We start from the raw sequence: 288,358 nt of genomic DNA, 5'->3' as shown, positions 1-288,358 counted from the left end.
TTACCTGGCCCAGGTGCACGCCGGCCGCGGCGCCGATCCCCCCAGCCCAGCACCAGCCCCGCGCATGGCTGGATACCAAAGCTCCGAGCTCACCGCGGCATTGCTGGAAGGGGAGGAGGAACAGCAGGGGGAAGGCAAATTTTAGAAATACTTTTTCAACAGTCACAGTTGTAAATGAACTCACCCCTCACCATGTTTGTGTCACTTGTGTTTTGCTGCCTGGGGCTATGGGAGAGCACAAGTTTTCCTGGCACGACTGGGCTTGGAAAATCAGCTTCCAATCCATATATGCTAGTATTCATGGAAACCACAGTTCTAATTTACATGCACTGATTTCCCTGCCAGAAACCGTGCTGCCGTCTAACCCGGGGACAAAAATGCCGCCCTGTGACTTCCCTGCCCAATCACGACCAACTGATGCACTTAAAAACTCAAATATTTTCCAGGGAATGTCTGCAACCCACGGTTTAAAAAAAGAAAATCATCCCCAAATTCATGCGGCGGCTCAGCATCATGACTGCATTCAGGGAGGTTTCCTTCTAGGTATTTCCCAAGCCAAGATATCTACCCCCACAACAAAAAAAAAACCCTAAATCTTTCAGACATACAATTTCTTAAACATTCTTCATTCAAAATTTCTCGTTTGTTTTCTCAAGTGCTTTATATTGTGCTATAGAGATGTACTCACAGGTCGCCAATGCATAGGGAAGAACCTGGCTCTTTTAAACCCTGTGTTTCCAAAAGCAGGGAGAGGTTGTCCTGCCTCTACCAGGGACCTGCTTCCTCCGCTCCAGCCGCTGCCACGCTCGGTGCAATGGAGCAAAGGTTGGGGAGGTGGAGAGAGAGCCCTTAATAAAGATTAAAATCTATTTCTAATGTCTATAAAAACCAAACTTGAATTCCCAGTTACTTCAACGTGAGCTGTGGGGTTGGGGTAATGGAGAATGGAGTTATTTATTAATAGAAGGGCATTTCAATAGAGATTAGAGGAGGTGATACAGACCAAATGGAGGCATTTACAGAAATAATGCTCAGGGGTTTTATCCAGCTTGGCCAGATGTCTCAACACGGTGTCCTGGGGATGGCTGTCTTCCATTCCCCAAAAAGGGTGTTTTTGGGGAGCTGCAGGCTCACAAAGCTCTGCCATCACTCAATCCCTTTCCCCTGACCTGCCTCTCCTTTTCACCTGGAAATGGAGCCAGAAGAACAAACGCAGAGGGGGGATATTTGTCTGGGGGGTCTTGTTCTCACTGGATTTTTAGGGTAGCGGTGTGATGCTGATACACCTCCCAGCTCAAACCCTCCCATCCCACACCCAGCCTGGGGCAGAGTGAAGCCACAACCACCCCAGCACATTCACCCCCTTGACTCCCTGGTTGTGCTTTCAGACCTCGAGGAGAGCCTTAAAAACTGCATGAGACCACACTCCGGTTCCTACCGCTGCCTCCTACAAAATACAAAATTCACCTCCTTAAATTCCTCGCCAACTCCTCTTTAACAAACACCTCTGCCCTCGCTTGGCAAGCAAGCAGTGCCGAAAAATTCCCACCTGCTTCTCCCCTCGCAGCCCCTTCTGGAGGGACTCATTAGCCATGCAAATCAAAAATGCTCCGAGTTACTCGACGGGCTGATTCCATCCCCGCGCCGGCAAGGAATGACAATTCACGGGGGTCTTCAGGGACCCGGGACGCAGGGAGGGAGGAGCGCGGCGCAGCGTGGCTGCGGGTGGCAATCAAGCTTTCCCACTGCCACCCGTCCCCGGGGAGCATCCCTGCTCCTGTTGTGGAGAAGCAGCCGCGTCTCTCCCTCCACCTTCTTAATCCCCTTTCGCTGTTGCTCCCGCGCTTGGCTCCCAACCCCAATTCCCAACGGGAGCCCTGGGAAAGCAGTGCCCGGTCCTCACTGCCCCTCTGCCCCTCTGCAAAGCGGCGCGGGGAGGGAGGAGAAGGGGAAACACGCGTTTCCTTAATTGATTTTGGTGAAAGAGGCAAGCAGCCACCGCACTGTCAAATTAATTCATTCCAGAGCTATTTGCAGTTATGAGCCACGCAAGATTAGTGGTCATTGCATTTTGGTGCTAGGGAGTGGTGAGGAGGTTTTATAAGCTTTTTATTTTTTTGCTTTTGAAGACTTTCTAAAAATATGGCAAAAAATAAAGGAGAAAAGGCCCCCAGCTGCCAGTGCTGGCTCCTGCCCCTGCTGCTGCACAGGGGATGGGGCGAATGGGCCGTTTTGGCCCACCTGGCATTATCTGTCCCACAATGAACAAAGCGGGTGCTTTGCTGCAGCCCTCTGCTCATGGCAAGGGCTGCTGGGGTCCCCACCAAAGCATGGTGGCAATGCCATCTCCCGCATCCCTGCCGAGGTGTGAAGCTGGGCATCCAGGTATCAACCCCTGGAGATGCTTGGTCCCTTTTTTCCCCTCTTGCCCTCCCCTCCTTGGGGAGGCAGAGGGGGCTGAAGGCTGGAGGAGAAGCTTTGAACGCCCCGGGTGCGGCTCCCGGGGCTCAGATCCCCGATTAGATGGGAACGCCTGCTGCAACCTGATAAGACGGCGGCTCTGACGGGGAGGCTCCAGCAGCGCTCCCCGAGCCGAGCAGCACCTATTGTTTCAGGAGATATTACCCCGCACACACGCTTACATCTGGATATCGATAAGCATGCCTGTTTATGCACAAACACAGCACAACATGCAGCCACATACCTCTGCATTCCTCCTCCCTCCTTTCCCTTTCCCCCTCCTTATTCCTTTATCTCCTTTTCATCTGCTCTTGCCTGTTAAGCGTTATCTCTGCTCCTCGTTCAGAGCCGAGTCCCAGGAAAGGGGAGTTATGGTGGGTCACACAAATGGGGTGCTGAGAAATGGCAAATGTTTAATGTAAATTTCCAAAGTTTTTGAGGGTCCAGGTGGAAGGAAACAAGGGGAGAGGGTCTCCTCAGGCCAAAACGCCGCTTTCATCTAGGATGAGAAAAATGCAGCTTGGTTTGGCCAATATACGCATCATGTTCCTGACTCTGTGCAGGCAGGACCACCGACCTCCAGACACACACCCCAAGCTCCATTGCTCTGCTGGGAGCCTGCAGCCCCAGCCACACAGTCACACGCTCTTGGGGCATCAACGCCACATTTCCAGCGAGTCAGATCAAAAAGCAAAACAGCAGGGACGCAGCTCTTACAGTGACTAAAAATGATTTAAAAAAATATATCCTCCTCCTCCTTCCCTGTTGTTCATTGGGTACAGGAGGGTCTGCAAAATGAGCAAATGTCAGCTGGACCCAATACAACCCACAGCACCTACGCTGCCCCAAGGGTCCAGTGCCACGCAGCCATCTCCAAGATGAAATGCTGCCGAAACCATCTTCTCCAGGCCTGGACACTGGGAGAGAGAAACCTTGAGTGGTTCCGCCTGCAAGGCCTGACCCACCATCTTCAGACAAACGGGCAGGAGCTCGGGCACTTGGCTTTGCTGAGAGAAGCCAGTGTGCATTTTCACAAGCACTGCCAATGACCCCTGTGCGGGACCCTGACAGCAAATCCTGGTGCTCAAAGGAGCACTCGGTGCCAACTCACACACGTCATCACAGTCAGGCTTGTGCACAGGGGGACACTTACTGTGTGCTGGAGGCCTGAGCCACTTGACTGGGGAGAAAGACATCCCACATCACCTTCTGGTGTCCCTCCAGGGTTTGTCCCCAGATCTCCTTGCTCAGTGTCATAAGCTCTGCTCTCAGCAGGACAGCAGGTTGGCACTGGATGCTGCATCCCCACCTTGGCTTCAGTTTGGGCTCCCAGACCAAAAGCTACGCCCTTGGCACAGGCTGGACCAGTCCTGGGAGCAGGCTAGTTTCCAGCTCTCCATCTTCCTAGGAAAAGAGGAAAACACACATAATGCCAAAGGTGCCTACACCCAAGCAATTTATTTAAGAACTTTGTCCTGGATAAACTCAGTGACAGCCATGACCCCACAAAACTCTCCTCAGCCCCCTGCTCACTGGGGCCACCCAGCTCTGGGGGACACACAAGTGGGATAAGCAGAAAACTGGAGGAGGGACTGTTGCATTGGTCGAAAGCTTCATCATTCCCAGCCTGGCAGTCTCCACCACAGCTTAGAGCCAACGCTTTCTCTATTGATTCCCTGTGCGTGACCAATTCACACGGGGAGTTCGTGCTGCCCACACACAAGAACCTGGGTAACACAACAGAGTTCCTCTGCAAGCTCCAAGGAAGGACACTTGGACCTCAGGTAAAAGCAAATGGCTCTCCAGCTTAGGGGGATGCTGTCCCTTCTCCCAGGGGATGTAACATCACCTTCCAGACCTCCACTTGTTTCCTCACTGCAGTCAGATGTGGGTGAACATGTGTTGTTTCAAAAGATGAGCCTAATTTCAAAGCAGCAGTGATTTCAAATTGGGTCTATCTTTTTGAAACACCGGGTACTATTCCAGCACGACCACAGGTTTCTGGGCTGAAGCGGTGACAGGGAGTCAATGTCTGTACATAAGCAGCAAAACCACAGCGTGCACAGAAAGGACGGCATCACTGGCCAGCGGGTACGTGCATTTCCAAGCATCTGTGCATACACAGATGCAGCATCTCAGTTTTGTACCACTTAGGACTCTCCCACCTTCCCCTGCAAACCAGCCCCACTCATTCATTTTTACCCACCTAGAGTTCTTTTACTCCAGAGGTCCACATGAAAAGAACCATCTCCAGAAGGTTTCCTGCTGGAGTGGTGGCTCTCAGCAGGAACCAGTCTCCAAAGTGGGTACCTCCTTCTCAAACTGAGACCTAAAATTGAGATGAAATTAGCAGATAAACCTACTAGTGGAGGCAGGCCCTCCCCGCTTGGACGAAGCCCACGCTTTCAGAAGAGGGTGGCATCATTTCTGCAGAATGCTTGAGTGGCCTCAAATAACACACTGAACTGTCAGGCACAAACCCAAGCGATGGCGTGAGCCAGCACTGAAATAATGAGAAGCTGATCTACAGCTTTTCCCCTCTGGTTTATTAAATGAATGCTCCGCATACCACTTCCCACTGACTGGAGACAGAGAGAAAATCCCAGGACAGTAACTCATCATCCTTTCTTCCCCTGAGAAGACTCAAGGCTGTGGCTATGTATGGATGTTGTGAAGCGATAAAGTTGCTGCGGCTTCGCACGTTACCACGCACGGGCTGAACCCTGACCGCGCGCGCGCCCGCCTCCCTGCAGCTGGGTGGTAAAAACATGTTCACTCACGATGGGGCTGGAGCAGGTACACCCTCGGCGGGCTCCTGATAAGCACACTCTGCTGATAAGCAGGGCCTCATTAAGCCCCAGGACTCAACGGCTTGCAACGCAATCCTTGGCCCAGAAGTCCCTCCTCTTTTCAAGTTGGAGCTCTCAGTCATGGAGCTAAGCAATGGGAAATCGGTCTGGGAGAGCGGTCAGTATTGAGTTAATTCCTGCACGTAGCACGGAGAGGAAGGAGGGTCAGGGACCATGCCAAAGAGGAGGAATAGTAGAACAACTGGCCAACCGTGTTGCTAAGTATGACCTCCACATGGCCATGCCTGGATGAGGACAGTGCAGACGACATGTGGAGATGACTCAGGCAATGAAACCAAAGTGCTCTGAATTCCGATCGGGTCAGAGTCCAAGTACAGAAGTTACAGCGCCGTTTGGGCTTTCTAAGACCAGAGAAAAGCCTTGCTCTGGGCATGGGGCATGATCTAACATAAAAAACATGTCAGGCCCACCCTTGATTCCACTAAGCAGGATCAGGCCTCCTCTTTGGCTTCCTACCTCAAAGAAGAGTGTGTTCGTGTGGTTCCTGCCCCTCACCACCACCCAGAAGCTCCTTGTCTTCTTATCCGAACCTTGGTTTAGCCTCAAGCCCCAACTTGAGGCTCAGAACAGCTGGATACAGATCCAAAACTAAACACCAGACACCTATCCCCTCTCTCCGGTGGTCCACCCAGATGTTCTTGAAGTGGCAGCTACACCCGTTCGGAACAAGTTCTCCTTATCAAGACATTGCCCTTAGATTTTAAGAGGTGAGCAGACATTCTTCAGGGCACATTTTCTATTTATTTTTCAATCTTCTTCTGAAGTCAGGCAGGTCCCTCTGTTGCTCCTCAGCAGAGGGTCAGCCCAGTGCACCCACCCCTGTCTCCCCTCTGACGGGGCTGCCCGGGGGAAGGAATCTGACGACAGTTTGACTGGCAGAGCAAAGTGTGACTCCTGTTTGTTTGGATAGTCAAAGGACTTGGAACAAATGTCTCCGACTTACATTGGTTTAGATGAAAGGACCTCGGCCTTGTCACAGGATCAACAGGGTTGATGAGAAACCGCTTGTGTAGAGCTCTCAGACCCTTTTAAAACAGAAGAAATAATAATTATAATAACAATTATTATTTAGATTGGAAAAGACCTTTAAAATCATCAAGTCCAACCATTAGCCCCACACTACCAAGTCCACTAATAAACTGTGTCCCTAAATGCCATATCTACACATCATTTAAACCCCTCCAGGGATGGCGGCTGAACCACTGCCCTGGGCAGCCTGTTCCAATGCTTGATAACCCTTTCAGTGAAGAATTTTTTCCTAATACCTCATCTAAAAGAAAGTTTTGACAACTCAGAGACACTCCTTCCTGGATCAGGGCGCAATGGGGTGCCCAGAGCAAGGTCAGGGGTTGAGGATGCAAGTTTGGGGTCACCTGTGGTCTTCTGGGTGACCAAAAACTTGGGGCATTTTGCTGCTTGGTACCTTGTGTTTTGCTGCCCCGGCTGCCCCTGCCCTTGCAGACCTGATTCCTGGCTGGGAGGGAAGAACAGGCTGGACACGGCGGTGCCAGGAGCCAGGGACAGTGGGGACAGGGACAGCCACATCCGCGTCCATCTGGCACATTGAAGCAGTGACTGAAGGAAAAGGAAGGAGGGGGTGGGTAGGAGAGAAAATCCCAAAGATCCTCGGATAATAAGCACCATTAAGGTTAGTCTGTCTCATGATTGTTTCTTATTAAAAAGAGACTGTACTTTATCTGTGCAGGATATGCTGTTTGGATGAGGGAATTAGCAGAGTGACTGCCTCCATATCATCTAATTAGCAAAAATGTTGATAAGCAGATACAATCACATATGATTAGGATCCTTTTAAAAAGCCACTCCATTAATTAAATAGACAGAAAGGCCGCCTCCAGCCCTCGCGTGCCACTGATTAGAATACAAATATTTACACTAATCTCACCTCCATCAGCCATGGGACACTTTTGAGTATTTTTAGTGACATCAGATTACTATTGATTTCCATCCCCAATGTCAGACCATTTTGTTAGTATCTGAAAGTGCTGCCTTCAGTTTCGGATGCTTTAAATCATGTTAAGGGTTTATCTTAATGACGCTGCTGATAACCACTGTTCAGGTCACTCGTACTTTCTCTTCAAAGAACACAGTCTGGGCTGGTTTTTATTGTTTGTACTTGAGATTTAAGATACGAAAAACATTTCTCATTTCAAAGCCTTCGTTTCTAGGGATGGGGCTGCCAGGCTAGTTTGGGTCTAGTTGCTTGATGTGTGCATGTCTCTCCCATTTATTTCTGCTTCTCCTCAACCCTTTCTTTTTTAGCTTGCAAACCCTTTTTGGCTCACAGCAGTGGCCTCTCTTGAATGGCTGCTAATCTCTGACGCCTGCTGCAGGCAGCAGACAGACAGGCAGCGAGCCTCCTCCGTTCGGGGATGACAGCAGAAATACACTCCCTACTTTTCAGATGGGCGGGATGCAGTCCATCCAAGACAGATAATCCAGCGTGCCAGCCCGTCTGAGATGAGCACTCAGCATCAAAAGCAAGTATGGATGGAAGGAGACGCTTTGCAAAGAGACAGCACAAGGCAGACTCACCTCCTTCCGAGCACAGCCCCATTCTTCGCAGGAGATAACTGGCCTGGGACCCTCCAACAGGCTTTTCTGACGTCCCATTTTCCCTTCTGGGTAAACAGAGAGTAGGAACAGCAATTGCTCTTGAATTTTCTGCCAAGCATCTGCAAATGGACCGCGCTGGCAGCAGCTCGGAGCTGTTGGCACCTTTCAGTGGCTTATGGGTGGTAAGCTTGGATCACCAATGGACAACCCTAAAAAAACACTAACGCAAATAAGTGAGTCCCCTTGGTGAAGACTTCAAGTAAAGCACTACAGGGTCAGCGAGCTACGAAGTCTTAGCTCCCCGCTCAGCGTACAGGAGCACTTTGGGATGCTGTGGGCATGCCAAGAGTTCAAATGAACTTTTGCCATTGCTACAGTACAAATAACATCCAGCAGAAAAATAATCATTGTGGCACAAACACCCTGTAGCTAAGAAGAGCTTCTCTGTGCAAAGGGAGACAAAAGCCAAGATCTCCCCAACAAGGTGAGCCCGCGGGACCACGAACTTCTTCACTGCTTCGTGTTTCCTGCAGCCCAGACCTGTGGTGCCTTGAAGCAGCTTTTACCACCAGAACACAAGTGCTTCCATACTACTGCCCCATCACTGACCAGTGCGCAAACCAGCAAAACAAAGGCCTTCCCTAACACACATCAGCTCGATTGCCGCTCTTCCTTCTCCGTCACATTGCTGTCTACAGGCTGACACGGCTGCCCCTCGGCTTCCCGGCACCACACGTACGATGTGTGTCGGGACAGCAGCCAGCTCATACGCTGCACAGATGCTCTTTGGGCTGTCCGGGTCTGGACTCCTTCTTGAAGTGCAGGATAACGGAAAGAGGGCAGCGATCTGCAACACATGCTGCCATTAGTAGGTGTTTACGGCACTGTGTTACGGACAGATGAGTTCTCATTACTAGTACTTCCTTGGAGACCTCCTTCATGTGAGGATGTTGCATGTCCTGCAGGAATGGCAAATGCAGGGAACAGAAACAGATGCAGGGTAACTCCTGTTCAGCTCCTCAGGCTGAACTTGTCTGTGTTGAGTTCATGGCGCATCCCTGTTGTACATGTATACACCTTGGGACAGATATCCAAAAAAGCATGTAGAAAAGAGGTTAAGGTTGTTAACGAGCTTTATTCTGGGCATTTATTTTGGTACCAACATTACAGATAAGCTCTTCTGGAAGTGTCAGGTTTGGCTATACATTCAGAAGAGATTACAATAGTCATCTAATCATGACTTTAGGAAAAGGGTCTACTCTGGTTTTAAAAATGTCCACTTGAGAAGGTTCCAATGATCCATTACCTTCATAATGAAGGACATGCAACGTATTTGGAGTTTAAATTTGGCTAATGCCACCTTCCAACAGGCTAAAAAAAAAAGCTGAGGAGGTCATATGTCACAGCTGTGAGATCACAGCTACATCGGGCAACAGCAACGTCACATGTATGATCTACGCTTAAAAATATAAGGACAACGACAACCAGCTCCAACGTAGAATGAAGTCAGGTCAGCTGAGCAATGATTGGCTGAGGCCCCTCTGATGTCACAATCTCGCAGTTTGTGAACAACAGGCTTAAAAAGAAAGGATACGGTCCAACAACTTGATGTGAAACAACAGAGCAGATCAAGGGATGAACTGAGCATCTACCCACCTCTGAGAGGCGCAGCAGCATTAGGTGTCCAGGAGCCTCTGCAGGGTGCTCATCCCCGGGCTTCACATCCTCGGTGGGGGAGAGGGACCAGGCACCATCCAAACAGTCCCACCTTCCCTTCGAGATGAATCATTACAAAGTCCTTGGACTGCAAAAAAACGCCTCCCAGGATGACATTAAGAAATCCTATCACAAACTGGCACTAAAGTGGCATCCTGATAAGAATCCCAACAACAAGGAGGAAGCTGAAAAGAAATTCAAAGCAGTCGTCGAGGCATACAGTGTTTTGTCCGACCCTAAGAAACGTTCACTCTATGACATGTCTGTTAGGGAGAGCAGATCCAACAGAGGAAGAAATGTCACCCAGGGTTATAACAGCTCCTTTGATCCTGCTTATGCATTCCAGGACCTCGATGAGATCTTTAGGGAAGTCTTTGGAGGGATGCATCCCCTTATATATGCTTTCTGGAACCCCTTTTACAACATCCGAAACAACGGTGAAATCTGGCACAGGACAGGTGGAAGAGGAAGAAGCTCCAATCTGTTTTCTGACTTTATGGAGTCATCTATGTCATGGAATTCATTTAGCCCTTTTGAGGAGCCCAGCTCCTCCTTTACTGAGGCCAGAGCTGAGCCCCGCGGTGCCCGAACAGTGATCACCACCACTGAAGTGATCAATGGCAAGAAGATCACCACCCGGAAAATCATCGAGAATGGGCAGGAGACAACAGAAGTAGAAGAAGATGGCCAGCTAAAGTCTGTGACAACAAACAAGCTATTTGGAAATTAAAATGTCCTCCAGCACATGCACTAATTGCACGGTGTAGGATGCACTCTCATAGCCCCATGGATAGGATCTACTACAAGCGCTAGCAATAAATGCTGACCTCATGACACAACTGATGTAGACTTCCCAGTGGTTGGGGACAAATACTTCACAGGTAAAAATATGGAGTTATGCTAAACTAAGGAGTAGGACTCTACTAACCCTGTGTAAGGTGATAGATAGCACTTGTTCAGTAAATAGGCACAGTAGATACACGTGAGAGCAACATTGCAGGTTGGCCAAAGAGACCAAATTGATTAATACAGCAAAAGGAGACAGGCTGGTTGATGGACAGGTAAGAGAGTTCTATGACAAGCTACAGGTCCTCTTCCCACTCCTTGAAACGCCAATCTTAAAGGCTACTAGCTGGAACAATAGAGACTTATATTACCCTCATACACAGCCCTGAGGTTGTGTGAAGAATATCCTAGCTTTAGTGTATGGGAAGATGCATATTCATCGGAGAAACTTTCTGTGCACAGACTGAAAGGTGGTGGAGGTTCAGTGGGTCACGCAGAGCCTAGAGGAGCGAGACTGGCAGAGGAAATACAAGGGAAGAAAGAAAATGCCATTCCTCAAACTGTAGAAGAAAATGGGAGCTTTTTACAACCAGCGACCCCGACAGAAACACTGTGTAGCTTGGGGGCTGAAAGTGAGCAGGAGAAGGTGAATTTGGCTCTTGGACTGGGAAAACCTATGGGTCCCTTTCTGCTTGGAGTCGTTCAAACGAAAAAAGCTAAATTCAAACCATGAGCAAACAGACTCCAAGAGGCTGAGTTTACCTCCCTCTTTGTGCAAAGCTGGATGCGGGGACTTAGACGATGCTTTACCCTCCTTATTGTCTTGCTCACAGCTGCAAGAGCCGGCTCACAATGCATTTCTTGCCCAGCCTGCCAGCAGGCTGCTTTCGTCCTCCACTGAGCTAAGGAACGTGCTCCCCATGTTTCCGCCCTCCCTCTGTGCTGACATGAACTGCTGAGCCTTGTTTTGTGCTTGGCCAGATCACCTTAGGTGCTTAAAAATCTTACACGCCTCTTATTTTCGGTCCCACGCTACGTCCCCTTGAATTTCCTAGCTTGCCTTGCCCACTGATGTCTCCCTGGAGACTGGAACTCGCTTTCAGGGACATTTTCACTCTAATTCAGATGGCAATTGCTGCCTGCATTTGGGCAGGTCCTTGCATCTGTTTCCTCTGCTGTGAAATGGGAATAACAGGCTCCCATGCTTTGAAGGAGACTGTAAGGGAGTGATACTCATAAAGGACTCTGAACATTAAGCACTGAGTTAAATCAGCCACCTCTTAATCAAAACCTTTCACACTTTTGAAAATAAAAATGCAGCTTAAATCACCTTCCTTAGCAACTGATGCCATGCCCAGTTTGGAAAAACAGACTCAAACTGTATTTGTTATGTTAAAGGCTGCTAAGTGAGTCCCTCTCCCAGTAAGAAAAGGACACAGCACTGGGAGGCAAGTAGAAATCTAAGTGCATGCTGGGTTCACAGAAGTTGGCCAGCGGTGATGGAACAGGGACAACCTCAGCGCAGGAACAAACCGCATCTGCTGCTCCTTTGGGCTTTGGGAGTCATAGGCCGTTCCTGGAGGCACTGAGACTCCAGGGATTGCAAAGATTTGGGAGGCTTGGTGCAGAAAAAAGGTTGTTTTGGTCAAAGCAAACAAAAGTAAATATTTCTACCGATACTCTCTCTGTGAACATCATACTCATGTGAGATGGCCTCTTGGATTGACCTTATGCTACTTCAGAGGAAGTCCAAGGTATAAAACAGAACAAATCAAAACACACACACTCACAAAAAAAACAACCCAAAACACCAAAACAAACCAACCTCCAAACTGCCAAACTGCACATTTTGGATCAGAAACAGAAACTGAAACTGTCTTTGGTCAAAATAACATGTTTTGAAATCTGGACCAGAGTTGAATTCCCAGCTCCTCCACCTTTTCAGCTTGCTAGGGGTAAAATTTTACTTCAGTTTCACTGCTAATGTAATGTTTTTGCTGTATGCCCATCAGTGTTTCTTGATCTGAGATTAAGATCTACACGTCTTAGCCCTGTCCTGCCTTGGGTCAGCAGTTCTCTCTCTTGTATTAGTATTTAAGGCAGCATCTAAGAGCAAACGCTTCCTTTGCCTGTCCCTTGGTCAGAACGTTTCCATTGCTGCTTGCAATGGGGCACCAAAACCTGCAACCAGCACGAACATGGGAACATGAATCGCAAAGGGACCCAGCTCACCCAGTAAGTGTTAAGTCCAGGGTGACCTGCAGATCCTCTCCCACATCTCCCCGTGCAATCCAGGCCACAAAACATCTCACAGCACCTCCTGCAAGCAAAGAAATAGATGATATTAAAAAAGGAGACAACCAGAAAGGTCTGATGGTAAGAGAGCAGGTCAGACTGCGTTAGCAAAGTCCTGAATTCCTGCAATAGCAAGAAATCTGCCAGCTGTGCCCAAACCACCCATGGAAACGGGCTGTGTCTGTGCTATGGAGAAACATATTAATAAATGAACCTCAGCAAATCTTGCCAACATAGCCTTGGAAGAAAACCCTTGCCTGTCCCAGGACGTGGGATCAGACTGACACTGAGCCCGCCAGCGAAACACTTACACCTTCAAGGAGTTTTTTAAAGCTTTTTCTCATGCCATTTAGCAGCTGCAGAGCTGGAGGAGGCAGCACCAGATGTCCAGTAAATCACAACCCGGGAGCCTTTGCCTCGCCCAGTTCCAGCTCTCTGTTCCTCTTCCAGAAATGCATCTTCCCTCTCAAACGCTGGGTTTTGGGACCTTGCCTGGCCAGTGGTGCGTCTTTCAGGTGTGTTCATGACTGAAGGCACTTGCACACACTTGCATGTGTAGTTGATCCACCCACAAGGACCACAGGTACCAGCAGCAGATCCTTTTGCTCAGCTGCTGATGCAAACCAGCCCTTCATCCTTCCAGCCACCGTTGGACACGATGGGCTAATTTCAAGCACCAGCTCTGCTTGAACACATCATGTCTGGGTGTTTCGAGGCCTCCTGTTCGACTGCAGCACCAAATCCAAGCGTTGGGCAGCGGGAGGAGCCGGGAGCGAAGGCGTTGGAGCATCATTGCCGCTGCGCCGGGCTGGCAGCCTGCGCCGAGAGCCTGAGTCATTATTTTATTAGCAGGCCTCACAACCACTTTAATGTGGGCTTAGGCTGCAAAAACAAAAACATACATAAAAGCATTTGGAATTACTTCATAAAATACTAAATCACAATATTAACCGACTGACCTTTGCTCTATGTAGACCTGCTAATTTTAGCAATTACAGCCAACAACTTGAACATATCAAGTGGGCAACTGTTTAACAATAATGACATCTGCTTGGAAAATCCAATTACGTCTAAACATCTTTAAATCCCCACTAGGGGATACCTGCTTTCTTTTTGCAACTGTTAGTCTCTGCCTAATAGGATTTTAAACTCGCAGCCTGCTGCACGCGGCGGTGGCCGCGGCCCCTCTCCCTGGAGTGGCAACAACAGGACCACCAGCCCATTAAGCAGGGAGCGAGAGTCTCCTTGGACAGTGATGGAAGCGGTTGGGTTTTTTGACAGCCTAATCTAATAGATGGCAGCATTAGCTGGATCCCCTCGCTGTCCCACTCCTCTCCGCAGCCCCTCAAAGTTACACGTGCTGGACACAGCCAGGGCTGATCTCCACAGGCTGTTTCTTGGGAAGGACCTTGCTACCAAAATGGGTTTTGCAGCCACCGGTGCCTTTCATGGGGAAACCCACATGAGGTTTCCTCCTGCGATGTCCTCAAACACAAACTAGTTTTGTTTTCTTGGTTAACTGATCACTGTTTTTTTCCTATCTTTTCACCCTTCTTTCCTCCTCTACCGCCAGCTACTTAAATCCCTCCCCACTGCTCCCTGCTTCATGAGTGAAACTCCAACACCGAGATCTGTTCCTCTCTATAATGGGAATGCCTAAAAAGCAGCAGCTATGCAGTGGCTTTTGCAGTCGTATTTCAGACCTGTAGGTTTTTCTCGCCAAGAAAAGAGATGCTAAAAGTAAATGAGACCAGTGAGGACCAGACCACCCAACTCTCCAGTGAAGCCCCCCAATGCAGATCAGGATCCTTCATCATAAAATCAAAGGTCCTTTTTCAGCCCTCAGTTATGTTACTGCAACGCCCTGAGCTCTGCTGATCTGGCAGCAGTCGTGGCTCCACAGTCCCACTCCCGATCACTCAGCACCCTGGGCTGCAAAGCTATTGTCAGATATTTGAATTGAGATACAAGAACAGAATATTTCCGTCCCTTCTCCTCCCTCCCTGGCCAGCCTGGCTCTTTTCTGATGGAGCGTGCAGCAAAATCACAATCACATGTTTGCAGCAGTAGGAGGCCATTGGCATGGAAGTGACTGTGATGTCACTACAAACATTTCCACCCTATCCCATTTCTCCAGAACAGTCTCCTTTTTTATGACCCCATCCTGAGATCTGCAGGAAATCAAATTGTCCTGATTCTATTTTGAGCGCTGGTGTCATGGCATCAATATATAACGATGTGGTGTCAAGCTGGAGAAGCTCGAGCGCTCTGCCGCGGTGTCACAGCCGGTTTGTTTTGTGCGAGCTCTACGGGCTGGATCGCAGCCCCGCGGATGCCACGCTCGCCACGCGGGGGACGCGTCTGCTGTGCTAAGAGGATGAGCTGCAGGGGCAGGACACGGCGCAGGTCTGGCTTTCATCCATCGGCAGCTCCCGCACCGCATCGGAGGTGACCACCCGGGGCACGAGGGTACCGGAGCAGACACACAGATGTGCGGAGTTTGGGTGCCCACCAGCCCCCAGGGGCTGCATGGGAGGGAAGAGGGAAGAGAAGAGCATGGCTGCAAGGTGGTTGTGCAGGGCAAGGGAAGATGCAAGAGAGAGAGAGAGAGATTTGGGGCAGACAGACACTGGCAAGGTGCCTGGGGCAAGAAAATCCAAGCAGCAATCTGACCAAAACAGCACCCAGCAGATAGAAACTCTTGTCTCAACCAGGATTACTGTCTAAACAGAAAGAACCACAGACTAAGACCCAGCCTGACCAGACATGTGAGATTCAAACAAGGGTTTAGATCCCGCTGTGCTCATGGAACACTTCTCTGGTGCTTGCCACCAACGTGTGAACCCCCACAGACCAGAGCTCTCCCTTGTGCCTGTGTCTCACAGGGAAGAATCAGGCCCTGAGATATCTCTGGGCAATTAAGCTCCAGTGGTGTCCCTGCTTGATTTATCTCCTGCACCCAAATCTTATCTCCTCCTCAAAGAACAGCAGACCTAACACACGGCATACACAAAACACTCCTAAACTGAGATCTCCAACAGAAGTAACAACAACTGCAGCAAATTTTTATCTATTGGCTGGAGAGTTTATGCTGGAAGAACTTAAGACATCCCACAAAGTCCCCTGCAGCAGAACAGGAAAAAGCACTGGTTTGACTGAAAAAGCCGTGGGAGAGACATGGTGGTGGCCCACAGCTCCTGGCGAGCAGGAGAACACGGACTGCTTTTCACAAAGTGTAGTGGGAACTTATCTCTTTTTTTTTCCTCCTAACATAAGGCACAAGACAATCCCATACATTAAAGGATTTTGCAGAAGGGTGCAGGTTTGGATCCTACATTGAGATCAGAGATCCTCCAATGGACACATCTTTTGCAGGCTATGTTATGGGCGGATCCTCTTTGCAAAGGCAAAAGAAAGCAAGCCTCGTGACAGTTTGAGCATGTCAAGGCTCATATGAAGCACGCCAAGTGCTCATAGAATCACAGAATGTGTGTTTGCTCTCCACAGTACCAGAAAATACACAAACTACAACCCCAGATAGGAAAAAGTATTAACCCTTGGGGCACTTTGTTTCTAATGAAACTCCACCATCTCAGCCAAACCTCACCAAGGCTGAATGTGACCCTTTATTTAGCTTTGGCCATAATCACTAAACTCACCGCATGCAAAGGAGCCAGCGCTGGGACCAGGCAACAGCTTTCTCAACTCCTGTACGGGGAACATTAGGAACTGGAGGTTGCAGTTCAGCAGCCTGAGACAACACGTCAGCTCCCATGGAATTGCTGGGTCGTTAGTCATCTCCTCTCCGCAGCTTTCATTTTCAAGCCCTCCTTTATCTTTGGCTACGATTAGCACTCAATTACATTCACCTTTGGTCACCCTCCAAAAAGCACCAGGCAAAGGACCTCATGGGACTCAAGTACCACCCACTTCTGAAACATTCAAGAAAGTTCTTTACTGTTTGACTTCAATATCTGCTTCCCCATCTTCCATTGGGCTATGCCCTTTAACTCTCTCTCGGTGGCTGGCATAACTTTGTGCCCTTCCTTCCCCAGACTCAGAGCTCCCTGGTGCCCTTACAGACAGCTCCTCACTTTCCCATGCCCTTGATCATTCAGCATCTTGGCTTGGTGATGCTGTTCACCCTCCCCAGCTCCTCCACTTGCTCACTTTACCCTGAATTCCTCTGGCCGCCCTTCCAATGCCTTCCAGGAGCTGCTTTCCTTCCTCCCGCTGCTTGCTCATACTTTCCTTCCCACTTTGGACACTGCACCCCTGGAAAGAAATAGTTGCTGGAATTGCTGTGTTAAGGACATGGCCTCTCCCCACCACCCATGACATGAGGAAAACCCTCAATAGTGTTTAAACAGCCGCAGAATGAGGCCCAGCAGCATCAGGTGACTTGGCAAGGAGTGACGTTGGTGTTACAGAGACACACTCCAACATGGTTATAGTGAGGAGCCCGTGTAGGGTGATAACATTTTTTTTAATCTTATTTTTTTTATTATTTTATTATTCCCTCTCTTGTGGTTCCTCCTGCTCCCAGAGCAAACAGGGGTTTTTATTGCTGGGGTTAAAAAACATGAATTTGCATTACATCCTGGCTCCTGCTGTAATACTTCAGTCTTGTTTCTCTCTCGTCCCCTCTCCAGAACAACTGATGCTATCACAGCCTGATTTAATTTCAAAGACGGATTGTGATTTGGCAGTCAGTGGGGGGAAAAGAAAAAAAAGCCAAGCTAATCAAAAGTCACCATCTGCTGCGTTGCCATGGGGATATTCCTCCCCAATAAATGTGCTCTTTGCCAAAATCACAGATAACAGCACTATAAAGGGTGGGAGGTGGAGTGGGGGGGAATCAAAGAAAGAAGTTCCGACACTAGGGGGGAAAAACGAAAGAGAGAAATGAAGGAGAAACAAGAGACAGAAGAAGTGGGAGAGAAAGGAGCATGGACTACTGAGGAAAAAATGATGAATGGGCCAACTAGGGAGAAGGAGGAGGAAATCAGAGAGACTAACAAACAGCTGACAAAGTGATGGAGAGAAACAGACAACTGGAAAGTAGGAAAGAGGAGAGACACCTCGAGACACTCTGCTGCATAAAATACCCAAACAAACCAAGCAGAGATAAGACAATTGCCCTCAAAGCCTTTTCTCGGGGGAAGGGGAGAAAACTGAAGCATTGGTGAGAATTCCCAGGGATGCTGGTTGGAGCTCAAAAAGAGATCTTACCGCTATTCACATCGCAGTTACCAGAAATAAATCCCTGGATGGGACGGGCGGTGACATGTGCGGATGACCAGGGTCAGGTCGCTGGTGCTCCAGCAGCCCGGACGCTGCCCCGTGGTGAACTGGAAGGGTTTGTCATGCTGCAGCAGAGAACTGGCACCTGTGCGTTAAAATACAAATTATTTGGAAATAAGCATCTTCAAGCTGTCCTGTTTGAGGTGGCAGAGGGCCAGGCACCAGTTGTTCAACACCCGCTGCTGCTTTTTGTTCCCCCGTATGACACTGGGTGGCAATTTGGGATAGGGAATATAAGGGGAAAAAGTGCATCTGTGCAGGAGGTCATTGCTGTCCCCAGAGCTCAGAGGGCTCTGCCCACTCTCTCATGCACCCCAGCCATGGGCACCGGGCAAGGCTGTTGGCCAAAGAGAAGTGGGGTCACTTAATGTGAAATGAGTAAAAGCTGTCAAATTTTAGGTCACAATGTGCTGGCTGCCCCCTGACCCTGCTTAGAGCGTGCATGTGTGTGTTGAGTGCCCCTATTAACCCCAGAGCAGCTCACAGAGATATGGGAGGCATCCTGTACCCCTCCCCAGCCCCAGTAGGAGCCGAGCAAAGGGGTCACCTCACACCCACACTCGTAGGATGGGTGAATTGCTCACAATAGAGGCACCACCAGCCTTTTTCTTCCTCTCTCCTGCTGGGGAATAATCACAGAATAAATCCCAGGTTGTGTGAATTCTTCACTCAAAAAAATAAGTGAATGACTTCTGCGTGAACTTGTTTTGCAATTCAATACCAGCACTGATAAGAAATAGTCGCTGTGCGTTGACTGGAGAAGCGCAACACCACGCTGCCCATAGCCAACAGTCAAAAAATTTGAACCAGCTCTTCTCCCTTCCCTTTGCTCCCACCTCCACCCTGCGTCAAAAGGTGCTGTAAAAATCACAAGTCTTACAGCACAGCATTGGATGTTTTTCTCAGTATAATCATTTCAGAGCACTGAGGTCACACTTCCATCCTTCTCTGCTCAACTGCATTAATGTTTTGTTTAGAAGGAAAGCTAAAGAGCCTCCCAATCACACAACTCCTTTAGAAGTGTAAAATAGCATATGTCCCACAATAGCATTAAGGCCAGTTGAACCTATATACATGGAATATATACATTGGTGGTTGGAGCAAATTAATTTAAAAATTAGAATGGGAGCTATTGAGTAGTATTTTTGAGAATAGCTTCTGTGAAGACCAAAGGTACTGGGTCCTCTGAACTCACATGGTCTCACCTGTATGAACAGAGCCAGATGGGCTGTCAGAGCAGCAGAATTCTGTACTCCAGATTCCATCCTCCCCCAATACCCTTACACCTCCAAGACCCCCAAAACACCCATCCCGAGCCAGGCAACATCCAGGGAAACAGAGATGCCCATGGCAGTAATGAGGCTCCTCCAGAGCCAGCATCTTCCCTCTGTTGGCATGGTGGGACTCACTCACGGCTGGAGCTGAGAAAAGGTGCAGTGGGTTGTCTGACGCCTCTTTATCCTCTGCAGATGCAGAATGGTGGCCCCAGGGAGTCCTTTGGGCTGCTCTCCATACAGGACAGCTCTAGCAGTTGGGCCAAGGACGTCCCCCCGCTGTGTCACCCCCCCGACAGGGTCCCTGCACGGGGAGGATGGAAGAAATAAGTTGAGAATGAATGGACCTAAAGACGGGAGAGAGAACACATTGATGTGGGAACTGGAGAAATGGGGATGAGACATTAGCAAAGCAAAGTGCTAAAGCAAGGAGCATTGCGAAGAACGGAGCCCCCATCACCGTCCTTACCTCCACCACGTCTCAATTCCCCATCCTGCTTCCCCCTTTCCTCTTGCCAACATTTCTGAGTGTGGGAAGGAGAGGAGCTCCAGCAAAAGAAGGGACAAAATAGGGGAACAATGAAGATTTGTTTAAAATTAGAGAATTTTGTTAATACAGTCAGCCTATTGCTACTACTACTTTTCTCCCCCCTTGCCCAATTAAACAGCAAATTATACTTATCAAAGAAAAGAAGGTAAAGAGAAATCTGAAAGGCTGTGAGAAACCTTTAATTATTAGTATAGTAGCATAAAAAGCTGTTGAGCCCCTTAGAAACGTACATGGCCAATTATCAAAAAATATAATAAGAGATGCAGAAAGAAAGGTTTGTCTAATAAGTATGAATCGCAGGGCCATTTAGAACATCAGTGTTAAAGCATTAGAGTTAAATGGAAAAGTAAAAAAGGGGCTGATGGTTTTAACTATTTCACAGGAGGACAAGAGGTTGATACTGATAAGACAAGCAGTATAGTGAAGTTAATTATCTGCGGCCCTTGGTGCACAAAGCTTTTTGAGCTGGTGATTAATAGAGATAAACCATTCAAACTCCACATTTCTAAGGTGAATGAAGATGGCAGAGGAACTGCACAGCCCTGGCATACTAACTATGCTGACAGCCACGGCCTGGATGGTTTATCGCACCGATCTGCTCCCCCTCCTCTAATGACAGGGAGGTTTGGGAGGTACAGAGGAAGGGTGGCCAAACATCCCCAGAACCTCCAGGTGTTTGCTTCATCAGAGATAGCTGGGGCAGCTTCTTTTTAGCTAATAAAAATCATCTTTATGAAACGCTCCAGTGTTACTTCATTGAGAGTAACGCAATCTGGGGGATGCTTATATAAAGTATTTAATGGCACACTCATCCTTGCTGCACTGGCTGTTTGTCCCAGGTCTGCTTGCTGCTGGGTGTGTGCTGAGGACCTGTCCTTTGGCTCCTCATCCCACATACAGACAGAATCATAATATGGTTTGGGTTGAAGGGACCTTCCCACCCCATCCAGTGCCCCCCCTGCCATGAGCAGGGACATCTTCACCAGCCCAGGTTGCTCAGAGCCCCGTCCAGCCTGGCCTGGGATGTCTGCAGGGATGGTTCATCCACCACCTCTCTGGCCAACCTGGGCCAGGCTCTCACCACCCTCAGGGCAACAATTTCTTCCTTGTATCTAGTCTAAACCTCCCCTCCTTTAGTTTAAAACCATCACCCCTTGTCCTATCTCAACAGGCCCTGCTAAAAGGTCTGTCCCCATCTTTCTTATTGGCCCCTTTTAAGCACTGAAAGGTGCAATAAGGTCTCCCCAGAGCTTCTCTTCTCCAGCTGAACACCCCAGCTCTCTCAGCCTGTCCTCCCAGCAGAGCTGTTCCAGCCTCGGATCATTTCTGCACCCTTCCAAAGTATTGCAACCTCCCTGGACCAGGGGTCACTGGAGTAGGCAGGAGCTAAAAGTGCTTTAAGGAAGCACACACCCTTGATACGAACTTTTGTTTTATAATCATAGAGTACCTGCATGGACGATGGGAATAAATTAAGTGGTCTGGTGCTTTTACGTGAACTGGGAAACAAAGATGTGAATGCAAAAGGACAGACTCAGCCCTTCACCTTTCTGAGCGATAAATTATGCACCATGAGGTTTAATGTGCGTCTGGCAGATAAGACCTAAAAAAATCGAGGGTTTGAATGGCCAATCAAGAGAGATAGATCCCCATCTTACAAGATTTCCAGCCAGATCTCCAGACTAAAGAAACTTAGACACACTCCTATGTCAGTCCTAACCTCCAGACCCCGGGATTTGGGTCAGACATTTCTCCAGATCTCCTGGAACTGAAAAACTCCTGGGAGATATCTGATGCTTCCTTCTGGGCTCCCCTAGATGCCACAAACTCTGGTTTTCTTCTAATGTTTCAGTATTTCTGTCCAGGGCCCAGCTAGAACAACAAGTTCAGAGACAGCAGCAAAAATTATACAGAAAAAATGGACTCTGTTTCTGAGCTTCACAAACCACTCGGTGTGTAGGTTTCCAGTTCAGTTTGAATTCTAGGATGACTTTAGTGTTGGCTGTTATTTTCTCCAAAGTGGTTCCCTTGTCCTTGATAAGTTTGGAAAGGCATCTAAACTTCAGCATCTGCAAACAAAAGAATCTTATATTTTTGGCCAAACTAAATTGAATAAATTTTGTGTTTGTTAATTGCATCCAGGCCAACCTCACGCAGGGCCAAGTCTCAGCCCAGTGGGATTTGCACATGGCCTGGATACAAGCTATTGTAAATGGGGATCCCTGAAGGAAAAGCTGACAGATGGTGATTCTAAAAATGTTTGTCAGAGCCAGCCTTTGTGACACAGAAAACCCATAGCCAAGGGGGTCCCTGAGTTGGAGAGATGGATCTGAACTCTATGGAAGGCCAGGGGGTTGTATTGGTACTGGAGAAGTTTGACTTGGCCTCTTCTCGTTGCCTGCCAAACCTGTTTCCGTTAGACTCCCTCTCTCTGATATCTGGTTATCTGGATAAAATGGAAATTGGATCGATGCTGCACCTGGTTTTCCAACTACACATTCCAAAACCACTCCGATTTCCACGCTGTAAAATAGGACCAAGATGGATATAGTTTATCTAAGCTGCATGGAAACCCTCCTCAGCCAGTCCCATGAGTGGGGTTACACAGCCTGGCTTGTGCATCAGCACTTCAGCCATGGCATCAATGCCCTAACACATCGGCCCATCTCCCTGTTAGTACCACTTGTCTTCTAACTCAATGACTGCATTAAAATTTTGGACCAGGAAAGGTCCCATCCAGCAGACACAAGCAGCCTACAAGGAAAAACTCCTTGTGGTTTTCTGGTCAAGCGCTGCAGATCCAAGCAAGGAAGATAAGATCAAGAAAATAATTTCCAAGTTGGCCTCATTCACAACAGCAGCATCCCAAGACACCGGCAGCTTTCCCAAACGGCTCTGGCGCAAACATTCAGCTTTTGCAGTTCAGATTCATCCTTGGAAACAACAGGTCTCTCTCTTTCCTTGCTCATCCTCGTCAGTGTCAAGTTTCGGTGGTTGCCAAATAAATGGGTTTCAGTAGCTTGATGCAAAGCAGTGAGAGAGGAGTTAAAACAGGATAATGTGCCATGACATATGGGAGTCTGGGGTGTACCTGGACCCAGTCTGGGGCACAGCAGAGCCCAACTTTGCCAACAGCCTGGTCACCTGGGGCACAGGGGAGCCGGCTCCAGGGTGGCAGCACCGGCTCCAGGAGAGGTTACAAGGCCCTTGCAATCAAGTTCAAATTACATATCAGACAACGCTCCCAGGAGCAGACTCCAGACAGCAGCTGCTTATTTTTAGACTGGAAAAGCCTTTTCTTACTGACACAGGTGGTGAGGCTGGAGCACACAGAGCACCAGCAGCCACACGGCCATCCCCAAACGGGCAGCACCCATAGCCCTCCAAGCACTTTCCACCATCCCCTTCCCCCCTCATGGTGGAAAAGCATCCAAGTCATTTGCTGTATCACAGCAGAGGGGACCAGGAGCAGCTCTCCCGACACCCTCGTGCAGCCCCGATGCCGCGTTCCAGCATATTTGCCCCATTGCGTTGACCAGCCTCGTTTGCTCTCCACCAAGTCCGTCATCCCCCGCGTTTGTCAACGCTCATTTGGAAATTTCAAGGGAAGAATCCAGCATCTTGAGAATTGCTTGTGCTTCCTCCTAAAAAAACCCCAAACCCCAGCCACTATAGTTGTAACCAAACCAGTACGCAAGTCCAGACACCCTGTTAGCTCCTTCAGCAACTAGAAAAATCATTTGGATCAAATTATTTATTTAATGAATTTCGCTTTCTCCCTGCAAACAGCAAGCAAAGAGCCTGCAATGCTTTTGGATACATTTTCAAAATTTTCTGCAACCAATTTTCGTCACTTGCATCACTCATTGCAGCATTTGTCATCTGAAATGTACATCCTTCAGCTGGCTCTGAGTGAACATACCTGCCACGTGCTTCTTTATACACGCTTAGGTGGTAAAAAGTTTAGAAAAAACACATAAAAATAGTTTAGAACTGACCCCTACCCTTCAACATTCTCTACCATTAACCTACTTTATCTGTTGCCAGTCATACTCATATATATGTGTGTGTATGCCAGAATATTAAGAGGGAACAGGCAGAGCAAGTATGTTCTCCATAACTTCATGTCAGATGACTGCTATATAAAACTGTACGTTCTTTCCCTTACATCTCTGCAATTATAGACAGAAAATGCAAGAAACAAGAACTTACCTGAAAGTTACACTTTACAGGGATAAAAAAAAGCAGAGTTCACAAAGTATTTTGGGCATGAAGATACACATATTTAGAAAAAAAAAATAAAAAAAAGAAATGGGCCATTAAAATCACCAAGTCTAAACAAGAGACAGCATTAAACAAGAAAACCAATTTTTCCCTCTTGGGGGAACTCACCTTTTTGGACTCTGACTGTAACACAAGGCTCTGCAGGGTCCTTCGGCTCCTGGCATCTTGCAAGATCCTGCAATATAGCATATTTCTTAAAAATCAGTGTGAATTCTTTGGGGGGGCAGCCATGGTGGGATGTGTTTCTCCAGCAGAAATCAAAATAGATATTTTTCTAGCAGCTTAAGTTTTATTTCTATTTATTTCTGCACAAGACATCTGGTCCAGAGACTTTTCCAAGGCAGGTCAGAGATGTGCACAGCCTTGTGGTGATGGTCACTGCAGCACAGGACAAGGACCCTGAAGATGCTCAGCGACGAGCAGTCTCACTTCTGCATGTACATTGCAAAGAAATGCCTTAAAGTTCAGGAAACATACCCAGTCCAGAACATTTTATTTGGAGCAAGCATAACTAAACACCAGAATTTTGGCAGAGCAGGAATGGAAGGGCACAGGAAGAGGCAAGCTAAGTGTCCAACACAGCCATTCTGCCCCAAATACCAACAAGATTTTTATCAAGGATAACACCAGCCCTCCAAAAAAATCCAGCGTTGCAAGTTTGCTTCTGACATGACCGCCCAGTTACACCCTGCGGGCAGGACACAGCTCCTGAGCAAACTCTTACCTCACCTATCATTTTTTGGTGGGCTTGACTCAATCGTGCTCTCGCAAAGGTCATTCATCAGCTCTTCTCCCAAGTGTCCGCTCTGTTGCGGTTGATGCTCCCAAGGCAGCATGAGAAACAGCCCAATTGCTCGTGCTGTCCTGTTATGGGAAGGTCTTGCTCTTCCACGGCCATATCTGGAGAGGAAATGATATAACACAACGGTGACGTCTACGCGAAGATAAAGCGTTACTCAAAGGAAAATCAGGCTGCTTCATGTTTCTGCTATTTTTAACCCCCACCAGCCATTTGTTCGGAATTTATGCACGGTCTTTAGTCATCGTTGACTCACCTTCGCTCGTTTGCTTTTAATCACTCTTCTTACAGCACAGGAAAGGTGAAGCTCTGCTCACACCTACAGCAAGAGGGGTTAGGAAAGCAAACTGGTTAGGAAAGCATTGGACACATCCTCCTGCAAGCCATCGCTACTCATCCCCTTGGCAGGAATGGGAACGTGATGGAGAGTCTTCATCCTCCCTTCCACCTCATTGTGCTAATGACTCGTTTAAGGCAGTGCAACAGGGGCTTTCCAGTTTTTCAAAGCAGAACAGTCCTGAAGTACTAATGCAGTCTGGAGAAACCCTACTTAAGCCAGTTTTTGGTCTGATAAAAGCCCTTGATTCAAAGGAACAACCCGGGCACCCAAAGGGCAGGACTTGAGCACCCTGACTCACAACGCCAGCGAGCGGTGTGGTTTCCCAGCACCGTTCAGGATGAAAGGCTTTCAGAGAACAATTCGTAGATGTTTTTGGAAGTTCTGGAATGCTGTAAATTAGCAAGCAAAGACAAGACACACAAAAAGCCTGTTCCGTCATAAAGTCTCTGCTACAGAGTCTGTTTTTCTGAGTTGTATTTTAGTGCAACTACTGATGATAACTCACTATAAAGCCCTAATAAATTTGCTGAATGGCATTTTTTATTTGACTTAGGAACCATGTAGCCATATGCTCAACTCCACTCCTCGCCTCAGTAAAGTTAGGCACGTACTTGGCATTTCCAGACATGACAAAACACAAATGTGCCTGTGACTGCACAAACGGGTAAGTGGCTGCGGGAAAGAAGGACATCAAACAGATTATACAGTTACTTGGGAAAAGCTGAGAGAGATCCTGGTGAATTTTACATCCAAAGAAAAAGAAATGTTAGTCACAATGCATTTGGGCATTTTAATACAAAGAATAAAGTTTAGAAATGGGAGAACTTTAAAACAGCAACCGTGGCAGAGGTGAGAGCGACCGTTCCTGGGGGCAGGTTGTAAAACACACAGATTGGAAAGACGTGGATCGCGGCATCAATGGTTTTTAAGTTAATAGTGGATTTCAGGTTATAACAGAGATTCACTTAATCGCTATTTGGGAAGGATTAATACACCTCAAATTGTACTAATTAACTGCTTGATTATTTCTGAAGCACCTGAAGAAAAAATTGGAACGATCAGATTTCTCCTGCTTCACAATACTCCTTCTGTTGCTAAAAACCAAAGTATCTTTTCAGCCTATAATAAAGCTAATTTGGTTCTCTCCATAACACCATGAACTTGCACTAAGTCACATGAAATGGATGAATTTGATCATATCTGCTTGGTACCCACAGCTACTCTCTCTTTTGCACATGCACTTACACTATTTTTAGCTATGTGTGTGCACACATATACACAAACGTATGTGTGTACACAAGTATAATATCCTCTTGGGTGCCCAAACCAAGTAGGTGGCTTGTTGAATTCTAAGAGTTTCTGCTTGCAAAGTTTTCCCATAAAATCCAACAATACATTTCAGAATAAGAGAAAAAAGGGAGAGACAAAAGGGAGAGAGAAAAACCAGCACTGCTGAATGTATGGAGCCTGGACTACTTCATTTCTGTGTGTTGAAACTAATTTGTTGCATTATGTTTCTATCTCTTGCATGTCCACATTGCCACAAGGTCTTATTTTTACAAAACAGACCCATCATTCTTTCCCACAGGATGAAAACATGGTTAAATACTTGCTGTAAAAAAACCATTATGTGATGTGCTAGCCAAATGATACACTAATACTCCGATGTAAGTGCTTTTTTGGCAACTACTCAAAGGAGCAAAAATTACATCGTTTTCAACTCCAGTGATGATAAGATTACACAAAAGAAAGCAAAATATACAAAACGGGTTGATGATAAATATTGTACAATAAATGGAGAATAAGCCGGTTTTCTTGCTGTCACACCCTTTGCAGTTTTCTGCAATTTTTCCATCACTTGAGGCAGCCACACCAATTATTTCCATCCTATTGGGTGTCCCCTGAAAAAAAAAAAAGACAAAAATAAGGATTTGAAAGATTCCTTTACAGGAACTTCCTCCACCAACTATTTCCTCCTTTTCAAACGGGGCTTTCAGAAAGGAAGCGGTGGCCAGCAGTGACATTCCCCACGGGAGGGACCCATCTTCCCTTCATATGTGGAGAAGCGAGAATATCCTCTGATGAGGCAGGGCAGGAAAAGAAATCATCCTTTCATCAGCGGTGTATTCCAACCGGATAGGTGTCTGGTGCTGTGGCCAAGATGGCACCTTCGGAGGAGTCGTTTCCAGTTGGCTACAAGCCCCACATTGCAGGAGGACAGTCGAGAGCCCATTGGCTTCTCCTCTACCCTACTCATTTCAGTTGGAAACAAATCAAGACATTAAAAAAGGCAACCCTTAATCTTTTCTTACATCCTCAGTGAGGTGCTCAAGTATTTCTCCTTGTTGCTAGCAGGCACAGGGCTGCTGGAAATGTCCATTGCAGCCTTTCACCTTTTTTTTTTCCCCAGTTTGAAGCCAAATTTCCTGCCTTACGCATATGCTTTTGCTCCTTGTAAGTGCTTATTAGGTAGGTGGAAGGAACCATCCCAAATGCCAAGGCTGCGCAGAAGCTGTTTGCTTCAAGCAGCATTTGTTGTATTCAGGTACGTGAATTACAGCTGAGCACTCTCGGTAATTTTTCAAACAGAGGGGCAAAGATGCATAGATGAGGTTCTCAGGGATGTGGTTTAGCACCAGTGTTAATGGTTGGACTCGATGATCTTTGGGGTCTTTTCCAGCCAAAATGATTCTGTGATTCTATGAAAAACAAAGGAGCATCGTTAGGACAAGGCATGGACTTGGCAGATGGGAGAATCTGCAGCAAAGAAGCCGTCAGCTCCTTGATTATTCTCATTTGATGTGGCGCGTTTATTCATAAATTCAAAATGTCAGGAATCCAACAAGAGTGGCGGACGGTGGATCAAGGAGCTGCTGTGACTCCAGCACCACAGCAACTGATTGCACGGACACCCAGAAAGCACCCGAATCTCCGGGGAGCCCCACGCACCCGCTGCTGTCCCGTGCTGCGCGGTTGCAGCCGCCACATGTGGCTGAGAGCTGGGGAGGCCCCGGGGGGCCAGACGAAAAGCAGGAATTCTCCAGCAGCCCCGCAGCAACATCCCTTCTTGTAAGATGTTTGCAAGGGCAGACTGATGGGGAGGAGGCACGGAGAGGGGCACCAGCCCGGAGGTGCGATGCCCGTCGTGCACCTTCGCAAATATCATTTAGCGGAAGTCAGATGCCTATTTATCGCTTTCAAAGGGAGACGAGATCGGCTGTTAGTGCTTGCAGGATCAAATGGGTAAATTAGAGGCAGAAAAGATCGCCATTCAGGCTAATGGGATTTACACTCTCAAATCGAGTTATGTGGATGCATTATAGAGAGTTCACATTGAGGGGAGCCAATTACCCCATTAGCACTAATAGGAATTGCACTAAGGCATCATGTGAGAAGACACATGCAAAAAGATCGCAGCTTTCCCTCACTTGCGTGGGATTGTTTTGCTGAAACAACGCAATAACTGATGGATCTCTCTCCCCTCGCACACGTCAGGGTTTACATGTTCAGTCTTAGCTTCATCCAGCCACTTCACTCATAACGCTGGGAAGGACCTTCTTCCCAAAGAGTTGTTACAAGGAGGGCTCGGCTCTTCTATATCCACTGCAGCCTCTTTTAATAGCAAACATAACCCACGTAGGCCTTCTGCTGCTAAGAAAGCCGCGGCCAGGGATGTGCCCTTTATCTGTGGCTCCTTCTGCCTCTCTGAGGTTGCTCACCGGCTTTGTCTCCGGTCGCTGCTGTTTATCACCATCTCCTCGCTGGCGAGTGCCCAGTGGACTCATTTATTCCCTACGCAGTGCACAGAGGCATCTTAAACAGATACCTGTAACCCTAATGATGGTTCTTTAATGAAGAAAAGGCAGCAAAATTAAATGCGAGTGGCATATTACCACACTTGTTTTAAATTGATATTTAATTAAAAAGTTAATTATTAATTAAGTTTATCAATTGCACATCAGTTGTTCAATAGAAAAGGGCTCGTTCATTTAATTATCTGCATGCAACCGATAGTATATGCTTTTTAGCCAGGCAAGGTTATCTCTGCATCTCTTCTAATTTAGATCAGTTTAGCTTCTAATCTATCGAGAGTGCTTCCTTTTGCGAGCTTCTGATTTGATCTATAAATGTTTACTTACAGAACTGTTAGGTATTAGAAGCTGATCAAATAAAGGGAAGGGCTGCTCAGAGTTGCATTATGCTCACCAAAGGGCTCCGGTGGCGCTTTCTTGCAAAGAGCTTCTCGGGGTTTTCTTTAACAACATGTCTGCCGTAAAAGTTTAAAAAAGAAGATAAACATCCACTCCGAAAGTATGTTAATAGCCCAAACAATGGGGAATCTTCAAAGGGCAAGAGAGGCCTGAGAGCAGAATACAAGGATGGACAGCAGCACCACTGCTGCTTTTGCTGCAGAGAGGAGCGTGGGGCATGGCCATGGGGAGGGCAGCCCTGCAGCACAGCCACCCCAGCTCCGGCACAGGGGTTTGGGGGAAAACACAGTGTTCCCCATCATCAAATTGGCCAAGGGCTCCTCTCTCCTTTCTCCCTAAAACAACTCCTAGCTGCAAATCAACAGCTGTTTCTAGAGGGTTTTTGGATGCCACATGGGGAACCATGCAATAAACTCCTCCAGTACTCAGGCGGTATAACAGAAATACGCTGTGGAGGTTGTGACTCCTATCGTGTATTCTAGTAAATTATCTTGTATTTATTTTAACTGCAAATCACGGTCCTGTTCAGTTTCTTTTAAAAGTAGCACTCAGTGCGTACATTTAAAATGCTAAAGGATGCCGGTGCATTAGTTCACTATTGGGGACCAGACCTGCCTGGTCCTGAACACCAGTGAAGTTAATAAGAAAATGAGGGTATCCAGACCTTGGAACATTATAAGTAGTTATAGGTAGGCTCTATGTAACTCATTAGAAACAGCCACTAGCCCAGCCTTTGGGGCTTTAGCCACAAAACAGGCTGCAGCACTTGCATCTCCCTGAATAGTTCTCATATCCATTGCCCCACAGGTGACTTTTCACCATGGCACAGTCCCTGCACCAGGAATCTAATGCCAATCACAAACACAAGACAACGTAATGCAGCAGACCACAGAGGGTAAGGCGAGGAAAAGGTGAGGGAAAAAAGCAAGCTGATGGGCTGCCTTGAGGGGGCAATGCTGAAACAGATGTGTCTTTTCAGAGCCTGGTTAATGGAGAAAAGGAAATGTATCACAACAAGTAAATAGCTACGGCACTGCGGTTCGTATAATTCAGGTGAATGCACGGAGCCTGCAGCTCGTATTTGATCTGAAGACAACAAGCCCAGGGCTGTCTCCCATCTCCTGAATGAAAAGCACTAAGGGGAGAGGGCTTTTAAAGGGAAGGTAATTTACAATGCAATATTGCCGGGGGTGGTGGTGGTGGTGTGTTTGTACAACTGGAAAGAGGATAAAAGAAATCTCCATGAATAGTAACTGTATGTTTATAGACGGGTGCCTCTTTGCCAACTCCGCATGCAGTGTGCATTCATCTCCACCAGATATTCAAGTGGCAGGACTTTTTCAAGGAACAATGTTTATAGAAAATGACTATTTTGAAGCTTTACACACTAGAATTTGAGGAAACTTAAAATTTACATTTACAAACATCATCAGTCACCCTATCTGACAAATCAGAATGGAGGAATCCGGCTTAACTACTCTAGATGGGCAGCAAACAGCAGTCGCTTTCTCCAGAGATTTGTAACATTGGTTAAAATGAGAAATTTATCATGCATCTGCCCACAGATACTCTGAAAGAAGCCAAACATATCAAAGCACGGATTTGTGAGGAATTATTTATATCAGTCCTCTTTCTTGACTAGAGGACAAAACTGGAAACTTCCCTTTCTGGTGCATCATCCCACTCAATGTAGCATCGAGTCCTGGGATATTCCTTTCCTTCAGTGACAGGGCTCAGGTGAGGAAAGAACAGCTTCCGCATGGACCCAAGTTACCAATGAAAATGCCATATAAACAAGCATAAGAGATGAGGAACAAATAAAGGCGGCTTGTTTATTCTTGAAGGTGCCACTGCACAACAACATGGGTGACAAAGCAAGAGCTTTCTCTGGAGCTTTTCTACAACTGAGGGATATCAGAAAGTCCTTTGCCTCCCCTTGACGCAGCCTCTGCTGCATGATAAGGGGTGAATTAATACTGCAACCGCCTCCTAATAGGGGAACTAATTTAGCTTGTCCTCCCCATTCAACCAGCTATTCTCAAAAAACCTGTAAGAATTTCATCTCTCCGAGTTCTTTAGGCTTTGTGGCAAAGTGAGGTTGAAGAAGGCACCTGGGGACAGATTCAGAGATGCTGGCTTGATGTAGGACCTCACATCATTTATCTCTGAATTCTTGGGTTGAAAAAAAAAATACCTTGGATAATTTAAACAATTTCTATGTTTATTGCAGTTGGGGTCTTAGGATGAGACTATTTAAGTAACAAGAAAGCAATCAATCCCTTTCTTCCATCCCCATCAGATGCATCAATTTAAAAGAACTAGATTCCTCTAAACTTATGGCCCAAGAGGGTCAACACTTGCCGCTCTGAGTGTTAACTCCGTGGTTTCTGCCCCAAAGGGTGAACCTCTCTGGCTGTCAGCAAGCGGTAAGCAAGACCATCAATCAAGAAAGGACCAGGACTTCATCCAACACTTTGATTAGACCTTTGGTTTCAAAGCTGAATCTTCTGTGCCCTTCTGTAGTCCTGGGCTCCACTGGCAAACAAATGCAGAAATGCCGCTGGGGAAAGCGTGTTTGTGTGAGATTTCCAACCCAATTTTGCAGACTCAGATGTTAGGCAGTTTAGATAAGGGGATGATTAGAGGTCTAAGCCTAAGGTTTGAAATACCCAGACTTCCTGGAACCACTGGTGCAAATCCCAGCAGGGCTGACTCAGCCTCCAACCTCCTGATGAAGATAAAGTGAGCTCCATGCAGGACTGTGACTTGTGAGGCTCCACCCGCCAAGACCCCACTGGAGCTGAGATAACGATGACGGTGTCTCCAGCGTAGAAGGGGCTTCATTCTGTGGTGTAGCGCCCCGAATCTGCCCACACAATGACTCCTTCTGGTGCTTCCACTTCTGGGCTCCACCACAAGTGATTTAAGGATCCTAAACTTTTCTAGAGTTTTGCTCCTGCGTGTCTTGGTGTGCATGTCCACAGCCTCACGGTGCTTCTGGCAAAACTATGGCTCCTCTTATCTTTCTGTTGCACCACGTATCGAGCCCTTCAGAAAAGCGCTGTATCAGTACAGTTTGTGACTCACTCACAGAAAAGCCCTACAGAAGCATATTACGTTGCCTTTCTTGCAATCGTTGCTGTGATCCAATTGTTTTTATTTTACAAAATAAAAGAAACTCCCAAACCTCTGGTATGCTCTTCGGACTAACATTTGGTCTGCCAAGCACAGCTACACAAAAGTTATCAGCAAAAACCATTCAATGAACAAGCTCGACTAATCGATTTAGTCCTTTCTTTTCCGTTCTGCTACTGGACAATTAGCCACCATGACACAAAATTCTAGCATGTATTTCCTCTTTTAAGTTATTCATAATATTCTCCTCTAATAATTCACAGAGTACTTGCAATTCACTCTTTTGTGCTGCGTTCCGACAATTAAGAAATCTGATCAGGGCTGGCTCCTCAGGAAAAAAAGATAAGGAAAAACCACACAACTTCTGTAACCATCAAACGCAGCATCGATGACAGGTTTCACAACTAAGTGTATGATTTGAAATGCACTTCAGGAAAGCATTGAAATAGCAGAGCTAATTAAACCTTTGCTTTCCAGTAGCACTCACCTTATTACAGCTCAGAGGTTCACAGGGCAGCAAATCTGCACAGGACACATGTATTTGAATATTCAAGTGAAACTCTGCAGACGTTGGTACAGAACCAGCTCTACACTTTGTCATTCTTCATCCCATACTGAGGCCAACAGATTGATCAAATTGGCCAAACAGGGCAGCAGACACTCAGTTCTGTTAGCCAGTCCAACATCAGAACAGTGGTAAGAAAACTGTAACTAATCCTTCTCTAACTCCTGTTTACACTGTGGCCAACTGGTTGATGATCCATTAGCACCTCCACCCCCAAAACACTCTCCAGCAAAGGCAGGAGATGCTCTGCTCACTCACGGTTCTTTGAGCCAAAAGAAGCTTCCCCAAACCTCCATCCACAAATGAACACGAGTAAACTGAAAACAAAAGGTAACTTCAAGAGAGGTGGAAATAAAAATCCTGTTTTCCTGGACTGCATGTTCCCATGGTTGAACTTTCCTGGGTCTTAAAGGGTACAAGTCTCACATTCCTGCTGTGATGGAAACTTCTCCAACAGCTGCAGCCACAATGGCTGCAAAACAGCTCCATCTTCCTTTTCCTCTCTGAGTTTTTGAAGAGTAGTTATACTGCTTCTGGATGTGCAGAAGCTTTTCTTTCAGTTGAAATAATGGTTTGGTTGCCTCTCTTCCACCTGGCTTTTTATTTTCACTAAACAAACCAGGAACACAGTACCTTAGAGATCTCTACCCTGCTGTCACCTTTCACTGAACCCTGCAGATCGGCTCCAATGTCATGAGGGTAAGGAGCGAGACCCATTTCTTTTAGGCCAAGGCTAAAAATGGCTCCAGAAGCCATGCATGCACACAAGAAAAACCACATAACTTAGTGGAATCCTTGGCTTTCCAAATAGAAATGCCCACCTTCTGGTTTTTAAGACCATGCAGCCAGCATTTTCACTCCGCTTTGGTCCAACTTCAATTGTAACTCCCTTGGGGCAGCGACTTTGCCTATTTGCTTTTAAAATGCCTTGTGTGCCCTGCAGCTTCAAGTATAAAATAATCTCTAGAGCTGCAAGGAGAAGTCTCCATGAAGACACGCCTGAATTTTGTAATGAAATTGTCTCTGTGTTGAGATGTCCTGGTGCACAAACATTTCCTCGACAGGGTTTCACTCCCACAAATACTTGCTTTTTGCTGTTTCATGTTGGAATACACATGGAGACAGCCTCTGAGCTTGGGCAAGCATTCGCATCAGAAGTGGCTTTGTAAGTGAAACTCCCGCTCAGAGAACAGAAAAAGAGATTTTTCTTCACCCATCCCAGTTCAGCAATAAAATTCAAATGTGGCAAACCAGACCATCCAGGCTTTTATTTTTCCTTTCTTTCTCTTCTAGGTCTCTCACCCCTCCCATTTTTTCAAAGCAACAAACATTTTGTTGAATTGTTCTAAATAATGACAACATTTGAAACCACTTCAGTCTGTTTGAGATCTCAGGGGGAAAAATTGGTGAATAAATGACTCAGGATAAATCAAATCATTCTGTTCTAATAACTGTGTCTCTCGCTCTCCTTATCTCAATTGCTGTCCCTACTTCTGTGTGCTCCTGCACCTCCCCAGCCAACTCCCTGTCACAGCCCATTGATCTGAAGCCACAATCTCTGCTCTTGTCCCCATCCCACCTCCTCTCATCAAGCTGTCAGGGTTCTCCTGTCTCATCTTCTATCAAAACTCTGTTCTCCATGTGGTCCCCAACCTCCATCCACCAGCCCTGTGCACCCTGCTGTCTCCTCTCACCACCCTGTCCATCAAGTCCACCATGTGTCTCACAGCTCTCTCCAGTGAGGAGCCCTTGAAAACAACTTCTCACATGGGAACAAACCCACCATCTAGACCAGACTCTGGTATCTCTTCACGCTTCATTAAAAACTAAGCCAACATCCTCCACTTCTCCTTCCTTCCCTGCTGCACCTCCATCCCCTTCCTATGCTGTCAACCACCACCATTTGACACGGCAGCTGTAAAATGTACAGCGGCCCTTTTCAATGGCCTTTGGGGATGGTTTTGCAAGGGGAACGCTACGCAGCACCGTGCTGTGTCTGTGCTGGGGGCGTGCGGTGAAGGCTGAGGAGTCGGGAAAGGTCAACTGTTGGCTTGACCTCCTAAGCCCATCTGCCTTCACGCAAGGGAAGACACATGCTCTAAACATGTATTATCTTTCCAGGACATTTGTTTCAGGAGCGAGTTGCGTTAAGCAAAGGTACGTCAATTGATAATAAACCTGCTCCTCACTGTCATTTGTGGGTGATTTGAAGAAAAACAGACCATGTAATCAGGTCTAAGGGGTCCCTAATACCAGAGACGCTGGTGCTGTCAGCTATAGAAAATAATTAGAACGTTATCCCTGTGGCAAGGAGAATGTAAATACATCTAAAATACGACATAATGACATTCTCCTCTGTAAGCCGGGGGATCTGCTTCAAATAAAAGGGCCATTAACACAACAATTAAAGCCGAGGGGGCTGGTGAAGTAGGGAGCCGGCCTGGTGCAGGGCGAGGCGAGCGAGCGCCCGGCGTAAATCTTTCGCCATCCCAGCCAGGAATGTGACTATTAGCCCTGTCATGACCCGAGGGCTTCCCAATAATGCATCTGCTCTCTGTCAGGGCCAGGATTTCGAAACGTCCTCCAACCCGAGCCCAGGGCCGACTCCACGGTGCGGCGCCAAAGAGGGAGCCGGCGGGAGCTGGGTGGCTCCACGCTGGACCTTGGCCCCCGTTCAGCAAAGCACTTAACCGCAGCCATAGGGACGCGTCTCCTCCCAGGGCGGTTCGGGCGCTTGGAGGTGAACGATGGGTGGACTTCGCTGAATCGGGGCCGTTCAGGCTTTCTTGGAGCAGAGCTGGACTCCTTGTCATCTTCAGCACTTCTCCTCTCCGTCTCCCTTTGGGGGATGCACCCCATGGAGCGGGCTCGTCCCAAGAACATCCTCGTTGTGGAAGTGCAGCTCAGGGAACCTGCGAGAATCAAGGCATGGAGAGCACCACTGAAATTTAGGCACAATTCAAAGGAAATAGTGTCACTGCTTTAACCATCCAGGCAGCAAACACTCTGAATGTGCTCCAGGCAACATGGAGATAAGATTTTCTATAAGCTTCCTAGCAGACTTACAGAAATGATGGACAAGTGCTTGGAGAGGACAGTAGTTTTCACCTCTCATTCAGTCTGAAGTAGGTGATGATAGTCCCAAATACATCAGGAACTTTGATTCTGGGCAAAATACATTCAGTATACCCCTGCAGGTTCTTGGCGAAGGAAAAAATATCACTGAGCTGGCAAAATCAGCCTCCACAATAACAGCAGTCTCAGATGTAAGTTTTCTTAAAGCTGACAAGTTAGGTCACAAATGCAGATTTTGTTTCCTTGTAGAGATAAAGGTCTCATCAGGCTCAATTTTTCTAAAAACGGTGACTTTTTGTAGTTAAGTTTTATAAGTCTAGTGGAAGCCTGTGAATGCCAGAAAACAGAAAATGGTACGAACCTGCTTGCTTGAGTTGAGCAGGAAGAGAACAATACCAAAGCCAGTCCTTTGGGAAGATCTGTCAAAAGGCAGGCTTCTTATATCAATCTTCTTTTGCAGTTCTACTAGCCCTTCTAAAAGAATGACATAACAGAGACTTCAAAACAAAAATGAAACAAAAACTCCTCCAAATTCCTAGTGTTTCAAAATCCAAAGGCAACATGCTTCCTGTGTCCTGCTTTGGGCATATGAACATTTATAACCCACAGTCACAAAATAATTTAAAAAAATAGCTGTAGGATATGCAGAAGCTTGTGCAGCTATTTAAAGATGGCCTTTAATTTTTGAAAGACGACAACACTTATCTTCTCAAACTTTATAAGTAAGGAAGATCTGAAAATAACAACTACAGAAGTCACATTTCTCTTACGAAATCATATCATACACTGAGGAAACTATCAGAAAGGCACACAGAGGAAATTTCTCCTTCCAGTGCGTTACTGACTTCCACAAAAGGAGCAGTTGTTTCAGAACTGAGGAGGTCAATAACTCAAGGTGAATAACTGAAAAACAGGACTTGACATCCAGAAACACTCGCATCTCATGAAATGAGGCCGGGCTCTGGTTGCCGAGAAGTTCTGCAAAATCAGACCCGACTTCAGGGGAAAGAGAAAATGCCTCATGCACAGTCTGGTCTGTGTAGGCACTTAGTCCAGAGGATGCACACTTGGGCTAAGAGAGAATTATGTATGTCAAGGTACAGCACACATCCCAGTAGTGTATTGGCAAAGAAAAAATTGCGTAAGCAAAAAATAAGCTGCGTGTCAAATATAGAATAATCTTTGAAGATTCTCATTACAAGTAAACACAAGGATAACTAATGGATAAGCTAATTAGTCATGCAAATCTGATGGATTTTCACTGCCTCCTTCCAGCCACTTCTTTCTTCTTTAGAAGGCATTTCATTTTCTGAGTAGTGCACAGTTCAGCATCCAATTCATATTATTTGGGCAGAAAGACAGTCCTTTAATCTTCTGAGACTTTGGTCCTCAGTGTGAAACACATGGAAACTTTCCAACAGAGAAACAAAAAGAGTGATAATATAAAACAAAATATTAGCAAAAACTCCCATGGAACAAAATGAGGTGGTGTTCCCTGGCAGATCTCATGCTTGAGCATTGTGGACAGCAGTAACTTATAACCTGCAAGGACAACAACCAACACATTTGTCTCTTTCAATTATGTGGGCTGCCTTATATATAAATAGAGCTAATAAAAATGATCTGAAAAAAACCAACAGCCAGCCTTTATAACTAAGGTCACACTGGCCAAAAGGGCTGTGAATGTTCCAGCAAGCTAGGAACAAGTTTCTAGACAGCTGGAGACATTTTGAGCAAACATGGGCCAAATTAAACCGACGTGGGAAGCCAAAGTGAAACCAGTAAAAGCTTGCCTACTCAGATGACTTTTGTTTGAGCTGGAAGCTAAATTAAACCAAAATTCCTAGGATGACACTGTTTTGACCGCGACAGCAATCACCTGAGTCATGCGATAAGCACTTTGCTCTACAAATCTCAGCGTGTCACTCCCAAGAGCACTTGCACATCAGAGCCATGAGAAGCAAAAAGAAGGGGGGGAAAAAAAGGGAAAATAAAAGCTTTTGTACAAATCCTGTGAACCAAGTCCCCTATGCCTCTTTCCTTCCAGACATTTCTGAAAAAAACAGCTCGCTGGAACCACAAAGAACAACAACAACTGAGCAGCATTCCAATATGGGACATCCTGCCGGACCAGCCCGAGCCAAAGGAAAAAAGAAAGCCACAAATGTCAGAACTCAAATTGGACACTCAAACCCAAAGCCTTATGTTTTGGGGCACGTTTTTTTTTTTTTAATTTAAACTAATCTAATCAATTGGTCACCATACTAGGGGGTTCAAGCAGCTGGTTTAGTTAGGTCCATCTGTGACAAACCTTGGAACCAAAGCCACGTGTTCAAACACACGCACATTTGAAAACGTACACAAAAGATCAACTATTGTGTCTTAAAATATCTACAGTTGTCTCTGTGCATTGCCACCAATAACTATCATAGCACAGAGTAGAGTCCTAATGTTGTTTGTGGAGCCCCCAATCAGTTCCCTAGAAATACGATTTACACGTTATTAAGTCCCAGGAACGGATTTCCTCTCATGCCGACTTACAAACCATGGGTGAAGGTTTATCAAGGGTCACTGCCTTGTACTGATGACCCTATCTTGGGAATGGCTGCAGAAATAATATGAAATGATTATCAAGAAAAGGAAGGCTATAAAACAAGATAGAAACCTGGGAAGAGTGCATTTTTTTCCCCAGGAAGCAGTAAATATCTGGAAAACTGGAAGGGGAAAAAACAAAAACTAAACCAAATCAACCAAACCAAAATAACAACAGCGCAACCAACCGACCCTAATGAATCATTTAAAGAATTCCTTAAAAGCAGAACCCTTAAAAGAAGATTAGTGGCAAAGCTTACAAGTATCATAATCTCCATTTATCATCTTCATCTATGAGGTGGTATCTACTTTGCTTCCTTCGTACCAGCTGGAGAATAAGATTTCACGGTTCTCCCGAGCAGAGCAGGGGAACTACATAACATACCCTGTTGCACCATCCCATTGCCCACCAACCTGGAAAGAAAAGGCTGCAAGGATGAAGCACAACCGAGCCCAGTCCCAGCACAGCATCAGACCATGGCTGGACCGCGACTCCCGCCCCAGAGTCCCGCTTGGACCCAGAACCTGGAAAATGCTCCTTGGCCTCTATTCAGCATTTGAGATGTTTTCCAGAAATCAACCAGCTCCAGGGCCAAGGTCTGAAAAAATGGAGCCTGGGACTGGACCAGGCCTGTTTTTTAGATCCACAACCTCAAAACCCAACACCCAAGACACCACAAATCCAACACTACGCTCGACAAGTCGGGTGACTGCAGGCACCACGCGCCTGTGATTCATGTGTGTTCCAGTATGGTACAACTCTCCCTTTGATGGCCTTTTACCTCAAATAAGACCTACATGTGCTTAGTTTTCAACCTGTCTTCAATTTTGCTCTACTCTTCACTACCACTGCCTTTTTTTCACATTTTTCAGCCTCACAGAGATAAACTCGGTGAGTAAATGGCCAAGGGATGTTGAGGCTGCTGCAAGAACAAAACCAATCACTGACTTTCTTTTTATCTAATAAGTGAAAGGCTTAAATTCTCCTAAGAACAAACTGTTTTCTATTGCAAAAGAAAGAAAAGTTCCTAGCAATAACAACAAAAGAGACAGATGTCCTAAGAGAATACCACAGAACTGGGGTAAATTACTTTAAAATAAGAAACCCAAGGTGGAGGGGAAACTCCCCAAAAGTGAACAAGTGCTTTTCACATTTTAAACAAGGGATGGATGGGGTTTTTTCCCCCTTTTTTTCTTCTTTTCTTTCCAGCAGCTAGAAGTCCCATCTGGTTCCTGTTTCTATTCGTCTGATCTCCCAGAAACTTCTAAAAGCCATAAGCATCAGCCAAAAATTCCCCAGGCATGGACTCCTTTCCAAAATAGCCCACAAAACGGCATTTTTTAGGTGGGTTGGTTTGGAAGGAGCAGAGGGGGGGATGTTGATTTCTGTAACATTCCTAGGAATTTCTTGCATCTATTCTCCCCTCTAGAATTTCTCCTCTGCCTGAATCCCAATTCCACTTCCCACTGGCACGCTGGCTGGCACAGGGACTGCCCACTCCCATCGGCAGGATTCGTGTCTTCTCATGGGAGCTCATAACAAGCTGCCAAGGGGCTTTTATCCCCAAGGAAGGCAAATGAATTTGCCATTCCCTTGCAGATGAGGTCTCCTCTGTCGGGCTGGTGGCTGTTTCACCTGGAGGCTGTGTAATTGGGCATGTTCCTCTGCTAAGGCATGGTCAAGATGTGACCTTCAGAAAGGGCAACTTGGTGTAAATAGGTAAGATGGATGAGACAGAGAGGCCTGGATCATCTCTACATGCTCTATTCCATGGCCTTAGGGACAGGTGGAAGAGCCAGAACGTTTCCAGCAGATCCCCAGCTCCCATCTGGCCTGGAAGCAAAGGTGGCACCATCAGTTCTCACGGCCAAACGATGGCTTTCCCTGTGCCAGCACAGCTGGAAAAGGGTGAGGGATGGTTGAGATGGGGCTGCTCACCTGGGGTTCCTTTGTGACAGTTTTGCTCCATAGACATCTGGATGATCAATAATTGGTCCCTCTGAAAAGCAACCAGTGTGTTCGATTTCTATACATTTAAGATCTGATTGAAGCAAGATTTCATACAGGAGGTTATAGCTCGCACTGACTCTGGCATGTGCTTAAATGCTTCCCTGGACACTTTACACAGCTAAAACCAACCAAATGCCCTAACAAAAGCAGCTCCAATTTCATTCATTATGAGCACACCTCTTGGTTGCACCCATGCTTCTTGTAAAGGTGCACAGATCTATCATGGAGACTCCAAGCATCTTAGTCTCCTCTGCTTTTGCAGCCTCATAATCCTTCACTGGATCAAAACAAATACAAAAGTACAGTCTTTCGGATAGTGATTCAGAAACACAGGGAGAACAGGACAGCTCCAGAGGCGTGAGATGGACTCTAGAGATCTACCTCCCACAAGAAAGCAGTCCCAGTCACTGATGACTAAAGGTTTCTACTTTTAGACATCGGAATTAATGAGATTAATTTAACCTCACAAAAGCACCCAGCTGCCTGTCTGGGCCCATCCAGCATTTGTAGCAGAGCAACAGAATAATCTAAAAGGTCACAGCCTTATCTCCACACCCTGCACTCGCTTGTACTGCTTGCCTTGCTTAAGAACAAAAAGTCGGAGGCACAACAGAGTGCAAACAGGCTCCAAGGCTCCATGGCACAGCTCTGTGACACAACGTGATCAAGAAGAGAGCAGTGGAGTTCTCTGGCACAACTGTGGCATGTCAGAGATAGCCAAAAAATCCTGACATCCCTTTGCCCTTCTCAGCCACAAAACAGGTGAGTTTGACCTAGTGAGGTATTAGTACCAAATACAAATTGGCATTTCTAGTCAACGCACAGTCTGAGATGCTGCTAAGAGCATCTCTCTAACTTTCAGCACAATTAAATACTTCATCAATAAAAAGTAAACATAATTCATTTTCTATTTATAAAAGAATCTTTCCCTCCCCCCGCAATGTTTTATTTTAGCAAGTGCACTCAACCATGTTCTCAATCTGCACTTCATTTCCTGCTATTCAGTTTTCTGTGGTTCACAGACAAAAATACCTGGGGAAAAAAAAAAGCACAATGCCAGATCCCAGGGGGCTCTGATTTACCACAGGAGAAAAATGTGGCGTGCTGTATAACAGGAGCCCGCTGCCCAGGCTGGAAGCAGGATGCAAAACGGATGGTGGATGAGGCAGAGAGCATTAAGTTCAGAGGTGGTGGTGCCAGGAGCTTCTCAAGTCCCCTCCCAACCAAGACAGTGGAGGGTAACCCTCTATTTCTCATCTGTCCTTGATCTTTTTAGGAGCAGTGAAGAAAGCAACGCAGGGGAGGTTGTGTCTTTCTGCTCAGAGTCCAATAGAAAGAGCAACCAAGAGCTTCATTCCCTGCTCCTGCCAGACCAGGACCTTTCATCCTCATGGAGAAAAAGCATAGAAATGCATTTCTGCAGCCATTTCCATCCATGAGGATTCTAGAGCACTTGATCTTCTGCAGCTGTGGTTGGCATAAAGGCATGAGAGCAGGTACAACCTGGTAGCAGATCGCGACAGGATTTATGGACCGAGACGCACAGGGTGTTCCCAGGGCTGGAGGCACGAGGTGGTCATTCTCCCTGTGATTTGGGAAGAGAGAAGGAGCTTTTGTATTCTTGGAGATGAGGTCCTCAAACCCACAGAGTATCCTCACCCTGCAGATGCTTCTGGTGCTGCTCCCTGCCAGAGAGAAAACACAGGACACAGGTGAATCAAGCCCAAAAAATAACCAAGCCAGCAGATCCATCTCCAGCCCTGGAGTGCATCAGGGCAGCCAAGGGAGAGCAGGCAAGGCTGGAGATGCGGTCACGGCCATCCCAGCAGGCTCAGTCCCACCCCAGCTGCCCCACTGGTCACAGCGATGATGGAAAACACAGTAGGGAGCTTACTCACACATTTTACCATGTCCCTTCACCCCAAGCAACACGAAACAAGACACTAAATAGGCAACGCAGCATCAGAAACATCAAGACTTGTCTGGACTCCAGCTTCCCCTGCTATCCCCAGTGGAGAACTGCAGCGACGGGGTTTGCTGGGGTTGACGTAGCAAAGGGCAAGGAGGGGGATGGAGCCAGGCCAGGGGACACCAAGAGGGAAAAGATGGAGAAAGGAAAAACTGGGGGAAGGAGGGGGCTTAGGGCTGAATATAAGTGTTAGGGAACAGAGAAGAGTTTGTAAGCACAGAGATGGGAAGGCTGACAGGGAGAGCCAAGGATAAATTGTTTTGATGAGTGCTCCAGCTCTGAAATAAATATAACCACCCAAGGGGGCTGTGTGACTCAGTCTGACATTTTGGCTATTTTTCTTCATGCCACCAGATGTAATCAATTTAGCTGGGGGGTGAAGGGGGAAGCACACACATATTTTTATTGCATTCTAATGTCCCAAAAAAAAAAAAGACATTTTTGTTTGGGTTTTTTTCTAATCATAGTATAAGGCACTTTGTGCACAACGAAACACCACAAGCAGAACTTCCACCTGCCTTTCACCATCACAGAAATAAGAGTTCTGGGAACTAGGGGCAGATAAGTCTGTGTGGGGGTAGCCAGAGCAGCCCCCTCATCTCCACCACAGCAGGGACAAAATCTCTGAGCTGAAGGAGAACATCAGGAGAACGTAAAGGATGGCTGCTCACATTCGCTTCAATATGCACGAGGGAACAAATATGGCCAATAACATCCTAAGATATTGTCGTGCTGAAATTCTTTGTTTACCAAGAAACAACATGTTGAAAGCCCTTGGCATTTATGAAGCAGATGATTTCTATTCATTTATTTGAAGCATTTTACAGTACTTACCCAGACACTTGGAGCAATTATCTTGCCAGATCTCATGTGGAGGACTGGGTCAGATGGGCGAGCTCCAGAAACATCTCCCAGCATCCTAGAGAAGCAGTGTGGTGCTTGGGTAGGTGGTGCTGCCCCTTCCGAGCCCAATCTGGACCAAGGCAAAGGAGGGGGCCCACCTTATTGCCTCTTGCTTTCAGTTGTAGTTTCAGTTGGGCATACACAAGCCTTCGAAACTCCTGTCCAAACCTGCGGGGAAATGTTCTTGCACACTGTTAAACAGCTCCTGCATTCCACCCAGAGGCTGATGCTGTTCTGTGGTAGGTGAATGATTTTTATATTTACTCTCTGAAAAATATTTTGGACTCCGGAGAGGTTTTGCTCCAGCAGACTCCTCCTGAATTAATAACAGCTTTGCCTGAGCAACAGCTAAGAAATGGGAAGAGAGCACGGTGGAAATCAGTATTTTTTAATTCATCCTCGTGATGGGCTCTGCAGATAAGAGTGCTGGCTGGAAACACCCATTCCCCTTCCTGCTGTACAACAATCCACCTTCAGCTCCTACCTGCGTATCTTTGGAGAAACCACAGGAACTAAGGCCAACACAGGACCTGGCACCGCACATCTAAAAACTAAGCAAAACTGCTCACTGAACTGGCTACCAAGTCTCCATCCAATGACCAACATAGCAGAAAAGGCTGAGAGAGTTGGGGTGTTCAGCCTGGAGAAGAGAAGTTCCAGGGAGACCTTATTGCACCTTTCAGTGCTTAAAAGGGGATAAGAAAGATGGGGACAGACTCTTGAGCAGGACCTGTTGCGATAGGATAAGGGGTGATGGTTTTAAACTAAAGGAGGGAGATTCAGGCTGGACATGAGGAAGAAATTGTTGCCCCTGAGGGTGGTGAGAGCCTGGCCCAGGTTGGCCAGAGAGGTGGTGGATGAACCATCCCTGGAGACATCCCAGGCCAGGCTGGACGGGGCTCTGAGCAACCTGAGCTGGTGAAGATGTCCCTGCTCACGGCAGGGGTGGCGCTGGATGAGATTTGGAGGTCCCTTCCAACCCAAACTGTTCTGTGATTCTATAATCCATTCTATCTAAGCCGTCATTGGCCCTGCAATTTATTTTAAAATCTGAAAGGAAGCCGGCATTCCTCAAGAGTTACTTCCACTACGGTTAGATCTTTGGATGTCTCCTCCTTGCATGGCTATTGGCATAGCAAAGAAGTCCCAGTTAAACCTTCCCTTGTAGGGCCTCCCTTCTGTCAGCTCTCTCAATGAGTCCACTCCCATTTCCTAGGGGGCTCTGCCTTGAAGGCCATTAAGAACAAGGGGGTTCTGTGAGGTTGCTCAGTTTTTAAAGATGATCTATAGCATCTCTTCATTTTCAACTCTGAGCACATATTCTTTTCTCTCTTGAACACATCCCTGGAATCTTAAACTGTACTTCAAAATCAAATACATTGCGTTTATTTAAAGTGTTACAGTTGCTCTTATCTGTCATGTTAATTATAAAGAATTTTTTTTCCCCTTTAAGTGGGAGTCGTTTGAAATAGATATAAATGATTCCATAGCATGACTTTCTTATCACCTATTCTAACATTTCAAATCAAGTCATCCACCACAATGCATTCTGGGTATTTTGCAAATTAGCCATTTTGAATGCATTGTGCATTCAAGGAACTATTTCATCTCTTCAGGGCATAGACTACACCAATTTCGTACATGTATGTGCATGTCTGAAAGTACCAAATTAATATCTACTCATGGGGACAATTTCTGAATATTCAAGTAGTTGCCCCACCACAACGAGGGAGAGAAGGGAACAGGGGAAAATTCTACATTTGCACCATGACCTTGTATCAGTTTTCTAATGCCACTAATCCTTGGACTGGAACTTGCTAACCTTTGAAGATTTGACTAGTCAAGCTTAGTATTTGGTTATCGTCACTTTCTAAGAAAAATGAGGCTGTCTAAGGAAAACAGTCTTTAAGTTCAAAAATCCAGAGGAAAAGCATGTATTAAACCACAATAGTCCTGTAAATTCAACCCTGGAATCACTGTTACAGAATCACCATGAATGGAAATCTCCCTGTTCCCAAGGGTAATTTTTAGCCCTAAACAGATTTTTCTGTATTTCAGCTGTCCTTAAAAAAAAAACCCAAAACACAAACACAAAACCAACAAACCAAACGCCTCCTACCAGAGATACTCTTAACTAAGTTAACACCAGGTTTCTAAGCCTGGCATCCTTGACTCAGATAGGCAGAAAGGCAGGCGGCAAATCCAATACTTGCACTAAGATACTAATTTTAAACTTTCACAATTTCATAACTGATAAAATGCTTTTCCTTAAGCTGAATATTTTTTCTGGCCTCCTCGCTAAGGAGATGGAATTGAAGTCATGCTAAAAAAAAAATAGTTCATCTAATAGATGTAGGAAGTAGAAGATTTTCACCTTTGTGTTTTTGAATCTTCCTTTAAAAGTAGAGCAGAGCAAAAACTAGAGATCAAAATATTTTTTTCAACAGAATGTGTAGTTTTCACAAAATCTGAATGTTCCATGGAAAAACTTCAATTTTGCCAGGGCTGCTCGGTTTTCCACTGGGGGAGATCTAAATAAAAGATTTCCTTTTAAGTTCCAGTTGACTGAAATGTAAACTTTCAAGTCACTTTTCCAAACAAATAAACAAGTAAATAAATCAGACTCCACCCTCTAAAGATTTTCTTCAGCTTGACATCTCCTCAGACATGAAAGACGGACATCCACCATGGGGCAGTGATCAGCAAGGAGCTCCACAGAGAGGACTCCAACCAGCACAGTCGGTACCTTCAGCAAAAAACCTTCACTGGGCAGACACGAAACATGGAAAATTTCAACCCAAAAAGAAAGAGTCTGAGAAAGATGTGAGCACAAGTGGAGGAGGACAGGCAGGAATAGCAGTTGGAGCTCCCTCTCCGTTCCAGCGGTTCTTGCCAACGGCTGCGAGCGCTAATAAGGAACAGTCCCCCTGTGCATGCCACGTGCAGCCAAGGCGAGATAGACGCATTTGTTTCTGCTGTTCAACAGCCCAGAGTAGATATTGGCTGTGGTTCCATCAGTGGAGAGCCACACCAGCATCCTTACACCCACAGGCAACATCCCTTGGGACATTAAGGGCAACATCCTTCTTTGCCGAGCCTCTGTTTATTGATACCTGCAGCCACCAGTGGCTCGGGAGTCTCACAAGCATCAGAGCTGGGGTTGGGTACCACCCTCCCATGCACATCTCCAAGCGCAGACTCAGGTCCTCCTACACATTTTCTTTGAGCACAGGGGCATTGTAGCATCGCCATGACCTCCAGATTACCTGCAGGGAGGGGGCCCAGAGGTGACAATGCCAATTGTCCATCCTTTTCCACCTCAGTGCCTGCCTGAACTGGTTCTGGCAACTGGGACCTCTCCTGTTGCAGAAGGAGATCACAGAATGTCCTGGGTTGGAAGGACCCACAAGGATCATCGAGTCCAACCCCTGTCCCTGCACAGGACACCCCACAGGTCACACCGTGTGTCTGAGGACATTGTCCAGTCTCTTCTTGAACACTGTCAGGCTTGTGGCTGTGACACCTCCCTGGGGAGCCTGTTCAGTGTCCAGCACCCTCTGGGTGAAGAACCTTCTCCTCATGTCCAACTGACCCTCCCCCGGCACATCTTCCTGCCATTCCTTTAGGTCCCATCATTGGAGATGTTGCTTCTACGGGGAAGGAGGATTTCTTGGAGCCTTTCCTCTGCACACCTGGCCTCTCCTCACCCTCCCTGGGGAGACAGCACTGCTGAGACCCAAGTGCCACCAGAGATGACAGCAACCTGATTCCTGTCCCAGCCCCAGAGCCCCAGAGAGCTTCACCCCACACATATCCTTCTGTGCTCCCTCTTCAGAGCTGGACAGCTGTCCCCAAAAGGCAGCTCTTAGGACAATTTTTCAAACAATTCAATATGAGCAGAGTTTGCAAACCTATTTCTTCACAGTTTCTTCCTGCCCTGAAGCACCTTTTCCCTTTGCTAACCCTGCTGGGGCTCAGCAAAATGGGGGGTGTTTTCTTTTTCTCTGGAAAAAGGAAAGAAAAACAAGAAAATATCAGTGGTGCCAACTCTTGCAATTTTAGTTCCACAGTATTGATGTTTTTCTTTACCCCCCTCCCCAGCTTCTTGCTCCAATGTATTATGCAAAAATCTCAGATTTCATTTTCAAAAGAGAAGAAAAAAAGAACAAGCAGTTCATGGGCCTCTAGGTTTTAGAGAAAAGCTGAGACACACAAGCTCCATGCACCCTAAAGCAGCCCTCAAACTCCAAAAAGCAAAGCATGGGGAAAACAATATCACTTTTTAGGTTCTTTTTTTTTTTTTTTTAAGAGGTGATTAAATAAAAACAAAAACCCTTCATGACCTGAAGGACCGAACTGATTTTTGAACACTTGAGGGATTATGTGAAGGGTCTGCTAATCCATAGGTACCATCAATGGTTGTACCAAATAACACCTGGAGATGTGGGGTGCACACAGAGACCACAGGCTGTCTTCTCATGCATTCCATCATGTGTTGGTGGATCATTCACTGACCCCAAGGATGTGCTTACTAGGTCTTTCCTTCACATTTTAAGAAATGTGCCAAGAGAGGCCATGTCATCCCTGTCTCAGAGGCAGGGAACACACTCAGACGAGGAGAGTAGCTTTGGAACAATTGGAGATTTTACTTTACTTGTCTTGTTTTGACATTTAAAAAAAAAATCTAAAACACAAGTCATCCAACCTGAAATTTTGTGACTGCTATTTATGTATGGAAAATATTTAACAGTTCAAGTCAGAAAGCCCAAAATTGGATTGCCCTTAAGTTTCTGAAGACTCCTAGGGTCTCCAAAATCAGACTAAAAATACCACGAGAACAGGCTCTCTTGGACCAGATACTATTTTTCTGCAGTGGTGTGAAGGAATTAGGGCTGTCCTAAAGCACTAGCTGGTAACTGGCCTGACATTTTCATGTCATCTGCTCCCTGGTCCTCTTGTGTAGGCCATGCAGGGGTGGCCGGGAGGCTTTCAGGGCCCTGCTGTAATCCAGCAAACCTTGGCTGGTAGAACTGGCCCCAGAAGAGATTCCAGCTGGCTTAAGTTAGAGGAGCCACGGGGCTGCTCTAACTTAAACCACCTGCCGGTTCAGTGCTGGGCCAGCTCTAGGATCTGGGAGGTATAAACGTGGTTGAAAGCCAGCATTGCCTGCTCCCTTCCTCATCTGTCCCAACAGGAGCTAGAGCTCCAAACCCTCTTCAGAAATTCCTCTAGATCAAGGTTTCAGGGAGACACCTTTGAGCTTCTGGTTACGTTTAAAATCTAAGAATGGAGATGCAGCCGTCTAGCCCCATCTTCCTTACCTTTCCTCATCGCAGAGCTTGCAGTCCAATATTGAAGCCCAAACATGAGGAAATGTGCAAGGACGGGTTCTTTCCTGGAACAACTGATGCTTTCCGCCCTCATCTGACTTCCCAGGCAGCCTCTTCCCTGCAGCTCCGGTGTCTCCACTCCTGTAGGGAACCAACCGATACAGATCCGACAGGTTGTTGGTGTTTTCCTTCCCAGCTCCTTTTTAAAGAACAGAAAATTTTTAAAAAAGTAAATTAAAACCAAACAATAAAAAACTTTCCCCAGATATTTCCAGAGCTGCTGATTCTGATTTGAGCTTTAGCCATAAGATCACAACCAATTTTAAACAGCCCTGATTCACCCATGTACAGAGACACACATAATCATGTGCGATGGTAGGAATTCCCCTGATAATACAGCCTGAACGGGTCTGCCCCGGCCCTTCCTCCTTGCCTTCCACCCTGCAGCTAGCAAAGATAATGAGTAACAGTGATATTAAACAGGGATTTGGGCTTTTTTTACTTCTTTTCCCCCCTCCTCGGAAAGTGGATAACACACTACAGTAGATAGAAAAATCCATCCGACTTTATTTAACTGTAACATTTATTAAGAGCAGTGAAAAGGTCAGCGCGGAGCTCCCAGCGTATGGGCTAAACTCCTTTCCCCAGCCTTCAATGCGACAAGAAAGCAGATCCTTTAAGATGCAACTATCTTAAGCTCCCCTCCGATGGTTAAACTCTTAGTAATTCTAGGTTTTGGAGACAAACGTCAAAGCAGAGGGCTCTTCCCTTCATTATTCAAGTAAAGGCCCCATCAATATTATCTGTAATAAGAATCTGCTGTTGACATGGCTCACCCCGCAGTTCCTGTTCCAGGCAGTAGTCCCTGTCAATAGGATTAAAGTGGAGGAATGTCTTTGACAAGGCCACCGGCTGCTGATTCATTGCTGCCATCAGGCTGCCGGCTGGGAGAGGAACCGGCCACTGTCAGCCAGGGGCAAGTGGCCCCGAAGCTTTCACAGAATCACAGAACAGTTTGGGTTGGAAGGGACCTCCAAACCTCCCCCAGTGTCCCCCCTGCCATGAGCAGGGACATCTTCACCAGCTCAGGTTGCTCAGAGCCCCGTCCAGCCTGGCCTGGGATGTCTCCAGGGATGGTTCATCCACCACCTCTCTGGCCAACCTGGGCCAGGCTCTCACCACCCTCAGGGGCAACTATTTCTTCCTTCTATGTAGTCTAAACCTCCCCTCCTTTAGTTTAAAACCATCACCACTTGTCCTATTGCAACAGGCCCTGCTAAAAGGTCTGTCCCCATCTTTCTTATTGGCCCATTTTAAGCACTGAAAGCTGCAATAAGGTCTCCCCAGAGCTTCTCTTCTCCAGGCTGAACACCCCAGCTCTCTCACCCTGTCCTCCCAGCAGAGCTGCTCCAGCCCTTGGATCATTTCTGTGGCTCCTCTGGCCCCTCTCCAGCAGCTCCGTGTCTGTGTGGAATACACAGAGCTGGACACAGCACTCCTGGTGCTCGAGGGGGTCTCCATGGAGCTGCAGGAGCAAACAGGGAGAGGGAAAGTCTACAAGTGGTTTGCACTGTTTGTGTCCTACCACATTGCTTTTGGTTGAGTAGCGGGCACATCAGCTGATGGGAGGTTTTGAGGTGGTTTGATGAGCTGTGCCGAAGGGAGTGGCGCAGGGAAGCCATCATCCACCATGCATGGGTTGGTAGGGAGCGTTCCTCAGCCTCTGTGTCAGCCTGGGAGACCACATCACACATTGAGATGAAAGAGGAACTTGCTGCCCTCCCACTGGAGCTGCTCTCAGCACCGAGCAGCCCACGGGAAGCCAGGGCCAGCGATGCCTGAGCAGTGCAGCCCTGGGTGCAGCAACGGCAGCTGCCAGACCTGGGACACAGCAGCTGCCAGACCTGGGACACGGCAGCACCGGGAATCCACAGCCACAGGCACCAGCAGGTGATTCCGATGACTTTCTCCTGGAGTTTGACCATGCTTTTTTGGTCATGAGGTTGAAGTGATGCACTCAAGGGACGAGGAGTTAAACCATGGTCAACATGAAACAGCGTGGGTGAAAGCTCTGGGCACCAAGATGCTGGTGCATCATTGGGCACATTCAGTTTTCAACAATACTGACCTGCGTTTTCCTTCTCCTTTGCCTCCTTGTTTAACATAGCTCTCAAAGCAAAGGCTCTGACTGAGGTGGAGGAGCAGAGGGACCCTGCAGCCCAGCAGCTGCTGCTTTCAACCCTTTCAGAGCCCGCTGGGTCTGGCGCTGGCTAAAAACCAGCACCGAACCGCAAAAGTAAGGGGAAAAAAAATGTCAGCTGCCAGGGAAAATCTGAGCCTCCTAACCTTCTACCTCTCAACTCTTCAAGTGGAGCATGCGGGACACACGTGCACACACACATACACATTAACACCCTCATCTTTTCCAGTGACTAAGCCCCTGTCTAATTCATTCTGTTCCTGTCCCCTCAGGTGCTGAGGCCAGGTCAGGAAGCAGGCAGTCTAGAGTAAATAGATTAGCTCTTTTTTAAATAAAACCTCTATTATTATCCTGAGGAAAAAAAATAACAACTCTCATTTTCAGGAATTGTTACATTTAATTAGGCTGCAGGTTCCACTGGGCTCTACAAATGGAGCCAAGAAATCGCAAATGTCAAAATATTCTGCACGCAAGATGAAAAGCCCTGAGCCGGGCGATCCAGTGAAAGGGAACCCTGTCAGCCCGCCTGTCAACTGCGTAGCGGATTTTTCAAACCTAATTAAAATGATCTTTAATTTTTTTTTCTTCTGTTTTCAAAGAAACACATTTTTCATCTTTTTTTTTTTTCCCCTTTGGTTTTTAATCAGCCTGATTTCCTGCATTGAGCCAGCGGGAGGAAAGTGAAAGGGAGACCAGCACAGGCATCCAGGGGTGGAAAAGGGGAGGACTGGTGGCTACTCAGGCAGTGAAGCCGTCGCTGCAGCTCCCCACGCACCCGCTGTTTACTCACATGTGAGATCAGCCCTAACAGGAAGAACAAGGTACCAAATTCTGTCCCTGCCTGTTTCCTGCCACCTTCGGGGGGAACAGGACCTTTCAGGCTCTTTGTAAATAAACAGGAGCTCATCAAAGGGACACCTGACCGCTGCACCCATTTTCAGCAAAACTAGAACGACTCACAGGCACTTGAATTTTTGGCTGACAGCTCAGACCAAAAGGGCCTTTACTGCCCTGGGATTAACAGCTCTGATGCTTTGGAGGCGATAGAGGAAGCCAGTTTGCAAATCCTGAAATGGGAGCTTTATAGGAGAGCTTGAGCCACCAATTAATTTAGCTCCCATCCATGCCTTGCCTTCACAGGGCCCTGCCAATGCCTCTCCCTTGCTGGGTTCATTGTTTATATGCGTAAAGTTATTTGGAAGGGCTGATCTCAGCAAAGTGGTCTGTGGAGTCCTGCAGCAAAATGGGAGGTTGCTGAGATGGAGTCAGGAACTAGTAGTACTAATAACTAACACGATAAAAATGGGCATAAAGAGATTTAAAACAAGAAAATAATGCTTAAGAGGAGGTTGGGTCAACAGCTATGTAAACACACATTTCCCATACCACCTCCCCTGTTCTAGTGTCTCCAAGAAACGTATTTGCTTACTTAAACAACCATTTTTTTTTCCAGCCTAGTTTCCTAGAGAAACAACTTTTTTGTGATCGCGCCGTGGGTGTGCCCGTCTCTCTCTCCCTAATAAAACTTCTGAACTCACTGGCCAGTTTCAACCAACTTTGCCAGAAGGGCAGAGTCCTCAAAGGAGAAACTAACTGCTTACAAGTCTTCCCGGGGCTGGGTAGACAAGAGAAAGCTGAGCTCATGCTGAGAGAACGGCTGTGGCATGCTCTCACTTGATGCTGAACACCAGAGCATCCAACCTTGAGCTGCCTCCTATATTTCTCTGCAAGGAAGCCATGTTTCACCGAATCACCTCGACTAAGCAGGCTGGAGGAACGGCAGCATCCTGCTGCTCTGTGCTGAGAATTTAAAATCATGGTGACTGACATTCTGAGAAATGCCAAGAAATAGAGCGGGGTCAGCAAGGGAAGTGGTCTCAGCCAGGTAAAATTAAGTGTCTGCAGTCACAGGGTTGTATCAGGTCTCCAGCCACCCAAGCTGATCCTCAGCCTTTCCTGCACCAAAGACACCTCTTGGGTACTGAAGGGACAGAAGACCAGGAACAGGGCTGGTATCACCTTCTTCATGCAATGTCCTGGCTGTGGGACCTTTCCTGATGCTCAGACAGGGATGTGAGAGTTGGCAACTTGTAAGCTGAGAGCATTTGACCTGGGATCAGCCAGAGGGAAGGATGCTCCCACCAGGTCAGTCTTCTGGAGCATCAATTTTCAGCCTCCACTCACACTTTAAAAGCAGGTCAGGAAAGGGCTGCTGCAGACACGGCTTTCTCATGTAAGGGCACGGGGATGCTCCTGGTTGGGGTGCTCCTACAGAGCTCAGGTACCAGTAGGGAGGAGGGCTTGGAGGGCACAACAGGGTGAATTAACAGCCCCACCAGGGCTGCTCGGTGCCAGCGCAAGCAAAAATTCTGATTAAGAGAGTCTCTCTTTCTCTGCATTTAGGATGTTTTAGTGTAGCTGTATTAAGGATGCGCTAAATAAAGGAAACAAGCCAAGGGAGCTCCCAAAGGTTTGAACGCAGGCACGAGCTCCTGTTCTCCAAGCCAGTAAAGGCGGTAGCAGAGGGGGGAAGAAAAAAGGACATTTCAAATGGAGAATCTTGGTTTCAACCATCTTACGCCTTTTCCCACGACATGTAAATTTGGGAAGCTCCTCTAAATATCACAACAATCCCTTTCGCTGTGATGTCCTGGCACTTCCTCTTCCCTCTCATCAGCCCCCTACTATTTCACTGGAAACACCCTCTCATCTGCTACAAAAAATAAAGCATCTCCTGCAGTAACAAAACCCCTCAGCCGGAGCCAAAGGAAACCCGGCTGGTTTTATCCTGCGATCGCTCGGGGAAAATTCACCCGTGTGACCTTCGCGTCCCACAGAAAGAGATGAAATCAAGACTTGCGCAAGGCGCTGCAGGCGAGGGACGGACCGGTGGGTTTGCCCTCCTGGTGACCAAGCCAGGATCTTGCGTGCCTGGGAATCATGTCCGTGGGCGAACAGATGGAGTTGGCATTTTTGGGACCCTGTGACTGGCTGTCCAGCTAGTAATTTAGCAAAGGGTGAGCAGATAATTTCCTGTTGGACTGGTCTGTTGGAAGGGCCTTTCCCCTCCGGGGAGCTGGTGGCTACGCAGCCAAGCCTGAAGACGCGCAGGAGCAAAGCGTTCTCCCTCCTTTTATAGCGGGGCTGGTTTCTCCGCGTTGCCGTCATCCCCGGGGTGAGCAGTGCCATAAGACATTTGAGGCTCTCCCCCACAGAGGGTAAAAAGTCAAAAGGGTATTAAGCTGTCAGATTGGAGCAATTTATGTGTATAAACAGAGCCCTGTTTTGCTGATTTACACCCTGATAGCGCATGGCCCACAGGTAACGAACGCAGCACATCCCCACATCTGCCAGTGGAAGCAGTTTGGATTGACTGACCCATAAAACTGCAAAGCCTGAAGTTATCTGGCTTCACATCTACATATACACACGCAAACAGCCACTTGCTGGCTGCAAGTACTCATGGAGTAACACGATATAAGCAATAAACGCTTTCCCCCAGCAAAAGTTAGGAGAGAGATTAGATAAGGCGGCTAAAACAAACTTTAACCACCACAGTGGGAGCTCAACTGGCCTGTCCTTTTCCTTGGCTGAATAAACGGTGGCACAGGGAGCCCGCAGCAGTGGTCATCCTGTCGTGCCGGGATCCCATGGGCTGCAGACGGCCCAAATGAGCCCAGCACATCATCTCCCATCTGCAAAGGCAACCTCATGGCCATCGTTACAAAAGAGCTGTGCCTCCATCCAAGCACAGGTCCAGTTAAGACTTGCCTTCCTTGGGGAAGGGCCTCAAACCCTTCTTTTGTCCTGTAGGGAGCCGAGGAGGCCTCTGTGGGCGTAGGGGAGAGGGCGGCAGCTCCGGCGCCATCGCTCCCCTCCCAGGTGGTGCAATACAGCTCCTCAGCTACATTGCATAACCAAACCCTGCTCCCGCCCACCTTTCCAGCAAAAATCACATTTACAACTGCCCAAACCCCTCTATCCTTCCCCCTTTGGTGACACCAAGAAAGCAGGTTGCCTCCCAACCGCTGGCACCCGAGGGTGGGACTGACAGACGCACAGACGGGTGCCGGCCCCCGACATACGCCACGGGGCAGCGTTTGCTTCCCAGCATCGCAATTCATGCCTTCACATCGTCGTGCCGCTGCGGGGATGTGAGCAACCGCTACATTCCCCTTCTGCCCAGCAGACTTCAGTGTCAATTGCATGCTTTGGGCAGAAATAACAATTGGAAAAAATAATTGCATTTATCATGTTGGCGACTCAGCCGGCTACATAAGAATGTTACATAGCAAAACCGCAGAGTTCAGCCTGTTTCCACAGAGGCAGTAGAACAATGACTGGCAGGAGTCCCCTGACATCAGACGCTTGCCTTTAACTCAAGCAACTCTTCCACCAACATCTCCATTCCACCAACCTGGGATGCCACAGCAGTCCAGCCTGCAGGTGACCCTGAAGCTGATGGAGATACCGTCAGCCAGAGGACAACTTCCAACAACATCAGGCAGGCAGGAATATCAAGATGGACTTAACTATTTTATCAATAGAGGCTCAGAAAGATGTAGGATTAAACTTTGCAAACAATACCGTGATTCGTAGGAATTAAACTTCCCATGCTCCAGGCAGCAGTGATGGGTGACAGATCACGGAAGAGGCAAACAATGGCTTTTCCAGTGTCACCATACAGACAGGTGAATTGCAGCCGTGCATCTTACAGTGACTTTCTGCCCTGAGCAGCACCACATGTTATTTCAGCTTAGACTTACCTTCTTTGCTCAGCCTGCTGACCCTGCTCCTATTTAACCTGGCCATCATACTGATACACAGCTTTCTTGTATAACTCATCTCATTAGAACATGCTACTCAACTGCTTTGCTGATATGTAGAGGGATTTAAGATAATGTAATGCTTACCACAAACAGTCGAAGTAAGAAAAGCAACCAAGACCCCAATGTTATGAAAAGCTCCATCTCTTCCAACTGATGGCTTCCAGGAAAATCCTGCCCACCCTCTTGGACTGTAGTTACTGGGCAGCCACTGTGAAAGTTACATTGGTTCAGTGATCCAAGCAGAAACCAGCTCACCAAAACAGAGGGTGCTCGAGCACCAAGCAAATCCAGCTCCTCAACTGGTTGAGTGGTCACTTCATCCAACACAAGAGGGGTAGGAAGGGGAAAAGTCACACTGAGCCTTCGGGATGAAGTGCCCAGCTAGATGGGTTAGCCAAAACATGAATTTGTTCCTAAAAGCCTTGTAAGCAAATGTAAATTAAAATAGCTCCTTCTTGGATACACTGTCCAACGTCTTCTGACTCTATGGTGTATAAATTACGTCGGCTGCAGACTCCCTTGGACCTCATCGTGTTGGCACAAAAACACCCAAATGAATCTGCCTGAGGTGTTCCCCTGCTCACCACACATAAACAGTTGGCAGTGACTGATCTGTCACTTGTCATTGCATCCTCCTAGCCTGATCCTGCAAAATAAAATGTGTTAGAAGCTGCAGTAAAGCCATCCCTGCCCTGTTCTTCTCCACAAAATTGGAATTGCTTTAGATCTTGTTCAACAAGCAACATAAACACATAGGAACACCAGTGCAACTGTGCTTAAATCAGTCCTAAATGCTGATTCATGCTGTGAATACAGGTTGTGGTGGACATCCATGTCCTCCAGGTCTAGCTGATGGTATGACCACAAGACACTCATTGTCATCTCTCTGGAGAAGCTGCCACCCCACAACCCTGCTGACAGATACAATATTTTCAAACCAAGATAGACAAGAACCACTTGGCTGGCAAGGCTATGGGTAATGTAACATTTCAACTAGCACAGCTGCTTGTATAGTAAACATCTATCTAAAGCTTTGGAGTTACAACCAACAGCACCTACAGCAGTTTTAAATTAATTTTGAGAAGTTCATACCCAAAGTTGTACTATATTGGTTTAAAAATAACTTTGGGGTTTTTTCACCTTTGCGTACAGACTAGGATAAAAGTAGTTCTACCTCCCCCAAACTATCGGCACTTTTGATACTGACTTCAACACGAGCAGGACTTCAGCTCTTACTTACATGTAGATGTCAGTCACCACTATGGCTATGCCAGCGTAGCAACGGTGGTTCCATCCTTCTGAGATGTTGATTCTCTGCAAGTAGGTAAGACAGGAGTTACTGAGCCTGGCCAAAGCTCCCAGATGACACAAGTTTATTCCTGATGGAGCACACTCCTTGAAGCTATAAACTGAAGCCTTTCTCTCCATTTTTATGCCTCCACACTCAGCTTTCAGTTGCTGCAACAGGGTCTGCAAGACAAAAAAACCCCCACAACCTAATATCTACTTCACTCCCCACATCTGCAAACTGGGACCAACTCAGCTCAGCTTAGCTCTGGTGGCTCAACACACGAGGTCACTCAGGGCTTTGCCACCCTTCCAAAACTTTCCTGGCTCTTCTCTGAACCTTCTCCAACATATTGATATTTTTACTCACCACAGCAATGCTTCCATCAGCAGCAAATGAATTAGAGACTCTGTTCTGCTATTTCTGCCTCCAGGTATCCTCCTGCTCCTTCACGGCCCAGCGCTGGGACATCCATTCAGCTGACTTTTGCCACCAAAGCAGCTTCTTCACCATTTTGCTTGCTAGAGTCCACTGTCCTACAAATGCAGCTCTTATTCTTTGTTCTTGCATTCACCTGAATCACCATATTTGTTCTTTGCTTGATCCTGGCTCCCCAAGTGCTCTCCTATTTCTCCCTATCAGTGACCTCCCCTCTTCATTATTTACCACTTCCCTGATCATCAGCAGACCACATCATTGGTGATTTTACATCTTCTCCCGTGTCATTGATAAAGATATTAAATGCCAGAATACTGGAGGGACTTTGCTACAAACACAGCTGGCAGATGATTTACAGTTATATTTGGAGACCTGTCAGGGAGCCAGGTTTTAATCCATTTAATGCACACCCTCTTCATTTTATACTGCTCTAGATCCTTAATCAAAATGCCACGTGGTCTCCAGTCAAATGTCTCACTTGCACACCGTCTTGTACACCACTATCACTTTTATCAACTAAACCAAAGGGAGACATCACATTCTATTTTCCATGAACTCATGCGGATTGGCATTAATTACATTTTTCTTTCTTTAATTGCTCACGGACTCCCACAAACAAGGACTAACCGGTACCACCCAGCACACCACTGACAGCATCCCTCTGACTCATCCTTGGCCACGGAGTGTGTGTATTTTGAGAACAGCGATCCTGCAAAACCCAAAGCTGGAGCTGGGCACGAGCTACGCTGGCAGAATATGTGGACCAGGGAAACAATCACGATCTTGCTGAGCTTTGCCTCTGCCAGAGGGCTGGAAGGGCTCTGGGAGACAGGGGAATCGGTCATCATTAGCATCTGAGACAGCACTGAGATCCACACTGAAATCACCTCCCCAAGAGAAAACTTAGACATGGTCAGGAGAGTCTTTTCCATGGCAGAATGAGTGATACAAAATGTTTGTAACATTGCAAAGAGGCCAGAGCTGTTTATTCGGCGTGTAGATGAGACTGAAGCATGCTTCTAGCAATAACACAGTGGATGTTATCTTGCTATCACAGATATTTGGGTTTGTTCCTTGAAGGTTGGAAGTAATTCATTAGCTATGCCTGAGTCAATGCCTTGGTTCTTTCAGCTCTCCAAGTGAAGCTTAGAGAGTCCCACAACACCGACCCCAATACTGAAACTTCTATAATCACAAGTTCTTTTTTTATTATTTTGGTTTTTTAAATCTGCAAATAATTGTTGGACTGTCCCAAGTGGAAGTCATTCATTCTTCACCAAAGAACTATGGAGATAAAAAACGAAATAAGAATTGTTCTTCAAACATCCAAAACATATTAGTTTTCATTTTGATGTAGTTGGTATTTTTCAAAAATCTGGAGCAGAATAAAAGGTTTTGTTTAACTCAAGACTATTTTTTAAGGGAGGTACTTTTTTTTTCTGATGATGATTTAAATAAAACTGAAGGAGATTTCTAGGAAAAAAAAATGTCTAATGTTTTGTGGGAGAAGGACATAAAATATAAGCTGAGGTCCTTCCAACGCAATAGCCCAGACACACCAAGATGAAGTCACTAAATATTTTAGCATCGCTAAAACTGCATTTGTTTATTTCCTACAAACGTTTTAACTGAGGGATTTTTGCAGTCTCAGTCCTGGACATCTACCACTGGAATTCACCAGCAGCCTGTCTCATTTCAGGTGTGCAATCTTTAGTTAAGAGATGAAAACCTCATTAACACCACCAAAAATAATTCCCAGAACAAGACATGCTTGGGTGCAATAGAAGCATCCAATGTAACCACCTAGAAAGCCCTTGTGAAGTCTGAGTTTGGCAATCCTATACATCAGAAGCAGAGAAGGGTGGGGGACATAACACTGCATCTCCCCAGACAGGACCATTCTCTGTGATTTTTCTTTTCTTTCTCTTCTTTTCTCTTCTCTTCTTTTTCCCACTTGTCCAACACCAAAGAAAATGACTGTGCTGGACAGTAGAGATGTTTTGCTGCTTGGTGCTGATCATACACAGGCTCTTCTCTGTCCCGGGGAGCAACACAGCAGACAGTGGTTTTCAGCTGTGAGAGACTCTCTGGCCCTGCATTTTTCATCCTCTCTCTGCTTAAGGCGAAAACTTGGCAGAACACACTGGAAAAACACAAAGGATATTGTAATCTTGGGGTTAACGGCTACGCCGCTGAAAACTTTGCAGAGCCTTTGACTTATCTCATTAGTGAGACAGAGAGCTGCTTTGGCATTAGATGTCACCTATGCATTTGCAACAACTCTCAACATCAATAAATCTCAGCAAACATCCCCTTATTGCCGTCCAAGTGCCTGCAAGGGTGCTAATCCCTGGCCAACATTCACTTGACTAAATTATTTTTAAAAGATGATGCAGCTAATACTCCTTATTCCAGAGAATCCTGCATTGTTTTCCTTGCAAATTGCTCCTCCAAAAGGATAAAAGCTACAGCTTCTCACTTTCCACTCTAAAATAACCCTTCTCCACCAGAGCAGCAGCCTGCGAGCTTCCTCAGGAAAAGCGAGATGCAGCTGGTGAGTCACAGCCCGGTCCCCAAACACGGCCCAGCCTGGTGCTCCCGGCTGGTGTCACGGTCCGAGGGGACAGTGTCTGCATCTAATCACGCATCGCTCTCTGTGCTGTGCCTTGTGTTTATGGCCGTGTCCCTCTGTGTGGCTCCGGACGTCCCTGTCGCCCTCGCCAGCAGTGCCTGGGGAGCAGGAGCGGGGCCACGCAGGAGTCAGTGGCATTGAAGGGCTCAGCGCTGGCAGAACAATGGGTTTGCTCCAGGCGCAGCTACTGACTTGTAACAGCTCTTGCCAGTAACCCCATACGGGATTGCATCATGGAAAATACTAGTGGAGAGCCAGGAACAAAGGAAAGATGTCAGGCTGCTTTTAAAAGGGACGTGTTCTTGAGGCAGAGGAAGCCCTTTGGTGGGCAGGGTGGGAATGTTCAGCCGGAGAAAACCTGGGCTGCCTTAGAGACTAGAGGCAAATCTGGAAACATACACCAGATAGGAGAGCCCGAGAAAAGGGCAACACTCCGGAGGCGGCGGCTTCGCCTCGCTCTGCAGCGCTTGGGCATTGTCTAGGGACCAAGTGCGTGTGTCTGTGTGGAAAAAATTCCTATGCAGACGCTGTGTCTCTTTATTGAATTGTCCCCATGGTCCCCAAAGAGTCCAGAGTGCCCATCAGGACAGACTATGTGACAATGCCCATGAGCTGCTGAGCTCTCATCTCTGATCCAACAGCCCCAGAAAGGGAGCCAGGCAAGGAGTATGTCCCTGAGAGCCAGGGCTGGGGACACTGCCTGGACTCTGTCCAGGCTCGGCTAGCTGGAAAGCACCCAGGGCTGGTTTTATAATGGCCTGTGACACTGTACCCAAGGAAGAACACAGGCAGAGCTGTGACCAGCAGCTTTGGTCAAGAGAGGTTCTGCTCTTCAATAGAGAAGCACAGCCAAAAGGTGGAAACAGAGTTACTGCTCCATTTCCGCAGGGATCAAAGCTGTAAGCAAAATCATAATGCAAGCTTGACGATAAAACCCTTTTTATGAGGGATTAAAAAAACACAACGCTACTGCTGTAAGTCTGGGTGAGAAGAGCCATGAGTGCTGGTGAGAAGAATGGAAACTCCCAAGGAGAGCCCAGCAAAAAAGCCCTACACTGCCCAACCACAGTGGGAATGATGTGCGGCTTTGGTTTTGACACGGTGTTTAACTTCTAAAGAAAGACCTGCTTCTTGTCTGCTTCTCTAATTCTAAACTGGTCAGTCTTCAAAGCTCCATGGACAACACGTGCAAAGATAGTGCAGAGCAGATGTCTGAGAGACACCGGTTCCTCCTTTGGAGTTCCACTCAAGACACTTCATTTCTCATTGACAATGTGAGGACAACCACACCAGCCAGCGTGATGTGTTTAGATCTCACGGCAAGAAAAAGGGCACTTGGGTCCCATCCACAGAAAGGAAGAAGTGGCAGTTGCAAGCAAGCCTAGAAATGCAGCACATTTGCATTCTCATTAGCTATACGGAAAGCAGCTAGGAAGATTTTTTGGCAATACGGCTCGTCGTTGACTTGCTCACTTGGCTGAAAGACTGATGCCAAGGAGCAGCAAAGCAAAGCAAGAGAGCTGGCCTGGAACCAAGGGATTTTGCAGAGCTCTCATTTTGCATTCATTGCCCTTGGTTCAGGGGTCTTAAGTGTTGCCAGTTTTAGGGCATGAGTGAGCAAAAGGAGCAATTCCTTATTTGCACATGGGTGTCTCTGCCTTTTCCTTCCGCTCCATCCTTGGCCAACAGTCTGGATCTCGGATAGAAAATCTCTCCAAATGTCAGTGCTCTCATGTTTGGGGCAGCGAGCGGGCGGCGGGTCATCCCCACAGCACCCAGGCAGCTCCCACCAGTGCCGGCTGGTGACGGCTCCGCTGCAGCTCCTCGTTGCAGGAGAGCATCAGCAAGGCACAGCCCTTGGTCAGCCAGACGGCGCACAAAGCTGCTCTGGGCTGTCTTAGTCTCAATAACACTGGCAGTGCAGCTGAATGATAAATAACTGAAAGCATGCACTGGTGTGAGAGCCCCAGCACATATCGAACATCTCAATCACCTTGTCCCAGTCATCTCCAATGCAAAAAGCACACTTCTCTCCTGCCCGGACCATGCACTGTGCTGGGGACACTGCTGCCCTGCTGCAAACTCTGCAAAGCAAAAGCAGCATATCACAGAGCATGAGAGGACTGGGAACGCTGCTGCTTTTACAATACTGTGGCATTAGGTGGGAATTTGCTTATTAAGGTTTGCGACTAGGCGCTGCAGCTTCACTGAAGTCTTGGAGGTGGCTATGTATCTCAGAAACTTCACCCCTCCAACTATCCATTCAAATGAATGGCTCAAATTTGGCCTGCCTTCATTCACACGCTTTTTGTGTTTGCTTTACCAATAATATTCTAACAAAGGCATTTACTGTCAGGAACATTTACAGAAATGACAAATAATAGAGAGCTCATAAACACGGCAATTCAGACCAGAATCTGGTTCTGAAAGTCACGTAGTAGTATTTAAGAGAAGAAACAATGCCGTGTGAACACTTGCCCAAGCCAAAGTCACCAGCGCAGCTGAGATTTCAACCATTCAGTGGCAACGGTTTCATTATCAAGATATATTGCCTGAATTATTTCTAGATGTTATTCAGAGAATTATTTCAAATAATTAATATATGTAAGAAAATCACTGGCTCTGAACAGAAGAATTGAACTTGTCACATTAGAGCTGAATAAATGCCCTGCAACTATTCACTGCCCCGCTTTTGGATACACTAATTGCACCAGATCTGATCTTTAACCCCACTGAGGTTGAAGGGAAAGTTCTACTGTATCTCCACTTGCTGTGGCTTGGGACTCAATCCCTCTCTCTGTAGGGGGACCATGGCCTTATCTCACAGCTCTCCATTGTATTTCAGGAAGGATACTCAAGAGCTTTTTACCTTTCACTTACCTTGAGGTATTCCTGCGGTCTTCAGTGGAGCCGCGGTTACAACTCTGTGCACAGGAGAAGAATTGCATCAGGTTTAATCTTGTCCCCAGTTCATTGTTTTGGCATCTTAGGGGAGGCGCAGCAAACCCTGTGAGTGGAAGGAGGTGCTGGCAGGAGCAGGCAGGACCCAGCACCCAGTGCCTGGTAGGGACAGCCGGGCGAAAGGTCTCCCAAAATCAGGGCAGGCTGAGCCTGGGCTCAGTGCTCCAAGAAACACAGGAGTCTTGATGTCATTTGTGCTGCTCTCAGGAAAAGTGAGCATGGGCAATACGTCCAAGCACAGATGATGTAGGAAGAAGCAAATCCAGAAATTGAAATCCCCAATTTTATGCTCTCACAGACTAACACGATGTCCCTGTAGGGAGCCAGGATCCCAAATCGTGCTTTCAGTGGTCTATGACCATCGCTGGCCAGGTCCCCCCCTTCTCCTGCCCTACAATGGAGTTGGAAAAGGCAGCTGCAAGGTTGCAGGATGGCAACAAGAACCACAGATCCACAGTATCCATGCATTTTGGTAACACCTTCACCAAGTGGGTTTTGGGTTGGTTGATTGGTTTTTGTGCCTACAGTACCGTAAAGACACCAGAAACTGGTGTAGCTCTCTGTGCCCACAGTGCAACACAACCCCAACAACCTGCATCTGCACCACAGGTGACTTGTGTCCTGCAGCTCCTGTCCTTCACCCTCACTCAATGTCTCTCTGCTACTTGTATGAGCAGCCTCGTCCCTGGAATCCATCCAGCATGTGTGACAAAGTTCAAGGGGTAAGGGTGCAGGATCAGGCTTCAGGTGGAGAAGATATATAGAGACACATAAGACAAGTGGAATAACTAAGGGAAGAGACATGTTTACATAGAAGTTGCTAAATAGGTGACTTGTTAGCTGCATTGTGGCCAGGACATTCATTGTCCCTTGTCCTATTATCACCAAGGGCTTGATCCCTTCTCATGCAAACCCAGGGCAGGCTTAACTTGGCTGAGGGCAGGACTAAGCAAGGAGCAGGTCTGGGTTTTAGCTAGCAACAGAGGTCAGTTGGGTAAAAAGAGTCTGCACAAGCAGAGTTTGAAGTGGGATTTGGGTAGCAAAGGGGCCCAGGGGTCCCAGTGGGCTCTTTGGGAAGACCCTGGCCCTGCAGCTCCTGGCCTGGGAGCATCCCAGCTGCCCCAAAAAGCAGAGCCCCAATAGCCAGGACAACTTTTCTGCCATCAATTCCACCAACACAAAAAGTAACAGCAATAACTGAGAGGATCTGAAAGAGGTTCTTTGCTGCCCCCCCACCTCCCCTCCCTTTTTTATTTGCCTGAGTGACAGAGGATTTAAATGCAAAGTGGATCTAATGCACACCCTGAAGTCGGCTGGCAGTATGCAAATGACCTGTCAGATTAAAATCTGAATGAAAGAGATAACAAGCTTATCTTCATAACAAAAGACTCTTACGGGCAAACTATTTGACGCAGTGTTGATGTTTGTTTTAACCCACGGACTTTGGACAGTGCAATATTTCAGGGGCTGCGCTCCCCTCCGCTCGGCTCTGTGCGCTCGCACGCGTGCGTTTGTATTTGCACTGGCAACAAAAGGCAAGTGCTATGATAATAAGAAGGAACAGTAAAGCAAAAAAAAAAACCCCAAAACTAGTGAGGGCTCTAACAGCTGATTTCAAAGTCTTTTTTTTTTTAATGGGGGGTGGCTCTGCAGAGCCAGAGCCAAACAAACCAGCAATAGGTCAAACTCACGCTTGTGACCAGCACTACAGCTGCAGTGAGAATAAGCAAACACAGCAGCAGGGGAAAGAATTAAAGGAGGGGGCTGCGGGCAAGGCGGACGATTTATTCTTCTGGCACGTGCAGAGGGGCTGGAGATGGATCAGCTGTATTTATTCTGTGAAAAGAGGAAAGAAAGGAGGCAAAAGAGCAAAGCAAGTTTCATCGCACCAGAGAAAACAAAGATTTTCAATAAACTCCCCATCGCCACCCCCTCGCTAGAAAAAGGGGGAGAGGGAAAAAAAAATATAAGCTGCAGGTGTTTGCGCGGGGTCTGTATAGAAGCCACGTGGGGAATTAGCAAGTGAGGCAAGTTGCCTTTGGAAAAGGAATCTGCCCGGAATATATTTGCATTTCTTAATTTAGGGATCATCAGCAAACAAGAGCCAGAGTGAGCACCCCTCTCGCAGCACCGGGGGCTTCAAAGTGAGGAGGGCTGTGTGTTCGGGGGGCCTGCGAGGCACCGGGTCGGCTATTGAGGCTGCTGGGGCTCCCGCTGGGACAGGGCTCCCTCCGTGCAGGCACCGCGCAGACCCCCCAGCCCCAAGTCTCTCTGGCCGCCCCGCTTTATCCTCCCAATACAATGAGGAGAGTGCGAGCATTGAACGCCTGCGTTCCCCATGCCCAGAGGAACCACCACCAAATCCTCGCCCTTTCAGGTCCTTCCCAATCCTCTCAGCCCCCTCAGTTAATGCCCCGCTGCTCTGCTGTCTCCCTGCTGAGAAGTGAAAGCCCATTGAGAGGCAAAAAGTCTTCTCCCAAAGCCCTCCAGCCAATCCTCAAGCTACCCAGCAGAATTTAGAAGCTTTTCCACACACTACAATTCACCGTGATGCTGACCCCCTTGCTGCAGGGGACAGAGATGTCCCCACACCACAAGGACAGTGGCGGGAGCACAGCCCCAGCCCTCAATGTCCTTGCACACAGGATAATTGCCCTTATTTCCTTGACTCGTATGATACTTGCCTGGTCTGCTTGGCCCAGCTGGGATGGAGTTTGTACTTGCACCACCAAACCAAGGCAGTGCCACCAACTCACTCCTTGGAGTGGCCATGAATCCCAACTGCATCTCACACCCAATTTCCTAATGATTTTCCTAACGTTCACATGGAAACCTGTCCCCTTCCACTTCATTTCAGTATTTTGGAAACCAGCTTTGTGAAATATGTTCTAAGCCCCGTGCAGACACTCCAAATTCATCAAAATATCATTTTCCCCTCCTCTATGTTATGTACATACCTTGCTGATTCAAAAAAAAGTAAAAAGAAACAATGGTTAGATAGTGTATGGAAGACCCTCAACAAAATTAACTTAGTTGGGTAACTACAAACCTTCTCCCCCGAAAAGGCAAGGAGATTTGGTCAAGTTCCCTTACGGAAGTCCTAGAGACAGAAGAGAGGTTCACCAGAGCCCCAGCCACCTTGCAGCTTTACCTCCCACACAGCTGTTCCTCAAAAGAATATCTGTTCTTCAAGCCCCAATCCTTAGTGGGCTAAAACGTTCTCTGTTGTTCAGCAAATTGAACAGCAGGCACCTGGTGCTGAAGGCAGGGTGGTCTCTGCCAAGATTCACCCCACCACTCACTCAGGTATACTCATAGCGGAAAGGAGAGCAGATCTTACAATCTCAGACAGTGTCTTACCATAAAAACACACAGTGAGACCAAAGGCATTGCTCTGTCCACTACACAATGCTCTAAGGAAGCACAGACCGATGCAATGAAGGAGTCCTCAAAGCAGAAAGTCTATGTGACACGTCCTGTCTTAGTATGTCAACTGTAACTGAGAGCAAATAATGAACTCCCTAGATAACTGAAGAACAAGATGGAATTCCAGGACTGCAACCTCCAGAAGGACAACGGAGGCTGGAAAAGGGATGATTTACGTAGGATGTTGGCAGGAGCGTATTTAAAGTGTTGGCATGCTCCGTAACAGGAGACATGGTGCCTTTGCTGCTTGGCTGGGGAGAAAGACACACTAATGCCAATGTAATTGTTAAAGACCTGTTTCAATTTATGTATGTTATGCAAATACAGCACATGAAGAACTGCCAGCATGGGGCATAAGGGCAATCTGTTGCACAGGACACCTTTCCACACGTGCTCTGCTGTGCTCCTCATGCTCAGTCTTGCACTACAGAAACAAACCTGCTCTGAAATGCTCTGTGGGAGACAGCTGGAAGGGAAACGCCAAACACAGTTGTCTTGGATGAGCTTGCGGAGCATGAAACCACAGGCCAGAGGGAGCTCTCCAGGGCAGGTCACTGCGCTCTATCAAACAACTTCACATTTCTGGAAGGGAAAAGCAGAAAGAAATGTTACAAAGATGTTAAAACAATTTAGGAGGGATCTGGGCACTGTAAACTCTTCACCATCAGGTCCTTCCCAATTGCACTCAGCAGCTTTTGCTGAGCATAAGATAGGACTACAGCAGAAAAACCCACAGACGCAAGAGGACAGCTCAAGTGAAGTACATGAGAGACAGACCACAGAATCATTTAGGCTGGAAAAGACCAACTCCACCACCAAACTACATCCTTAAGTGCCACATCTACTTGTCTTTTAAACCCCTCCAGGGATGGTGACTCCACCACTTCCCTGGGCAGCCTGTTCCAATGCTTGATAACCCTTTCAAGTAAAGAAATTTTTCCTAATATACAATTTAAACCTTCCCTGGCATAACTTGAGGCCATTTCCTCTACTCCTGCCACTTATTAATAGGAAAAGAGACTGACCCCCACCTCACTACAACCTCCTTTCATATAAACCAGAGTCTTTAGACAAATAGCTTTGTGAAAAGAGAAACACCTCTGCCAACCTGCTGGTCCTGCTGGCAATGATGTCATTTTGCCCTGGTGTTCTAGGGCCACTCTGGATTTGGATCCAGATCCCACTTCAAGAGTTCATTTGATCTGTAGCACCCAGTCACACAAGTGCAGAAGGCAGCAGCATGTCCCATCATTGCAGGTGTCCAAGCCCAGGCTGGACAGGGGTTTGAACAACCTGGTCTAGTGGAAGGTGTTGGAACTATATGATCTTTAAGGTCCCTTCCAACCCAAACCATTCTATGACCTGCAACCTCAGAAGCCAGTGCGTAGGTTCATTGTGGTCATGAAGCAGAAGAATAGACTGTACAGCCTGGTCAGAGCAACTGATGCAACAGCTCTCACCAACCTTTCTGGCTACGCAGCATCTATGGTTGAACTGTGATTCCTTCAGATTTAAGGCTATTTCCTATTCTCACTCCTACTGTGGCTGTTGCTGTACTGCTCAGCTGTGACCAGGGACAACACGTGAAATGGCTTCTTCGCTGAACAAGCAGAACTCCCTCTCCATTCTGGGGAAAGGGGTGAATACACACTCACGTCAACTCTACTCAGCACAAATAGACATGGGACTGAAACAAGGGCAAGAATGCAGCCTAAGGGGCTGAAGTAAAATTCAAATTTGCAGTCCTAGAACTCTTGCTGCAGTATTTTCCATGTTCTGGGAAACAGCTCTGCTGGATCTTCTCTCCCACACCTAGGTTTTCGCAGCTGGCTTGAGAGCACAAGCTTGCAGTGCTGCCAGCTCTTGTATTGCTGTCATGAAGCTTATAATATACAAGGTTTTTCCTACAGCTTCAGTCTTTGCTCCCAGAAGCAATCGATGAGATGAAATGGGAGACGAGGGTCACATAAACTGTGACCTGGGTGCCTAACTTGGAAAGGTTCATCTCTAAATGCCCTTCCAGAGGAGCACAGACAAACGAGGAAGAGGAGCTTCACCTCTCAGATACCTCAGACAATTGTCTCAAGGTAAGTAGCACAAGTAGTCTCAAAATCTTCAACTGGAAAAATAAGTATCTGGCCTTCATAGCTTTGGAGAAAGCCTGAAAATGTAAGTTTCAGTATCCTTATGGTTTAAAACATAGAAAACAGGCAAAATTCTCCAACAATTCAAACAACCTTTCAAAAAACCTCCTCACTTGCAAGCCAAGGTCATTGTTTGGACTGATGCATTGGATTGCGACCTCTAAACCTTGGACAATGCTACAACAAGGAAATATCACATTTTTTGTGACTCAGCTCGAGGATTTGGAGAAAGCACAGTCCACTCTCTTCTGAACAGGAGTCCTGGAATATTCACTGCTGAGATTAAACCCGGAACAAAGAAATAAGTAGGAATGTACAGAAAATTTAGGTTCTGGTTGTAGGAGGCTATTTTTGCAATGATATTTCCAACAGTATGAATACCAAGAGTTTAACCAGTATGTCTGATTAGTCATCGGTCCACTGGGATGTGCCCTCAGTAAACAGAGACATCCCCAGGCAGCAGAGCTCTCAGCGTTCAGGGCTCATTCTCACCATTTGGGGCTCCTCCAGGCCAAGACCTTGCCCAGCAGATCCAAACTCATCCCACTGAACCTATGTTCCAGTCAAGAACTACCCTTAAAACAAGAACTTCTTGGGAAAGGACAATCCTGACACCCCTAAAATTAACACCAAAGATCTATCTCACTTAATTATGTTCGGTATTTCATGCTATCATGCCTGTTAAATGCCTTCACAATTTCTTACCCAACTTTGGTGTTATATGAACAGTAATAAGCCATGAACACAGCATTTCTGCCCTTCTCTTTTACATCATTTGCTTGTTAGTGGTTTTGGTTTTAAGAAATAGCAGTGAACAAAAAATCTGTGTGCTAATTAAGCCTATGTGGCACATAAGACAGAGCCTCCCTTGTGCTGGGTATTCACTTTTGGTCTTTTCTCAGCAATAAATCTAACCAGCGGGATCCTCAGCTGGCGTGACTCAACACAGCTCATTTAACTCACACGCTGCTTTCCTGCAGCAGAGATCCTGGCCCCATCTACATCAGCGAGAGACTGTGTTTGCTCCAGAAAAGATAGTATCTAGAGAGATGACACTACCAAAATAAGGGTGTGAGGGTAAAGCCAGACAGCTGAGACAAGGCAGACAGTCTGTGGCAATCTAGAATTTACATATATATATATATATATATATATTTTATTTTTTAATTTTTTTTTCCTAAAGGAGAGACCTCACTGATGGGAAATACCTTTATAGACACTGGTGTGCAGTTTCAGACCAGAGTTCACTTTTGCAGAGCCCGCATGGAGAGCCCTTGAAATTTCTGACTGTGCCCATCCAAAGGGAGTTTTAGGCTGAGTTGCTTCCAGCCAGTTTGTTTTTCTTCTGAGAAACGAACAGTCTGGAGCATCCTGCTCCACCAGAGACCAAGCTACCAAATCTGAACTCAGGATGTACACTGTCTTCTTCCCGCCCTCCATGAGCAAAAAGTGTGTGTGCAAACTTTGTTGGCTGAAGATCCTTTGGGCTGCTCTCTAGTGATAATTGTGCACAGGAACATCTACTGGCACCTCAGTGTAAATTCTTGGGCTCTTTCCCCAACATCTTCACCAGCTTTCTTCACCCATGAACTTCCAGGACCTCTCTGTGCCTCAGTTTCCCTAGCTATAAAGTTGACAGGAAAAAAAATGATAAAGAAAAGAAACTTCGACTGCACCAGGCTTTTTCTTCAAATTATTATGATTCTTCCTTTTACAATGGCAATAAACAGACACAGCAAAGATTAAAATCACACACTAAAAATATACAATAAAAGGCAGTCCTGCTCCAGACACAGCATTGACCGTAGATTGTAATCAATTTGAACTGGGTATGTTCATGTTTTTTGCTAAAGCATCAGCACTTTGTAAATAATACTGTGATTCTCAGCTTCATAGAGTTGTTTTAAACCCTCGGTCCTTTCACATCTTGTATGGAATAGCAGTATGAATATCAGCCTTTCCCATGCGAGGGAGTTTACACTGTTAAACTGGGGCACATGGGAATAGGCTCACAAGTATTTCACCTGTAGCTTCCAAATGACTGTGCCATTTACAGCTGACACATATCTTCCCCCTTTGGTTAGACAAGGATACCGGTCAGACGAAGGTTGGTGGCAATGCAGAAATAGCTGGTATAGAAAGCCAGAGATAAAGAGCTTTACAAAATAAAAAAAAACAATACAGAAAATCCCCTTGCATGCCCAAATCATCAGGAATTGACTGACTTACACTCTTGGCCATTTAAGTATGAAATAAATAAAGAAGATGTTGTTCATTTTGTGCATGTGTCTAATCCCACATTCTCAATAAAAACGCATTTAACCTTGTCCCTTTAAAAGAGCTCTGGACAATCAGAATCATCTTCACAGAAGACTGCGCCTGCTTTTAAATTAGCTTTTTAAAGAGCAGCCATTCTCTCTTTCCTCTTTTCCAATTCCCATTCACCCTCGGCAGAGATAAACACAGGCAAGCCAGAGCGAGGAGCCCTCCGAAAGTTTAAATGGAAACCATGCTCCAGGAGAGCGGTGCTTTTCCCTCACGGCAAGTACACACTTTGCTGCTTGTCCAAGACCATCAGAGATTCCAAGATCTTGTTCAAGTGTGTCAACAGCCCCTTAAATCACAGAAGTTTAGACAAACCAGCTTGCAAAACAACTACAGACACTGGTCTGTGGGACCACGTATAACTCACCTGCGGTGAGCTTGATACTTCTGTAATACTGCAGAAAACACCTCATTCTCTCAGAAACATTCTTAACAGGTGGAGGTCAAATCTGTTTAACCTAATTTTTGCCTGTCCTGGCTTCACATCCGAGAGTCAAATCCAGCTCCCAGCCACACGGGAAGTTGTTCCTGACACTGACCCCCACGTCAAGTGCTAACTTGGGAACCAGTGCAGAATGTGACCTGTGGCACTTGTTAATAACCTCCTTATTAATCATCTTTGTCACTTCTGCAGCGCCTCCCATCTGCGGATCCAGCAGCACTTGATGAGCTGTGGTGAATTAAAGCTGCGGCAGGAGTTACAAAGGGTATCTCCGTTTTACAGCTGGGAGCGGAGGAACCCACAGGGCTGTGTAACTAATGCTGGGGAGTTATGGGCTCCCGGCAGAACACGTTCCCACAGCCGCAGATAAGTCATAGAATCATTTTGGTTGGAAGAGACCCTCAAGATAACCAAGTCCAATCGTTCCCCCACCCCTGGCACTAACCCATGTCCCTGAGAACCTCATCTCCGCATCTGTTCAACCCCTCCAGGGATGGTGACTCCAGCACTGCCCTGGGCAGCCTGTTCCAAGGCCCCACAGCCCTTTCCAGCAAAAAATGGTTCCTAATATCCAATCTAAACCACCTATGGTGCAACTTGAGGCCGTTTCCTCTCGTCCCAAGTCTCACCAACATACAAAACCTGCTCCCACCATCATCCTGAACACACAGGGAAACGTCCTCCCGTCTCTGCGGCATGGAAAAGAAGTCCATGGTGTCACAATGGTGCCGGGCTCTGGGGCTGAAAACAATACAGAAAAACAACCACACTCATGGTCGAGGATGGTGTGTGCTGGGTGGGGGAATCACAGCAGAGAAACCATCAGGGAAAAAGTTTCCATCCTGCAAATGCCAGAATTGATCCACCCTTATCAACACCAGGGCTGCGTAACGGCGCACTTGAACGATCAAATTGCTGTTCTGTCTGTGAGCTGGGGTTAAAATCCCAGCAGAGAGGGTGTCTCGCTTTAGCACGGGGTTTTGTGCTACACACAGGGTAGCTGAGCTCTGGGCGACGTGGGCACACCTGATGGGACTCCCGTGGGGAAGGATGCACCGGTGGTGACATGAGCAAGGAGACAACAGCCCAGACTCTGGTGGACTAGACAGACCTAGACAAAGAGAAATGTTATATCTGAGCTTGTAATCTCAAGTTTTGCCACAGCAAGATGGGGCAATGCTTCCCATCCTAACCCCTTTCAGTCCTTCAGTGCTTTGGAAAGTAAGCATTATAGAATCATAGAATCATTTTGGTTGGAAGAGACCCTCAAGATCATCGAGTCCAACCATAACCCACCCCTGGCACTGACCCATGTCCCTGAGAACCTCATCTCCATCTGTTCAACCCCTCCAGGATGACAAAGCAAGATCCACAAGTATTAACTTTTACTAGACCAGCACTGGAGGGGAGAAATCAGACGAGTTATTAATAACAAAACTCCTCTTCAAACAGTGTGTGTAATATTCCACACTGTGGCCTGCAACTGAATTTTCTGATGATTTAATAATATCCCAAACAGATTTCCTACCATTCTAATTAAACATTCATAGCAGATCAGGACTGTTTTACATGTCTCAGGAAAACAGACCCACAAGTTGGCCAGAAAAGAAGTGCCAAAGGAGCCCTTGGTGGCCACGTATTACACTGCACAAACCCCTACTAGGAATGGGGGAAAAGCTTCTTACATGAAAAAAATGGCTTTTCTAACAAAAACTCTTTTCAAACAGAAACTTTTCAGTTATATATTGCTGCCTTTTCAACAACAACAAAAAAATTAAAAATGAAATTCAGAGTGATCTTTTTACTACAAATTCTATTTTTTAATCAAGAATTGTTCTTCAGTGCTAAAATAAGTCTATTTTTTCCTTCTTATGAAGCATTGGAAAAACAAACAGCCCTTTAAACTTCTAGGGCAAACTCAGTATCTCCCCCCACTGCTGCTGTTTCCAGTACAACATGTTTTTTAAATGGGGAAAAAGAGCGTCAGCATACTTCAGTGATGCGTGTTTCCAGGAAAACGCTTTGTAGTTAACCTTGCTAGCCTCAAACCACAGCTTAGACAAGCCCGGCCTGCAGAGAACCAACAGAAGAGCTGCAACTTGGTAAATGCAGCCTGGATCATATATCAATAAAATTGGGCTGAGTGCTCAGATTGGAACATACGTTATCAGATATGACAAGGAGGAAAAAAAAGCTCCTAATAGTGCCCTATATTTTGAGAAAGCGCAGACGGTCTGGCAGGGAGGACGGGGCAGGGCGCAGGCAGGGCTGCCTGATGCGGGCAGCTCCTGCCTCTGCCGCGGTTCGCTCCTGCTCCGTGCCGCTTCAAGCTGGAATTACCTGGGAGTTTTCCCACCCTGAGAGGTGCTTTTAATACAGCAAAAACCCACGCTGTGGAAAAATACGTCCAGTTGCCTGTTTTTAAGGATCATAACGACCAAAACTTGGGCAAACTGGATGGGTCTGATGCACAGGGTCCCAGCGAGGTATTGGGAGAGCTGGAATTCTCTCCCGGTGCAGGGGGATCCCAGCCGAGTGCACGCACTATCTCTGCATCTCACTTACTGCGGCAGGAAAATAAGGCTGTTTCCCAAAGAGCGTTAAGAGGCCAGATTGATAAATATTTGAAATTCACTCTTTGAGATCTCTAAGGGACAGGAACGCAGCGTGCCAAACCACGGCAGCGCTGCGCACCTTGGCAGCACGGTGAATGTTCGCCAACTAACTGCGGATTATTGCTTTGATTAAAATAGACTCACGGATTCTTACTTGGTGCAGACAAGAGGGTGTAACAGTCTATCTGCTGTGTAAATAGCTTTGCTAGGTCCATTAGCAAGAGGCCCTCATGGCATGGAGAAGGTGAGCCATGTACCACCACCATTCAACAATTGGTTATTGCTTTTTTTTGTCCTTACCTGTTTGGGGAGGGCTGGGGGCATTTGCCTTTTATCTGACCTTATTTTTAGGCTCTCATTTCTCCTTATCCCCAGAACTCCCTTCAATACTTTGTATTGGTGGAGCATGGGGAACACAGCAAACAGCACAAGCGGTTAAGAACTCTGTTGCCCCTGAATATTTGCTTTCCAGCCTGCCCAGCCGTAATGTGAGCAGTGGTCAGTCTCCGAAGGACTGGATATCTCCGACTCCGGGAGCAGGAATCAGAGCCATGCAGATAAGGCTGTCATCAGAGATAACAGCAGTCAACAACCCTCAGCGTCATTATCTCAGCAAAGGGAAAAAGCAGGCAGCTCCCCTTAATATACAAAGTGCGGCGGTTATATATGTCTCCTTTACAATGATAGATGGTAAGGGATAAAGGGGGGAAATCTAACAGAAAGCCTTCAAAGCCAGCCTGTTTCACATCCTCGCGCTCCCAAATTGTGAATATGTTTTCATAAAGGCGATAAACAGCCTCCCCCCAGCCCGCACCGGCGCTCACCGGGTGAGCCGGCTTCGGCAAAACAATTTCGCTGACATGGATCTCCGCGAGGTCTTTTTTATTTTCCCCTCCTTTGGTTAATGGAATTTCTTAAGATGGAATAATGAAGCGGTGATTGTCAAACACGCCTAACTGGAAGGCAAACAAATTGGCCGGATCAGGCCTTTTTAATTTGAAAAAATAAACAGAATAAACATGAATTTATTTGCAATGGTTTGATTGCTCTTCTCTGAAACCATTACGCTGTTAAAGCCCCTTTTTACCTTACAATTGAACTCCGGGAGCATTGACACATGCAGGTCCGGTTCGCAAAGCCCCACATGAACCGATTCCCTCCAAGAAACATCTTAATCAAAGCCCTGGAGGAAGCAGGGCAAACAAATAGGTAAAGACATAGGGGATAAAAATGGGGCAAAATCCAAAAAGAAATGCCCAGGTCTGATTTCTTTCTGTGCATTTCTGAAGTGAGAAGCCGCGCAGAGAAGGGCATTTAATTAAATCAAAGGGTAAAGGAGGGGGTTGCCATGCAGCTTGCTATTATGTTACAGTTCACTAAAATGAAAACTTATTTTTAAACCTCTGGTATTAATTTGAGATTATTCAGATACTTAATTAAAAGTGCAGCATGTGTTAAATATTATTTCAACAAAGATTATCATCAAAACCCTATGTAATAAGATCCTTCAATGCTTAGAGCGATATTTTATGCAAATTTTCTATGCCACCAAATGAAGGTCTCTTCAATTTTTTTTTCCCCTTCTTCATTTGCTGCAGCAAAATGTTCCAGGCAGGGAAAAAAAAAAAACAAAACGTTTCTAGAATAACCAGGATACGACAGATAATGCAGTGCAACAAATAGCAGCTCGGTGGTAGTCATGTTTCTGTGCTCAGCTCCCTTCCCGATACCGCTTGGCAATAAAGGATGAGATCAAACAGGCTCCCATTAGAGCTACAGGGCTGAATTTTGCTCGCGCTGAGGTTACGGAAGGTGTAAACCAGGAGTAAATGTGTCCTGGCAAAACCCTGCTGGAGTGGGAAAGGCAGGAGTTCATCCTCCGTGCACGAGCAATGAACCAACTGTTTGTACCTGGATCAGACACGATAACGAGGTTTCCTGGGCAAATAATACGTTTTCCTGTGGCCTTTACTCTTGTGAACCGAGTCAGTGAAGTTGATGGGAGCTAATCCTATAAGATCAAGGTTCAGTGCTAAGTTTTCAGTATCATTTGCACAGTTGTGTATATATATATATATATTTTAAGAAAAAAAAAATTAACTACTTGCTTTCAATGCCAATATTTTGCCTGAAAATAAGCAAATAAAAACCCCAGAAAAATCATCGAAATGCTTACATGGGCTCCACTGTTATACAATGGCCTGCCACAAGCAAACTTCATTTATTGATTGGGGCCAGTGCTGCACTTATTCCCTAATGAACACAGGACCGTTCCTGAGCAAAGAATTCACTGTTTAAAGCGAACACAGTAGTCACGAGGAATTGTTTTTAACATATAAAACATTAATACTTCATACAGAACAACTTCAAAAATAATCACACTTGCTACCCAGCACATATTTAATACTTTGATTTTCTAAATAGTGGGAAGGGCTGTCAAAATAGGGGAAAAGCAACTACTTTGAGTTTGGGGAATAGTTGAAACCATCAGTAAAAAACAGCACAAAAAGCTTCCAGAGCACCAACGATGGAAAAGAATGTTTTCAGTGTATTAAAGAGCCTGTCCGTACCTAACACACACATCCTCTCATGGATTCCTCACTGTGAATTCCCGGCTGTCGCGCAGTTTTGAGCCCCGTTGGAATGACAAGACAGATATTCTGCTGAAATCACACAAGCCCTGAAAATACAGCGATGAAAAAGGCGGAGGTTACGTTATTGCAACTGCCCCTCAGTCTCAGATTGCGGTCGAGCTGCACCGGCAACTCCAACAAGAGCTAATAGGGAATAATAATTAAAAAATATCTAAGTCAACAAATCAGAGCAGCAGAATGCGAGCCGGGAGGGGGATCCCTGTGTGTCGGATCAGGGTTATTAGTGTGTCTGTCCTCAGAGCGAACAGCAGGAAAAGGTGCAATAAAGTGTGCTCGACACAAACAGAAAATCGCGGACCAAGCGCCTGTTTGCAACCGCTCACTCGTTCTTGTTTTGCTTTGGTTTTTCTTTAAAGGATCTTGTTAACAGGCGAAGAGAGAGTTGGAAAATGTAATAATCACGGGCTACTCGTACTGAATGCGCCTGTGCTGAAAATTGGAGAGTAAGAAGTGCTGAAATAACAACTAAAAGACGATCCGTCACGTCATCCACCCAGAGCGATATCTTGGAACAAAGATCTAAGCACAACACGACAGATCGTCTTGGGTTTCATACGCACCCGTGCACAACTAAAAAGCTGCTTTTACAGGAACCTGTGTGCGCCGAGTAGACGTTTACTGAGGTTCTCCACGGGGAATTTTTGCACGAGTGACATAAGAGTGTTTTGAAGCTTTTGGGGTTCTTTTTCTTGAAATTTTGGGGGAAGTTCTCGAGGAAACCGCACCAGAAGCCTCCCCGCTCGACACCTGCAAATCAAAATAAACATCCCTCCCCAAAAAAACTCCCTTATTGCAGCGGTTTGTCCCCAGAAAAACGACAGGGAAGCGGGACCGCGGTTCCCTGTGAGGAGACGAGTCGGGGGAGGGGGGGGAACCTTTTTGGGCGGGAAAAGCGCTGCCCGCGCGCTGCCCGTCCCGCGCGCCGCAGGCAGGAGGCTGCTGCCCCCTATCGGCCCCGCGCGGCTACTGCGGGGCAGGGAGCGCCAAACCCCCCCGTTCTGCCCAAATCTCTCCTGTCCGACCCCAAATGGCCCCTCGGGCTGTCACATCACCCCCCTAGAAAGCGCCCGTCTGCCTTTTGACGCCATGTGCAGCCCACGGCCCAAGGGACGGGGCGATTCTACAGCGCGGCGAAGCGGTTAAATAAATATGAAGTGCCTGTGCCTCGGCCCACCAGTCTAAACAATGTGATAATGGCAATAATAGCTCTATTCACAGCATCGCTTTTCCCAGTCCAGCTCTTGTAAACTTTCACTATCGGAACTGTTAAACAAAACTCCGGCCTTTATCGCCGGCGTCTTTGCGCTTGATCTCGCTGCTTTGCGCTACAAAATGATCCCCAAAATGGACTGAGGTGATCTGAAGGATTACAAGATTCCCACAAAAACAGCTGATCAAATATTAAAAAAAAAAGGGGGGGACTTGCAATGACCAAAGTGGGGGGAAAAAAACAGCTTGGTGAGAGAAAAGGCACAACAAAATGAAATGTAAAAGCACATACGTGTCCACACAAACGCTCACCTTCAAGGAGCACAAATGTTCGTCTCGATCCTGTCCTCACTTCCACCGGTTACGAAAACCTGGAGAAAAGCCACAAAATTAAGTTAAAGCAGCGTGAGTTTCGAGTCAGACTTCCAAATATAGTCATTTTAAAAGGTGAGCTGTTGTGGCTCCTAATAATGCATAAAGTGTTGGGCTCAGTCCTGTTTCCACTGAGCCACTCATAAATACACATATACAGATTGGTGTTTAAATAGAATTATGTGTGTGTACATCTAGACTACATTAAAATTAATAAATATGCACATTCTCCGTGCACAAACATGCATATTGGGGTAAGCACTGAAGAACGCAAGAAAATACCTTTATTTTTCAAGCATTTAAAGTAGCTGATGAGACCAGCTGCAAACTTAAAGAGAAAAAGTTCAGATTATAATTTAAAGCAACTAAAATTGGACTGAGATTTTTAGAAAAGCAGGCAGACATCAGCTCCCAGGTGCTAATGTATCCTACCTCCCAGCTAAGAGATGAGAAAAATAAACCAAACTGTGGTTTTTTGGTACTAATCTAGATTTCTGTGCATTTCTCTGATGAGAGGAACGTAACTGCCACCATCTCACAACAGATTAATGCCTCAGGATGAAATGCAAGGCTGTTCAATGCCAAACAGCCATCCTCTACCTAACACTGTACTTCATAAAAAACAAAGCGAGTTAATCCCTTCCTGAAGGTCTTTTTCAGCCTTACCTGCACCCATCTGTTAGTTCAAAACAGCTTCGAGAGCAAAGGCTGCTCTTAATTTCTGTGGCTGGTGTGAGGCCGAGGACAGCGCTGGGTTTGCAAAGCAAGTTGTGGACTTTGCAAACTTCATCTCATCTTTTGACTCTGCTGCTTTTACAAACAAATGAAGCTTGCACAGAAAGCAGGCAGCGATGTGAGGCTTGCCTAGATGGCACGGTGAAATTATTAAGTCACGCTAATAAAGATTTCCGCCACAAGAAGGTTAACTTTCAGCATAAAGACACTATGTGAGCAGTTACCAGGTCCTGCGGATCGTGTTTTATTGTCATAAATGAACGCGTCTCTACAGTAACTGTACATTTGTTTGCCTGTATGGAGCTCATTAACAGCTGGGTCATACTTGAAATCCTAGAATTTATGGCATATGCAGGGGAAATTATTTTTCAGATCATCTCTGGTCCTACTTTTCTGCAGACATTCAGAGCCACCCACGCAGCTGCAGCCCACCGCTGGCCAGGCTGCGTAACGCCTATCAATCCGCGTCTATAAGCAGCTTTACATTAAGCAACAGGATGCTGTTGGTCTTCACCAACCCTTAAGGAATAGCAGCAACACGTATGAAATGCATTTGTCCATTTTTTCCTCTCAAACAAAGTGAGGAAGGGACACACCTCCTTTCGGAATAAAAGAAAACCAAAACCATATCCCAAACAGCAGCGTATTTGTTATTAACTGACTGCGCAGTTCAGCACCAGTTACCCGAACCTGCTCTCCAAAACACGCTGTCCCCACCATGTCTATTAATTACCCCAAAACCTCCATCAATTATTTGAAACCTCCATTATCCAAAATTCTCCCCTTCTCCCCCATTGTGCTCAGATAATTGAGGTTGCATGGAGCGCGCTCGCAGCCAGTTAGAAGAGCAAGCATTATCTTTCAGCTGATACAACTATCAATAGCAAGTGTACAGCATATACTACAAAGGCTTTATTGTGCATATGTAGGGAGATAGAGATGAGATACGGTTCCGGGAGGCAGTTTGTCTAGTGGTTACAGTACAGAGTTGGGTGTCAGGAGACCAGAGTTTTAATTACTACTTCTGCTACCGACTCTGCTACTCAGATAAACCTCTCGCTGTCTCTGCGTGCCAGCATCCCACCCTGCAGAAAAAGGGCGCTGTGAGAATTACCCACCTTTGTCAAGTACTTTGATATCCTTAGATAAACAGCTTTTTACGTATAACTGCTGAGTATTACTGTCCATTTAACTGCGGTTTTAAAACTCTTTGGAAAGAAAGGACTGCGAAAAAAAAACCAGCCAAAACCATTTGAGAGCCAGAACTTTGGTTGGTGGAGACTGGCACGGAGTTCAGTCGAGCTGCACTGATTTAAATCAAGACAGACCTGGCCCTTCAAACATAGTTTGCCAAATGTAACATGACCAGCATGAACAAGCTGTACCTGCGCTAGGTACAAACTACCCAACGCAGATTCATATTTATTGCTGCAAAATCTTTACGCCTTACCACAAACCGATACTGGTATTTGAATAAGAATAATACAGATTTGTCTAAAGCAATAATGTATCAGTGCTCATTATGCTCTGACCGAAGTAACTTTGTTCAGAGAGTCCCAAAACCTTCCGCGCAGCAGAACCGGCGTTAGCGTGTGTCCTGTCGGGCAAAGCCAAGTGATGTACGGCACGCCGGCGCCGGAAAGGGTGCCAGGCTCAAAAAGCACATCTGAAAACGTGGTGCCATTAAGGCTTGCACCACGTAAAATGCACAAAGATAATAGAAAATAAAGCTCTTTGAATAATGATTGCAGGTGAGGGACTACACAAGGTCACTCTACAAAGCTGTAACTGCACGTACGATACACCCGGATATGGTGCAGATGTATTTGTAATCACCACCCAAAGCAGGCAGAACACGACCCTGCGAGGGAAGGAGATGGCACCTGCCGCTCCGCTATCTTTCTGCTTTGTCTTATAAGCATCTGAAATTCTGTTTTAAGGCTTTTCCGTGCAGCGGTTTCTATAAATCACCCTTCTGGAATGGAGTGCTGAGGTGAGGGGGAAGAAATCCCGCACTCACTTAAAGCCTTTTATTTCTCTTGTAACGTGGACATCTTGGAGAACAGATTAGCCAAAAGGGAAAAAAAAAAGCAAATGGTATTACTGGTGACCTAATCCTTCCTCTCAGAAAAAGAAAGGGGAAAGAAAGCCTCTTGTGATCTCCACGGAGGAACTCGCCTTGTAAACTAGTCTCCTGTTTGAAACGGAAACAAGAATGTGAATCCTGATACAGAGAGGCTACCAAAGGCAGGGAACGGCTTAACAGACGGGAGATTTTCCCTTTCAGTGCAACGCAGGGTATTACACGGGTCCTGCCTGCATTAGAAAAACAGGCGAGGAAAACTTAACAAGTTATAAGATCCTTTTGGCCACAAAGGCATCCGAACGTGGTTATTTTTATACAGTAGGCAGGAGTGTAATCTGGGTCCAAGTTTATAAACTGTGGGCTTGTAGTTCATTAAAAGGATTCTGTTACCCACTCCTCTGTCTTTAGGTTATTGTATCCAAGCCCTGCAACGTGCATTTACAGCCCTTGCAAACCTGCCCCTCTATAAACCCAGGAATGCTGCCCCTGCCCCCTCTTCCCCTTAGGGAATGGGGGCAATCAACGTAAGATTAACTAAATATTTGAAGAAGGGACCCGTTTTTATTGGCAAACGTTATTTGGAATAAAAGTTTGCACTTCCTCAAGTGCTTAGATAAAAGCACGAAGGGAGGCGTGCTGTCTGCCCGACCTCTGCTCAGGGAAGGAAACCCAAGGCAACATCGACAACAATCCCCAAACCCTCAGGATTTCAGCCCAATTCACCCCCCTTTGCTGCACCAGGGCAGACAATTGTCCCAGAGCCCAGGTGGAACTGAACTCCAGCTTCAACATCATTCCTAACAGCCGGTTTCCCAGACGAATTTAACTTCCCTTCGTCCATGCGAATCCCCACGACCAGGCTGCTGCTCCTCCCATTTGTCATTGTCTAGAAATACTCAGAGGGGTGATGCTTTTGCGGTGGCTTTGAACTTCTGTCCCCTCCGAGCAGAGCATCCGAACACCGGTGGCTCCGACACACAGACACAATCATCCTGAGAAGCTTCCAACATTACTCACATGTCTATGTGGGATTTTTTATTCTCCAGGAGCACAAACGCCCATGGAAAACCTGAATGGTGAGGAACATATGCAAACAGAATGTCATCGTGGCAACAGCTAGTTCATTTTTTAAATTCCAGGTAATATCTTTAGACTTCTTTTTTTGGCATCGTGCCACAGCTCCTATCCAAGTATCTAATGTCCATGGCTTCCCTTAACCATGGTGGCAGATGCCATTCTGATAGGAAACCAGAAATTCCTTCCTGACCCAGCAGGTTACGTCATGCCTCTGATATGCAAGATCAAATCCAATCCAGCTACCTGTCCATCTCCAGACTGCCTATCAATTAGCATTAGACACTAATTTGATTAAATCAGTATGCTGAAATTTTATTTGATTCCACCTAAGAAGCGTAATTTCCCCTGCGTGTTCTCTGAAACCCACTAATTTTCCAATGGAATGGGAAACACAGGTTGGGATTTAGAGGCTATTTCTTCTACTTGTTAACATATGAGCCTAAAACCGCAGTAAAAAATAAATCCATGCAACTTGGTAGAATGAGACTTGCCAGTTTAAGAGAAAACGGCTTTTTACAGAATAAGCCAGATGGAGGAAAGAAAAAAAAGTATACATTTAACTCTGAAACCTGAAGTGTTCTTTGAGGGAAAACGAATACGTTTTAGCCTTAAAGGGATCACAGACTGCAATTATATAATTCTTGTCAACTGATGTTAAAGATAGGCTGGAAAGAATGTATGCTGAGGCCCTGCAATAAAACGAGCTCCTTTACTCCTTTCAAATGTTTGCAAGCCTTGGAGGTTATCCAAAGGTCGAATACAGGAAAAGTCTTGGTGAACAGAAAACATAATCATGAGCTTTTTTTAATATGGGCTCTTTTTGTAATAAAATAAAATTATTGTAAGGGAAGGGAGAGCGGGCTCTGTCTCCTCAGATCTAAGGCCAGGGGGGCTGAGTTTTAATCAGACGCTGCTGTTCTCCCCTCCCCGGCCTGTCGCTGCCCGCACAGAGGAGCCAGCGGAGCCACGTTGGATGCTCTGCAGAGGCAAAGACCCAAGCCTGGCACCGAACTCCCTTTTCTGCGACACAAGGGCACTTTGCCCAAGGGGGAGATGGAGAGTTCTCCAGCCAGCCAGCTCCGCACAGGGCAGCAGCGGGAACCCTGACGCCCTCCTGTTATACCGGGGAGAGAGGACGTGTCTGTCCAGGCAGACCCTGTTTTACGCAGAGAACAGCTCCATATGATGCTGTGGCTCTTACCTCTGGGGTGCACCACACCAAACGTCATGTTTCCCGCAGAAACACCACTGGAAGCAGGAAGGTATATGGAGAATATCCCATCCAGCTGCAGCTACATGGGAGTTTAGAGATGGGCTGTCAATACTCACAGGATTTTGGGGCAGAACCCATGGCACTCGCACTACCACCTGCACTTGGTTCAGACATTTTCTATCCAGCTATGGATTTGACCCCATCTCCCCAGGCTGCTAAACACAAGCCTGGAGTTGCAAACCATGAAGTATTTGGAAGGAATTAATGAAGCAGCATTTGCTGAATGCACCAGGCACTTCCAAGTTGTTGTCACCCTTCACAGACACACACCAAGACTGGTTTTGCTCTAATCCCATTTTATCACCATTTACCTGTTACAATCACAGCCCCATCCATCCAGCTCTTCCTAAAACACAGACTTACCTTTACCTCACAGGCTGAGAAAATAACCTTACAACTAACAACACTTTTTCCTCTCAAAAATTAGAAGCGGGTTTTAATGATCAATCTGCGCTGCCTGGTGAACGCCATTAATGCTGACAAGTCCACCACTGTTCCAAAGATGTCGTTTCTCCACTTCTTGAATTTCATGTGGACTTTTTCTGTCCCACATTTCACCATCATCAATCTGGATGGAGACACATTCCCATCCTCTGCTCCAGATGAATAAGCAGAATTAGGGGAAAAAAAAGAAAGAAGAGCATACTGAGTGTTCCCATTTGGGCAAGAAACACAGTTCAGAGCTGCAGCAAGCTGGATAGACTGTGGGTAAACTCACCTGCTCTGTCTGGATGTGAAACTAATTCACATTAGCTGTGGTCCCACTGACCGTCTCTTGGCCTACTGGTAGGGAAACTTGAGCCTGTAATTAAAGTATTTTGTTTTTGTATAAATTCACATCAGTAGCATGTTCTCCAACAGTGCACTTTACTCTCCCTCGTCTTTGAGGAAGAAGTGCAGAGCTGCCACTTCACAAAACCAGGAGACAAGGGCCTTGGGAAGACTATGAACACTGCTGTGTGTGGAATATGGCAGATCTTTATTTTTAACAGTATGGACAGTCACAAAAAAGACTTAATGGGCAGCCCTATGGTGTCACAGTATTGGGGTACCAGCTCCCCATTAGGTATGACCCAGAACAGCACCTCTCTTTCATTGCTCCATCTTCTGTCCCTTCCTTCTTCTCCTCCTGAAACGCGTTGCTTGGCTTTAGCCTTCTCTTTCAGCTGAAAAGCCAAGAGAATAAATACATGAGCACTGGAAAAGTCACTAGAAAGTAAGCTGCTGATATTTAAAAATAAAGGTCCCTATTCACAGGTTGATTTAGGGACTTGTTTTGGCATATACCGAAGTCCAGCTGATCTCCACAAGACACAAAAGCACACTGAAACCCAAATGCCCATTGAAGAGGAGGAAAGCTGCTTGCCCAAACTGGTGGATAAGTTAAAAGAAGACATCCCACAGAAATGCCATGTATTCTGGGGCCCAGGAAACAGTGAGAGCAGCAAACGGACCCTGCACCCCAAAATTAAACCAGAGCCTGGGCAGATGAGATCCAGATTTTCCTGCGAGCAGAAGGTGGATGCTGGTGGTGCTGCAGGCAGCCAGCTTTCCAAATGAGCTCCACGCACGGGAACAAACACGTCCAAAGGCCTCGCACCCAACGGGGGACTGCTGGGTGCCGAACACATCTGAAAAATCTGGCTCTCGGAGCGGGCACCGAGCCCTGGCAACCCCGACTCCCAGCCCTGCTGAAGATCTGTCACCACCTCGTCAACGTTAAAGAGACAGGTTTTTCAAATGGGAAAAGTGCATTTATCACCCTCGGCAAACTCACGAACAACACAAGGCGTAATTGCTCAAACGTCAAATAAAAATTCTCGTCTGAGTAAACACCACGCAGGGACCTTTTTTGATCCCCAAATATGAACGCTTTGCAACAGGATGAGCATGTGGCCAGTGGGGTTGTGATGGAGAGTGCTTTGTATCCTTAACTATACCAGGCGTGATAAAGTGCCCGCTATCGTGAAAAAAAAGCTCATCTGAAAGACAGAGGGAAACCAGATGGGAAAGAAACACAAACTCACAGCAGGAATTTCAGGGATTTTTTCCCCCCAATCAATTGCTTTCAATATTTCCAAATTAAGATCTCTCCCATAGCTCGAGGCTAAGCAGAAATATGGTCTCATCCACCTGAGGCATTCAGAGGGCAAGGCCAAGCTCAGCTTTGGTGCTGGAGCCGCAGCCTCCCACCCCATGGGGTATCTGTGAGCCTGGCCAAGGGGAACACGCACCCCCAAACCCAGCCCCTTCACTCCCCCCCAAACCCAAGGCTGCTGGGATTCTTACCTCAGCAATTGCCAATTGCAACACCACGGTTACTGTGGATTGTGCCAAACTTTCTAATGCTTCATTAGTTCTTCCTGCCTCTGGGTTTTCTGACGTTTCCACCGTGTTCACCACTGCTCCTTCAGGATCGACCACCTTTCCATGCAGACGTGCCCGCTCTGGGTTTTCCACCTCCCTGGGTGCTGCCGCTTTTCCTACCGCTTCCACCTCGGCTTGTGATGTGGTTGCACCTTCCTCGGCTCCCTCTGAGTTTTCCATCTCCCCTGGTGATGCTGCTTTTCCTATCGCTTCCACCTCAGCTTGTGATGCAGTTGCCCCTTCCTCAGCTCCCCCCGGTGCTGTGACAGCCAGCGCTTCCATGTCCCCTGTGAGGTCACCAGCAGGAAGCCTGTTCCCAGGTGACAGCACAAGTCTGCAGGGTCGGAGAGCTGGACTGGAGCCTGTTGGTAGAAATGGAGAGTGTGAAGCATCACAACCATCACAGAACAGTTCGGGTTGAGGGACATTCTCAGCTCCCCCAGTGCCCTCCCTGCCATGAGCAGGGACATTTTCACCAGCTCAGGTTGCTCAGAGCCCCGTTCAGCCTGGCCTGGGATGTCTCCAGGGATGGTTCATCCACCACCTCTCTGGCCAACCTGGGCCAGGCTCTCACCACCCTCAGTGGAAGAAACTTCTCATGAACAAGTGTATTTCCCAGCACCCCTGCAAGTGGGTCAGTGACACACCTTGGAGCTGGAGAAGCCAGCAAGGGCAAAAGTCACCATTTGATTAGTTCCCCTGTGTCCTGTCTCTCCCACTGAGACCAGCACAGGCACTTGATTAACACACAACTAACTTTTGGCCATATGACTATGCAGCACCTCAACGGGACTCCTGTAGCGTGGAGACGTCCTCCCACTCGCTGTCACCTCGCCAGCCCCACGCCGGGTGTCCTGGTTTTGGTAAAAACAAGTTTCTCTTTTAGTGAATTTCCCTGTCAGCTGAAGTCTTCTTACTAACTGCTTTCCTGAATGCTAGGTACAGGTTTTGGTAGACACAGCAATGCTACGCAAGGTCTCTGGACTGATAAGGATGGATGTACATCCTGCGAGAGGGGCAATGAGAAGTAGTGAGCCGAAACTGACCAACTAACTATTCCATCCCATTCACATGATACTTCATATAAAAGTGAGAGATCATGAGGATCTCATCTCTTTTCCTTATGGCCGACGTTAGGAGAGGACCTTGTGAGTCGTCCCTGCAAACTTAGCCCTAGTGACAGACTGAATCCAGTCCTGGTTGGCTGCAGAGTCCGGTCCAGGACTTCAGGTGCCGGCCCCACATCTGCCGGAGCAGCTGCCGGGACTTTCATGACTGGTTTTGTATATTTTGTGTTATTTTCTCTATTCTTATTAGTAGCATTAGTAAAACATTTTTAATTTTTCCAACTCTCTTCTCTCGGTCGGGCTAAAGGGGGAGAGGGTTGGAGAGGGGGTTAACAATACGTCTGCCACGGTTTTATTGTCACCTCGCAAACAAACCTCGACATCGGGGCTCGGCACAGTTCCCCAGCCCCCTACACACCTCCATGGGCAGTCCCGAGAAAAGGACAAATAACACTTGTCAGATGTGCCGAGCAACTGCGGTCGGCGGGGAGCCCCGATGCAAGCACGCGGGGATACCGGCTGTTCCCGGCTCACACATGCTCCGCAAACCAGCCAGCGGGGAGCCGGGGCAGGCCTGATGAAATAGCGATGACACCACTGCTCAATGCTGTGTAGCAACAGTAATGAAAAAGAGAAGGAAGAAAAAACATAAGGTGGAAGGCTTTGAAAGGATGGGAGGGAATAAACAAGGGGTGTTGGGGTAGGAAAAAAGGGGAAAATAGGAGAGAAAAAAGAGCTGAGAAGGTAGAGGGGGAAAAACCGGCGACGAAAGCAGGCTGCGGATCACCATTGTGTGAGGAGGAGAGCTGTGTGCAGCTGCACTTAGAGAGAAGACCAGGGGTCGAAAGGCACCTGAAGCACCGCGCCACGCACATCGGCATCCTCACGGGCGCAAGCCAGTCGCTTGCTCATTCCAGCGAACGAGCTACCTGCATATCTGCTTCATTAAATAGTAACCCTGTAGGTCTGCTGACAAGAACATACTTCTCCCTCCTTTGGTAATTAGCCCTGAAGGCTGGTCACGCTCACTGGCCATGAAACGCTGCAACAAGCAGCCTTTTCATGCCACAAGCTTTACCTTTGTCCCTGTCTCTCCCCATCAGCCTGGCAAAGGAGGCACGGTGCCGGCCCCACACCGCTGCTCCTGCGCGCTCTCCCCCGCTGCGACGGGCGCAGACGTCTCTCAACGGGGCAGATATGAGCTCGCTGGAACCACCAAAACTTTCAGTCTACTCCTTCTGCTTGGGGAGATCAAAAAAACCCAGGGCAGCCTCAGGAGTGGCAATTCGCTGTGAGTCAGGTCCAGACAGCAGCAATTTGATGAGCTGGGAAGAGGAAAGGTCTTAGGGGGCTCCAGAGGTGCAGGAGACGAAGGAAAGGGGTTTGTGTAAGGAGCTGGAGAGGAACCGAAGGTTCAGCTCTTCTGCAGAAGGCCGAGAACGCCGTGTGCTCAGCAAAGCTCAGCCCAGCACTGAGCAGCTTTCTCTCGTGCCACCAAGAACAGAACTTCCCTACCCACTTCACACACCCAAGACAAGGCTCTGGCCCCAGTTTAGTGATATAGAGTCATAAAAGCAACAAAAGACCCAAATCTATTTTAACAAACATAAAACGCCTCCAAAGGTTCCTGCAATGTGGGCTGAATTAAGCTAAAGCTGACATGAACTCAGTGGAAAGGATTAAATTTTGTTTATTTATTTATTTTTTAAAATTACTCTCCTTGTCAAAAAACCAAAGGAGGCAGGTTAGCAACACTTACCCCTTTCAAAGATGTTAGGAGCCTGAAAAGCAGCACACATAGCCCAAAGCTCTAGCTTTATGATCACATTTCCCCTCCGAAATATTTTGGAGATAAATTCCAGGCACTTCAGCAAGGAGAACAGTGCAAAGATTAAACACAAACGTATTGCCAGTAATTCTGGGCAGCCTGTTCCAGCAGTGAGACCACGGACCTGGCAATGAACCTTCAGCTGTGCTCTGACTTGAGATGTGACCTTGACCAGGTCAAGGTCCCACCCGCCTGCCCGGCCCGCAGCCCCTCATCTGCAACACTCCGCAGTGGCGACGACTGACAATTAGCAAAGGTTATTGCTTATTTCATGCTGTCTGAGGTCTGGTCACCGCAAGTATCATTTTTCAAGAAGCTTGCTGCCCGCACCGTTTTCGTACATGTACGTATTAGCACTCTGACCCACATTTGCATCGCGGCAAATTTAACCTCATAACCTCCAATTTCACTCATAAGTGGCCTCTAAACCAGCAGAATATTACCCCTGCTGTCCCCAGGAGAGCAGCCTGGCAGGTTTTTGGATCAAGCCACCACTCTGCACCCCACTGTCACCTCCGCAAACCAAGAGCATTCCCAGCCTGACCTGCCTTTGCATATCTTGCTCAAAAATGTGCATTTTAGGTGCCTCCCATTTGCTTCCTTCCAGCAGAGCCCAGCCTGACATTCTGTTTTCTACTCTGCAGCGGTTTCGTTCACTCAGGAAAACGCTTTGCAAAGCCCCTTGTTAAAACCTCTCCCACCGCTTGGCAGTCGCCGAGTTTGCCCCCAGCCCATCTGTTTACGTCTGACTAATGTTCATTGCTTCAAAATGAGCTTGAAGTTAATGCCGTGGCTCCCAATTAAACTTTTGATGGAATGACATCAAAACCAAAACAGACAGAAAAAATTATTTCCCTTTGACAGGCTGACCACATTGTACAAAACTCACTGTTATAAGACTCCATTTGCTTAGAATTTTGCCAGACTTTAATCTTTGGAATTAAAGCTTTCCATGCCGGTTGTCTACCCCAGCTGGAATTCGGGGTGAAAATGCAGCTAATGCAGTTCATCCATTACAGGAAAACATTTTACCCAAGAAAGAACAAACCCACCCCACACAAAACAACCACCAAAACCCACACAAACACAAAACACACGCACACAAACAACTGATCTCTCTTGCAACAATTGGGTTGAACAGTCTCAGCACTATCTTTTGCAGCAATGCTCTAAAATCTGGCGGGAAGGTCATAATGGTGCTAGGGAATCATTTGTTATAGGGAGAACACCACCTTTGGCCAAGCTATAAGCCCCCAAAATCAGTCTGCACATGCTTTGTAGCAATATGTGATCGTTTGGCATTGAAATTACTTTCCAAAAATCCTGACTTCCCACATATGATTTTTTTTTTGTGTGCAGTTCTCGTTTTCTTTAATGTAATCTATAAAAATAGCCAGTGACCTTTAGTGACATCTAAACAGGCTCCTGGTTTCCTTCCATGGTTTGAAGACTTAAACAATAGCCCCAAAGAAATGACTCAACACAGCACACATGTACTCCATGCCTGGGAAATCGCTGGTTGGTGGTCAGAAGGGACATGAAGGACAATTCACACAGTCCCAACATGTGGTGGGTTCAGGCAATTTGGGGATTCCGGCATGAAAAGCCCACGATGCAGCAAGACGACGTCCCCCCAGCTACTGCTCCACATGCCCAGCAGTGCGAGGATGCCCACCAGTTTTGGATAGAAGACAACATGGGGAAAAGAACCACCCTGGGTTGTCAGGGAACTTGGTGGCTGCCCCCACTGAGTAATTGGCGCAATGCTTTCCATGCACCGAGCCTCCCGAATTCTTCGCACATGCTGCTCGAATCTTTCAGCGTGGCAGAGGGGAGGATTTGTGCTCCCAAACCAGCATATTCCTATAGGTAGGAGCACTGAATTACCCTCATTCCTAACGGAGGGTGATAACTTCGGAATCCTATGCAGCAATGTTCACCTGACACCAGCTTTTCAACACGTGTCCTGTAACCTTCAGCCAGAACGAAACCTTCAGCGCCTTCAGCCTTTAGACCACAAGAGACACGTTGGAAACCTGAGAGAGGAAACATGCAGGTTTCTGAATAAAGCAGGATTCTGGAAGTGGGGTCAGCTTCCTGACAGTCGCAATACGACAACCACCAGCCTTACAGAAAGCGGACAGTTTGCAAGTGAGTTATGTTGTCGCTCTGAAACTCCTGTTTCCTAAGAACTTCTTTTCTATAGACCTGCTAAAGCTGCTATTTACCCAACATAGCCATAGCGCTTGGGTCATTAAACAATACTGATGGCAATGCCCGGAGAACTCCAAGCACCTATTGTAGTATCACTGAATTCCTCCTTTGATCACCATGGTCAAAAATATCTGATTTTTATCACTCTTTAATAGCTCCCAATCAACTTTCAGAAGTTACCACAATGCTCGTGGTAGAACCTTTGTCAGGCCAGGGTAATCATTGACAAAACCAGAACAGCAGATCTCCAGCTCAGCGTTGTCAGCCACTTGTGACCTTCTCCATGGACTCGCTACCCCAGGGACAGGGTTTCAGCTCCCGTGTTGCAGACCACTCTGGCTGAATTAGAGCAGAAATGCTGTAAATGTGAAAGCCATTTTCTGAACTTCCTGCAAAGATTAAAAGGGGAGAAAACTTGAAGCACATTTGAGTCATTTTTGGAGGACACACACTCCTGAGCATAAAGTAGGAGCTTTCGCGTCCATGCGTTGCTACCAGATCATCCAAGAGAAACCCATCTTTCCCACGCCTCAGATGCAGAAAGACACATCCTCATGAAATTCTGCCACCCTTCATCTGTGTCCCAGATGATGCTCACAAATAGCCCAGAAATATTTTGTAGCCCCTGTTATGACCTAGAGATACCAGTACTCACTATCTACCCACTCGCTGAGATGGTCTAGTTGACATGTATCTAACAAACCCCAAATAGTGGCTTATTCAGCATGTGCTTCTGTTTCAGACTTGTCTTTAATTAGGCAAACTTTGAGACATTATCCCTACCTATAAGCCTTGTCCGGCTGTGATCGGAGAGATGAGTCTTGTCTGATTCCAAAATTGGTCAGTTGAAAGGAAATTAAAAACCAGCGCTCTGATGAATGCTGCTGAAAACAAGGTGGTCAAAAGCAAGTAATCTGAAATTAGGTTTATAAAACACAATAGAGGATATTAGTTAATATATTTTTCAAATTTCTGTTTTCTCTGGGCTGATATGTTGCTCTCAAGAGGTTTTCTTATTCTTGAAAACTCCTAAGAAACTCTCAAGAACCAAAAACATTACAAGTGATCTTTAGGACCAAGACCTCATGGGCTTCTCTAGGCAAGGGAGCCACAAATCGGCACCCATTAACACCCAAAAAAGAGGTTATCCTTGGTTTTGGTTGCATTCTGTACAATTAGTGATGATTATAAGTCACTTGTAGCACATTTAATGCATCACTATGAGCAGCTGACAGGACACTTCAGCAGAGGAAAGATCAAATTTGCAACGGCCATTAAAGAAGGAGCATTTCTGGGTAATTGTAAGTTACATATTACATGCTTAATGCCTTAGTTTGTAAGTAGTCAAAACCTAGTAATAATACACATAATAACCCATTTAAATCCAAGGTTTTAATGTGCCATTGTAACCCCATGTTCAGATAAGAATCCATCTCTATTACCTAACTGACGATGGGCATTTTTGGATTGGCACTAAAGCACCGGTCACTACCGAGAGGCAACACAGCGGATTCGAGGGGCAGCTGTACGGTGTATCTGCCAACTTAGGCAACTTTCTAAAGGGTTAAACAACAACTGGAATTTACAAGAGTTACATGTTCCTGAAGAGTGAGAAAAAGCGGAAAAAAAATATAATCACATACTTTACTATAATGCACTTAGAGCAGGCAGGTTAGTACAAGCAACCTGGGAAAGATGAAGCAAAAAATCAAAGAGTGGATTCACTTCGCCTGAGACAGCAGCTGAGTGTTGTGGTGGAAGCACTGGCTTCCCACCTCTACCGTGTGCACACATTCATGTTCCCCAGTCACACATCACAAACCTGTCACTCCGGTTACTTCACTTTGTACAGTTTGTGAAATCAGAAGAACTTTCCTCCTCTCGTGCGTTTTGGGGATTTTGCAGGCTTTCAGCACTCCCACTCAAGTCAGCCACACAACCAGACGACTATATGAACTCCCTTAAAATAAAATCTTCATTTAATACTTAAACTCGTTGAGGTCTAAACCATTAAAGCGTTATTTAATAACCGTTATGGCAGTACGAGGGCTAGATGCGAGCTGCTCTTGTGCTGTCCAAGCTCAGCTGCCCAGGAGTGATGCTCTGCATGACATAAACCCAGCAGCACAACCCACAGAACAGAGGAGTTTGCAACATTTGTCTTGAGTTCGAGTCCTCAGCCCAATGTACAGCCAGACAGAACATCCATCTCTGGGTGGGACAGAGGGACCGAAACTCCCCTTCATTAACTCCTTAGCCAAAGCAGTCCCATGTTACACCAGCCACCAAATTGCTCACGGCATCAAACTGCAGCGGCTCCCAGAGCTGCTTTTGGGCTCCAGTTCTTCCCACCAAAGCCATGGGACATCTTGTTGAGAAGCAGCTACCTAAAACTACCTGAAAGGTGGTTGGAGCACGAAGGGTGTTGGTCTCTTCTTCCAAGTGACAGGATGAGAGGAAATGGTCTCACGTTGTGCCAGGGGAGGTTTAGATTGGATATTAGGAAAAAATTCTTCCCAGAAAGGGCTGGTGGGCATTGGAACAGGCTGCCCAGGGCAGTGCTGGAGTCACCATCCCTGCAAGGGTTAAAAAGGAGCTTAGACAAGGTTCTTAGGGACATGGTTTAGCACTAGAGTTAGGTTAGGTTATGGTTGGACTCTGATCCTCAGGGTTTCTTCCAACCAAAACGATTCTATTATTCTATGAAATGGGAAAAGTCTTTGGACCATACATACATTGTATAGTAGCAAAGTCCATATAAGAGTATGCACAAAAAATAACTGAACCTCTCCCAGAAAGCAGCTGACTTGGAGTTAGAAAGCAATGGCTGCTTACTAGTTAGTCAATTAAATAATTAAGGAGTAATAAAGAATGAACACCCATTCTCTCAGGAAAACCATTAGGAATCAATAAGATCTGGATGCACCAAGCTTTTCACTTGGGGAGCTCTCATTACTGCAGAACCCACAGAAGTGAGCGGCCAGACCACTCTCAGAGGTCTGGAAAGCTCTCCTCTCATCACTACCCTGCACCAGAAAAGCAGAGTTGGCAAAATTCAAGCAAAACCCTACTGGATTCTTTAATGAAGTTCTAATCCGATCCCACTGTCTACTGAAAAACGATGTGTTTGAAGGAAAAGGATCTGTCTCCCATCACGGAAGTTTCCCCCAGCATGTGAGCTGAGCCAAGTGCAAATAAAACCTTGAATCCATGCTCGGCATCATCATTAAGAGCTGAAACTTTCAAATAAGGACAATATAAAAGATGCCAATAAAAATTTCTTTACTGCAAGGCCTGTTCTGATGTATAAATCTCATCCCACGTCCCCTCCAGCCCAGCTAAAACAGGGGCTGTGCCCAATCCCCAGGGAGACCCACTCACTGTATTTCTGACACAAGCCAGGGAGTAGCTGTAATTACAAAGACGATTCTCATGAGAATCTCAGATCAAAGAACCCACCTCCATTTGCACGAGCTTTTGGACAAACATCCCCAAAAAGCTGAAGGTTCACTGAGGGACTGACCCTTTTCTGCAGCCATTCCCACACAAATCCTGCGTTTGCCGATGGTCTTTGTGGGTGGTAAGATCTTTAGGGCAGGACCAGGACTTCCGAAGCATTAGTAAAACGCCAGCACCACCAACCTCTGGTTCTAAAAGGAGCCTGTGTGTCCTGCCACAGTGTAAATAATATTTGTAACCCATCCAGCGCTAACGCACGACTTGGTGATGATCTCCCCTTCATCTATCCACACTACTCTAGGTTGTTGAGGTCAAATTTAGTGAGGTTTAACCTGTGAAAGTGAATCATACGTGTCATCCAAACGATCAGAGACTGGGAAATGTGACACATGATCAGCTCATATCAGAACAAAACTGAGAAATGTATCACAAAACTCATCTGTGTGTCTCTAATGTCTCTTTTGCTTTGACCACCAGATGTTCTCCGTTCAATTACCTGCTGCTTTCTCTGAGATTTAAATTAGACCCAGCGTACTGCCAGAGGCACAATCACAGCACAGAAACGGCATAGGAGAAATACATTTTCTGCCTGTGTCTGGGAAAAAGATACAAAAATAAAAAGAACTAAAAATCCAGTGATGCCGAGGTAGGTCCAGGCGCCATAACTGAGAGCTCAGAATCCCACTCTTTCCCTTGTATTAAAGCGAGCAGCTTCACAAAGGCTCAAACCATAGATTATCTTCAGGGTTATTGTGATGTGACTATGAAGTTTCTCATCAGGCTGCCAGTGGGGGGAAAGGAAAAAAGCTCTCTGAATCAGGCCCTTATCATTTATACCACATTACAATCCAAAGTAAAAAATGACTTGCTCCAGATTTGATAGCATAAAGCGTCTTGAGATGCCATAGAAGTACCCAATTTTCAATAAAGACATTAAACCTAAGCTTCAAAAAAAGAGAATAATTACATCGTTTTTTTGCTTTGAGTTTTAACCTTAAAAGTGTCAATTTATAAAACTAGGTGAACATCCACAATTCCTAAGCAGACCGCAGCTAATTAGACCCCTTTTGATCTTTTATTTTGCCTAGAAGCTTATTTAACAACTTTAACACAGAACTCAAGGTTTTGACATCCAAGTGGCCGGGGGGAGGAGGGAAGAGCGCAGAAAGGAGAAGCGCTCTCTGCTGCTCGCTATGGCAGGGGGCTTGTCGCTCTGGATAATCCCCACCTGGGCATCCCAGTGGGTCTCTCTTTGGCAGCGGATGGACAATTTTGCAGCATTCCCCTATGCGCAGTTTCCATCCTGTTGCCCTGGGGCGAGGGACAGAGAAAAATAAACAGAACAAGACTATGGAGAGGGATGGGAGAGTGATAGAGGGAGGAGACAGGGGAACACGCTGCCTGCAAGCAGCTCCCGTCAAACGGGGAGCTGGAGAGATTTGAAACACTCATCGCCATCTGGTTTTGCTGAGTCAGCGTTAATCTAACAGGAACAAACCTGGGACCTGGGCTAAATCTGTGTCTAATGCTATTAACAGCCCCTCAATCCTGCCTTGTCACCACTTAGTTTTAACTGTCTTCTGTCTCGAGGTGGGAAAGTCCGAGTTTGCCCAATAGAGTTTATCTAAGAGTCCTTGTTCAAGCAGGACTAACCACACTGATCTCAGCTCTCGGCCCCCCAAGCTGTTCCGGCCTCCCCACATCCACATACCCACCCCAGGACCCCCAGCCACGGGTCTGTGCTCCCACTCCCCCACCCCACACTCGCAACCACTACGAACGCTTAAACCACTGCCTTCCATTTATTGAAAAATTCATGTTCCTCACCCAGTTCAGAGCCTGTCCCGAGGCCAATCCTTCTCCTGGCACCTTCACTTCTTTTTCTGCTTGTCCTCCATCCAGCTGAACGGGGTTTTGGGAGCGGCGGGGCAGACGGGAGCGATCACAGACAGCACCCGCACGGCAGCACCACAGCTATTTCACCCCCCACGCTGCGCGTCGCCACGTTAACGATTTCAAACGAAACCATTTGCAAAGCTAAAAGCTTAATGTAGCAACAAAAATCAATACGGTGCTCAAGAAAATCCCCTGATGCTGGAGACATTAAAGCATCATTCAGGTGGCCAGCACCAGGGCGTTCTCTGCGGTACTGGCGGCCCAGCAGATCATCAGAGAGTGGAGGCTGCTTGGATTGATTCTCTTTGTCATTCCAGTATAGATCTTTCCTATCCAAACTGTGTTCATACCTTCCTGCTGCAATTCATAAATAGAACAAGTCCAGAAAGCGAGGATCGATATATCCTCGCAGATGGCAGGCAGAATACAGCTAAAAGGAAAAGGCCAAACACCTTGTTGGCATAAAGAGCACGTTCCTGGACGCTGCAGTTTTAGCATTTAAAAGATGAGTCCAAGTATGGGCTCGAAGTTAGTTAACTAAAGGAAAAAAAATACTAGTGACCTTTGCATTCCCAGAGCAGCTCTCTGCACAGAAATTCAAGACTTTTCCAAATGTTAATGGCTTATCATGTATCGTTACTAATAATGCTGGTAAATGGTGCTGTTGGGGTGCAGAAAGTGAGCGGGGAGGGCGGGCTGCCCAAGGGGACAGGTCAGACAGAGGATCCAGCTCTCCTGCCCATGCTGCCTGTGGCACAGAAGCATCTACCACCATTCCCAATACTCTGTGCTTTCCAGACACTGGAAAGTCATTTACCTGAACTATCCACAAGAAAAATAGTAACTGTAAAAGTCTCCTTTTGCCTACAAAGGCAAATGCTTTAAGGTAGAAAAGCCATTCTGTGCATCCATGGAAATGCTGATCCAAGGTTTTGGAAGAAAACGTTAAATGCTGGGAGTCTGGTCTGTCTCTCTTTAAGAAAGGATTATTCCCAAGGTTTGCTTGCCTGGTTTTGTGTGTAGAAAATAGGAAGGCATTTCCCTGCCTTGGCCACAGTGGGTTTGAAAATCTTCCTAAAGGAAGCAAACTTAATAAACAGCAAATAGTCCAACTGGCCTCCTCCCTGGCTCCCAATAAACAAGGAGCAGGAGGAAGCGGATCGAAAAAAAAACACCACCACCCCCCAAAAAAATACTGGAGGGGAAATTTTGATAAAGCAACCTGGAAGTGTTTCATTTTCCCCCTATATGTCAAGGAAATCTGAAAGAATTCACATGTTGTGGCGAGATTCCAGGATGAAAAGTGGTCCATGCTCGTGAGCCTCACGCAACTTTAAGAGACAAACGAGAAGGAGCTATAGACAGTTTATAGACACCGGAATGACGTTCAGGCACAGCGGATGATCCCCAAAAGCTGCAGGGACAAGTGACAGGTTAGTGCACAGTGTTATGGAGCACATGGGTCACCCTGGGTGCTCTGCGGTGTCCCTGCGCCCCAGGACCATTCACGCATCCTCAGAGTGGGCAACAGGCACAGAAACTTGCCTATAATTTGCTTTTCTTTCTGATGTGCTTGGTGTGGGTTCCTCAATTTGATGTCGTTCTAAGGGACAGAGATACTCTCTGCTTCTCTTACACACACTTGCCAGATCCATATAGCTCTATTCCACATGAAAGAAATCCCCAAGGATTCCAATTGTTTTAAATAAAAAGCCTGAGCAAATGAAAAACAAACCCTCTCTTGCCACCTACTCAACAAGCACAAGCAGCCCCACCAGAACACGCTGCTGCTAAAGCTTTGCACTAACACTTGCTCAACACCAAACAAAAGCAGAATAAGTGACCCAGTCACTCGGTAAAATCAGATCTAATATGTCAAAATATTTCAGTTTCACCCAAACACTCTTAGTTAGTTAGTGCTAAATATTCGTTCTGTCTCTTAATGCCAGGCAAGCCAGATTTCCTGCTCGAAAACAAAGTTAAGCAACGTGTCTAAGATCAGAGGAATGTTGCCTGGACCGAAATAACAACTAACAACTCATCCCTCAGTCTGTCCTCCAAAGAATGAGGCTCCAACTCCTCCCACTTCGGTACATGCCACCTTGGCTTTTCTCCACTGCTTATTCCTCTTATTTCCTCTCTCCTGGAATCTAAATAAATCTGTGTGGTGCTAACTGAGCTCCTACAAAGCAAACAGTGGAAAAAAGGCATCTTAACCCCCCCTTCACCAAACAGCTCGGGCTGCCCGGGGCACCATGCAGGGCTCTCCAGGGGACTCGGTGGGGACAGCACCCCCCATTTCCCCAGGGAGCCCCATTCTGCAGCTCCCTTGGTCTCCCTGACACTTGACCCAGCAGCTGCTTTAGCACCGGGGCTGGAGCCTTTGGTCCCAGCTCGCTGCACCATCTCCTGGGTTTGATCCTGTCCCTCAACCCTTCCACCCACCCTTTGGAGCTGAGTGGCACCAAAAGAGCATCAGGACAAGTTTCCCGAGTGAAGGCTGAGAATTTGGCCAGAAAGCCCTACGAGCGCAAATGCTTTTGTTTTCACAAGAGAAACGTCTGCAGGGTTGTGTTTAAGGAAAAGGGCGAAGAAACATCTGTGCGCACACAACAGCAGCACCGGCACGAGCTGCAGCTGCGAAGCCCCTCTGCTAACACTGCCTGCTGGCATAAATATAGTAACAGTGCCGCACATGTGGCAGGCTGTTTAATTTTAGAAATCAAAACTATCGAGTGATTAAGTTAGTCATCCTTCCTCAATTTGGGACCAATACAACAGTACCAGAGGCAGCGGTCATAACCACTGTGGTTTGCGAGAGAGAAAGGGAGCGCACGTGTGCAGGGAACGCCAGAAACCCGTCCTGCTCTGCCCGCTTTGATTTCCGAAGCGGGATTGGGCAAAGGGAAAAGAAACCCAACACTTTAAAACAGCCTTCAAATGACAACCGAGCGCCTGCAGGTCTGCACAGCCTGCAGCGCGCTCTGGACGCGGCTGTAGCCGAACCGCTGCCCTGAACGCGCAACTTTTGAGAAGCGAGGTGAAAATAATCTCATGCCAATCGGCTTCTGGCCGCTGGAAGTGGGATACATTCAAATCACAGTCACGGCTTTGAATTTCCCCAACGGGAGCCTGGTTCAGCCAGCACAGCTGCCACGCTGCAAAGGCGTCCGGGTCGGGAGCACGAGTGTGAGTGGGCACGGTGTCCCATAGCACGGCGTGGATCCGCACCGCCGGTGCGCCCCGTCCCGCCGTGCTCAGCCGTCCAGCCTGCGCCAGCGCTCACAACCGCGGGAGCAGCAGCATCCTGCGCACAGCCCCACGGCTTATCCTCAGCACCAGGAGGATGCAGCCCTGCAAAACCCACCAGTATCTTCCCCTTCCAGTGAAAAGCGACGAAGGAAGAAAGCAAACAAGTCATGGAGGGATTTTCTGTTTCTCTAGACAAACACACTAAGAGCGGTTCAAAAGAGGCTAATTAAATTCCAAAATCCCTGTGCAAATACATTAATAGCGATTTGGAAACGAGCAGTTAACCAAGGAAGTTTTCAAGGTGGGAAGTGTTTGATACAGAAGAGTGCATGGGGAAGAGCCTCTTGGCCGACGTTAGAGACAATCTCTCTGGCTGGGACACATATTCGGGGGAATGGGCAAAAGCAAATGCTCCTGGGGGCCAGAGAAGCCAATTCCTTTCCTTCCCAGCCACCAGGAAACCAAGCAAACCCCAAACGACACGGCCATGAACCTGAACAACCACCGCATACCCGCATTGAGGAGTTCTTCCACGTTTCCAGGATGGAGTAAAAGACATTTCTTCTCTCCTGCTGTTGCTACAGGAAACTTCCCAACACCAGATAAGTCTTTCTCCTATTCCCACACAATCCTAGTCAAATAAAAGAAACAAAAAATCAGTTGCTTGTAAGAGATATGTAACAGTTACTTGTGGGGAAGAAGCTGTTCCATAGTCATCAAGAATTTCTGCTTTATTTTCCTTGTTTCTGCAGCTTGCATCAGTAACCGCACCGATAGAAAACGTGAACGAAATGCTACTATTCTAACAGGAACCAGAGACTGTCCCCCTGGTGCGCGAAACATGAAATGATGAGAAATGGATAATTTCTGGTAATGGCTCATAAGGCAGCGTGGAAATATCCGATGTTGTTACATGGTCTCCACTCCCGTGGCCTGTGGAATGCCTCAATTTTAAATGCCATCGTGCTCACAAGCAAGAAGGGCAGAGGTACTGCTCTTCGTTTAATGATGCCAAAGCAAAATGCACAGGGAAGTGATGTGTCCTTGCAAAATCCTCATCAGAGCAACAAACCAAACCCACGGGCTGAGGCCCTGAGAGCCAGGCCAGCTCATCTTAGCCAAATCTCCAACCGTGGTCACAAGATTATCTCTCCTATTCTTTTCCCCTATTCTCTTTCCCTTATTTTCTGCATGTCCTCAGTCAAATACAACTCAATTTTTTCAGGCAAGATCTCAGGAGATATTGATTCATATGCTTGTTAAAATCCAGACCCATTATACCTCTCTTTCTGCTTTCATTCACTAATTTTATTGTGCTATAAAATAGAAGATTTTCTGATAAGATACATGCACCATGCCACCACTTCTGCTAAAGGCATACAGCTGCCATCGTCTTCCGGAAACATGTTTGTTTAGCTCATAAATCCTCATTTCAATATTTTGCTAAATACAAAAAGTAGGCATGCAGGATAATAAATTCCAGAATCCTCCTTCCTTTGAATTTGACAACCAGAACCGCAGTTATTTCCCCAGCCCTGAAGTCCCTCTTTGAAAGAGCAGTCGGCAGTCTGATAACTTTAGATAAACCATTTAATTTCCAGAAGGAGCCTTGTCTGTATATACGTACAAGTTATAGTCTGCTGGGAGTTCTCCTCCCTGATCGCTCTCTATTGGGAAGCGGAGCTCTGGGTGAGTGTGGAACCGGCAGTCTCTTGCTTTCTAAATCTATCTCATTCAAAATTTAAGTATCATTTTCACGAGCCATAAAAAACTGTATTTGTTACTGCAGCAGCAATTGAGTTTGCTTTGCTGCAGCTCCAACAACTAGAGGAGGCCAAACAATTGCTTTACCACTGTGTTATTTGTAGGAAACTAAGAGAGAAAGTGAGAAATAAAGATAGAATTAAAATAAATAATAATTCCAAGTCTGGGTTGCTTGGAGAAAAGTGCTACATAAACATTTCAGGTACCTGCAGTGCACAGGCATTTGAACATATTATGGGCTAAATGACACCGTGCGAGTGGCGAGATGACAGGCGGGATGATCCAGCAGCACGGTGAGTACTCAGATAAACACCGTGGGACAGCAATGGAGAGAGCTGGCACACGCAAAGCATCGGTTACTCGGGATCAGAAACACCTCCTTGGCTGCGCTGACACACGCCATCCCTTGAGGCCCATTTCCAAGGTAGCTTTCATCATATGCAATCCAGCAATGTCAAATCCCAAGAAACACTTCATTCATCTGCAACATGCTGGAATACAAAGGAACACAGAGGTTACTTGCACCAGACGCCGTGCACAAACAAGTGTCTGCCTTAACCAGCCGTCCTTTCTGCCAGCCGAGGCGCGACGGCGAAGCTCAGAGCTGAAGGTCAGCCAAGTTGGTCAGTGGGCCAGAGCGGGGCAGGCTGCTCGGGACGGTGTTGGCTGACGGTCAAAGCAGGTGAACCAGGACCAAGATTTCGTTCCTCACTCAACGTTGACTTAACCTTGAACAAGATGCTACACCACATCTTCTCCAGGTGGAAATGGTACAATGTGCCCGTTCCCTCGTGCTTGTGCGTGTGGTGTGATCGGTGCCCGTAAGGCACTTTCAGGTCATTGGCTCAAAGGTACCAGATAAGAGCAAAGCCTGGCGGTTGTAAAATGTCTTGGGCTTATTCTATAATACGTGATGTTAAGAGCCTGGGTCAACGTACGTGAATTTTTTCCAGCACTCCACGAGTTCTTCTGCATAGCAAAGTTAAAGCAAGCGAGAGAGAGACGTTCCCATTTGATTGGCTGTGACTAGCTGCAATTAAAAACCATAATTTATTACCCTGGATTACGAGCATAATTTCAATGCAGAGAATTAAGGTTTTCTTCTGAGATGGAAATAAAGATTAATTTTTAATTTCCTTTCTCACTGCACATTTAAGAGCAATGGATTCCATAGAAAACTACAGGTCAAAATAGTTTTATGGAGGAATGACAATGTTCTGTTGCCGAATAATTTAATGCTCTCGCTGCCTTTTTAATATTTGACTGCAGCTCCCTCATGCGAAACAGCGGCGGCAGACGCTGTACACGTTCGCTGCGGCGCTCAGGTCAATGTGACTTTGAAACAACAAAGTTTTGCAGCTCTTGTTGTTCCTCGGTGCAGGCAGCTGCCTGCAACTAGAAGGGCACAGGCAGGGCAGGCAGCTGCCTGCAACTAGAAGGGCACAGGCAGGGCACAGTGGGAAGGGCAAGAATTAAATAAGAGCTTGGGGGAAGCAGAGGGAACCAGGATGGACAAGGATGTGGGGGAAGAGCTGCACAGCTCCAGCAGGGACAGGTATATTCAGATAGAGTAGGAGAAGCATTTCCATCCGGCAAACGCTGCTGTAGGACAGCGGGACTCGGGGGTTTTGCCCGCAAGCAGAATTGTGCTGTTCCGGTTTCCACAGCACATCGGCAGAACGCAGGGGAAAAGCAAAAGAACTGCGAAGCACAAGGTCATGAATTCACATGGCACCACGAGCCAAAGCTGCTTCCAGCCCCTGGGAAATGCTGGGGAATCCACACCATTACACAGCACTTCTGAGTGACCTGAAAAAGAGAATCCAACACAGCATGAGAGAGGAGAGGGGATTTCTGTGCAGCCATTCCTTCCAGAAACAGAATCTCCCAGGGCTGGATTTTCTGTTGCTGTTCATGGCAGGATGACACCGTTATGTGCCTTAGGCCCTATGTTTGACCCTGGTCGACTGGCAGTGAACGGAAATGTCACTGAAATTCAGAAACGCTTTAAATCATTGACCTGGTAGTAGCAATTAACAAAAACCCAGCAAAACAAACAAATCCAAACCCTGCCATAATAATGACTTGGATATCGGTAAATTGAATAACCCTGTGCTGACAGAACTGCATCCTAGATGGCCTAATAATAGGTATTTCCTTTGTAGGGGGTTTGAAATTTATTGGCATCTTATAACTGGTCTATTGGGTTATAAATGGGATTAGATGCCTAAGTGATGCATCTGCTGCTCTCATGAGGGTGAAGCTGAGCACTCTGCGGGGTCACAGGGAGGAACAGCCCCGGGGGACACAGCGGTGACAGAACTTTCAGTGGGGACCAGATCCTTTGAGTGCTGAGGATCCCCAGCTCTCCTGGTGGCTTTTAGCTGGAATCTGTTTGAGGAGCAGAAAAGGTTTTCTGTTAAATCCCTTCACACACGGATCACAGAGGGGATTCCACCAGGATAATGGAGCCGGTTCTCAATGTTTCAGCAGCCCCTCCAGGACTCCTAGGAGGTGTCTAAACTACATCCATTTTCAGTGTAGAACATGGGCAAAATTAGTTTAGGACAAGCCAACGCCAGCCTGCTGCTGGTCCCTGGTGTGTAACCTGACCCTGTGCGAGATGGCTGTTCCACAGGGGATCTCCGCAGATACAGTTCATGGCTCTTTTTGCTCCTTAGGCCGTATGCTCAGCTCTGCCAAGCCCAGGCCTCAGGAGGTTGCAAGGGGCTAGTCCTGAGTTAGGAGGCGAGGATATACACGCCTGTGCAACTAATTTCTGCTCTGTTATTTTCATTACCAAAAGCAAACCCACCACAATGTACCTCCTGCTTTCTTCCTGCAGTCCCTCCCTTCCAATATTGACATATTTTCTCATCTCCTCCAAGACTAACTGGATCAGCCTCCCATTAGGCTGAGCACAGACCTACAGACTAATACCATGAGTTATAAAATGGAGCTTCTATGGGAATAAGGGACCTCAGAATGTCGGTCATGGTGGGCAGCACACAGCAGGGACGTGCTTCATCTCAGCCCAGGAGGACAAGACAAACATTTTTCAAGGTTGCCACTGTTCAACTTGAGGAATCATCCCCTTGCCAAGGAACTGAGTCTATTTTGGGATGTGGTGGTTTGTTAGCTGCATTCACTTCCCTCGCTGTCTGGCAGAAGGCAGACGCTTGATTGCTTCTTGCCAGACTGGGAGATGCCAGAAATCATACAAGCAAAATGTATTCAAACACGCGACAATGCACAGGTCTCTACACAAACTGTATCTTACCCTTTTCACGTTGAGTCTCAAAATAGAAAATATAAGACCCACAGACACAGCTTCCCATAACTGTTGCTGCCCAGAGAGCGTGACCGCCCCAAGTCCGCTTCTTCTGCTGAAGCAGGGTCGGCTCCAGGCATTTGGTGTGTACCTGCCCACACCAAGGCAGGCACAGACTTCTCAGAGCACCTATTTGGGAGCCCTCTAAAGAAAACACAGAAGCTGAAGAAGTTAGGACAATTGCATAGTCTACTCTAGGCGAACCTGCTTCAGCAGGTGGGTTGGACTCGATCTCCAGAGGTCCCTTCCAACCCCAACCAGTCTGTGATCCTGTAACCGGGAGTGCTGCTTCCTTCTAGTCAGGACTGGTCCCCAAAGCAAATCTTTTACTTCACATGAGATTTTGGAAAGAAACTCTAGCCAATGCAAACTCCAAAAGCTGTTCCAGCACTTCTTGCAGGAGTGCCAAGTAACACCCAGACCAGTTCCTACCTGAGGCATTTATCATGTCCTGACACTTTATGAAATTCCCTGCAGATTTCCAGTTGCCTACATTATTTTCCCGCACTGTCCTAAACAATTGTGTCCAGACATTGTTCGCTTTAATCAATCATGTTTCTATTCCCTTGTGGCTGCCTTTCAGCAGTGACTGAAGCACTCACTAACTGCAATGACAAGTTTTCTTCTGATGGCTGAGGACTCACAGATCCTGGAAAGAGGATAATACACTGGTCTGGATGTGACTGGACTTCAAAGGGCCCAAAGCACGCAGGATTTGGGTGAGTTCTTCAGAAGGACTTCCCCCTCTGCTGCTGGGATGCTTGTGGCCACCTTGCCAAACACCCAAGATCTCTGGATTGCTTGGAAAGTCTGGATTCCAGTTTTGGAGCTCTGGGGAAGCAAAGGTGACACAGAACCAGCAGCTACAATGGAGCATCCTTCTCCCAGGCATTCAACATCAGCCCTGGCTCTAGCAGCCCACCCCTGGTACAACCATTGCCTGAGTGCAAAGACTGGTATGAGTCTCCGGAAATGGAGTTTAGATGTTTGTCTTATCTGAACAAGTTCAGTGACTGAACGCGTCACACAAAAGAGCGTGAGCAACCTTGACAAAGCAACTGCCGCCTCCTTATCACGGTCTCCAAAAGGACTGAAAAGAATCAAGCGTCAGAGACTTATCTCTTGAGAGATGTTCAGTGCCCATGCCCAGCTTACCAATCAGCTCTAACTCCCTTTTTCACTAGAGTTTTTCTGCCTTGTTTTTGGCCACACGTACAGCTTTGCCACTTCCTGAGGGTGGAGGAGGCGCGAGGGGAAGGGGGGCGCGGAGGATGGGCCCTCTTTGCTGACGCTATTGTCTTGTATTTCTGGACAATGGGATGTTTTTACCCATGACAGTTCTACCGTTGTGGTAACCGTGACAAATGGCCATCTTGGTATCACAGGAAGGTTCTGAAGTTTTGGGTGATGACAATGACACAGAGGCTGAGGGACATGTTTCCTTGAAGCCATGTTAACCTGGGGTCTCTCTGTATACCCTCCCCGTGTACTTACAGCTCAATTTGGGGTCCTGCTGCATCAGTGCCCACCCTGAGATGGGAGAGGGCTCCTGGTTGTGGCCTACTGCTGGTTCCAGAAAATCCAGGCTTGGTACATGTCCTGTGCTTTGCAACGATTGTTCCAGTCCCTGTAGGGGACAAGAAACACCAAGAAAAAGTATGCTACAGAATTAAGAGAAGAATCATTATAGTCTGAAGGATTAAAAAGTCAACCAGAGGAATATTATAGACCAGGCAGAAGGAAATACGTAAGCTCCTTTCAGGAACAAATGCTCCCGTATATCCCCACTGACTTTTGGGATAAGGTGTTACTCAGTAAGAATAGAGACACCATAAGTGTCACCCCATGGCAGTGGCCATTTCTACATTTCTGGTGTTTGGAAATAACGATTTAACTCTCTAAGTCATAACCTGTCTGCAAGAAACAAGTTGGGGTTGGTCCCACACCAGCCCTGTTTGGGATGCAGTTATGATGTCTATAGCCTTCAGCTGATCTCCTGAGGTTCCCCATGTTCAAGACGGTAGAAATTCAAACACACGAAACGTCAGCTCCAACAAAGGCTTCAGATTCTCACTCACACCCAAAGTATCCTAAACCAGGTCAGCACAGCCTGTGTCTCCACTTACAGTTGTATTTGATCTCCTTTCATTGCCTCGTTCCAATTCTCAAACATACTGATTTATACAGACCTATAAACCAATATACATGCCTTTTGTGACCACTCTTTGAATTTTGATATTACTTAAAAAACAAGAACCTTTTTCTTATAATCCCTGGCACTTTGAACGCAGAAAAAGCAAAACATGACATCATGCTTTATTGTAGAGAAAAATAGCACCTCCTCGCTCAAAAGCTCAGGGTCTAAGGCCAGACATATCATGAGAAGGACAGTAAAAACACCACAGAGATATAGCAACATCATCGTTATGCGGCACTTTAAATCACAGCCAGCCATTCTCATGTTTGCCTGAAAAACAGTGACTTAAGGAAAGGTCCCAAACCATCCATCACAAGATGGGTGCCACAGGGCACGCTTGAGCAAAAAAATGACACAGCAGCCTTTGCTGAACAGCCCTGAAGTTTCATTTTGAGATTGGGGTAACTGAGAACTCCTACCAAAAAAGGAAGATCTCAGAGGCTGTAGGCAGTTCTGGCTGGACACGTTCCTTGGCCATCGACATGAGAAGAAACTTCATCACCGCTCAGGCCTACTGAACACAGCTCCGGAAAACGGGACACGTTGTTTTCAGAAATTGAATGAAGGGGAAGGAAGAAGAAAAAATAAAAAAACCCAAGCTCTGATGAACAAGATAAATTCTCAAAAACAGTGACAGACGCCCAGAGTAGATACCGGAGGAAAAATGCCACCAAGATCCGATTAGCCCAGTGAATCAGCGCTGTGGACAGTATCTCTAAACCAAACTACTCTTCCTTTTTCGCCTCCCACACTGTTCTTCCCATTACTGCAAAGCTCTCCCAGCCCACGGCTCGCACGCACAAACCCGGCCCGGGGGCCAGCGTTGGCTCACACAACACCAGCCGCTGATGCTGATGGTGCCAACGCTGGTGTCAGCACCAGGCCCTTGGCCTTGGGTATTTTCCCTCACCGCAGGCACAGCTGCTGACTCCTGCTTCCAAATTACTGTTAGTCTTTGCCACTCCTGCCTTTGGGACCATTTCTGGGCTCATGAGATTGAGTTGGCAGGTAGGGAAAAAGTCTTTTTGTGAAAGAGAAATGTCTCCTTTTTATCAAAGACAGACACACAGTTGTCAGATGGGTGACCTCCTCTTGCATTTGCAGCCCTGATGCACTGTCTATACCAACACAACCAGTTTCTTCCAGGGGCTGTTTGAAGTGCCTTAAGAGGAAGGAGATGAATCTTCTAGAGGGCTTCTTGGCTTCACGATCACAGGGTTTGGAGGTTTGAGTGAAGAAGAGTCCTGTTCCCCACTCCACTGATTTGTCCCTGCGCACTGGGCAGTGACTGCAACTCAAGACCGTCACCAAGGCACCTCAATCACCCCATCTGGCACAGGCTGTGCACGAACGTGCGGCTGTTGGGTGGATGAGGAACCTGCACTGGATGAGCTCCATGCAGACAGATGTCTACAGGCAGATCAGCTCAGGAAAAATTCTGCGCTTCAGCCACAGCTGGGCAGATGGACCTCAAGTGCCTTCCAAAGCAACAGAGGAGAGCAGCACCCGAGCCAAGCGGCCGCTGGTCTCAGCCTGTGTCCCTGGGGAAGCGGAAAACAACAAAGCACATGAAGGGGACTGGGGGGACCCTGCTCTGTCACAGCACTGAGTTGCCCCTTTTCCTCCAGGCTATGAAAAGCAACCACAGAGAGTTTCACAGCAGCGACTGGAACAGCAGCCACGAGAGGAAAAATTATCTCCAGGATAACTGATTGTAGTCGAAGAGCAAAGAGGCAGGAAGAAGAGTGGCAGGAGGATCCTGTCCCGAGCTGACAGAGGAATTCAGTCAGGTTTTAGCTATTTACAATCCCCCTGCTAATTAACTAGCAGACCTCTCAGTGACTCTTCCCAGCAGTGAGACTGTTCCCATACGACTGACTGTAAGCAGCGTCATATCGCTCCCCTGATGGCCAGATCGACTCATTGTTTCTAGACCAAAGTGGTACCATTTTGGCCTCTCCAAACTCAAGAGGCAAGCCCAGGAAATAAAGCCTGGAGCAGGAGAATACCGCAGCCTTGCCAAACCGCTCTCCACGTGAGCACAAAGCCAGGCTTATTTGCCAAACAGCGACGGGGCCGCGTGAGCCCCCGGCCACAGAGCCCGTCCCGTGCCACTGAGCGCAGCCCAGGCCTCCTCCTCTGTTCTGGGGCCAGGATCAGCAATATCTCCGTGGAAATAAACTTCAATAGTTGCTCCAGATCCAGCAGGAGGAGCTGGCTAAGCACACATTTTTATCTTAAAGTAGGGCCTAAATAAACAGTCAAAGAAGAAGTCAATTTTAAAAAATCCTGTAAGTTTAAAGGATTCCCTCAGTTCTCTGTATTCTTTTTATTCCCATGGCAATTGACATGAGTCAGATCTGCAGGCCAAGCACTTTCTCCTGCCTACTTGCCCACTATAACTGGAAACACATAAGTATACATACAAATTTGATGCTGGCTTGTACTGTTCTTTGCAAATACTGCAATGCCTTTATCCCAGGTCATTGGTGAAAACATATTGTATTATTCTGCAAATACACCCCACTGATATACAGGCAGAATATCTACATGGCTGAAGGACCCAGCGCTACCCAACACCTGCTGCCCGCACAGCCGATGCCTCCAGGGCTCAGTTGACACCTCCAGCCATGGTAGAGCCCGTTCACACAGACGAGCCCGCTGGTTGCCCACACCGACCCAGCAGTAGCCCAGCTACTTCTACACAATGACTGCAAAGCCAGCAGAGTTCAGCCAAACGTCACCGACACCAGCGCTGCAAATAATCATCCTCCTTCACGGCCTTGCTGCTACAGCCATGTCACTTGGTGGGAACATCAGCCGCTGTTTATCCACAAATTGGGTTCTGGTCCTGTGGCTGATGACAGCCAGGCTCAACCACAATTCACTTGCCACGTAGAAGCTAGAAGCAAATGGAAAGACCCTCCATTTAATTATTTGGCTTAAAATGAGGTGCATAAAACCATCATCTCTGTTGTTGGCTCCTGACTTATGATTTTGTCACCTGCTGGCAAAACCGCCCCGCTGAGCCCTCTTGAATTCCCACCTCACGGTAAGAAGGACCTTGCCGAACCAGCTCTTCATTTGATGCGCTGTCTAACTCAGCAGAGTCTAGACCGCTTTCCAAAGGGCCCATAGCCCTGTCGCTGAACTACACGTTTCCTGAGACCCTTTAAAAACTGTGTAAAATATTTTGCACCTCAGCACCTCTAGCGCCTGCGAGAGTTCCACAGCCATTAAATAACCATAAAACATCTTGCTCTCGAGGCGCGAGCATGCTCCTTCAGCCCCTCGCAGGCAAGCAGCAAGGACTTTGCCAAACTGCCAGATATATGCACCTGCTTATACCAGTGGATATTTTGTCCCGTATTTTTGTAGTGGGAAAAGAAACCTGAGGTTTTACCTGACAGCTTCTTACAATCCAGCCAGTGTAAGGTATAACACAGCCTTTTTTTCCCTTTGCTTCTCAGATCTCAGGAGCGTGTGCCAAAAGCCTGTCAACTTGTTAAAAGTACATTAATGCAAATTCCAGAGCTTTCAGTTATGTTTATGCTAATAGAAAGCCTCCCGCTCTCTGACAGGCCCAAGTGAAGAGTCAGTAACAGGAAAATTAATTCCAGCTGTTGAAATTGATTTAAACTAGCTTATTCACAATAATAGTAATAAGTTAAAAAAAAAGAATTCCCGAAATAAAAACTAAGGGAAACACAGAAAGCACAAAATCATGTTTACTGCATGAAAGCAGAAAGGGTTCTCCTGTTGGGAAGAAATCTTCCAAATTGAATCAAGCCTGGTTAGAAGAAAGCTCTAGCTTGTTAGCGGGTTGTAAGTGTAGATTAACGTGAAAAGAATTAGCTATGTGCACAGCCTGGTTTTGCAAAGGAAACACAAGGGTTTTGTGCATGTATTTTGTTTTATATTCCTTACGTCTAATCCACAGGCGAGGAGACCAAATCCAGGCAGCAATGGGACAGGTGGTATTTTAGATGATAATGGTTATATACGGAGAATACCAGAGCTCCGGGGTGGGAACATGAGCTACCCATGACCGCTGCATTTATTCGGTGCCTTTACGTACATTTTTGCTGACTTGAATTCTGAGCGATTTCCATGTTTAGACAACCCCGGTGTTGGGATCATGTAAGCCCAGATTTGCTGGGGTTTCAGAGCTCAAATCAAGATCCAGTTGGGACATCGCTGGCTGGCCTCAAATCTTCATATCATTGATATCAATATATTTTCTTTTTTAAATTTCCTAGTGATCTTCCTAAAGTCCTTGACTACCTACACGCGTAGCCCCAAAAGCTGAAGGAACATAACACCTTGCCAAATCCAGTTTTGAAATGGAAGCAGAGGCAATCTTTAAAATTCCTTCAGAAACAGCCTTTCGAGCATTCAACACCTACAGCTGGAAATGGGTTTGAAAATACATAGTGTCCTCATTTACCTCTCCAAAGTACATCTGCTGCAACACCCTCCCAAGTACAAGATCTGTCCACTTCAGAAAGACCTGAGGTCTTATTTCAGGCCCTGCACAGATGCTCAATCATATTTTTAGCTGCATGGTATCCAACTACCAATAAATGAATAATTGGCCACAATTGTATCATGTCATTAGGACCATATTCCTTGTTGCTTTTGAAGGGACTGATCCAGAGTCCACCAAAATCAATACAAATCTCCCCGTTGACTTTAGCAGTCTTCACACCCACCTTTAAGGGTGCGTTTCGCTATCGAGAAGCCTTCGCACCCTTCCATGGGCTATGTCTTTGCTGCATTCATGTCCCAGTTCCACATCCCTGAGGATCCCACCGCGCCTGCATTCGCGTTCGCCTCCGTTTCCAACGCCGCGCGTTCTTCCGCAGGGGTGGACGGAGGGGCGAGGATGGAGAGGTGCCATGGATCTCCACCAACTGGTGACACTGAGGAATTCGCGTGCGTGGGCGGACGCGAGGATAAAGCGCTGGACCGTTTTCAACAAGAACCTTGAGAGAAGCCAAGTCAAACCCACGGTTCCACAGGAAGCTCATAAAGGACGCCAGCCCTAACGCTGTAAGAAAAGCCTGTTTGCAGGAGGTTGCCTCCCCTCGAGGGGGATAGGGGGGAAGGAACTTTCTCTAGCAAAATCCCATTAGAATCTCAGAAATTTGCCCCTTCATTGTCTAACTACCCAGAATTGAGATAAACCTTATAGCTCGGTCAAACAATGCAAGGGGCAGACTAACCGCCGAAACGGAGACGCTGTCGGTTCGCAAACTGACAGTACTCACGCCATCAGAGGAAGGAAAGAAACAATAAAGCAAGTAGGGGCTATTTCTCAGAGGGCAACCCATGGCTTCTGCCAGCACATGCCAGGAAAAGAGGATGCCGCACATTTCTGACCGAGGAATGTACAGCAAGAACCACGATTTGGACTTAAAAGAGCCATTCGCAGCTTTATCTACCAACCGTAGTCAATTCACGTGGGGAAACGAAGCATTGCAAATTAAATGAAAACCTGATTAGTAGAGCAGGAGGAGGGGATATCGCCCTTTGCAGAACTGATACTTCTCTCCTGAAAAATGAGGTTTTATGGGTGGAAGCAGGAAGGATTTTCTCGAAGGGCTGGTATTTCCCTCTCCAACATTCCTCTGTCCTTGCTCACACCATTTTCAGGGGTTTGCTCACCAGGCTCAGGCTATTTTCAAGCAAACTGCTGGGTTCCTGCTTCTGATCTAATGCCAGTCAGGCTTCTACCTGCCTTTGGTTCCCTCGGCCCCAAATCAGCAACGCAAACCCAGGAATTCAAATACCATCAGTTTGGGGAGGGGGCTGGTGGTGTTTGTTTTTAATAACAATCAGCTTTGGGTTATTTTTCCTCTGCCTTCTGGATTCTGAGTCTTTCAGGCATAACCAACTCACACCTCCAGATTACATGGGGGAGGTGGAGTTCACACAAACATAAGGACTAGAAACATGCCTTTGAAACAAAGCTAAAATTCTCAAGCAGTTATTTAATTCCCAAAGACCAGGCATTTAACAACCAAAAAATATCACTATCCTCACCGGAAAGTTCCAATGCTTCAAATTCCCTCCTCCTACATATTATTTTATTCAAATATAGAAAGTTTGACTTAAGAGCTGTTTAAAGACAACCAGGATTTAGTCCAACAACTCAAAGAAACTATTACTATCCAAGATGTGCAATAGAGTGCAAAATCCTGAGTCTATTTTCCCCAAATAAACAGGATTTGCTTGAAAAAGGTGGGAATCACATGCTGTAAAGAGTCAGGAAAAGGTCTGGTCCAAAGCCCGGGAGGAATTCACACACAGGCGAGGTGAGGAGGACTCCTGAGCCCACCAGTCCAACCAGAACGGTGGCGAAACATGGAGATTTGAGAATAAGGGGAAAAAGTAACCGTCACCTCAGCAGCTTCCCGGTCAGACCAGTCTGAAGCGATTCCTGCGCCTGCAGGGAGGAGCAGAGCGCGCAGGATCCCACACGCACAGGGTCGATGTCAAACTCCCCGTGTCCCACGTCCTCCTGCGGGAGGCTGGGCCGGCCAGAAAAGCCGGAATATTTCAACCAACCTTAACACCGTCCGCAGCTGATCAGACGTTTCCCAAAACGCAGCCGAAGCCGAGCAGCACACACACCCCTCCTGCTGGATCCAGCCTTTATTTCAAAAAGCCGGAGCTACGGAAGAAAGAAGCTGAACTCTTTTACAAGGCATTAAGTTTCATTTGCAATTACTTTGGATTTTACTGCACTACTGAATAGAACAGGTTCATTAACTGGGCCTGCAACATTGTATCCATATGCCTTTTTAATAGAGCTTTTCTGTTATCGTTTCCTTATTGGTCTTTTCCCTTTTGCTACATGCAACTGGCTTTTACTAGCGTCCAGCCTTTGCAATAGCTCCCAGGTGGCTCCTCCAAGAGCCTTATTTGCTAATTTGATAGTTGAACTGGTGCGCAAAGAGTGAAAAAATACTTTATGAAATACTGAAGATGCTACTTCACAGCACCGGCAACAACCCAGCAAATATTCCCCATCAGGACACTCTTTGCGAACACACCTACTGTTCCCTGCAGCCACCAGCAACTCCAGTAGGATGGAGGAGAGGCCACAAGAAATCACCCCATGAGGGTCACAGCGCCGGGACGGAGCCGCAGGGACAGCAGATGCAAATTCAAGTCTTGAAGGTGCTCCAAACCTTCAGTGTGCCTGGGAGACACTCAACAAGAATTGGGCTTTAAGTTCAATAAGCCACAGGGTAAAGCCTTGAAAAAACCTGGTTCAGTTTCACAGTTTCCACCAGGAATGCGATGAGCAGGTTTTCAATAGAACTGGGCACCCACCAGCATCCGCTCAAAGTGCTTCCAAGAGCTTCAGCTCCTTTGAAAAGCTGGTTCCCCAAGCAAGACACCAGCAGCTGATGGTTAAATGTGGGGGGAAAGCACTGTTCTCCTGTTCTTGTTAAATAATGCGTTGCTTTCTACAGCGGATGGGCACTGAACAGCCTCATGGAAGAAATACACCTAAAGGAGGAATTGGAATAGAGAGATAAGCTGATGGTGGAGAAGAAGGGAGTTCCACTTGCAGAATTCCACAGCAATAATCTTTTTAAATGAAAAATACCCCCCACCCAAAGTAGCAAATTATCACCAGCAAAACGTTGTGTGTAAGAAAGGGCTGATTGTGACAGATATTTCTCACTTGGGGTTTTTGTTTGCCGTGACTTTTCATTTCAACGTTCTGATTTACATTTGGACGAGACTTGAAAATAAAAATAGTACAAATTGAAATGAGATGTTGCAATTGTTCAGATCATACGTCGCCTGGGGCTTTAGATTTTGGGGTGGGGAGAGCTACTTTGTTTTAGGATTTTTTGAAAAAAAGAGACGTTTCTACCCTGATTTGTAAGATTACTTGATTTTGGCTGTTTTTCTTATCCTAAGAAATCCTCTCGAGATGGGAAATCATGGTGAGCTCTGTTCTAGACCCAAGTGCAAGGAACACAATATCAAAAGGCATCACCACCCGAGAGCACTTCCTTTTGCTGAAATAAATCCCAAAACATTGGCTTTGCCAAGAATAAGAGAAAGAATAGAAACAGGATGCTCTTGCTGGGGTTACGAGCCGCCATTAGCAAACACAACCTTCTTATGTCCCCGAGGAGAGCATCTCACGCCGGCTGGTTGACTCGGGACTGCTCGAGTTGAGCAGAAGACACAATCCTCATAAACCACAGAGCGGATGAGAAAACTTCCCTTCTCCTCAGCACTTTTCTCCCTCTTACATGCTCAAGTTTGCCCTTACAGAATCACAGAATCGACTGGGTTGGAAAAGACCTCAGGGATCATCAAGTCCAACCCTTGGTCCAACTCCGGCCCATTTACTAGATCATGGCACTAAGTGCCATGTCCAATCTCAGCTTAAAAACCTCCAGGGCCGGTGAGTCCAGCACCTCCCTGGGCAGCCATTCCAATGCCTGACCACTCTCTCTGCAAAGAATTGCTTTCTAATCTCCAGCCTAAATTTCCCCTGGCAGAGTTGCAGCCCATGCCCCCTTGTCCTATTGCTGATGCCTGGGAGAAGAGCCCAATCCCCACCTGGCTAGAACTGCCCTTCAGGTAGTTCTAGAGAGTGCTGAGCTCACCTTTAAGCCTCCTCTTCTCCAGTCTAAACAAGCCCAGCTCCCTCAGCCTCTCCCCATAGGGCTTGTGCTCAAGTCCCTTCCCCAGTCTTGTTGCTCTTCTCTGGACCCGCTCCAGCACTTCAATCTCTTTCCTGAGCTGAGGGGCCCAGAACTGAGCACAACACTCCAGGTGTGGCCTCCCCAATGCAGAGCACAGGGGAAGGATCACTGCCCTTGTCCTGCTGACCATGCCATTTTTGATACAGTTATGTCACGCTATGTTATGCTATGTCACAAATCACAGCGAAGCACAGAAGGGGTTTGATCCAAGGAAGCTCTGCTTTGATATATCCTTTTAGCCCTCCCCCAAAACCCCGTGGTGCACCTTGGTGCTTCTCCCCCTCCTCAAATCTCAGCAAAGCCCCATCAGCATCTTCTCCACCGGTGCCTTTCCTTGTACCCCGGACACTTGAAGCGGTGCAGGAATCTCCACACGCAACCCCGCGCCAAACCTGAACCCTTCGGTGCTTTCTGGAACACTCAGAGCTATCTCCAGAATCCCAAACAAATACATTAATTGCTTTCAATTTATCAGCCTCAAATCACTCTGTCTAATTACCATTCATCTAGAGTTTGTGTTTTTAATGGTTTATGGGTATTGTTGGTAATCTTTTAATTTCTCATTAAAAACAATATCTTGTACGCACTATGTGTGAAAAGCCCTAATCCGATAAATCAAGCAAGAGTAACACAGTTAAAAGGAAATCAGTGGAACAATATTTGGGTTTATATATTTCTGCCAGTCAATTTGTAATTAAAAGTTGCTACTTTAAAAAACACAGTTGTTGCTGTGAAAGCCATTATCAGTCGGCATTTTCATATGAATACTGCTTTAATTAATTAGCAAAAGTAAATACATTATATATCAAAAACCGCTTTCCCACTGAACCCATGCGTTCCAGAACAAAAGGCTTAATAAACCACACAAAAGAGGGACAAATTAGCTGATCCCACCCTCCCTTTTCAGGTTTAGAGTCTTTTAAAGTTCTCCAAGGTTTTTTTTCCTCCCGCACTTGCCTCTTTTTATTTTAACACATTGTTTGTTTTCCTTTAGAAGTGCTTATGGGGGAGAAGATGCTACACAAACACAAAACATGTCATTCAAATTAAATGATTTGGAAATCAGTTTTGCTGGTTCTTAGAAAACAAGAGTGTTTATGATTATTAAAAACCAAATGTAATTACGATCACATCCAACACAGCCCCTTTGGAACAAATTGTTTGCGGAACATTAAGGGGTTAGAGTTTGATTCACAAAAGGAAATGATGTGTCTGAAGAATTCCTTTGTCTGGGGGCTTCCCAGAGACTGGAGACAGCAGCAGAAAATTCCCGGTTTTCATCAATAAGCTGGAGAGAAAGTGTGGATGAAGTGTCATTTCAGACCAAGGCCTGTGATAAGAACACCCTAAGACATCAATGGCATCTCTTATCTCGTGTGCCTTTAACAAGAGACAAGGATCCCACTCAAGGTCTCACTAACAAACAAATCACTCACCTCCATCCTGGTGTCTCTTGCCAAATTGCTGAAAGGTCCGTCTGTGGGTAAGAAGCAGAGGACCGAGCATCCCCCTGCCCAATGACCGGGCTCCCAACGAGGCTGCAGCCTGGTGAACGGCAACTCGGATGCAAAACCTGACCTAGAAAAGAAACCCAACTGAATAAGTCTCTGTCTGTTGGATAAGATTGACTAATTCCACCCCCCAAGTTTCATTAGACTTACCTAGAGAGCTGGAATTCACTGCACAGTGATGAGCAGCAACCTCAGGAGGCCAAGCCCACCACCTTTTTAACAGCACAAACACATGTTGGTCAACAGGTGAGGCCAAGGAGTACGAACACCAGTTGGTCTCTTCTCCCAAGTAGCAAGTGACAGGACAAGAGGAAATGGCCTCAGGTTGCACCAGGGAAGGTTCAGATTTGATACTGGGAAAACATTATTCCCAGAAAGGGCTGTCGGGCCTTGGAACAGGCTGCACGGGGCAGTGGTGGAGTCACCATCCCTGGAGGGGTTTAAAAAGTGTATAGATGAGGGTCTCAGGGACATGGGTCAGTGCAAGATTTAGGTTATGGTTGGACTCGATGATCTTAAGGGTCTCTTCCAACCAGAATGATCCTATGATTCTGTGAATGCCAAACTAAAAGAAGTACAGAAGGACTCAGTGGAAAAAGGAATTGCCCAAGGGACAGTTCTTTGCCTGTCCTTTGCATACCCTTTCCATGACAGTACCAGAGGTTTTCTACCAAAGAATACCACCAAAAATAAAGATCAATGCTCGAAAGATGATGCTATTGGGCTGGCTAATCGCATGGCTATTAACAGCTCACACAGGCATAGGAAACTTCACTAACACAGAAAGCCCAAGGGCTCACTCAGCCCAAGGCAGCTTGAAATCACCAACTCCAAGTCTCTCTCCAGCAGATTTCCTTTCTCACCAGATATTTCGGCTCTCTCGCAGTCCTGACTCGCAGCCACCTTCCCACTTGGCACCAGATACTCGTTACGCTTCCTCGCAAAGTGGATGGCAAGCAAGCTTCCTTCTTGAGGGAATTACTGCATCCTCCTCTGTTCTTGGATGCATACAAAGATCTAATGATTAGTCCCAATTCCATATGTTCCGCCTTTCTTACGCTCTCTCTTCCCTTGTACGCCTAGACTGCAATCCCTTTGGAGAAGGGACAGAGGTTTTCGCTCTGACTCATAATTCTGCAGCGCCACACGCACCAAGAGGGCTCTAAGTGATCACAATTAATACTTCAGGATGATTTAAGAACCCAGATGACGTTGGAGGTCATCCCCCTGCTCACTCAGTTCCTTTACACCATCATATCACAGCAGCAAATTTCTTGAGACTTTTCAGACGGGAAATGTTCATCTTTACACCTTATCCTTCAACTAAACCCTTTTGGTACCTTGTGTCCCAGCCTTGATTCCTCACGCATCAATTCTGTCCGAGTCACAACTCTACGAGAGACATATCTGCTGCTTTGGAGTCCTAACATGATCTGTACACCACAGCCTTTCTGGGGAGACAAAAATCATGCTGTTAAACCACTGTTGGCTTCTTACATGGGCTGAGAGACCAGCTGTGTTATGGTCTCAATGGGGTGGGATGACGTCTCATTGCACTTGGAAGATTACTCTCCTGATGACCTTTTTAGTAGCATAAAGTATTTACTCCTCACTCCATCAATCAGTGCACAGTCTTTTTAGGTAGGTACCATTAAATCCATCCAGGATCGCCCCAGCAAAGGCCACTTCTCAGCAGACTCAGAGGAGGTGCTGAGGGACGTTTCAGCACAGAGAAGCGTGTGCCTCACGCAGCCCTTCAGCACAGGCATTCTTTTCCCTTCACATAACTACATTGATTTTTATCAATGTTATATTTGGTTCAGCCGCCCATCTGGAAAGTTCTTGCCTCCCCCGGCCCTCATAAATAACCAAACCCAGCTCTAACCAAAGGCAGTTGACAGAATCAGCCCCGTTGCCCTTTGGCAGTTCTTCCAGGAATTTTTAGGGTTTTTACCAGTCAGGAAAAGGCTTTGATGCTTTGGAATCAGGATTTTATGAAGATCATTTTGTAGGGTTCAGCCAACTCATGAAGTGTCAAATGGGGGGCACTCTTTCATCTCATCGCTGGATGGGGAAAAGATCCTCCCTCTTACCGGAATGAGGACTGGAGAGGGGGGAAACAGAGATGAAGGTTCATCCATGGAGGGGAGGGTGTCTTTTCTCTTGGTAGAGTCCACCCACCACATTCCCATCATACTGACTGCTGCAGTTCTATCTGTCTGCTCTCCGGGCTGCATCAGATAAGAGGAGAACGGGCTGTTCGCTCCGGTTCTGATCCTGTGTCGCAGGGGCCTCCTGGACACAGAGCTGGGCTCTTCTTCACCCTCCTCTTCCAACGACTGCTCATTGGTTGGGATGCCACCAGGAAACCTGCCACCGGCAAAGAACAAGACAGTCATCCACACCAGCCTAAGGAAATTTCATCTTCCACTTTGTACATATAACCACCTGCTACAAAAGAGAGCAATGGAATCCCCATGCTTTCCCAAAATGGATGTGAGAATTCCTACCTGGCCACGCGAGGGCTGTTGAGGGCTTGGTTGCCGTTTCCCCCTGAGCTAGTCCCCATTGGGACTAACATCCCAATTGGTGATGGCATTCACCTACACTAGACTATTCCTGAAAGCTGCACCTCCATTTTCTCAATAATTGCAGGTATCACTTGTTCAGAAGCTGCAAGCACCAATTAATGGCTATTTATCCTTAAAAGGGCTTCTGCATCTTCATCATCCACCTGATACTATTGCACCAGGTTCTGAACAGCCAAGTTGTGCACAATTGCTTGTGTGTCCTCTCTCTTGGGTGGGCTCGGCTGCATTGTCCTCACTCACCTCAGTGCAAACACCAGCTTCCTTGTCTGGGTAGTTTGCTCAGGTCAGGCCGCTCTCAAACGGTTCCTTCGCTGGCTGTCCTGTTTGCTACAACCTGTTGCTCACAGCCTTCACGCAGACCAGGCCCATGGTCACGCACCTGAGATTTGCAAATGCCAATCTCTCTACCACCAAACCCACTGGAGACCATCCAAGACCAGTGAAAACACTGAGATGTTCCATCATTACACTCCGATTGGCTGACTGGGTTGTTGCTCCAACTTAGAGGCCCCAGGGGTTTCATAACCCCCAATAGCCAGGAAAGGTGTTTGTGGAAGAAAGTCTGAGCAAGAGGAAAATCCAAGTTATTTTGCTGGCATATCCACTGATTTAGGCAATGCTTTAATTTATTATAGCATGTTAGCATGCACAGACACCCCTTCCTGCACCCGTGGAGACCATGATTAGACAACATACTGAAGTTGTTCTTCATTTTTGACAGAAGAGCAAGTAGTAAAGTCCCAGTGCTCGAGCAGATGTGCAGACACCAGACACACATCCTACAAGAGGAGTGGAAACAGCAAGCACGACACATCCAGAGCTTCCACCCCTCCTCTGCTGCAGAGCAGAAGCCAAAAGCAATGTCAGCAATGGTTCCAAAAAGGACACGGATGATGTCCTTCCACCTGCTTTACTCTCCACCACACCTGAGAACGGGAAACAGCTACCCAAAGAAGCCAAGTGGCCCCCCAGCCATTTCACAGCTAATGAAATACCAGTGAGCTTCACTGGGAAACTGACCTTTAGTGCTGGTGCATCACACAGGTTTCTATATAATACATGATTTGGGTCTGGTGCTGAAGGGGGAAGATGCAGGTGCTTGCGGTGTTGGAGCAGCTCTGCCTCCAGTTCCCAGCTCTGTATGTACGACCTTGAAAAAGTCATTCAATTGCTCTATGGCTGAGCTGTTTAACTCCAAAAAAACCCTCTTTCAGCTTTTGGCTGTCTTGCCTGTTTAGACTGTAAGCTCTTCAAGCCGGGGACTGTCTCCTATTAAATGATCGTAACTCACTCTTAATTAGGGTCTTCTGCACATCCAGGGCCTTCACAAAAATGCCATACAATGCAGGCTTTTTACTAAATCTGGGGGAATTCCGGATTCTGACCCCAAAATGCTCAGTGGTTTTCCTTGCTGAATACGGTGCCGAATCCCTTGTTAGACTGTTGTGTGTGAGGGGGGAGGAGGAAGACTCTTTATAATTTAAAGAGATTGCATAAAAGACAGTTTAAGTCCTTGTGGCTGTATACTTCTTTTAATTAGTTTATGCACAGAGCATCTGCATGGGAAGATGCACAGCGTGTGGACGGACTTAATTAGGAGAACAATACGTTCCCTCTTAAGATAATGACTTGAGGATTATGAAAATTATTATTCCAGATCCATCCATGGGTCATTCAAGGTTCAGTATCCAGCGAACTTTTAAAATGCATTGAGGTCAGCAGTTTGGGTACTGTCAGTAAAGTCACTTGATTTTACTGTTGCTTAAATGATTAATTACGAAGAGCGGCTGCAGGCATCCCCCAAGTTACACAATAGCCCGAGGACTTGCTGCATTTCACGTATTCCATCAGCTGCTCTGGAGAGACTGATGTGCTGAACAGGGCTGTAAGATTCACCACAGTCACCTGCCAGCAAAGTCTCCTTTTGAGCTCTCCCTCCTCCCTTTAATGAGCCCTTTTGCCTTTGTCTTCCTGGCTGGGGAGGCGAGAAATTTCTGTCTCTGTTAATGAATCTTTGTAGCTGGAGAACCAAGACAATTTGGTGAATGTTTGAGGACCCAGCTCAGGGGCTCATGTGAAATGAGACACAACATGTGCCGTTTTAGAACAAAGCACCCACGGGCAACTGAGCTGGAGACACCATCTAAGTGTATCTCGGCTTTAACTTGGGGATTGGCAGGTCTCAAAACTAAAAAGCAGCATATTTTCTGCCTCTCTGAATAACAATGTACTCCTAGGAGAGCAGAGCGGGGCAGCCCTCTACCCACAGCCACCCAACCCCAACTGTCCAGACTATGGAAGCTCCTGTCCACAAGTCTGACCCATCACGTGCAGAACAGACAGAAACTCCATCTTTCACCTTAAAAAGCAGAGCTACATCCACAGTTCAGGAGGACACCCACAGCCCTTTCAACATCAAAAGCCAGGACTCATTTAGGAATCACAGCAATCGCACCTTGAGCAGCCTTTCCTTCCTCCTGCTCTATAATGATAATGCAAGTTTTCCACTCAGTTGCAATGATTGTGAATTAAACCAGGTTTTTTTAGTAGCAGTGACAACAAAATCCTGGTGCATCACTATGCATGGTGTTGCTCTTCGAGCTATGGAAAGAGCAGGATATCTTCAGCTGTGTCTCTCCCACTGAAAACCTGTGATTTAGGGCAGGCCATTCACAAGCAAAAAAGAAAGTTAGGGATTTGCCAAGCGAGGTCACGGATCCCTTTTAAAAACTGAGGCTTTGTTGCAAAGGCACTCTCAGGAGCTTGTGAGAATTGTTCTTCTTTATAAGAATACACCTAAACCAATAGATGCTCAGGTCCGTTTCCTGCAATAACGTTCCTTTATGGCAAACCAGAATCTCTTGGTGAGAACAGCCTGGGAAAGGCCCAGCAAAGCCCAGTGACTACGGAGATGTAGTTTATAGGATATACAGTTTATAGGATTATTAGAGAACAGCCTCTCAACTTCTCAGGGTCAAGAGATACAGTTTGTGAGCATGGCTCATTACTCAACCTCTGCGGTTGATAACATGGCACCCAAAGCATGTCAGGCATACAGGGCAAATAAAGATGTCCCTGCCCCAAAGAGATTACAATCTAATTCTGATTTTACAGTCATATTTCAAAAGCACAGCGAGATCAAAGCCCTGCTCTCCTCCCCCGGGCACTCATTCTCTCTGGTGGAATATATCTCAATCCATAAATCAGAGGAGCAGCGTGTCTCTGTGAATCCTGCCATCCAGGGCACAAACGCGAACACAGGGATGCCAAAGGTAGTCCCGCCACCACGTTAGCGCTCAGGAGAGTAATCCTGAGGCACAAGAGAAGGGGAAACATACAGTAATTATTGTTTTTCCATTACCAAAGCAGAGTTTTGTCCGGCTGCAGCACAGCCAGCAATAACAGCATGTGACAATCCATGAGTCTCTAGAACAGAGCATTTAAGAAAAGAGCTCATCCTAGAAATTAAACGAAACTTCAGGAGGCTTGAGGTAAAATGGCCTGAAAACACCTAAAAAATTGGGAGGAACGTCAGAATAGAGTAACATTTGTTTGGGAAGAGACACCCCAAATTAGATTAACAATCCCTAAAGCAAATCCCAATGTTCACTCTTCTCTGTTCAGATAGTACAACAGCATCAGGGCACACTGAAGCACGCAGAAGGACAGACAGTTGTCTCCCAAGCATTATCTCCGGTGCAACATTTAAGGGGTTTGCCTCTCCTCTATTAAAAAAAATAATAATAATTAAAAAAAAAATAAAAAAAATCTGCAATTCAAACAGTAAATTTGCCCCTGGAACTGCTCAATCTGCACACTCCAGCGACCTCCCCACCACGGGATGCGCAGGCGACAGATGTTCAGGACCCGAGCTGGCAGGTTGCGCCACCTGAACGTGCGAGTGGAGCGAGGCAGCGAAGACGCACGTCGCCTGGGAATATCTGATAAGGCTGAGCCTTGGGAGGCTGCGCCGCTGCAAAGGGGCAGGAGCGGGCTCAGCACAACCAGCAGCTTGCTGCTTCCTCCGTGAGTCACTCCTGCTCCGAGGAGCTGCCGCTTTGATTATTAACTGGGCTCGTCAGCTAGATATTTAAATGATTCCCAAAAGTCATTAAGAGCCCAATCAGATATGCGGTGCTTGACTCCAGCACAGGAATGCAGAGAGGGAATTATTTGCATAAACGATGCTTCAGAGAAAAGCGCTGTGTATTTTGTATTTGAGGGTACGGGGGAATCTGATTTAACTGAGTTAAAGAAAAGGAAAAGAAGCTTAAGCAATTTAAGGGACCACATTAAACATGGAAGAGACTAAAAAAATATAAAATAAAAACACCAGCTACCATAGGGATTAGGAACAACAAAAATATAATGTCAAAGTGCTGTTCCTCTCTATTCTCTAAGCAACAGGCAGCTCCTTTAGACTTCCCCTGGCTTTTCAGAGAGAAAATTCAGCCTTAAAGCCAAAGCACTGCCTGAAGATGTATATCTGAAGATGTATATCTGAAGACGTGCACCTGAGCAGATCTCATAACCCTTTGGTCCTGTGTCCCAACTTGAGACCACAGCTAATGCAAGAAGTGAAGGGTGGGTAGACACAGAAAGCCAACTCTTACAACTAAAGTAGCTTTACATTCACCTGGCCTCCACTCCAGAGCCAGGACACCGACTTTCCTCCCATCAAAAACTCAAAGCAGATCTTCTGTGGAATTGTTTTTAGGGAAAACATGGGGTGGCCAGCCCTACAGGATTTGGTATGTCTGAAGGCAATACGAGACCAGAAAGTAATACCAGGATCAGGGCAATCTGTGCAGAGACTTTACTGAGCTTGGCTGCAGCTTTTCTGATGGTTTATAACCCACCTTACACCTGAGGTCTCGGGAGTTCCTGCCATATCCTGCATCACCGGAGCTGGGACTGGTTTGGAGGGGTCATCCCAGTACATCGCATCCTTCCGCTCCAGGTTAAAATCGAACAAATGGCAGGTAAATCTCCCTCATATCTGCAAAAATAAAACCAGATTCAGGGTGCTTGGAAAGCTGGACTAAGCCTGGAATTTGTAACAAAACAATAAGGGAGTTGAAAGTGGCTCTTAGTTCCACATGGAGCCTCCTATCTCTTGAGAAGCAAAGAGCAATTGGCTGCTCACACTCAGCCCAGCATTTCAGGCAGAAAACTAAGCCTTGTCTTAAGAAATCAGTATCCTGAGGCTGGTCACTGAAACTCTTCATCCCTCAGCCCCTCCATCTGTGCAATGAGGGTTAAAATATTTTACCTCATTCTTTCCACCAAGTGGGGGGAGCTGACAATAAACACACTGGTGCCTACAAAGCCTTCCTCAGAAACTGCCATAAGGCAGGCAAAAAACCATTATTGTTGTTGTGATTAGAAATCAAAGTCCTCCTGTGCAGTTATTTAATTAAACCATAAATACAAATGGATAAGTGTCTAATGAGCCGGCTCTACACAGTATATTTATATTCGTCTGAAAAAGAATAATGCTTAGACTAGTTGCAAATAATAGTCCTCTCTCCCAGCTTGGTTTTCCCTGCAATCAGGAATCAGGCCACACAGTAGTTTGCTGACAAATTAGTTCATGTTATGAAGATAATGAAGGCATCAAATTACTCCGCACTCCTTCCCCCTGGAAGCAGCGAGGCTCTTGCAGGAAAGAGATTTGCCAGGGTTTTATTTGTGTGCGTGTGTCATTTGTGACAAGACAGGCCCCTGAGGCCCATCAGCTGAGGCAAGATGGCTCCAAACCACACTGCACCGGCCTGCCGGCCACGCGCTTGTCAGTGCTGCGAGAGAGGGGAACATGGCAAAGATCCACAGCCCCAAAACGTGCTTTTCTTCCTTCAGTACCCACAGAGACGCCTCAGGTTGTTCTATGATGGACCTTCAAAGGGGCTGATAAGAAAGACAGGGACTGACTTCTAGCAGGGCCTGTTGCGATAGGACAAGGGGTGATGGTTTTAAACTAAAGGAGGGAGATTCAGGCTGGACATGAGGAAGAAATTGTTGCCCTGAGGGTGGTGAGAGCCTGGCCCAGGTTGGCCAGAGAGGTGGTGGATGAACCATCCCTGGAGACATCCCAGGCCAGGCTGGACGGGGCTCTGAGCACCCTGAGCTGGTGAAGATGTCCCTGCTCATGGCAGGGGGGCACTGGGAAGGTCCCTCCAACCCAAATCATTCCATGATTCTATGAGAGCTTGCACGGGTACCAGAAACCACTTAGTCATGTTTTAGCAGCTTTTCTCCAGGTTGTCCTGGTTTTGTTAAAAACAAGTTTCTCTTTCAGTGAATTTTTTCCTGTCAGCTAAAGCCTTCATATTAACTGCATTTTCCTGGAGAACCAGACACATGTTTTGGTAAAACCTAGCAATGGAATGCAAACTTATTGATAAGCATGGATGGACATCTCGCGAGAGGGGCGACGAGAAACGACTGACCAACTGTGTATAACATTCCATTCACGTGAATACTTCATATAAAATGGGAGATCACGAGGATCTCGGCCCTTCTTTTCCCTTTTCCCTATGGCCGACATTAGGAGAGGACCTTGCTAGTCGTCCCTGTGAACTGAGGCCTAGTGAGAGACTGAATCCAGCTCTGGTTGGCTGTGGAGTCTAATCCAGGACTTTGGGTGCTGGCTCTGCAGTTGCTGAGACTTTCAAGATTGGTTTTGTATATTTAGTATTATTTTCTCTATTCTTATTAGTAGCATTAGTAAAACATCTTTAATTTTTCCAGCTCTCTTCTCTCTGTCCTTCTTTTTTCCTCCCAATCGCCTCTCCTGAGTGGAAGGGGGGAGAGGGAGGGGCAAAAAAGGGGAAGTGGGGGGGGGAAAGGGGGTTAACAATACATCTGCCAGGGTTTTATTGTCACCCCGCAATCTTAACCCTCGACACAGGTCTAATATACTTTGCTTTCCAAGAACAAAACCTAAAGCGGCAGAGCCAGCAAATCATCCAGCCATGGGTTGAGTCGGGTCATCTTCAGAAGAACTGAAGCACTTGGTGAGACCACAGCCCGTCTGGACAGTGGCTCTGCAATCCTTTCTGCCTCGTAAAAGGAGGTTTAACTCCTCCTTTGGAGGGGATTCCTGAAACTCAGGGGTAGAAGGATAACAGAGAGAAAAATGCTCCAACTCTGAGCTGTTAGTAATAAATAATGTATTCTGAACAGGTAAGATTTCAGTAAACTGGATGCAAACAGCTTTTTAAAGCCCCTCCAGCCACTATGAGCATCAACAAGCCCAGCAAAGCTCTTTAGTGATCATAACAAATGTGTCAGGCTTTACCCTGCGATTGATTCGCTTTTGGGAACATAAGTTAAGCTTTAAATCTATATTTCGTATATAATCAAGCAGCCAAATCAGCTTTTTGATACAGAACCCAGACCAGCCGCTGTGTCTTTATCTCAGAAAGCAGGAAGGCCAACAAAGCTACAGCCCGGGAAGTGACAGTTCTTCTTTATTATCCTCCCTGGTCGTGCCCATCTTCTCATCTCCCCTATCAAATTTCTGGGCCTTTTTGATAAAAAACAATTTAAGAGCGCGCTCCGCAGGAAGCACACGGAGGTTACAGATTGAGCAGTGCCTGGGAACCCCTGGCTAAAAGGTGTGAGCATAAAAAGGGAATGCAAAGGAGAGCAGCACGTCCGTCCGGCACGCAGCCCCTTCCAGCGGCACAGAAGGTGCTGGCGTCAGGTCTGGTGGGGAGATCTTGTCCCTTCACAGTCACCAACATCTGCTGCCACAGCCCAGATGAGGGCTGTAACCTCCCTGACCATGCACTTGTTGATGTTGCTTATTGTCTTTCCTCTCCCTCCCTTCTGCATTGCAAGCTGCCCAAAACAGCCCCTTCTCCTCTGTGGGGTCAGGCAGAATGCTGCTCCTGAGCTGCTGCTTATGAAAAAGGACTTAGTTGGGGTATTTTTAAGGTTTGTTTGTTTTTTTAAGTACTCCCACCAAAGCATCTTTCATTTTTTTTTTAACTGCTCACAGACTTCTTTCCTCTTTTGCTGGGGTCACATCACAAATTCAGCAGCAACACCAGCTTTGGGGATTCCCTTCAACTGATCCCCTCTGGGTGACACCAGCCTGACAGGGGACGGATCCGCCACAACACAACACGCGAGGCACTAAAGCAGGATTTTCTTTTACAGCCACGTCAGTGCCCTGAGACATCTCACCGCACAACTTACAGATCTGCATGCTCAGCACCAAGTGGGGAAACGCTGCTTGGTTTGATCCCAACAAGAAGTTTTGCAGATGAACCCACAACTTGCCTTGGCTGGCTTGTGCCTCACTTCATTTTATATCTCTCTACATATATTCATTCATATATATATGTGTCTCTCTCTCTACATATATTCATTCATATATATATGTGTCTCTCTCTCTACATATATTCATTCATATATATATGTGTCTCTCTCTCTACATATATTCATTCATATATATATGTGTCTCTCTCTCTACATATATTCATTCATATATATATGTGTCTCTCTCTACATATATTCATTCATATATATATGTGTCTCTCTCTCTACATATATTCATTCATATATATATGTGTCTCTCTCTCTACATATATTCATTCATATATATATGTGTCTCTCTCTCTACATATATTCATTCATATATATATGTCTCTCTCTCTACATATATTCATTCATATATATATGTCTCTCTCTCTACATATATTCATTCATATATATGTCTCTCTCTCTACATATATTCATTCATATATATATGTCTCTCTACGTATATTCATTCATATATATATGTATCTCTCTACATACATTCATTCATATCTCTCTCTCTCTCTACATATATTCATCCATATATAGATCTTTACATATATTCATTCATATATATATCTCTGCGTATATTCATTCATATATATATCTCTCTATATATGTATATTCATTCTCATATATATATATATATACATACATATATTCATTCATATATATGCATATATATAGGTTATAAAACATAGTCATTTTGATGAACCCAGGTTTTTACTTCAGCCCCTCACAGGATATCTCAGATTTAAGCTGCCCACAAGGATCAAGAGAATGTGAGGATTTGATTCGGGGATGTTTCACAGCCAGCTACAGAACTGACCGGATGGATTCCACCCATCTGCGAAAAGTAACATGGATTTATGTCCAAAATCACTGCTCGGCCCTCTGTACACGCTCCACAAATCCCCGTGGTTTTCACTTGCATGAATAACCCACAAATCAACACGCAACAGGAAATTTAAACTTGAGGCTGGCACCTCCATCCATAATTCTCCTTGTCAAAGGGGAAGAATAGGAGGAAAAGACCTAAAGGGCATATTTTGTATATCTGGAACAATAAAATAAAGCTGGAGAGAAGGTTGTGCCAGTCATCCACAGCCGCGTCCCACACGGAGCACGGCTCTGGTACGGCCCAACACGCTGCAGTGCTTGCTTTCAATGGGCTGCATTCACAAATACCAGCCCCCGAGAGCCAGAGCAGCAGCAAGACAAGGATTTCTGAGCTTATCTATCCCTTCTCGTGCCCATTTCCCACCGCTGAAATTTGCTTCCAGGCCAGCACTTAAAATTTTGTTACATCGCAAACTTTTTACCTTGGAATAACAAGGCGGGCCTGGAGCTGCCACCGTGCCTTGAGGTACCGAGGTCCCCAGTGTCACAGCATCTCACTACAAAGATATAACAAAACCAGTAAAATTTCCTCTCTGAGGAAAAGGAGTTTAATTCCAGGTGAGTATGTTGCAAAGGAACTGGATTACAAGCTCAAGCATTGCTCAGTTCAGCTTGGATTCTTTAGCTACGTTATTTCACAAGATATGACAATTTCAGCGCTTCCTAACCTGATATTCAAAAAGCAGTGGTGTTTTCTTGGCTGTTGAAGGTTTTAGTAGGGTTTTGGGGGGTGGGTTTTTTGTTTGTTTTAAGCATATTTCTAACCTTTGCCTGGAAGTATCTCAGATATGGGTTATCTGTCCGATGGCCAGCACATGCAGGATGGGGCTGCTCTTGTGAGAGTTTCCCAGTTCAATCTAAATCAGCTCCTAAAAGCCACAAGCCGTAGGCATCACAAGTGTGGGAAGCCGATCAGAATATACCATTTTCAGCAATGAGCTGGGATTTTTAGGTGACTAATATCAGACTTTTATAAAGAACCTAATTTCTTAGAAAGGGCTATTTTATACCTCGCTGGGAAAGGCCCCTCAGGTCAAGAACCTAAAGACCAGGGACTCCAAATCCCCAGGCGTTGCTTAGAACCTCAGGCTATACAGACAGCACGACCGAAGGAGACATTTTGTTTCTCAAGTAGCAGTACTTATGGTGCATGTATTTGTATTTCCTATGATTCTCCACATTCACCCCCTGCATTTCCACCCTGCCCTGTAGGATATTTCACCTCCCCAGCCCAGCAGCCTCCCCTCACCGTGCCAGCGCTGTTCCAGGTCAGATATATGCATGCACACATCTGCCAAGATCTTGGGAGAAATACACTGGTTTTTGGAGTGTTTTAAATTTGTTTGCAATGTGTCCAATTGAGTCTATTAGCACACGAGACTATGGAATTCACTTCACCTGAAATCAAACACAAAAAGTTTAACCTTGAGGCTTCTGACAGCAAAACAGACACGGGGAAAAATAATAAAGACAGACAGGCTTGCTTGGTCTTGCTGTTTCCACATAACCAGCACAGGACTGCTCTGCTTGTGCTTTATCTGAGACTTTCTGAACGAGTCGAGCGCTCAGAATCATTATATTTTGCATTTGGTCCAGCATTAATTCCTCTCCTGTGCAGATGATTAAAAGGTACAAAGGCTGTTTAATTAGCACCTCATGTCACGCCTTATAACTTGTTCTCATCATCCAGTAGCAACCAGCCAGACACACAAACGTGGGCACACATACACGCAGAGGCACATCACCAATCCCCCCCCAAAAAACCCAGAAGTTCCTCCTGTGCAATTATAACAGGGTGCCCCCTAATTCTGATCGCTTGAGCATTTAATGCGTTTGCTCTGGGGTCTCCACAATCCTGCTCTAATTTTGCCAGCGGCCTTTGTATCAAAGGCCTGAGCTGTGTGAAAGGTGATTTAGCAGAGATGGTGTCGGTGATTATTTTCAAAGGAACTGCTGCAGCCCCACCACGAGGGACACTGCAGCCTCCAGATAGGGGGCCCTTATCATATTTTCTATTCTCAGATAAGATTATGTTTCCTTTTTTCATCCTCCTTCCTGAATCTTCTTGATAACAATTGGGGGCCAGTTTAATCACGGAGGTTGAAATAACCAAAAGGGTTCCTCGGGTAGCGGTGGGGAGGGCAGGGAACGGGGCCAGGTGGGTGGGGAGGAGAGAGAAGCCTTAACCGGTCAGAAAAGTTGGGTAAGAGCAACTAAGCAAGCAAGCCAGCAGAAACGGGGTTATTTCAAAGGGAACAGCTGTTAAACTGCAACCAAACAAAAAGCACATGCGGCCAATGTTCTTGTGGTCGCCCATCAAAAACAAAAACAAAACGAGTTGTTCACGCGCCCATTCTGCGGTCTAAACAAATTAGAGTGAAAACGGGACCGGGACAGGGAGATGGATGACCTGAAAACAATAGGGACAGGCCCTTTGTGAAACGGCCCTTTCTGCTGCTGGTGGGGGGTTTCTAAACACTAATAATATCCTCGCGATAAGACGAATCACTTCGGCATGATGTGAATTGGTTCCAGGGAGTCGACCCCGACCCCTGGGGTTTGAATCAACTTGGACAGAGCATCAGAGACAGAAGGAAGCAGCGAGTGCCTTGCGTTCCTGTCCCAAATAAAAGGATTCAGACCTGGAGCTGGAGGGGTACAGGGGACTTCAGCCCCATTCCTGGGCAACATGCTGATGTTCCAGCACGGTGAATTCCCCGGCATACGCTCAGGGTGGTGGAAAAGCCGAGTTAGTCCTAGAAGGAGATGCTCTAAGAACCATCAGGCTGAGCTAGTCCGCAATGACCCCGTGTCCTCCGGGCCCGTTCTGAATCAGCACCCTACATGTTGCATCAGAAGGTGCCAGGCTCTGAGAGCAGCAGTTAAGGGCAGGAGGTGGGGTGGGGAGATAACACATTTCAGATGGGTTATAAATCAGAACTGTTCATCGCCTCTTGCTGTTAAGCACCCCCCTCCCATCCTTCTCTGTTGCAAAAAAAACTGAACAATCCCATTCTGCTTTGGCAGCGTTACCTCCAACCAACCCCTCAATCACCGGGGTGTCTGTTGTGTCAGTGCTAACGTTCCCACACGCCAAACCACAGGGGACTAGACTGTTGATCCATCTTTGTGTAAAAAGAAACGGGTTCCGTCCTCAAGGACTGTTTGCAGTGAGAGGCAAAGTGAATTTAAGACGCTGAAGCAACTCTAGAGACACATCCCGATCTTCTGAGCTTGAAAACGTCCCCTAAGGGCAGCCGGGTAAGGATGATACTTTTGAGATGTTGCCACCACAATAGGACATTGGCAGGGACTGGGCCCATGGGAGCCATCCTGGACATGGTTCCCACTAAGACCTCACAAAAAGGTCTGCATTTCCAGCTGCAACTTTTGGAGGCACCTGGACCTGCCTAAATCAGGTCACTACCAAACACCAGTGTTGTTTCGTGACGTCCCTTTGAGAGTCTTTGTGATGTCCTGTCGGGAGTCACATGTGGCTGAGCTGCAGGTTCCCCTCAGCCGGCTTTTGGCCACTTACGGTCAAACCCACGTTCTCTCCTCAGCCAAGGACCCACCTCCTTCCAGCGACGGCCGGTCCGGCGCTGTTGGAGCAGAACTTTCCTCCTCGAAGACACTCGCACGCGGAGTTCAAAGCCGGGCCTGACTGGCTGTAAGGCAGCGGATGGCAGCTCACCACACAGTTCTTGGTAATAAAGTCTATTTGAAGACTCTCAGTGAAAAGTGTGTTCCTAATAAAGGATAACATTTCATGGTCATTATGCGATACACTTAACTTTAAAAGGAACAAAAATGCTGAGAAAGTCATTTTCTGAAAAGGGCTCTCGGATTTCATTACTATGGGTCAAGTGCCTGGGGAGAAGAATTAAAGAAAAACACGAACTTGTGCACAAATTAATTAAAGATATTTCCACTAATAAATTGTCCCCGTATCCCAAGGCAGAGCCTTCAGTTTGCGAAATGTGGTAATATTCAAGTTGTGGTTTTCTCCACCAGGCAAGCGGTTCAGCAACATTGAAAATCAATTGGACAGAGTTGGAGATGTGGAGTTTGGGAATGGGAGGGGGACGCTTCCTTCTTCAGCCCAAAGAACATTTCTGTCTTTTTAGCATATTTCTAAGAAAAAATGCCTTGTTACCCTCCCCACCCAAGAGACCAAAACCAGGATGACCTTTTAACTTCTTATTTTTCCTTGCTGCAGTCAATTTCTCCAAACAAGGTCCCCCCTCCTCCACATTCTTCCACCAAAATTGTGAAGGACTCTGTTCCTTTGGATGCAAAGACAGTGCCAGTTGATGTAATATGAGGAAACTGTACCACAAGGGGAAAGAAAACAAAGCAAAAATCCCAGAAGGAAAGACAGAATTCAGTGTCAGCAGCTTTCTGAGCAGCGGGCCTGAAACGGCCCGGTGTTAATGACCCCCTTTCAACCATGGGAAGAGCTGCCACGAGAGGGGATCATAGAACCATACAATGTCCTGAGTGGGAAGGGACCCACAAGTGGCTACAAGCAACATTGGGACAGCAGCTGAGCCCCCCAGGTCTAAGCTGTTTCCAACCCATAGCCAAAGCTGTTTGGTCTTCTGAGAATCACCAAATATCCTGAGCTGGAAGGGACACAACGAGGATCATCAAGTCTAAGTCCTGTCCCTGCACAGGGTCAATCCCAAAATTCCCACTGTGTGTCTGCAGGCATTGTCCAATTGTTTCTTGAATACTGTCAGGCTTCACGTTGTCATTTTTGAGAGGATTCATAGTCTGTAGAGCACTGTCAGCACAAAGCACCGTCAGCCTTAGGTCCCGGGCTGCGTTGCAGCACAAAAATTGTTGCCTTGTAAGGTGGTTTGCACAAGGGGTAAGGGCTGCATGCTCAGGCCTGTCTCCTCACTGTTTCTGCTACCACCAGAGACAACTAAAGCTGGACTTCATTCTCTTTTACAGCTTCGATGTTCTCCCATTTTACCGCCTGCCTGCTTTGCAGGCATTGGAGAGCACTTGCAGTGTTTGCCATTAGGAGGAAAGGAAGGTGGAAAGATTTACAAGCCTTTTGCAGCCCATCTTCCGCAAAGCCCCCGCTGCCTTACACATCACTGTTGGTCTGCTCGCAGGCTCCAAAGAAGGTAACCAACAAGTCAGAACGAGCTTCCCAGACACACAAACACAGCTAAAAAGTCCTGTCCTAGGAGTCACGGCGGTTTGTTTGGTTTATATTGACCTGATCCCATTTGAACCATCCCTGTTCTCACACTGATCGGGGGCTGAAACGGAAGGAAACTGCTTCAAGCTTCTCTTTTCCTTTATTTTTTTTGCCCTCTCCCCACTACCACTTAAATTTCACAGGCACCTGAATCTGATCACAACTTCCTCTACCCAGTGTAAAGTTTAGTCTGAGAGAGCTCACATACCACAATGCGTTGGGATAATATTAATGTATAGTATTCGAAGCCCCAGGGCCTGTATGTTTCATTAATTTCCTCCCCATTAAAGTAAAATGAGGATATCCTGTAGAGAATTGCAGTGAACCATTCGGACTGTGAAACTCGTCCTGACCCTGCTAAAAAAAACAGACAGAAGAGGAAAGAGCAGCTGATCGCAATATACAGCCACCCAAACGAAACACAGGGGCTCCTCGCTCAGCCCTCTTTGCACTACTACCGTGCAAATATTTAGCTTAACAGGATGTGAAGAGCTGGTCAGCAAGCGTTAAAAAAATACGCACTGATTTCTATTTGTTTAAAATGCGAAACATTTCCCGTACATTCTTTGCAGCGCATTAACCTCAGGCACAATTTCCACTCCGGGATTGAGCAAACCAGAGACCGGGGTTGCACACGGATAATTCAGGTTACTGCATCTGTTTGTGTGCGGTTGGGTGCACATATCGGTCCTTGCTCCGGCAAACCCTGCAGGGCCGGCATCCAAACGAAACCACCTCTTCCAACACAACTGGCCATTGTGGTGGGCGATGCCAGCTTGAGAATGGCAATGCCAGGTTTAGGACAGACCCAGCAGAGCCCAAGGCCTTTAAAGCACAAGGATATATCCCCTCCTCTCTGCCCTAGCATCTTGTCTTTGGCTTTATTCCTCACCTAGACCTCCCTGACCTCCTCCATCCAGTAACTGTGGCACTCACACCCCACCTGTCCCCCAGCTCAGGAATTCCTAGAGGAGGAAATTTTCCACTTTGGACTTAAAAGCGCAGGTGTAAACGCATGGATTTTATAAGCAGGAAGAGTTTCTTTGTGGAGGACAAGGGCAGCCATTCAGCCAAGGCTCAGGTTCTACCAGTGCCCTTGTTTTGGCTCTTTCAATCTGCCCAAATGCCGGAGCTCCGCTGCTCCGCGGCAGCCGGTGTGACGGGCAAGGTGGGAAGCAGAGCTGTAACCCCTCGGAATATCACCGAACAAGCGAAGAGACTCCAACAGAGCTTGGTTCCTTCATTTTTCTGGCAGGCAATACCTTGCTCTGCAGGTTTTCCTGTTTGCCCAGCGATCTCCAGGTCATGCCTGAAGCGATGCCCGGGACGCAGGGTGAGCCTGGGGATCCAGAAACCTGCCACGGAATTCACAGCTAAGATACTTGCACATAAACTTGAAGTTGTTCTGGGGAAATCGAGCACTCAGATTGGCCTAAATTACCTTCTGCTGATGTGAGACGTGGTACAAAAGCGCAGCTGGGAAATGAATGTTCTCTTTGGTAGCCCCCTTCGGCACCAGCCCATCGAGGACCTCATTTCAATCCTAAGTAACAGCTCTGCCCCGGTCCCAACACTGCAGGTCAAGAAGCGTATTTTGAGTGCGCTGCCTGCCCTTGGTGGAAGATGCGGTTGGAATTACCCTGCACCAGCCTCTCTGGTTGCTCACGGACCTGCCCATGCCTGGGAGCACAGGGGTTTTCTGATGGAACGTATGGGGTGAAACCAGATATGGGCAAATAGCAGGACTGGGACGATGTCCCCTACTCTCCCTATGAAGAATGAGAAAATCTCCTCTCTGTGCTCCTTTCCCAGGTGCTGCCTTTGCACTGCGGGGTGCAGCCCCAGGGAACCTGATCTCTGTATAACATTTGCAAACGGTGGTGGGATTCAGGAGCAGAGAGGTGACAGAACGGCAGGGTAACGTGTCCTCTCCAAGACAACAGTCAGTTAAAATAATCCCCAGTATGCAACCTCCCCGAGATAAAAACCAAAATCATCACCTAGACCAGATGACTAGACAATCTGGTCAACTACCCCAAAGGTCTTTAGCTCAGCACCCCACACTGTCCCCACAAAGCCTTCACTCTAATTCACCATCTTTACTTTCAAAACCAATCGCCAATGCAGCTCCTGTGCCAGAGGTTCATAAGAAATACCCATTTGTATTTGCTTAAGCCTGAAAAGTAAAGCTCAATCCAGCTTATTCCCTTATTTTCCAAGCTCCATGACAGTAGCTACCATTGGCTTCTCCTTCTAACACCACCCAGCATTTTCTTCTCCCATTTCACTCCATGTCCCCCCTTGGTGAGCAACTTTCTTCCTCCTCCTACCTCAGAAGCACCTTCTCTTATCCATTTCCCAGCACACAATTCAAACACTTCCTTAAATGAGAGGTGGGTCTGAAGAATGAAGGTTAAATCCAGATTTTGCAACGGTTCTGTGGTGTTTGGCTCCCCGGCAATCACTTGGGCCCGTCTCTGCCTCCACTGCCCTAAGCAGCATGAAGAATCTGGCCTCTGGGCATTATAGGAATGCATAGAATAATTAATCACAAAAGGTTCCAAGCGCCATGGATGTGCCAGTGACTGTATTTGCACCATTTAGATTTGAAACAAGGTCTTTTATGCTCGTGTTTGCTTGGAAGGCGCCAAGCCCCCATTTGAGACCACGTAGGTATCGTTTCCCCATTCTGCACCTTCAGCCAGCTCCCAGCAGGGTGGGAGGGGGAAGAGGACATGGTCATGATATAATACGCAATAGACTGATGATTACTAATATTTCTTAATAAAAAAAAAACATATATTAAAAAAAAAAACAACACTAAAAAAATCCCGCAGCCCCCAGCTCATGATTTGAATAAGGGGGAGGGAAGAAGGTGTAGGGGGGGAAATTGTCTTAATTAAAATTCTCCCTTTCATCCTGGTAATTACATTCAAACAGGTGACAGTAGCGGCGGCGCCGCTTGTCACCGTGCCAAAACAAGGAATTGATTTGATCGCTGGGACATCGTGTTGCGTTAAATCAAACCCCTAAAAATCTGCCAGCGAGTTTTGGTGGTTTCTTTAAACTGTAATTACTTCTAGAACACCGCAAAGAAGGGCGAAAACAGGGGGAAAAGAGGAGGAGGAGGAGGACGGGGAGCCAGTGGCAGATAATTCGGCAGCAGTGATGGAAACACCTGTAAGGCAGCGTGGATCGCGCAGCTATCGGCTCTGGCTGCGTTCCATATCCATTAGCTACGAGAGGCTGCCGGGGCTCCGGGAAAGGAGGGTGTTGGAGCTCTGACAAGCGGTGAAAAGCTGATGAAAACGTACCAAAGGGGCAGTCACGGCGCTGCCATTTGATAAAGAGGAAAAAAAATAGAGAGAGAGAAAAAAGGGAGAAGGGAAAAAAAAGAAGCCAGGAGTAAATCAGTCTAATTAATGGCTTTGCTCATTTATCGGGGGCAAATGCTAATTATTCTTTTTAATCACTTTTCTGCTGCAGTTGCTCATTCTCTCTCTCTCTCCTTCTTCCTGCCAGCTCTGCGTAGCGAGAGGCCGCTGGGAAAGCAATCCAAACCTCAGGCTTGTAAATAGGGAAAACACCAGAGAAAAATGAAAGAAGGGATGAAACGGTTCCATGGAATCCTAGCAGGGTCCTCTCCATGCAGGAGCTCCCAGCGCCCCTGCTGCTCCTCGGAGAGCTCCAGGCCAGACACCAAAATGAAGAGCAGCCCTGGGTGACAGATCCTGCACGGCAGCTTTTGAACCCATCCCTGCGCTCAGAAACCACCTTTCTGTCCTGTATTCTTCACCAGCACCTCCACAAACAGCTTTGGTTCACACCAGTCTATAGGAAACCGGTCTCCACCAGTAAACCCAAGAGTTTCTTTGTGCCAACACTGGTGTGTGACTTTCCTGTCGTGTTTTGCCCGCAGCGTGCGGAGCTGTTCCTGTCCGGACCCATGTTGGTTGCACATCTCCACACACCTCAAGAGCTTGGCTTGGAGAAGGCAACTAAGGTACCACTTTCTCAAGCCTTTTCAAGCCCATTACCCAAAAAAAGCCACTAATCGCCACCATAAATCTTGTTCTCTTTCATCAAGTGACGAGCAAAAACTCAGTGTTTGGTGACCAAAGAGACCGTAACCACAGGGACTAAATCTGCACACAAACCCACAGAGTTCATTCAACAAAGCCCCACAGCAAATGGTCAAAACTAAATAAAGGCAAAACCAAAAACCTACATAAAGAAGCAAAAGCCAGGTCGCAAATTAATCTTGATTAAAAAGGAAGACTCCATTGATGGCCATCTGTCTGGAGTATGTGATGAGCACCAGTGAAGAGACAAAGATGAAGCACGATGGTCAGATGGCATTTGGGAGCAGAGCTGCTCTACCAACACAGCCAAGACCTGAGACCCTGCTTTTCCTTACCTTGAATTTGCAGAAGGAAACAAGTTACTCACCCCAGGGAGCCAGAAGGGTCCACGTAACCTCCCCGCTTAGGAACAGCTTTACCCACGGCAGCAGATCCAGCAGGACACGGACGAGCTCCTGGAGGAAGCTCCGTCTGCACAGCAGCTTCTTGGTCACAGTTTAAAGGTCTCCAATAAGAATTTAATTCAACAATCCAGTTACTGCATAGTAAATCCCCCGAGTACTAGATGTGCGTCTTGATAGCTGCTAAACCTCAGTAAACAAGTTTTTAATCATCCATTGGTAATTAATTAGCAAACAAGAACTAATTGCAACTAGATAGCTTCTTAGATTCAAGACAGCTGTTTTACGTTAATTAAATATAGAGGTCTGTGAATTACACAAATACACTCTAACCAACGTACACACAGGTTGCTAAAATGCATTTTGTCCCTAATGGAAGAGCTTTGCCAGTGAAAAGTGTTCCAAGGAAGCTAATTTCAGAAACCCCATCGGTGCGACCCCAACCAGGGCTAAGCCAGAGCCACAAGTCCAATTCTCAGGGAAAGGCGGCAAGAAACGTAAATGATAAACACACGAGGAATTTGTATTCCACTACATTTTAGTCTGTTCCATGAAAAACTACTCCTTGAAATATTGTGTGTCTTTGATGTCAGTCCTGATGGCATTAAGTCAGATTTCTGCCACCAACTCCGAAAAGAACCAAAGCTTTTGGCTCATGAGTCTCATTTTCAGAGCTGACTTTATAACCTCTTAAAACAAGCGAAACCCCAAACCAAGCTGAAGAGATCTTATTACAATAGGAGAAATCAAAGCCCTGATTTGTCATAGCCACACTTGAGATTCGGTGAAATCAAATGAAAATGTGTGTCTCTTGCTCTCCCAGGTCGATCTGAATTACAGTTATTTTCAGGCTCACTAATCCCTTTGTCTGTCTTCAAAGACCCTGGAACCTTTTCCTCCCGGCTGTGCCATTCACTTGCCAGGCAACATTTACCAGCAGTTAAACACGATGCTCTGGCAGGGATTTACAGTAATGTTTTGCAATATCTGGTCAGATGCTGGGGCTGTGCCAGTGCATCCCGAGAGGGAGAGACCGCACCGAGTCCAATGCGGGCTACAGACAAAACAAACAGCTCGGACACTTGCAAAGAGGCGGCATTTCTGGAAATACAGGACCAGATCCCATCTGTCTTGCAGATGATGATTTGGGCCTGATTCATGCCTACCTAGAGGTGAGCTCATCACTCTCTATAACTACCTGAAGGGAAGTTCTAGCCAGGTGGGGATTGGTCTCTTCTCCCAGGCATCAGCAATAGGACAAGGGGGCATGAGCTTAAACTCTGCCAGGGGAGATTTAGGCTGGATATTAGGAAGAAATTCTTTACAGAGAGAGTGGTCAGGCATTGGAATGGCTGCCCAGGGAGGTGCTGGACTCACCGGCCCTGGAGGTTTTTAAAGTGAGGTTGGACATAGCACTTAGTGTCATGATCTAGTCAATGGACTAGAGTTGGACCAAGGGTTGGACTCGATGATCTCTGAGGTCTTTTCCAACCCAGTCGATTCTGTGATACCTTTCCGTTTCCTCTCTATGATGGAAATTACTGATCATAGTGTCTTAGGTCATCATTTGGGAGGTGGGAAGAGCAGCTCTTCGCTCTGCCTGCATGGCGTTCACCAGGATGGACACAAAGCCACAGCGCAAGTCTCTTTGTCTTTCCAGCATCTCACCTCCTCTAAATCCACCTGGTTTTCTCTTTACACCTTCCCCTAAAGCTCAATGACAAACTCCCCTCCCCGCCTAGGGGCTCAGGTGAACTCCACCTGTCAGCACAGAGCTGCACGGCAATGTTGGAGATCTTCCCTCTGCATTTTCCCCTAGATTAGCGTTGCGGCGTGACGAGGCTTCGTCCACCTTCCTCCGCCTCCCCGCCATACCCATCACACAGCTTCGACGGCTGGGGCTGCAGCGCACGAGGTCACGGGCAGGCGGAGAAAGACGAGTCCTCATTGAAGACGTGTAAGAGAAAGGCTGGGCAGACAAAATTCAACAATCGTGATTTACGTACACAGCAGAAAAACAGCAACCAAAGGGTCTGCGATCCAAGCCACAGAGGATGCAGCTCTTTGCTGCAAGGAGACCGTGTCCCTCCAGCGTGGCCTTGCCAGACACCGTACTACGCACGGTCGACAGATATTTTCATCCAAATGTGCAGACACGCAGAACAGCTCCTACAACGGGCCTGAGCTGAAATGCATTAATGACGACGACATCTCAAACTCCCCCCATGCGGCTCAAGCAACACAACTCTGCTGCCCAAACTCCTCCGAGGGGCCTGCACACAATCGCTTTTCCACGACAGACGAGGGGGGAGCAAAAATCAGTGGGATGTCGCAACCTCTTGTCTGCTCACACATCCCCACCTGACAATAGTTGGGCTTGAACAGAAGTGGAGGGAGAGAGGGTGAGATTTCTCATGTGGACCGGCAGCAGCAGGTTCCATCTCTTAGACAATTAACTCCCCTTCTAGGCCCCCGCATCCCCCCCAAACCACACACATGGAGGGTGCGTTTACAAACACACCGTTTCTATATGCACTGCAAGCGCTGCACAGAGATAGCACGCCAGGGGAGAGGTTTAAAAGCAAAACGTCTTTCTCCATATTCTCTACGTTCCCCTGGTCTTTCCGTTTCGTTCTGCTTTATCTATCAAAAATATATTAACCCAAAAGCCTGTTTCCATCAAAGTCTCGATTCCATGAACATTTAAAGATAAGCCTTATCTTATTACTGGTGCATTAACAACAGAAATCTAAAGGGCTACTGTCAATCATCTCCTCTTCTCTGTTTCTTTTTCCTCTCTTCTCCGAACAGCTTTGCAGAGCCCGACCGGGACCTCGCCGGGGCTCTGGCGGACACGGGCGCACAAACACCAACGCACACACCGCACCCCTGCCCAAGGTGCCGTGGGAAGGTCTGAGGGTCTGGCCACGCACCCACAGAAAAGGAAAGAGCAGCGTCCTAATATCTGCAAACACGAGCCTCTGGCGCAGAGCCCGCGGCTGATCATCTCAAAGCAATTCGCAACAAGTTTGCACGGGGGAAAATGAACCACTCAAAAAGTCCAAGGTCACATTTCTCTTTCCATTGCATCTATTTTTTATCACAGCTTTTCCCTTGCCAGCCTTCACTACTGCTTTCTCCTGGTATCTAGTCCTTGCCATGCCGTATGTGTAAATTTTAAATGGTTCTCATTAGGATGTTTGCAACAACTGAGGCGGCATCCAAGTGTCTTGGCAGCGATGCTTGATTGAGGTTTTAAAATTAAAAGGTTCTAGATTACTTATGGAAAGCAGTGACCGTTTTCTCCAATGGTCTTCTGAGGCAAACCCCACAACGGACCTCAATTCCATGCCTGTGGGGCAACTAAAATATCCACCTTCATTTTGTAGCAATGTGGTTTTGCTCCTTTTGCTTTTTCTTTTTTTTACTTCTAATTAGAAGTTTTAATTCTGCAATGAGTGTCACTAAGAGACACAGCCAAAAACAACACAGCCTGTTCCAAAGGCCCTTTGAAAAGCTTTTATTTTTAAAAGCCAGAACAGGACAGACGGTCCAAGAGCGATAAATTTAAGGTTTCTGAAGGCGCTGCGGATGGCGGGGAAGCAAAGAGACAGCTCGGGATGAGCAGCACGCACAACGCAGCCCGTACCAAAACCAAACTTCCCATGGACAAAGCCATCAACTGCGCATTTAAGTCTCTACCAGAGGTCTCACCAAGAATTTCTACGTGCTAAGATGGTTGTCACTGAGAACCTTCAGGCTCAAAGCCTCTAACACCAGCACCTACTGATCCGTCTGCTTACCCACCTGGAAAAAAAGCACAAAGTTTGAAGGGCTTTGCCACAGGGTCTGTTCCCTAAGATGGGTGAGAACGCATCCCCTTGTCAAATGGAGTTCTCCTGTCTGGAAATAAGGCTCTGGGATTCCCCGTCATGTCCCTTAGACGAGCACAGTGAAACCACCACATATGGTCAGTGACTCCATAGCCACACACGTTGAATCTGTTTTATCAGACACCCCAAACAGAGAATCCACCAGTTACCACAGCCAGGGATGGTCAGGACAGCACAAGTGGAACCTGGAACCAAACCACATTTACTCCAAATGACGCCTCTAAAAGAATTTCCCTGCACCTTCCAGATTCATCTTTTTCAGTAATTTATCCATTCATCTTCCCTCAGAACGAAAAGAAAACGTGATGGGTTGTGAAGATCCTCGCACTTGAGCTGCTCGCTGGCAGAACAAGAGACCAGCTCCAAAGTGAAGGAGGTCCCGGGGAGAAACCCAGAAACTGCTGCTTTTCTTGTGAGCTACGGGAATTCCAGCATGGAAACACCTGAGCTCAGCTACGGCTGCACAGCGTCTAACATGGGTTCAGAAATCACTCACATTGGGAAAGATGCTGGGAGACCATCCAGCACCAGCCTCCACTGAAGGCAATGGTAGTTCAGACCAGGTTGCTCAGGGCTTTATCCAGTTGGGTCTTGGAAAATTTGCAAGGAGAGAGATTCCTCCATGGCTTTCTAGACTGAAACACTGTCCTTTCCCTCAAGTGTATTGAGCAGGAGAGACAAGCTTAAATTAAAATGTGTAAAATGGTTTAATGGGCCACTGCTGGAAAAAGAAAAGCATTTAAGTCACAAACTTGCATTCAGGAATCAAGTCACAGCCAGGCAGCTTGAAGCAGAATTAAAACTAGGTTATATTTTATGGATGGTGAGAAAAAATGAAGTATGAGCTGTAGGTCTTAAAAAAAATACAGCATGGGGACATGAAATTTTACCGAGGAAAACGCATCAGATGTTTGTGCATGTCAGGTGTTTATTTTTCAATCAAGTGCCTGTGCCCAGATCACGACAGGATGTTTGAACTGTGCACATCAGGTCTCTTAGCCACTGTTTATGTGAGTGTCAGTCACTATCAGGCCTCTGCGGAAGACAAACAGATTGAGGAGAGATGAGGACGTATCTGAGCTCTGCGTTGCTTCCGCCTCTAACTCTGCTCTTGCCGCTGTAAGAAACACAACCTACTGGCCAGGAGGATGTCGGATGAAACAGCGAAGGGAGAAAAGAACCGGAGGCAGAGACAAGTGCAAACCAAAGGCATCTCCCAAAATGCTTCAGCATGGACACTCTTGAAACCACGAGACACCCAGGGCAATTTTTCTGGAGTCTGAAAATGACAGACACCAAATAGCTTGGAACTAAGATCAAAAAGACTCATGATTTGCTTACCTAGCAGACAACGTTCCACATGTGCATAGCAGAGAAACTCGCTAACGGGACTGCAGGACCGCCAGATCCTTGCTGACATACAGATCATTGTGTCTTCCCAACTCTTAACACCTCTGGAGTCTCAGAGGCCACAAAGCCAGGCTTGGACCTACACATGGTTCAGGGAGAGGGGCTTAAAAGCTAAAGTTAATCACAAATTAATCAAAAGTGCCTGCATGGTTTTGCTGCCCTCCGTTCCCACCACCCTCTTCACCACAAACCTTCACTGAGATTCTTCACACAGATTTGAGAAACAGCCATAGAAAAGGTAAGACCTTAAGCATCCATTGCTATCTCAGACTAGAAGAGAGCACAGGCATGACACCAAAATCCTCAAGACTCCTACGTTAAGCGATATGTACCAGTAAAACACAGCCACAAATCCCTTCTTGCAAGGTCTTGTACTGCTCCATGCAACAAGCAACTGCTTTGGACTGTTCTTTGATACAACACAACACCACAGTCATGTTGACATAAAACAGGCTCTCGCAGGCTCTAAGCCAGACGTACTTTTTTGAGAGCCATCCTTGGCCTGGGTTTTGCAGTGGGTTATCCTTACATTTCACCCGCTGTTATAACCAAAAGACAACACTCAAATGCCTTTAGTGGGCTGTGCTCATGTGCTACCTTCCCCAGACATATCCTCTTCCTTTTTCCCTCCTCTGCAGGGACACCGAGTTTACTTTATATGTAAGGAGCGATTCGGAGACGACTCTACAAGCATCAGAGTATATCCTGGATGTCACCAAGGTCACTCGTGCAGCCCTACGGCAGTGACTTGGTTTGGGCTGTGGGCATGTTCATCCCACTGCCATCAGCCATAAAACTCACTTTGATTGCTGTAGGAGCAGGTTTAGGGCTCCTGCTTCTGAAAATCCCATTCATGGAACACCAGCTTTACCTTCAAAATGCAATTAAAGTAACGGTTCGACCTACCTACCCAACACAGGGTGGAAAGCTAAAAGCAAAAGGATATTTGCAGTGTTCATTTCTACGTTCAAGCTTTTAGAGCACAAACTACTATCTTGATTGTTATCAAAGGTCACTCACACCAACTAAAGATTAAGATGAAGGAAAGGCAGCTGGTTACGGGAACTCCCCCTTAACACACGTTATTTTCCAGCAGACAGTGTTATATAAAGGATCGCAGGATTATGCACAAACCCCCAACAACCCCCCAACTCCAGCATTACCATGGAATGGCTCACCGACCCAGACTCCAAAAGAAAAATAGCAAGTAATGAAACAGCATTTAGTAACAAAACCCAGCCTTTAGTAACAAAACCCAGCCTTTAAGCCTGTGAGAAATACCAACTCGCTGGCCACACCAGAGAGGTCTATTGGTGAAGACAGTAGGTGTAATAAAGGGATGGAGGAGCAGAAAGGATGGGGTGAGGTATGTTCTTCTGCACAGGAGAACTGATGAATCTACCGCTCAAATATCTGCAAACTCAGAGTGGAAAGACCACTTCCCTTGCACTCAGAGCAGTATCGTGCATTTCCCTTCAGACAAAGATACTATCAAAGCCCAGTGTCCTTCCTGTGTGACACACTGTCCCATGCCTGAAGTGTTGTCTTTTAGAAAGACAAAAACATCCAATTTGACATGTTTTCACATGAATCATCCCTAACCCCATGTGTTTCATAGAATCAATTTGGCTGGAAGAGACCCTCAAGATCATTGAGTCCAATCGTTACCCCACCCCTGGCACTGCCCCATGTCCTGAGAACCTCATGTCCGTCTGTCCAGCCCTCCAGGGATGGTGACTCCAGCACTGCCCTGGGCAGCCTGTTCCAATGCCCCACAGCCCTTTGGGGAAGAAATTGTTCCCCAGATCCAACCTCAACTTCCCCTGGCGCAACTTGAGGCCATTTCCTCTCATCCTGTCGCTTGTTCCTTGGGAGAAAAGACCAACAAGGTGCAACTTTGCACTGTGGTGTTGGGGAAAAGGACACCCATAGTCCTACTTTCTGAGTTGGGAGCAGCCAGAGCATCAAGGCGTCCCTTGAGCAGCCACGTTTACTGCAAGGTAATGCCACAGTGTAGGCTGGAGCCTCCTTGGGGTGAGCAAGAGGGAAGTCAGCTGCTGCCCAAGGCATTAATCCATAGGCACAGTTGAGAAGATAGACAACACAATGGATTATTGTCCCCATTGTGTTTCAGAGCAGGAACTTACCCAGGCAGTCCCCAAGGGTTTGGAATGAAGATTTTCCAATGCGCACACCCCATCGCTACCTGGGGCCCACACCAGCGCTATGGATTATTCCCCATTCCCAGCAGCACCCCCAGACGAGCCCAAATCCTCACTTAAAGCTACTCAGCACATTTCCCACCACACAGCCCCTGAAAGGCAACCTTGTGTCGCTCCTCCTTGGTGCACCAGCTGCAATGGGTAAGAGTACCCAGCCCTAGTTTCAAGCGTTTTGTTTCAGAGTCTCATCATTTCCCATCACAAGCTGGGTGGGGGCAGAGAGGGGCCGTCAGTCTGTCTGCAGAACAGGCTGGCTCTGTTTGCCCCGTGCCCCAGCCCACAGGGGTTGTCGACTTTTAATGGAGCGCTCAGGTTTCCGCCGATGCCAGCTGCAGATAGAAGGGCCCAGTGGCAAACAAATTCAGGTCCCCGGGGGCCGCTCGGTTTCTCCTCTTATTTGTTAGTTTACCTGTAAAATACAGTTGGGCTAATTCCTGCTGGTGTGGTTGTGAAGATACGTTTCCCTCCTCTTTTGAGTTAGTAGGGGTAAGAAAAGAAATGAGCAAGTGTAGCAAGGCTAATGGAGTAAGAGAGTATTTCCCATGGCTTCGGCAATAGGGAGCATTTTCTGCTGGGGATTGTTTGCCGAACACCCTGCCGAGAGGTGAAGTTGTGCAGCACTTTATAATAACTCAGACCTATTCGTTACACACAAAAGGTGCAGAAGGCGTCCTGATATCTGCATGTTCAGATGGGCTTAAATCCAATAGCTTCTCATAACGCCAGCTATTGAACTTATCATGTGCTTATTACAAGGCCAAGAAAGGAGCAGGAATTATCAGCAAATGTCTTATTTGATATTTAAATATTAACAAAACACATTTTAATCACATCTGAAAGCAGCGTGTTACTGAAACGGACCAGAATACTCACCTGCAATTCAAATCTCCACTTATTTCCTACATGGAAATGAGCCTGAATGTCTCCTCCAACTCTGTTTAGGATCCATCCTGGTCACCAAACTGTTGGTCAATTCAGCTGCAACACTTGCCGCCCCAGAAGACAGAGGTGCTGTGATTTAGACATGAGCCATGAGAGAGAAAGGCTGCAGTGCTGAAACCAGATCCAGTCTGGGTTCGGCTGTGAGTGTCTGATGGCAGCTCTGATTTAGGGCTGTGATTACACCACACTTAAAGAGAAAGGCACGGCTGTGAAGACTGAGTCTGGCAGGTCAAGATTAAAATGCACCTACAGAACCAGGAAAACTTGCATATCGCCTGTGTACAGCGTATTCTGCACCAAAAAGTCACCTAGAATACAGGTGCACATAGCTTCATTTAGAAAAACACCTGGAGAAACCCACTATATGCTGAGCATGATGCTGTTTGGAGAACACTAAGAGAATATGTATCAACGCTATGCTGTTTGGGATGATTTATTAACCATGGTTCAAAAGGGTCTGTCCTACAGCTAATTCTATTCAATATTTTCATTAATGATCTTGATGACTAGATTGATCAGGTGGCAATGAGTATGCTGGAGGAAAGCATGGAATTTAAGGGATCCTGGCAAACCGGGGAAGTAGTCTGAAAAATCAAGAAGCTATTTAAGAGGATGGGAAATGAAAGGCCATATAGCAGACCTAGAGAGAGGCATCGTGATCCTCAGCTCACACATTAACCTTAAGGCAATAAACTCCAGGTTGTGCAAACCCCACAGATGGGGAAGCATGAATGGGGAGATGGGCTGAGACAGCCCCAGAGTTCAAATCCTGCTTTATTAGGTCAGTGCTCACAAGGTCTCAGCCACAGAACGGCCTCGCTGACAGAAACGCACTGGAGGAAAGACACCGAGCACTTGGAGAAACTCAGGAGAACAGAAACAGCCCCAAAGGGGAGAGGCTGTTCAGACCAAGAACATTTAGTTCAGAGGAAAGACGACTGAGCGTGGACGTGATCGGTCTCCAAGTACATAAGAGTGATGCGAAGAGAAAAGGAATAGTCTGTTCTCTGTACCACAGTGGATAGGGATAAAAATATAAATAGGCTTCTACTGCAACATGAAAGATTTAATAAGGTACCAGGAAGAAAAAAGCTGCTCCCTTTCCCTCCCAACCAACTCTCATGATAGTAAAGCCCTATGACAACTAATGACAAAAAAATCTCTAAAGACGAGTTAGCTGGACACCTGAAAAGAACAACGTACATACAGCTGATCCTTCTTTTGGGTAGGGAGAGGGACAGGATGACCGCAGGATTCCCTTCAAGAAGCGATAGCCCCTATCATCCTGTACTCATCTCACAGATGACAACTCCTTACTGAAAAGGCACAGAGATGCTTATCACTGCCAGACTCACAAGAGATCTTGCTAACGGACAGGACACAGGACTGTTCACTTGCTTAATATCTTTATATTGATCCTAACTTGGACACAGTCCCTCCAACACCCACCGGGAAGTTTTAAAGCGACAACTTCTCTTTGAACGTTGCTGCTAAGTTCACATGACAAAGCAAGGCACAGCACTCCATGGAAAAAGTCACAGAGACTTTTTGGAAGCTCAATAGATGCTACTTTCCATCTGATCTGGTGCAATCTTGGAATGAGACGCTGTTGTATTTTCCTCCTACCTCTTCTAGCGCTTACCTGGGCTTGATATTGTGAGCTCAGAGTGACAGAAACTCTGGCACCGCAAGCACAAACAGCTGCATTAGCCACAAAGACACCTCATTTGCAAGCCAGGAGCCACAGGCTGTTTACACCAGAGCGTCCAAGCCATAAACATTTAATTAAATCAGCCTTTTTCAATCAAGGCATATTTTCTACATCACTGCTCATTTTCGACTCGTTGCAAAACCTCTCCTGATGGTACTGTTTAGAGGCACTGAAATGCTGGACTGGGATGTTGCTGCAATAAGCAGAAGTGAGGAGTAAATGTAACACCGGGTTTACTCACCCACTCCTCAAGGTTTGCCTGGCTCCAGATGCGATAACCGCAAACGTCCTTCCAGCAACAACTCATTCCACAGGGCTTTCTGACACTGTCAGCTTAGATGGATAATCAAAACTTCAGCTTTACTAATTTAAAACAGAAGCCGCTTTCACAATTAGGTGAAGAACACAAGAACGTATGTTGACGCCCAAGCCAATGTTGTGACCAACTTTGGACTAGAACTGCTCAGCAAAAAGGGGAGAAGCTCAATAACGTTCCGTAATTATCAACTCTTGATTCGGGTTATTCTACTACTGTACAGCAAAAAAACCCTCAAACAACAAACAAAGCCCTAGGAATGTGCCCCTGAAGTACATTAAGACCCCATGAATGTGCCTCTGAAGTACATTAAGACCCCAGGAATGTGCCTCTCAAGTACATTAAGACTCCCTTCTTTACCTTTTTTTGTTTAGGGTTCCCTTCCTCACTTCTATTGACTGGCGTAAGAACAGCTGAATCCACTAAGTAAGCAGACAATCAGCAGAAAACTTGTTAAAATGCTTTGCTGCATTATTGACAAGATTCTCAAATGATTCACACGCTAACAGAAATACACGTCCTAACTGCAGTTAATTACCAATGTTATCACTTTCTTTAAAAGAGAAGCAAAAAATTCCCCTGGGAATTACAGACCAGTGTAAGGTTACTTCAATGCCCAGCAAAACCATCAGCCAACAATGAAAACCAGGCGGGCTAAATCATCCTGACAAATGCGATTCATTGAGCATCGGAAGAGCAAAGGAAAATTGGGCTTCTCTGCTCTGCTGGAATGATCCACACACCTTCTTAACCACCGGCTTACCAAGGACCTTCTGCAAACAATGCAAAGGAAGAAAATAAGAGGAAAATAAGAACAGAATGAAAGATTAAAAGAGTGCTAAAAAACTCTCTGCTAACCTCAATGTTGCTTAACTTTAATGACTGTCCAGAACGTGAAGAACTATACCTAAGATTTGCAAATAGCCCAAGGTTAATGTAGCTGGCAGGATGAGGAGGAGGAAGAACTGAAGTACCACCAAAGCTGGACTGAAACTGAGTATTGACAAGTGAAAGGTAACCACACAAAGTATACATTGAACTATGCTGATGCATTGACAGAAGCATCCGAGATCAAGGATTTGGGTGCCACTGTGAACGGCTCAACAGAACACGGACCCTGCGCAGCAGGACGCTGGGGGACAAGTGATAAAGAAAAGCAACAGATATTACCAAAAAGAATTAAAATGCCACTGATCAATCTTAATTTGGAAGACCACGTTGATTTAATACAACTGTTGAAAGCATGGATAGCTCTATACCAGAGGATGGAAAGATCCCCAATTCTGAAGACAGATGATGTCTGATAAAGGGAAACAAATTAAAAGCAAGAACGAAGGGAAATCGCTACTTGAGTACCAGCAGAACAAGAAATTAACTGAAAATAGCAAATCAAAATAGCAGTTTCTTAAGTAGCTTGCGGGTTAGAGTGCCACAAGATATCTTGGAAAATGCACTTCAGCGATTTTTTACATGACTGGGTATTTGTTTGGCTAACAGAGCCCACATTTACAACTAGACAGAAGAAAATACACATCCTCGGGCTCAAAGGACACAAGATACCCATCAAGTGTGAGAAGGCTGGGGAAACAGTTCCTTCACAACTAAGTTATTCCATAATTAGCCATGGCAGAAGTTTTGGGACGTTCCAAGAACGTGATGCTGGAAGCATTAAATGCTACTATTTTGGAATCTATCCCTATCTTCCCACAAATCTGCTTTAGAGCAGGTGTCTTTTCATCCTATCAGCAAATCAGTGGAATCTCCTCTAAACTCTTGGGACAGACAAGGTGCGATCAGGAAGACGAAGGGAACCTTGCAGAACATTTTCTGATGATCCAACTCAAGAAGCAAACGGTACCTGCAGGCAGAAGGTGCGAGTTAATCCCCGTTGTGCTACAGCCCTGCAGAGACAGCTGATCCTTCTGCAATTCCCAACTGCCAGTCAAAGCTTTAACATCTTAATACTCAGCATGCTCTAATTAAAATTTCTAATTAAGGGGGGAGGAGGGGAGAGCCACTAACCTGCAAAACTAATGTTGCAAATTAGCAAGCCTTATGTACAAATTGAAGGTGGTCTTTGTTGCTCGTTCATAGATTAATGTTAGTATTTTAAGCAAATAACTCTGGACAAAGTCACCATGAGCTCACTTGTGCCTGTGGGAGACAAGTAACGTTTCTAGACAAGCCTCCTATGATAAGGTGTATGGCAGGAAACAGAGAATCCATCTTATCACCTGCCTTTGGAAGACAGAACAAATCAAAAAGGACCAAGGAATAAATAAAGGCAAATTCTGTCTCCATTGCCTCAGCGAAAGATAAAGTTATTTCAGATTTTCTCTTACTTTTGTCCCAGGAAATGTCCTGAGGAGTCTGGACTCACCACCCCAAGTCTCAGCAGCCTCAGGAGGGACCTTCACGCAGCAGAGAAGTGAAACGTGGGGCAAGGAGCAGCAGGTACAGGCTGAAGATTCAGCTCCACATCTGCAATGTATCAGGACAACTCACTGAGCTCATTCTCCCGCTTCTGCACCATCAACTGGGCACAAATTTACCGCAAACACATCAGTGGGACTGAATTGTACGTGATGCTTTAGAGATGCGTCACATGCTGAGGGCAAAAATCATCCAACGGTGTCAGCACTTGGAACTGCTAAGTCAAAATGCTCTGCAGAGAGGTTCGCTCAATACTGACCTTGCAACCACTTTAAAGGGAATTGTTATGTTAAAAAACTGTGATGCTTAAACGTTTTTATACTTGTTATAACAACAGAAGTACAAAACGAATGCGTGCTCAGATATTGTTACTACAGCACTTCTAGGCCTGTACAAATATTAATACATTCCAGGTTAAGCCCAGGCCTCTGGTCCAGCCGCGTGCTCCTGACAGCTCTATTTTTAATACCAAACCGGCAAACCTCCGCTTTTCCACTGTTCTAAACCCAGATGCCTCCCTGAAACGGCCCAGTCATGCCACACTCTGCCAGACAGCAAACGAGACTTACAGCTCAACTTAGAACTGGATGGAGATCACACAGCTCACTTAGCGGGGTTTTAAGCACAGATCCCACACCGAGGTATAAAGTGATTCAGATTCGTCTCCAAACAAAATGCTTCTCTCTTGCCAGAGCTCCTCAACTACCATTTTTAATAGGCAAGATGACATAACATCACCCCTTCCTTCTCCTTTCTGCGTTCACTAACAATTCAAATCCAGCTCAGTTCATCTAAAAAAGAAATGGGAATGATGTGCATGAGAAGATGCATCTCGTGTGCCATCACAATCATGCTGGGCGGCTTTCTGCCCTCATACCGAACTCTGTCTGTGCCACCCCACCTTGCCCTTCACCACAATAGGGGACATTGGCCCCACATTCCAAATCTTTCCCACAGGTGTAATACTCTACAATAATCTTTGTCAGGAAGCACCTGAGGATGAGGCTTAAGAAAACAGGGTTTTGATGCACTGAGCAACACTCGATGGAACTCAATTATTGCCTCACTCTTAAAATAAAAGGAGTAACAGAAGATTCAGACAAAACCAAATAAGTGGGTAACGGAGGCAAACGAGCTTCTAAATAGATAAATACAAATTGATGCACCTGGGCAAAAAATACAAGATGCTGAGCTTAGAATTGCTGGTTCCAACTCAGGAAAGAGAATCTGGAGTATTCACTCAATTCTCTACAGTCATTGACTCAGTGTGTGGTGACAACCAAAGTCAATCACCAGAAAGGATATTGTTGCCAGGACTGAAATCATTTCTATGCTAGCATATAAAACTGGATACTTCTAATGTCCTGCAGTAATACAAAAGGATGGGAAGTTACAGAACATGCGTAGACAATGAAAACATCCGAGATGCCCGGGTTTTGGGAGGAGGAATTTCGGTTATTTCCAATTCCTGCGCAGTAAGTAATTTTTTTGCTCCAAATGATTATTTCCAGATACTCTTCCCATTTCCAACGTCTTCATAGACAGTATGATCCACGTTCTGCTGAAAAATCACATGCACGTCAATGCAGGTGGGAACCAACACAATCTTTGAGTAACCTGATGTTGTCTAGAAGAGCTTCTGAAATATGTTGATCTTTCCAGGTAATAAACCAGTATTCTCATAGAAGGTGCAGAGCTCAACTTAGTTTTGGTTAAAGTAAAGCTTAAGAAAGAAAACTAGACAACAGATTGCTTGATTTAGCTAAAAGGAAGAAATTTAGGCAAATCCAGTGTGTGGGGTCCGAGTTTCGGCTTGTCCTTATGGAATGTTGTTTTGGGAACGTATTCACCATGCGGGCACGGATCACTCCCTGTCAGCTGCAAGTTATCGGCACTAAAATATCAGTTTTCAGACAAGTAGTATAAAAGAACTGGTTCCTGCACGTCTGAATGGGGCCATATACAGCCTAATAGAGCAATTTTGCAGTCCAAGGAGGATGGAGTCTCTCTGATTGACACAAATGAGGCCCTTGAGAAATCCAAGAGTGAGCAACCAAAACACAAAAAGGCTGCGTGACTTCCAATCAAAGAAAAGGAGAGGAAAGTGATCTAAACAGAACCTTCTAGAGCTAAGGAACAGTCTAGATTTCTTAGAAGATCACATGTAATCAGACCAGTTTAGCCAAAATGCTGACATACCGGTGCTAGCAGGCACCTCAGTCGCTGTCAGGGTTGTTTGGTTTAGTGGCTCCTGATCCAGACCTCAAATTACCTTTTGGTTAAGAAACGTGAACTAGAACAGGCACGACTGGCAAGGATGTGATAGTCAAAAAGATGGTCGTGTTTTCAAGAATAAGCCTCGGAGTTCCGGGTAGGGCTCAGATTTACCCAAGATCTTGCAAGGTATTTCTGGTTCTGTCTGATGATCCTGAGCATGAGCTCCAAAGAGAAGAGGATGAGACAGGATTCCCTCTCCTGCCCTTTATTAGGAAAGGAATAGCAAGCACATATCAGAAACAAAGAACCCTTAGAGCGTTCGTCCTTGACAAGCAACAGCCACGCCGAGGGGGAGGACCAAGATTTCAGTCTTGCAGACCGATTATACCATCCTGGAAAAGCACTCGTACCAGGCACATAAATAAAAATATACAACTTTAATACTTACTGAGAAATGCAAAATCCATTCTATCCTAAACTCTAAAGTCCACTTACAACTGGAACTAAAACCAGCGCTGCGCGAGCAGCCGCAGATGCGGGAAAGGCTCCGTATTCCTCTTATATAGTGTATATGGTGGAGGCCTAATCATACCGAATTATGCTTTTAATCTGTTTTTGTACAGAACAATAGGAGAATTTGTGGGGAATCCCAGAAGGCTGTTCCCCTTTCTCCCATATCTTGCTTAAACACAACCTCCCCAAACCCTTGAATTCCTTCTGGATGCTCAACACCCGGTACAACCGGCCTCAGCGCAGACTGTAATCACCCAGCTCTGCTTCAGACTCAGCAGGTCGGGCTCCCCACACTAGGCTTTATCTTAAAATTATTCTATTTATATACTCAGCAAGTTCATTTAGAACTCATGTGTTTGTAAATAAAGAGCTTTTCACCTCAGTGTGGATATTCAAATAAAAGGAAAACGTGGGGTTTTTAAAGTGCTAATAATTCATGTTCCTTTGGTCCTTTCACCCCTCATTCCACAAGATCCCAGAGCGTTTCCAGATGTAAATACAGGTGACAGCTCCTCGTCGCTTTTCCTCTGCCACCCCGTGGCTGCTCGGACGAGCAGGGAAAGCTCATTTTTCCACGCTCAGGTACTCGCCACAAATTAACACACTTGGTAGGATGTGAGGAAAAGAGCTACTACCAACTGAGCCAGAAACAGACCCAGAAAGGACGCCGGTACTTCAGGGTTTGGCCAGAAGATCAGAGTTAACGACTGCCCGAGTCATTAAGCACAGAACAGAAACTGCTCTTTGAGAGATGGGCTGCGAGCTCGATGCAAAATCCTCATTATCAACACCAGCACGCAGCACATTTTTAGGTGGGGAGCTTTAGTTTTGAGGCCAAGTAAAGGATGCCACCTACTGAATGGTGCGGCTGCAGGCGCCGGCCCTCGGGCTCAGGACCTGGGGCAGGATCACACGCCAGCCCGCAGGTCTAAAACAAACCCCGAGGAAGAGCAGAAAACAGGCTGGGAAAAACAAAGCTTTCCTCAGTGCTCGTCTCCTCGCAAACCCACAGATGTATTACTCACCGAACATCTGCACAGCCATAATAATTCCTAGTTTTGCAACACTGACAACCCTTAGCGGTATTGAAAAAACCTCCTTACATCTTTATTCTGTTTTGGATTCATTCTAAAATAGTCTGACAATATACGCTGGTACAGTACAATCCGCAACATTTAACCCCTGCTCCCAGATGCCGTTCTTAACTTCACGGCTTAACGACACAGAGTCAGTAGATCACAATATGACCCTGTTAATATTTTTTTAATGCCATTTTTACAAATTACAGCATAATGCACTGATTACGAGGATGAAAGGAAAGTCTCTACGTCTGTCTGGAAACGAAATAAAAGAATGTTTGAACATCTGTTCATCCTACAAATGTCTTTAAAAGCTTTGATTTTCCCGTAATCATTTTGTTCCACCATTTCACCCTTTTTCAAATGTGTATCCAACAGCCTCAGGACAGCAGCCAGAGATCTGCAGTAATAGCACATTATTATCAAAGTTCTCAGGCACGCTTAAGTCCTCCTTTTGAAATGAAAAATGGGGAAAAAAACCACAAAATCAAACGCCAGCCTTCAAGAGGTACCTCTGTCCTACACAAACCTCTGTCCTACACAAACCTCTGCCCAGGGAGCAAAGCGAAGGGACGAGGCTTTGTGATAGGGCTTTACTGAGAGGATTATTATCAAGAAGGACAGGAGATGGTGGCAGGTGAAGGGATGGACACGTTCCCGCTCCTCCTGTGTCACCAGTAACTGCCCCCAAGACTTTGCCCAAGTGCCTGTACTCAGGAGTTACTCACGGCAGCAGGAGCAGGTGTAGGAGCAGGGACGGGCCAGTCCCGCCACGCTGGGCTCCCAAAATCCACCATGAGGGCCCTGTCAGCACCCAGACTGACATCACCTTCTCCAGAGGCAAAACCAGAGCGAGGAGAAGCAACAGGCAAAGATGGGAAATCGGATCACGGGGGAGAAGGCCTTGGAGCGAGGGGATGGAAGAAAGATGCTGAGTTAGTACGTTAGTGTGAAAATTATACTTGTAAAAAAGCTTTCCTCCCATTTTCCATATATTACAGGAGACTGGATGAGAAAGGGATGGGGGTCCAGCTCTGTAAGCTGCGGCTGCTCCCCTGGAGCACCCCAGGCAATAAACTATGGACCCTGGGCAGGACGAGACCTTTCAGCTGCAGAACTAACTCTGTAAGAACTGCCACGCTGATCCTGCTGCAGGCTATCCACAGCGTAGGGGGGAAAACATTAACCAGACAGCGCTTCGTAAAAACACATCCCACCATTTACACCGACAGCCTCCCCTCCAGAACTATTCAAAAACGCCTTAGAAATGAGAAAAAGCTCTAAGTGCAAAGCCAACAACTCTGGAGCAGCCAGTGATATCCCAGAGCAGGACACCTCTACCAACAACTGCCCTTTTCTTACCACAGCTCCAAGCAGAGTTGGCAGAATTTAGTGACCCATTTAAAATTTGGCGAGGACATTAGAACTATACAGATAAAAATGTAAGTTCCTTAATAAATATATTTTTTTAATACCAATAATTCTTAGACTAACCTGGGGTGGTAATAACAGCATTCCTTCTATGTCACCTGGTTCTCTAGTTTCCATCACTGCAGTATCTTAAGCAGAGTAATAGTGCAGGGTACAAACCAGGACTTGATAAAGGCTTAAAAGAAAGATAACATAATAAACACTCTTTCCAAAGGGAAGAGGAAAGAAATGGGGAAGGAGAGGTGACAGGGGGATGAAAAAGCATTATTTTTCACTATAGAGGACACATTTTCCAGCACAAGGCACATTAAGCCATGGTTGAAGTTGTCTCCCTAATTCCCCTGGGATCATGCTGAAAGCAAACCCCATAATCTTAAGGGATGTGCTAAAGCTTCACTGGGACTCACTCAGCAGAAATTGTTTGGGATTATTCCACAAAGCGCTAATTCTGTTCCGATTTAAAGGGGCACCACCACCCTAGTTTAGACACCAGACCTGCCCTGTCTCTCCGCTGTCCAGTTGCAAATATCCTCTCGACAGCTGATACTTTTGCCATTTGTATCCACTTTGGTTACCTGGAAATCAAAAGGAAAAGACTGAAAAACACATGATCATGTGAACATGATGGACTCGTGCCCATCAATGGATATTTGATTAATAACACTGAGTGTTATTAATAATATAACAATAACAGGATTATTAAGAATGAGTGTAGCAATTTATTTACTCCCATGTGCAACTAATGCACTTACATTATGCATGTGGTCACCTTCCACGGCTGGCTTCAGTGAATTTAACACCAACAAGCAGCAGATTTGTTCTTCAAAAGGCAGGAACTAACACTTTCCATGCTGCCAAGCCTGAGTCCAATTTCTGTGCCAGACTGGAGCTCTCGGACCTGTGGAATTATTGTTAAGTTTTCACATTAAGGTGTCCGATGCTTTGTAAGTAACATAGAAAGGATATTACCAGTGCTCACCTCTTTATAAGCCTGGGACACAAAATCGAGAGGAAGAACTAAAGCAGCCATGAAATCCCTATTAAGCAACAAATGGTTTCTAAAGCATCGTGGAGATGTTCATTTTACAAGGCTTATACTGCAATCTTCTATCATTATTTTAATGAAATAAAGCCCTTGGCTATTTCCAGGGGCAACTTGTTCTTTCACACACCAAAAACCTTTTGATTACAAAAAAATAAACCAGTTCTGGAGTCAGATTTGCTGCAGAACAGGCAGGAAATACAGACAAGCTATAGAAATGCCCCTGAAGATAGGTTCTGAATCTTCAGAACAGCAAACAGGACAATTAAGACTCTCAGTTATGCACATCATCATGTTTAATATGCAAAACATTTCTAGATAGAAATCATAGTTATAAAAAGCTCCATCCCCATCTCTCAGACAGCATCTCACATATTTGCAGCTGAAGGAACGTGAAACATCCATTTCAGGTTTCACCTTTTACATCGTGTGCTTTCTAGACCCCAATTTGCTGGGGGAACTGAACCAAGACTAATCAGCTTCACTTCGTGGGTCACGTGAAATTCACATTTTGACCAGATTTACATTAACAAACTTGGAAATCAAGAGAAACTTCCAAACAACTCTCCAGCAAACCAGCCCTGTTAGAACACACCCGGTGGGTGACGTTCTCCGAGAGGCCAGGGAGATTTAACACGGCAAAGATGGCAAAATAAGCAGATTCTAACAGAACAAAACCAGATTGCAGAGATTTTGAAAGGCAGCACATTGTCAGCAGGAGCTTCCAGGCTCTGTTGGTGACGATGGAACAGGTTTAATGCGTTCAGACAAAAACCAGGTTCCACCTGAGTTTATTTCAGAGTTTGGGCTTTCAGGTGCAATCGCTATCAGGATTGAATCATTTTCTTCTGTGTGTCAAAGACGTATCTTTTAAAGAGAAGAGAGATGGTAATAGGTTGGGCTGAATCGTTCTTGCTGTTTTCCTCCTCTTTGGTTGTATCTCCCTTCCCCGCCTTTGATTTCTTCTTGGAGGCAACAGTAAGAAGCGTCTTGGTCTCCGGCTTCAGCCCATCTGTAAAAAACAAGAGGATGCATGACAAACATGCTCAACATCACGGCAAAATTTGAAACAAGCCTCAGCAGATCATTCCTATTATTTACACACACCTCCCGAAATATATTTTTATAAATATTCTTAGTGATGAGAATACAAGTTATGAACAAAAAACAACTGGTAAACAGTAGAATTATATTCTGTCCTAAGAATCAGAAGGTTCTTGAATGTCTTCAGTTTGCTTCCCAGACCTGCTACAATCATACCGCCAAGGGTGGAACAAACTACACCATTTTGGGTTTGTTTACCGGGTTTTGTTGTTGTTTCTGCTAAACCACAGTATTTGTTAAGGGTTTCAACTGTCACCTTTTAGCGGAGCCAGAATTAGGCTGCACAGGATCTAATTTTAGTCTTTCTCCAGCCATTTGTGCCGAACAACAATATTTGCCCTTTTCTTCTTAAATAGCTACAGTTTGTTACACTTTTATATTTTCTTTTAACTTGACACATTGGTGATGTTTTAGATGAGAAATGCAACATAGCAAAGTCCAAAGAAATGCTGTAAAACAAGAGATGCGGCCCCTTGGAAGCTCACTGAGCGCCACCCCAACCCCTGCGACGCGGATCTCCGGCGTTTGGCCAAACTCAGTTCAGGTATTTTTAACCTGTGGTGTCACATAACCTTATCTCCAACACTTAATCGGCTTCCCTCCCCCTCGTATCGAAATTCAGCTGCGGATTCTCGTATCACGGCCCGACAAAAAGATCGAGACGCTTATGATTTCCTGGAGACAGGAGGTCTGCGGCTCCGGCACAGCCGCACCCATCGGGGGACGCGGCCCCAGAGACACCTTCTCGTCTTCCTCCCATGGGTCGCAAATTGTTCCCGGTGGCGGCACCGCCACCGTACGGCAACGGTGAAGGAAAGCCAGGGAAATGCCTGTTTGCTGTTTCATAACCGGGGTTATTAAGCAGCCCAAAGGCCCCACAGTGCGACTTTTGGAGATGGTCTGCTTAAAAAAAACCCTAATAAATAAGTAAAACTAATTAAAAACCCAAACACACACAACGAAAAACCCACATAGATGCACAACAAAACAAAAAACTCACACACCGCCAGCCCAACCTACACCCGCCCAACCCAACGTACACCGCCAACCCCAACCCAACCTACACCGCCCAAGCCAAGCCAACCTACACCACCCAGCCCAACATACACCACCAACCCCAGCCCCAACCTACACTGCACAGCCCCAACCCAACCTACACCGCCAACCCCAACCCAACCTACACCACCCAAGCCAACCTACATCACCAACCTCAACCCAACCTACACCGCCCAGCCCAACATACACCACCAACCCCAGCCCCAACCTACACCGCCCAGCCCCAACCCAACCTACACCGCCGCCCAAGCCAACCCAATCTACACTGCCAACCCCAAGCCAACCTACACCGCCCAGCCCAACGTACACCGCCAACCCCAACCCAACCCACACCGGCCCAAGCCAACCCAACCTACACCTGTCCAGCCCCAACCTACACCGCCCAACCAAACAACTAAACCAACCAACCAAAACAAACAAAAATAACAAAACCGAGCAAAAATAACAAAAACAAACAGAAAAAACCTAACAACAAAACAAACCCCCCCAAAAAACAAGAGCACAAGAGAGGTGAAAAGCAACACATGACGCATGTAACTCCATAAACTCCAGTTCACACTGAGGCCCAAGCAGGATCAACTTTGCAGAGCTCTGCAAGATGTTGGATTTCCCACCCAAGGCAGCAGCCATTTTCTCTTCACAGATGGCAGAACACACCAAAATAAGTAATGATTATTTCACTGGGAAAATAATCGAGATTGTTTTTTCTTGGCAGCTGAGAAGTCTGACAATGACTATCTTTGCACGTGTAAGGTTCAATTAATCAAAGTAGATAACATAGTGTGGCTTGACCACATATTTATTACGTGATTGTATTACATTGTATAGTTGTGTTCGATGCAGCCATTTCGAATTTTTTAATTGGATGCTTTCATATAAATCCCATTAATATCATTAGCCTTACAATCACTCAATCTTCGTTACGAAAAATCATTTATCATTACATGAAAAGCAGCTTATTTCCTATTTGGAAAGCCTGAGAACATCTTGGGTGTTGCCAGAAAATAAACAGCAACAGTTAAAACAGAAGGAAACAAAATAAAGACAGCAAAAAGAGCGATTTCACGCAGTCCTGCTCTCTACCTTTGCAGGATTTATTTTACATTGTATGTTTTCTGCTGTTTTGAGCTACCCAAGTGTCCCCAAACAGAGTTTCCACTGATTTCCTGGGAATACCATCTATTTTTTGCACAAAGAAGCATTTCGTTTTCCTTTCTACTTGGTTTCCCTTTCTGGGGCTTATCACAATCGCTAATGTTGCTGTTACTGGCACGTTACTGTTTAAGAAAGATGTTTAACTAAATCCTCTCAGAAAGACACGCTTTAAATTAATTAAAGCAAACAAATCCTAAAACACTTCTATTTATGTTCGTAGGCTTCGTGAGACTCTAATTTCCAAAAAAATGCTAATTGGCGGAAAGGAGGGAGGAAGGGAGGAGATGTGGCATTAAATTCACAGCCAAAATGTCCATTTTCACTCTTGCAGCCCCAAAGATGAAGTAAACCCAGCTTCAGAAACTTTCAGGGAGCTCTCAGAATACCCAAAGGATCCCAGACCCAGATTATCATCTATAGTGTTTAACCAAACAATCTCATTTTGAACACATTTTGAGGGAAAAAAAGGATACGCTGCACATGGAGCTGCACTGGGGAAAATGGATTTAGAACAGCAATCTCAGTCTGTCATTAACTTGCACATATGGAGAAGTAAAGTTGTACCTCACCTGCACCCCCAAACACCTATTTGGATTGAAATATAGTATATAATGGGTAAGAAGTGTACAGAGTGGTAGTTCCCAGCAGGATGATGAGGGACAGGCTGCTTGGGTAGCGTTAAATTCATAAGATATCGAAGTGAGCCGATTGGAGCCCACGGCACAGGGGTTGGGGGGCTGGAACGGCCCCCGTTCCACACCGGGGCCCGTTGTGGTTTTGGGCGCCGGTGCCGGGAGGTCTCGGGTCGTCGGGAGCGGCACAATCGGGGGTTCATCGACCTCCGCATGTTTCTCGCGTTACACACGACGCATACTTTACATTTCACAACACCGAGGAAACGAAGGGCGATATATCTGTCACCGAAGAAGACATCAGACCTTTAATAGCTGAAATGACGGGTATTTTTAGATGGAGGTCTAGTTTAACTTACTTACATTAAGGGTCTAATCTCTCCTGAACAATGGCTATGTTAGCTTGAATACATAGCAAGAAATCTGTTCCGTTAATTAAGTGCTGCCTGTACGACTCGGATTTGTAGCAAATGTTAATAGATTTTTTTTTCCCTTCGTCTGTTGGACAATTACTTTATTTTGCCAAGTTGCTAATGGATTACAGTGAAAAGGACGGTGTGTTCAAAAAAAGACGTTAAATTCAAAGTTCTAAGAAATGCCTTGCATACAGCAGTGGGAAATACCTGTATATTAATGTTATTAATGGACAGTCCTCAGAGGCACGTAAGATATTTGAAAGCTTAGCAAATTCATTCCCATCCATCATAACCGTGTCTGTAACAAGAAGTGCCCAGATAGGTCTTATGTAAAAGGTACTTGCAGCATCAGCTAACCCAGGTTAGATGTGAAAATCCAGCTGTAAAATAGTTTAATCCACTTCATTATTTCAGTTTCAACTACTGTTAATAACTAACATATAAGAATACACACTATTAGCATAATATCCTTTGTCTCGCCAAGGATTTAATTCAAACTGGGCCATTTATAAGTGCAAAAAAGTAAAGGGAGAATTTTCAAATTTAAATGAAAAGCGATACCTCATCAGGAAAAATACCTTCCAAGTCTAAGTGCAGGTTCACATGCACAAAATAAAGGATAAACACAATATTTTAGCCAATTTTCCCCAAAAAAGCCACCAGCTGCTTCCTGACTTGCAGTAGTTCAATGCATTGCAGCCTGGAGCTTCACAATTACACAAAGCATAAGTGTCCAATACCAGCACATTTTACTTTTGCTTTGTTTTCATTATTGCTGCTTCAACCAGGAGGAGGACGAAGGCTGATACAATATCTGCTCTTCCAACTAATCCAACGTCAGGGGGACAGAGCACCGCTCTGCTTTTTCCCCATAGACATTTTTATTCCAACTGTTACCTGTCACCACCTGCTATTCTGCCCTTCATGACTTTTCAATCTCTAATCCAACTTCATTTTTCACATTTCCCCGTCTCCACATTTTTATTTCCTATTTCCACGGATCTTTTCAATAATTAGGAATCGTCCTGTCTCTCGCAAAGCTACCGACACATTGAGTTTGAATGGAAGAGTTTCAAGACTGAATGCCAGACGCAGTTTAGATGCGAATCAAGATACTACGGCATCTCCTTGTAGCACGGCCAGGGACGGGAGTCATTTTAAAGCAACTGATAAACACATCATTGAAAACAGGTGTAATAATATAGGTGCAGGGCAGGTTTCCAGCACAGCCAAGAGAACAACTCCTTTTGCTGAACTTCAACAACTCCCTTCTCGCATGCACACGTGTAAAAAAAGTCGACTGGTAACTATCCCAAGTAGCGCTGATGAACGTGGAGGTGTTTGCATAAATGATTACACAGTTTTCTTACGGCATTAAAAAGTGTTACGGAGGGAATCAAGCTAAAAGATTTCAGGTCTACTGATTCATAAGAACTTTGCTGTCGGGTAGAAATTAGAAGTTCATCCTACCAATAGCAGCAGCTGTATTACACCGGCCACCTGCAGCGGTACCTGCCGCGCTTCGGCAGCAAAGCGCTGGCTCGGGGTTCTTATCACTGTCTTAGGACAAAACACATTAAGGCTACACCAGCAGCTCTTGCTGCAATAGAAAATATTCCTCTTTGCACTTGATATCAAGAAATTCCTGGACTATTCTTCACCTGCTATTATCTCCAAGCCTCCTATTCCATTCGGGAATTTCTGAGCAGAGATTCAGTGGGATCCTGAGCTTGGATTTTCCCTCCTCTAAACAAAATATCCTGTTCACTTGCTCTGAATGCTGCAGGTAGAGGACTCAACCACCTGAAATTGCTTGTTTCCTGTTAACGCTCAAATGTTAAAAATGGACTGAACATCAGAAAACAACTTACCATAGCACAGTTGATATACTGGAAATAATTTTTATCCGAGGCAAACGTGATCTTTTAATATGACAAGCGAGAAGAGGGATGAGACCCATGGCCTGAGCTGACCAGGCCCTGGATCAGGGAGGAATTCTCTGGTCAATATTTCAACACCTACCAGTCTTCCTAGGGCAAAGATTTAAGCACAGTGTACCTGTGGGAGCCAATCTACTCTGCTCCCATCACCATGACCACAAGCATAATGTGATTACCCAGACAATTTCAGTGGAATAGTTGATGAGAGATCCACTCAAGAAACAAGGGATACTCCTTTCCTCGTGACCCTCAGGATTCAAACTTCAATTACTTTCACAGATCAGGCGATGATTTTTACTTACGTAAATCCCTTCACAATTCTCCAGTAATTCTATTCTGAATTCACACCACCTTTTCCAGCTGGTACAAGATCTGCTCTTACCACCTCGCTTGGCTTGTGAGGGTTGAAGTTGTCCAAGGAGGGCAATTGACCTCCATGGGGACTGGAAAGCAGACTCTGCCCTTCCAAATAAGAATCACACTAATGCCTTGGTGTGGCATTTGGGATCTACACAAAATAGCCACAACTCATTGCTTGACGACAGAGAGCAGAAAAAAACTTCTTAAAGCCACTTTTGAGCAGAACTAGACTGTCCCCCATCCTGACCAAACACCAGCAGAGGAATTGCCACAGTCCCAGCTTGGGAGATTCTGTTTGGAAATCCTTAACTACTAAAACGTTTTCTCATAAACTGGGGAACGGCTGCCCCAGACCACAGCATGGAAGGCGGCGGTTCAGCAATGAACTGAATTGAGTCTTGTGTATCCATTTGTTAAGTTTATAAAGGCTTTTGGACTGAAAGCCATCGCTACAAGAGGTGGCACTGCTGGAAATAACGTGGATTTCATTACGGGCTCCTATTTAGCAGGGAAAGGGCTGCTCCTTCTTGATGAGGAAGACAGAAGCTGTTTTAATTCAAGAGGCTGACCTGGGTGAAGTTCAGGCCAAGGCTGGACTTGGAAAACTCTCACATCAAGCCGGACACGACCCTTTCAAGCTCGGTGCCAATTCCACACAATGGCTTGAACCGCGCTCTCCGGCAGCCCTTAAAGGCACATTTTGTATCTTGGCTTTTGCTGCAAGCAATCAAGCAAGAATGCAAGAAAACAAAACTGTTTCCCAAGCACTGTTTGCTGGTGCCATAATTAATATAATCAAACAATTCCACAAATTGCTTCCAATTGCTGGCGTCACTTTCATGTGCAGAGCCAGACTTTCAAAGAAGGGCCCTTCTTGTCCTCCATCCTCACACTGGTAACCCTCGCTTCACACAATAGTAAACAAGACCTCGCTAAATACTATAGGGTAATTTGTACTGTAATAGGTCCCCAAGGCACCATGGACACAATTTGAAATGCCATCTAATTTTTCTTTTTAATTAAAAAAGCAGTTACTATATTTAAACAACAACACAAAAAAGTTCAGAGGGGACAGACCGGAGTTTCCCACAGCTCCCTGGGAGTTTTCTCAAGGTCAGGAAGAGTTTTATAGGCTCAATTGGTACACATTTTTTTCTTTAATTAGTCTGCCATACCCTCTGCATGAAGTCAGCGTCTTGATTTTTAGTCTGATATTTTTCATATTGCTACACAGAGCACAGACTGCAGGACCGCACTGTATCTATTGGCGCTACCGTGTGGTTATCGATGCCAGATTTTCCTGTAGGTGCCTTGCTGGCCCCTAAACCTGTCACCTGCACCAACAACACCCAACACATGGCATTGAGAATGTGCCATTCATTTTGTTTAATACTCCTCAATTTCCAGCAAGATGATCAGGATATATCATCCAACATAACTACCGCGTTTTAATCTTTTTTTTTTGGCAACGATATCATGTAATAATTGAACATCAGACACAAATGGGCCACTGTCATCTTAAGCCATGGAGAGGGATGGATTTCCGCACTCGACAAATCCCCACGGCGTATCACACCATCGCTCTGCAAACACCTCGTTATTTAAGTAGCTGACAAACGCGCACACACTTCAGAAGGATATTTGCGGTTCCCACAGTGGGTTTTCCAAAGCGCACCCTAACCCAACACACCCGTCACCCCAAATAACAACCTCATTTCTTGGCTGGCTGGCCACGCTGCAGCAGAAGTAAGTTGAAATACCAACCTTGACTTTGTTTTATAGGCCAACATACATCTCAAGCTGCCGTTACCTTTTGTGCCAGCACCATTCGTTGGCTGAGCCCTCCCAAGACAAACCCTCCTACAGGTGATGACTTTATACTTTGCTCTCCTGGAACACAACTCGGACTTGTACAATCCACGTAATTGTTTGTTTCTGTACACCAGAGATCAGCTTGAACCCGGTTCCATGGGAGACTCCAGCGCCCCATGATTACCAGGTCTGGGCTACACAAATTAAGTGCACATACAATCCGATGGATCCGCTTGCAGAGCTACAAGATGATCACCAAGGTCATCTTTTTGGCCTCAAATCCAACACTGTCTCATTAGCCTAAAGGAAAAGATTTCCAAATTAATTTCTGTGTGGGCAGAAGGGAGAGAAGGAAAGAAACATGCAGACATAATCAACATGACGAGTAAAATTGAGGAGAGTCTATGACGACTGTTGTACAACACAAGTTTTCCCCAGTTTTACTGCTGAGGTGGGTCCTTGCTGATCCGATCCTCAAATCAAGAGGAACAAAATCACCAAAATGACCCAAAGGGTACAGTGAGGTATGGAAAAATAGATCCAGGAACCACAAAGCACAGGAGCCTTCATAATTTTAAAGCCTGTTGAGTATTTCCTTGGGATTAAATTTATATCCAGTGAGTGGGTTTTCAGCCCAGAGCCACTCGGTGTAGGCCAGAAAATACTTCTGGTTATGTTTTTGTTAGCGCCCCAGTACCTATCAAATAGTAAATAAACAAAACCAACAATTCCTTATGGTCTGTGCACTAAGGCGAGAAGAAAACTGAAAACGTGTCTCAAATTCAACACAAGGGACTAAGATTTCATCAGTCTAGCGGAAAGGCAACTACAATGAAACCAGTGCCCACGCACCGTCTCTCTCACGGCGGCCTTTCAGAAACACATATAACGCGGAAAATAGTTCAGGTTTGCAGATCTGACACAGAATCAAAGGCAATTTATTACAAAGCAGCTTCAAATCCAAGCGCAGGATCCATGGGCCCATCTCTAATCCTCCCATCGCGCCCAAGACTCTCAATGGCGCCGCACAGGCCAGTTAAGCTGGACTAACTCCGCTGGTCCGGAGTTGGGCGATATTCATCTTCCCCTGGGCCGTCTTTAGAAAGCAATCCTCAACAATGGGACTTCAGAATAAAAAATAAAACATTGCCATTTTTCTTCTTTTTAAAACTTCTAGGCCTTTAATGCGATTAGAAAGGGGAGGGGGAGCGGATAGCAGCTTCTTCTTTTTTATGTTACGTATATTGTGTGTAAACAAATATGCAATTTGCTTTAAAAAGATAAGGTGATTAAATTTTTATCGGGCTTGTACTCTGTTGTCACCACAACAAAGAGAATTAGGAGGAGGAAAGAAAGGCCTTTTTATTTGAATTATGCTCTTACCAGAGGTTCTCTCCAGCACAGCTGTAAAGCCACTCAATGTTCTCCAAACAGGCCCTTTGATTGCATTTTATTCAACTTGTTTGCATTTGGAGCAATCGAAAGGAAAAGAACGCTCCACATTTTGATGTCTTAATGTTCCTTAATACCTTCTTTAATTTATATTAAGCTTCTTAACTAGGGTGATGAATTCTTCAAAAACAATAAAGACCTAGTGCAGAAATCTTTCACGCACCATGAAAATTGAAATTATAATGTATTCATGGCTGCTTTTTTTTTTGGTTATAAAAAAACCCACATTATTTAGAAGAAAGATTTAAAGCACACACAAAAAAAATCCTGAAGTTGTACGAAAATTACTGGATCCACAGAAAGAGACGCAAGTTCAAACTAATTATTACAAGGGAAGTAAAATCTTGTAGGAGGTGGAGGCAAAGAAACAGTAGTAGAATGCTGGGTTGCTATGAAGCTTTTAATAACCTATAAATTCCTTCCCCGTGCTTTTCCACAAAAGGAGCCTGTATATCTTTATAATTTTGTTTTCTCAAGATAAATTCAAATGTTTATCAGTTCTTTCTCTTTTATTCTTAATTTACTTCTTCCCTAAAAACAGCTCTTCGGGTGCACAGTCCCACAGTGTGTTCCCCTCCCAATGCCTTCTCAGTCTGCCAAGAGCAGCAGCACCCATGGAAAGTGGGGAACACCAAAAGTGGGGAACACCAACACCTACAGATGCAGCAGTTTCATATGTTCCTGGGGAGGTTCCCAGGTGGATCTCGGTCAAACGGGAACAGCAAGGGTCGCAACATAAAAAGTCCAGAAGAAGCCAACCGAGGGACACGGCCGGACGGGTTTGTTCTTGCAGGCACTGCGTGTTTTCTAGTTGTAGCTACAGGATGCTCGGTCTCGTTAAGCTTCAAACACTAATTATCTGGCCAATGGAATATAAAAACCCTCACTCTAAACTATTTCACTGCTCTTAAAAATCCCTTCTGCAAAACGTGAACACAGCTTGCAGTCAAAGTCCATGATGGCACAAACCAGCCTTAGCAACAAACATCCAAAAGAGCATGTTCCTGCTTTGCTTCCCTATTTGTCTGCTATTTTACCTTTTTAACTTAAATTCATGTTCCAATGCAACATCTTTAATTCTCAGCAATACATATTGCATGTGCGTAGTGACAAACACCTCACCTTGCTCCCCCATTTTCGTCTGCAAACAAAGGGTGGAACAGAAACCAGCCTGAACGGCTGCAAATTCTTCTCTCAACACCGACAGCTCCGCAACAGGGACCGGGCACGGGGGTGTTACAGTAACGAGCTTCCTAAACGAATCCTAAACCACGCTGAATCATTTCAAGTATCCTCGAAATAATGCATTTGAAAAACAACGTATATTTTCATGCGGAATGATAATTTTCTGTTGACTGCCCACCTACCTTCCCCAAGTCACATTTTTAAGCAAATACCAGGAAAGCTCAAAACTACATGACAAAGCCCGCTGTATGTGTATAAAACAGCTCGCTTGGCTGTACCAGCAATCGACCAGCCACAATAATTAAAACAATTTACAAGGTTCATATGCTGCATTTACCGTAGAGGAAAACAATGCTGATCTTAATCTAATCCCCACGTACCGCAGTGAAACCTTGAGCAGGGTCACAGCACACGAGCAGAAGCACCAAATCCGAAGAGTTTAAGAGCAAACACGGATCACTCCGGCAATACCAATAAACCTCAACACTGAGAAATTACAGTTATTCAAGCACAATAATTATAACAGGTAACACTTACTTTATCCCACCTATTAGAGCTTTTATCTACATTTTTTTAAGGGAGTAAGTACAAAATTCACACATCCAAACCAGTATTTAGGTACATAACCAGTGAGAAGCCTTAACTGTTGTAGCCATGAAAGCTTGTGCCTTTAAGCACAAATGATTCATGAATTTTAATTCGTTTTAAATGTTGAAAAATCCCTTCCAAGTAAATGGAGTCAACAAGCCAGCAAAGGATGAAGACACGTATCTGGTTTTTATTTAAAAACGAAAAAGCTCAAGTCTATACGTTTCTTAGTCACCCACAAATCCTTTGCAAATACTTTGCAATAACTAAGTTTCCTGCATTTCTTTTAATCAAGACACTGTGCTTCTCCCCATCCAGCACATGCTGTTTGAACAGCATTGAGCCTTCACTGATTCTTTTCTGTATTATTTAACTATTACTATCTTAAAATGGTTTTATAGAAATAAATCAGCCAATGATTTGGGAATTTGGGAAAGATTTGCAGAACGGGACTCTTTCTGTAAGCTGCTTCAACATCATTCATTTCAAAAATGCAAAGTCTTTAGCCCACCCTCCAAATAAAAACATTTGAAATTCATAAAATTAATATATTTTTAAAGGCATAACTTATTTCCTGTCTCTGCACCAAGAGTTTCAGTTCAAACTCTTCACGTTTTTTCTCAATAACCACAAAGATCAGGAATAAACCTTTGAATCCAAAGTTAATGTTTTCTCATCATTACTTTACAGGACTTCGGTTCCAAATAAACAGCAACACTGGCAAAGTTGAGCCCAGTGAAACATTTATAAAGGGGCAAGTCCACTAAGTCAGGCTTTAAATAAGACCGCGCGACTTGCAGGGATCCCATGACACAGACCCAGCACGTATTAATAACTTAAAGCCTCTATCCGTGCCACCGCGATACTTCCATTTTTCTAGGCAAGCACCCAAGGGCTGGGTTTCCTTCCTCATTACACTCTTCCTGGGCACAGATTGTTCTAAAATCCAGGCAATTATATGCCAGAAAACACAGGTACAGTCCCTGTGCACGGGAACCAGACCATGTTTAAGGCTAAAGGAGATGAACTTTCCTGAGCCACCCCCCAAAAAGACTCTCTCTTCATCTCTCTGAAATTTCCAGGTGCTGATATAGCTTGGAAATAAGATGTAGGCAAAGCAACGATGCTCAGATGTAGAAATTAATTACAAACATCCTGATGTCAGTCGGCTGAACAAGAACACGTTACAGCAACCTGAATGATGGTTCAAAATTAGTATTTCAGGGTGTTACGACAGCCGACCCAGCACCGGGGACCGAGGACCTGGGTTGAAGAGTCACCGCACATTCCAAAACACCAATTTGACTCGCGTTGCAAAAAATCCAACCCCCACAAATAAATGCAGCGTTTCTAGGGAGCGCAGTAAGAGTGGAATTGGAGGAGAGGAAAATTAGATGAGAGAAGATGTAATATAACCAGCCAAAACACACTAACAAGTTAAAAATAAATTAGCCCTGTTACCAAAACCACAAAGGCAGCATCTTGTGTGACGACTGGTGATTTCTTTCCGTTTGGGCTCTAGGACGGTCCATTAGAGTTCTCACATCTCAAGATTTATTTTTCTTGACAAATAATTGTTAAACATTTGCCTTGTACCAATGTATCAGTGTTTATGAGATCCTAACTTACCCAAAGACAACACAGGCCTACCAACCTAAATGACTTGTGAGTGACCCTACCAAAGGATGGAATATCTTTTGCCCAGCGATTTTTGGAGGCAGGGGGAGGAATAAAAGCCAGACAAATTCACACTCAAATGACATTTTCTCTGAAACCTCTTCTACATCTTCCCCCGAGCTCCCGCTGTTCACATTGCGATGCTGCTCCAGTCAACTCCGCGCTTCCCGGCGTCTCCAAAGACATCCAATAAAAGGAAACAGAGTGTCCCTTCCAATACCCATCTGTGCCTGTGTTCTCTGCTCAGACCCCTGCCCCAGGGGTTTAACTCCCCCCATCCTCTCTCTCTCGTCAGCCTCAGTGGTCCTGATGTCTCCACTTACTGCTCAGGGCAGAGCTGATCAACTGCAGGTTCTGTGACGGCAACCAAGCGGCCGCTCGCAGTCCCGACAGCTGGTCCTGATTTTGCAGCAGGATCGTGTGGTTCAAACCCTCCCTTACGAGGAGGGAGAAAACAACAAGAAAAACAAACCCGAAGAAAAGGGAAGGACTGGGGAAGCACCATGGATAAAGGACACAGCCCCAGCCGATAACCATTTTGCCAGTAACATAGAGATTATCGCACCATGTTAAGTCAAGCCTAAGTTCTATCTTATCCAGGTTCCTTCCTTACCAGCAGACACCGGAGGAGGAGGAAACCTGCCATGAACCACTATATTAGGTCGTGTTGTCCTTTGAAAGATCCGCAGACAGCAGCGGGGTGCAGATATAACACGGGTACCGCGAGGACACGCATCCCGGGGCAGGTAAAGCATCAGCTCTGGCCCCACTTAAGACCTTCCAGCCTTGAAAATGGAAGCAGCAGCATTCCCTCCTCCCGCATCTTGATGACAAGGGAACTCATAAGAGTGTTTGTTTTACATGCAGTTCATTGAGGCTACGGGATCTATAGAAAGCTTACGTTAACATTTACACTGCTAAAATTAAAGCTCTAGTGAAAACGCTGAGGCGAAAGAAAAGTCTTTACAAAAATCTACCAGATGCACTCCCAAATACATTTAAACAATAAGTGTTATCACAATTTTTCTCAGGAAAAGCCATCCTTTTATCCATTGGAAGAAATACGGGATACTATGGGGAAGATAAGAGCCTGACGCTTTGGAAGGATCCCAGGTGGTTTACCCAAGAGACACGTGGGTGGTTCGAATGAAGCAGCATCTTCAATTTGTTCTCCAAGGAAAAAGATCCTGGGCAATAAGCACATCGAGATCATTTCTGTCAGAAGCCAGAAGTACGTAGCAATTACTTTTAGGGTTTTATTTCATATTTATGTGCATCATCTTCAACCTAACCATGTTTTATTCAAAAAGATGGCAGGCATTAACACCAACTTGCAACTCCAAAGTGCACTTTGAGTGAATGTTATTGGAACAAAACAGAAAAAAAGGCCTTAACATCAGAAGAGCCTCTCGGTTGGCTGTGCTGACTTCTAATGGAGGTTGGTTTGTGCTCTGCAATCTCAAATTATAATGGACAGACCACTCTATTCCCACCTTTTATTCAAGCCCTATTTTACTACTCCAAATATATACTACCTAAATTTGTATACTCTTTAACAGTAGTTAATCTTCAATTAAAATACCTAGAGCAGAAACTAAGATAACTGGTTTAAAAGGTAAAAGCTTATTGACAAAAATGTATTCTTCATATTGCCTTTTTTTTTTTAATTCTGCATATTAAAAATGTCATTTTTATGACTTGAAAAAAAAAAATCTTCAGGAATAATGAAGGCTAACAAAAGACTGAAGAGCAGTAATTTAAAAAGCTCCATATGTAGCATCCTGATTACTGTATCAGTCCCATTTCCATAACGAAGGGAGAAGTCGCCAAACCGCTGCCTGTCCTTTCTGGTGACAAGGGAAGGGCAAAGAGGACGCAGCGTTTGAAGCATCATCCTCCAGGCTCATGGGGAAGAACGAGAAGTCTCTGGCTTCACAATATGTGGGTGTCAGTGTCCGGTGCTCTTCTGGAATCTGGTAACCCCGGCTCCGGTGGTCCCTGCACATGTCCTTAATTTGCAAGGAGCTGGGTTCAAAAGTTTATCCTCACTTTTTGACCTGCAAAGGTTTCTGCGTGTCGTACCACGCGGCTGGAGATGCGCACGGCCATGCGGGGTTTACGTGCACAGTTTTGCACACAGAACATATTGCGTATTTTTAAATAGCAAAACGTTATCCGGTAACACATCAGCGATGTGCACTGTGAGCATTCAGCCAAACGAGCCAGCCTGCGTTTTAACATCCAGTAAACTTCTGGATATTTACGGCGTAACTTCTAAAGGACACATAATGAAATAATTTAACTACAACAGCACCTACGCAGATAGAATAGAAAGCGCAACCACCAAACCTGCAAGCTGGACCAGATTAATGCCATTAACACATCTACCACAGGTACGCCTACATAATAGATACAACAAACAGAGAATTATCTTCATATTTAGTGTTTTTCAACACAAACAGCGAGCTAAACAAGCCGGTGAGTCGGAGGGGAAAGAGGCAGAGAAACTAAAGAGCCCAAGGAGGCTGGAACCTCTGAGCACAGCTTAATACCAGCAGCAAAAAGTACAACCACATTCCAGTGGGGTGGGCAGAACTCAGAATTAACATCTTCTACAGTCAACATGTGAGTATTTTCTTCAATTGCCCTAAAGCGCTTTCCCCTTGCAGGCAGAAATCCCTGATCTTAGCATAAAGCATCTATTTTTCAACCATTTTAGGGCTCGGCCGCAGGTTAGTGCCCATCAGCTGAGCTCAGAACCGCAAATCTCAGCACATCAGAACATCCTCCTCGGGGTGGGAAGGGAGATCCGGGGTTAGGAATTTGTACCACATTTGCGACGTGTTCGAACGTTCAGCTGCTATCGCCGAGGTACCAAACAGCAACTCATTAATCCACGGAAACGTGACAGTCGAGTTGAGCACAACAGTTTTCTCGGCACTTGTGCTATTTTGAAATCTTGAATCAATTGTTTACAGAAGCTCTTCACTTGTGTTCACAGCACTAAGTGCTCCACATACCAGCGAACCTTTAATAATTCCTAATGCGCAGCGTGTACCAAACAGCGGGTTGTTTTATTTAAACGATAAAAACCAGCACACAAAGTGGATAAATAGTTCGTGATGAGTGGGAAACACAAATTTTTCAAACAGAACAAGCACTTTGTGTTTGTTGATAAAGTTGTAACTCTCAGCCTGAATTACACAACAGTAACTCTATTACAAACCAGTTCCAAACACAACAGGGGGGGGAAAACGCTTTGTATGCGACACAAATCAAGGAAAGTATGTAGGCATAATGGCATAGAAAAGTTATTTAACAGAAGAGCTCATACATCAGCAACTGAAACTGCGAATTAAAACATAAGATGGTGCCTCGGGGGGAACTCGGAGCACAAAGACACCACAGACTGCAAGTCTATGGGGACCAGACGACTCGACCAATGCCAAAAAATGCAAGTCTCCCTTCAAAAGTTCCAGGGACACAAAGGAAAAAGTGAATGTTCAGGGCCATTGTGCGTCGCAAACCGGCTCGTGACCTAAAAACCTCCCCAGCTTTCCAGGGAAATTTCCGGATTTCAACGGAAACGTTTTATGTGTCGCGTTTGCTGCTGATCTGAGCCCCTGAATGGGGAAAATGAGGGGAAAAATCCGCTGAGAAAATTAAATTGTGCTTTCATTAAGACAGTCATCACTATACCCAGCGCAACAGTCAATGGAAATGCTTCCCATTTTAGTTTCAGTACCGTAGTACCCAACTACTTCTAAAAAAAGAGACAAAATAATAAGTAATAATTGTAATGTATTACTAACACAAAGAAAATAACATTCCTTGAGCAATAAAGGCACAATGAGGGAAGAACAGGCTCTTCTACGGGGCTGACAGCCCCACGGCTGCTGCTGCGCGTCGCACGGTGATGCTCTCCTAAGTAAACTGGGTTCTACTTGTTTCACGAGCATAAATCGGGACTAAATCTAGACATTCAATGGTTGAAACGAGGATACAATTGAACCGGTAACTACTTCTCAGAGCAAAGATGACTGAGGAACAAGTGCTGCCTTACTTAGCCCAAAACTGTAACGCAACTTGTGAGCAAGTTATTACAGCCCTAATAGACACTTGGATTGGAAATTAAGGAACCCAAGCCTGGGCAGTTTTGCTTGTTTGGCTTCTAGCAGTTCACAATATTGTTTAGTCTCAGCTTCCCAACTTACAAAATGGGGTTAATGACGCTACAGTTCTTTACACAGCATCTCAAAATACACAGCCCTTTTTTAATCTGAAGAAAAGCTGCATATTATATATTGAGTTTACAAATTGTCACCGTTGATGCGGCAGCCTGTTCCTTTTCATTGCCCGCTCAAACAAATGCACTGCGGGCTGAAGATCTTGATTTATTTCCGATTTCACACATTCTTTAAAAAGGCTTTTTGCGGAGATGTAATTCACGAGTTTAACGTTTCATCAAACGTGCTTTTGTTAAGCGCGGTCGAGCGGGCACATTACTCAGGGTCATAAACTCTTAAGTCAAATCGCAGGCAACTGAGCGGCTCCCGTCCCTTCCGACGGCCTCCGCGCCTGCCACAGAAGGCTAATTATTTCACAACAAAACTTGAGAAGTGTACTTTTTCCCCTAAAGCCATATTTGTTCATTGTTTCACTGTTGCTGCCTCCGGAGTGTGAATTCACGTCTGCAGTTCATATTTTTCCCATCGGAACCACAGCCAGGCAGTAACGGGAGGATCCGCACCGCAAAACGGCAGGGAAAAGGACTTCAAATGGCCACTATCCATCACACTTACGTAATGAATATAGCAATAAAATTCACGTATGAACGTATAAAATCGCACCAGAATGATGCCAGACAAGAACTTTGAGACGCAGCCATGGCCAGGGCTCAAAATTCTGCAAAAAACTGGGACTTAATTGTGTCCCCTGCACTCAGACTGGGGCGAGTTATTCAAACATCTAAGCTGTTCGAATTAATTCTTACACTCAACATATTGCTTTTGTCACTCTTATGGTTTTTTTCCTTTGATTATCAATGTAACATTTGCAGAAAAAACAGTCCTGCAATAGCAGTTTCCCCATATAAGTAAAATATTAGATGGTTATGAGGAGTGAGGATCTAGATGTCTAGAAAGCCGTGATTATTGTATCAGTGCCATTTCTAGGACAGAATCACAGAATCCCAGGATGTCAGGGATTGGAAGGGACCTGGAAAGCTCATCCAGTGCAATCCCCCCATGGAGCAGGAACACCCAGATGAGGTTACACAGGAAGGTGTCCAGGCGGGTTGGAATGTCTGCACAGAAGGAGACCCCACAACCTCCCCTGGGACAGGTCCCAAGATGTGCTGACATAGAAAACAGCAGTCATGGAAACAGAGAAACAAGAGACACAGGGTATTGTTTTGTACTAGAATAGGTATTTCTATTTTTAGGGAAAAAAACAAATCTCTACAAAGCGGCAAATTTATTGCTGACCTGTGACTGGTCTGGAAAAGGGAGCTCCCCAAATGTATAAAATTTGTCAGCCTCACCCAAAATAAAGCAAATGGGGTCGTTTTCACTAAAAATCTGTTAGGACCAAGTGACGCTGCTAAGGAAGCTGAAGTTCATTCTAATCTCTTCTGTTGTCTGGAAGCTCCTGTTTGATCTCAGTCGCTTCTACAGTCTGGTTGTTCCCAAAAACCTCCGAATCCAACCTTGATGTTGTTTCCTACCCAGAGTCTCTTTTCTGAGTGTGTCTGTGGGACCAGCACTCACAGAATGGAAAAATGGTCCCTCATCGCCTGCGGCACCGGGGTGAGCCAAAGGATGCCGTGTACAATACCATATAACAGAAGTTCACTGTTCGGGAATTGGTGATCCAAAACACCACCAGCCTGTTCCATCTTAAAAATCACACGCAGAGTGAAGATTGATAATTAAGCACGCAAATAAAACAGGTCTAACAAAGCCAATTGAATCAAGGAAATACATTTATAACCACTGTCATCTTTCTCCTTTCATGATGACCCAATAGAGCACAGGCTGGATCAGCGTTCAGCAAGGCTGGGGGAAGGGGAACGACTCGGTTAACGCTTGGTCCCATTTAGTCATACAAAGCTGGAAGGAGGGTAATAATTTAGCAATGAAAAAACTCAAAAAGACCCATCAAAACATGGCAGGCTCCAGAGATGGGCTTTGCCAAAAGGCTGGTTTGGGGACAGACTGGGCTACAAAGCTGCTATTAAGCTTCAATTCTTAAAATAAGCCCATAAACTCAGAAAATATTTATCTGGAAGGGTGGCAGCCCAATAAAAGTTTTATGGATGTTTTAAAGCCGCCTTGTCAGGGGAACAGGCGCTCGGTCACCTCCCGCCCTCCTAACAAAACACACACAGAAAAAGCAGGTCCGTGGGTCGGGATCCCAAGTGGGAACAACTGGGGAGCCTGGGAAGGGGCTCCCACCTCCCATAGCCCCTCACAAACACTCCAGCAGGTATCATATAATCACTATATATAATAGAATCATAATAATAATACAATCAGTATACATAAGTAAGGGACAGCATAGAGAAATACAAAACATACCTGGTTTTAAAGTTTGTATTTATAGAAGCATCGTGCACCAAGAGGTTGTAAGATCACACGTTTCGGGCTCCTCAAGTGAACCGGTCACTGTGAATTTGGGACTGGCTCACAGAGATGGACACCAGGCCAAGTGTAAAGGGACGAGAAAAGTCCACTTTGGACACCCCTGCATCCCATCTCTGTTAACACTCCAGATGAAAATCAAGCTGAAGTAACGCAGACAGTGAGTTCAAAAGTAAAAGAACATAAAATTCACTACTGAAACTGTGCAAGGCTGGAAATGAACCAGCCAGAGGAGCGATGCTTCTCCTCCAGCCTGTCACACGCTTTTTCCTTTCCTATCTCCCCACCATCACCAAATCTAAAACCCCACACAAAGCTGGGCCAAAAGGAGCTTGGCACCTTCCAGGGGGAAAGAATCACAAGCAGCAAAATCAAAATGGGATGGAAGATAAGAGTCAACGCTGAACGAAAATCTGTTTGCAGCCAAGCAGACTCTCACCACTCACATGCAGGAAAAGCTTTCAGAAACATGAACTTCAATACATCGGTGGTCATTCCACTCTTCCCGGGCAGCACCACTCTCCTTTAATTTCTTTTTTTCCAAGTAAAACACCTATAGACTTAAAACCAACACAAACACCCAAATGAAATCACACCAGTGTCCTGCAGAGCAGGCTGAGGCTGCTGCTGCGCTGGGGACACGCGGCTGCACTGGCTGGCAGGACAGATGGTTCCTCTCCCCACTGTCATGTTTGTGTTTTTAGAGGGGTTTTTTAATGTATTGTGTTACTCCATCAATCTTAGCCAATTGTCCATCTTGTAAAATTCTTTTAATTATGTTATTTTCTTCTCGTTATCCGTCTTATCTAAAATTATTTATACTGTTATAATCTGGGTTTCAAACACTGGTTGTAAACATTGGCGCAACAGTTATTAGATGGGGACTCACATACACATAGATGAATTATTTACTTCACGACTGCTCTGTAACGCTGTAACATGATTTTGTTTCGCCAACACGCTGCTCTACCAAAAATGAGAATAAAAGGACTAGAGGGACAAGATCTAATCTGCCTTCCCCCGGGATCCCGGAGCAGTTTTCCTGAGGATGGTACAACACTGTCCTGTATTTCAAGCCTTGTTGGCCACTTTTTTCCGGGGGAGCGAAGCAGCGTGTGAGCCCAAGTTTGGCAGGAGGAGTAAGTGCTCTGTTAGATTAAATTTCAGCATAATGTTCTCGATAGGAATCGCAGCACCATCCCTAAAGTGCAACGGGAGGGTAAAACGCCAACCGTCGAGATGGATGGTTTGTTTTTATTTTTATAGAGATTTTCTAAACCTCAACTTTCACCTCCTCGCCCCCTCCCTCTCCTGTTCTCAGTCACCTCCAATAGCCCATCTGTCTGCCTCATTTAATAGAAACCTATATTTCCTAGCTAATGGATACATTTGGCTAAGAAGATAATCTCTTTGTGTTCGCTTCAGTTGTCACATTCCTGTTATCATATTAATACTGATTAAATACAAAACCCAACATTCAAGTCAGACTCCACACATTATTTAAAAGAGCGACACGACGTTCATATTTTGGCCCTGGGAAACCTCAGCTGGAATGGAAGGGGCCTCCATGCCGCCCTTCAGCCAGGATGCCACCCATTGGGATTTTTACAGGACAGGATTATTTCAATAGTTTTGTCTTATATGAGACCACCAGCCAAAGTTCAAGTTTCCTGAAGAGCTCCAGGGCTGGTACAAACCTCTTGTATCCCAAGAAAACCATGACGATGCAGGACAAGCAACACGACGCCATGGGCTACAAGACAGGAGGAGTTGGGACAGATCTCAGCGCGCTCAGAAGTGTCCAGAGGTGATTCACAACCCGCTCTTGTGCCTCGGTTTCCCCCATCTGTATGTGAGAGTATTTCCCAAGCTGTGTGTGTGGTTAGGTTATTAACCTCTGTTTGGGTCTGCACGCTGAGGTGCGGCAGAAAAATGAAGTACAAACCGCCAGACATCAAACCAGCAAAAACTAATTCAACAGATCCTGGGATTTAAGCCAACTCCGTAACACGGCGCGTTTTAAAAGCGGCCGCTCACACGCGTGACACAACACACTGCCAACCTTCAAAGTCATCCTCAATTCCAGAACGAATCTACTCACCACAACTATCTTGCATCAAGACCCCGATGAATTTACACCGTTCCTTTCTCGCTTCTCGCGTGACCATCGTCTGCTCTGTGGAGAGGGAAGACTGCGACACAACGGCTATGGAAACGAACCTCATGAGATGCACGCTTGAATTCACCGTTCTGCTCATTACCTCGCCAGTGCTCATTTTTAAATAAAAATTATTAATAGAGCTACTCATTGATTCAGGGTTTATCCTATTCCATTTAACGGACTGATACTGCCATTCAATAGAAGCGCTAATTGGTAAGACTTAGCCTCAAAGTTCTGCTCAAATTAAGCATGTACGTCATTGATTTTTCAAAGCTGCCATTCAATGCAATCATAGAATGTCCTGAGCTGGAAGAGACCACAAGGATCATCGAGTCCAACTCCTGTTCCTGCACAGGACACCCCACAGGCCACACCATGTGTCTGAGGACGTTGTCCAGTCTCTTCTTGAACACTGTCAGGCTTGGGGCCGTGTCACCTCCCTGGGGAGCCTGTTCCAGTGTCCAGCACCTCTGGGTGAAGAACCTTTTCCTCATGTCCAATCTAAACCTCCCTGGCACATCTTCCTGCCATTCCCTGCAGTGAGTAAGAACCTAAGTTACGTGTATCACTCATCTTTGCGTGCAAATATCAAGCCTGAGAATGGAAGCACAGTAATTAGCCACATATACTACACACGCAGATTATTCATTAGTTACTGAAGATGGACCCAGTGTTACTTTTCCGATTCCCCCCATCTTTCCTAGAGATGAGGTACAAGCTGCAGACACCCCGCTCAGCCCATACCTTCCCTAAAAAAAAAAGGGATGTGACACCTCCCGAGCGACTCTGGAGCAGATGAGGTTATCCCATGGTCAGGAAAGCTCCCCTGGGATGTCAAAAAGGCCAACCTAACCTTCTGAGATCCGTACAAACAAACAGCTGAACACGGAGAGCCTTGAACCGAGGGGCTGCTGTTTACCTAACCCCTGAACCGCACAAGACATCAATCCCTGCCTTATTAAAGAACCGCGTCCGTGGGGCAGGCACGGCGGCTGCAGCGGCATCGCCCGTTCGCGGCTGCGCCGGGGTCGGAGGAAGTTCCAACAGGCCCCGCTTCGTAAATAAAATCCTTCTGGCCTGCGATAACTAAATTGTATTAAGACCGACTCAGACAGCTTCAATTAGAAATAAGCAGCAGGGGCGGACTGAAATACCCGCCGTCAATTTGCTGACAGCTGGGCTTTTCCACCCCGAACCAATTCTAACTGCCCGGATCAATGAAAGGAGCAGAGAATCCATAACATGCTTCCACTTATTATATGTGTAATCCATATGTACATGTGTCCTGAAATCAAAACCATGTCTACATAATAAAGGAGTAAAAGCTTTAAGTAGAGAGAAAAAGCAACAGGTTTTTAACAGCAGATTCCCAACCACCAGCAAGCAAAACGAAGGGACTGCAGATTCTGAATAACACAGACCCTTCCCCACACTTTGAGCATTTCTCTCTCTCCTTAACCAGCCTGTATATTACAAATCCATCCTTTCTTTATGAAATTTAGCAAAAGTAAGGTTATTCAAATAAACTGATTTGCAACACTCCAGGACTAAGGATTGTCGATACCATTTTCTCCTCTGAGCTCAAACTTCAATCTTTCTCGGAATGACAGAAAAACACAACTAAAACCAATGACACTATATCCTCACATTACTTGCTTAGAGCACAGCAAGGAAAATACGGAACAAAACTAGGGGAAAAAAGTCAGAGATCGGTGAATGAGGCATCAATTTCCACATGAGCTGCAGAGGGACTGTAATCTCCGTACATCTTCTGAGGAGGCACTTGTGAGAACAGGCGATTGTAATGGGCCATGAAAAGAAAATCCCCACTCTGTGATATACAGCCGGCTCCTGTCAGCGGGAACTCGCATTCTTTAGCACATTTTTGGTCCTTGGAAACATCGTCTTTCCCTCTGCCAGTGGTGGTACCCGGCACAGGCTGCTTGGCACAGCCCACGGACCATCGTGCCAGCTTGAAAAGATAACTCCTTGCAGTCATAAAGAAAACAAGTGCATATTCTTCACGTCGTATTCATATTATAATACCAGTCGCGATGAGCTGATACTTCTGGAACAGGCAGACAAACAGTCCTTAGCTTAACACATCCCTACATTAACTGGTCAAAATAGAAATTTGGAATGTTATTCTTCTTTCACAGACAAAGCTGAGAAGGTAAACAAATGTATTCAGAAGTAAATACGTACCTGGCAGCAAAACCATGTACTGAATTAAAATCTTCAGACGCACAGTGAAAGACTGCACCATGTAAACAATATTCTTCATTTATATACGAAGAGACAGTATAGGACGAAACAGAGTAACCGAAGGGATGGCTTGGCTCCATTTTCCTGGTTCAGGGTTCTGTGGCTGTTAATGTATTTACTTTAAAAGCAAAAAGCAGCTGAGGCTGCTCAGGGTTGTGTGGGCAAGGAAGGGAGAAAAGGTAAAGGGACAAACAAAGGGAACCGACAGCGTTGGGTATGGGGATGATGAGGAATAGATTAGGGTAAAACACAGGAAAAATGAAACTGGGCAGCTGATCAGTTTTCACAGTGAAGAACGGGTTCTCTGAATTACCAAACTGTCTTAATTTCCTAATCTAGAATAGTTGGGGGGCAGGAGAACCTCTCTGACCTACTGACCACCCCCTTCTAACCCACCCCAGGTCCCATTGGCTTCCTGGCCACAAGGGCCCAGTGCTGGCTCATGGTCACCCTGCTGTCCGCAGGACCCCCAGGTCCCTTTCCCCTACACCTAATAGGTCATTCCCCAACTTATACTGGAACCTGTGGTTGCTCCTACCCAGATACAAGACTCTACACTTGCCCATGTTATATTTCATTAAATAAGGTACTACACACAACTCTATATTTTGTGTTGTAAGGTTGCCTAGCCAATCTGTATAGACACATAATAAAAACCACTGTTAGCTGCATTCTTTCTCAAGGAAAAAAAACATGTTTTAACACTCAAAAGTACAGCAAGAGTGTATTGAATTTGTAAAATGAAACACCTCAAAATGACAACAAATAACCCTCAACACAAGGTAGCACATGCGTGCTGCAAACAGCACACGCTGCCAAAGCGAACCGCCGTGCTTCAGGAAAGCAAGAGCCATTATTCTGGTCCATGCCACGTTCTAATCCAAACCGTTTGCAATTTCAGCAGCATAAAAACCAGCGAAGTCACAATTAAATGCAGCATTTGGTCTATATGGAATAGGATATTGGGTCTGTAGGGACTGCAGCGAAGCATCTCAAAGTGAAAAATATCCTAAATGATAAACTTGAATACAGTTCTATTCTGCATTTGTATGACTACAGAGCTTTGCAACTATCACACATGTAAAATAGGGTCGGATCACATTTATAGGTAAATAAGCTTCTTGATTGCCTCATTCTGAATATTTAATATTGCCACCCACCACCACGGTTCTTTTTTTGCTCCCTTTTTTCCTTCTAAAAAGGTAACTTAGAGTAACAGAACCCCATTTGACACAGCATTTCCCGAGCAGGTCAGGAAGGTTTGTGACCGTCTGATGGGGCAGGTTTACACAAGAGTAGAACAAAGCTAAAGACATTAGATAATTTGGAAAAGGGTCCATGTTTGCAGTGACGTGATGGCAAATACGAGCTCAGATCGCAGCATTTTCCCAGCTCCATCAATCCCCGACATGTCTTGCCGGCAATCCGGGACTTACAGGTCCTCTTGGAATTATTCAAAGATCAGCTCACGCTATAGCGAGTATCAGCTGCTTTGCTATTCAGGGCAGGGAAAGGGGTTCAGCACATGATGGGTCACAGAGCAACGGGACGTTCCTGGCGACCACCCCAAGCTCCGGCTCCAAGTCACCGATGTACATAATGAGTAGGGAAGAAAGAGAAATTCCATCGTACGGAAAGACCACTGGTGGTTCTACACCATCGACAACGCTTTCCTGCAGCTCCTCTTGCACAGAAATAAAAAAGGTGTGTAGGAGGAAAAAAAAGGAGGCTCAATCTCATTTTTTGCTCAGTTACCCAATGCAGACTCCATTGTACCCAACACAAGGGCTTGGACAGGAGCTGGAGCTTTTTCCTCCCCAGTTTTAGTGCTCGAGTTAGGTTATGGTTGGACTCGATGATCCTGAGGGTCTCTTCCAACTGAAACGATTCTATGACACTCAAAAATTGCAGCGTTACATGGGGTCTGATAATTCACCACCTGTTTCTGCTCGATCCCAGAAGAGCAACCTGCTCAACAGATGCTCTAGTGGCAACTTGATGTCCAAGGAGTCTTCACCTCCCCTGGGCACACACTGTCAACAACCTTTGCAACCAGTTTTACAATCAGAGATCTAAATTTAGAGACTTAGTCCTGTAATTCCGTCATTAAAGTCAAGACCAGGATCTACTGGTACTCACGTGAACGAGGCAGACAGGCAGTTAACAAATTAACACCTCCCTGACTCCTGTCTTCATTCAGAAAGAATGAGCATAAATCTTGACTTTGACTCTGCAAAAAGAACGCTCCAAGGTCAGTAAATCTGGATATTCAAAGGTCACCAGGATGTCACCGCTTACAAGGCAGGTTTGATTCCTTCGTTTTGTATCAACGCAGCACAAATTCCCGGCTCCTCCGTGCTCACCGGGACTCTCGCGTCGCGGCAGTTTAATCCGCTCAAGAGGGGATCACGCAGCGATGCTTTCCCTGGCAAGAACCCTCTCCAACCTCATCCCTGCTCCCCCGGCCAACACAGCGCAGAGGAGCAGATTGCCGCCCGGAGCACCCCTGAAGGATTTGGGGTTTTGTTTGGTTTAGAGGGTAGGGGAAGAGCGACTACGAAAGAACAAGCAGAGCTAATCTCCAGCTTTTAAACAAAACCCAGCCACGCAGATTTCCTTGCCCTTGGGCTTTTGTGTTTCCTCTTGACTGAAATCCTGCTCAGCCTCACCTGATACCGCCAGGGATGGCAACTCACCAGCCCCTTGCAGCCAACCGTTCGCTTTTATTAAACAAAGAGCCAGGCTGGGCAAACACGGACATTAAACGTGCCTAAATTTCATTTGGCCTAAGAAAGGAAGATTATCCTATTCTAATGCAACACAAAGAATTCCAAATATCAAGATCTCCCACCAAAAAACAAGTGTGCTGCTTAGTGACAGGGTGTTTAATTATTCTCAGTGCAATGAAGAGGTTTAGACTGCCCCAATCCTGCTGATGTCAGTAGGGACCGCCCTGCCCTCCAAATTAAAGTGGGGAATATGACATTTATCTACAGTCGACTATTTCAAGCTTGTCTCCTACAATTGTTTTACAAAAGTAACTAATATGCCACAAGTGCCGGCTACGTCGGTGCATTGAGAGCTACCTGAAGTGAGACACCTCTTGATTCATAATAAAAAAAGATATATCAAAAAAGAACATAATTAAGATACCTCTGAAGGGCAAAGTTATAGAAAACAACGGGATACATAAATTATTTTCCTGTTATGTTGTTCTATCTTTGCCCAACTGATTTCTCTCATTCCATTTAACCTCTGTTCAACTTCCTTGCTTAAGTGGAGTGCTAAAAAAGAAATTATTTGAATCTCAACTTTAAATGTCCAGTTTTTAACTGGAATTGAAACGATGCAGATGTGCTGCTCACCTGCAGCTCCTATAGCAAAGCTCTCCCGCTACATCATCCACCACTTTGCAAACCGCTGTGTGATCCCATCCACCGAACCACAATGACAAACCGTCTCCACGATGCACTGAAGTGGGAAACGCACATTCAGCATTTTTACCCCTTGATTTGACGCACAAAATACACCAGATTCTCAAGAATAAGGCAGGTTGGTTAATTCTTTGCACTGCAGGATCCATCCCAGAGGTGCTGTGTGCCCTGGACTGGGGAGCACATCTGGGTTATTCCTTCAGAACACTATTTATGGTGCATTTGACCCCTCTACCACGATAAGTAGTGGAATCGATGAAACCAGACTTGCTCTCTCATATGCAATAACACTTGTAAACGCAAAGCAGAAAGTTACTGGCAACAAAAGGCCACAACCAAGTTTGTCTTCACCTGTTGCAAGAAATTTAATACAACTGTTATCCCAATACAGGGGAAAAGAACAGCAAAGTTAAAAAAAGCTTGTATTCTAATATTCTCCGTTGTATCTCTTCTTATGAAAAGTGTGCCTTTTATTACATTTAAATTTGCTCAATTCAGAACCACGTTCCGCTGTTATGGAGCGTTAGATATGCGCTGCTTCTTTGGCATTAAGTAATAAGGCAGCTCTTAACTCGTACCACACATGGCAATTTTTACTGTATCGAGTTAAAAAGAGCAGAACAGAATTGCAGACAAACACGCGGTCGTGGCTTGGAAAGGACAAACACTTGAGCAGCAACCAGACAGTAACGACAGGACGGAAAGTGAACTATGCCTGAGATAACACAGATGCTCCCATCGGATTTTTACAAGTCTCTATATTTTACAATAATTAAGCACAAGACAAACGCAACGTGCCCAAACCAATTAAACGGGCACATCTAGAGCTAATGGTTTAAAAGACGTCATGAGACGTACAACAAATAATGATTTCACAAACTAAGCGGAGTTTTACAGGGTCAGTTCTTGGGTGAGAGACAATTAAACAAAATCCACAATCAGGACTAAGTTATTCAAATGATTCACCAAACTTTCAGTTCCCATTGACAACTGAACCCGCTGCCACATCACCCACCACAGCAAGAAGCTCTTCATCGTGAGCTCATACCCACATTAACACCACTGTAGTTTAAATTACATTTCAAATCCTGCTTGTTTTTTAAGAAGCTTGTTAAACTAAGCAAAACTCTCATGTGAATTTAGAGATTATGTCCCCCGTTTTATATATTTGATCACGCAACCAGACTGGAAAGTAAGCAATGTCCGTCCATTAACACACCTTGAAACTTCTTCCTCAGCTGAAACACCAACAGCTGCACAATCCAGCCCTATGGAATGGCAGATCTGCCAGCAAATACTCCTTTTTTTTTATTAACAGAATCATTTCAATTGGAAGAGACCTTCAGGATCATTGAGTCCAACTATAACACTAAACCATATCCCTAAGAACCTCATCTAAGCGCCTTTTAAACCCTCCAGGGATGGTGACTCCACCACTGCCCTGGGCAGCCTGTTCCAACCAGACACTGCTGCAAACAGTCTACAAAGTGGGCGATACCTTGTCATTCAAGCAATAAAACTGTGCCCGAACGCAAAACCAGAAACAAGGTGAAAAATACACTGTTCTCCCACTAAGAAACCCAAACACCAGCAAACATCCAGGCCAACTACACATGAGCGTTCCCAAAATGGAACCACATCTTCCTCTGCAAAGAGGATCTGGCACTGCCAGGGGTCTCTGCTAAATAACATCTCTCAATAGTCAAGTTACACTTGGCTTTATTTCACGTTATGAGCTTCACTTCTACCTCCCCGGACCACCCGAAGGGATCCTTCTCCATTATGTTCTTCAAATACTTGCAGATAATCATATCTCCCACTTAGACATCATTTAGCCAAGTCTTACGCGTTTCTTTTCATCTTCCTTCCCTCATAAATCAAATCCCTTCAGCCTCTCCAGCATTCTTGCTGCTCTTCCCTGAATTTCTTCCAAATTGCTGACATCTTTCAGCGACCGAGGAACTTCCAATTGCATGCTGTACTCTAGATGTGTTTTTTTTGTACTCTAAAGAAAGATAATTAAGCCTTTTCAAGAAATATGCTCCAAGTCTGGAATAAATCTAAATCAGAGATGATTTTTTTTGGTCCTTCTTTCCAGAGCGGGTAGTAATTATCCCCGTTTCACAGAGCAGAAGAGCAGTGAATGTATCTGAATCATTGCCGCACACAAGCGGTGCCAGAATAAGAAACAGAGCCGCGTTCTGCCAAGTCTCAGCCCACAGATGACGTTCCCAGGCTGCGATGGACCCACGGGCAAACACGAGCCACGTCCAAGTGGCCACCAATGACACTTGTGGAGCCCAGGGCTTGTTCGGCTGAGCCAGAGGCTGTTGGGATCAGTGGGAACACAAAACACCCCACAACGTGCCACCGGCCGCTACTGCCAGCAACACTCAGCACACAACGATACATCTACCTGGTTTTATTGCCATGCAGAAGTTTGTTGGCAAAACCAGTCCTTAGCTGTCATCAGGTTAACGACCCCATCAAGCAATTCAAGTCCAGAGGTTAAGACTGGTTTTAAATCCAAAACCAAGTCAATCCAATTGACTGATTGGGACAGTCCAAGGCACTTTTCAACTTGCACATTTGCTTCCCTTCCCTCCCACTCACCGATATGTTTGTGAAGGAATCGTGGGGAAATAACTTCAGAAAAATCACAAAATAAGTCTATAAGAGAAACTATAGAAGGGGAAGCAAGGCTGAAGAATGGGAGGGGAGAGAGAGGAGTCTGATCAGTTAAATTTAATAATAATAAAAAAAAAACCCTAAAAAGCCACAAACAGGATGCAGACACATTAAAAAAGCAACACTGACCTAACACAGGAATGTGAACTGCAGTTGACTTAAACAGCGTTACAGCAATAGCCCTCCCCCTGCACACAAATCTCAGCAGCTCTTAAAGACACAGGTTTGCAGGCCTGGCTGAATTTTGTGGGTTTTGCCTCTCTGGCCACACTTTGTTCCGTAAGCTCAGCTTGAGCTGATTTAGCTTTTTGCTTCTTCTTTCCAGATAGCAAGAGCACCCAGATTTGACCCAGACTAAAGAAAACTAAGTTGTATTATTCTGCCTGCCTTAGAGAGGTATTGAATTCTACTATTCTGCTACATATTATTCTCATTGAAAGAACAAACTATAAAGGGTCCTCTGTTTCACGGGCTGCTGTTAAACATCAGTAGAGTATACCCGAGATTAGATAATGAACACCTTGGTGAAAAGTATCATTTCTTCCCACTAACTCAATATACAGGGCAAAAAGCAATTTTCTAAATCTGCTTACGATTTTCTTAATGTGACTGCTGGTTCGCAATTATATTACACCCACACCAGTGACAAAAGTCCCTTATTGGGCTTCTCCCCATCCCATGAAGAACCATTTGCTCCATTCAAAATGTGGAAACAGCAACCTAAACGCCATCCTCCTGTCATTCTTCTCTGTCATCGTATTTTTGCCTCTGGGAGATAAAAGCTACTAAGAACACTACATTTTTAAGTAAGATATCATCTTGATTTTCAGCGCTAAGGTCATTTACACATCATTTCACCACCTACCTAAAGGTCCCTATCTTAGAAATGCTTAAAAGCTTTTCTAGAATATAAACCGCAAAACAAACATGGTGCAAATTCTGTTTTTTTAAATATGCATGGTCCTTGCTAATTAGGCGCTCAGACCTATTTGCAAAGTTCAGCATTTGGTGACAGCTGCGACAGAATACGGGAGGTTTTGTGTCTAGTCAGAAACTCTTATCTTATGATAGAAAGAAGAAAGGAAATTTGCTGTGGGTCAAAATTAGTGCACTTGCATTAAGTCTTCAGTTAAATGGAAAACAGTCCAGAAATCAGGAAACTCCATTTTTTTCTGTAGATCAATCACTATGCGATTGTTCACTGTCATAGGACATCACAATTTCTTTGCTCCACTTGTACGACAGAGATAATCTTGCTCATCTCCCTAAAGAGGGCGGAAGATTAACCAGTGACAAATGGGCTGAAGATGCTACAGAAATAGAAAGTACTCCTAAAATCATTAAAAACTTATCCCACAATCTGAGTTAAACGCAGTACCTGTTATGGCCTATTGAAAAGGCTCAGAACTACTTTCCTAACTTAAAAGAAGGAGGAAAAAAACCCAGCACTGACACACTTATAAGCTCCAGTACCCATCAATCCCCAATGCTCTAACCTAAGGAGGTATAAAATCCTTGCTGTAATTCACCAAAGACTAAAATAATACAGTAATATATAATATCATAAAACCAAGAAGCAGAAGCAATAAAACCAATTCTCAAGATCTCCAAAAAGTCATTTGTCAAGCAGCTTTTGCTTGGAGGCCAGTCAGATAATAACATGCACAACAGAGGCAATTTAAGGAACTTGCATCCACTACAGTATAGTTAATAAATAGCTACAGGTAAAAATGAGCAAAGGTTTATTTTCCTTTACTTGTTCAGAATGGCTCTGGTGCAAATCACATATATATTAAGAGATACCCACAGACCTTTCTGGGCAGAGCATGATTTCGATACTACTGACACTTACCAATAAGTCATTTTGAGACCAGAGTTTGACACAGGAGATGTGGCTTCAGGCCACCCAGTCGCACAATATAAGTCATAGTCACCATAATTTAATTAGAACATGTACAATCCACCCAATAATCAGTGGTCTGTCTGAGTATGAGCTGATTTCAAGATTTCTGGAAACTACTGGTGACGTTCAGACTTGCAATATGAAAAGATCACAGCATCTACACTCAACAGAAAACTAAAGAAGGGTTGATTCACATTTGATAAGGAAAAAAACATTATGCTGGGGGTGGTGAGAGCCTGGCCCAGGTTGGCCAGAGAGGTGGTGGATGAACCATCCCTGGAGACATCCCAGGCCAGGCTGGACGGGGCTCTGAGCAACCTGAGCTGGTGAAGATGTCCCTGCTCATGGCAGGGGTGGGACTTTGAAGGTCCCTTCCAACCTAAACTATTCTACGATGCCACAATTAGCACTTGTTAGCTGACAATCACCTACCTGGAATTCGGATTTTAAATTTGCCGCTCTGTCCAAAACCACCGTCTATTATTCCATCTTCTCCTGTAGATAGTTTGACTTTTAGACCCACGAAAATCTGGATGTTTGTTTCCTTTTTGAACAACGAGCGACCGATCACGCTGTAATCATCCATCACCTGCAAGAGAAATGGGGCTTCGTGAGCCTACAGTCTGAAGCGACAAACCAAATTATACCTATGAGATACGCTGAGTTTGGTGACTTCTACCCCCCTGCCCTTGGAAAACTATTTATACCTAAGAATGAACAAAACTCTAGATGGACCATGTAAACTGCTGCGATTAAGGCAATTTGTGTCAAAAACTGTAGAAAAATAAGTCAACTAACACATTTCTGCTTTCGCCTCCTTTCTACTCATAGAGATAGAACAAAACCTGCATCAGAAAATGCTTTAAAGATCAGTTAATTAAACTCTCTTTTCTGCTTTGAAACCTCTCCGTGAAAGTCATTTAAGCAGCTATGCTCACAAAAAGTTCATTCCATTACTCATCCTACAGCTAAGTATATTATCACCTGCATAAACCATTCCGTGTCCCAGCTCCAGAACCACCCTCCAACAGCTACACTTCAAAGAAAATACAGAATTACTTAGATTTTCTAAATAGAGACTTTTAGATGTTCACCTTTACATACATATTTGATTCGTTAAATTGAAAGCCTTATGACCATTGTATCCAGTTTTAATTTCAAGGTTTGTAACCCGGTGGGAAGAGCCGTTCCAAGTCCAATTCTTAATTAAGCTATCAGGAACAAGAGGCACAAGGGCAGCGGGTACGGCGAGATAAACAACCCTCCCCTCGGCATTACAAAGTAGAAGGTGCAGTCAAGTGAGCCTAATCCTGGAGGTGTGAATATCTTTGTACACCTAACGCCTGCAGTTACTCCAGCTCATAGCCATAGCGTTTATTTATTTGTCACAAGAAATAAGGGGATATCACTTTAAATCTTTCCAAGATTATTTTTTTTTAGTGGCAAAAGTTGCTGTTCTTCTTCATATTTTAAGAGCTACTTTTATGATAGATAAACCTAAGGGTTTCAAAGATCGAAGTGACTTAAAATGGTAAAGGATTATAACCAATTTTGAACACTCTCCTTTATCCAGTTTAACTGATGACTCCAAGTATTGCAGGTTTGTTGAGCTACTCTCCATCCCCAAAGCCTCTTCCATGAACCTTCTTGTTTAGTATTTCGTTACACCAGTATGCCTCTATTTTCATGCCAATGGCAGTATGGTGGTAAATCTAACATGAGAAAGCTAATTTTGGGTATTTTTGGGTTTATTCACTAAGCTATCGACAGCCTTGCAAGGGCTGCGCAGCACCAGGGACCTCCGGCAGGATGAGAAACCTCCACAACCCTTTTTCCACGTGGAAATGAGAACAACCACCCATCTTTTCCCAAAAGGTCACATTTCTGGTGGTTGTTGTGGTGGTTTTATGTGTTTGAGTTTGTTTGTTTGTGTGTGTTCTGTCGTTTTTTTGTTTTGTTTCTTTGGGGGTTTTTTGGGTGCCTGTCCTCTCCCATCCCCAACAAAACACGCTTCAAAATACCTTGTGGACCATTAACGGTAATATTAATATAACTGCTTGGCAACCTCTGGCTTAAATTTAAAACTGAACGTCTTTCAATATAGCCACTGATAATAGGTGGCAGAAAGGGAAGATAAGCTTTCAGGAACACTTGCCTTTCTTCAGGTCTGAAATCAAAGACTAGAAGAATACTAGAAGAAGACTAGAAATTAATTCCAACTGAAGACTAACTTAAAATTCTCAAAACCTTAATTTTTCCAGTTGCATTAGCTGATGAAATAAAAATATTACTTCTTCCATACAATCTGTTATTCCTAAAACAAGAATTTCACAACCGAACATCCCTCTCCTCCACCACTGGCCATGTGCTCCTTACCCCTGTGTTTGAAATACAGACGGTCTCTTACACTCCAGTGAGGATCTTCCATATATCTATTATTTTTATAGTTATCCCACAAAATAGCACAGGAAGCCAACTCTACAGACAACATAAACACCTTTTATTTTTTCACGAGCACTTCAAAGTTATTCTTAATTAAAAATGGAATTACAGAGTGAGCAATGAGGTTCGAGCCTCCCCAGCAAGATGGTCAGAAACAACTCAGAACGATTCTTATGAACAAGTGTTACAGGCACCATATGTCTTTGAGTAAACTCATAATGATAACCTGCTGTTTATGATTATAACAGCAACGAAATCTATCACCCTTTAGATATGGCATACTCAACACCTTTTGATTTTAAAACCCCTCATCTCTCATAAGTAAATGTGCCTCTTTTTAGGGTCTTGCTCTTGTACACATGGTTTAGCAAAGTAACCTATGGCTCCAGCTGAGCTGTTCCTCACACTCCAAAGGTTAATTTGTAAACAAATATAATAATAATAATAATAATAATCCCTCCTTTAGCCGATTTAGATGTTCTGCCTATATCACCATTATTCCTTGGGCATCTCTGTTGGCCATTAGGAAAACAACTGCTTTAGCAGTGTGGAGATAATAAGTGATCAGTGACCTGCCTGAGCGACTGTTTGGAATAAAACCTTTATGAGCCGAAGTCTCAGTCTTGCACACTAAATACTGCACCATCCCATCCCATGTCATCCATGTCCCTTCCTCCCCCAATTACCGTATCATCGATTTATCCCTAAAGACTAAATAATGAGAGAGTCTCCGATGTAACAAAAACTAAGATAAGTGGCCAGTCTTTGCAGTAAAATCCATGGGTAAAGGAGAAAGAATTGCTGTGAAGGAAACTTCATTTTCTCAACTTCAAGACCATTTTACAAAAACAAATAATTTTTTTTGTTGTTTTAGTCTTGCTTTGTAAAAAGCCACAGAAATGCATGTTGTTCTCTCCAACTGAAACTCAACACTTCCAATTACTTTACCAGCAATTCACCTCCAATCGCTGGATTTTAAGTTAATCCCCTTTGAGTTCTCAGAACATCTACAATGGCAATCACTTTGCCTATTAGCTGAACAGCCTTTTGGGAGATCTTTCCTGCTTTTCTCTCAAACACTCTTTTTTTTTTTGTTATAAAATATTATTAACTTAAAAAGCCGAATGCCGCAAAGACAGTAAGGGATACGCGGCCTGCTCTGAACCAGCAGCAAGGGGCCTAGCGATGAGGGCAGACTAATTTTATTAACTTGAGGGAAACTTCAAAAAGCTTTAGGGCTTTAATGCCAGACAGAGACGACCCCAAAAGTCAGTTTAAGTGCTGCATAAACAAAGGATTAGGGCAAGAAAAAGCTGAAGGCTCCTTGCATTTCTTGTTTATATTGTCATACGACCTAGTGGGAGTGGGAGAGGCCTGCGCCTCGCTGACTTTAATCCCCCATGGTGTACAGTGGCGTTTCAGTTCACTGACCTACATTACGATAATATTGTTTTAAATTTATGGGCAGAGGTGCAGCATCAAACTCACTTAAGGACTTTAAAAAAAGAAAATGGAGGCGGGAGGGGGAGAAATAGCCAGAAGAGAAAAATTTTCTGGCTGGTATAGTCTCCCCCTCTCGCTTCGGTGGGATCAGCAGCTTCGAAGGGGATTTCAAGTTCAAAGGGAATGTCTCTGTTACTCTTGTTTTATGGCTCAGACCAGAGGACACAATAGCAACGAGCTTATGAAATATCCCTTCCCGCTTGGCTTTTGTGTTTGCAGGAAAAAAGTAAACAGCACTTTATAACCGTAGGTGAAGGATGTGCATCGCCAGCACACGGCGCTTTTACTTACACCAAGAAGTTCACAGAAGAAACGAACCATCTCACATTCCCCATCTAAGCAGTACTTATGCTACTGTATATTGTTCGTAAAACTGCTGTTAATGTTATACATGTTGGTATTCAGTGCAAACTACAGTATAATTTCAAGGAACAATAACTCTGGGATAGGCAGCTATACCGCCCAGCCTGGTAAACCACCCTCGTTTTTAAGGTAACTTAGGAAATATTGTAATCTGAACACCCTCTCAAACTCCATCACACACATTTTAAGAGCAATTAACTCCATGTCTTAACTCCATGTGGAAAAAAGAAATAAGGGGATCAGAAGAGAAACACACAGGAGGAGACTGAGCAGTTCCAAAATGAAATTCATAACAAGAAAAGACTTGAGATAGAGAAGTAAAAGTACTGAATATTCAACAGCAGGAAGGGACAGAGAGAGGAGCCCTCTCCGATTTAATCTAAAATTATAGAGTTTTAAACAGAAATAAAACAACTTTTTTAAAAGGATAAAACCGGGTCTGAAGGTTATTCTCAGCAAACTGAAAAATGGCCCATTGAAACTAAAGCAGAAAACAACAGGAGGAGAGAAAAAGAACAAAAAGAACCTATGACTAACACTGAAAATACCAAGTATTTTTATTGCTTTTTTGTACTTTGGAAAAAGTACACTTGAGACACCTTCATCATGAGCAGTGACAGCTCATTTATTTCTAGAAAACAGTTTTGAACACTTTTCATTTCACTGTCAGAAATGGGAATATTTTGGAGGCTGCAAATTCCTATTCTTTTTTAAAACGTGGCTTCACTCATTGAAAAAATGATGCTACATGAGGCTGCAAAAGGGTGAAGGAGAAAGGAACCCAGAAGATTTTCCCTGACAACTGGGTTTGCGGCTTTGTGGACTCTCCAAAGGCTGTTCTGGCTTTTAGTTTGTCATCAAGAACTAAGTGAACAACTTGGTATAAAGAAAGAATAATTCAGTCGCAACAGTTGTTTTTGCAAGAGCTTGCACCAGCATAAACCACTAAAGACTCTTCTTTCTGCCATCGCCTCCAGCACTAGAAGCTTTGGTTGTGTGCTGGGCTCTAAACATCTTCTCACCATCCACCAAGCAAACAAACTAAACTTCTGTCTTTGAACACCCATCCAGAAGGATGGAACAAGAATGAGAAGTTCACCTCCTTCAGCACTTCATGTCTCATTATTGCTGTTTTAATATAACGAGAAGCCATCTCTGCATATCCACTAACTTTGGGTTTTAGAAAAGGTTTGTCCCTTCTCTCCCCAGTCTATGGCTTTTGTATCCAAGAAACATCTTCCTTTCTGAATAAAGCAATGATTGTATTTGAGAATGTCTAACAAGCAGCCATAAATACCCTGCCTGAAGCAACTGATGTCAAGGGAGAAGATGGAGCCAACTCTTGATATAGACTGACAACCCACAGACAAACAGACATCCTGTGGATGGACAGACATTCCGAGTCTCTCTCTAACTCCTCTGCCCAAAGCCCAACAGTCCATCATCTCTCTTGGATAACAGCTCCTTTCTGCTATTTGGTTGTTCACAAGGTTTGTGCTACACCAGCCTGTGCTACACTGCTGGATATTTCTAACTCAAGCCTAAGTGAAGGTGCACGGTAGAGGGATGGTTACGGTTCAACAATATGTAGGTTTAGTTTTACCTTCCTACTTTAAAAATTGCCTAGGAAATTACATTTATATAAAACCCAAGCTATTTAAATTGCAGAATCGGGCACTTAAGAAATGCCAGATGTCCATACAACCTTATTCCTGTCCCTCTTTGATATGCCCCATGATATACTCTTTACATGACCACATCCTCAAACATCTCCCAGGAACGCTGCCTTATTGAGTGCACGGGGTAGAGGCACAGGGGAACAGAATTAATGTTGCATAGGCAACTGTAAATCTGGTATTTCCCAACTTTCAAGTGCTTGATTTTGCAACATAAGAAAGATTCTTAATTTCTTTTTGTATCCAATAAATAAAACGGTGTATTGGTTGCCTTGCTGACAAACTGATTCCCCCACAGGTGACTCTTACACAACCTCAGAAAAATCAAGACCAGCTGTCCACACACTTGTAAGACTCAAAAGCATGTCTGCATTTTAAATTTAATAATATAAATAATAACCATAGGTGTTACTCAAACCTTGCAAAATTCTACTACCCAGTCATGCGGAGCAGGCCGTTCTTTTCTTGGTGAGTGAACAAAACACCAACCTTTTCATATGAGTAAGCCAGCAGATTCTGCGACTTAGCTGGTACACTTTTATGACAAGTTTATTCTATCGCGTTAATCCATATGTTGTGTCAGTCATTAAACATCACCACTCTCTTCTCAGTACTCTTCAACAGAAATGGTATTTGTTTAATGAGCATGCAGCCCTTGCTTCCCCTTCCCCCACACTGAGCTCCTCAAACCCTTTTACTCAAAAACTAAACAAGAACCAGTAAATAAATGCATCTTTTATATTCCCACTTTACAGTGCATTTTAACTGGTGAATGTGCTGTGCACTTCTATTCACCTGATTGCCTTCATCTCTGTATTATTGCTCTGTTTAGCATACCATCAGCAGCCAAGCAGAACCAAACAAACTCATGTTCAGACTTCAAAGCGCGGAAAATATCAATTGTGGCGTCTGCACGTTTACAGTAGCTGGAGGGACATCCAGCACTTGTTCTGCAGTCACAGCCCTGCTCACCACGGGCAGCTCCCAAACACTTTCTATTTGGTTTTGTTACTCACTTTGTGCCCATTTAGCCTGTATTGGTCACCCAGAAAGCGTCATTGCGTTCATGCCGTGTTTACTTGCTGTCCTGCTGGAACTACAGTGCCGCTATATGAAAACAGCAGATCAAACATTAGCCCAGGCCAACAAAACATCCTTTATCTAGGAATAAGTTACATGGAAGAATCTAACTATCTCAACAGGTAACATATTTATTTCTCTTTGTTCTTAGCGGCACTACAACCATGCAACAGAAAATTCAAGGTACAGCGCACAGACATAACTCTGCAAAATGTATTCTGGTATTACTGATATCTGGAAAGGATTCAGTGGGAATAAAAGTACCGGTGTTGCTCACACACAATCCACAACTCAACCTTTCCAGACAGGAATATTCTGGCCATCCCATATGAACTTACCACCTCCCCAAGCAAAGGAAACCTCCTCAGAAGTCCAACTCAACCACAGTGGATGTTCCTATTTTCTCCTGGGCAAGTTCATTTTCCCTCCTTCAGCATTTCAGTTAAATATGTGGTTGAGCTACTATAAACTTGACACAAAGTCTGGAAACTAAATGTTGCCATTTTCACTCATAAGGAATCAAAAGACAAAATATGGCTGATAAATGTTAAAATAAAAGAAGTCATTTTCACGACCGCTGCTTTTGAAAGCATCAAGCTCCCTAAAGGACGGTCTGGGGCATTGCTGCTCATCAATTAATTGAAATACTATTCTCTCAGGCCTCACTAGTGCTGATCTCCACAATATCTCGTCCTTCTCCTGAAAGGCCAGAAGGACCCATTGAGCAATGGTGCCAAAGACTTTCCATTTGAACACCCAGGTAACGCACTTGCTCTTGTTATCCTACTGTAAGAGAAAAACAGAGTTTTAAAAGATGCTGAAAGATAAGCTTTTCCTCCTCCATTCAGGCTTCAGAAGAGGCGCTCTGATAAGAATCTTGAGAACTTGCCCCGCTTTCACACCTCGCTCCTGCAACAATACTTGTCTCTTTGGGGACACTTGGATCACACTAGTATTCAAACAATTATAACACCTTGTTATTAAGCAGCAAGGGATTCTTCCATCCTCCAGAAGCTAAAAGTGCTACATGACGGCCTCAGTCCCCACGAGAACCAGTTCAAATAAGAACACTCACGATCCGGCAACCCGCCCAACTTGGGAACAGGGGCTGTGACTGAAATGACGCCATCCCAGGGCTGTGACACACGGAACTGCTGAAGAAACAAGCACAACGTGACAACCACCAAACAAGCAAAGCCTAAGAGCAAGGTAAATAATGAGAAAAATACATTTAAAAGTTTGAAATACAGAGAAAATTCATTCTTCTTAGTGTCAGAGGAACACGGAGAAAGCATCTTACGGAAGGACAAGCCCATTCTCATAGGAAAACATTCCGCTGTGCTTAAAATGGGAAACAATCACAGCTGAGACACGCGGATATTTTTTCACCACACAAGTTTGAAAGTGCAGAAGGTGCAACTTGTGCCACGCGAGCACGGCGCAGAGTTTTCCTTCTCCTTTTGTTCCAGCCACAGAGCTACTGATTTACGAGCATCCTTGACAATAGGACCCTGTGACGACCATCCCAAGATAAATCCTGCTTGTGCAAACACTTTCAAAACAGGCAGAACATCTGAGTCACGCAGGAAAGAATGATGCGCTGCTACGGTCTGAAAGTTACTGCACTCAACCTGCATGTCCACAAAAGCCTAAGAGCAAATAACGTGACAAATATAAGGGATTTATCCCAGGAACTTTGTGAGTCAGACTGGAATTCATCTGCAATGCTGCATAAAGGTAAAATTCAGAGAGGAAGATATTTCGGAGATGGTGTGAGGATTAATAAGAGTCTCTCTGTCCACAAATGAAGAGCTGACTGGTGAGCAGCCTGTCCCTAGGAGCACAAAATCAAGGACAACAGTTGCTCTTTATCTCTATGATTTGCTTGTCCCCCACTGCAGGGGCTGCTGACCCGTCACCACTCAGCAAACCCACATTCGCAGCCACCACGCACTGATTCGGAGGGATAAACATCCTCCGCAGCACCTCGTCCGCCTGTTTTTCAGCAGGACTCCCACACCATACTCCTTCAAGCGGCGCTGCTGTTCACAATAGCGCCCTCAGCCCTGCTTTTACCTTTTTATCAGTACAAGTCACTTGTTGCCAGCCCAGCGCGTTTTCCTACCCAAAGAACATTTGTCAGGCAGCCAAGGCTTCGCAAAAATAAAGCGTCTGGAGGGCAACAGCCTCTGCCTCCACGTAACCACACCAAAAGATGCTTGTGACACAAACTTCCTTCCACTGAACTTTCTCTCCTGTCTTGAGTCCTTTCTGCAAGAGAAAACTAGAGTCGTATTTCACATCATTTTTAAATCAAGTTAAGCAAATACAAACCTTTGCCAGCACCCTCTTGGTTCTGTGGGAATGGCAGATCTTGATTTTCCTTCAAACTAACCCCCTAAAGATTTGAACCCCCAACCAATTCTGGTCTAAAGCCTAAGAGGTGAATCCATATGCGTCCTCAACAGTTCAAAGACATGACATAAAATCCTCACTCCAGTTTGAATCGTGCAACTTTTTCATAACCAAGGGGCAATCCCAGCACAGACCCTAAAATGCGCCATCCTGATTAAAAGCAAGTTCCCCCCAGAACACTGGCTTAACCAAGAAGAGCAGATAGTACATGTTTTAAAGTCAAATTGCTCATATACTACAGTAATACATCAATAAAAAGAACAATAAGCAGCAGCTAAATAAGCAAGGATATGAAAAGGAAAAGGGAAATTCGAGGATCCTGGTGGACAACAGCACTAAGGCTCCAATTCTTTCTCTCCCAGAGCTTCACTCAAGACTTGGCATTGAAGGTGAAGATACCAAAGGGAAACAGTGAGCGATACGGAAGTACAAGGGTGCTCAAATTTTTGTGGGAAATTTACCATTGCTGAGCAGACAAGAAAACCCAGGAAGCTTGGGCGTGACTTTCCACTCAAACGTACTAATTCAAGACTGTTCGCTACAGTATGTATGATTTTTTTACCATTTTAAAATATGGTGTTTACCCAGTTCATAGATTCAATTTCTATGTGAAACAGCATAAATGTCACACTTGCTCCTAGAGAGCCAAAAAGTCTTTGAGAACAAATGTTGTTCTTTTATTAGAAAAATAAACATTAATATCCAGGGGGGTGCTGTACACAAGGGGCACAGAAGTACCGTGATGCTGCAACATCATGACATTACAATTCCTACTATTCCATCATTAACTGGAATAGGAACAAAAAGCCAAACGGTAAACGCCTGATTTCTCCTGGGTAAACTGGTAGTTAAACCACAGGGCATTTATTTCAATTCCAGCAGCAGGCTGGGGGGTTGGCAGAGCCCACATTAGATGGGCCGCGATGGTTTACAGGCGGGTACCGCTGAATTCCGCCGCATCCAGATCCGAGTGCGTTTCCAGCCCGTGCCAAACCAGGACAGCGGTTCTGTGCCCATCTCTCTCTCTCCCAGCCTTTCAGCAAACCACAAAGCTGCTTCTCCTCAGCAGTTTTCTCCAGAGGAAAAGTCGCTTCTCCTAAAGGTACCATGTATTTTTTAATTATTACTGGTTTTTATGGCTCCCCAGGGATGGTGAGGAGGGGGAGCTTCCATGTTCGACACAGAAAGACATTTTCCTGTCCCGGTGCCAAGCACAGACACCCTAAGCCCAGCGATCCTAATCTCCAGCCATCCATCAGCAGCAGGGTGGGACCAGCTGATTCACAGTTTCTATTAGCTGGCGACTTTGTGCTAAAATAAGTCACCATTCCACCCCATTGTTCCTGCTGCTCCCGGCTCTGCAGAGCACAGACTTCATAGGAGGTACCTCTATTAGCGCTGTGATCTACTCCCAGCGGGCACGACCCTCTTGCCATCGACTCTCCCAAATCTCCATGTGCCCCCGTGATTTTACACCATCGCATTTTCTTACCACATTTGCTCCGCTATCCTTTTGGAAAACCAGCATGGAAAATGCCAGTTCGGAATATCTACAATGTCACAGGAGGCAGAATCCGAGAAAAACCTGCCCTGCAGACAGTCTATTCAATAGCGACTGTTCATTCGCAGGCAATTAGCGCTAATACAGAAAGTGATCAAGGCTCACACACAGGACACACCGTGGGACAGATGAAGACAGTGTAACACGATAAAAACACCCAGCTCTATAGTTTAAAAGGCAGGGGAAGATAACAACACAGTTCACATAATAAATGTTTGCCAAATACTAAATAACCCATATTCACTGGTTATATTCTGGGCCAGAGAAGAAAACATACGTAATTTGATTAACATTATTCCATTATTTACACAGTAAAATCAATAGCAGAGTAAGCAAACTGGCAAAGGCTTTGAAAATAACACTAAATAAAAATAATTAAAAATGTATGAACAAGGGTAAGAGCAAACTGTGCTGTCCCAGTCAGACCACTCACACAACTGGAACTCCATATGTTTCCAACCCCCATGGACCTGGGCCGTGTGTTGAGAGCAAAAACGGAGAATAACAGACGTAGCAATGTAATAATACCAACTGCTATAGACTGTATCTATCCATACTGAAGGGATGGTACAGAAAAAGTCAATTTTTACCGTGGATGCCGACTCCTCCAGAAATCACCTTTATTTTCTGCCACAATGAAGAGGGTCAATACATACGCTATAGCAGATTAACACCAGTGCAACATGGAAACAACACACACGAATCAAAGCTCCGAGTTCTCCATTTCATGAGCTTGATCCCAACTTCAGATTCTACAGCTCTGTAAAGCATCTTGTGGGAGATTAGTTTTGTCTACTAGAAGGTGTTAATAATTAAAGCTTTTATGTAATAAAATGTAAAAATGCATAATTAATAGTATTCTCTGTGTTATTTACTCTATGTTCTTACTTGTCTTTAGGCTGTCTCTACATTTCCAATGTGCTGCAGAATAACTGTGCAATACATGTCAACGCAAAGCTGGAAGTTTTGTCAAGTGGGAACAGATGAGCCACTCGGGAAGGTGAACAAACAAAACCAGTTTGCAGCAAGAACAAGTCGCTACACATCAAAACCACCGGTGGAAATTACTCAATGCCGCACTGAACTGAACAAACTGGTCACTTTTAAGCAGAGATTTCTGTTGGCAAACAGACAAGATGTAATACACTAGGTATACAAACTTAAGAAAAATATGTATAAAGGCTCTAGAACAGTGAAAATCCTGTAGCCCACCTATAAACGTACTTAACGCAGAATAAATATTTCCTTTTCCCTCCTACAACAAAAAGACGCCTTACCCTTTCCACTTGTCCTTCTTTGTGCTTCAGTTTGTACACCTTCAGCTTTGGAAGGAAAGTCTCCGTGTAGTTCTTGTCCTCCATGCCCTGGAGCAGCACCCCATGGAACGCCAGCCTGCAGGTGTTTGCGTGGATATCGGTGTCCAGCTTGGAGCCGATCACAAGGCACAGCTTAGGACAAGTGACGGGTTTTTCAAACTCCAGCAACGCCCACTGTTGTCTTGGGAGCTGGACTTCTCCTCCCTGCTCCTTTTCTTTGTCCTCCTTCAAAGAATTTGAGTCCTTGGACAAATATTCCTCTTGATAAAGATAATCTTTGTCAAAATCAAAAGTGTTTTCTTGAATTTCTTCATTGAAGTCAGCAGGGGCTGGACTGAAAAACATCACTCTGCCCATAACTGTTTCGTGACCAACTGTGATATGGAACTTGGCCTTAGTCTGCAGAGCTCCTCGAAAGTACTGGATTTTCTTCAGGGAAATGATCGCAGCGTGGATGGTGTGAAGCGACTCTGGGGTGCAAATGAGGCCTCGTTCTAGCAGTTTGGGATCAAACTGGGTTACGCAGATACCCACTCTGTCACCCTGCATAGCGTAAGTCACAGGAGTATGGAACATCTGCATGGACTTCACTTTCTTGGTCACCTAACGATGAAAAAGCAAGGAAAAAGGTGATTAATTACACGAGTGCATCACAAGCACAAAGCCACATCTCATCCCCTGCTCTCTTGTGAAGGTGATCTAGAAGAGTCCACAATTCAAAAAGCACCAAGAGAACAGACTGAGAACATTCCCACACATTTGAGTTTTAGACTCTTGGTTTGAGTCTTGGATCCTGACTAATTCTCTTTCAGACAACAGTATCCTAATTAAAAACCACGCCAAAACCGTACAGCATCATGCAAAATAAAGCTTTTTCAAGCCAAGCCAAGCAGATTATCTGTGCTGCCCCCCATTATCTCATGGGAGAGCAGCCTCTCCCCACTGTGCTCACCCAGAGCATGGAAGATCACACAATGTAGCTGGGTCTGGCTGTCAGACAGGTCTGCTTGTCCTCACACATGCGAAGGGAAAGATCCTGCATTCCTGAACCTACTGAAAAATCAGTGCTTCATGCTGATGTATCCAGTACCTCGCAGGCGGATTTAATCAACCTATCTAAACAGATTTACCCCTTATATTCATAGTATCTATTAACGCACCTAAAGTTCCCATAAGCATACACAAGGAGGGAAGAAAAGCAAATTGGAAGAACGTATTCAAGACCATCCTTTTTTTCCCTATCTGTTCTCAGTACTGGAATCAGCTCTCAAAGGAGCGCGCAGCACCACGTCTTAACTGACCATAAACTCTTCCAAGAGCACAAGCTACATAGGAATTAGAACGTGACCAGAAAAACGCTACACGAGTGCACTTAGGCGATGGGGGGTGGGTTAGATCACACGAGAACCCAGTGGGAATTGCATCTCCCTCCAAAAGGTCAGACGTGGAACCAGCGGAAAAGTGAATCAGGAGCTGATCTGCACCCACCGGGTCAAGTAACAGGAGCCAGAGCAGCTTTAAATCACCAGCGTCCCGTTTGCTGAGCCGATCACGAGCAGCAGCCCAGTATTTCATCCCTTTTCACTGACCCCGACTGACAGAGACATTCATCTCTATTTTAAAATACTCCAAACGTAGGGTTTTTCTTCAAGAGACTGCACTAAATAACTACAATACATCTTTGTTTTGTCTGGCACCCAAAAGGACGCAACCGGCCCCCAGTATTACATTTGTTTCTCTTACACATACCCAGTTTCCTTTGGTAAGGGATCCCCCACAAGTTACAGCTCTAAAGTTTCACACATTAACTTTACAGCACTAGAAGTTTCAAGTAGGGAGTTGGGACCAAGTCCACCCATCTACCAAAAGAACGCCGCTAAATAGTATTGAGCATTCTGTCCTGTACAATAGGAATTCCTAATCAAGACCAGCTCCCACCAATATTTTAGTCATTTCTTTGCATTTATTTCGAGCACCCAATTTTTGTCCTCCAAACGCTGGCTGTAAAACAACTTCTATCTCGCCCATGAAAACGGAGCGAGGCCCATTTTAGCAATCACTAAACAGAGACACATTTTGTTCTTATTTTGAGGAATCAGGCATTTCGACACAGAAAGAAATTGAACAATATTGAGTGCAATTTTAAAGAGACAGACTTCATTGCACACAAACCATGTAGGTAAACACAGATAACTTGGATGCCGTTATAAAACTTGCTACAAACTTTGCAAAGAAATTCCCCCACATTTTGCCTTCTAATAATGGCGCAAGGGAACTCATTCTATCCCATCATATAAATCAAGAGGCAACGTGTCGCAATCTTACATCATTTGCAAATGGATTTGCTTCACTTTTTCAATTCTATTTGTATAATGGCGTTAATGTTCCTAAAGCATTATGTAAAGCTCTATAAAAACGGTGAGAAAGAAGAAGTTTGTGTTCAAATGTAGAGTATGAAAAATGCAAAACCCAAACAGTTCAGCCCTGTTATTCACAGACCAAAGGAAAAGGCCACTAAGATTTTCAAAGCAGTGCAGTATGGACTAATAGAAAACAGGATACAGAAAGAGTCCACTAATGACTTTTTCCCCTATATATCAGAGCTCCTTTTTCTTTATTTATCCAACTTCCATTAAATTATCAACCATATGCCATTGCTCAGAGCTTCTCCAGATAAGAACCCAGCCACCCTGCTGGCTCCCAACACTGGGAGCGCATCTTTCCCATCGGGAAGATACAGCAACCAAACTTCCCTGTAATACTGAGGAGAAACCGCAAAGTTTGAATAATTAGTCTCAATAACCTATCAAAGGAAATACTGATGATAAACTCAGTATTTATAGAAGTATTACATACATATTACAAAAAGACACCCCCGCAAATGGAGCGGACTCAAGCCAGTTTAAAATAAAGATCCCACCTCAGAGCTGAGCTGCGAAGAGCCAAGGTTTAGAAATATCCCAAGAGCAAACCTGCCTGAACCAGCACCCAAACAAAACCAGACCAAGAGGCACAAACTGACCACGCACTGCAGCAAAGCACCAAATACAAGAAACATCTTAATATCCTCCAGTCAAAGTGTTTCCCTTCTACTAGAGGGGACCAAACTCAGGCCCAACTGCAGGACCACAGTGCAGCCCAGATCGGCTTTGGAAACCAAGACTCCTTTCCTCTCTGTTATTCTACTACAGTGCCAAAAACCAAGAACAAGGTATCTCATCTTCCTGCTTCCAGCACCATCTCTTGGTGATCAGCAGATGTCAAGCGACACTACCAAAAAACTGCAGCCCACTCGCCTGAAAGTCTACCACCAGTTTTAGTTTTCAACCAACCCATGCCTAAGCACATATACTGAGACAAAGCAAAGCTCTAATTCAGATATAAACTGTTCTTACATGTAAGCAGATCTTTTCATAAACTATTTTCTAGACATGCAGCATGTTGAATTCTTTGCTATATGAGGGATGACGATTCACAAGCAAAACTGTCTCCTATAGATAAGTGTTTAGCAAAGATGGCAAACCACTGCTGTTTAAAGGCGTCCAAAGGAGCCCTTGGCACAAGACAGCAACAATGAGCACTAAGAAATCATGAGCCAACCCTCCATCCAAATAACAAAATCTTTTAGTTTAAAAATTAATATATGGAATATTTTCTTCATTCTCCAACACGCCTTTGCACTTCATAGAATCTTTTTGGTTGGAAGAGACCCTTAAGATCAAGTCCAACTATAACCTAAATCTAGCACTAAGCCACATCCCTCAGACCCTCATCTACGTGCCTTTTGAACACCTCCAGGGACGGCGACTCCATGTCACATCCCAATGAACATTGAGAAACATTAGTTCCAGTTCTTCCACCAGGATTTCAGAACAGCGTCCAACGGAGGTGAGACCAGAGCTGTCAATAGTACGTTGTGGAACAGGAGCCACACAACAAAAACTGCCCACGGCTCATGTTGTGGAAACCCATCTCTCCTCAGGCAGCATCACAACAATAGCCCGGACCAACCACAAAGAGTAGAAGCCTCAAAGAGGCAGAAATAATTCCAAGTTTGTGGGTGCCACCAACGTCATGTGGCTGAGGAACAATTTTCTGAAAGCTCTGGAATATTTCTAGAATCTCTTGTTTGTCCACGGCATCACACAGTGATCTATTTCGCATAGAATGATTCTTTTAACTTAACTTTTAAGTGCTGCTTATAAGGCCATTCACCATATGACAACTGTGGTGCCCATGTAATGCCACACATGTTCTATCAGATTTTATTCAATGTATTCATCCTCCTGATTAAATAACACCATGGCCTGAAGAGCCTGCACTGCACCACTGGAATAAAGCAACATAAAAGGGGATATTATAAAATCCCTTTAGCTTATTTCCTTTCACAGCACCTAAAATACGGTTCTGCATCCAGTAAATAAAGCAGCAGGTCAATGATCTTACTCTTACACTGCTCTGCTTTAACACTGTAATTTTAATTTAAATTACATGCATGCTATACAAATCAAGAATTAGCAAGTGTTAATATTAAGAATTTGCACATAAAGTTAAGTGACCTTCTGTGCCTGAGCATCCTCCTGTAGCCTTTACACATATAATCTCTGTTTTTTTCAACAGAGCCTAATCCATCCCATGCTCAGGCTGGACAAAGTTCACTGAATGACAAAACTATCCTCTACTTGTTTTATTCTTGTGACTAAACTGACTTGAATTCACTATTTACTGTAAACCCTCCAATGGCCGCTGCATTGCCTGTCTGCTGTCTTAGTGCAGGATTTATTTGGTAAACTCCAGTAATCTCGTCACCCGTGTGATATAACACGGCATCACACCTCACTGCAGATGAGAAACTCAATTGCAACCTTCGTCACAATCCAAATTCTCAAGAAGGACCCAGTGTTCACTTGTTGAAAACAAAAGGCTGATTTTCCAGAATATTTATCATAGAATCGTAAAATCATGGAATTATTTGGTTGGAAAAAGACCCTCAAGACCGAGTCCAACCAGCAACCCAACACTGTCACTAAACCACATCCTTCAGAATCTCATCTATCATTTCACAGCAGAGTTTCCAGCAGCCTCAACCACTCCAGCCAGTTTCCAACTCACATCAAAAATCCAACCCAAACCCCAACTTCCACACGAGGATGCTATGAGATATGTTCCTCAGGCCTTCCTAAAGTCACGACTCTTCCCATCTCTACATTTTGCCATAAAAGACAATCAGGCCGCTCAGTTGTAATTGACCATCCTGCTATTTCCCAATAATTACATGTTTTTATATGCTCTTCAGCTTCCACCCCTTCCATCTCCTCCTCTGCCTGGGATCCACGAGGGAACACCAAGAGCACCAAGCTCCACTGTACCTTGATCCTCCTCTTATAGATCCGGGGAATCTTCTGACTCAATATCCTTCCATCTTCAAATAACTAAAATCTCTCACTTTTTTTGTAACCAAAACAAGAATCTTAAGATGTCAAGTACCTTTACATTAAACAGCTCCGCTTGTGCCATCCATCACTACAGCTAAAGGATGCATCTTAAAAGCATAACGTAACAATGACAAGTTTAGCCAGCAAGCATCTAGACAGAGAAAGCGAGACCTATAGTAAAACCATGACACGCAATACGCTTAACGTTCACAAGTTAATTAAAATGTCTGCAACTTATCAAAAATTATTTCAATAAAACATTTTTCAAGGAAAAAACAGAAATCCCAAAAAAGGAGTCAAACCAATGCAAAACGACAGGTTAAACACAGTCGTCTGCAACGTTGTTCTTCCAACAGAATGAATTATTGTTTCCAAATAGATTTCGGTTTAGAACAATAAGAATACTTTTATCTGAAGACTTCAAAGTCCCATGCAAAAGAAACTATCACAGTAAACACAGGGCTGAAGGTTTTATAGAACTTCTAGTAGGCTTTTTTTTCTTCTTTAAAAGAAATTTGTTTACTACCAGCCTTTGAAAAGCACAAAAAGGAGGAAACTATAGAGTAAAGAAGTTAAACTTTTACATGTAATGAACATTCGGAGCTTTGTGAGAAGGCTGCTTTGGGTAGAATGTGTGACATGTAGCCCAACGCGAGTAATATTATATCTCAAATAAAAATCAGCCCATGAATATACATAATCCAAAAGGTAATTCTCCCAATCTCTGAAATGTAATGGAGCCACTCTAGATCACTGAGGCATGAATATTTGCCGTATTCAGGCTTTACTGCTCTCGATCTGGGTTCAATTTTGCAAATTAAAATGAAGGCTCTGTGGATAGAGAGATTAAAGAAGAGCATCCCAAGCCTGCCCGTTTCCTTGGCGTGGCAGCACTGATCTGGTTACCCTTCTGTTAGGTTATTTCTTTTTACTTAATGGAGTAGGTCAAAAGCAATTGAGAGTGGAAAGAGAAGGTCATTACTGGGTCATAACCTTGGAGTTAAAGGCTCACGAAGGAAAACAAACACAGAGTGAACATAAAGCTGCACTTAAAAATAAAACCTGTAATGAAAATTAATATTTTGGGCTCTTTTTGCTCCTATTTTGACAGGTCGAGGGGAAAAATAAGAACAAAGTTCTTTTGCTCTTGTCTTTCTCATGAACAAAATTCTCCTGTCTCTTCTCTAAAATAAACTTGTTATATAGAAGCCACCATTTACACTAAACAAAACAAAGGTGATTAATAATTACTGAGAGATCTGGTAGGCTTCATTAGCTGTGGCAAACGTTAACATTAATCGTGATGAGTTGTACATCTTCTAGGAAATACTTGGAATATAAAGGCAAAGGCACGTCAGTGCCATGCAGCCAACACAAGTATGCACGTCGGTACAGATTGAATGATACGGTACCTACCAGTGAATTCCTCGCACTAATTACAACCAAAGCAAACGCCACCTCTGCTATTAGGAAAAGAAAAAATAACTCATTGCTAGCAGACAAGTATTTTTGCAAGAGTCCTTTTCATAAATTAAAAAATAATTGGTGTAAAAATCTTCATAGATTGTTCCTTGAGGTAGGATTTTCGGTGGTAAATCGAGAGTTCAGCTGGTAAGCAATTTCTAATATTAGGAAAGATTAAAAGAATCAATTTATATCCTTTGCACTGTCTATTTTCCAAATCTCAGCAGCTGAGTCTAAAAAACAAATGGATTCATCCCAACCACCTTAGCAAATCATACTACGCTAATTAAGGGACAACGCAGCACAGCGCAAAGTCTGATAGAGCAAAACCACGTTCTAATGCACGGACACGTGGTGAAAAAAGCAAGTCATGCTTGCAGTAATGATCCCGATTAATTCATTCACATGCAGCAGGGGAAAAAGGGACAAAAAAACAGAGGAGAGAAGTTGAAGGAAGAATTAAGAGACTACATCTCTTAAAACTGGAAGTAGAGCCAAAACGTAGCGGCCATCAGCTGGCAAAACCATTTACCACCTAGAGGTGCCACGAGATGTCTTATGAAACAAGAAATTCACACTTTTTAGGCTGTGAGCTCCATCCCGGTACCAAAGGGTTACTGTGCTTTGAAACCTTCACCAACAGCCTTGCTAAACATTTAATATTTTTCTTTCTGCTCTCTTCAAGGCCCCAGATGTGTTCTTGCAGATCAAAAGAGACCAACTTATAAAGTTAAACGAAATCAAGGGCTTTTGTTCCGAGGCATCGTTGCTGAACTAATTATTCCTGGATGTTGTTTAATGAAATAGCGGTGCCATATATTAAAACAGTTAACAGGATGAGTTGCTTGAGTTATAGGAAAGGTCTGATCTGGGATTATAAATTTCAGGTTTTCTTCAAAGGAGATGAAACAAACTACTCGAAACTCCCCAGTCCTTTCTGTCACTGCGAGACTGAAATAAAGGAACCCAAAAATGTATGAAAGCTGAAATATCATTCTACATATTTACCCTTCCCTGAATGATAGAGAACTAAAGATGGGGGAGTTCAAAAAACTCCTGACATTCTTCGAGGTGGGGAAACGAAGATGTAAGTTATCCCGTCTATTCCCCAAAGGCCACAAAGCTCAAAGTAAATATCAGTGAAGTCTGAGGAGAAGCTTCATTTTAAATGTACAAAACAAGAAAGGACTCCCATCTTAAACAACTCAACACAAATAGTTACCAGAGTCGTCATTAAGCATTTTTAATAATGGGGAAAAACAACAAAAAAAAGCAGAGGGAAGGTAAGCAAAGAGCTATTCCAACATCAAACTCTCCGTACAATTAGATCTTTTACATTATTCTGCAGCCCCCAACCACACCAATGTTTTGAGTAAAATGCTTATTTAACTATACAATTACCTTACTGAGAGAAATGAAAGACTCTCAAAACCCCTAAGGACATCTCAGACGAGGAAGGCAACTTTTCAGAACCGGGGCTCTTATACATTCAGACAATAAACACTTCACTTCCCCACCGATAGTCTCTCCTGTGTTTGTATTTTACAGCCTGACACCAGCCTACCCAACACTTGACACCTAATTAACAGACCGAGGAGCTGGAGGTCCATATATTGATCACACTAAATGGGATTAGTGCGAAATAAAAAGTTCAAAGGGTCTTGACCAAACTTCACCGCGGCCCAGCTGTGACAGCTGCTATGAATTTGTGGATCCAGCGTCCCGCGTCGTTACTAAGCCGGGTCTGGCGCTCCAGAGCGTGCGGTAGCCGGCGAGATCACCGAGGTTCACCCAACAATGTCGGGCTCTGTAACTGCGGTGACCGACCGCGGAATAAAATCCCCGTGCTTGTTTGCATAGGTCTTTTTGATTAACTCACCAGAAGGGTCCCTCACCTCCCATACAACACACACACTTACAACAAGACGTAGAGTTGCGAGTCCTTTGCCTCTCAAGGATTTGTTAACTTGCTACGGGAGAGCTGCCCAATTTGGAAAGAAAATAATTAGGTTTGATTATAGAAATAATTTCCAATACATGCTGCAAGCACACCTGGTCTATTCTGAAAACGACAGCCAGGAGCTGTATTCAAACAACAGAACCCCAAACTATTATCTTCTAAACACATTTTCTATTTGCCAAAACATCTCAGCTGTCAGCAGGCGAATAAACACACACACTCCTACTCTTTTTAGCGCAGTCCTGCTAATGTGTTTTAAACCTTCATCAAGCTCCAAAGAAATAACGAACACCAACGTATTTCAGAGTTTCTAAGTACCTGTGCACATCCATTTCTTATCTAAGACATTTTCCAGCATCAAGCAGCAGACACGTATGGGGAGGGAATGAGCAGAGATGTGCAGGTACCACTGACACCTTGAATATTCAATGGGACTCCCTCAGCAAAATATTCTGGATAAACTATGAACAAAATGCAATTTTGCTTTTGTTGGTGCTCCTATTTCTCGGCATTCTTCCCAAATAACAAACCAGTGTTCGCTCTCATCTCTAAGGGTGAAGTTACACAGGTATCAGCATTTATCTCAGTGCAAATCGATGCTGAATATATACCCAGAATTCTCTTATATACAGCAAAAAGCACTGGTCTTCCTACATCACTTATGTTCTCTTTATTCTAAAAGATGTATTAATATTCTTCCACAGTAGATATAAATATAAAAGTTACTCATCACAGTGAGGCTTCAAGATTTGGTTACCTGCTGTTCTAGGAGACTGAACTCAGATATAATTTGGGATGTACCCTCCAGTCCTCTATTTTACACATTGTTTTGGCACAATTCAAGTATTTTGCAAATAAAATATCATTTTATTGGAAGCTGGGTACTTTTATTTAGGAAGAAAAAAATACCACAGCCTTCTCTAGTTGGGTAAGTCAGAACTGCAGCTGAAACTGAGAGCTGACCCTATTCAAAAGCAAAACGTCGATGTTAGAAACTCGTGGTGCCGCAGTCACTGTTGATCAGAGGAAACTGAGCCAGCTGGTGCAACTGGTTGAAGGTTTTTCACTGTCTGTCAACGGGAGGAGCGGCACAAGGAGAATTTAAACACAGATGAGGCCAAAGATAAACAGAAAAATAAGAAAAGCCAAGTTTCCAAAGTCACTCTAAGTAGATGCTCCAAACTAAAGGGATTTTGCTTCAAGAAGCAGTAAAACAAAAGTGAGCCAAAAAACCCAAAAAATACACGCAATACTTAAGCTACATTTTTATACCACCGACTATATTCTGTGTGTGACATACGTACATTGCATCATCCTTCAAAATATCAGATTTGGAGGAAAAAGAATTTTTTAAATGAAGTTTAATAGCCAAAGCAGCTGCCATTAGTAACTTAAATGTTCATTTTCCTGTCTTTGCTAAAAGGCAAAACAATATCGTACCACTGGCGTATTCTCTGCTCAGTCAGCACCGTGATCTCTCACCTCCCTTCTGTATCTCATATAACTACGACAGCTTTTCCTCCTTTTCCTGCAGAAGGCAGGTACCACTTACTGCCTATGCTATTTCTGTTTTATTAAAGTGGGATACACCGCGCACTATTTGGAAAACATTCCACCCCCTTATTTTTCTAAAGATATTATTTTAAATCCCCAAAGATGTTAATATTTAACAAAAGCACAGGCTTAGCCTATGAGAATACCAAGTCTGACACGTTATCTAAGGCAAAGGTTTGTTTCAGTTGCTTCAGAAGAAAACCATGAAACCCCAGAACCTCACCAACTGCGCAATAACGAAAATATCATTGTAATTAATTCCCATCAAATCCTCCATAGCGGGTTCCAATTACCGTGCTCACGGGAGAAGTAAAAATATTGACAAGATATAACACCATTTTTCCTGATAAAGCGGTGAACAACGCTGCAGAAAACCTTTCGCAGATGTAAATCTGCAAAGAAAACCACGGTCTCACTCCGACTTCATTCTTTTTAGTCTTGTTAGAATCGCTGGTATTCAAAGGGCTGAGCTCTCGCTCTGCACACAGACAGGGGCACGAAATAGGGATGTTAACATGAGGCTTAGCAGCAAATAAATAGCTTTGCCATTATAAATTTCAGTAGAAACATCAGTGGTTAAACGTAGCGGGCTTTGTGGTTTCATATCCATTCAGCCAAGTCATTTTTCTACAAGTCTTTAGCTCCATCTGCTGACTTTTAATATTAAAAATAATTGATGAGGCTGAAAACTTCTGTGCTTTTGGAACACTTAAGTCTTCTTCGTTTTCATAAGTGTGGTTCAAAATGTATAACTAAATACCCCAAGCGTGTAGTATGGTAGTTTTGTCAGTTAAAATTATCTTGGAGCAACAACACAGCAGCTCGGAGAAGGTACCTGAGCGAGCCTGGGATGCACGAGGATAAACTGATCCTAACGTGAGGACTGGCTGGAATCAGGTTTAAGCAACAGGTACAATTCTGGATGTTTGTGTCACAGAATCACACCAATTAAATCCAAATCTGAGAAGGAAGATTCCGAGCAGATTAATAACAAGAACTGAAGATCCAAAACACGACCCTGTGTGTTCAGCACCTGCCGCTGGCTCCGGCTTCTCCCGTTCTCACCAAGACGGCTGCTCCACACAAACTGAACCATTTACGAACAAAAACAACATAAAAATTACTCTGAAGGTTCAAAAGCCCCAAGATTTGGCTGTTCCAGCTCTCATTTTTTATTGTTGCAGAATTCTGATCATTATCAGAGCACCACGAACCTAACCTAGATAGAATTTCCAGACAAAAAAGTTACATATGAGAAACGCATCTGATATGCTCTTTAAATATAGCAGGGGAAAGCCTTAGATTCAAAAATTAAAACAAACAGCTCTAATACTTCATTGACCTTTTTTTGCAGTTGAACAATTAAATCCATCACTAAATAAAGGCAGCCTGGTTTACATGAAGGCTGAGCTCTCACGGCTGCAAATTCTTTGAGTGTTAATTGGGATAATCAGCGTCTCTGACAATCTCTTTTCCGATGTCAACTTCCAGTACCTGTGCTAGAAAAATCCAACAGCAAAAACCTTCCCCACAAAACAAACCCCAACACACCTGGTTTCCAAACCCTCCCGTGTCACCTCCGTGCACAAACCAAATCCCACTTGCTACAATTGCTACCTATGGGGAAGATTTTATATTTTTTAACATGATTTTATATCAACTTACTGAAGGTCTTAATATTTTACTTACAAACACAGGTAAAAAAAAAAATGGAAACAATCATTTCATGTTTAAATTCATTTGCAAAATAAAGTCTTAACTGTGTTAAAGCTGAGATTAAACAGAATCTGAACTAGACACTAAGCTCACTTTTTAGTACAAAGGTGTGAAAAGTGCTCATCTTCACAGTTTTGTAGAACAACCAAAAAAAGACTTTTAGGGAAGGAAAATATAAAAAAAAACCTGTTGCATATATAGCACAAATCATAGATCCTGTAGTTTCCCAAAAGCTTATTTGAAAGCTCTTAAATGTTTATCGTGACTCCTTCAGAACTGAGACTGGCATGATCTCCCTTGACTTGAGTGAGGCATTTGACACAGTGTCCCACAGCATCCTCACAGCTGAACTGAGGGAGTGGGTCTGGATGATGGGGTAGTGAGGTGGACTGCGAGCGGGCTGAAGGGAAGAAGCCAGAGAGTCGTGGTCAATGGGGCACAGTCCAGCTGAGGCCTGGATCTAGTGCAGTGCCCTAAGGGTCAGTACTGGGGCCGGTATTATTCAATATATTCATCAATGATTTAGATGAGGGAGTAGAGTGCACTATCAACAAGTTTGCTGATGACACCAAGCTGGGAGGAGTGGCTGACACTGGAAGCTATGCTGCCATCAGAGACCTGGACAGGAAAAATGTAATGAAATACAACAAGGGCAACTGTAGAGTCTTGAATCTGGGCAGGAACAACCCCAAGTTCCAGTATAAGTTGGGGAATGACCTATTAGAGAGCAGCGTAGGGGAAAGGGACCTGGGGGTCCTGGGGACAGCAGGGTGACCATGAGCCAGCACTGGGCCCTTGTGGCCAGGAAGCCAATGGGACCTGGGGTGGGTTAGAAGGGGGTGGTCAGTAGGTCAGAGAGGTTCTCCTGCCCCTCTGCTCTGCCCTGGGGAGACCACACCTGGAATCTTGTGTCCAGTTGTGGCCCCTCAGTTCCAGCAGGACAGGGAACTGCTGGAGAGAGTCCAGCGCAGCCACCAAGATGCTGAAGGGAGTGGAGCATCTCCCGTGTGAGGAAAGGCTGAGGGAGCTGGGGCTCTGGAGCTGGACAAGAGGACACTGAGGGGGGACCTCATTAATAGTTATCAATACGAAAAGGTGAGTGTCAGGAGGATGGAGCCAGGCTCTTCTCAGTGACAACCAATGATAGGACAACAGGCAACAGGTTCAAACTGGAACACAAGAGGTTCCACTTAAATATGAGAAGAAACTTGTTCCCGGTGAGGGTGGCAGAGCCTGGAACAGGCTGCCCAGGGGGTTGTGGAGTCTCCTTCTCTGCAGACATTCCAACCCGCCTGGACACCTTCCTGTGTAACCTCATCTGGGTGTTCCTGCTCCGTGGGGGGATTGCACTGGATGAGCTTTCCAGGTCCCTTCCAACCCCTGACATTCTGTGTGATTCTGTGTAGCTAAGGAACCCATTACGAAAGCCATTACTTTTAAAAACACACACAAATTCAAATTCTGAACAGATTGCTATGAAATTTTAAGTGTATGAAACATTAGGGAGACACAAGATTCATTTCGACATGGTCACATTCAGATATAGGTACAGGTCAATTAGGCTCAAAATTATACAAAGTTTCACGTCGGGACAAATTATCAACCACACAATTCGAGTTTTAGAGACACATTAAGGAAAACTTTCAAATATAATATTGGAACATTTAAACATAATGTAACCTTCTGCAAATTTGATTTTCTGTATAGAGGAAAACTAAAACAATAAAAGCATGTATATGGCAAAGCGCTGTGTATAATCATCAAAAATTTAATCACATCAATGTATTTTATCTGTTGAAGTTTATCTAAATCCCAATCCAAGTAAAAAGGTGGTGCCTGGATGACGCTGAATTATTGAAAGGTGGGATTAAAACTTCATTGCTGAGCTGATCAAAAGGGACCCCTGTCCACCATCAGGGACAACAACCTCATGGACAACAAAGAGCAATAACATTGCGTTTGATTTGCGGAGTTACACTCTCTGTGCCAGATAAACTCTAACATTACAGATTCAAAGTAACATTAACTCAGCCCACTACGCATTGTGGATCTCCAACGGTATGTTTTTACAACTGTTTGTAATGTACACGTCAGACGGCCTAAGTCTGTCTTGTGAGTCACAGCATAACCACAAAACTAGGCCCAAATGTTCGTTTTCCTTTCTCCCCTCACCCCATTTAAGTCTGACGTAAAAATGTCTTTGCCCGTCTCTTTCCATCCCTTTCAAAACATCTTTCTGATAATAATCAGCAACCCTCACAGGCAAGAATTATAATAACCCTTAAAAAAACCCAACACAAACAGAAATGTATCATGCTTTTCTTTTTACCTCATCAAAAATAGAAAAGGAAACTTGTGGGGGAAAAAAGGCAAAAAAGCACCCCCAAACACCAACATTTTTCAGAATTTTGTACTATAAAAGTGTTTGGCTACAAATAAATCTTCAAACTTCCAAAAAATGTGCTGCAGGAAAAGCGGACACGTCAGGATTTCTACCAACTTCGGGATTTCCACTGTTTTCCCACTATTTAGGGAGCTGCCCGCCAGAGAAATATTAACACATCACAATAAATAACGTTGAATTTTAACCTTGTGTAACCTCAGGCATCACAGACCTACCCAAGATACTTCAGAACCTCTAAACCCAGGTCATCAAGTAGCCTTTGACAAGACTGGAATGAAGTATCCATTAGAGGGTCCTTGCCATCGTTATATAAATATATATGTTGTACAATCGTTTCTCCCCAAACAGCATCACATCAACAACAGAAAAAGAATATCTGAAATAGAAACACACATCATACAAAATATTACTCTAATTTAATCACCACCTGACTGTTACTGTCTCCTAAAACTCAATGCAAAATAGACCACGGTGGGATTTTGTGTCTTAATTTTACTAAGATTTGTATACTTGCTTGCATTTAGACTCAACTAACTGGTGTTGCTTTGTGTTGACTCAAGGCCAAACTGGACATGTACTTCAGTCTTATTGAGCATTCACTTCAATCCTTTACTAAAAACACATACTTTCAAATTCCCCACACAATCCTCTTGTCTGTTTTGAGCATTTGTGGTTTACCTGCACATTCCTCACTCCCTGAAGACTTCTAATTATTGCCACCTAATCTCCACAAGCAGGATCAATATCTTCAACTATACAAAGAAAACATCACACTAACAACATCCACATTTCAAAACCGAAGCTATTTATAATAGCAAGTATTTTTTCCTTAAGCCACCATTTAGCTTGTTGCCGTCCTATGTCCCAGGTGTTGCACAAGACAAAAATCTCTTCTAGGGATAATTAGCATAAAAGTCCATTGAGATTCATTATATAATACATACAATATTAAGCAAAAGCAACTACAACATAGCAACTAAAATGAAGAAAACCAAACCAAAGTGGTTAGATGGATACTGAGGAAGAGCAGAAAAAACTTAAGAAGCTTCTTAAACCTCACACAAAACTTAAGTGACAAACTTCTGAATTATTTTTAGTACATCTATCTCTTTTCTCTTAAAGAAAATAAAAATTACATCTATATAACAGCGTCGTTGCTTCCATTGAGTTAATTTGTTCTCATGGCCGATTTCTGCCGCTTAAACTGAACACAGAGCAAGTCCATCTCTGCTGTTCTTTGGTAGAACCTATTACCCTACATATATAATATACCTTAAAAACAGGTTGCCCATATAAATACAAGCCAACTACTAAATCTAACTTTTAAATCTTTCATAAAGCCCTGATAGTTTTTAAGTCTACAACTTAAGCATTTAACGATGTCGTAGCTACGGTGACTCTTTAAAAAGGCTATTTGACCTTTCCTTCTGATTCCTAAAGTGTGAAACACTTATTTTTTATTACATATCCATTAGAGGAGAAAGAAGCCAACTGCATTTTACGGCATACGCTTTCAAGCTAATCTCTACAACCATAAAGAGCGTGGAAGTTCGTACTTTTCATTTCAGACAGTTGCAAAAGAAAATCTGTATCCGGGCATTCATATCATGTTCAGAGTTCTATGTGGGCAGATACATAATGATATTACTCCAGCTGACACTGTAAATATTGGCTCTCTCTAGTATTACTTTTTCTTTCATTTCAAACCACGCCAGCTATTATAATATAAAGTTAGGGGAATACTCTGGTGAAGAGGTGTATCTTACACTTAGTTTCAACAACACATCTGTGATTTGACGCTCTTGTCATGGGGATATGACAACAGGTTCAGGTGATGAGCTGAACAAACATTTTAAGAGCAAAGTCAGTTCTCGTGTAATTTTCACAATAGTAACAAAGAATAGGAGTTTTATAAACAGGGTCATCTCAGGAACACACAGCACAGGGCACCAAATCCAGAGAACTTGCTATGGTGTTACAGTAATATTCAGGAAAGCATTGACTTAATAGAGTAATTAGACATTCCTGGGGACTTCTGCATTGGTCCATTTTCTTCTGCCTTTCGGTCCAGCTTAGAAGCTCATCTTCAACAGTCTTAGTTAAATAACAACTGGATCTGAGTAGAAGTTTATAATAAATAGACTGCGGCTTAATTAAAGCAGCACTTGCTGAACTGTTCTGCTTCTTAAAAGCCTGATCAAATGAGCAATTCTGCTGTATATGGATGACCACGGAAGAACAGAAAGTGACATTCCCTTCCTCCTTTCTGGTTACTGAAATTTCGCCAAAGCCTCCAGCACTTAAACTTAAATATTTAAAACACGCTAGTTACTCACTGCCCTAACTAAGCCTACTCGTACTAAAGTTACATTCACATTGCATTCCTGTTGTGAAAGTATGTTTACCATACAGAAATCTACCTTTCCAATTACTATTCAAGCGTTCCACTGAGATTCCTGCTCAAACAGTATGTGTACGTGCATGTGGGTCTGTTTCCAATTGAACTGAACCGAGAACAACTCTACCTGATAAATTAAAAGAACTAAAACTCAAGTCGATGACCTGGCAGCAGCAACGCTTAAGCAAACAAGTTGCGCAAACACAAACCAGCAATCCTTTGCTTTCAAAAGTTATCATAAACTTTAAACAAAAAGGCATTTGGACGGGGGTTTGTAATTACTATAGTGATGTCCATTAACTTAGTTTCAAACTAACACTGAACCCCAGGGTACACAAACCCAAGAATGCAACATTGGGTCACTGGGGCAGCAACTGCTCAATGGGAAACACGTTACCCACCAAGTTCCTTGATAACTCACACGGGTTTCTGCGGTTGGACCCAGTCTTGGTCCAAGTCACCTTAAAACCCTTCTCTTCCCATTGCTTAGAGTACCTGCTTTAGGTGGCTCCAGGACTCCTTTCCTAACTATAAATGCAAGGCAGTTAGCCCTAGGAAAACAACGGAAAAAAACTGGAACCTGCTGCTTCATTGCAAAATTGCAACCGCAGCTGAGAAAAAGCACGGAGGAAAAAAAGTTCCCTGGATCTATGGTGATAGGAGAAAAGATCAGTGACTGAAGAGCAGATCTTGGCACTGGGGAAGAAGCTGGAAATAAAGAAAGATGGAAACAGGCAGAAGAAGAAGTAGAATGAGAAGATGAGGGAAGTTAAAGCAACAGCGAGAAATCCAAATGTCAGATGTCATATTAATTGTTTCTCTGATGTTTGGTTTTCTTTCCAACTTCGGAGTCTCAAACCTACATGTTGCTTTATTCTTAAATACGTCACTGTATTGAAGCCAAATTGCTCACTAACAACATACAAGAACATGTTCCGTTTCTCCAGTTGTGGCAACTCTTTGGTCCTGGGATCCTGAGCTTTTCCATCAGATCCAGCAACCCAGCATATTGGGAATTCCCAAAGAGCTATAGAATATGGAGCATCATAGACTATGTGTGGACGTCACATCTGCCAGCAGGATACACGAGTCAGGATAGTATATGAATGCAGTGCACTTTAACAGCTCTCATGGGACAAATGATTTACTGAAATCCAGACGGAAAAGACGTAATTGGATTTATCTAAGAAAAAAGAAAAATCAGTCGTACCAAATAAAAATAAGATGCTCATCTCGTAGTATTTTCATCTGCTCAGAGCCGAGATGATCCTGTATTTCTTTTTCATTCAGAACCCCATTGATTTGGGTACCACTTCTTGCAATAACAACTCTCCGTGCATTCTAACTAATAAGGGAAAATTATCTGCATGGCAATAGCACAAAATACACACTGGGAATTATTTCATGCCTTAACCACAACCAGTCAGCACTGCAGATAACCCTGGACAGGGAATGGGTGTCCCAGAAATTCTGCAGAAGCATCTGCCTTAGAGGATAGTCTTGTTTCCAGCAACACTGCACTTCCACATGGACCCAAACAGCCACCTAACAATGGTTTAAGTGGATAGAATTAATACAAAAATGACACACAAATCTCTTCTCGGGCCCACTATAGGAAGAAACTTGTATACTTATACTTTTTCTAGTCTATTAGAAGTCAATCTCTAGCTGGCTGGGAGCACATCTAGACCTCCACGAATTTTAGTATTTGAAGAGTTAATTGGCCAGCACTGACGAGGCCACTTTCCTGCCTCCAGAGATCACATTAGACACACAAGCTCCCAAAAGGCAGTGGATGGTTTGGATTAGCACCGCTCAGGTTGGCCGCCGGCCCTCCTGCTCTGACCAAGGAGAAAAACATCTAAAACCCCACGATATATTTCCAGCTGCCTTTCTATTACGTCTTATCCCTGGTCCTGAATACAACAAACCTTAACGCACAAAGTCCTTTATCTTGCTCCCTCTTTTTACTGTCCCTACATGACGCTCAATAAACTGCAAGTGATACGAACTAAACCCCACTGTACTTCAGTATCAAGGAGTGAAGAAAAGGCAACATACAAATCTCTTCCTGAGCATTTTTATACCTTCTTAAAGTTAACTAGATTTTTTTGTTGTTAACTACAAAAATTAAAGTGGATTCTGCTCTTTGGGGTCATTTTGGTTTTGGCTTGTTGGTTGTGGGTTTGTGGGCTTTTTATTTATTCCTAAGGGCCAAATATTGGTTGGTTTGTTTGGGGTTGTGTTTTTTGGTTGGTTGGGGTTTTAAGTGTGAACTTAAACAGATATAAAGAACACCGAAATAACCCAAACCACACAGTAAAAAGTTACAAAGCCATGCACTGAAATTGAGGGAACCGATCTTTACAAAGAGCTCAGCATCTGCTACTATTATTCTCTCAAGAGATCAGAGCCAAAAAGACTTGAGAAGTTTTTATTGCCAGATCTAAATTTCATTCCACAGGCACTGGATCAGGCCTTTAATCCTTTACTTAACCACAAAGAACTGTGCTGAGGACTTTAATTCTTCCAAAACAACTGATAATATCCTAACCGTTGAAAGCAGAGTACTTGCCCGTATAAGCCAAATCCTGCATGTTTTGCTTTTAAGTAAATGCCACAGCAGACGCAAAACCAGTCGGATCCATCCTGATGTTTTCTAGGAAAGGAGAAAATCTTCAAAAAACACAACCCGTGCTTCAGAAGTGGCAGACAATTAAAGAAACAGTCTAATACTTGTACTGAATTAAGCCGCGTGTATAACATTATGCGTTTAATTTATTGATTTGGGATTTAAGATTCTTGTATTTTATCACCCACGTATTTTAATATGTATTTTGAATGGCCTTTTCATTTATTTTATCTGTTATGCTTAATTGATTCTTCCCCCTCACCACAATTTTCTGAACTGCTTTTTCTTCCCAGCATTTCAATAAGAGAATTGGCTCAAGGTGAGATGGGCTCTTTCCCCAGCAGATCAACCGTAGCACTTTAAAGGCTGTTTTGATCAGTATTGGGCAAGAAAAATCCCCAAAGAAGTGGAAAAAACAGCATTCAGCCACACTCAGAAAAGTTAGCAAGTGTTCTATCTATTTGCAGTGCAAAACCAGCCAAGAAAGCCTGAAATTTAGAAGGGCTATATTATAACATTAATCATCATAGTGATAGCAAAACCTTATTTAAGATTTCACTATAAAAGTCCATATACAAGTGTCTCTTTGGTCCCATTCAGTGGGGTTTCAGCCACCTTCATTTTCTGGGATTTAGATGTTCCCTGGCAAGACTTAATGGCGGAAACCTGCAAAAAGTCCTTAAATAGACTGAAAGTAGTTCTTACAACATTTATATACTATAAGTCAATACTCAGAGGTCTTGCAGCACCAGATTGGCTGAACTACCCATGTGGGCAAAAGCAGATATATGTTACATGTTACAATTTGGAAATCTATGGTGGTTTGAAATAGTCTTGCAAATAATATTTGGGTTATTCTATCAGACACTGAAGATTTTTCTTTTTGTTGGATGAGCCATGAGAACTAGAGGAGGTTTGCCAAAAAACAGACCAAGGTTATCTAGCCAACAAAAAAGCTTAAAAAAACCACCTCTTTTCAGATGTTGGAAGGACGTGAAGCTTCTCAGCGTCACACTTACAAAATGATGCTTCTTAAAGGGTCATAAAAATCAATATAATTTGACAGCAAAAAGGCCCTTGCCAAGACAGAATCCACTATTGGCTTAAACCGACACTCTCATTTATAGGGCATTTGACTGGGAGAAACAGAAGCAAGATTCTCACATTTTTCATACTTGATGTCTCAGGTGACCTCTTGAAAGTTTGAGTGCTGACACATCTGGATCCGCTCGCCAACTACAGGAGAACCATTTTACACACTTCCAACCTTTGAGATTGAAATGCTCAACATTAACAACAGTCATTGTCTACTGCAAACTGCAGGGATGGTGAAGGCTGGACCAAGTGTGAACATTCTTGTTCTATTTTCATAGAATCATGGAATAGGTTGGGCTGAAGGGACCTTCCCAGCTCCCCAGTGCCCCCCCTGCCATGAGCAGGGACATCTGCACCAGCTCAGGTTGCTCAGAGCCCCGTCCAGCCTGGCCTGGGATGTCTCCAGGGATGGTTCAGCCACCACCTCTCTGGCCAACCTGGGCCAGGCTCTCAACACCCTCAGGGACAACAATTTCTTCCTCATATCCAGCCTGAACTAACGATAACAGCTCAACCACACCTGGCACATCACAAACCTGACAGTGCCTAAGGCAGCACCTGCCAAGGTCGGCCCAATGATTCGTTGTCCATGTGATTTTTTTAATATATATTACTATGTACTATATTACACCAGATACGTTATTCAGCTTCAGCACACTGCAAAAATCCCCATGTGATCCCCCACAGATAAATATCTGTCACAGCTTACCAGTAACAGCTACTTGGCCTTCAAGACACTCATACAGTTCTGACAAAAAGTAGCACGTCATACTTTTATAGATGCTCCAACGAAGCCATTAACCCCCACCTGCCATCCAGCTTGCATCAACTTGCGATATCATTTGTCAATAATTGTATTAAACAGAATAGGAACTTGAATCTAAACCAAGAAGAGGAGTCTCCACTTCCACAAGTCTTGTGCCAAACAACAGTGTCTTTGCACTAGGTCGCCCCAAGGGTGTTTTGCGGCTGCTCTGCACCTGCGGCACGTGCTCGCAGGTCACGCAACGCTGAGCCGACACCTTCGGGATGACCAGATTTATAATATACCCATCGATTGGGTACGTCTGTCCTGGCCTCCTCACCCTGTCACCGACCTATTCTGTGATCTTCCATAGATAGAGAGCGATTCTTATTAACCAACCTGCAACATTTCCTGTGCTGCAAAACGTACTGAAAGGAATACTAACACATTACAATCTGGTTTACTCAATCCTCCAAGTATTCCTGTTGTGCTTGCAACTGTGCAATCCAAAGCCAGAATCACTAATGCTGGGCACAAGGGACACCACGTACAACGTTTTGCATTACTTTTCAACACGGATTATTCTCATTTTGAGGCAATCAATGATAAGAACAGAAGTCTTGGTTCTTGCCTGTTTAGATCAGCCTTCTAAACTGCTGCTGTTTTTAAGGTACTATGGTTTTTTCCACCTGGATAAGGAAGGCAAAGATAATTCTCCCCCACTGAAAAAAGTAAAACAAAATTACGATACAAAAAGACACAGCAGCACTAGAATTTAACAGTCATGCTCACTTAAATTCACTGGACAAAATATACTTAGATCAATATTTTGAAGTGATTATCACCAAACTTATCAGTAAAATGAAACCAATCTATATTGAAAACAATCCTCATTATTCAAACTCCAGGAACCTTTATAAAGCAGAAATGAAAATGTCACAAGTTGTTACGGTGTGTGAACTGGAAGACTGCAGGGATTGAAAGACCACTGAAATAATCCTCCAGGACATTCAGAATTCTGCCAGCACTGTGTTTCTGCTGCAGAAATCCCAGGCTCATGCTCTTCAAGGTGGATTTCAAGTGCTAGTGAGCAAACAGCGCTAACTCAATCGGATCGTGAACTGTTTGCTGTGTCAAAGCTTTTTGCCAAACGCATAGATATAATTTTTCTTTTTGCTATATGGATAATCAACCCCAGATGGCAATTTACATGGGCAACAGCATAAAGGAATCCACGCACCGCTGGTGCTCTCAGCCTCAATCAGAGCAGGCCCGGCGTTTGAGAATGTCACTGTTTATTTTTAATTGCTGTGTCCCTTCTTTGCGCAGGTTCAAGCGGTCAAAGATGTCGAAGCCCATTAGCAGAACTGGAAAGTGATGCCACTTCATTCGGTGAGAGGGTTCCTCAAATTTACAAAGCAGGCAGTTTGTGATGTCCCTAAATGCCCAGTGGGCACCGGCTGTCAATCTCAGTTACCGCAGGGTCAGGGCAAAGAAAGGTCAGAGAGACCCGTAAACCACAACGTGTTGTGAAATGTGCTTCCTTCGTTACCTTGTAGGCCTGAGAAAGGTTTGACCTTTTATAGGTATCCTAACCCAGCTCTGCGGGATGCTGGCGGGGGTAAGTACAACACACAATGCAAAACTTACACAAGTCGCTTCCTTTGGCTGCGCTTGGTTTCCATACCTGGGCAATGGGGACGGGAACAGCCACACACTGCTGGTGGCAAAACGCAAAACTCTGCCCGCCGCTATTGCCGCTCAGAGATACAGATGTATCTTAAAGGTTTTTTCCAACCAAAGTGATTCTAAGATCATCGAATCCAACCATAACCCACCCCTGGTGCTGCCCCGTGTCCCTGAGAACCTCATCTCCGCCTGTTCAACCCCTCCAGGGATGGTGATTCCACCACTGCCCTGGGCAGCCTGTTCCAATGCACAACCACCTTTTCTATCAATAATTTTCTCCCCGATATCCAATTTAAACCTTCCCTTGTGCAACGTGAAGCTGTTGCCTCTCATCCTGTTGCTCGTCACTTGGGAGAAGAGACCACCCCCATTGCTCAAACCTCCTTTCAGGCAGTTGTGTCTTCCACTTTACACATAGTGGAAGGTTTCATTCATTAACAACTGAAAATTATCTTTGGAGTAAGTTTCAATGCCATAAAAGCCAAGTGATCAGGCTTCTCTTTATCAACAGTCTGTTCATCTGCTAACTTGCCTTTCACTTCACTGCTCCCCAGGTCACCTGGGGAGAATAGATCTTTTCAAGTCCCACTCAAAGCTTTTCCTACTGTCCTTTTAAACACCCATTTGCACTATGCAAGTTATTCACTATATTTTTGCCATTTTCCCCTTCATACATATATTGAAAGAGTAGACTAATTCCTAAATATATTTACTTTCAGAACATAACCAGCCAGGTCCACTTTAAGTGGCAGCTACAAAACGCTCCTCAAGTCTTGCCTCATTTCAGTCAATTAATACACAGGAAAAGTCAGAGCAGTCCAAATCACCATCTGTGAAACAGGCTTCATCTGTTCCAAGCACAAAATTATCTTGTTTTCTTTTAAAGGATGAATATAGTTTAAGGAAATAAAACAGTAACAACAGTTAAGCAGTTCAAAAGCCATAGAAAGGTCTCTTGACTTTCTACAGGCTCTCAAAAAAGCCCAATGGCAACAAGCCACATCATCCCAGCAGTTCTCCCAGAACATGCTGACGCCAATTAAAGCCCAACAAACAAAGAGAAGGTGCACGAAGCAATTTTACTGCCCTCTTCTTGTCATTCCCTTCACTTCCAGAGAACTCAGGACACCTACCCAGTCAGGCTCTTTTTGGAAGCCTTCTCACTGCAGCACAACGGCTTCAACAAAAGTAACCTCACCCAAACCTTGTTCAGTCCTTGGGCACGTCCTACCTTGGAAATGCGCCCGCCTTGCTGTTCTGAGTTTGGAAATCTAACACACTAATGTAGGTCAGTCTTCTCTTCATTCAACTGAAATTAAGCAGGTACTGGATGCCTTGTTTAAATGTCTCTATGTCTCTCCCTATTATAAACTGGCTTATAGTGGAGCATCAAAAAAGAGAGACATTGAAAATAACTGAATAACTTCAGATTGGAAGAGAACACACTGTTCTTTGTTGAGCATCTCTTTCTATCAGGAAAATTAGCAGGAGTGAAAATGAGAGACTCACCTTCAGGGCAGGAATCTCCACGTTGTCACCAAGGCTAACAGACCCAGAAAGAATAGTCCCTGTCATCACCGTGCCTTGACCCTTGATAGAGAAGCAGTGGTCAACGGCCATGAGGAAGGGTCCCGAGGGGTCTCGTGATGGCAGGTACGCCTGAGACTTCAGGACCTGGAGAAAAACAAGATAAAAGCAGCACGGCGGCTGGGTGAAAAGTCCTGACAGCCACGCAGCCAAAGGAAGGCGAGCGGATGATTGATTGAACAAGTTTGCGGTTTTACTGATCTCGGGCTTCTCCCAATGAGCTCAGAACACACCAATGTCAAATTAACTGTGCGGGCCATAGAGGAGACACACGCTGAGCAGCAGGAACAGGTCGATTTTCTGCCTTAGAAAGATTTGGTGCTGCACATTTAGCTTGGTTAGCAAAACTGCACTGGCGATAAAGTTGCTGCCAAACTCAATATAAACACTGTAGCAAAGCAAAGAGGGGAAAAAGCCTATACAGCTCCTCTTTATTTCCTTCCTCCCCCAAAGTACAATTGTACAGTGCATTTTGCTACTTCAGCTTTTTTGGATTTTGTGAAAATGAACTTAGAAACAGACATCGGTGCCCCAATAAAGCCCATTCCCACCTCCCTCCCAGAAAAGCTGTTATACTCGGATAAGTTTTCAAACTCAACTTCTTCAAATTTCCATTAACAGTTCTCAGAGGATCAAACCACTAAGGAAAATACCTACACAGGCACCATCTCCTAGAAGAATTCTCCAAATTCAGGATTTGTTTTGCTGACAAATACTACATTTCTTAAAATACATTGTCACAGACTTTAATTATAGAAACGCCGTCATATACCCAACAGCTCACCCCCGTCCCAAATCACTTTTGATCTCTGTTATAACATCAGCATATAAACTTGGCACTGCCTTCAGTGTCTGCATTTAAGGTCAGAAGCTGTGGGTTAAGCCCACGTTGTAACAGCAGAACAGAGAGAGTTCTCTTATCAAGGACAAGACCTTGAAGCTCAGTGGCAGCTGAGCCCATTTTCTAAACCGTGGTACAATTACAAAGGAACACCTTCCCAAATTTTAAACCTATTTTTATTCATCATGCTTCACAATTCTTTACAACTTTCAAACCAATTCCACCACACCTGTGGTAGCTGTTCAAGACACAGCTATTCAAAGGTATTGAAGCCTGGCTGTTGAGAAAGGGGATGCATTTGGGGGGCACGTAACCTCAGCTTCTCCATTCACTTGCAAGGAATCCCCAAAGAATCAGGTCCCTTAAAACTCATATTATTAATGCAGGAGTTCCTCTGCTCCAGACGGCACTCCAAAAGACTTAAAGCTCAAGCACATTTTATGTTGTTATTATATTCTTCAGCAGGTACCTCAATTAATTCAGAAATACCCAGTGGATTCTCAGACTCGGGCGCTTCTGGTCCACCGGGCTTTGCTGCGACAGCAACAATAGGACACCCAGAGAACCTGCAACAGAGAAAAGCTCCCATTAGACCACAGATCTTCTACATGTGTCAGTGGAAAGCAGTTCCAGGCTGCTGATTTTCAAGACATGCTGTAAAGATTCCTCTGTACATCAGGATAGAAAAAGGAGGTTTAATTTAAACAGTGTATGTACCATACATAGTTACAAATGTGGGGCAATCCCAGGCAAAACAGGCTGCGCTTCAGTTTTGTGTCTGTATTGTATCTTCCCACTTCATAACAGTTACATTGCCACTCGTGAAAGTCACTGCATTTCACTCATTATGTACCTCAATTACTTTCCCTAAACAGGACTGACAAACATCGTCCCATCCAGAGCCACATTACACCGTATGAAGTTCCATCATCCCGCTCTCCCTCGTTAGGGTGCTCACATCTTCCACTCTCAGTTAAGGAAAAACCCTCACACTTTATTTTCTCTGAAGTGAAGAAGACTTGCAGACCACAACAAAAGCTGCAAGTGCATAAACTAAAAGACAACTCAACAAAAAACCCCAAACAAACTAGTTCTTCACCTGGACATTCTGGCTGCATTTTATCCAACCTGGACTTCAAGCAGCCCTTTAAACCAAAAAAGCTTCAACATAGAGAAACATTTCTCTACACGCACCAGTTACAAATAAAAATTCAGGGTTACGCTTGAGTTCCTGGTAATCTTTCCACTCTTCTCTCATCACCTTTGCTAAATGTCTCTGTACTTCACCTTGGTGTGTTGAGAAGCATGTTGGAAGGGAAATGTGAGCGTATTATTTTTTGTTTTGTTACAAATCAGCTGTTACTCTTAACTTACTTGGTGTTTTCCAAGGTCTTCTGCATTTTCTTGGTCATCTTCTCAATGGCACTTTGTCTCTTCCCCTCTGGAAGGAGGTCGATCTTGTTGAGAACCACCACCATCCTCTGGCAGGCGATCTGCCCGATGACCAGGCACTCTGCCGACTGCGTCTGCATCCCTTTGGTCACGTCTATCACCAGCATCATCAAATCGATAATCTGGGCACCTGGAGGAGAATCCACAGTCATCGGCGTGAGAAGATTAAGGATCATTTTCTCCAATAGTTTCCATTAAAACTGTTGGTGTACGTACAAACGGCCAGAAGTACGAACAAAACAAGGCAAAGCGAGCATCGAACGTAGGGCTGCATTTGGAAATAAGACCTCGGGAACTTAAGCTATTACATGCTACCATCAGATTCTAAAAGCCTGTGACAGCTTACACATCCCTCCATATTAACAGTTTGTTATCGCTATATTAAAAACAATAAATTACCCTTGGAACAACACAAGCACGACATTTGACTCAATGTAAGCAGCTAAGAAAGAACACGGTACAGTCAAAGAAACACACGACAGCCCTGCGGACAGTTGGATCGAGCCCAAGAAGAGCCAATACCTGCCCCACAACCACATCTGCAGCCCCTCGTCCCCACCTGCTTCCCACCATTTCCGACTTCAGAGGCCAAAATTTAATAAAAATGAGAAGATGACCACTTCCAGGGGCAAGTTTACCCCACGTCTAAATTCCTATAACCCCTCAATGGGAGGAAAAGGTGACTTAAACCCGACAATATTTGCCATTCGCTCCCAATTCAGATGGACATGATGTGAATGTGCAGCTCATCCATGGCCACAGACAGACCAATTCTCAGATAGCTTCAAGAAAAACTTGCTCAATTTTAGGCTGAAGTTACCCAGCACGCTTATGGATTATTTTTTCCTAAGTATTGTTGTCGTGGACCCTTAATTCTTTTATTGAAGCAACTGGAATTTCATGAATAGTTTTTAAGGGAGCTCTTGATGAACGTTGGGCCTTCCACTAATTACATTCAGAATTTTCCTGCCTTATTCCTGGTAACTGCAATAGTCTAAATACCAAAAAAATAAGTAAAATACAACAGACTTTAATGGCGAGAAAGATTAAACATAAAAAACTACAACAAAATCTACAGCGGAACTACTAGAAAGTCATAGGTCAAAAAATGCATTTTGAAAGACAAAAGATGCCATAATGCCACAGTTCTGTGCTATTTCTCCATTTCAGTACTTTTAATATTTGCCTTACGCTTTTGATCAGAAGAACAAGAAATTGATACAACTGCTCCTTGTTCCTCCACCCTCTCCAACCTTCCCCCCAGCTTTTATATAACTAAAAGCTCTTAAAGCTTTTACAGTGTCCGTGACAACAACCACCCTTGTTCACCATTCCCACGAACTCGGCATTGGAAGCCGTCCTGAGGTTCAAGTTCATGGGCGACCGAGTGGGCGGGAGCTGCAATATGGGGAAAAAAAGAATTATGGTTACAAATTACTATTTTCAACCTACCAAAGCCTTCATCTTGTAATTAACAAATGCTAAACCCGCCAGAGCACTGGGTAGATAATTATGACGTTTCCAAAGCTCCTGCAGAATGTTACCCCATCATTTCAAACATCTCCCCATGACAAATTGAAGATGGGCTTTATATCTTTAAAACTAGTTTTCTTTTTTATTTTTTTTCAAGAATTGCTTTAATTTAGATCTCGCTTAACTAATGCAACCACCACCAAGGCTATACGAAAGGCTCAGACTTTATAAATCAGGACAGGACTCAAAGGGAACGAACAGCCTGAAAACATTCAAGTGGGACAAACCACCACACCATGGGAACAGATGCATGTTGGAGTACAGCAGAAGGGTTTTATTAAATTCATACAACACCTAGATTTTGTATTAAATTCTTACTATATAAGTGACATCCTTAATACGGACATGAATTCACAAAACCAAACCAAGCCAAATTGATTATTAATACTACAAAAAGTATCACAGCCATAGCAAGCAGAGACTCCAAAAACGATTCAATAGCAGTCAATAAACCTGCGCTATCTAACCATGGAACATCTGCCATGGGCTCCTGTGCAAAATAGAACAAAAAAGAACTGAAACCTTTGCTTTTGCTCAAAAAAATGAGATAAGATATGGTCCTACACAGGTAAGAAGGGTGATATGGAAGAGACGAGTGTTCCTCCAGCTCTCCAAGCGGCTTGAAATTACTCTGAATGAAGCAGAGACATGCGAACAACAGCACAGCAATCAAGAAAAATGCTTCATCTGCACTGAAGCAGGTCATATAGAATCAATGGTAAGTTAAATTCAAGTATTCACGCTACTACTCCTATAGAAAAAATGGGTGTGTAACCTTTCATTTGCTGTTTCACCTTTGAAAGAGATGTTCAAGAACATTGAGAATGATCAGGAGTCCTCCTGAAGCGTGATTTCTCACTCTGCTTAAAACTGAAGCATCAGCTATGGGGGTATCTGTCCCGTGAGGACATACAGCTCAGATCAGCCCTGGAAAAGCAAACCAAACCACTTGTCACCCAAAAACACAGAGGGGTGGGGAAAGATGGGAATTACATTGCAAGATAAGCAGTTAAACCACAGCGAAAACAAAGTACAGTACATAGTCTGAGTGAAGAAAAACGAGAAATGTAACAAATGGACAGAGAGAACCTGGATGATGGCCAGATATGGGAAAAATGCCACAAAACCAGCAGCGCCGCATCCCAGAGAAAAGAGTGCAAGAAGCGCCAGCAGCGCTCATTTGTAACACAAAACCCATAAATATTGAGAAAAATATCTTCCCAGAAAAGAGAAAGAAACAGTCCGGCCCCTGCTTTGAATAAGCACATCCAACCCACCCTTGCTTCTGAAGTTTGAGGAGTACTTGACTAGGAATGGTTGTCACCGTCACTCACTGAATTAGTCGAATCAGAGCTACCATAGACTAGGACAGGTTCCATATATGCAGAAGGCAGCAAACACCAGCAACTCAGGTTCCCTCGACTCGTCATCAGCTCCGTTCCTCCAAGGGAAGAACCAAACGACAGCACTTGCAGCACGTCGTTTGCAGCCTCATCTCCCTCTTCATCCCAAAAGATTTCACCAGCTGCTGTCTGAGGACACCCAAAAAGATGGATGACCCAAAAGAATAGTAGGTATTAAAAATATATATAAGTAAAATGAATAAACTTTTAATCTTTAGGAGAAAATCCACTGCATTCTCTGCATTTATGTTATTTAGTACATTATATCTTTAAATCTTTACCAAAAGGAAAGATCTACACAAAGTTGTAGGCTGCAGACCATCACCTGCATCACATTCATCCCTTGGAATGCTCAGTGTTGTATCATCTTTGACTTCCACACAGCTTATATAAATAAAGCACACCTGATTTTGCTCACTCAAGTCAAGCAGTCACTGAAGTCCAAACTCTGCGGTGCTTACATGCTACTGTCTAACATCCTTACGCAAAACTGTACAACTAGGGAGAAGCAGATCTGTTACACCAACCTTCCCAGGGAAACGCTGTGCGAGATCCCAACCTACAGGCTGCGTTTTTCGAGACTTCAAAGCGCTATAATAAACAACATGACATTTATTTTGGAACAGAACATTCCGTCTTTAACAAATCTCCTTCAACCTCGATCATAGAAGTTGCTGCAGTTCTGCATAGAATCCAAACCCCTTCTCATTGCGCATCCTGTCGCATGCGGGTAAATCACAGACCCCAACCCCAGACCCAGCTGCATGGAGGTGGAGCCCAACAGCAACACACAATGTGAACAGCAAGTTCAACAGGGTATTATTAGCTCTAGGATGGGGAAAACAATACAAAACCAAACAAAAACCACCAAAACCATAACACTAACTCAATATTTTGACCTCTCGTGTTACTTTATCAGTTCCAAAAGCTTATTACTGCATGTGCACTGCGCCCACTTTCAGAACCATTAAGTTATAAACTCCAAGCACTAAACCAGCTGGCGACTTCAGCATTACTGAAAAGGAGCAAAAAAGGGTATTCTCAATAAATCGGTAGAATCTCAATTTTTTTCCTCCTCAAAAGTAGATTATTAGAGTATTTACAACTGCTACTATTTTGGTGAAGTTTAGTATTGCATCAGATCCTCCACAATCCATCAAGATAAAGCCGACTTGGCTCCAAACAACAAAACCTGGGCTGGTGGAAGGAAGGAGTTGAGTCCCTGAGCGAATAAACGGGAGGTCTCTTGTGTCCCAGGGAACACAAGCACCGATTCTCCCTCTCGGCTCCTTCCCAGCTACCGCATCCCATCCTGTTTGCTGCAATCTTCATTGGCTGACTCTGCAGGAGCAGCTCAGCTCCTGTTCACAGGCAGAAAATGGAGCCTGAAATGTAAAAAAATAAAATAATTGTGGCCCATGGGCTATAATTTGATTTCACGCTTTACGAGGAAATGAAAGAGGACTTCCTTAAACATACTTTTGTTTTTTAATATGCTTTTTACCATGTTAAGATTTCCTCTGGAGCAGAAGAGAAAATAGGATTGTAGAAAAGGGGCCATTCTCAGGTATCATTGCTACTCAGGGGCAAAGCTCTGTTTTAATGTGCACTTCCCATTCTGGGGAAGAGGAAATTCTTCAATTAATAAACCGGGTGGACTGAGGCGAGTTTTTTAAGGTTTAATCAATTTCATCTGCACATCGGATAAAAAGACCGACTATTCTACCATTTTTGCTTCCCCTATCCCCCTTTCAAAAAGAAAATAATAAAATCAATGTTTTATTTTAAATTCTTTGAGGTTAGTATCTCCTGTCTCAGGAAATATTGTCTATATCATGCAGAGTATGAAACTTCCCCCCTTCCCAGGGCACCCTCCCGTTTTTTGTGAAGAATCTTTATTCAGAAACAACTAAATTATTCTCTGCTGTCATATACAGTAACACCTTGGGAGATGCTACACGCCGCACAGGATTGCACTGGGTACCTTAGGGGAGGCATTGCAATGAATACGGAAGATGTTTTACAGGATGGGAAACCTCCCAAAATCCAAACAGCAAAACGGAGGCGTGAGGGGGGGAAGAGAGACGCGGCCACAAGTGGAGCAACATGAATTACCCATGAAGAAGCCCCCTGCGAAGCAATGCAAATCGCGGCTCAAACCCGACACCGCGACACGCGTTAGGAAGCGCTTTGAAAAGAAAAGGAGCTCGAGCATCCCAGCGCCGTTTCCCGGGAATGCTGCTCCCAGAGGTGCAACAGCTGGAAGCACAAACAGGAGCTGAGCGGCTTCAAGCTCCGCAGAGCTCGGAATCCGCGAGGGTCAGGGCGGTAACCCACAGGATGTCTTTCGGTGCACAGTAAAGCTCAGAATTATACGTGTTAGATTTGATTTTCGAACAATAAAGAAACCGCTGGTTGCACAAATTCCCTTTAAATGAAAACCAGCCACTGAGGTCTTTCCGAAACCAGGAGCTACAAAGAGAAAGCAGGATGACCCATCTTTTACAGTTATTTATTTGTAATTCCAAGTTCAACTCAACTACAAATGGCAAGCGATGGAAAGAGATAATTGCTAATCTCTTATTTATAACAAGAGAAATAAAAGGGTTGTTTTGTGAAAGACTTCACTCAAGATCTACTTGGAATATACTCCCAGTGGGCACGATTGTCCTGAAGAGGGGAAAGTCAAGTCATCTGAAGATCTTTCTTGTTTGAATATGTTCTAACGATACGTTAGAAACAAGCCTGTGCTCTTCAGAGGGAGGAAATGCCTCTAATGATTACAGTACGTCAATAAGCTCGATGGGCCGTGCTGAAGTAGCACAAGTAAAGCTGATAAGGCCTCCAAAGAAGGTTACGATAAGAAAGACTGGGGCCTATCTTCAATAACATTATTATATGCTGATCCAGCTACTGCAATACTGTGCGTATAAGACTATATTAAACTGATTATTTTGGTGGGGGGAAAAAAACAAACCAAAAAACCCCCCCCACAAACAAACAGGCAAACAGCAAACCTGAAAGCGAGAACTCCCTCAGTAGAAGGCATTACAGCACAAGAAGAATGAAGCTCGTCAAGAGATTCTTTGCAAGACTTTCTAGAATGGAAGGAGTCTCATGGTGCCTTCAGCCTCTTTGGACAAGCGTTGTACACTGGGCCACATCCCCAAAGCCCTAAATTCATCTTAGGAAACTTGATCTGGCTTAAAAGTTGCCTACTTAGAGGTGGCTGGTCCACCACGAAGGGTTGGAAACAGATAATCTCCAAAGGTCCCATCCAGCCTTACGATACCTGCTGGATACCATCTGGCTTCAGACAAATGAAAATAGAGATTTTATATTTACACAACTAAGATTTTTAAAGCCACATCTTGCTGGATGAAGTTCCATTGCTTATAAAACATTTATGTTTTTATCCTGTGTAAGGGGCATTAGGATGAAACTTAAAGCAAGTGACACCATTGACTTTCCTGCCTTGACTCTCTGAAATATTCACTGTGACCGTTTCCAAAGAAAATACAGCAAATTAGGTGAGTATCTACCTCCACAAATGACAATGCTTTCCCTTCATTGTCTACAGGAAAGTAAACCACCCTTACCTTAAAACAAGAAATGCCATTTAATACGTAGTATATGTAGAAATGGAGATAATCCACCATACAAGAGAAAACACCATCATCCTCCTTCCATTTGCAAAGTCCTCTCTGCAATAGCACGTATTACTAGATCTGAATTTCTATATTGACAAGGCACAAACTGGACAGAGCCCAGAAGAGGCATCTACTTATCTTAGGCTGAAAACATTAACTGTGGAAGGGTTTAAAAAAGCTTTCGTATCTTGAGAAAAGCACCAGCCGCTCCGAGCAGACACAATCGACCGCTACAGAACAAGTCAGCATTTGCTCAATTACACACCACCATGGTATTTCAGCTGTCCAAAGTGCATAAATTGTGCATTAGTTAGCAAACATTAACTTTTAAAAGTGTCATTCATATATACATATATGCAAATACAGACACCAGTAGAGGTGGAAAGTTAAATATTTAAGGTACTGCACAAAACTAGAAGAAAAGTTACCTTATATTCTAGGCTGAACATCATTACACAGCTCATCCTTGGAGTATAATCCACAGCATATAGTAAGAGAAGTGGTTATTTCACACACTTGACAGCAAAACAAAGCACTGAACAATTGGGTCATTACCATCTGGGTTGTAACTGGTTTATTTTTGCGCTACGTGCCTGTATTACACCCGTCACAAAAAGGCTCAGTTGCTTAATTTGTCATCTGGATTATAAAACATCTCAACAAGAAAAGGTCGCGTCAAACTTCTGGGCTCCCAAATGACAGAAGAAAACGGCACCAACAATTCCATCGATTCCTATCAGACTCAGAAGTTTGCAATGAAGTGCCCTGTCCCTTCTGTCTAGAGTTGTTGAGTTCACGAAACAAGGTTTCTGAAACGTAAATCAACACTATATGTTCATGCTTCAGGAAAAAGAAATGTGCAAAATAAAAAGGATCAATGTAAAACCCCACTCGGACCTTCTTAGATACTCCTCATAGCGTGTGCTCAAGGTCCTAGTAAGCTTTCCTATGGCCTCACAAGCCATTAATTCAAGTTTCAGGCTTGTTATTGAGAAGTATTTTGCTTTGGTATCAGGGCCATGTGTAGTTTTGTGCTGCTCTGAAGAATTAAGCATAACATAACATTACGCTTGGGCCTTTCATAGTGACCATAAGTGGTCCCTGGAGGTCCACGAAGTCTTTACAGTAAAAAATCTGATTACAAGGTATGACCATTCTGCCCACTCCATCTCTCAAAGAGTACAGACATTGGTTTTGAAGCTACGTCCAAGACCAGAAATAGAAAATAGCAGTTGAACAGTATAAAAGGCCTCAAGTATCTGGAAGAATTAGGAAGGCATCGAACCTGGACAAGGACACGAGCCCATCCCGGCCCTGCCAGAACTTGCACCCACCTGGAACCTTCTGTCCTGTCTCTAAAAACTCAGCCCACACCAGACAGACACAGGTTTGTACCGCAGACAGAAAAGCGGCACATTAAAGATGTCTGGAATAACCTGATGTGGTTTCCACTGTTGTTTCAGGAAGACCGGACATAACCAGACAAATGGTACCTACATGCACACGTTTGCCTTCAAAGCAGTTTGCTGCTTCGGGCACTGAACTTCTGCATCGGCTTTTCAGAAAATAAAATGCTGCTTTCCAATAACAGGACAGCCAAACTGAAAAGCTTCCTAACCAATGTGTTCATATTTCTGTATGTATTTGAATATACTATTACATACAAGCCCAGTAGTGGAATCAAAGGGGGAGGAAAAAACCAAACACCTGAACAATAAATACAAAGTGTCCGTAAATCCTATTCTCCATCAGTGTTATTTCACACTCAGCTCTTCGTCTTTCCAAGTTCTTTTAAAAATCTTACGAGATGATATTGGCACATTAGCGTATCTACGATTCCATCACATCCACACCCCTGTTGTAATATAAAAAGAAACAGCGCATTTCAGAAATCCTTACACAAGCAACACACAACTCGAGTGCTCGATTATCTCGGGATAAAAAGAACGTGCTCTGCTTAATGACCAACTAGTTGGGTGCTTTTCCTCCCCAAGGACTACAGAATTGTTACTACAAAGCATCTATTGCCTCCCTCTGGGTGCTTAGGAGAATTACTGAATTATCAACAGCTTAGAATTCCTTCAAACTTATTTTAGTCGGTTTAATATTAGCAAAAATAGTTTTATGTGTCATCTATCTTTTGTGTTAACTTCTTAAGTCCTGCCTGGCCAAAGGATATCTCGCTGGGAATTCTTATCCTGCCATATCTTTGAAAGATCAATCTAACAAGTTTCTAGAGCATTCGTAAGAAATAAGGACCACGTCACACCACGAACACACATTTAAACATACAACTCCAAACCTGCACGACCTACACACAGCAGTTTGCATGCAGTCAAAAAACAGGTATGAAAGGTGTCCCTTAGAGACGCTGCTGAACCACCTTGAAATTTATGATTCTGTTAAGTTTTTCTCTACCTAAACTCAATACTTTAGGCCAACTAGACTTTAGATCAGTAAATTCCCAAGAAACATACAAATTAACACCTTGATCACAGAGATCTGCTCCTAGATTCTCTTCATCTCTCTGTCAATTCAAGGACATTAGTCTTACAGCACATCTGCAGCTTTAGGCAGCTCAAGGAACACCAATAAGAAATCCATATTCAACCTTGTACAGCATATTTCTATGAGACCACCAACAATAGGTTTTCTCGAGCAATTCTGCAAGTCACCAGTCCAACAGCAAATCTCCAATTCATTGATTCTACATCATCTTCTACAGAAAGGAAAACCCGATTTCCACGTAAAGCTGGAAATCAATCGTGATTCTACACCTGAAGCATTTCAAGCCCTAAGCCACCTGTCTCTGTCTTTGGAATAAACTATCTAAAGGTCACAGACTTCACACTAAGGAGCTTGTTTGGTACTACTGTGCTCTTTGCAACACCGCATGTAACGTGCTGTCCCAACAAAAGACTTGTGGTAGGACATAGGAAGATGTTCTTGCTTATGTCCCATCTGAGGATGCCGAACAAGATTTTTCTTAAAGAAAATACAATTTGACTCTTTTTGCCTCCCACTCTTCCCTCAAAAAAAAAATCACACACAGCTATGGGCAAACAAAACAAAAAGTGTTCTTTAATTCTTCTCTTCACCCTCTGCAATACTGAAATACCATCAGTCAGGGTTACAAACATCCGTAACTGCCAGGGGAATGTACAAAACATTCCCAAACTCCAGGCCCACGTATCCTGTAGCTCCGCGCTTCACAAACAAAAGGTTGGGGAAAGAAAGAGGGGGTGGGGGACGGAATAAAGGCTTAAAGATTAAAGTCACGGGCAGAGACAGACGGCTCCGTTTTTTAATAACTGAAAACACGAGTTGCGCCTGAATGTGCTCATTGTTTTATGGCGGGGGGGAGAGTCTCCGCACGCTGGACTGGCTGGCGACAGAACTGCCTTTGCATCAAAAACAAGATGTACAGAAAAAGACACCAAACTCATGCCCTAATTTCCCCTCTTGTAATGGTTAATGACGCAGGCAGGTAGAAAGCCACAAATTATCCCCCCTTACCTTTATTAAACTGGGGAGAAGCTCATGACTAGAACACATACCTGATGGTAACACTCAACACTGAAGGGACGTCCCAGGTTTTGTGCTGTGCGGGAAGACAAACTATGACAATAAGTCACACACAAACAGGCTTCTAAGTCCATTTCTCATAGTTTATTTCCACAATAAAACCAGCGCTGCAAGGATAAATTATGTTATCTCAGTAGATTTTCATGGAGATTCAAGAAGTTTCGCTGTCAGGAGGAAATTCTTAAATCCATTTTAGAAAGTATCAGCTGTACTTTTATTGAAGGAAAAGTGCTCGCTTCAGTCACTAAAAGAGTCATTAGCTTAAAATGTTGCACTAGAACATTAAAAATTCAAAAGGTTTGGTTCAGGTTTTAAAAACCATCTTTCAAAAAACAGACTAAAAGATGCTTATGGCTACTTAACATCCATGATTACGCATGCATGTTATTTTAAAATTCCATAATACACTACTTGTATAAGGACAATTTTTCATCTAAAAGGGGAATTACTTGTTAGGATTTATTTCGGGGAACAGATTTTTGTTGGTTAGATCCCACCAGTACCCAGAACCACCTGAAGTTGAATGCAACGAGTCAGGTGCCAATGCACTACAGGCAAACGAGCAGTCTAAGCAAACACATACATGAAAACAATACTACATCATTCTTTGTTTTATGCTAATTTAGCCTGAGATGTTACTATAACAGAGTTTTTGTTCTACCGTATTTTTTTTTACCTGCCAGCTGTGCTTTAAATACAAACAGAAAGGAGATAATTCAACAAGACAACACGCTCTTTCATCTCAAACCACGAGCCTCCCAGTCATGATTTTTTGGGGAAGCCTAAAATAAGGCACCGGGAGACGACACAACAGGAGTCCCTGGGACACGGTCCCCGCGCGGGGGGAAGCGGCGCCCGCGACACCCCGGCTTCCATCCCCTTTGTTGATGCAGCAAATCCTGCATCACCCACCACTGGGCATCTTGTGGAGATTTAAAATGTTACTGTCTGTTTAGCAAAGAAAAAAAATAAGGCCATGTCAGAAAGGGAGGGGAAAGGAAAAGCTGAAACATGAGCTCAGAGCCTGGTCTGGAGGATGAAGGGAGGCTTTGTTTGACTTTATTCATACCAAGTACGAACAAGAAACTCATCACTGTTTTGAGCTCGAACTGCAAAATTTGTTTTGTATGCAGTGCTGCCAACTATTTTTTTCCTCCACATAACTACACTACCCCTCTTCCTCAGAAATAGCTTCTGCTCATGCTCTGATCAAGTCTTTAAGGCTGGATGGAATCTGTACGGCAGCAGAGACTATCATCCTGCCCACGCTATAAACCCTGGCGCTTCGGAAGCACGTACAAAGATATTCTTAAATAGTAAAGACAAACCTTGCTTATACGACTGATTCTGTCCTGAAGCTCCTGTATACACAAACAAGTCAATTAAAATTAAAACATATGAATATTAAAAAATAAAGTCATTTGGAGGCCACACTGGATACCCAACCACACTAAAAAGTGGGCAACGGTTATTAAACTGGAGATACTTCGAAAAGAAATATTAATTATTTCTAAGCTTTCAAATGCAGAAATCAGTCCAAAAATACAGTATTTTAAAAGTCCATCCTTTGGGAGATTAGAGAAAAAAGCACTAGTAAAAAAAAGGGCTGTCCTATGTCGGAAACAACCCACCAACGCTGCCTCTAAAAGAGCTCAAGGGCAGCAGCAAGAGGCAGCGAGGGAAAGCGCAGGCTCAGTTCTAGTTTCTTGCTCTTAGGAAAAGGCAAAGCGGGTGGTAATTTACCGTGTACGACCAAATTGTACACGAAAGCTTAAAACCAGCCAATTAAAGCTAACATTATGGAATGGACCAGAGGGTCCGAGTGGAAGGCATTAGACACGCATTCCAGACAAGGGCTCCAGAGCCCGCCCGCGAGGCGGATCCTGCACAAAACACAAAGGGTCAACGAGTTCTGCTGGAAGGGAAGCCCAGCGCGGACCAGGAGCCACGACAACCTGCCCAGCCGATGGATACGGTGCCCGGCCATGGAGTGACACCAGGGCTGTAGAGCTCAGCAGCACCTGGTCATCACCTGTACTGACAGAACACTATGGATCAAGTTTCAAAACTACGCCAGTCAATGAAGGGAAATGTCTCACTAGGACTAAGGATCAAAAGGAGGGTGAAAACAAGGAATGGAGACCCACTATAGCTAAAGTAATAACCATGCCTGTTTCAGTTTCAATCCCCTGCATATAACTATTGCTCTCATACATTCAGCTACAGCTTTGTTTCTCTGTCACACAGTTCACTCTAGAATGACTAAAAGAGCTACAAATATCTAGTGGGAAGCTGGAAAAGGAAGACAATGACTACAGCAAGTTACCAGAACCATACTGAATTTAGCCTTCAGAGTCCTCGCACTTTAAAGTATGGTGAACCCCCATTTTAGAATAGAATATTTCAGCTGGAAAGGACCTACAAGGATCATCTAATCCAACTGCCTGACCAACTCAGGCCTGACCAAAAGTTCAAACATGCTATGAACGGCATGGTCCAAATGCCTCTCAAACACTGACAGCTATGGAGCATCAATCACGTTTCTAGGAAGCCTGTTCCAATGTTTGACCACACTCTGCCTAAAAAATCCTTCCTAATGTCCAGTCTAAACCTCTCCCAGAGCAGCTTTCAACCATTCCCACACATCCTGTCCCTTTAGTTTGACACCAAGTTTTATTTCAATCACCTGCACCACAGAGCTGCAGCAGCACAGCACGTGGAAAGAAAGAAACGCCTGAAACAAATTGGTCCCAAACAACTAAATGAAGGATGCCAGCTCTGGGAAAACAGATGCTTTCATTCTCTGCGCTGTGCACAGATAATCACAGCCAAAGTAAACAGCAATACTTTGGAATACAAATTTTTCCAGACACAGTCCAGCCAGCACTGAGTTAATCTGCCCTGCTGCAATCCCAAATATCACATGCTTTGCTAACTTACACATTTCAGAGAAAGATATGAGTATAATTGAACAATTAAAATAGCCATTAAGTTGCTCCTACTAAGGTTTTAAGTTAGCACTGCACTACCAATGGCAGGTTTTCTATGAAAAACTGCAAGCCTATCATTTGAAACCAAACTCACATCAGTGATCTATTAGCTTATTCTCAGTTCACTTTAACAGAGTTTTCAACATTCACAAAGGCTGGAAGTTCTGTTTGTTTTAGAGGATAAATGAGTCACTATTCTGTTCTCTGACCATAGCAGACAGCAGGTCCTGCCCAACCACCCAGCACCACATCATGACAGTGACCGGAACTGTGCACAGCTCATCCCTCCACAAAGTCCCATCACGTTGTGCCAGAGCATCTTCTCAAGCACACGGTACTAGTTCCTACTTCCCATCGCCCAACAAAAGAGCTTTTGACAGAGTATTTAAATTTCGGCTGACTAGGATTGCTCACGATCCACACCTCATTCAGAGTAGCCTCAAGGGGTCAACAGCCACATAAATCTCAATGTCCCAGAACTTCGGGACAAAAACTACATCACACCAGATATACCGTCTAAATTGCCAACACTACAAAGCATTCCAGATATTGCAGGTCATACGGTATTTGTGTTTCACATTAATACATTCTCCGTATAAGTAAAGTCCACTGTAATATAAAAGGTGATGCTCACTGTAAAGGAGGAAAGCAGGGCAGAGTTTAATTACTAAATAAAACTAGACACAATACTTGTCAATATTAGAATTTATACTGTATTAAGAGGGATTGGAATGTAATGATCTGTAAGCACACCGAGATAAGACACAGTAGCAACGCTTGAGTAGATGTTTTCAACAATACTAATATAAGAGGGAAGGTGAAAAAGCTAAAGCATCATGATTTATACACAGATGACTTTTTTAAAAAATTGGCAGCAGAATAAGTGCCATTAAAAAATAATCAAAATTACACTGGTAGAGCACTAGTTAAAAAAAAATATAAATTTACAACACATTGAACGATTTGCTTTATTATTTAAAAAGAAATACTCAGGTGAATGAAGTTTTGCAGCCAACTAAGGAGCAAAATACAGATTTGGTCCAAGTTTGTACCGGTTTGGACCTTAATTCTGAGAGTTCCCCTATAGAGTTCATTCCTACCAGACCAGACGGACACAGAACGTCCAGTCGGGCCCCAATTGTTACTTCTCCAGAGCCGCGAGCGTGTGTGGCCCTTCAGATACTCACAAAACGAGGCCCCTTCAGAAAGTTCACAGGCTAAATTTAGACCAGTTGCTCCCTAGAATAATGGAAAACATTTTAATCTTGGACATGGCCAGGTTGTTTTATTGCTTCGAGTTTTATACTTAGAAAAGCAAAGATCTTGTGAAGTGAACATACAGAAACCATCAACGTAAAAACAGCTCTTTTATCTCTGAAACCCCTCATAATCACAATTGGCTATTTTGAAGGATCTCAAAAGGTGAAGCTGTTCATCACAACCCTGCACGGTAATTTCACAGCACAGCTCAATATTATACAAAACAGAACATGCTTAGAGTATCAGAGGTATTTCAAGAGTCCTCCAGCATTTTCAACTAAATAAAATACAAGTGTTGACTCCATGGTACAGGAATTTTACAAGTAGTAGTGGCAGTTTGTGTAAACTAAAGTTAGTGAGCAGCAACATCTGTTGATTAAACAAAACACTCAAGATCAAAACCTTCATCAGGACCAGAGCTTTGCTTCTGCAACCAAGAAGAAAACGTACGACAGGTCTCCCAGCTGCGTCCCACGCTCCTCTGGTTCATTTGGTACTTCAGTACCACTTCTCTCCCAAATCTGAACTTCAAATTCCCAGGGAAGTGGGAGGAAAGGCGACGGAAAATGCTCTCGGGAACGCTGGCGCTGCCGAGTTATTCAATGGAAATACAGACCAAGAATCCCAGATAAACAACAAAATAAGACAGAGCACAAAGCAGTGAGTGCTTTCCTCCAGTGTGTGATGTACCCGTAAATCTGCATCTATCTGTTTAAAAATGGACCAAGAGAAGCAGCACATTTCAAGAGGCCGCTAGTCACAGCGACAATAATAAAAAAACTAAAAATAAATGTAAAAAATAATCAAAGAGCGGCAAGTCCAAGCACTGAGCCAGCAGGGTCTGGTTTGGATGGGATTCTGGAAACAAAGTGCCCAGAGTCCAAAACAATCAGCCACGCTCGCTAATCTGACCTCTGGGATACAACTTCTCTGGCGGCAAGAGAAGAAATTCCCAAGCAAGAATACAAAACAGCATCAACAATTTATCAAGAATATCTAAAAATTACAAACCCTTCACAGAAACCCTTTCCGAGATGCTTTTGCCTTGTATGAGTTTTTTTATATTGAGCTGTTTCTTTTCACACCTTCTCAGGTCTCGTTTCCCATTCACACCTTCCAGGCTTGGAGAGAACAGCAGATACTAAATGAAACTTCCTGATGATACAAAGTATTATAGAATTACAGAGCAAGAAATGAAAAACTCAGAATGAGAATTACATTTTAAATGATCTTAAGTAAATACATTTCACTTGTTATCCAGCTCCGTCGGTCTTGATATCAAACAATGGAGACAACTGCTGTTGAAGAGCCGTATAATAACAACGGAAGAGAAGTACAAAGGAACTTTATTAAGTATATTCTTACTGACAATTTACTGTAGGCTTAAATTAAATTTTGGTATAAGAGCTCCTTTAAAGCACTTACAATAGATTATTTTTTAATAATTATGTTTAAAATGTCACAGTTAATCTGCTTTTGAGGAAAATAATATCTTGCCATTTTGTAAAAATATAACATTGAAATAGTGTATGAAGAGGAAAAAAGGTAAGTAACCTAAGTACAGAAAATGAAAGGCTGGAGAGTCGGGCGGGGAAAGATTTAATGAAATAGAACAAGGGCAAGTGTAGAGTCTTAAATCTGGGCAGGAACAACCCCAGGTTCCAGTGTAAGTTGGGGAATGACCTATTAGAGAGCAGCATAGGGTAAAGGGACCTGGGGGTCCTGGGGACAGCAGGGTGACCATGAGCCAGCACTGGGCCCTTGTGGCCAGGAAGCCAATGGGACCTGGGGTGGGTTAGAAGGGGGTGGTCAGTAGGTCAGAGAGGTTCTCCTGCCCCTCTGCTCTGCCCTGGGGAGACCACACCTGGAATCTTGTGTCCAGCTGTGGCCCCTCAGTTCCAGCAGGACAGGGAACTGCTGGAGAGAGTCCAGCGCAGCCACCAAGATGCTGAAGGGAGTGGAGCATCTCCCGTGTGAGGAAAGGCTGAGGGAGCTGGGGCTTTGGAGCTGGACAAGAGGACACTGAGGGGGGACCTCATTACTGTTTACAGATATATAAAGGGTGAGTGTCAGGAGGATGGAGCCAGGCTCTTCTCGGTGACAACCACTGACAGAACAAGGGGTAATAGGTACAAACTGGAACACAAGAGGTTCCACTTAAATATGAGAAGAAACTTCTTCTCAGTGAGGGTGGCAGAGCCTGGCCCAGGCTGCCCAGGGGGTTGTGGAGTCTCCTTCTCTGCAGACATTCCAACCCACCTGGACACCTTCCTGTGTAACCTCATCTGGGTGTTCCTGCTCCATGGGGGGATTGCACTGGATGAGCTTCCCAGGTCCCTGCCAACCCCTGACATCCTGTGATTCTGTGTGAAATATCTAATGACTGCTCTACATGGAAATTTAAAAAAAAAAAAAAAAAAAAAATTGACATAAATGGGTATTTAATTCTTTTCTCCCTTAATAAAGCAATACCAGCACCCACTTCTATGATTTTTGCCTCAGGAGTGCCCTGTTAAGCAAGATACACATTGGAGGTGGAGGGAGACCTGAAAGACCACAAAGGGAAAAAAATTCTTTAAAAATGTTGTTAATTTGTAGTCACCATGTTATAAACACACATAACGCCCTCTGTTACTCACAAAAATAAGAGTTAAGTGTCCAATGAGAAGATTTGCTTCTCTCAAAGATTCTGTTGGCCCAAGGAAAATTAAATCACAACATCTCAAAGTGCATCAGTTTTACCAGCAAAATGAAAGCTTTGAAGTTTTCAGCACAAAGAAATGGCAGCAACAACCTGTTGTCTCCACAGCAGCACTGGGCAGGCAGGGAACCCACTTCTGTGCCCTTAATAAGCTACAATTCCAGCTTCTCTGCTGGTCAATCTGGACGCAAACTGAACGCGTCATTTTAAACAAAAACCACGAAACAGAAGTGAAGCAAAGGCGGGTTATCAGCAACCCCACTCCCCATCACAAACCACCTCTCTCAGCCCACCAGTGCCCACCCAAATTTCATCCAGTTCCGAAAGAAAACAAAAAACCGCAGCTTTTAACAGGCCGACAAATCTTTTCTCCTCCCTCTCAATCCTACAGGAAAGGACAACGTACAAGTATCAAGAAATGGCTCTTCAGCCCCATTTCCCACCACGTCGTCCCTCCTCTTTTACTTCTCCCTCCACCCCCTTAAGAAACAAAAAGATCTTTTAATTCATTTGTGGAAATCCTGGGTTGTGAATGTAGAGAAAAATACATTAAGTGCAGGCTCTGAGATGAGCCTGTTCCGCTGCTTACTGCCCTGAACCTTCAACCACCCTCGGCCTGAACGCGGGGAGGGAACTCAGAACAGAATGTCTATAAGTTCCTCATGGACGGGGGTGGGAAACACACGACTCACACTTTCCACCTTCCTAAATTACAAAAATAAGTATATAATTATAAAACACACACACCCCCCAAACAATTAAGATTATCATTAAAAACAACACCGAAACTACAAAGCCCTCCGTGCTGCTTTCTTGCACGTTCTTACATAGCAAGGGAAAAGAAATCTGCTGAAATTGCTAAGGATCAGCCAAACTCAGCAAACCAACGCTATCTCTAACTGTAAATGCATCACCAAGATAAACGAACGCTTAATTGAAGAGTACTAATCACTGCTTAACGAAACGCTGAAATCACCAAGAACCAACACAGTGGTTAAAGCTCCAGTTTTGTGTTGCCCAGAGCTAACAGAGATTACAACTCGGGCATTTGAAATATTTCACAGCGATCGTTATCACTTACCAAACCATATTTTCCAGAATATATTTGATTTTGGAAAACTAGCTTGATAGGCTGTTTTGGCTGCTTTTAGTGCCTCTGTGCTCTACTGGGCTTCTAACTTCATTTTGTTAAGGGGACACCAGACCCCCCTTTAGTATCCTCTTAACACAAACACATTGCTCATTCACAAAGGGGAGCTTAAAGTGGGGCAAAAGCACCAATTTTCACAGCACAACAGCTTCCAAATGGAACAACATCCCCAAATGGGGGCATTTGCATCATTCCATCCTGGCATCTCAAAATTTTTCAGTGTCCAACAATAAGAATAAATATGGTTTAATTTGAGACGCTATGAAGTTGTTAGCGGTCCAATACAAAGCAAAAATGCTGCCGAAATATCATATGATGCTAAAATAAATATTAGACAGCTTAACTTCAAACATTCTTTTAACTATTTTGTTCCAACTGATCTTACATGATGAGCCCATAAGTTACTGCAAAAAGGTTTAAAACAGTACATATAAACTCTGAAATAATATTGTAGACTAATTTAAATTTCACATTAGTCAATTCTGGTTTTACCTGGGATTGACTCAATTATATGAAAAATACATACAAGAAAATCCCATAAGCTTCATGGTTTTCCCAGTCTACCCTTTTCTTAATGGGACAAAAATAAAGATCTTTAAAAAGGGAAAAGAAACAAGTACGGCAACCAAAATAACCTTCTCGCTGCAGGCTCAGTAAAGAAATGGACAGAGGGGCTCGCATTTAAAAAGTTCAATTTATCTTCGCATTTAATTTGTTTGGCTTTAAATTACAACAAAGAAAACATTAAACCCCACCAAAGCAGTGCTGGCTATTACTACAATAATCAACTATTTCGTACAGTAAACAAAGCTTCAAAACAGACAAGAAAACACATTTAGGGACACAAAATGAAACAACACCCACACACGGTTTGTTGGTGAATACGGCTCAATCATCAACACACATCTGGAGACCGACTTGCTGTAAAAACTGCATTTTCAGCCACTGGATTTGTTTTCCTTTTTCTTTTAATAATAATTTAGCTTCAGTTCAAAACACTTTCCTTCCCTCAACCAAAAGAGTATTTTCACCATGCAAAGTTTGTTACAGTTCAGTTTAAGCTAATAGACTTTTTCGATATTGTCCCCAGCTGCACTATACAGCACCAGACGAGTGAATCTTCTCCCCACACATAGACTCCAGTTAAATAGCAATTTTGGACAGAAAAAGCTGCTATTCCTGAATATCACAACCCCCAGAGAGATCCCAATGCCGGACACACGGGTAAACAGTCCCACAATCATCCCAGCACTTGAAATAACAGGAGGAGGAGCTCAGGGAGAAAAATACACATGGTGGTCCCTACCACATGGTGAAAATACATCACACTGCGAGCAAATTGAAACAACTAAAGTATTGCCCTTAAACAACCTTCTTAGGGATGCCCGACTTGTGTCCTCTGTTCAGCAATGCTGTCAGCATCACACGCAAGGATAAGCGCTATCAAAAATTACTTCAGATATTGTTATTATTTACATTTATAATTTTGGTGTAAAAACTTGCTTTTCAGGCTTTAAGGAATTCTTAAAATAAGACACTATGACATTATTTGAAGGTATAATATTGCCAGACAGAGGCCACAGTTTCCACGTGTCCCTTCAGTGACCGGCACTGGTGACATTTGGGATTATTTGTTTGCTGCACTTTTCAATACTCCAAACTGACCACACGTCATCTCACTGAGATCCAGGAAGACTCCGAGATGCTGAGAGCTCTTAAGAATGACAATGGTTTAGAGTTTTAGTCTATACATGCATCCTAGATACAAAAATAAGCATGACTTAGAAGCATTTTCCTTTCAGACTAAATGCTTCTTGGTTAGCTCTGACATCTTTAAAGGGTATTTCAGAAACGGAGTGGGGACAGTGACCCTGGCATGTCCCAGTCCTTGCTGGGACAATTAATTGCTGGACAATTAATTTAACATACATATATATATATATATATATATATATTTTTTTTTTCTAAGGCACACTTTAAATCATTTCACACACTAGGCCATCAGTGCAGATAAACCACTGCCAGAACACGACACGGCATCTTCCCAAAGCCAACCACAGGTTCAGGTAATCGCGACCTCCCTTTTTACAACACAAACGCGTAATTTCCGCCCCTCTCTTTGATGGAGGGGCCACAGACTTTAAAAGAGGAAACAATTACAGTCATTAGAATTTCACCCAAGCATGAGATTTAATCTCAGGCCCCGGTCTTGCCAATGGCTGGGGGGGTCTCGATGGAGACAAAATTGCTCTGTGGGAGAAAGAGCAAAAAATGCCTCGATGATGACATTAGTCAGCAAGAGAGACTGAGCTTTGTCTTCCACCCAACAGCACAGCCAAATACAAGGAAACCATTTTCCCTCCCCCTCTTCTTGAGCCTAAAAAGAAAACACCAATAATTTTGTTTCTTTCTCCAAAATGCAGTTTTCGAATGCTTTGGAAAGTCGCTTCTCCAAAGCAATAATGCTGCCAGGGAAGTCTTTAATGGGGGAAAAGTAGATTTCAGCGCAGAGAAACACCTATGACAAAAATACATTCCCCTGTCCCTATCTTGGTTTTATTAATGGGATAGTTCTAGCAATGATTCTCTAACATCTCTACAGCTTTTCCTTACCCAACAGGTTCTCAAAAACCATTTCAAATTTTACTTATACAGGAATTATGTCTAAAATATGCTCACTTGCTCTACAATACATCTATGGGGAAAAAAATGAAACTTTGCTGAAAAAATTAAGGCAGAAATTCCACAATTATAAAGAGCCCCTGAGATCTGAGAGCCCCAGCTGCTCTGATGTGCCAAACATATGATACATCCCAAATAAGACACGAAACAAAGGAAAACTTTGACACAGAAGGCAAGAAAGTGCCACAGTGAGTCGGATTAAATGCACTTTGCTGGCGCTGCAGAAACAGCAGATCTGCAGCGGACAAAACAACGTTCAAAATCCTTATATGGCGTGAAGTGAAAGAAAATAAGTTCTTAAACAAAACCATAAGCCCAAACAAATCATCTGTTCTCTGGAACAGGGTAACTTCTCCTATCAATCTCAAAATTCAAACTGATTTTTACCCCTTTGTCATCCTTTACCCCCACGATGCTCCTGAATCCAATTTTGCCCTCTATTCCATTTCCTTTTCTTTCACTATTCACCAACTCCTTCTTGTTGTAACATTCAACACATACATATATTTGTTTGTCTGGTCACAGCCACCCCTAGTGCTGGCAATGCTGATAATTACAATCTAATGCACAATTAATCAGCTTAAGTCTGAAACAGAGATCATAATTCAAATTGGAAGCCAACAGTAACCGTTTCACGTCCACTTGAATACACCGTGCAAGAACATTTTGGTAGAATAACTGATAAGGAGATGGGAAATAAGAATTATTGGTATTCACTTAGCCTGCAACGCTTTTTGGAAGCAAACAGTTTAAAGGAAGCACTTCAGAACGGCTGTTTAATCTGGATTTTCCAGATAGCACAGAGAATGCTTTCTCACAGAACGCACAGGATCTCTGCGATCGCAGCTCTCGGACGGGCTGCTCGAGTCTTTCTTTGCTGAAGCTCTCGCTCAGTTCTGCTCCGTTACGAGCTGTGACCACAGGACACAAATTAATCAGGAATCCAGCTGGAAATTAACCCACAGAACATCCGTCCTCACTCTTCAGCCTAAGCCAACATTAGGGGTCCCAGGCGGAAAACAACCGCACTGAGAAACAACTTGTTATTCTACTTAATAAACATTAATGATGACAACATAGGGGTTTGCTTTGCCTGCTTCACTAAAAGAACTGTCATGCGTCTGCTTTACAGTTACAACCTGGATTTTCCATCTGCATTTTTGTTTTTCCAAGGGTTTTGATAAACAGTACTTGACAACAGTCATCCAAGAGTATGTATTACTACTTCTAGTACCCCCCCAAAAAAGAAGCATTAAGGCAAGTTCATGTCTCCATCAAGCCAAACTAGCTATTAAAAGTGGGTTCTGTACATAAGCAGCATATCATTCAACTTATATCTAGCATCTACAAATTGAAGACAACTTCTAAATCGAGCTGTAGAACAGATACAGTAGAACCTTATTAAGCCAGGTACCTGATTAGTAGACCACTCAATTGCTCAACTGGACCATTTAGCAATCAAACATATCCATCACCAGTAAAAATACTGCTTTGAAAAATGTGGTTTACATTTATTCTGACAATGGTTACTTCAACTATAAACATATAGTTTGTTGTTCTAGATTTTATGCAGGTATTTACGACTTCACTACATCAGCTGATATTAAAATATACCTAAAAATGGATTAATAAAGCTTGACCACTCTCCCAAGCAGCTTACAAAATCATTTCAAGCAACGAGAAACACGAAGCAAATGCAAAATGAAAGGGCATGTGGTTATTTGATCAATACTCACGCACAGTATGATGGAACAAAGAAATTCGGGTTTAAAATCAATGGGAAGAAGGATCAAACAGGCTTCACACCATTACAGCGCTCAGTTATGTTTTCCAGAGAAGTTGTCAAGTTTGTGTGTCAAATAACCAAGCGTGAATTAGCACCGTTTTATGATATACGAACAAGTACACACACAACCACCCAAAAGCTTTGCAGAAAAAGCTCTCCTGTACTAGCAAGAGACAATTTAACATTCAAACAAGCTTCAATAAAGCCACTCCTGTTTGCAAGCTACATTTAAGAATGAGAATTCAATTATAAATCGCATCTTCACAACAAGATATACACGGTTTTATGTTTTTAACAGGAAACAGCACATTTCTGACAAGATCCTAACAAGAAGAGAATGTGACTATTCGCTATAACTTTTGAGATCAGAAGCTGATGGCTCTTTTACTCCTTTTAAACGTTTCACCCCACTAAAGGAAAGGAAGAATCTTCCTGCTTCACTCTCTAATATCACTGAAGAGTTGATAAATAGTTCCGGAGATTATTGAACCTGTGTAACTTTAATAGGGAAAGCAGTTCCGTGTCAAAAGAGGAGAGGAAGGCATAGAATAAAAATCTAATCTTGCTGTCACTTCACTCAAAAAACATTAATACACAAGGAAATTAGATGTAATGCACAGTAAACAGAAAGATAGAACCACTAAAGTCATGACAGATAAAATTCCACATGAAGACCCCTGTTTAAAGTGCCCCGGTACACACACAAAACCGAGTTGCATGCTACTCTTAATCCCATCCAACAAACTCTGTATAACACAGATGTGATTCAAACCAGCTTCAGTAGAACTGCCTTGCTTCTGCTCAGTTAATAAGTGACCTGGAGAAATGGTGAAAGAAATAACTCCATATACTAAATTTCATGGTTCCCACATCTCCACTTGCTTTGCAGGTTAAACTAGATCAGCTTTTCATAAATATAAAATAAAAAAATGAAATAAAAACTATAGCCTTGTCTACACAGATGGAGTCACAGCACTCCCAGGCAACTTCGGTTGTTCCGTTGCACGTGTTATGTGTATTTCATGTGATGCATAAGACAATACCACATACATTTTTATGGCTTAACGTATAAAAATCACTATACAAATTACAGATGAAATAAGACCACCCTTCCTTAAGACACTGAGGATATTTTCTTTAGGAACGGGAAAACTAAGCTGCAGTTGTGTTCCGAGCCCTCTACTTAATGCCGTTTCTGCTCCTGGAAGGTCACTCCATCCCCGACCTGTCCCCCCGTGTCCCCAGCCCCAGGTCCCACAGCGATCAAACACTGCCCTCTGCTGCACTGCGGGGCTGGGACGCCCAATTTCGAGCTGCGATAATTTTACACCAGCTGCCTTTTCTTTATGCAGAGCTCCGTAACTAAAGGAGTGCGTTATTTTAAAATGTCCATTAAAATACTCCTTTAATTTGTCAGAGAAGCATCAGGCACCAGTCACATTAAAGTAAATTAAAAAGACACTGTTTGAATTTCAGGTCGAAGTGTTTTCATTTACAGAAATAAAGTTTATTTCTTTACAATTCTTAGATAAAGCAACATCAGCAATGTAAAAGCACCATGAACTCAACGAGTCTAACAGGGTTTAGAAAACATTAGTGCTGGTTGAACTCTCTTGAGAGGTGGTGGATGAACCATCCCTGGAGACATCCCAGGCCAGGCTGGACGGGGCTCTGAGCAACCTGAGCTGGTGAAGATGTCCCTGCTCATGGCAGGGGGGGCACTGGGGGAGCTGGGAAGGTCCCTTCAACCCAAACCATTCTATGAGAACTTCCATAACATCAGCCACCACATAAAGGCTCATGAACATTAATTACATTATACAGGAGTTGTATTTTAATAACTTTCTTCCTCACCAGCATAAGGCTTGTTATTATGTTATTCTCACTTCAAGCTGGCAGCCAAAGTCCTCCAGACCTTCCAGTGATTTCTCTGACCAGAATGGTCACAACACAAAGCTCTTTCCTCCAGAGAACAGGGTTCCCTTCAACATGTGCTTTCAACTTATGTCACCCAGACATACACACTTCTACAACTATAGAACTACTTGGTCACTCACCTGGAATGGAAAAACACAAGAACTGTCACATCTTCACAATGTGTCAACAAGCAAAAGTTGACACTGAGGGAAGAGTATATCTAGCCCTGAGTTTACAAATCCTCTTAAAAAGCTCACGACAAATTCAGCAAAACAACCAAACTGTGACAAAAATACACGTCTCTTTTGTGTTACGTTAATCTTACAAATAAACCCGCGCTGATCGAATTTGAATGCTGACACAAAGACCACATTCCACTTGATCTCCCAAGACTGTTTTCATTGTACTCATTTGCATCAGCAAGACAAGCTTTTGCTACGCTCATTTCCCCCTCCCCAAGCCCTTGTGCAAGTTCAAAAGTCTTGGCCCCTCCAACATATCAGGTATGAATTAATACCCTTCCTTAAGAGAACACAGCGGCAAAGTGGAACCAGACACCGGCAAGGCCCTTTGCTTTGAAAGAAACTGCGGGGACAAACGATGACAATGAAGCTCTAGTTATAAAGTACAAAGGTCGAAGGTTCAGACAGGCACAAGGATTACAAAACTACAAGTTTATCAGAATTTCCCCCCCTGCCCCAGGTTTAGACAACCAAGGTCAAGCAGCAGCTTTCCAATTAAAACCCTACAAGGCGACTCTGTCCTTTGAACTTCATAAGGGGGAAGAAAAAAAGATAATAAAAAAAAGACAACTTTCTTTTTGAGAAGTTCTTTTGAGGACCCATCTCAAAAATCCAACAGATAAAGGGCGTCTGACAAGAGCTCACCTAAAATAAACCCTGTGGTATATCGCTGCACGGCGGGCGGGGGGAAGCCAGGATGAGGTAAATCATGTTCTCCTGCATTAGCGCGCTGACCCTTTGTAGGGCATGAAATTGGCCATCAGCGAGGCAAAAAAAATCTGCTACTGGTTAAACTACTTTGCTACGCAAAGTGGTCTTAAAATGAAATATGGGGATTGAATTTCTCCTGGCAGATTAACTCGTGCCACCTCTCCGCAGGCATCCGCCGCTGCCCGGTGCATTGGAAAACGCACAGGTCTGCCACAAACAAACAGCAAGGCGACTTATTTTACTTTGACATTAACATCGGCCTCGTGGAAGATCAGAGCGACGAAATTTAACAAAAGAACAGAAGCTTAAAATAAAACACCCTACAGGACTATAAGAGAAATTACCCCATCGTGGTGTGAAATTCAACAAAATATCGCTCTCAATCTTTATAGCAATAGGAGCAAACAGTGATGATAAAAGCAGCAGTATCACGTTTTGCGGTCATTCCTTCAGCGCATTAAGCGAGTTAAGGCTGATGTGGGTGCTTTTTACTGCTTGTGACAAGTTAAAGAACTGACGCTTAAAATTCAGTTATTCAGGTTTGTTTTCGCTGTTTAGCAAGTCAGCTACGAGCAGCTAAAATATAGTATTTGTTGCACTGCTTAACGCAGGACAGATAGGATCCTGCTTATGGACAGAAGTCCTGAAATTATTGTAAAATAGAGTTTTGTTCTTGCTGTCCAAAAGAATAATACAAAAAGAAATACATTATGTAGGCCAAGCCACACAGCTATCCACAATGACTAAATACCTTCCTGCCACACAAGACATACAAAGGTCTGCTGGCGAATAAACCAGCATGGTTTAATACAAGGGAAAGTCACGATGTACTAAGTGCCTATCATTTATTCCATTCCAACCCTGACTATCACACCTTCCAGCAAAACTTTAAGCAAGCACCTTGTGTGGAACTGTCTGCAACATTTTTCAATTCCCAACATGCAGGTTAAAAATAAAATAATAAAAACCACCACACAAAGCCAACGCTTTTGATTTAACACTTGATATGTTTTGTTTTCAAGGACACGCTTTGCAAGAAAAATGTAGCCACACAGGATGAAATACGACTTCCATCTTCCATCCATTTGGTTACTCCTCAAGTATTCTGCATCCATTCGATCCTAAGGTATCGGCCCTAAATAAGCATTTTGTGAATGACTGAGAAGTATTTACAAGGTCAAGCACTACCCAGCATCGCATGACAAAAACGTAATACTAGATTCAGCCACAAAAAAATCCAGTCCAAGAATTAGCTAGACACAGAAATATGTTAAAGAATGGGAGACAGTATAACTTAATCTGTAAGCAGATTTATCAGCTTTATACAGCAAAGAAATTAAACTTTAGAGCACTGTGAGAACACAGAGAAGATGACACAGAGGATAGAGCTGGACCAGGAGACAGCCTGGGTCACCATTGATTTAAAAAAAGCTCCACACACAGGACCAACACATCCAAAAACGCCGCTTCAGAGCCCCCTGTTGTCATCCCACCCTCCGATTCCTCATGTCCCACTCGCTCCCTTTCCTACAACCCTCCCATCTCCAGTTTTACTGTGGGTTAACTCACAGCTACAGCTACCGCAGGGCTTCATTTCAGAAGAGGGGTATTGTAAAGAGGCGTGAGAAATCTGAGGTGCAGAACAAACACAAGATAAAGCGCTTCACGCTCACGTTTTATTTTAAAACCTTACATACGTAAAATCTGTAGTAACAGGGAAATCACAGCTTCCATCAAAAAAAAGTTGTAGCATCCCTGATTGCAAAGAAAATGCTTGGAATACTGAACCCTCAACACTCATTATTAGGAAGCAGATGAAAACAATCTGAATTTTTAAAGTATCACTATCTGGGAGGCCTGGCTTTCCATTTCTGAAGAGCTGGGAAAGTCATCAACACTGAAATACCAGCACCTAAACACTAAAGGACGTATCCTGTTACACTATATATGCTACACCTCAGTCTGAGTTTCACCAAACCATGCAAAAACCGTGAACACTTCAACAACCCCAGAGGCACAGATCAATTTGATCATTAAGGTTTCACCTTTTAAACCTGATTGATAAAAAAAGCATCTACTATCAAGATACGTGTATGCTATGAAATATAAAACTGAAATTTCTAACTTTTCAAACTAAGTATTAATACAACACTGCATTTCCTCTACAGCCCTTTCTTAATACACAGAATTGCAGTAAGTCACAATGAACACACGTTTTCACTAAAATACATAATCTGGTATAACTGGGACTAAGATAGTTTGACGTGCTTGTGTGTCTGAATTGCTATCTGTAAATAACCATTTCTGATGGGAAGAAAACTCCATCACGCCACTGAGTCGAGTCCATTCTCCACCTCTTCAGCATGGCCTCTCAGTAAGGAAACCTGAATGTGGACAGCTGAGACTAAACGCTTTGGAATTCTTCATAAAACCAACAGGAAGCAACAAGAAATCTATGTATTAAACAATCACCCCAGATAAGTGTTAAAGAGATTATAAAAGCTGGTTTTCCAGGTTTTCTCCACGTCCTCTTCATGAGAAACTTTATCCCACTCAGATTAGTTGTTTCTGGCAGAACAGAATCTCTAACTACAAGTTGCTCTTCAGTATATCCAAGAAAAATTACCATTTGCCAAAGTAAACTTTGGTCTTTAGCAATGAGGTGCTTACGGTTATTTAAGAATGACAGCTGATTGTAAAGTAGAAAAGACTACAAGACCACACGTTTCTGGAACTCAGCACACAGCAACTCCTCCCTCGCAGCTACAGCCTATACATTAACGGTATGGAGCACTGCGCTGCAGGTGAAAGCAAGACAGCAAATCCTGCCAAAAAGAAATACAAATACAGTTACTGCTAACACCATCTGCAAACAAAACACCTGTTCAAAAGGGGATTAACTCACACATCATGAGAAGTAACTCGGTCTGAACCTCAGCCTGGCTGAGAAGGAACATCTACTGCATTACAAACCCAGCGCTGAGCTGACACTGAAGAGATGCCAGCACAGGAAAGGCACAGAAACTTCATTTTCTGAGGTCCCTGTAGCTGCAGTTTCTCAACCTGTAACCACTTTACACAGCTGCAGCTCCATCTCATTCCTCATCAAGCACCAACCACCTCCTAACACTTCTTGCAACAGATTGAACAGGCAGGGTGTTATTTCTCATAGGACAAGGCGAACTAATTTAAAATGAGCTCTAATGCAAACTAGATTAAATTCCCAATATCACCTCCAAAGACTAAAATGGAAAGTTACCAAAATCCACAAAATTACTTCTAAACACGAGATTATCACGTTAGCAATTCCCAGTAACTCCAAGAACACAGCACAAGCATGAACAAACACACCACGGCCTCAGACACGGAGAACATCAAACTCTGACAGCTTTAGAAGCGAGAAAGCAGAAAATAATGTTGCCCTTAAATATCACACACACAAAAAAACCCCCTAATTTTAAGTGTGAGGAAACAGCAGGTCTGACTGCCCGAAGAGCACCTGCAGAAGCCACATTTACAAAGCGCTATTTTTACGAGCACCGGTATTTTATTTGAGCGGCAGTTCCCAACAAGTGTCGCCGGTGGAAAACCCGCCACCCCGGGCCCGGCCTCGCCCCGCAGCCCCCGCTCCCCTCGCACCGCACACCGGGCCGTGGGGCGCTCCGAAGCAGCGGGGCGGCCCCGAGAAACCCGGCAGCCCCCCGGCAAAAGCCTCCCCGCCGCCGGGGGGCCGCCCCCCTTACCGCCGATGATGGTGCGGATGAGGGAGGCGTGCCCCGGGCAGTCCACCAGCGTCAGCTGCAGCTCCCCGGGCCCCGGGCCCAGCTGCGGCGGCAGCGCGGTGCGCAGGCAGGAGAAGCCCAAGTCCAGGGTGATTCCCCGCGCCCGGCTCTGCGGCGCCCGGTCGAAGGCGGCGGTGGAGCCGGTGGTGCTGAGCGCCCGCGCCAGCGCCGTCTTCCCGCTGTCGATGTGGCCCAGGACACCCACGTTCACGTTGAGGACGCGGGGCTCGGCGGCCATGGCGGCGGCTGCACCCGCCGGTCCGGCCCCACAGCGCCCCTGCGGCAACGCGGGCCCCGGCGCCGCCGTTCCGCCGCCTCAGCGCCGGGAAACCCGGCCCTGCCGTTCCGCCGCCTCAGCGCCGGGAAACCCGGCCCTGCCCCGGCTCCAGGCGGGAGGAACGCGGAGTGGGAGAGAAACGCGGGCAGCCCGTGTGCGGAGCGGCTCTGACACAGTGCGAGCTCCCACCTCCACAGGTGTGAGTGAAAGCCGCTAAAATCTGCATTAGGAGCCCAGCTCTGTGTCCTCAGCACAGACACGGACCTGCGGGAGAAGGCACAGAAATGATCCGAGGCTGGAGCAGCTCTGCTGGGAGGACACGCTGAGAGAGTTGGGGCGTTCAGCTGGAGAAGAGAAGCTCCAGGGAGACCTTATTGCACCTTTCAGTGCTTAAAAGGGGCCGATAAGAAAGATGGGGACAGACTTTCGAGCAGAGTCTTTTGTGACAGGACAAGGGGTGATGGTTTAAACTAAAGTAGGGAGATTCAGGCTGGACATGAGGAAGAAATTGTTGCCCTGAGGGTGGTGAGAGCCTGGCCCAGGTTGGCCAGAGAGGTGGTGGATGAACCATCCCTGGAGACATCCCAGGCCAGGCTGGACGGGGCTCTGAGCACCCTGAGCTGGTGAAGATGTCCCTGCTCATGGCAGGGGGGGCACTGGATGAGATGCAAAGGCCCCTTCAACACAAACCATTCTAGGATTAACAACATATACTCTAAAGAGTAACACAGAAAAGCGAAAGACTGGCTGAATTCACAGCTCCTGGCAGCAGCCACACCAACCCCTGACAAGCAGCACAGACTCACCTCTCAGCAGGTTTCCTCTTCTACCCACACACTGCCTCTGCCCAGCCTCATCTACAAGGCCACCTCATCTAAAAGGCAATTAAAGCCGTTTACTTTGATAGCCACACATGTAACAGCTGGTGCCCCACAGGTGTGTGCTGGGGCTCCTCATGGCCAGGGCTAATTGAAGGAGGAGGGAGCCAAGAGCACCAGCTGCAGAGAGCCCCTGGGGTTATTGTAGCTGCTCTTGGGACACTGGCACTTTGCTCTCATCTTGCCCACACTAATTAGGGCTCATTAGCTTAGCCTGCTACCACAGCACACCTTAATTCTGCAGGCAAGGATGCCCCCGCCCTTGTGCTGCTGGAAGAACAGTGCTGAGGCTTTAATTCAGAGTCACATGGACATTGCAAATTCACACGAAAAAGAAGGTCAAGATTGGGGTCGTTTGTTCTCCTTACACTTAATCACCAGTTTCTGGGTTTGTATAATTCATTTTCCTGTAAAAGTATATGTATGTTGTGTAGGATGCTTCCTAAAAAAACCTTACCTCTAAGAAATTAAGAATATTCAAGATTATTAAGAGTGATGAACAGCTCTCCTGCAAACCAACACAAAAAAGGTAGATGAGCATTGGAGAGGCTGAGGGCTGGAGCAAATTTCTCTGGTTTAAGTCACCTGGACATACTGACAACCCAGGAGGCATCCAGGGCCAAAGGCATTAGACAGTAAAGCTTGACACATGTGCTCTGCATTTTCAATAGTGACTACTAAGTAGTCCCAAGTAGCACTTAAATGATAACAGCTGTTTACAAGCCAAGAAAACAACAGTGTGTTATGGACCTCCCACAGGTGTCCAAAAGTAGACTAAACCTGCACTATAGTCTACAGATTTTCTTTCTTCGAGAGCAGTGCTGTTACTTTTTTGCTCTCCCTATGCAGTAATAGATATTGCTAACAGTATTTAGCATTCACATCTCAATAATTAATGAGCCAGAAGTGTAAGATGACTTCCCCAAGATTGTTAGCATCATGGATTCAGTTTTTATACTTCAATTCCAAACTCCAGCATCTTTCTTACAAAGAAAGTTGCTCCATATAACAACACTTTCAATATGAAAGGGTTTGCAGAGCTTTAAAGCTCGTTACAAATCACCTCTTCTTCCCAAAGACACAGGTCAAGATGACACAATCAATGACTCGGTGATGGGGAAACAAACAATTAGCAGTCATTCCTAGCGCTGGGTGCTATTTGAGACACAACTATCTTCCTAAAGGAAAGGAATGAACTCTCAAGGAGTCCTGCCAGTGTTCTTAATGAGCCGGGTTAATCAGCTTTTTGAGCAGAATATTTCACCTTGTTGGGAGCTCTGTCATGGGAGCCAAATTAAGCACAATGTCACTTTTCAGACCACGTTCCCAGGCTTGAAATAGTTTCCTGTTAAATCATAAGGCTCACGTACACTTCATTGCCCCAAACGTCTCAATCTGTTATATCAATACATACTTGCAAAGTGAAGGGAAAGCATACATCCATTCCCATAAGAAAACACCCTACATAGTTATAATACACACACATCCCTGTATAATATTGCCTACCATTCACTATTTTTTTTAGTATTAATTATTAGATGACTTCAGAAGGAAGAGATGGAAAAAGACCTGATTCTAACCAGAAGAGGCATTGTCCAGAAGTCCTCCCAAAACCTCTAAAATCACTGCCGTTTTCAACAAGCTTTCACAAAGCGTAGAGGCCAAAAGGTTTTCACAGCTCTTGTGAAAACTGGCAAGGAGCTGAAGGTTGGTGAGGGGCCATGAGAATGGCCCACACTGCAAGAAACTACAGCAAGAGCTCAGGTGTGACCCATTTTGTTTGGACTGCCAGCTTCCCAAAGAAACAGAGCTGCATCCTGCGCATACAATAACTAGAGGGATACTGGACAGAACTCATGGTAGGGGGGAATTATTATTTTTGGCTAAGGAGATATAAGGAAGGAAGATAAAAGTCCATAGGAAAAATGATTGAATTCTACTGCTCACCTAAGCAACGTGGCATTTCTTTTACAACCTTGTGAGTGACCTGCGGGAAGGAGGGGTGTCAGGTTTGTGTGGGTTTGTTCTTACTTTTCTCCCTTTAAGCACAGAAACGATTTGCAGCTTTCTAGGTAGGGAAGGCAGCTGTCCTTGTGTAGTGGGAAGGAAAAAAACAACACACACATGAATTTGCCGTAATGTCTACAGTTCTGTTGTTACCACTCAGACTGTATCTGTCCCCAGGACTTTGGAGTCTGTGTGTGATTTTGCAATGTAGCACTTGAAGACACAGCACAATCAGGGCGCACATGGTACCTGTGGAATGAATACTCTTACATCACCAATATTAAGGAGCAGAAATTTGATAGAGACATAAGCATTTTTATTGGGTGTTTAGAGATGGCCATTCTGTTAGCTTATAGAAGTCTTAGAATTAACAACAGATTTGGAAATGAAGAGATGGCATCCGCTAACATTCATCACTCCTATTGCTGTGATGAAGAGTAGGAAAAAACCTTTCAGCTTCTTTTGCAGAAAATAAAAAACCAAAACTAATATTACCGAGGTGGAGAAGGGAACATGGCAAAATGAAAGGATCCCAACTTGTCCACATTTTTCTCAGTCCCTCATGAAGTAAGCAGTTTATAGCATTGAGCCATTTTCCTTGTTTTCTCCTTAATACACCATTCCCCTTTCCAGTTGTTCTCTCCCATACTGAATTTCTTCCTTAAAATGTGTTCGCTTTAATTGCTCAAGTTGATGGACTCATGGGAAAAAGGGCAGGAAGTCAGACTTTTGGGATAGGTTAAAAATGTAAAGGTCATTCACACACTCACACACACGTTCTCTCTCTCACTCCAAAAATAATACACTATTTGACAGTTCCAGGATCCAGCATGTCCCAGGGAAATTTGAAAGCTTATGTGAAACTGGGCCATGTCCTGTAACCTCAAACATTCCGTCTAGGAAAACAGCTCTCGAGTCTCCAGCTCCCACCTCGGGTATCGCATGACGTCTGTGCCAAAAAGGAGACCTCAAACAGGCAGGGCAAAAGAAACGGTGGTAAAATGAGTTGATTAAACCTGGGGAATAAGAGCTCAGACTGTTAGTGACAGGTGTGATTTTTTTTCTGGTGAACTGGCTAGTGAAATATTAAATGATACTCAAAGTTTCTACAACATGAGATGGGCAGAATGGTCCAACAGCTGACTTATGTTCCATTTGGTGGCATGGACAGAGAAGATGCCTCCTGCTTTGCAACAGAATTATTTTACCCTCTCCCTTTAATGAGTTAACTATTCAAAAATCATGTTAAGGTTGAGGTTCATATTTCCTCATGCTGATACTTCATAACACATCAGACACCAATTATAAAGGATCATTTAAGCTATTTAAGTTCAATTCTAATCTTCCCAGTAGTTCCTCTCGTACTCTGCTCTTTCTGGGGAATAAACAATTAATCCTGTGTGGTCTAAAGCATTATTGTTTATTTTCCCTCACCCAAACATGCTCCTCTCCCCTTTAACTCCAACTTCAGTACAATGTGCAAAGAACATACGGAATGAGTAAAACAATCAATACAATGAGATGTGCGCAACTGCTCAAGGCTTACAGATGGTTGTAAAGTCTGTTAAGGGCCACTAACTTGAGCAAGTAAGAAACAAGAAACCAGCTTCACATCCATCAAGCAAACAACTCTCTAGTGGTTCTTTTTTTATATTGAAATATCCTATTCTACTGCAAATACAAACCCAAATAACAATTTCTTCAGGTCAGGACTAAAATTGTACCTGGTCACAAGCCGACTGAAGTTTTAGGCTCTACTCCAGTTCTATTTGTGAGACATATTGCTGTAGACAAATAATTAACACTTCTGGTTGTTACTCAATTTTATAATTAAAAAAAATCTAATTGAATTAGTGAAGTTTAAGAACTTTATGTAGCATATCTGATTTCTACATACATGGAATGTTTCTATCCTTCTTCTAAGTTACAAAGAAGATTAGCAGCAATTCTCTATTCCTGCCATCTACATGCTTATATATATATATATTGAATTTCACCAAAAAGAAATAAGCAAATATTAATAGTCTTTGAAATGCCATAATCTCTAAAGTAGGTATAATAATATATAATTGTTATATATAAATATATAATATATAAATATGTAATATATAAAATAAATATAATGGTTCATTTGGCTTCTACAAATTGCACCATAACTCCCGTCCTTCCCAGAAGCCGCTCACCTGGCTTGGACCATTTCTTGCAGTTCCCCCTGGCAGCTGCAACATTAAACAAGATAACATGGAATGTATGGACAGATTTCAGCCTAAATTATTAAAAGACTCCGTATTTCACCTATTACTTCTCAAAAGCAGGGCCATACCCAGCCTGGAGCTCTCGTTAACAGCATCACCACCTCCAGAGCTCTTACAAGTATTTGTTAATTGTTCTTCCAGACCTGGCAGAAACTTGAACTCTGCCCAGACTTCCCCACACCACTCGCGGCAGTTTAATGCACTAGAGAAATCAAAGTTGTATATTTGCTCTTTTACAAAGAAAAGAGTGTGCAGTTCAGCCCATATTAAGCATTTGTTTTCTGTGACTAATATGACCCTGAGAGGATGTACAGAGTCCAATTGTATACATGCTTTTTTAATTATTTAAAGGATAGCTTGTATTTGTTAGATTCAAAAATTCTTAGCTAAACAGCTGTATAATAGGATACCCTTACAAAGTTGTTGAACTACATATGTGTGCAATTATATTGTAAGTACAGTTTTAAACTACATTATGTAAATATAAACTGACAGAACAGTTAACAGAAAAAGAAACAGCAAAGACTTTTCTCTCCTAAATGACATTTATAACAAAACTAATGGAAGCACTTAGACAAAAAGGGAATTCATAGCATATATATTGTTCATTTGGCTCTACAAATTGCACCATAACTCCCGTCCTTCCCAGAAGCCGCTCACCTGGCTTGGACCATTTCTTGCAGTTCCCCCTGGCAGCGCACTGGGAATCTGAAATGGCACCGTCCCTTTGCACAGACAACAGTCCTGCATCACACCCCGCTAATCCATCAGCCTCAAGTGCTGCAGACACAGCTATAGTTTATTATTAAACACAGAAAACACTATATATTAATGGAAAACAAGTCCCCTCTTTTTGGGGAAGGGAGATCCCCATATCCCCTCTAAACTTTCACTGTGAGCGATCTCCACCTCAAGCATTTAAACACCACATACAAGGTGCAGCAGAATCACCGCTGGGCGCTGTAACAGCCTAAAAGCTGTAGAGACACAGACCTGGGGAAACAAGGGTGAGGACTGCAAGGGAATCAAACTCCCAGCTCAGAAAGTGGAGTATTTTTCCTTATTTCAGAAGGTCGAAGCTCAAGAGGATCATGTGCTCTAAGTACAGCATGTGTTAAAGCCTCAACTTACTTTTGCGAGCTAAAGGCAGCAGAGGTTGTCAGAAATCATTGCTCACATTGCAGCCCGAGGGCCCAGGACGGGAGAGGGCACTGAGCACCCAATGCGCCAGGGAGAGGCGCTGCCTCCAGCCCCAAAACACACTCCATGAGTCACAGAATCATTTTGGTTGGGAGAGACCCTCAAGGTCATCGAATCCAATTGTTAACCCACCCCTTGGCTCTGTCCCATGTCCCTGAGAACCTCGTCTCCGTCTGTCCAACCCTCCAGGGATGGTGACTCCACCACTGCCCTGGGCACCCTGTTCTAATGCCCCCACCTGCTTCTGGTAAGAAATGCTCCCTAATTTCCAATCTAAACCTCCCCTTGCACAACTTAAGGCCGTTTCCTCTCTTCTTGTCACTTGTGAGAAGAGACCAGCACCCTCCATGCTACAAACAAGGAATCTGCGAACAAGGAAAAGCTGCTTTTCCTCTCCGGGAGGACGTGTGCTCGCCTCCCCACAAAGTCTCCCCCCCTCCCCCCCCGGCCCATCTCCAGCGCAGCGCCCACACCCGCCCGGACCCTCTGCAGGCGCCGCACACGGAAATAAGCGGACGGAGCCTAAGAAAAGGTGCACCGCATCGGTGACAGGCAGGCGCCGCGTCCAATAAGAATCAAGAGCGCCGCCGCAAGGGCCAATGGCGCGGCGGGGCGGGCAGAAGGCGGCCGCGCGCCGGGAGCCTTGGTAACGCGCGGGCCGCGTGTGGGGAGAGCGGGCGGTTGGGGACGGTCCGGCCGCGCCATGAAGATCGAGGAGGTGAAGAGCACCTCGAAGACCCAGCGCATCGCCGCCCACAGCCATGTCAAGGGGCTGGGGCTGGATGAGAGCGGCACCGCCAAGCCGGCGGGGGCCGGGCTGGTGGGGCAGGAGAACGCGCGGGAGGTGAGCGGGGGGACAGGCCGAGGTCCCCCCGGGGCTCTGCGGCCTCTTCCCCACTTGAGGGGGAGGCCTCGGGGTCCCGCTCCGATCTGCGCTGGGGGGCTTTATAAGCGCCGTTAGTGAGGGAAAGTCTCAGCCTGGGCTCGTTCCTGTGTTGTGCGATGGGGGTTAATCACGGCTCTTCCCGTATCTGAGGGCAGGGACTGGCGCCCGGGGTTCAGTCGCAGAAATTGGGGTATCAAAGGCAACGGAACGCACCGAAAAGTCAAGAGACTTGGTGCAGGTGTGGGCTGGAGGTTCCGTTCCAGCCCGATGTCGCCCCTGGACGGGCGCCTGTGCTGCGGTGGCGTTCTGAAAGTCAAACACTCATTTCCTGCTTTATTTTTAAACGTTTACATACACGTGCAACTCCAGGAGGGGGAAAGCGGTCTGTCTGTGCTCTTAGGTTCAGTTTTATTGTCTGTGATTTTTTTTTTCATTTTTCTGTCATATAAAATTATGTTAGAAAGTATGTTTTTATTATCTTGCCTCCCTCTTTGTGTGCGTGAAATTGAAATCCTCTTTATTTTTAGTGGGCTTACAAAACCTAATAGTTCTAAACACTTTTAACGAGATTGGGACAAAAGATACTATAGCAATACTTGTGTTAAGAATGTAAATACTTATTTAACTTGTAGGCTTGTGGGGTTATAGTGGAACTGATCAAAAGCAAGAAGATGGCAGGCAGAGCTGTGCTGTTGGCAGGACCTCCTGGAACTGGCAAGGTATTATTATTCTCTTTTTTTATACAAAATAAAGCATTCCCAAATCTTATTGTATTTTAGTTTGTTATCAAAACCATTTTAAGGTAGTGCTTCCATAGTGTTTTCATCTACAGGGATTTTTTTCATCAGTGTATTGACATGGTTTCCTGCTTTGTATTTCGATTTTTGCCGTGTCATCAACACTGGCAGAATCCAGTGGTGTGTTCAGGCACATGTAGATAATATGGTCCTTGAAAGAGAGTCTTACGAGCTAATTTTATATGAAAAACTTCAGTAGTTTTTGCTTTATTTTTTTTTTCCAATGCTGTTTAAGGTTTTCTGCGTTTGTATCGCATGTCAAATTCAAATGCCCAGTATTGTTTCTTTAAGGTGCTTCATAAGTCTGATAAAAGTCACTTTATATGTGTCTATAACTTGTTTTGGGGGGAGGAGGGTTGTTATATGCGAGAAATATTTGTCAGAATATTCTTAATATTGAATTGGTAGTTGATACATGGAAGATCATGTGATGAGGAAAGTTAACTTTGTGCAGAAAGAATCCTTTGTTAATTATAACAAAAATTAACGTATGTTTGTTTGGTTTGGTTTTTTTAAGACTGCTTTGGCTTTAGCTATTGCTCAGGAACTGGGAAGTAAAGTTCCCTTTTGCCCTATGGTTGGAAGTGAGGTCTATTCCACCGAGATCAAGAAAACAGAAGTTCTAATGGAAAACTTCCGACGTGCGATTGGTAAGTTTCAGAAAACCAGAATAATTAAATATTAGCATTATACTTCTTTTACTTTTTCCCAGTCACCTAAAAAAGAAAACCACTGGTGACAGTGGTTTTCAGATTATTGTATATTCTTTTTTCAGTGCTGATCTTGATTTAGTGAATCTCTTCCACACTTAGTGGAGTCAGGTTTACTGTTTATAAACCATAATTTAATTGTTGTATTATGGTTTGTTCTACTGCAAATTCTCCTGGTTTTGCCTATGACTCTGGATAAAGCTGAAGGAAAAGGTATTTTTAGTTTCATACATTAGCAGAAATACTTACAGGCAGGAAAATGCTCTCCTTTTTTATTTTAGTGATTTCACCTCACTAAGCAAACAATCAGGAGCTCCCAAATGGCATCTTAGCCTGACTTAATATTCCAGCGAGCACAAAGAAAGTTCTATGCCAGCAAAACAAATAGTTTAACATAATGTCTTCCTCAATTCTAGAGTGCTTTTACGAGCTTGATGTAAATCGGTTAAATTTGCAGCAGAACCTCAGCGAGTATCTAAAAATCTCTCATACGATTGCTGCTGACAGCTGATAAATGCAGTTAGAAGTGGCCCTTGTTTGTAAGAGGGCTGGCTAAAGATAGTCTAACTGATTTTAGCACTGAACATATTAACAGTTAATTTTCCTGGTTTCTGCACCACATTTCCCCTTGGACTTCAGCTGAGTATTTGGTGGCAGTGCGGTGAAGGACTCTCTCAGCTCTGCAATGAAACAAAAGTATTCCAGTGTCTTTTGTAAGAAAGCAACTCTCAGTAGTCTCTGGTCTTCTGGTTACCATGAATCTGGCAGGGCCTGGGGGAGGAAAGCCAGAGACTGAGCAGTCTGCAAAATTTCCTTGATGTGATGAAGGTCCCTGTCAGAGATTCGGAAACCTGAACCAAGAGATGAAACTTGTGCCGTCTGTGTTGTCATTTCCAGTGCTAGCGGTATTTTAACTCCCCAAGGTTTAACAGCCAGCTACATTGTTAGTTCCCTGCATTCCCCAAATGTCAACAGAGAGACACTTCTAAACAAATATTGGTGTTAATGAAAGATGGAACTTCTTTTATTCCTTTCTGTTGAATTCCATGTCACATTTTCATAACACAACCTTTATTGAATATTTTTATCACTGTGAAAAAAAAAAACAACTCTGAAATATTTTGAAGGACTAGTAATCACCATTTCTCATAATGGAGCATTTTCTGATCATGTTTAAATCTCAGTTATGTTTTAGCTTCCCTGTCTAGTAAATAAATAATTTACAAGGGTGCGGGTTTTGTTGGTTTTTATTTTTATTTCTTTTTAAAATTATTTTGCATGCACAGTGCTATGTCAACTGTGACTGTGTGCAAGAGAAGCTTCAGTTCGTATGCCAAACAGTACCTAAAGTATTCAATTTAGGTTTGGGGTTTTTTTTTGTGGTTTGGTTTGTTTTGGGGGGGGGTTTATTTGTTAGTTGGATATTTTTTTTTGAGGGGGGTGTTGCAGGATTCCTAATTAGCAGGTTCTGTATGCATCATCTGTTGCTCATCTTGTGCATTTTACTTTCAGAGGGTTTAGCCACCTCAATGTATAAAAATAATCAGGGATGTTAACATCAATATTTTACTTTTTTTTCTTGGAAACAGAATCTGGTTTGGACCCATCACTGTGGGAAGAAACTGGAATGGCTCAAAGTTGGCAGAATTTTTATTGTTGGGAGTCTCTTAATACCAGACTTGACAGTCTCATGGCCAAGTACTACGTGGGGTATAGGAGAGTTTGTAATACTTAAGAAACATAAAAGGACGGAGTGGGAAATGAGAAGATGGAATTGTTGCACGGGTTAAAAAAGCTTCAGCAGAGAGATAAATCCTGTGTAGAGCTCATTAGCAGCTGGAAGGATGATGACAGTAGCTAATGTTAGAGCTCAGTTGCAGTAAAAAATAACTACTGGAATGGCCACTTAAATAGCGTATCTATTCCCTGGGTCTCCAAATTGTAACTGCCGGTAAATCAAACAAGCACTGTTTAACTCCATATAGTGCTATGGAATCAAAGCATGAAATAGCCCATAATTACCTTCTTGGACTCATGCCTCTGATTTGTAACTAAGAAATGTCCCTGCTGAAGTCTAAGAGCTCTTTTGAGAATGAAGTTCGTAGCTGATACATGCAGGTTAATTTGACAACAAAGGATAATCAGCAGCAGGTCCAAAGCATCGATTACCTTTGTTCAGATCATGTTCAACTGTAAATATTTTCTATAGGCACATCTATATGAGCTCGTTAGTTTAGATTAGAGGCATGATTTTGAAGGAAATCTCTAGGTTGTCCTCGCTGACTTGGCTTTTGTTTGTGTTGTGGAGCAGACTCTGAGCATGTGAATTGGATTCATTTCAGATGAAATGAAACTAGAAGATGTGCTTTAGCAGCATACAAAATATAACCCATACACAAATGGGCTTCCAGTTTTTCAGAGCAAAAGAGAGCTGGTGCTGCAAGTTTAAAAGCAAAACAAAAAGGAAAAACAAACCTGTGAATGTCGACTTCTTGGCACCAGCAGTTTTACTGTATAGATTCCCATATTGCTTCACGTTCCTTCACGTTCCTTGGATATGCAGCCTATGCGATGCAGCCTTCTCTAGGTCAGGTTTAGAACTCTAAGGTTAATTTTCTTGTCCAATGTTTTGGCATGCCTGAATAACATTTTAAAAAATACTGCAATTAACTTTATGTAGAACTTTTAATGTAGTGCTAAATAAAGGAAACATTTCTTACCAAGAACTTACGTTATATACAATTAACCTTTTCTCACATTTCAGATCCTGGACTTAATTTGGGTCCAGTAGAGGGAGACAGACTCATATTTGTCAGTTCTTTATATTCCCCTATCAGCAACTCAAGATTACTGGTGAAGTGTCTGATCTATTTCAAAGCAAAATGGAAAGTTACGGAACAAGGAAAGTTTTATAAAGTCCCAATAGCCTCAGACTGGGCAGGATGACTTCCTTATATCTTGTTACAGCCCATTCATTATTTTTAGTATGGCATGTGTGTCTCATAAAATACTTTATAGAGTCTCTTCAGATGTGGGTTCTTTGAACTTTTATGTAGTTAGAACGTCTGTGTAATTGTAGTGGTGGTGGTGATGATAGTGGTTTTTCTTTGGAACAGTTTAGCTCCAAACCACTTCAGCTCTGTATTATTCATCAATTTAAAATAACTTAGTTAATTACAATAGTTGTGTGTGGAATAAAAGATACTCAGATACGATGATGATTGCTCAACTGTACAAAAGAACAACAAAATAAGGATGTCATGGTCAGCTACTTTGAAATAGTTTTAAATTGTAGCATTGTAGCAGTTTCTGCTAAATGTTATTTATCTCACCTCCTGCTACTCACTTGAAAAAATGTTTCAAATTATACATTAACCTTTTCTTAATTTTACGAGATTCTAACACAATACCAAGGAATCAATTTGTCATTTTTAATTTAGCTGCTGAAATGTAAACTTTTCTTTGAAGTTACTTTTTTCTCCTGTCTTTTTCTTTACTTTGCATGGCTTTCTGATGGTCCAGAAATTGTGTAAAACTCGCAGTTATATTAGTGTCACTAGTTTCAGAAGATAATCTGTTTCTTTGACTTCAGTGTAGGGTAACAAATCAAGCAAATCTTCTCTTTGGGGGAGGGAAAAGAGAGAAGATACTGACATTTGCTTCAAGAACTAATAATAACAAACAGAAGAAAATAATTTCCTAGAATTTAATAAATTGTTTTGCAGGGCAGAACTTGGGCTGAACTTCCGTTCTGATGACACAGGATGAATACTCTCACATAATATTGAAGAACAGAGCAATAACTCGTCTTTCTACTTGAAAAACAACAAATAACCATTAAATGTCATGTAGCCTAATAATATGTTCCATTCTGTTGGCAGTAATGCCATAGACTCTGGAGTGTATATAGCCATTGATTTGTGTACTCAAGACTATTCTGGATTTCTTGCAGGGTTGAGGATAAAAGAAACCAAGGAGGTTTATGAAGGAGAAGTCACAGAACTCACTCCATGTGAGACTGAAAATCCTATGGGGGGCTATGGCAAAACCATCAGCCACGTAATTATAGGACTCAAAACTGCGAAAGGAACCAAACAGTTGAAGGTATGTATGGCAGAAACTCAACAATTTCTGGAAGTATTTCAGGTCTGAATCTTTCATTTTTAGCACTTATTTCCATTTCACGCTCTTGATCCCCATCTCTGTAGAGCAGGGATGCCAGGAGGTTGTTTTCTTTTGCTGGACAACTTTATCCTATTCCTCAGTGCATACGTTTATCTGCTTAATGTAGAATATTTAGAATGTGAGTCTTGTCTCCTACTAATAGAAATCGGGGATAAACCCATTGCTCATTTAGCAGCCCCTGTAATTTTTCTGCTTGGCAGCACACACTTGTACATCTTCAACAAGCTAAAGGGCAGTAGGAAGAGATCCTGGTTCCGTTTTGCAGCGTTACCAGTACCACAGAAAAAACAGCAGAGTTGGAAATCTGAGCTATGATCTGGCTCAGTCTGTGATACACTCGCTCTGACCCTGGCTATAAATTCACGTTCATGACATGAACATACGAGAAAGGTCTTGGTTTTGTTTTCCTCATTCTCAACTGAATTTTTGAGGGTGGTTTTGGGAAATCTTGCCTGTTCCAGTAGAAATTGTTCTTTCTGTCACATCCCTTCTTTCTACACGGGGAAATACACTCTAGTGAATATTTGATAGAGAACTGGAAATGGAGCTGGTACGTTGCCAGCTCAGACCCATTTTCCCTTTGTTTTCTTGTACAAGTCTCTGTCCATGTCGTTCAATTTCCCTGTCAGAGCAGGAGAGAACTGAAAGCTGTCTCTGTTGGTAAGAATCATCTTGCATTTGTTCATTTTGAAAACAAAATGCAGAGCAAAAGTGAATAAACACATACCGAGAGAAACAAAGGTGTCTAATGTTTTCCATATCCACACTCCCTCATGCAGCTCCACAGAGGATTAAATAAAAAATAAAGAAATCAAGTAGCATAATTCAATGCTATAGCCAGATTTTTTTATAAAAGCTTTTCTAGAAATTAAGAGAAGTGCTGCTTCCTAGGTATATATATATTGTCGCATTACACAAAGGCTTATTTTGTGATAGTGACTGGTATCGTTATCGTTACGTTTCTGGCACTTACCGTCACTTCCTTCAGCCAGCGGACTTTTTGGTAAGAAAGTCAGTTCTCTGCATCTTCTTTCAGATTTATTCCTTATCGCTACTCCAAGTGTTACAGCTCTATAAAACCCTAGAGGCATTGCTGGGGGGAAGTTGCAGTTTAATTTTGCCTGGTGAGGTTGAGCTTTAAGACCACATTTCTTTTCCTTGATTACCATAACAATATGGAATTGTTTTGACCAACTGCGATGTTTGCTTATTTCCAGCTGGACCCCAGCATATTTGAAAGCTTGCAGAAGGAGCGAGTGGAAACCGGTGACGTTATTTATATCGAAGCAAACAGTGGAGCTGTCAAGGTAAAAGAAAAGTTCTGCATTTTGATGCTGGTGTGACTCTTGCAGATCTTTCTCTGCCTTTGTCAGAAGGCTCTGATTTATTAACCTTAACTGACATGAAATAGTTACATGGAAGTTTTAAGAAGAGCCCGGTGTTTTCCTTATCTGTAGAGAAAATTCTCTCTTGCACTGAAAGAACGTGGTCATCTAGTTCACAATTAAGGTCATCTGGTGAGGAAGCTATCACTGATGCTGTCTGGATGAGTTTTCTTTTCTGTAAGATCGAGACATCTTTAAGGGAAGAGGGGAAATCCAAAGCAACTTTAGCCATTTTCAGGCTGACATGTGCAGCGTATTTAATCTTTCTTTTATCGCTCTGGTATTTTCTCCACAAGATATATACACATGGAAGGGAATACTGCATTAGTTAGCATTCTTTTCATATCTGATTTAGAAAGCAGTGTACAGCGATTCTTGCTGTTTAATGGATGAGCATAATATTTTGTATCATATAATAAATCACCTACCTGCAAAGGAGTTCTGAACAGTTCTCCCAATCTCTAGTTAATCTACTGGATTTGTCCTTTAGCAAGAATTATGTATGGTTAAAAGAAGGGGAGAGAGGAGTGGAATATTCTTACAACTGAAAATATCAGGTGCTTTTCAGCAGAGTTTTTGAGCTTTGATCAGTAGATAGGGTGTGCCTGTTGCTAAGCAGGGTGGGATGTCTGAACTGTCAGCTGAAGCTTGTCAGGACTGGAATTGTGAACTAAACCCTTTATCAAGTTCATGTCTCTCAAGGTTTTGGCACTAAAACTTATTCTATACCTGGGTTTCTCTTCTTTGCTTCTCCTCAGAGGCAAGGCAGGTGTGATATCTATGCTACGGAATTTGACCTTGAAGCTGAGGAGTATGTTCCCTTGCCAAAGGGTGACGTGCACAAAAAGAAGGAAATTATCCAGGATGTCACCCTGCATGACTTGGATGTGGCCAATGCTCGACCTCAGGTATTCGACTCTGCAGATGAAGCCTTTACAGAAAAGTTCTTTGATGTAGATGTGATGGGCACTGGAATAATCAAGAAGTAGAAAGTTGAGCTGTCCTAAATCACCTTCAAAGATACCACGATAGGAATAGCTGTAGGTGTTACCTGTGGAGGCCAGTCTTTCCCAACACTGCAGAGAACAGCCACATGGATGTTTGAGATCCGCTACCTTCACAGTTAATGCCTAATCTAGACCTAGCACTCCCCTTCCCTCCACCATTGTGCCTCATCCCCTGCAGAAAAAGAGCAGTGTGGGCTGCTCCTCTTGACCAAGAAAAGAGATTAGTGGTGTCTCTCCAGAAGGAAAGTTGCCTACAGGTGTGAGGTAGCAGCAGCAGCCAGATTGGCATGATTTTATTTATCAAAAGTTCTGCATACAGATTAATTTAGTTTCCTTTGTGCTTATGGGTTTGTGGCCATGAAGTGGAAGCTGCAAGCACTATGACAAAAGGTCACTTTAGTCTTTTTGACTGCTGTGGATTTGGTTGATGTCCCTGCTTCCTTCAGAAATGTTTCATAACCTCTGTCTAAATTTCTTTGTGACTCGGTACAGCTCGGAACATATCGCAGCAAAAAATCGAAAATGGAAGAATTACTCCTTGCTGTATCTTAACGTGCAGTTATTGAGGGAACTCCATCTATGTCATAAACAAAAGCCACTGACAATATAGTATCTTTGGTTAAAGTTTGACATCTCTACAATATGATACTACAAGCCCTTAACCTACTCCATTTCAAAATAAACATCCTTTTTCCAACAAAATAATTTACAGGATAAAAATCAAGGTGTTCAAAACATTTAAAACTCAGCATAATCATTGCTGTGTTTACAGGCTGAACACCTACTGTGCATACAGGCAATCCACGTCTCTGCTCACTGAGAATTTTAGTCCTTGTGAGCTTCTATGTGACAATTTTTATAACAGAGGTTACCTCATTTTGGTTTTTTATGTCCTGGAAATGAATGAGGCTCAAGAAAGGGTGAGGAGGTAGCTAAATGATTATGTTTAGAATACTGGTGCAGTGAAGTGACCTGACTTTTGACAACTTATCAACCACTGCTGATAAAAACTATCAAAGAAACAACTTCTTTAACCAGCTCCTGGTTTATAAAATTCTCATGGTTTGTGTTTACTATGAGACCTCATAGCTGATCTGTAACTTTCTTTTCCCAGGGTGGGCAAGACATCCTTTCTATGATGGGACAGTTGATGAAGCCAAAGAAAACTGAAATCACTGGTAGGAATCCTGCGTGGTATTTTTAGACCAACATAAGCTGTAGATTTAGCAGTTAGAAAATGATTAAAAATAAGGTTATTCATGCACCGTCTCTAAGTGAACGCCTACATAATATTTATTCATAAATATTCAGATTTCAAAAAGCAGTGATACAGCTGCAAGGGCTGGAAACAGTACAACATGTTATCAGTTCACACATAGAGTGATAAAATATGTACTGTGCTATATGCACCTGTCCTGGGGAGAAAGGGCTGAGATGCCATCCCCTTTCTCCAAACACTCCTGCCAGACACTGTGAGGTTCACACTTGCACAAAGAATCAAACTGAACAACAAAACAAATCTAATAAGTTGTTAGGACACATGCTTATGAGAAGCAACTACACTGAACTTGTGTAGAGTAGAAGAATGACTTCTAAAGACTCCAGCCTTGCTTTGATTTAGACACCTCTAGAGCGTATTGACTCGTTGCTCTAAGTGCACTGCTGCTATTCATACCCACAGATTGTTGGGGAAAAAAAAAATCGACAGGAAGATCAATTCTCCTTTTGCTTTGAAAGAAATGATGTTTCAGTAAGTGACCATCTAAATTTAGATCAAAGTCTGTTTCAATACCCAACTGGAATGGTGGGCTTTTGAAGTATCTCATCTGTTCCAGAGGTCACTTTGCTTATTCTAATGGCAGATTTATCAATGTAACATCTTGCAGAGCTTTGAGATCCATCTGTTCACAGAAACTTACGTAGCCCTTTTTTGTTGTTGTTAAACACAACTTTGCTCAAATACAGTAGCAATATTTTATCTTTCCAGTGACGTTCTTCTCAGCCATGCTTGGAAACCTCATTATGTTTCATGTTTTAAATTGAGGTTTGACTGACTTCCCACCCACCAAAATCATAGTTTTTCACAGGCCATGTGAGGGAACAGAGCACCCCAGTTAAATGCTAGAAGTTTAGAAATATTTGGCTGCACAGATGTCTCCCCAATACAGTGGTGAATGCCACAGAATTTTAACGTCACAGATGCTTTTCCCTGTGGCACTAAGATTCCAAACCATGAAAAAAATTCAGTAAGAATTTTACTTACCTAAAGTCTTTGAGACAGATGTATAGTTCACCAGCAGAACAACTGTTTCTTTTTGTTCTCAGACAAACTTCGAGGAGAGATAAATAAGGTGGTAAATAAATACATTGATCAGGGCATCGCAGAGCTGGTCCCAGGTGTACTCTTTGTAGATGAAGTTCACATGCTGGATATTGAATGTTTCACATACCTGCACCGAGCGCTGGAATCTTCCATTTCCCCCATTGTCATCTTTGCTTCCAATCGCGGAAACTGCGTTATCAGGTATGACGTCTAAAGTTGAATTTTCCAGGTTGCATCTGTCCATGAACCTTAGAAATTAACTGTATGAGCAGAGTTATCATCTGGAGGCTTTTGTCTCTGATACTGTCAACGGTGATAATCCCTGGGTTACAAGGTGTGTTAGTGCTCGAGAACTGCTCGCTGGGACAAGCATTTAATGCCAGGCTGAGTTAAAGCAGAATGGAATTCCTCCTTTTATTTCCACTGACACATCCCTCTTTCTCCAACAGCTTCTGAATTGTCTTATTTCCTGGGTGATCTGTAACAATTACCTTTCTCATTGGATACCTCAACACATCTGTTGCTTGCACATTAGGGACATGAAAAGCACCAGGGCTACAAACCTCTAATGTTACAGTTTCCTTCTGCTTCTGGATCATTTTGCTGTTTGCTGTCCTCTGTGCATCAGATTTAAGCTTCTTGTTCTCACTGTTAAAGCATGTTCAGCTTCTCCCTACCCTTCGTTATTTCCTACTCTGTTGGTTTGGCTTTCTGTGATTCTGTAGTCTTGCCAACTACCTTGTTTTTCATCTCCACTCCAGTTCGTGCCTCCACTTCAATATTTTGCCCCCACACAATGCATTCTTTGCACATTCAGTAGAAGTGCTCTCCTCTTTCAGATCCTTCCTTAAATCCTACTGCTAATTTGTGGTCTAGCTCTAATTATGTCTAAACAAGCTGTCATTAGCAGTGATTGCTACTCTGTGAATTTATTTAATTCAGCTGTGTAACCAGCTCTTCCTTTCCCTCTTAGTGGCTCATCTGGTATTAATCTTCCTCTGCTTAGAAGTGAAGTGCTAAGCCCTTCAGAAACGTTTAAGGTGGATATTGCAGCGCTCTCTTTGCAAAGGCATCATTAGATAAGACTGTATTGTAATACAGTGTAGTGTAAACATGAAGGAAAGCACCACCTCTAGGTATTTCTGAGTGATATGTTTAAGAGCTCCAGAAATAGTATTTGTTCCACTTGGGCTGTCCAGTATGAACTTCAGAATGTTTCCTGTCTCTACCTGGAGTGTGTGTCTATGGGAAGACACAAGAATTGTAAACTAGTAGATGTGCAGTCACAAGTAATTTTAGTAAAATCAGTTTACTGAACTCAGACTAGTATCTGATCTCTCTGGTTTCTCCTGCAGAGGCACAGAGGATGTGGTGTCTCCTCATGGAATTCCGCTGGACCTGCTGGACAGAGTGATGATCATCCGCACCATGTTGTATACACCCCAAGAAATGAAGCAGGTAGGTGCAGCATTTTAAGAGCAATTCTAAAAAGCCCCTGGAGTTCTAATCTACTGAGATTACTGCTGCGCCTCTGAATATTCTGCTCCTATAGAGCTGTTTGACACTTTGTGGTCACCAGGGTTTGTGCCAGAAAGCTTACCACTTCCTAAATGCATGCTGCTGGAGTAACCGCTTCCAGTAAAGTGGTTAAAATCTGCGTGCAGTCCCTCTGATTTCCACCCACTGATGAGCTGTAATGGTGAGTGTATCTAGAGCTGAATGCCACATCTCACTTGCGTGAAATAGCACGAATTGTTAGCTGACCTTTGTTTTTGCACGGATTTCTTTCCATAGAGTTTGCAGATTCCCACAGGGTAGTGCTTTTCCAGTCATAGAATCATAGAATCATTTCAGTTGGAAAAGACCCTCAGGATCATCGAGTCCAACCATAATCTAACCTAACTTTAGCACTAAGCCATGTCCATTAGAACCTCGTCTAAGCACCTTTTAAACCCCTCCAGGGATGGTGACTCCAGCACTGCCCTGGGCAGCCTGTTCCAGTGCCCCACAGCCCTTTGGGGAAGAAATGGTTCCCCAGATCCAACCTCAACCTCCCCTGGTGCAACCTGAGGTGGTTTCCTCTGCTCCTGGCCCTTGTTCCTGGGGAGCAGAGCCCGACCCCGCCCTGGCTCCAAGCTCCTTTCAGGCAGTTCAGAGATCAGAAGGTCTCCCCTCAGCTCCCATTCTCCAGCTGAACCCCCCAGGTCCCTCAGCCGCTCCCATCACACTTGTGCTCCAGCCCCTTCCCCAGCTCTGTTTCCTCCTCTGAATTCTCCAGTACCTCATTGTCCTCCTTACGATGAGGGGCCCATAACTGAAGTCAGTATGAGATGAAGTGTCACGTTTTGGGACGTTTGGTCCCAGACCTCGGGCCGTTCTCCACACAGGAGATGAGAGGGATTGCGGAACACAACGTCACCCGCTGCGTTTTTCCCTCCATGCTTGTACTGTAGCTTTAACCTGCTCGAGCTGTCTCCTGAAGCTGAGAGGATTTCCATGCTCCTAGTCGAGTTTGGAAATGTAAGCACAGTGAGTGTCGCGGAGATACGCTTCTGAATGCCTGAAACTTTTCCTGTGGGGCCATCACGCTGTATTGTGTATCGATTATAATACTTGGGTCCATTATGATGCATCGTGTCAAAGATCCCCCTCATTAGCGTCTCAATGCTGCGGAGTGACACAATGCAGAAGGCATTATGGTATATCATGTCAATTCTTTGTATTATTTAAGAGATAGTGTCAATGGAGGAGAGCGTTGTCACGAGATAATAGTCTCCTGCTGTTGGATACGTGCCAAGGTGAAGCCGAGGCATTTATCGAATATAAACGGAGGCGCAAAGCTTCATTTCACTTGGTTTGAGGGGCTTTGCACGTGCGGCTCTTGTGAGCCGCTCTCAGGATGATTTTTTTTGCACCTAAGAGAGCATTTTAAAGCATTATGGTATAGATGACAGTAAAAGCAGCCCGGTGATTTAATAGTACAATTATGTTTTGTTTGTATACAAAACAAATTTTAAAGCGTGACCTTTAGTCAGTCTGGAGATATCAGAGACCACTGTCTGAACTTCTCTATATGTGAATTTTGTGTAGTTAGGGGGATGCCCTCAGAGTTATTTCTTTGTTAAGGTTGTTCTGTGTAATACCTGCCTAGCTGCTGTATTACTACGCAGATAATACGCTGCTAACGAGCACCTTTCTGAGCTGCTCGTTTTCTGAAGAGCTGGGTGAGTGCTGTGATTCCACTCTGCCCAGGGGCAAAGGGAGTGTTTACAGTAGCATTTCCTAAAGCTAAAAACAGCCCAGACATTATGTCACATAAATCACATTCCTACAGTCATATAATGTCATCTACCCTTAAATTAAGGCTTTTGAACCACCACTCCTCTTGGGAGAAGAGGAGGAGCTGTTACACTTCACGTTGGTTTCTAACTACATACAACTGAGGAGGCTGAAAAATAAGATGTCCATAAATTCATTCCCCTATTTTTGCTCAGGTTTTTCTTTCACGCCAGGAAGAAGTTTTCAGTGCTGATGTTTCTGTGTGAGACTCTTCGCCTGGGCCTTTCACAATTGATTTATCAGCACAAGAATTGTCCGTTTGTTCATAAGCAGTTCAGAATATTTCTCTCTGTGTTGATAAAGCAGAAATCCCAGCATGTCGCTCTGCTGGGAGAACAAGACCCGCAGTTACTTCACTGCAACCAGAACAGGGAGAGAATTCACTTTTATCCATGTTCTAGTCAGGTATTGTTGTAATCAAACTTCTTTGCATGTGTGCCTGCTGTTAGATAGTACAGGTTATAACTGAGGCTTTTTGTTCCTGATGTATAAACACTTCCTATTTTATAGCAACTTATTGATGTATGCGCATGTGCTGGGTTAATGGCTTGAGCCCCAATCCTTCAGGAAGATAAAAAGTTATTTTTAAAAAGTTGTTAAACATGTGGCATTCAAGATACCTTGTTTCTAGAAGGGGAAAAGAAGCAGTATTTGAATGAATGGAAACTGACGTTTGAGTGATCTAAACAATACTAAAGAAAACTTCACATTTAAATTGCAATTTGCAGCAGCATTGCCAATATTCAGTATTAATAGCTGCGCAAAACTTCCTGCCATTTCAAGCCCTTCTCTTTTACTCCGTTCCCTACCCTGACTCCCCTAGCGCATTTTTACGGCTTTAATTTAAACGAGCGCTTCTTGATATCTTGTTTACAAAGCTGCCAAAGTGAAAAATACCTGTATTATATGAGGCTTGCAGTTCCAGAGTTATCTCAGCACTACAACACAACATCATTATCCAGTCTGCCCCTTATCACTCAGCTGGTAATACGGGCTACCGAGAGACTTGTGCCACTTTTGTTACAGCTTTATATGCTCAGGCTTATTGGTGATATCTTGCTCTCCAACTTTGTAAAGATCTTCAGACTGGTACAAGCCTGAGACTGTTCTTGAAAGATTAGATTCTTCTCAGTGATTTTTTCTTCTTCTTGCCGGAATAGGTGAATCATAGAAAGTAACTTTTTGATTTATTTTACTATCTTCTTGTCAATTGAATAAAAAGTGTGTTGTGAGCTGCTAAGGGAAGGGCGTAGCTTTCTGGAGGGCTCTGCTGTGCAGCTGCAGCGATACGCTGCACAATTCACTAACTAACGGGTGTAGCTGCCCACGGGACTCCGGCTGCCGCTTCCTGCAGACTTTGTTTTCTTGTATAACTTCTGATTTTCTGCTCTTTATTAGCAGACAGACTTTGCTAACCGTGCAGAGTTGTCACGAAGGGTTAACGGTCCAGATGTGTTACTTTACCTGCCTTTTGTGCTCTTCCATTTTTCAATGTTATATTTGCCTATTCAAAGACTTCAAACTCTACAAATTCTAGTTCAGGGGTAAGTTACACTGGGCTAACTCCAGGCCATCCCGTGGTACCGCACATCTCATCTCGAAGCTGACAGTTTCCAGGTACTAAACTAAGTAGCACAGCGTGCTCACTTGCTAATCCAGGCTGCTATCTCGCTTCTTCATCCCAACAGATCATAAAACTTCGTGCTCAGACAGAAGGAATTAATATCAGCGAAGAATCTCTAAACCATTTAGGGGAAATTGGTACCAAGACAACCTTAAGGTAAGTTGAGCTGGGTTGGCTTTGCTCTTAAATACGACTGGGATAAAAACACAGTAGGATAATCAGTCTTGAAGTGAGACAAGCCTCTCCCATAAAGTCATGTTAAGAACAATGCTAACATTAAAAAAGAAGCGTGACCCTCTTCATTCATAGAATGTACGTGCTAGAGGGTCTTGCAGATATTTTATACATGTATTCAGTCCACCGGCCTCCACTGAACTGTAATTTTCCCCGTTTGACCGCAGGTACGCTGTGCAGTTACTGACCCCGGCCAACCTGCTGGCCAAGATCAATGGCAAGGACAGCATCGAGAAAGAGCACATTGAAGAGATCAATGAACTCTTCTACGACGCCAAATCCTCAGCAAAAATCTTGGCTGAACAACAGGAGAAGTACATGAAATGAAGAGTTGATCGCGTTAGATGCTTTGAAGTGGCGTTAACCCTCACCCAGGGCTGGTTTAATTGCTGAATGAGAAATGTTAATGGCTTGTCTCTTTGGGGACTGAAAAATATTTAAGAGTTGGACTGCTTTGTCAGACCAGAGTTAGCAATCAAGTGTTCCCGTTTCACTATCAATAATAAGATGCACCATGATGTCTGTGTAACATCTTAGTCTCCCTTTTATGAGCATATATATAAAATTAATAGCTCTTGACCCATCAGTTTTGTCTTTATTCTTCATTACAGGAGAGCTCTAACTAAAGTTGATGTTTAAGAACAGTCTATTTTCTTTAGGAATGTTGCTTTAAGATAGTTTCCTTTGATGGATTGCTTTCTAATAAAATATTTCACGAATATTGGAAGCTTCCCTGTGTTTGCCCTGGGTGTTCACCTGCCTAAAGAAACACGTACAGCAGCTGGAATTAACAAAGCCAAACATGAGTAAAATGGATTGGCAACATAACAATAGACCTACAGCAAAGAAATGGTAAGTGGACCTTTCCAAAGTGTTTTCTCGTTGGTAGGTCTTGATTTTCATTTTCGGAGGGAGAATGCAGAAATACATAATAGCCCTATTTAAAGCCTTTCTTCCGGAGTAACTTACTTACCCTTTCTTTGTGTTTTCACAAAGCAGATTGAATCAACGTTCCTGTCCATCCTGTTCAGTTTTTCCACAATGTTCTGCCCCCACTTTATTGATCACCTAAGATCAGAAAAAAATAATAATAAAAAAAAATCACAATCTAAAAATGTCTGAGTATTCATGTGTAAAAGTGAAAGTTAGAACGATAGTGAAAAGAATAACCCAATAATTAAGGTTTGAAACCCTGCTCTGCACAGACTTTGTATGAACTTCGCCTTAGTCTCTTGTTCACAGAATGTGCTTCCTGGTTCTATAGAGTGTGGATTGTTCCACAGCACCCTGAGGATAAATGATTTAAAGATTAAGATCCTTGTAACACTAAATACAAATCTGTAAATAGATGAACCAGGAAAAAGAAAAAGTAGCTTTATAAAATAACTCACCTCACATTCTTTGTTAGAACTTCCAGTGATTTAAAAGACTTCATGTACACTTACTTACATGGGCGTAGTTCTTAGGGCAGAGTGGGAGGGGAAGAGACCATAACTTGCCACAGCAGCCCAGTTTTAAACACCCGTTTTCTTTTTAGCAGCTGCAAATTGAAGAAGATAAGTTTTCAATTAATACTTTTAGCTCATCAAACGTGTTAATGAGAAGCTTGCTGATGTTAATGAGAGTCCTGCACGGCCAGTCGGCTGTTCTGCACACCGGGACGAGTGCGGTAGGATCACAGCAGGCAGACGCTGCCAATGGCTTTGCCATTTCTTTTGCCTTTTTGTTATATAAAAATAAAAGGTGGGGGGGAAGTTGGAAAACACCTCTGGTATTTAATTAGTGTCCTAAGAGGTTCTATGGATCAAGTACAACAAAGCTTCCTTGTTAAATCACAGAGTTCTCACTGGTAAAACTAACGCATGAGCTCAGTCATCAACTTCTTAGGAAAGAACTTGGGAACTGCTGGAGAGGGTCCAGCGCAGGGCAACAAAGATGATTAAGGGAGTGGAGCACCTCCCTTATGAGGAAAGGCTGAGAGAGCTGCGTCTCTTTAGTTTGGAGAAGAGGAGACTGAGGGGTGACCTTATTAATGTTTATAAATATATAAAGGGTGAGTGCCACGAGGATGGAGCCAGGCTCTTCTCGGTGGCAAACAATGATAGGACAAGGGGTAATGGGATCAAACTGGAACACAAGAGGTTCCACTTAAATTTGAGAAGAAACTTCTTCTCAGTGAGGGTGACAGACACTGGAACAGGCTGCCCAGAGGGGTTGTGGAGTCTCCTTCGCTGGAGACATTCAAAACCCACCTGGACATGTTCCTGTGCGACCTCACCTGGGCATTCCTGCTCCAGCAGGGGGATTGGACTAGATGACCTTTTGAGGTCCCTTCCAATCCCAAACATACTGTGATACTGTGAAAGGAATCCAGCTGCTGCAAACCGCTGTCCTCACCGCCCGCTGCTCCGGAGGTTTGTGTCTCCTTGCGCCCAAGAGTGTGTGGACATCACGATGATGCGCTGGACAGCAGAGCCTGCTGGGGGACAGAAAGCAGAGCGAGGTGGTTTGGATTTAATGATGTTTGATCACATTTTACCATCTCAGCCATGTAAAAACCTGTCCCGTTCTTCAAAGTACAAAGCAGCACTCTGTCAGCCAGCCCCAATTAGCTGTTGTATTTTAAATAACCCATCTACTTTCTGTACGGCTGCAACTAAACAGTAGCGACAAGAGGTTTTTAAGGAATGTTTTTTCGTTTATCCATGAATATTTTTGGCCAAGGAGCAGCCCTACTTTGAAACCTCAAACGCCGCTCTGTTACTGACTCCAATTGGTCGCAATTACCATCAGACTAATTTTCACGGCGCTTCTAAATCTCCTTTTACTGCAGCAGGATGGTGTGTCCTGTGGCACAACGGAGAGAGACCCGGTGAATTCAGCTGCTGCCTGCTTGAAATTGCACCTTTTTTCCCTGTCACAGTTTGAAAGTCCTCCCTGGCAATGATGAATGTCAGTATTTCAGAACCTAAGTGCCATTTTTCTTTGAGTTTTCCTGAAATATCTAACTGATCAATTTAGAAAGGAGTTTGAATAAGCCCTGAATAACTCTGAATACCAGATCTGTTTGAAGTCCCAATCAACGTTGGCTTTTTACCAAGAAATTCCTTGTTCACACAGCAGCAAAAGACCGACCAGGGCGGGACCTCCTGGAACACCGAGACCTTCAGACCCCCCTTCCCACCGTAGGCAAGAGAAGGTAGAAACTCTTTGTTTGGCAAACCAATTATTTCTTTGCTTACCAAGTGTTCTTTATCAAAATTCAAGCTCTGTAAAACCCAGGAAGAAATATCTGTTCTCACAAGTAGTAAAACAAGTGATTCTCTGTAAAACTCCAGCTGGAGGGGCTGCCAGAGCCCAGAGAGCACGGAAAGAGTGAGGAAGAAGCAAATTTGGGTGCCACATGCTGAAAACAGGCAGTTCTGTCCGAGCCCAGCTCTGTGACTGATGGGACCTGTCACTTGAGACCGACTGCGGGCGCAGAACTTGACTTGAGAAGGAAAACAAGATCTCAAAATACACGGGAGGGGGAAGCAGCAGCAATCAATCTAAACTGCCATTTTTCCCACACCTTGAGCCATTAAAAATATACGTATCTATTTATTACTTCATCATGAAGACCATCGTGAGATCTGCCAAGTTGGCTGCAGCCCGTGTCGGAGCGCTGGCCCTTCTAGGGCTGTTGTCACGTCCTGACGTGCTCCTGAGCCCCCGGTTCTGTTGCTGGGGGACCCGACTCGGTGCAAATCAGCTCCCAACAAGACGGGCTTTGGTTTTCCCTTCTGCACATGAATGTTTGGACAGCAGCAAGAAGCCCCTGCCCCGTCTCTGCGCTGCACGGGAGCGCCGTCCCATCCCTCTAACAGCCATTTAGTGTCTACAAAAGACATAAAGCTGTGATACAAAGGGAAAATCCTTCCACGCTAAATGGTGAGTGAATGTTTATCTGGCCTATTAAGTGACGTCCGGCAGACTTATTGATGTCAAAGCTCTGCCCATGAAAATAGTCTTTCATATTCCCGATAAAAATTGTTCTGTTGAAAGAACCACCGCACCACATACAACAGCTCCCGATGAAGGATCTTTTAAAAATATATAGAAATACTTATTTAGCACAAAACTACCCCTTCAAGTGGGAAGGCACAGGCAGCCAGGAACATTCCCACCAAATAAGTTTGGTTATTAATATTAAACGTGAAAGAATAAACTATTATTTTAATTCTTTTCTCCCTATTTTCCACAAAGGTTGCACCTAACGCATTAATCTTCTAAGCGAAGTTTTACGACCGATTGCCTGCACGCTGTGAGAAGTTTCTCCATCCATTACTCGCAGGGAAACGGGCCCTGCTGTGTAGGAAAATATTTGTTACATCTTATCAGGGTGACACATAATCTAACAACAATTACAGCAAGCCCATATTTTGTGCTATTTCGGTTTCAACGTGAAAAATAGTTCTAATATTAAACCTGGGGTGGGTGGGGGTTCTAGTAACCGGTTGAATATTATAAGCTGTGATTTCCTCTCGACGCAGAGCGGTGCTGCGCGCGGATCCTGCTCCGAGACAGCGGGAACACATCAATCCCGTGTACGTGCCTCCTGTGCAGATGCCACGGGCTGGTAGCACCTGAAAGTTGATTCCCCCTCTTTACACATCCTGAGGTCAGAAATTGCCGCATCTTTAGGTCTCGTGTGGCCAAAAGCATCTAAAACAGCATTAAGAAAAAGGGGAGATACCTGCCTCACCTCCAGACACATCTTCAGGTGACTGAACTGAGCCCCAGAGCGCTGCAGTGAAGATGAAGCATACAAGAAAAGGTTTTTAAGGCTGTCTAGTAAGCCGGTGTCTGGCCCCAGTCGCACATCTGCCAAGCACATGCGAGTTCTGTGATTTCTTTCCTGGTTGTGGCTGGAGGTCCCAGCTGGGGCCGCAGCTCCGCTGCCCGGGACGCCGGGTGCCCGCGCAGCAAGGGCTGATTTCCCTCCTGGAAAGCTTCCAGCCTTCCCAGGGCAGTGTGCTGGTGTCTAACGCAGCTCTGAGCAGCGGACATCCCCGGGGACAGGCTGTCCCAGCTCCTGAAATAGACCTTCTCGCACTAGAAACTACATTTGGGGGAAGAAAACAAACAAAACCACTCGGTAGTCTGAAGCATCCTGTTAAATAAACCCTCTGTGGTTTCCACGGTCTGGCATTACGCTGGCTTTTGCAATAGGCTCCTAGTTCTGACCTCCACCAGCCATCCCATGCAGAACACAAGGAGGTGCTGCCAAGACGCGCCAGCAAAAGCCCAAAGAGTCTGTGCTGACCTTTGCTGGGCAGGGAAAGAGTGAGAGCTCTGGCCAGCTCAAGGATTTCAGGTCAGCCAGGAAAAACTCAAGCATAGCGAACTGATTTCCCATTGTCTGCCAGGGAATTGCAGCCGCTCTACAGCGGGAGCGGGATCAAGAACACCCCGCAGGGCAACTGTGGACACAGTGGTGGTGGCAACAACCTGTATGCAGCTCAGCTCCTGCCACCTCAGGAGCCAGAGAGGAGCAGAGATGATCATTCTAGGGTGTCTCAGCTCTCCCAATGTCCACATGTGGCAGGGGCTCCACTTGCTGCCAGGCAGCAGAGGAAGAACTCCAGCCAGAGCATGGGGAGGGTGGAGGGGGGTTCGCTACCCTGTGACCTTCAGTGCTGCGGGAAGTTACAAGAGCCAGAGATGGGTCTTGTCTACTGGGAAGAGCAGGAGACCAAAGACTGAGTCATTTCTACACTGCAAATTCAACTACGTTGAGTAGTTTCCCCATTTCATTAAGGCGTTTGCAGACAGGACCAAATTGTTTATAATCATCTTAGTGGAATGGTGCTACAGCAGCCGGCTTGTAACCTGATTTCTTTAATGCGATTAAGGGACAATTTGATCCCATCTGCAAAAGCAATCAAAATATTGCAATGTATCTGTGCTCTGCCATAACCATAAATATGATGCAAACGTTA

At 44.6% G+C, this 288,358-nt stretch overlaps 3 protein-coding genes across 5 annotated transcripts; 2 read left to right on the top strand and 1 right to left on the bottom strand.

The window, feature by feature from the left end:
• Positions 1–9,684: 9,684 nt before the first annotated feature.
• DNAJB8 (DnaJ heat shock protein family (Hsp40) member B8) lies at positions 9,685–10,350 on the top strand (the record flags this gene model as incomplete). Its single annotated transcript, XM_080350190.1, has 1 exon — positions 9,685–10,350. The coding sequence occupies one exon, from the start codon at positions 9,685–9,687 to the stop codon at positions 10,348–10,350; it is 666 nt and encodes a 221-aa protein (XP_080206316.1).
• Positions 10,351–157,897: 147,547 nt separating this feature from the next.
• Positions 157,898–259,526, bottom strand: EEFSEC (eukaryotic elongation factor, selenocysteine-tRNA specific). Its single transcript, XM_080350628.1, has 7 exons — positions 259,232–259,526; positions 229,801–230,008; positions 228,896–228,992; positions 227,508–227,672; positions 202,868–203,509; positions 190,983–191,139; positions 157,898–159,093 (listed from the first exon to the last, which is right to left on the bottom strand). The coding sequence occupies exons 1-7, from the start codon at positions 259,506–259,508 to the stop codon at positions 158,909–158,911; spliced, it is 1,731 nt and encodes a 576-aa protein (XP_080206754.1). The 5' UTR covers positions 259,509–259,526; the 3' UTR covers positions 157,898–158,908.
• A 7,033-nt stretch (positions 259,527–266,559) lies between these two features.
• Positions 266,560–283,758, top strand: RUVBL1 (RuvB like AAA ATPase 1). Of its 3 annotated transcripts, XM_080350720.1 has the most exons (13): positions 266,560–266,731; positions 267,406–267,492; positions 268,088–268,220; positions 272,233–272,384; positions 273,683–273,772; positions 274,609–274,758; positions 275,972–276,035; positions 277,183–277,381; positions 278,536–278,638; positions 282,208–282,299; positions 282,545–282,691; positions 283,106–283,229; positions 283,377–283,758. In XM_080350720.1, the coding sequence occupies exons 1-12, from the start codon at positions 266,591–266,593 to the stop codon at positions 283,185–283,187; spliced, it is 1,440 nt and encodes a 479-aa protein (XP_080206846.1). In that variant the 5' UTR covers positions 266,560–266,590; the 3' UTR covers positions 283,188–283,229; positions 283,377–283,758. The 3 variants fall into 3 exon arrangements, with proteins under 3 accessions (XP_080206846.1, XP_080206845.1, XP_080206847.1); XM_080350719.1 differs by having other exon boundaries at positions 283,106–283,758; XM_080350721.1 differs by lacking the exons at positions 283,106–283,229; positions 283,377–283,758 and adding an exon at positions 283,037–283,104.
• The last annotated feature ends 4,600 nt before the right edge of the window (positions 283,759–288,358 follow it).

This window comes from Nesoenas mayeri (assembly GCF_963082525.1).
Source record: "Nesoenas mayeri genome assembly, chromosome: 10".
Lineage (NCBI taxonomy): Eukaryota > Metazoa > Chordata > Aves > Columbiformes > Columbidae > Nesoenas > Nesoenas mayeri.
This window is presented reverse-complemented; position numbering and strand designations above follow the sequence as displayed.

Excerpts from the sequence above, each read along its gene's own strand:
- RUVBL1 (XM_080350720.1), top strand. The coding sequence starts at position 266,591 with ATGAAGATCGAGGAGGTGAAGAGCACCTCGAAGACCCAGCGCATCGCC. Across the intron at positions 267,493-268,087 it reads GACCTCCTGGAACTGGCAAG|ACTGCTTTGGCTTTAGCTAT; the intron begins GTATTATTATTC and ends GGTTTTTTTAAG. Across the intron at positions 273,773-274,608 it reads CAAACAGTGGAGCTGTCAAG|AGGCAAGGCAGGTGTGATAT; the intron begins GTAAAAGAAAAG and ends GCTTCTCCTCAG.
- EEFSEC (XM_080350628.1), bottom strand. The coding sequence starts at position 259,508 with ATGGCCGCCGAGCCCCGCGTCCTCAACGTGAACGTGGGTGTCCTGGGC. Across the intron at positions 191,140-202,867 it reads AAGAAGGACAAGTGGAAAGG|GTGATGGATGATTACAGCGT; the intron begins GTAAGGCGTCTT and ends TTTCTCTTGCAG. Across the intron at positions 159,094-190,982 it reads ATTTAAAATCCGAATTCCAG|ATGGGCTGAAGCCGGAGACC; the intron begins GTAGGTGATTGT and ends TGTTTTTTACAG.